General features: G+C 65.0%; 9 protein-coding genes and 1 long non-coding RNA gene across 36 annotated transcripts; 8 read left to right on the forward strand and 2 right to left on the reverse strand.

The window, feature by feature from the left end:
- Window positions 1-4,746: 4,746 nt before the first annotated feature.
- BRF1 (BRF1 general transcription factor IIIB subunit) lies at window positions 4,747-68,403 on the reverse strand. 5 transcript variants are annotated; one of them, XR_012002337.1, is made up of 20 exons: window positions 68,149-68,403; window positions 60,631-60,711; window positions 49,331-49,504; window positions 39,324-39,355; window positions 36,861-36,933; window positions 31,656-31,805; window positions 30,675-30,768; window positions 29,604-29,730; window positions 29,072-29,111; window positions 28,897-28,989; window positions 23,931-24,200; window positions 22,515-22,576; window positions 22,028-22,109; window positions 21,898-21,953; window positions 21,117-21,373; window positions 18,415-18,466; window positions 17,970-18,138; window positions 16,719-17,719; window positions 5,284-5,418; window positions 4,747-5,191 (listed from the first exon to the last, which is right to left on the reverse strand). XR_012002337.1 is itself a non-coding variant. In XM_072762509.1 (19 exons), exons 4-19 carry the CDS (start codon window positions 49,422-49,424, stop codon window positions 17,682-17,684), a joined length of 1,689 nt encoding a protein of 562 aa, XP_072618610.1. In that variant the 5' UTR covers window positions 49,425-49,504; window positions 52,904-53,010; window positions 60,631-60,711; window positions 68,149-68,241; the 3' UTR covers window positions 16,607-17,681. The 5 variants fall into 5 exon arrangements, 3 of the variants coding, with proteins under 3 accessions (XP_072618610.1, XP_072618609.1, XP_025868481.2); XM_072762509.1 differs by lacking the exons at window positions 4,747-5,191; window positions 5,284-5,418 and adding an exon at window positions 52,904-53,010 and having other exon boundaries at window positions 16,607-17,719; window positions 68,149-68,241; XM_072762508.1 differs by lacking the exons at window positions 4,747-5,191; window positions 5,284-5,418 and having other exon boundaries at window positions 16,607-17,719.
- On the forward strand, window positions 33,116-35,462 carry BTBD6 (BTB domain containing 6). Its single transcript, XM_072762510.1, has 4 exons — window positions 33,116-33,651; window positions 33,837-33,927; window positions 34,008-34,126; window positions 34,269-35,462. Exons 1-4 carry the CDS (start codon window positions 33,269-33,271, stop codon window positions 35,299-35,301), a joined length of 1,626 nt encoding a protein of 541 aa, XP_072618611.1. The 5' UTR covers window positions 33,116-33,268; the 3' UTR covers window positions 35,302-35,462.
- A 21,823-nt stretch (window positions 68,404-90,226) lies between the features above and the next one.
- PACS2 (phosphofurin acidic cluster sorting protein 2) lies at window positions 90,227-144,188 on the forward strand. Of its 16 annotated transcripts, XM_026012701.2 has the most exons (29): window positions 100,018-100,242; window positions 100,628-100,700; window positions 101,000-101,096; window positions 101,419-102,692; window positions 103,781-103,854; window positions 104,819-104,989; window positions 119,596-119,683; window positions 121,996-122,085; window positions 123,531-123,656; window positions 125,017-125,179; window positions 125,704-125,777; window positions 126,043-126,099; window positions 127,191-127,250; window positions 129,658-129,815; window positions 131,491-131,581; window positions 131,842-131,916; window positions 132,918-133,060; window positions 133,919-134,051; window positions 134,293-134,397; window positions 134,534-134,640; window positions 135,030-135,184; window positions 135,520-135,630; window positions 135,935-136,043; window positions 139,860-139,902; window positions 141,107-141,149; window positions 141,263-141,398; window positions 142,099-142,325; window positions 142,552-142,665; window positions 143,523-144,188. In XM_026012701.2, the coding sequence occupies exons 7-29, from the start codon at window positions 119,678-119,680 to the stop codon at window positions 143,639-143,641; spliced, it is 2,445 nt and encodes an 814-aa protein (XP_025868486.2). In that variant the 5' UTR covers window positions 100,018-100,242; window positions 100,628-100,700; window positions 101,000-101,096; window positions 101,419-102,692; window positions 103,781-103,854; window positions 104,819-104,989; window positions 119,596-119,677; the 3' UTR covers window positions 143,642-144,188. The 16 variants fall into 16 exon arrangements, 13 of the variants coding, with proteins under 13 accessions (XP_072618612.1, XP_072618613.1, XP_072618614.1 ...); XM_072762517.1 differs by lacking the exons at window positions 100,018-100,242; window positions 101,419-102,692; window positions 103,781-103,854; window positions 104,819-104,989 and adding exons at window positions 99,416-99,557; window positions 136,737-136,769 and having other exon boundaries at window positions 126,043-126,123; XM_072762518.1 differs by lacking the exons at window positions 101,000-101,096; window positions 101,419-102,692; window positions 103,781-103,854; window positions 104,819-104,989 and adding exons at window positions 99,496-99,557; window positions 136,737-136,769 and having other exon boundaries at window positions 100,128-100,242; window positions 126,043-126,123.
- A 2,655-nt stretch (window positions 144,189-146,843) lies between these two features.
- TEX22 (testis expressed 22) lies at window positions 146,844-159,687 on the forward strand. 2 transcript variants are annotated; one of them, XM_072762529.1, is made up of 3 exons: window positions 146,844-147,121; window positions 158,570-158,698; window positions 158,974-159,687. In XM_072762529.1, the coding sequence occupies exons 1-3, from the start codon at window positions 146,981-146,983 to the stop codon at window positions 159,151-159,153; spliced, it is 450 nt and encodes a 149-aa protein (XP_072618630.1). In that variant the 5' UTR covers window positions 146,844-146,980; the 3' UTR covers window positions 159,154-159,687. The 2 variants fall into 2 exon arrangements, 1 of the variants encoding a protein (XP_072618630.1); XR_012002343.1 differs by lacking the exons at window positions 158,570-158,698; window positions 158,974-159,687 and adding an exon at window positions 153,158-153,297 and having other exon boundaries at window positions 146,982-147,121.
- Window positions 159,688-165,136: 5,449 nt separating this feature from the next.
- MTA1 (metastasis associated 1) lies at window positions 165,137-193,814 on the forward strand. 5 transcript variants are annotated; one of them, XM_072762525.1, is made up of 22 exons: window positions 165,137-165,293; window positions 176,061-176,128; window positions 178,111-178,204; window positions 180,959-181,009; window positions 181,153-181,279; window positions 181,348-181,411; window positions 182,716-182,833; window positions 185,109-185,211; window positions 185,791-185,890; window positions 186,159-186,347; window positions 187,311-187,385; window positions 187,498-187,556; window positions 187,862-187,977; window positions 188,210-188,361; window positions 188,454-188,643; window positions 188,766-188,855; window positions 189,914-190,066; window positions 190,220-190,255; window positions 191,962-191,973; window positions 192,755-192,786; window positions 192,872-193,023; window positions 193,195-193,814. In XM_072762525.1, exons 1-22 carry the CDS (start codon window positions 165,266-165,268, stop codon window positions 193,343-193,345), a joined length of 2,160 nt encoding a protein of 719 aa, XP_072618626.1. In that variant the 5' UTR covers window positions 165,137-165,265; the 3' UTR covers window positions 193,346-193,814. The 5 variants fall into 5 exon arrangements, 4 of the variants coding, with proteins under 4 accessions (XP_072618626.1, XP_072618627.1, XP_072618624.1 ...); XM_072762523.1 differs by lacking the exon at window positions 165,137-165,293 and adding an exon at window positions 166,982-167,186; XM_072762526.1 differs by lacking the exon at window positions 191,962-191,973.
- Window positions 193,815-195,031: 1,217 nt separating this feature from the next.
- On the forward strand, window positions 195,032-200,395 carry CRIP2 (cysteine rich protein 2). 2 transcript variants are annotated; one of them, XM_072762527.1, is made up of 8 exons: window positions 195,032-195,515; window positions 198,542-198,636; window positions 198,754-198,811; window positions 199,015-199,155; window positions 199,230-199,298; window positions 199,377-199,471; window positions 199,691-199,748; window positions 199,833-200,395. In XM_072762527.1, the coding sequence occupies exons 1-8, from the start codon at window positions 195,047-195,049 to the stop codon at window positions 199,898-199,900; spliced, it is 1,053 nt and encodes a 350-aa protein (XP_072618628.1). In that variant the 5' UTR covers window positions 195,032-195,046; the 3' UTR covers window positions 199,901-200,395. The 2 variants fall into 2 exon arrangements, with proteins under 2 accessions (XP_072618628.1, XP_072618629.1); XM_072762528.1 differs by lacking the exon at window positions 195,032-195,515 and adding an exon at window positions 195,973-196,124.
- Window positions 200,396-206,060: 5,665 nt separating this feature from the next.
- CRIP1 (cysteine rich protein 1) lies at window positions 206,061-207,388 on the forward strand. Its single transcript, XM_026012554.2, has 5 exons — window positions 206,061-206,217; window positions 206,814-206,908; window positions 206,984-207,041; window positions 207,113-207,159; window positions 207,262-207,388. Exons 1-4 carry the CDS (start codon window positions 206,178-206,180, stop codon window positions 207,151-207,153), a joined length of 234 nt encoding a protein of 77 aa, XP_025868339.1. The 5' UTR covers window positions 206,061-206,177; the 3' UTR covers window positions 207,154-207,159; window positions 207,262-207,388.
- Window positions 207,389-208,822: 1,434 nt separating this feature from the next.
- TEDC1 (tubulin epsilon and delta complex 1) lies at window positions 208,823-216,858 on the forward strand. The gene is made up of 8 exons (XM_072762531.1): window positions 208,823-209,115; window positions 209,192-209,288; window positions 209,682-209,884; window positions 210,076-210,231; window positions 211,356-211,454; window positions 213,849-213,935; window positions 214,286-214,453; window positions 215,244-216,858. The coding sequence occupies exons 1-8, from the start codon at window positions 208,975-208,977 to the stop codon at window positions 215,565-215,567; spliced, it is 1,275 nt and encodes a 424-aa protein (XP_072618632.1). The 5' UTR covers window positions 208,823-208,974; the 3' UTR covers window positions 215,568-216,858.
- An 11,950-nt stretch (window positions 216,859-228,808) lies between these two features.
- TMEM121 (transmembrane protein 121) lies at window positions 228,809-232,069 on the forward strand. 2 transcript variants are annotated; one of them, XM_072762532.1, is made up of 2 exons: window positions 228,809-228,881; window positions 230,666-232,069. In XM_072762532.1, the coding sequence occupies exon 2, from the start codon at window positions 230,820-230,822 to the stop codon at window positions 231,774-231,776; it is 957 nt and encodes a 318-aa protein (XP_072618633.1). In that variant the 5' UTR covers window positions 228,809-228,881; window positions 230,666-230,819; the 3' UTR covers window positions 231,777-232,069. The 2 variants fall into 2 exon arrangements, with proteins under 2 accessions (XP_072618633.1, XP_072618634.1); XM_072762533.1 differs by lacking the exon at window positions 228,809-228,881 and adding an exon at window positions 229,001-229,115.
- Window positions 232,070-244,885: 12,816 nt separating this feature from the next.
- LOC140599435 (uncharacterized) lies at window positions 244,886-251,862 on the reverse strand. The gene is made up of 3 exons (XR_012002344.1): window positions 251,427-251,862; window positions 250,020-250,287; window positions 244,886-249,983 (listed from the first exon to the last, which is right to left on the reverse strand). It is a non-coding gene; the product is annotated as an uncharacterized lncRNA (long non-coding RNA).
- Between the last annotated feature and the right edge of the window lie 4,174 nt (window positions 251,863-256,036).

Below are 256,036 nucleotides of genomic sequence, written 5' to 3' on the forward strand. Positions count from 1 at the left end.
CTGTCTCCCCACATTCCCCTGGGTCCAGGACATGGCTAATGCCGCCTAACCTGGCACCCGTAGTCAGGATCCCGCGGTCAGGATCCCACGGTCAGGGGCAAGTCTCTCGGGCGCAGTGTGAGGACAGACATTTCTCCAAAGCGCCGACCCCACACCAGGTGGCCTGGAACTGGGGGTCCCTGGCAGGAGGGACCCAGACAAGTGCCCCGCGCAGTGCAGGAGGGGTCCCGGGCTGAGGGATGGTCTAGCCCCTCCTGGGGGGAGGCAGTCGACCCAGAGACCTGGATGAGGGGGACGGGCCAGGACGGAAGGAACCCCAGGCCCAGGCCAGCAGGGGCCTGTCCCAAAACCAGCTCTGGAGCCTCATCCAGAGGCATGTGGGCAGGTCCAGACTGCGGTGGGCTGACCTGGATGGGCCCTGTGTCCGTGTCCCCTGCACCGTGCACCCCAACAACCGCAAACACGATGGCTTGAGACCCCTTAAAGTGGGCCCAGGGCGCACCGCAGCCAGGCAGGGTCCTGCGTGGGGAGGGCCCTCAGGCAGTTCCGTGCTGCAGGTGCCAGCAGGACCTGCTTCTCGGTGACAGGCAGGTGCTGGTGGGGCCCTTGGGGGGCTCCCTTCTGCGTGGAGGAGCTGGGGCAAGCTCACCAGCAGGGGCGGGATGGGGCTTCCTCGTGGCACCAGGCCGGAGGGTGCTCTCAGGCAGCCTGGGCGGATAGACAGGTGGACACCGGCTTCCTCCAGGGCTCAGCCTTTTCCCAGTGGGGGTGGTGGGCAGCCTTGGGGCCAGAGAGGTGAGGATACCAGCGGGGGGTCCTGACCTGTGAGACTCGGGGGATGGAGGGCAGTGCCAGCGGGGAGGGCGGGGAGGGCGGAGGGGCGGCCCCCGGGAGCCCGATGTCAGGGCTGGGCGTGGTCAGCAGGGGCTCATGCCCGGAGGCTGAGCCAGAGGCCAGCCAGGGAGGGTCCAGCTCGGGGGCCTGGCCCTGGAAGCCCAGCGGCTCCGAGCAGGGAGGGCGAGGAGCGGGTGGGGGCTCCAGGGGTGGCAGTGCTGGGCTGTAGGGGTGCGGCTGGGCGCCACACATGGAGGAGCGGCCACGCCGGAGGGCAGGGCGCAGGTGGGGAGGGCGCCGCCCTGCCCATGTCGCTCAGTTATTGCTGGTGGCCCGTCCCCTGCGCGGGCGTGTGCGGCCCTAGCCTGTCTCTGCAGCCAGTGCAGAGGGCGTCGGGCTTGGCGCCCGCAGGTGTCCTACGCTGAGCCGAGAACCCAGTGCAGCAAGGCTGCCTCGAGGGCTGCCGGCCTCGCCCTTCCCCGGAGCTCGCCTGCCCCGCTGCCCCGGCGGTGCGGAGAGGAAGCGGGCGCCGCGCCCCTGAGCTCCCGGGCACCTGGAGAAGCCTCCTATTTTCTCTTTCTTTTTTTTTTTTTTTTTTAAGATTTTATTTATTTATTCATGAAAGACACAGAGAGAGGCAGAGACACAGGCAGAGGGAGAAGCAGGCTCCTTGCAAGGAGCCCGACATGGGACTCGATCCCAGGACCCCGGGGTCACGACCCGGGCCAAAGGCAGACCCTCAACCGCTGAGCCACCCAGGAGCCCCAAGCCTCCTGTTTTCACCCAATTTAGGGGAGTTCTGGTGATGACTGCGTGTTTCAGTGTGGGGGTTTTTGCTTATTTCTTAAAATTAATTTTAGTTTTTTTTTTTTTAATTTTAGTTTTTGTCAAAGTTACACGTGTATACGGCAAACAGAAAGAAAACGTTAGAGTTCAAGACGCGTGCGCAGAACCGCCGCTGCCCCACCCCACCCCCGGTCCCCAGCTCCGCCCCGGGAGGCCACCGCCGCCAGCCCTGGGAGCTGAAGCTTCTGGTGGCTCCCCCCGCGTGTCTGGGCTCACGGGGCTGGCTCCTGATCGCAGGCTGAAGGCGTTTTCCTCCGGCCGCGGGATGTGTGCTGCCTCGGTTGGGGGCGCTCAGCCAGGAGCCCCAGCAGCACGGGGTTGCCCGTGTCACGGGAGAGGTCTTCCAGGGACTCCGCTCCACCTCCCGTCACAGGGTGGCTACCGTGGCCCCGGCATTGCCTCCAGACCCGGTGGCGTCAGGAAAGGGGAGCAGCTTTGCGGCCGGGAGGTCCCCTTGCCCAGAGGCCGCTGCCGTCGGAGGTCCGGCCTGGGCACGCAGGGTGCAGAGGGGCTAAGGCGCCCCGAGTGGGCCACACCCCAGGAACTCCGCGTCCCCACGTCCGTCCCCAGGCCCGCTCGGGCCCCTGCTCGTCAGGCCTGCGGGGTTTCCTTTAGCGGAGCATGCACTTCGCAGCACGTTCACACGTGCGCACCCAGTCCTCTGACTGCACGTCGCCCCGTTTTCCTTCTTCTGCCCTGGCTCACCGGACCATCGGCGTGGGGGGCCGCGGGCGCCCCGGCTGCAGCGGGACACGACTCTGGCATCCCCGGGTGGGACGGCCACCCGACCCAGCGAGCCCAGTAAAGCAGACTCCGGCCCGGTGTGGGGGTGGGGGTCCTCGTCCGATCCGTGGGGGCCCGGGCAGCGCGTGGAGGGGAGAGTGCCGCGCCCTCCGCCGTCCTCCGGCCGGGACCCAGGTCTGCCCAGCCCGTGGACTCGGAGCGGAACCCACGGCGGCCCCGGGCCTGCAGCTGGCCGCCCGCCGGCCGTGGGACCTCGCAGCCCGCACGAGGCCGGGGTGACCAGGCCTCTACGCACACTCGTATGCAGACCCACCCGCCTCTCTGGGGAACCCAGGTCGGTGTGCCTGGTCACCCCGTGATGGGTGCCGTGTGGCGGCCGCCCTGCCCTGGGGCCCCGTGTCCAGGACCCAGGCGACTTCCATCCCGCATCCCTGACCCGGGCCCTCCTCTTCCCTGCTCCTCGGCCTCCTTTGCTGGCCTTCCTCGACCGACGACTGTCTCCTGAAAGCCGGCTGGCCGGGACCCTCCCGGGACTGGGGTCCGACCCGATGGCCCGTCCCAGTTTGACCACTCGGCACCCGTTGCTTCTGGCATCATGGTAACGGCTGGGCCGATCCCTGGCCCTTTCTGGAGGCCTGTGCCCCCTCCAGCCGCGTCTAGGTCCTGAAATTCCGTCATGTCCTGTGTTGGCGGGGTTTCTGGGTCCTCTGCCAGTGACCCTTTCAGTGTGTAAACATGTCCGTGTGTCCCTGCGTCTGGCATGTCCCGCTGCCGGTGTCCCCGAGGCATTCCACACGCCGCGTCCTGTTCCCCCCGCCGACCTCTCTAGCTGTGTCCACCCGGTGTCATCGCTGCACTTTTGAGACACGTTCTCTGATCGTACTGCTCCACCTCTTCACTTTTCTTTGTCTTTCTTTCTTCCTTTTTTTTTTTTTTTTGGATTTTATTTATTCATGAGAGAGAGAAAGAGGAGCAGAGACACAGGCAGAGGGAGAAGCAGGCTCCATGCGGGGAGCCTGACGTGGGACTCGACCCGAGTCTCCAGGATCAGGCCCTGGGCTGAAGGCGGCGCCAAACCGCTGGGCCACCCGGGCTGCCCCTTCTTTCCTTCTTCAAAAGTAACTTCTTTATCATTAACCTGCACCTTTCCTTGCAGGCCTTGACAAGTGTGGTAACACCGACAGCAGGCACTTGAACCGGAACGGGCACTGGGTCTGCCGGTTGCCTGGGCGAGACCTCCGTCTCGGAGGCTGTCCAGGTGCCCAGATGGGGCGAGCCGCCGCCTCCCCCGGGTCTGCGTCCCCGCGTCCTGCGCTGTCCCCTCCCGTTGGGAGGGCTGGCCCGCCATCCCGCCGTCAGTATTCTGCATTAGTGCCAGGGTGAAGGAGCGCCACTGGTTTCAAACGGCTAAGTGTGACCTGTGTTGTGCTTGTGCAATATAAAAAATCAGTTTAGGGTCGGCTGGGTGGCTCAGGGGTTGAGCACCTGCCTTCAGCCCAGGGCATGGCCCCGGGGTCTGGGGAACCAGTCCCGCATCAGGATCCCCGCAGGTCGCCTGCTTCTCCCTCTGCCTGTGTCTCTGCCTCTCTCTCTCTCTGTGTGTCTCTCATGAATAAGTGAATCTTTAAAAAAATAAAATTTTAAAAAATAAAATATCAGTTTAAAGCAAAATAGTAAAATAGACATGCAGGTGCCAGTCATGAAATAGCGTGTTGGTGGGACCCTGCTGGCTGCTGGGGGGCTGGCCCCAGCCACAGAACTTCCTCCAGGCCTTGCGTGCTGTCCCTCACTTGTCGCGTTGGTGTACCTCCCCACGCTGCATCCTCTTGGTTTTGACAAACCGCTCAGCTGAGGCCCCAGGCGAAGAGAGGCTGCAGAGCCTCAAGGGCCAGCTGGCCTCAGCCTCCCTGAGAGTTTAGGAGCCATTTGGAGCCATCAGTGGGCGGGGACACCAATGACCCAGGGACGCCCAGGCCCCCACCGGCAGGGCCCCAAGGACGGGCTTCTCACTGCCTGGGTCCCCCCCCTCCCCCGCCGCTGCAGGCAGGCCAGGCGCGTGTCAGAGCAGGCTCCCCGAGGAAGCTGCGGCCTCAGGGCCTGCTGGGGGGGTTGGCGAGCCTCACAGGGCGCAGCTGTCCTGCAGACCTCTCCCCGCACATGCCGGGAGCTCACCTGCTCCGGCTCCTGTGTGGGCCTGCATGCCGGCGCGCTCTCTCTCTCTCTCTCTCTCTCTCTCTCTCTGCTTACACTCATATTTTAATGGAGCAGGTCCTCCTGGAGCTTGAGAGAGCGCACCTGGCAGATACAGCGTGGCTCCTTACGTGTCTGAAAATGTCTTTATTTCCCTTCATACGCACGGACGTCTGGGCTGGGTATGGAATTCTAGGTTGGAGCCACTTTCTGCGTCGTGGAGCAAGGGGGGCCTCGCTCCACTGCCTGCCTGCTTGCCTCTCCTGCAGCCGCTTCCACTCCTGAAGGCGTCCTGAGGCCTCTTTGGGGACCCAAAAAAAAAAGGAGGGAGACTTGGAGAATCACCCTGTTTGTCCTAGAAAACAGAGTGCCTCTATTTATCACATCATCCCAATTGTTTCCATCTTTGCTTATGGATGCTGGAGCGGTCAGCGTGCAGGGAGGAGCGGGAGGGCGCCACTGGTCACCAGAGGCTTTCTGTCTTCTGAAGCTCTGTTTGTGGTTGCATACATGTTGTATTTTTCTGATCTGCTGGGCGTCTCACAAGTACTGGTATTCCTCTTTGTCCTTCGTGACGCTATTCAAAAAGGTTATAATGGTCAATTTTACGTTACGTATATTTTACTACAATAAAAACATAGAATAAAACAAGAACCAGAGACCACGCACCTCCCAACAGGAGAACACCACTGTTGAGGGACGCTGCCACACTGGCCAAGCCCGCACTCAACAAGGGGCCTGCAGCAGATATGGGGTCCGGGACAAGCGCGCGACAGCCGGGTCTCTTCGAGCAGGAGGGAGAACCTGAGGATACGGAGGTTCGAGAGGCGTATCAAACAGCCACAGTGATGGGCGTGTGCGGGCCCTCCTCAGACCAGCCGTCTGGGAGCCGGGAACCCTGACTGGGCACCAGCGTGCCGATGCCATTATAGTCATTCTCTGGGAAACCATCTCGTAGCAATACAAACTGAAATGTGGAGCGACACCGAGGGTTTGCTTCAGAACAACCAAGTAGGAGGAGGTGCATGGGGGGTCGGGAGGAAGAGTGGGGGCTAGCGGTGGGAAGGATGGAGGAGTGGGGTCTGCGTGACCCGGGGTGGCAAGGGAGATGGGGGTGCATGGGCCATTCCCGAATGCCATCCCCGCTGCCCCCGAAGGCCCTCTCCGCCTGAGGCCTAGGTCTGTAATTTAGGCAAATCTTTGGACTTTGATTCCCCAGAAGGTCCCCCTTCTCTATTTTATCCTTCGAGGAAACTGGATCATGCGGTCCCCCTCCTCCCCTACCTCTACCCCAACAGGGCTGTGGGCACAGCATCCCTTCCCGTTCCGGGAGAACCCTCGTCGCGACCCTTCCCGATCCCTTCCTCGCGGCGGATGCCTCCCCAGCCCTGTGTTTCAGCGTCCAGGATCCTGGGCCCACCGGGTTCTGTCTGGGGCCTGCGCCCCCCTCTGGTCTGTCCGTCTGCCCTGCCCAGGACGTCTGGGAGCGGTGCTCCTTTCTCCTCCCAAGCTGGCTCCTCCTGGCCTGGCCTCCCTGGCTCCACCGCGGCGTTGGCCCAGGCGCACTGAGGTGCTTGGGCCAGGGCTGGGCCTCTGACTCCCCCACCCCTGCTGCTGGCCAGCACCCTTGCCACGGCCCCGACGCCCAGCCTGGGCCTGCCCGCTTGGCCGCGACTCCCACGGCCTCCAGCCACGCCTGTGCCCACCTCCCACTGCTCCCACCTCTAATCTGGGGCTCAGTGCCGGGTGGCCCTGGGGTCTGTGGCGCCCGCACCCCCGGGCTCTCAGGCTCCTCACTGGGATCCTGCAGGATGTGGGCCGGTGGGGCACCTGCTGTCCACAGCCCTTCCTGGTGCTCCTCAGGTGCTCCATCTCACTCATCTGCACACAGCTCCTCCTGGTGCTCTGGCAACCCCGAGCGCACCTGTCGTCTCCTGTGTGCAGATGAGTGAGATGGAAGCAACACCCCCCTTTACCCCATGGTACCCTACGTACCCCATGTGGGGCTTGATGTAAGGCCCGAGAGCAGGGGGTGGGGTCAGGTGAGGACTGCCTGCCCCTGCACTGCCCCCCCGGGGGCCTAGTGTGGGCTGACTTCCTGCCCAGCCAGCCCTGTCCTCAGCTGTGGCAGGGTCCCCCCAGGACGGAGTGGCTCAGGCAGGCCAGTGGCAGTGGCCTCCGAGGCTGCAGGGGGCGTGGGGTGAGGTGTGGGGTGGCCCTCCTGGGGGGAGGGAGGCAAGCCTGGGTGCAGCCTGGGCAGGACCCCAAGGCCCACAGGCCGGCAGAGAGTGTGTGGGTGGTGCGTGGAACCCTGGCCCCGACCCCCCTCGGGCCCCAACACGGCGCAGACCCAGGGCTCCAGGGACACACACCGCCCAGGGCGGGCCCACGTCTCCCCGAGGCTGCACCCTGGCCCCACATTCCCCACCCCTAGGTGCCCCGGGGTCTCGGAGGGAAACAGTTGGGCCAGGAGTCCCCAGAACGCGCAAGCCGCACCGCGGACCGAGCCCACCCGGAAAGCACGAGCCCGGGAACAATACCTTCGTGTGACAGACTTTCCCCTTGGTGACTTCCTGCATTTGTGCCTGGCCCGAGGGCTGAGCACGGAGACCTCCCCCAGAGGAGCCTCCAGCCAAGTGCTGCTGCAGCCCGGCACCCCCAGGCCCCCAGGCCCCCCGAGCGCCTGCACACGGGCAGGGGCTGGACAGGCAGCCGCAGGGCTGGGAGAGGCCGTGGGGGGCCTCCCGGAGGAGGGGGCATGGGTGCAGGGTAACGGCTGTGCGGGGCCAGGCACGGGTGGGGACAGCAGTCTGCGCCCCCAGGAAGTGAGGCACGGGATGCCTGGGGCCCTGATACCAAGGGGCCGTGGCGAGGGCAGGCCGGGTGCTGGGCGGGCGGGGGGCGGCCTGGGGGGCACCCCTGGGCCTCTCCCTGCTGGGGAAGAGCTGTGAGGGCAGGGCCTTGGGGCAGGAGAGTCGAGCCCTGTACCCGCGGGGGGGAGGGTGCCGACCGGGCGGCCAAGCGCGGGGCAGCGGGGACACCGGGCAGCTCTCGAGCTGGGCTCCCCCGAGCTGCTCCCGGGCAACGCGGCAAGGACGCCGCCCTTCCGGCCCCCCGCCGCCCTCGCAGCCTCCTCTCCCGACTACGTGCACATAGTTTCACGATGTACTTATTTTGAGAGCCAGTGTGAGAGAGGGGTGACGGCGGGGGGGTGACCTCTCGAGCAGACGCCGGGAGCGCAGATCACCTGAGCTGAAATCCAGAGGTGGGCGCTCCGCCGACTGCGCCACCCAGGCGTCCCCTGACTGTGTTTTAACCTTTCTGTACCCCCAGGGCTGAAGGCCCCACGGGACCTCCGGTGCCCAGCACTGCCCGCGGCCCCCCCCCCCCCGTGGACACGCCTGTCGGGGTCTCCCCCCGAGTGCCCTGGCCAGCCGCCCTCCTGCCTTCTCCTGAGGCTCGGGCCCCGCCCTCGCCCGAACCCACGGTGGCCAGACCTCGCCTCCCCTGCACTTCTGGGGTCCTGCCCGGGCACACCTTTCTTCTATCCCCTTCAGGACCCCCACCTTGTTTTGAGTGACACGCAATCCTTTTCCTTGAGCGTCCCTGACAGCTGTGTGGGAGTAGCCCACGTGGCCACGTGGCGTTTGCTGCTCAGCAGGTGCAGAGCCAGAGCGATGGAGGGCGCGGAGGGGCCGCTCTGGGGGGCAGGCACCCTGTGTGGGCTCCCGGGGCGTCCCGCCCCTCTGGCCCATTCCCATCTGTTGCTCACAGCGTCTCTCCCCACTGGATACCTACTTGGCCCCGGCCTTTTAGACGCCTTTGGGTTCAAGCCTCTCCCAGACCCCGTGACCTCCAGCTCCCGAGGCCAAGGCACGGGGTGGCACGCCTCCCCTCTCTCCCTGGGGGGCGCCTGCTGCCCTCTGCAAAGCACCTACTAAGTTCCAGTGCTCGCTGGGTGCTCGGACACCTCACTTCGTCTGCACAAACCCCCGTATCACAGCTTCGAGTTCAGAGGGGACATGCTTGCCCAAGGCCACCGAGGGGCACCTCCAGCAGTCTGGGCCTCGGGGGACTGAGCCACACGGGGCTGAGCAGCAAGCTCCCCGGCCCCTCCGGCCCCAGGCAGTGGCCTCCTGGTGCGCTGCTTCCGGGACCACGGCCGTCCTCGCTGCTCTTCTGGCCTCCCGAGCCCTGGTCACCAAGTCCCATTGGGTCCTGCCACTCGATTACCTGCGGCAGTTTTCTCCTGCAGGAGCTGGATTGAGTGTGGGGGCGCTTTGCACAGAGGCCACACGGGGCTTCAGAGGAGGAAGAGCAAGAGGCTCCGGGCCACTGGGGAGAGGGCAGGATGGGGATGGCATGGAAGGTCCCTGCAGGTGGGTGTGCCTGGGGCAGAGGCTGTACCCATCCTTGCCTGGAATGGCTCGGACGGGACCCATGAGTGCTGCTGCTGGGCCAGCCTGCGACTGCCACCCACCCTGCAGACCCCACTCCCAGCTGCGGGTGAGCATGGGACCAAGGCGCTGCCACACAAGTGCTGCACAGGCTGAGCCCTGGGCCCCGGGGAGCGGGCAGCAGAGCAGCAGAGGGAAGATGGACAAGGAGGCCGGGTGGGGGGCCCAGGGGAAGGCAGAACCGGCAGGCTCCTCCTGGGGGAGCACCCGGGGCCCTGCTCCTGGGGGAGCACCTGGAGCACTGTGCCTGGGGGAGCACCAGGGGCCCGGCCTCCGTCCCTCCCTCCTCCTCCCCCAGGCCTCTGTCTGGATGGTGCTCCTGGGGTCTCACGGGGTCTCGAGTGGACCTTCCCCCGCCCCCCCCTCCCCCCCCGCAGAGGGCAGCGGGGAGTTGCATTTCCAGCCCCTGCAGTCTTGAGTCCCTCCCGGTGCTCTCCTGGGCCTCCGGGAGCCGGTCCCCCCGCCAGGGTCCCCCCGCCGGGGCTCGGGGAAGCGGGCAGGCCTGGGAGGGGCGCCCGGTGCTAAGGATTTCCCTCCGGCTTCCTCCGCGCCTCCCCCGCGCTCGGGCTGCGAGCTCAGCGCCCCGCCCCGCCCCGCCTCCGCGCCCTCCGGCCGGTCGCTGGGCTGACCCCGCCGAGCCCCGGCCCCCGGCGCCCCCGGGCAGGTGGCCGTCGCCGGTGACCCGGGCTGGGGCGGCCTCGGCGTCTGGGCCCCGGCTCGGAGCGTTTCCTGCCCGCCCGCCCCAGCCCTGCCCCGCAGGAAGTGGCCGCCTCCTGAACAAAGGGGCCGGCGGACAATGGCCATTGAATTGGGCCGGGGCGCTCGCGCACGGCCGGGCCGCCAGCTGCCCGCGCTGATAAGGCCGCGCTCCGGGCCCGGGCAGGGCGCCCTGCTCCGCCCGCCCCGGGGGCCGCGGGCTCGCCCGGCTCGGGGGCCGCGGCCGCCGCAGGCCCCGCCCCCCGCCTGCGGGCCAATGGGCGGCCGACCCGCCCCCGCCGGCTGCGCGGGGGCCAATCCGGGAGCTCGCGGCGGAGCGGCCCCGCCCCCGGCCCCGCCCCCGCCCCGCGCGCCCCAGGCCGCCGCCCGCCCGCACAGGAGGCGTCTCGGCGACGCTGGCGGAGGCTTCGGGGACGGGGGCCGCCGGCGGGCACCCGGGGGTCCCAGGGGTCGGGGCGCTGGGCTGGGGCCGCGGGGAAGGCGGCGCTGCCCACGGCGACCCGCCTGCCGCTGGGCTGTCCCCGCCGTGGCACTGGGGCCGGGGTGCAGAGGGCTGCGGTCTGGGCGCCGCCCCCCCGCGCCCCTGCCGCCCCCCCCGCGTCCCCCCCCCGCGCCCCTGCCGCCCCCCCCGCGCCCCTGCCGCCCCCCGCGTCCCCCCGCCCGCGCCCCTGCCCCCCCCCCCCGCGCACCTGCCTAGCGCGCCCCTGTGCGGGGGGGTCGCAGGCGCCCCGGGGATCGGCGCCCACCGCCTGCCCGCGCCCCCCTGGCCCTGGCCGGCCTTTCCGCTCGGCCCTGATGTCCCTGGTGTGACGCCTCAAAACTCCAGCCGCCCCCCGTGCCGCCGTGTGCCCGGGCCTGCCCCGTCCTCCACGACGTCCCTACACGCCGCGGAGGCTCGGCCAGGCGCCCGGGGGTCACACTTCGGGTTGTGGGCGGCGGGAAGGCCCCGGACACCTGGGCCCTGCCTCAGCACCCCTGCCCCCCCCCCCCCCGCCCCCCGCGCCGCGCCCTGCCCTGGGGCTGCAGGAAGTGGGAAGCCCGGAGGCTTTGACTCTGGCCCTTTATCAGCTTCCTGCGGCCAGCCCGGCCTGGGCCCCCACGGCGCCGCCAGGACGACGGGTCAGCAGTGACTCACTGGGAGCCTGGCCTGGGGACACCCTGCCCCCATACGCACGCCCGCCCCGCCTCTGCCCCCCTGCTCTCACCTACCCCTGCACCTGGCGGGCAAGGCCACTCTGAACACCGTTCCCAGGAGCCCAGCTGGCCCCAGCCTGCCCTGTGCCACTGTCCACCCACCATCTCCCCACGTCTAGGGTCCAGCTCTGCCCTCAGGAAATGCTGGGTGGTCCCCTCCCCCGTCCCCAGCCACCAGGGCTCTGCCGAAGCCAGTGGGGTCACCTGGTAGAGCACACACCTCCTCCTGGGCCCACCTCTGGCCACATACTTGCTCCCCACCCGTCCTGCAAGGAACAGGACGCCCCAGCCTCCAGGGACCTGACTGTCCCACCCTCAGAGGCTTTTACCAAATCTCCCTCTCCTCTCCTGTGCCCGGACTCTGACTCCAGGTCGGTAGCCACCTGCCTCCTCTGTGCCCAACCGTGACCTGACCAGCTTCTCTTCCTTTGGGTCCCAGTGTGGACCCGTCCTCCTCCAGGGAGACTTCCTGGCTAACCTCGACACCCCCGTCACCCCGGCCCCCCCAAGGACTGTCACCACTCCACGGAACTGGGGGGCTTCCCCATACACAGAAGCTGCAGCAGGGCCCCAGAGCCTGCTGTCCCCTGCAGAGCCCACCCCTCACCAGGGCGCCTGGGGACACTGCAGGGGAGGCCGGAGGCGACGCTGACGGGGTGGGGAGGGCCCGGGGAGCAGCTCTGCCTGCATCAGACACCCGTGCCAAGGTAAACGGCAGGGGAGCCAGCGGTCCCCGTGGGCTCCTTCCCAGAGTGCCACCCTCCCGGCAGCAGTGAGACCCGAACCCGCCACCGGAGGTGCCCGGACGCCCTCAAGCCGCCTGACTGTCCTGCAGTGCCGCCTGCTGGCTGGGACCCACGGCGCCCACCGGCCGGGGAAGGGGGGGCTCTCTGCGCGGCTGGGGACCTTGGGGGCGGCCCCAACACCCACATTCCCGGGCTGGGGCTGCACCGCAGGGCCCTTGAGCGGCGCCCTAGGCCACTGAGCCCCAGAGGTCTGCCCGTTCCGGGGCCTCCCCATCGCCCTGACTCTACGCCCCCCGGGCCCCCCTGCTCAGCCCCTGCCCAGCCTCCCCACCATTGCACGGCCACCCCGCCGCGGTCCAGGGGGCTGCACCCCTGCGTCCCCCCGGCCAACCTCGGAGTGGACGGCGCTGCGAGGCTCCACCAACGCTGGGCGAACAGCCCGGACCCCGAGGGAAGCTGTGCGTCCCCCAGAGCCCCGCGTGTGCTGCCGGGAAACGCTCTCCCGGTAAGGGGCCTCTGCGGGGCACCGGGAGGCGGCAAGGCCTCAGGGAGATCGGGGTGGGGGGGGACTGCAGGGGCTGCCCCAGAGCCAGGGCTCCCTTTCCCCATGGCTGACCGCGCACCTGTGCGAGCCGCGCACCTGCGAGGCTGATCCCGGCTCCACCCCTGGGCTGCCCAGCACCCTCCCAGGCCGGGACCACACGCGGCCGGGCCCTGCCACAGCCGGCCCTTGGCCCCGGAGCTCACGCCCTGCCACGCGCCAGGCAGGTATCTTCCCGGGCCCCACCAAGTTGGCGCCTGGCAGACGGGACCTCCCAAGGGCTTGGGGGCGATTGCTCTGGCTGCTGCAGAGGAGCAGCGAGCCCCTGGCACGCCCGCCATCCAGCTCGGGCCTCCTGGGCGCTCACGCGACCCGTGGTGTAAGGGGACTGTCCCTCCCTGCCCGCGGGGCCGCCCTGGGCTGCAGGACGCCCCCTCCACAGCCCCCAGGGATGCTGCGGGTGCCCGCGGGCCGTGAGAGGGCGCTGGGGACTATGGTGGTACGTCAGGGTCAAGGTCAGGCTGTAACCAAGCCGGGCCCCTGCCCGCACAGGTCCCAGCCGGGCCCATTGTACGGAGACAATGGCTTCCTGAGCCAGGTTCCTCCGCCGGCAGGAAAGCCATAAAGAGCCTCGCTCTGCCACCGCCCACGTCCCCTTTGAAGGGCCTGCAGCTCTGGAGCTGCTCCCTTGGCCCCTAGGCTTTGCCAGCCTGGCTGGGGCCCAGGCCTCCCCGGGGACCTGCCGGCCCTCTAGGCACGTAGGCACAGAGGCGCTGACCGCGGGGAAGCTGCCAGCCACACGCAAGCGTGACCCCCACCCCGAGCCTGGAAGCCCAGAAGCCCTGGCCCGGGAGCCCCTCTGGCACCCCCCACCCCGAGGGGCCGCGGTGCACGTCCAGGGCAGCTGAGGGCCTGGGGGCTGGCAAGCACGGGTGCTGGAGCTGGGGCCGTGGGGGCCCCAGGAAGGGCCGTCGTCCTCACAGGGCAGGGGACAAGCAGGGTGTCTGGTGTGGCTGCAGGCTGGGGGCAGAGGCACTGGGCCCCGCCCAGGGGAGGAAAGGGGCCCCGGGGCTCTCGGCCCACAGGCAGCCCGGGTGTCGGGCCCAGTGGGTTGCAGGCCCCGAGCGCAGCCGCCCACCGGGAGGGCCGCACGCGCAGGGGCAGCCGGAGTCCAGGTGGCGGGGGCCCCGGGCTGCGCCTGTCGGGTCGCCTTCGCTCCGTGCCAGTCTTTGCTGCCTTGCTGGGCAAGGGGTCCTTGGGCCCAGCGTGCGGGGGACGGTGAGCCTGTGATGCCCGACTGGTGGCGCGCAGCCAGGCGGGCCCTCTGACGACGCACCCTGGACAAAGACGGCAGACCCAGACCGCACCCTGCCACTTCGAGGCTCCTAGTCTTTATTATTCGGGGAATGCAGCGTTCCCAGGGGGTGGGAGGCCTCGGCTGAACCCACTTGTGGCCGCCAGGGGGCAAGCAGCTGCGGGGCAGGGAGGGCTGAGGACAGTGGCGTACCCAGGACTGAGGGCTAGGTACCACGTCCCCCTGGCGGTGACACCTGTGGCCTGCACTTCACCTCCCTGAGTCTGCCCTGCAGCCTGGCGGGATTGGGGGGGGGGGGTGGCCCTACACGCTTCAGGGCCCAACTCCATCAACGCGGCAGCGGGCAGCGGGCCACAACCCGCACCCCCCCAGCAAGCCGCCGTGGAGCAGCAGAGGGCCAAGGGGGGACAGGTGGAAGCAGCGCCGAGGACACTGCCAGCAGGGGGATGGGTGTCCCCAGAGGGCACCGCAGGGCTCCTGCTGGGTCCCCAAAGCCTGAGGCACCTGAGCAGCCCCGGCAGGGCAGACACTGCGTCAGCGGAGCTCTGTCCTTGGGGGCTGCCCGCCCCCCTCCTCCAAAGGGGCCCACACTGCCCTCAGGTGGTTTTGGGAGCAGGGTGGCCAGCAGCAGGGGTAGGGGCCTCAGCAATCCAGAACCCACTGTGCTGGGAGCAGGTGGTGTGGGCCTGGGGCGCACAAGGCTGAGGGACACGGGGGCTGGGGTGATGGTGGCCGGCAGGGCAGGTGTGGGGGGTGGCCTCCTGGAGTGACCGTACAGATGTGAGCCGCTGGGGACGGCTCTCGGGAGGTGGATGCGGGGCGCCCATTCCTCCCTCCCTCCCTCCTGCCGACCCCTCGGGGCCCCACCGCCTGCTCAGGACGCCTGGAGACGGCCCTTGGAGGCTCTAGCCAGGGCCCTGGGTGGATGAGTGGGTGCAGTCGCAGACCTATCCCCCCAGTCCTGGAGGGGCTGCTCCCAGCACAGCCCCACTGCAGCCCTCTCAGGAAGCTACCGGGTAGGTCCAGCTCCGGCTCAGATCACCTAGCACGGCGTGGGCCTGACTAGCAGGTGCCCCGAGACATGGCCCCCACGCCCCCTGGGGAGCGGGTCAGGGCAGGCCGTCACAGGCGCCCTGCAAGGACACGCGCCATCAAGAGCAACGACCGGCCCACAGCCCCCAGGGGGACCCCCAGCCGCCCTGGGCCTGGCACCCTGAAGGGCGGTCCGGTGGCTGCGGCCCCTCGGGACGTGTGTGCCTGGCAGTGGGTCAGGGCACGTGTGCACGTGGCAGGTGTGTACACTGTGTGCGCGCGTGCGTGGAGGCACACACAGGCAGGAGGGGGGACAGGCATGTACTCGAGCACCGCCCTCTGCCCAGCCGCCGCCCCATGAGGGCCCCCAGCACGGACGGGCTTCAAGGGCTCTGGGAGGGGCTCCCGTGGGGGGCAGGCTGCCTCCTCGCGGCTCCCCGCCCCGGCCCTGCAGTGAGGTGGTGCAATGCCGAGTGCTCCTCTCCGGGCCAGCCCACTGTCACCCGGGAAGGGGTGGCTGTCAGGATGGGTGCCGGGGAAGCCACCTCCGCGCTGGCTCCCCCCGCTGGCTCCCTGTGGCCTCCTGTGACGCCAGGCTGGAAGCGAGGGGCGGCACAAGTGACCAGCAGCAACGGGTGCCGTCCAAGCAGGGCAAGCGAGCCACACGGGTCCAGCCCCAGGGTCGGCTCGGAGCCCAGGGTGGAAGCAGGCGCAGAGCACACAGCCAGGCCACTGCCGTGCACCGCCTTGGGCCTGACCCCGGCCCGAGGCAGGCCACTGCCACCACTCCAGGGGACTGCCCACTGGCCCTCACACCTCAGGGGCCCTGACCCTGGACACTGCTCACAGAGGGCCGCCTCCCCTCTCCCCCGCCCAGGCACCCAGGGTGCCCATTCCTGCCGCCCACCCAGTAGGGACACGGGTCAGGGGTGGTGACAGGGTGGCCTGAGTCCACTCCCTGCCACGAGGACCCTGAAGGGGCTGAGCCTTGCAGAACGCAGGGAGCTGCGGCCTGAGCCCACACCCGCCAGGCACAGCTTCCCGAGGCCCTGGCCCGGCTCTTGGGGAGCACGGAGGGCTGTGCCCAGGATTAGATGGAACAGGTCCTCCTTGAGGTCGGAAGAGCAGCGTGGGGACGTGGGGCGGAGGGACAGACAGGCCTGCATGTCCCCCTCAAGCCCGCAAGTGCGGCAGTGGCGGCCCGCACACAGGGCACAGCCCATAGCCCAGAGCACCCTGCCCCGTCCCTCACCAGCACCGTGGTCACTGCCAGAGCGAGAGCATCTCAGACCACGTGCCACCCACGCACCCACGTGACAAAGTCCCCACCACCCTCCTCACCACGTCCTCTCGGGATACGTCCTTCCCGCCAGCCAGCCCCTCCGCCCTGGCCCGTCTCCCACACATCCTGGGGCTGGACCCCCTGCTGCAGGCACACACCACACCTGGTCCCTGCCATCTGCCCCCGGACCTCGTCCAGCCTCGGGGGCCTCAGCCCCCCGGTGCCCTCCCCCGCTGCACACCCCCTACAGGATCCCCACCCTCCCCTGCCTTGCAGGCTCAGCTCCTGCAGGGAGCAGCTGCAGGACCGCACACCCCCTGCGGCCTCCACCCAGAAACCTCCTCTTACCCAAGCTCCCAGTGGAGGTGTCCTGCCGTGCACACACACAGCCCCGCTTCCCAGAAGGCGACTCCACCACGTCTGGAGCCACTGCCACACCTCCACCCGGGGGTCCTGCGGGCCCAGGCCCTGGCTGGGCGGCCCACGCTCCACTCCCTGACTGGCACGGAGAACACCCCAGAGAGGCCCCGGCCAGGAGAGCCCACGCCAGGGACAGACCTCGCACGTCTGACGACAGGCCAGGCGTGTGGGCCAGCCTGCCTGCTGTGTGCCTGTCCCGCCCCTGCTGGCCGGGCAGCCGCGTGGCCTCACCCCTCCAGAGCAGGCCTTGGAGCCAGACGGGGAAGCACACGCCACAGCCTCACTGGGTTTCTGCTCAAGTGATGGATCTTTCTATTTCACTAAACCCACTCTCCTGTCCAGCCTTCTAGAGGCCCCAGGGTCCAGGCAGGTGCAGCCAAGGACCTGAAAAATCCCCTACCTGCAGACTCTGCTGCACTCTGGGAGGGTCCTGGCCCGCCCCGGAGACGGAGGGCTGGGCCCTGGGAACGCAGTATGGCCTGGCTCTGCCACTGTAGGGGCTGGGGTGACCACGGCTGGCGTCTCGAGGGCCACGAGCATCTGCCCTGCCTCCCTGGCCGTGTCCAGAGCACTGATGCCCACGCTGAGACCTGGAAAGTGGTCCCTGAGCCTTCAGAGACGAGGCCTGGCCCCGAGGGGCAGCTGAGGGTGGTGGGAACCATCCAGAAGAGTAGCTGGGCTTGAGGACCCTCTGCCTGCTGTGCCCCTGTGGACACTGGGCCAGGCTCCGGCTCGAACAAGAAGCACCTCCCGCTCCGCCTGGCTCCGGCTCCGTGCAGCAGGGCCAGCCCGACATCCAGGCCGGCCACACGGCGGCGCAGGGCACCACCCAGGGCGGCTGTGCACCTGGGCGCAGTGGAGCCCACTGTCCCACGTCTGCTGAGCAGTGCTGCTGACTCAGTTCGCTGGCTGGCTACGCTGGGGCCAGGCGCAGGAGAGTCTGGGGTCTGGCTGAAGACGCAGCAGCGGGGTGGGGGGGAGTGGGTGCAGCGTTCCTCAGCCCCGCGGAGGGGTGGGCGCCCAGGCGCCTGGCCCCGTAAGGGCAGACAGCGGGGTACCACAGCCCCCCGGCCCACACTCACTTCCAAGAGCGGGCCTCCTCGTGCCTCAGGGTCCGTCCAGGGGACTGGACCGAGCCTCCTGTGAGCGTTCCTGGGCTGTAAGCCCCACGTCCGACCGGACGCGCAGACACTGGTCCAGCGCCTTACGGTGCTCCAGACGTGGTCCCGGCAGCAAGTGCCACGGAGGCGTGGAGTGGCTGCGGCGAGGGCTGCGGGGCAGGTGGGCCACCTGAGGCCCCATCTGATCCCCACCAGACACAGCAGGGCCCACGGCCAGACATCACCGGCTGCGGGGCCGCGGCTCAGTACCCATCGTCCTCCTCGCCGTCACAGCCGTAATCTGCGGAGGCACAGAGGGTAACTGTAGACGCCCTGGGGCGCTGCGCACCTGGCCCCCCCGCCGTCGTGGCGCCTTCAGCACACGCAGGGCCTGGCCAGCAGCTTCTGGCACCCGAGGGCCTCAGAACGGACACAGCCGACCTCCCAGGGTCTCCGTCCCAAAGCCGAGAGGCCTGGGTGCGGCCGAGGGCCTGTGCCTTCTCCTCTGAAGCACCCCACTCCGCCCCACCCGGTGCCCGTCACCCCCTCACCGTTGCTGCCCATCATCTGCAGGGCGCTGACACAGGGCTCCCCGTCCTCCTCGTCGGGGTCCTCGTCGTCGGGGTCCTCCTCGGGGTGGTACGACACCGGGCCGCTCTCCACCACTGCGGTGGGCCTGACGGCCTCGGCTCCCAGGGCGGGCGGGCTCGGGAGCACCGTCTGCAACCAAGGAGCAGAGGCTCTGGGAGGCCGCCTGCCCTGGGGCACGGGCCCCACCGCCGCAGCCCGGCTGGCCCTGCCGTCCCCTGGACGCTCCCACCTGCGGAGCCCCCGACCCCTCAAGCAGCCCCTCCCTTGAGCCCGAGCCCGGCACGGCACCCGGCAGACGCCCAGGCCCCTCTGTGCGCGCCAGGATGGCCCGCGCTCCCTCCCGCCACAGCCGGACTGCTCAGCTGCTCGCAGACGTGGGGACTCAGCGGCGGCCACACAACGTACCTCTCCCACCGCCGCTTTCTTGGCTGGCTGCGCAGACACCATCGGCCTCAACCTGAAAGCAAGCCCGGCACAGTGGCCTCAGTCCAGGCCGTGGCCAGCGGTCGGGGGACGGGGCGCCCTGCCGAGAGGCGTGGCCTCGGGCCGTGGCACTGGCCACTCTTCCGCGTACAGGATGCGCTGCGAGGGCTCAGCCCCCCCGACTCCTGCCCCCAGACGCAGCACCCGTGGCCCTGACCACCTCCCCGACCCCCTCCCCAGGGCTCCCTCTGATGTCCCTCGTCCCAGCAGGCCCTGCGGGCCTCGTGCTCGTGACTCGTCCCCGTCCCCTCTGCCCTCTGTCCTCCTCCTGCCTTTTCTGGGTCACCAGCAGCTCTTCCACCCCCCCATCATTCGCATCCACCTGTGACTGCTCGGCCAGAGCGTATCCTCCGTGAACACACGGCTCTAACTTGTGTTTCAAACGGTCACACGTCCACACGATACAGACCTGTGTGAGTGACCGCAGCTGGCCCCGGGTCATGGGGGCACACGCGGTGCTGGGAATGGGGGTGGATGGGGGGCAGGTGCCAGAAGCCAGAAATCAGAATTTTTCTCTGAAAACTTTTTAATGTTGCTAACAGATCCAAATTTCACCTTAAACGCTATGCAGACCAACGGGAGACAGCCCCAGGCAGGTCTGATGCGTGCTTGTCGTTTGACAAATAAAAACCTAAAATCAGGGAAGGGGCACCTGGGGGTTCCTGGGGGCAGTTGGCTGGGTGCCGTGGGATGGAGCCCTGAGTCTTCCCCATCCCTCCTTACCCTGCTCACACCTGTGTGCACACCCCCATTCCCCTTCCCTCTCGCTCTCTAAAGGTAACCTAAAGTTGTACTGCTTTGCGGGCTCTCCCGGCGGTCTGCCCAGCTGTTCCTGGTCAGGGTTCCGGGTGGTTTGCTTCAGGAAGAACGAGTGGGGACCGCGGACAATGGCTGCGGTGGGAGACGCCTCCCGCTGGGCCATCCCTGGCCCTGATCATCCCTATGGCTGGAAGGTGAGTGTGACACGGTGGCTCTACTGTCCCTCCTCCAGACACAGAAGCCAGATCACCTTCCACACCGTCACTTGCAAGGAACAGAGGAACAAGGGCCGCCTACCAACGTTCCTCGGATGATGCTGGCCTGTCCAGGGGGACAGTGGGACCCCCCCTGAGAGGTAGGTTGTCCTCCTATGCCCTGGCCATAGAGGCCATCCAGGCTCAGGGACCCTGCTGCCCCAGGGCCTCTGGTGGGGGAGGCATCCGGAGGATCTCAGGTGTCTGACATGCCAAGAAGCCCCGGGGACACTGGGAATGGACGCTGTAACAGCTTGCAGCAGGTGGACAGGCGCTCCCGTGGGAGGCTCACGCCACAGCAGCAACCACCTGAGGCCCAGCAGAGACCAGAGCCACTGGAGCCAGAAGGTGGGAAGCTGGCCCGTCCGTCCACCGGCTGGAGGCCTCATGGTGGCCAGTGGCGTGTGCGGCAGCCAGCACGGAGATGGGGGTCTGGGCCTGACGCCGGCCACCCCCTGGTCCCCTGCAAGCAGCCCCGGCAGCTGTCGGCAGCCCCCCGGAGGGCCAATGAGCGTGTGGAAAGCACGCCCCATCCCCTGGCCCCCGGCCTGCTCACCCTACCAGCGCCTGGAGGGTAGACATACTAGCAGTGGTGGAGCACAGCAGACCCGAGACGGGCTTGTCCGTCCACGGGCAGCCAAGGGCAGGGCCGCAGCTCTGGGCAGCCCCTCTGCACCGTGAGCAGGGTGACCGGGCCCCAGCAAGGGGGTGGTGCGCCCCCTCTCCAAAGGGCAGCCTGAGAGGAAGGAGACCCTGGGGGGCTGGACGCAAAGCCCCCAAGGACTCAGGGTCCCCCGAGAGTCTCTCATGGTCTGAGGGTCCACCGACAGGCGGGAGACAGGCTGGGGGTGTGCTGCCCCCGACCACAATCAGAAGGGAACACAGGACGCTGGACAGTGACAGGCTGTGCTGGGCACTTGCGGATCGAGGGAACAGAAGGATCAAGTCTTTTTATAAAAAGTGTTCCGAGGGGCACTGGGCTGCCTCAGGTGGGAGAGCATGACTCAGGGGCCGTGAGTTCAAGCCCCACATCAGGTGTAGATGAGACTTAAATAAATTTTAAAAAAGAAGCATCATAAAAACCTTGGAAAACATTTACTCTGAGTTACGAGGAAATAAAGCAAACTAGAATATTTCTGCTTCTCAGATGAACCAGCATTAAACTGCTACCGACACATACCCCCCAGGCAGCCCGCGAGCTCCCAGGCCGGCCGGGGCACCTGTGCACAGGTGCACGACCTCCAGGGCCAGCTCGGCATGGCTAGGACCCTCGGGACCACAGCGCGGGCCATGGCTTCTGCCCTGATCTGCCCACCACCCTCCCCCCGCCCCCAGGGGGGCAGTCTGCTCTTGGCTCTCTCCCTGCTCTTCCTTCTCGGCAGACAGCAGCGCGCAGCCCGGGGAGGGCTGCACGGACGGCCCCTCCCAGGAGAACAGGCTGCCTCGGGAGCGCCTTGAGGCGGAACACGCTCCGCGGCCTCAGGACCCCTTCCGGGGTAGGAGCCCCCTCCTCAGCCCCCAGACGTTCGTTCCCAGCGTTCGGGTGGTGAGAGCACCCCCAGGCGTCCCGCCCCTGCCCGGGCCCAACACCCGGCCCGCCTGGCGCAGTACCTCTTCCCCACGCTGGTCACGGGGTCAGCCCCGCTCCTGCTGGCAGGTGTCTTCCTCCGAGACAGCTTCCGGGCGCTGGTGCGCTCCTCGGCCCTCGTGTCCTCCCCCGGCACGCTGCCCCCGCCCTTGCTGTTGAGATCCCTGAGCACGCTGTAGTTGATCTTGCTGGAGATTTTCTTCTGCTCCAACATCTTCTCAATGGCCTCCCCGGCCGTGCTGGCCTGGATCGGCTCCCGTCGCTTGCAAGACTTCTTGGGCTCAATGGAAACAGGAGAGTTACCGCCCCCTGCGGGATCTCAAAGCCTGCAAACCCGCTAGCAGCTGCGTGGGATTTGGGGAACAGACAGCTGGATAGCAGGGAGGGGGGGCTGGACAATCAGAGGCTGCTACAGACCCCGCCCAAGGAGCTGAGGTGTGCAGGGCCCCACACCACCTCCCCCTCCCCTGCCCGCCAGCCTTCCTGCCACACCGTTAAGGGTCCCAAACCCCGACCCCAAGCTCCATGCCCGCCTCTGGCCTCCTTGACTCCCTGCCAGAAAGGTTCTCGAGTGGAGCAGAGACCTGGCCGGGGTGTGCCCGACTCCTGCTACTCTTGCTCGGCGCAGCCGCGGAGCCAGGACTGACCCCAACAGGACTGACCACGAGACAAGCAGGCTTTCCCGGGACCCAGAGGCAGCATCTGTCCGAGGGGGGCCGGCCTCCTCTGTCCCAGGCTGCCACCCTGGGAGCCCTCGCGCCACTGGAGGCCCAGGCCGGCCCCACACACGCGAGCAAGCCCTACCTTGTGCTCCTTGTAGATGCCGAGCTCCTTCTCCTTCGCTATTCTTGCTTCTTTCTCTGTAAAGTCCACACACGGCAGGATGAGCGTGGGCCCCGGGGCCTGGGCTCCCGGGCGGGGGGCGGGCACTTACCCCTCTGCTCCCGCAGGTACTCCGCATTCTCTCGCATCCACAGCTCGGCCTTCACGCGGGCTTCCGCCTCGTTCAGGATGTACTGGGCAGAGCAGCACACTCAGGTCTCAGCCAGCAGGGCGCCCCCACCCACACAAGCCAGTCAAGGGTGGCCTCGGACCCATGGGACCCCAGGCCCACCACCAGGAGCCAGGCAGGACACCTGTCGTCCTCCAGCCTGCCCACGGCCAGCAGCAGGGGCCTGTGTCCCCACACCAGCACGTGGGCACCGGGGCCAGGCCGGACCAGCTGCGGGGACGTGGGACCTGGGGGCCATGTGGGGCACTACGGGGGATGCCCTGCCTGCCTGGGGAGGCCAGGGCTGCCGGCTGAGCCACCGCGGGCCTGTGGGGACCGGTGTGGGCAGGGCTGGCACAGCCCCACGGGCACGAACGTCCGCAGCAGCCTTGGGCTCCCGACAGGGCGCTCAGTACGTGTGGATGCTCACCCTGTCAATCTCCAGGTCATCGATGCCACTGAGGTCCAGCTCGCCGTCCCCACACGGGTCCGCTACAGGGAAGCACAGCACCAGTGTCATTTGGGGTCAAGCTCTGGTGTACAAGCGTACACACCCTCTAGGCCGTCTTGGGGGCTTGGGCCGAGGGCTCGTGGAAGCCCCCCTGTCCCCGCTCTGTGCGCAGTGTGTGGCTCACGCCCCAGGGCTCCGTGCAAGGAGGAGGCTAAACCAGAGCCACAGGCAAGGCAGCCCCACCAGGCCTCTGGGCTCCCGACGACAGGAGCACCTACAGAGCGGGAGAGCGGGTCATCCAGCTCTTCCACCCACCGGCCCAGGACAGGGCCCTCAGGGAGCCCTCGGCAATATGCTCAGGACATCATCAAACCGCCACCCACCCTCCTCCTGCCCCAGCTGGGTCAACAGCAAGATCTGCTCAGCCTGGGAACCGGGGCAGCCCCGGCTGTCGGTGGCCCCTGACCACCAGGCGGTCCTCTGCGGAGCCCGCCCAACTCCACCCACAGCCCGTGGGCCGGCTGGGACGCTCTCCTGCACACTGCGGCTCTGCAGGCTCCCTGGCGCTCGGGCACAGGGCTCATGCCCCTCCCTGCTCTGCCTCACTGCCTCCTCCCTCAGCTCCCGCAAGAATGGTCTCTTCCTGCCTCTTAAGTGCAGCTCGGTCTGTGTCCCCACCCCCGTCACCCTAGACGCCACTGCCATCAGGGCAGGCGCACGGCTGCCACCACCATGCCTGCCCAGAGGCACGTGATAAATGCCTGAGCAGCACCCATCTACAGGCTCCCAGCAGACAGAGGCCAAGTCCCAGGCGCCCGGAGACCAGGCAGGAGAGGTCTGCAGCCCGGAGGGCCTGGGGGAGCCTGTCCTAGCAGAGGGCCAGAGCCTGCTCTTGGGAGTACACGGTAGCAGAGCCAAACTGGCCTTCCTCCCAGAGCTGCCAGCGTCACCCCTGCCCAGGCGGCTCAGCACCGGCAGCATGGGGGCCAGGGGACGTCGGGCCAAGCATGGGGACTGTGCCCTCACTCAGCACTTGCCCTCCAGCTCACGCAGACGCTGGAGGGAAACCAGTCCCTGTCCCCTGAGAAGAGGCTCGCCCCAGGCTTCACACATGGGCAGGAGGGAGCTGCAGCCACAACCCAATCAAGCACGGGCTCTGGCCGGGACCTGGGCCCGTGCAGGAGGGTTCCGGAGGCGGTGACAAGCCCTGCTGGTATTCGGGATGTCAGCACACGCTGGGGTCAACGATGGCTCACACAGCCCTGCACCTCCACCTCCCACGGAGGCGGAGGGGTGACCCGGACCTGGGATCTGCCGGCCACAGCCTCACCCCACCTGCCCAGAGGAGCACCCCCTCCCCAGCCCCACCCCTCCCCGGGGCTCCCAGGCACTCACTGGGGTCCTGGCTCTGGGAGGAGATGCACTCTCGAATGGAGTCTGAGATGCCCAGGCTGGCCGCAGTGGGCAGGGGCCCGAGCAGGGACTCCAGGGCAGGGGGCCTGCTGCCACCCTCGGCACCTCCTGCCACCTCAGAGCTGCTGGAAATGCTGTCACCAAGGAGCTCCTGGTAAAAGTCCTTGTTCAGGTGGCTGGCCACAGCCTCCAGCTCCTCGTCCTCGGGGTCCTCCTCACCAAATAAGCTGGACGTGGTGTCTTCGACAGAGCCTACAAACACAATTTGACACACCCTGTGAACCAGGCGGAAAGCCAGGGAGCCCCACCTTTGTGCAGAGAAACACGGCCGTCCAGCTGCAAAAGGCATTTATGACACCAACTTAGGGAACCGAGTCGCACCTTGTCACAGCTGCCCGATGTCCACGTGCACACGAGGAGCCCTTGGCCTACACCTCATGCTGCAAAAAACTGAATCTAAATAAAAATAAGAGCTAAGAGCATAGAAGCTTTAAAAAAAAGGAGAAAATGTTTGTGGCTTCGAATCAGGCCGAGTTTCCCAGATGGGATGCCGACAGCAACCCACAAAACACCCCCGAGCAGGACTGCTGCACCTCGAGCTCTGCCCTCCTGTGAGCGTCTGTGTCTGCAGCCGCAGAGAACCCTCAAAGCTCTGTAACAGGAAAACACACGCCTCGACCGAACGCGGGCGAAAGGCCTACACGGGGACTTGGGCCACCCTGGGGCGCCACCCTCCCCCCGGGCCGGGAGCGGCGGGCCAGGGAGCAGCCCCTGCTCCAGTGGGGGGACACACGCGGCTGCGGCCACAGCCATGTCAGGGGACACTGGGTGGCTCCTCCAAGGCTGGGGCACATGCCGGGCTGCCAACCCGAGCAGCTCGGTGCTTGTCCAGGACAGAAGCAGGTAAACGGACACAGACGCTTGCACACAAATGTTCCTTCAGCCCCAGCTGGACCCGCCACCTGGGTGACTTCAGGGCACCAGAGACGGGGAGCTGTGCACGCGGGCCCGCGTAGTCACGTGGGGCAGAGGAGCCGAAGGGGAATCAGGACACACCACAGATGTGAGACCCCGGTGGCAGCAGGCAGCCGGGCGGGGTGACAGAGACCCGGGAGTGCCGGGGTGCGCACGTTCGCAATCCCAGCCACCGCAACGGTTTTGTGGTGTGTGCGTTTGTCGACACTTACCAAAGACTGCAGTTTATTTTTTCATTTTTAAAGGTTTTATTCACGTATTTGAGAAAGGCAGAGAGAGAGAGAGCGCACGCACAGCGCGGGGGCAGGGCAGGGAGCAGCAGACTCCCTGCGGAGCAGGGGCCCACGCAGGGCTCCATCCCAGGGCCCTGGGAGCACAGCCTGAGCGGAAGCCCACGTTCAGCGCCCGAGACACCCAGGGACCCCCGGGCTGCGTTTCAGGTTCGTAGTTCATTGTACGTGGATTACACCTCCACGGAATTTGCTAAAATGTCCCCTATGAACGTTTGGTTTTTATTTTTTTATTTCTTAACGTTTGAATTTTGACGTTTTAATTTTTAAGGTTTGAACGGCCCCCCCCCTCAGGGCCGCCTGGGCAGCTCAGTGGTTGAGTGCGGCCTTCAGCCCAGGGCGTGATCCCTGCCTGGGGATCGAGCCCCACGTGGGCTCCCTGCATGGAGCCTGCTTCTCCCTCTGCCTGTGTCTCTGCCTCTCTCTATGTGCCTCATGAATAAATAAAATACGAATCTTAAAAAAGAAAAAAAAAGCACACCTCAGAACACCCTACTCTACTTTTCCAACGCACGATACTTAAAAGTTGGGCAAGTACCGAGACTCACGTGAGGATAACGCATCACGATAAATGTTCTCTGGGGACGGGAGACCATTCGATTCCCTGAGAGCAGAGAAATCGTGGGAGCGATGGCCCTTCCCGATACATCTGCTGCACCTCCGCCGGACGTGTGGGCACCCCCGCCTGAGAGCCAGGCCCGGGCCTCAGCCGCCCCGCACCCTGGGCGTCCACAGTCACGTCCCGCCGGCTGGGCCCTGGAGGCCTCCCCGCTGGCCTCACTGCTCCCAGGTGGCTCCCACTCCCGTGTCAACTCTCCCCTTCAACCAGAGTCAGACCGTGCCGTTCCCCCCGCCCTGCCCCCGCCCGGGACCCCCCACACCCACTGTACCCCAGGTGAGCACCAGGCCCCCTCATTCACCTCCAGGCGCCCTCACTTCCCAATCACTGCCTGCCCTCGCCGGTCCCTCCCCTGGTGTGCCGTCAGAACTGTGTGTCGTCTCAGGTCCCCGCGGCGAGGCTGGCAGCAGGAGGCCAGCCCTGCTGCCTGCACCCCCACGGCACACCACGTGGCGGCACGGCACACTGAGCCAAGGGAACACGGGAGCTGAGGCCTCGCCAGGCAGCCTCCTGTGACCAAGGGGGCTGGATGACCCCACCTACTTTTGGGCCCAGGCCAGACAGAGGGGATGACACATCTGCCATCCCGATGACACAGAAATGGTCTAGATAACCAGACCGTGGGGAGCAAGGAAGAGGGAGGTGTCCCGATGGTCTTGTTGGGGAACACGTGTGAGAAGCTGAGAGGGGGCAGGAGGTGGGGAGCTCCCTCACGGCCGGGGCAGGGCATGCAGGTAGGCGTTGCCTAAGAAATGGCACGAAGAAAACCACGGCACAAAGCCAGACCTCCCCAGGGTCCAGAGAACACCACGCGGCAAGTCACTCGGCCACATGTGAACGAGCCCCAAGCGCTAGAGGAGAAAAGCCGCGGAGCGGCTCACAAGGCAGCACCCAAGTCTGTGCCATACAGAAGAGGAAGGCCCGGGGGAAGGGCCGGGGCGGGGAGCAGAGCGGCACACGCACACCTGCGGAGGGCCTCCCACGTCACCCGGAGCGCGACACCACACACGCCCGCCAGCCAGCAAACGGGGGCTGTGGGGGTCACGGTGGGGACAGGCCGACACTGGCCACCTCCGTCCTCAAGGGGTTAGTGGGCGAGCACATGAGGACCAGAGCTGGTGACGCCCCAGGAGACGCACAGTCCCGTGGGCATCTCCAAGCACAAGCGCATAGGAGACGGCATGGAGGACAGTGCCCGTGACACCCCCGGGCACACTGATGAACATGGACATTTACACCAAGACCCGAAAACCAAAGGCATCCCCCTGGGACTGTAAACCCCTCAGGTAAACTTTACCATCAAAGAGAAATGCCAGGCCAGCCCCGGTGGCTCAGAGGTTTAGCACCTGCCTTCAGCCCAGGGCCTGATCCTGGAGACCCGGGATCGAATCCCACGTCAGGCTCCCTGTATGGAGCCTGCTTCTCCCTCTGCCTGTGTCTCTGCCTCTCTGTGTGTGTCTTTCATGAATAAATAAATAAATAATATTTTAAAAAATACAAAAAAAAAAAAAACAAAAAAAAAACAAAGAGAAACGCCAGCCGAGACTCAGTGTCCCAGAGGCTCCGACGAGGCTCGGGGTGCCCGGCACACACGCCACCTCAAGCCCCAGAGTACATCCGTCAAGCCGTGACCCCAAAGGTCAGGACACGGCGAGGCTGAAGGCGCGCAGAGGGAGAAGCAGGAGTCGCTGACTCAGCACACGGGAGGCAGCACGATCTACGACCGACGCGCACGGCACTCACGGGAAATCTCTAACTAGCTACGAAAACTGGAAAACCCAGGCATGGGGAGAAAGGCGGAGAAGGACACATCTGTGGGAGGCACGAAATCAAACGCATCCTGAGACGCGTGACTGCCCAAGTCTGCTGTGGGGCCCAGACAGGGCAGCCCGATGCCAGGTTGCACTCACCACGCCCAGAAAACCCCACGTTCTCTCCACGAGCCCTCCAGACGTTAGAGACGGTCACCGACAGCCGACACAACACCCAGGGAGGACAGTGGGTGGGCACGTCCTTCCCAGGGCGTCTCAGCCCAAAGCCTGCACTGTGTCCTGGGCGGCACCCAGGCCCCGCAGGCAGCCAGGCCATGTGCCCACCGCCACCACTGCGACTCAGCAGAGCGCTGAAGGGCCAGGCCCTGGTCTTGGTGGCGGGAGACATCAGGGGCCCGAACGTCAGTGACAAGCACGAGGCAGCCCTCTCTGTAGAACACACCACTCACGTGGAAAACCCAGTGAGCAAGAGCACAGTACCAAGAGCAACACAATTCCCAACACACGAGTGCACAGGAGCAGCACCTAGAAACCAGGGGAAGGACGTCGCTCACGGTAGCAGTGGAGGGGGGTGGCCTGGCGCAGAGACGCCCACTCTCGGGAGGGAGTCGACGGGGCACTGGGCCGGGGCAGGCGGGCAAGAGGCGTCTCAGATCGTGCGAGGAAATACGATCGGTGGCAGACCCTGGGCTAGAGAAGGGGCGGAGATGCTACCCTCAGACCGTCTGAGGCGAGGGTGAGAAGCGTTGGCTCCAGCGCCTACTCAGCACCTGGTCCTGGTCAACAGACAGGCCGTGCAACAGGGCCCAGCTGTAGACCTACAGCCCCAGAGGACTGGGAAGGACGGCGACGCGCCAGCGTCCAGCAGAGAAAGCAAGACCACGTGTGCGCAGAAGGATCCACCCAAGAACACACACCGCAGCTTTGCAAGGCCCCAGTAGGAAACAGAGGTGCAGGGGAGCTGTGACGTGGGGAAGGAAGCCCCAGGATGGCCGAGGAGGTCGCAGGCAATGGTGGCAGGAAGGGATTCTGGTGGGAGGGGGCATAACAGTCTGGAAGGAGGATCCAGGGGCTGAGAAGCAGCTTCCCCCTGAGGCCTGGAACCTGGGGGAGCCCCCGGACATTCAGCATAGCAAGTGACGGCAGGAGGTGGCCAATGGCCAGGGCAGTAAGTGGGACCCTGTGAAGTAGGACCCTGTGGCTACAGACAGGGTCTGTACCTGCACCCGTGCCTGGCAGGGGTGAAGTGAGCGGGGCTGGCCCAAGGCCGTGTGGGTCGCGGCTGGACTCACCGTCCCGAGTCAGGGTGGCAAGGGCGCCCTTCGCCTTTGGCCGGCTGTTCTCCAGCTCGATCTCGATGGCATCCTGATAGCTGGATATCTCACCTGACGTGACAAAAGCACACAGTAAGCACAAACCCCGCTTCTCGGAGGAGACGGCGTCTGTAACGTAAGATCGCTTGGTTACCTTCAACTTCCTCCAGTTTCTTGGACAGAACTTGTTCAAGCTGAAACAAAGCAATGAGAACGTTCAGCAAAGAAATGAGGAGACCAGCCCGGGAAGCAGCACCCTCCAGGGTGCCCGGAGGCCCTCCACGGAGCGGCGGCCCAGGGTCCCCAGCCATCCAGGTAAGTCTTCACAACTGGGCCCCACAGCAAGGCAGCACTTGCCCAAGGCACCATGCCCGAGGCACCCAAGGCTGAGCCTGGCACAGACCCTAACGGCTGCGGGGAAGGCGGGAGGACCATCTCGAGACCCGGCACTCCGTGTGCCACCCCTAGTGGGCAGCAGCGGTGCCCCTCCTGCACCCCTCAGCGCCTCACCCCACCATCTGTCTGTCCACCTCTCCCCGCAAGCCATGTAGACGCAGACCCAGTCTAGCCTTTGCAACTGAGCCACTTATTTCAAAATAAGAACGTGAAACGTGAGATCTAGAAAATGCTGCTAGATACTCTCGGGCTACACGGGCAAGGCAAGGCCAGGCCGGCGGGGGGCTCACCTGCTTCATGCGCAGCTTCCGCTGCCCGGCTGTGTACGAAGGGGGGTCACACTCCCCCTCCAGGTCGATCCTCATGAACTCGTCCACGGTCAGCTGGCTCGTGGGTGTGTCTTCAAACTCCGTCAGCCTGGAACAAGAGATGTTGCAGGGGGCCCAGGGCCCTTGGAGAGAGCCAGCCCAGCACCCCAGCCACGCTCAGCCACAAGCACCAGGCCCCAGGGAGGAAAGGCCACGCATGCCTGTCGCTCCCACAGGGAGACTCAGAGAAGGCCCAGAAGGAAGGAGACCCTAGGTGGTCACTGACTACAAATGACCTATGTCTTATGTGACCTATAAAACATCTAAAACTTTTTATTTTGGGGCAGCCCGGGTGGCTCAGCGGTTTGGCGCTGCCTTCAGCCTGGGGTGTGGTCCTGGAGACCCGGGATCGAGTCCCGCGTTGGGCTCCCTGCATGGAGCCTGCTTCTCCCTCTGCCTGTGTCTCCACCTCTCTCTCTCTGCCTTTCACAAATAAATAAATAAAATATTTGAAAAAATTTTTTAATTTTAATAAAAAAATTTTAAATAGATTTAAAAATCAAATGAGTGAAACGCTTCCTTTTAATCTGCCTTTGGAAACCGCCACAGGAAAGGACCTCAGTTGAGAAACAGCCATCAAATGTTCCAGATTCGTGGTGTAAACAGCTACAGCAAAAGGTCTGCCTGCGGTCGAGCTGGTGACTCTCCAGTCACAGCCCACGTGCAGCTCATGCTGGAGCTGAGCTCTGCCGCCCCATGAGCGCTGCATCCCAAAGCAGAGCCCGTGAGCCCCTGCTCCCATGGCGTGGTGGCCCTCATCTGAGCCCGGCTTCCCTGACCAGCCAGTCAGCTCTCAGCCAACCCCCAACCTACTTTAGAGAGAAACTTGGGGTGGAAGTGTCCCCACGGCAGATGCAGCTGGTGTGGCACCAGGAGGGCTGACCAAGACGCCCTGGAGGGGAGGCAGGAGGCCCCTCGAGGACCCCGGCCGAGCTGGACCCAGACCAGGAGGTGGCTCTGAGCAGCCCCAGGCCAGGAACGAGCGCCACCTACCTCTTCCGCAGCGTGGACTCGCACACCTTGACCACACTGATGACCTCTTTGACGGTTCTCCGGAAATCGTGCATCCTGGCTGCAACCAGAAGTGCTGGAGAGGAGCATGACGGGGAATCAAGAGTCAGAACAGGCAGCAGCAGCCCAGTACTCAGGGGCGGTGAGAGCCCTGCCTGGGGGGCCTGGGCCCAGTCCCCGGCCTCACCATGGGTAACGGTCACGCAGTATACGTGACCGTCCCAACACCCGAAAGCCACACGCTGCTTTCCATCCAACTACACTATGGTTTAAAAAGGGAGGAGGTGCTGCACCACACATTCTTCCTCAAATATAAAGAGGGTTAAACACGTCTCTGAGAACCTCGCGCACCCCCTCAAAGTCAGTGAGTGACCTCTAGGGAGCCTGGTGGTTGTCCACGGAGGTAAGGGTTGTGGGGACACAGCCCAGGTCGGGGAGCAAAGGGGGTGGGCTGACTGCGGGAGGCCGAGCTGGCCGTGCGCCTGGAACGCAGGCTGAAAGGACACGATCCTGCTGGTGGCCGAGTGCAGGCCTGCAGACCCTCTGCATTCCAGGAAGGAGTGGGGCAGGGGTGCTGGGGGCGGGGCTGCCAGAGAGGAGTCAGGGCCTGCCGGGAGGACTCCAGGCCCCAGGGCTACGTCAGACCCCAGGGTGTCAGGCACAGGGGGAGGGCTCAGACGGGAGACTGGGCCGCTACCCTCTGGGGGGCTAAGGAGACGGCCTGAAAGGCTGGGGCGCCCTCTGCAGTGAGGACTCGGTGCTGGGGGCGGCCTGGACGCAGCCTCGGCCTGCATGAGTGCTGCCCTGCCCCCGTGGCTGAGTCAGTGTGGGGGGCAGCTGGGAGTCCTCCAGGGCCAGGTCAGCTCTGGAGACCGCCCGCCCCCACCCACGTGCTTGGCCTCGCCAAGTCAGGACAGAAGCCACCCGGGGCCAGTGGGGCTGGTGTGAGCGCAGGGCCGGTACCCGCTCCGCAGAGGCCCGAGGGCCGCCGGCCGGTGTGCATCCAGTCCCTCTTCATCCTCTGCAAGAGCCTCAGGGCTGTCATGGACACCTCGTGGTTCTTCTCACCGAACTCCAGCAGGTGGGCAAAGCGGGGGATGTAGAGGCACGGGTCTGCGGCAGACACACTGCGTCAGCGGGGCCTGCTGCGAGTCCTGGGGCAGGAGCCGCCCCCCTCACCAGGCCCTATGCGCCGAGTTCCAGACCCAGAGGCACAGGGCGCACAGCCTCCCCGCCAGGGCGACCCTCCCAGTCCCTCCCACAGCTGCCCGGGGCGGGTGCGGAGCCGCACGCAGCGCCTTTCCACCATCTGCGGCTGCACCTGCTAGTGTGACCCGTGAGCTGCGCCCTCTGCCCTCGACCGCAGGGGTGCGCGTCTCCAGTGATCCCCTTGTCAGCAGGGCAGGGCTCCCGAGGACCCAGGGCGCGCGGCCGCCTAGGGCGGGGGGGGGGGGGGGGGGGGGGGACCTGCGGCCTCGGGCACCGGGCGGCAGAGCGTCGGGCGGGGTCACCTGGGAGGGCCCTGCCCGGGCGGGGCGGGGCGGGGCGGGGCCGGGCCAGGCTGGGGGCGGCCGTGAGCCCCAGGGGCCGGGGACCGTGCCCGGCGCCCGCCGTCCTCCCCGCAGCGGGGCCCACCTGGCTGGGCTCTGGGCCCTCCCACCCCCCCGCCCGTCTTGGTCCCCAGAAGGGAGCAGAGATGAGCGGCCCGGGGGCGTGCGGGTCCCCGGGGCCGTGGGGCCCAGGCGGGGCGGGCCCAGGCGGGGCGGGCCCAGGCGGGGCGGCCCGGCCCGGCCCCCGCACGTGTCTCGGCCGCTCGCCAGCAGCTTCCAGACGCCCCGCTCCGTGTCCCGGGGCTCCCCGGGGCCCAGGCTTTCCCCCGCGAAACAACCCAAACCTTAATAGCGGACGCGCGTATTTCTCGCCGAGAAAAGGTCTTTCAGCGGCCGAGGCGCGACCAACAGCCCAACCGCGAGGGAGCAGGGGCCGCGGGGGGCGGGGCGGGCGCCGTGGGGACCCGTGGGGACCCGCCGGCCCAGCCCCGCAGCGGACCCTGCTGTCCGAGGCCCCGCAGCCGCCCGACCCACGGCCAGGGAGGGGCAGGAAGGGCCGGCGGGCGGGGGCGACCCCGCGACAGCAGCGAGGGGCCGTGCGCGTGCCCGCATCCGGGCGGGGGCCCTGGACGCTCCGCAGCGCCGCGCCGGGGCCAGGCGCGCACCCCGCACCCCGCACCCCGGGGCCGCGCGCCCCTCGCTCCCGCCCGCGCCTGCGCACCTGCCGCCCCGCCCCAGCCCGCCGCGGGGAGGCGGGGCCGGGACGCAGGGCCGGGAGCGCGCACGCCCTCCGCGCGGGGGCGGGGCCGGGACGCAGGCCCGGGAGCGCGCACGTCCCCCGCGGGGGGCGGGGCCGGCCGTGACGGGCGTGACGTGCGGGCGCCGCGGCGGCAAGGGCGAGGGCGGGCCGGACGGCGCCCCCTGCGGCCGCGCTGCGGGCTGCGGCTGGGGCTCGGGCTGCGGCTGCGGCTGGGGCTGGGGCTCGGGCTCGGGCTCGGGCTGCGCGCCGGCGGGGCGGGCTGCCCCATGCTGCTGCCCCTGGCCTGCCTGCACGGCCGGGTGGCGCAGTGCCTCACGGCGCTCCTGGTGCTCGCCGAGCCGCCCCCCCGGCCCCGGCCCCGGCCCCGCCGCGGCGCGAGGGTGCACGGGGCGCCGCCGACGCGCGCGGAGGCCGCCCTGCCCGCGAAGATGGCCGCGGAGCTGTACCCCGCCGGCGCCGCCGCCACCGCCACGGACATCGCCAACAGCAACGCCAGCGCCGCCGCCGCCGCCGCCGTCGCGGGCAGGAAGGGCCCGCCCAGCGCCCCGCCGCCCGCCCCGCCGCCGCCCGCGCCCGCGCCGCCCGCGCCCGACAACAACAACTTGGAGAGCCCCAACTGGCAGTCCTGCCGCCCCACCCTGCGCGAGAGGTGAGCGCGGGCGGCGCCCCCGGCCCGCCCCCCTGCCCCCGCCCCCGGCCCGCCCCCGCCCCGCGGCCCTGCCCCGCGGCCCTGCCCCCGGCCCGCACCCGCACCCCCGCGCCCCCGCCCGCACCCGCACCCCCGCGCCCCCACCCGCGCCCCCGCGCGCCCCAGCCTGCCTCTGCCCTTCGCAGGAACGCGCTGATGTTCAACAACGAGCTCATGGCCGACGTGCACTTCATCGTGGGGCCCCCGGGGGCGGCCCGCAGGGTGCCCGCGCACAAGGTGAGCCGACACCCCGGGGCGGCCCTCCTCGGGCTCCGCGGGGCGGGCCGGGGCTCAGGGCAGCTTCTGTCTCCCCGCAGTACGTCCTGGCCGTGGGTAGCTCCGTCTTCTACGCCATGTTCTACGGCGACTTGGCAGAAGTCAAGTCGGAGATCCACATCCCCGACGTGGAGCCCGCGGCCTTCCTGATCCTGCTGAGGTGCGTGTGCCGCGGAGGTGCGGGTGGGGAGCGGGATGCTGCGGGCGCGGGATGCTGCGGGCGCGGGATGCTGCGGGCGCGGGGCCGGGCCGGGCGGCGGCAGGGCCCCCGCGGCCTGTGACGCGGTCCCCACCCTGCCCAGGTACATGTACAGCGACGAGATTGACCTGGAGGCCGACACGGTGCTGGCCACTCTCTACGCCGCCAAGAAGTACATTGTCCCCGCGCTAGCCAAAGCCTGTGTCAACTTCCTGGAGACGAGCCTGGAAGCCAAGAACGCCTGTGTCCTGCTGTCCCAGAGCCGGCTGTTTGAGGAGCCGGAGCTGACCCAGCGCTGCTGGGAGGTCATTGACGCTCAGGCCGAGATGGCCCTGAGATCTGAAGGCTTCTGCGAAATCGACTGGCAGACTCTGGAAATCATCGTGACGCGGGAGGCCCTCAACGCCAAGGAGGCAGTGGTCTTCGAGGCCGTCCTGAACTGGGCTGAAGCCGAGTGCAAGAGGCAGGGCCTGCCGGTCACCCCACGCAACAAGAGGCACGTCTTGGGGCCTGCCCTCTATCTGGTCCGAATTCCGACCATGACCCTGGAGGAGTTTGCCAACGGCGCAGCCCAGTCGGACATCCTGACCCTGGAGGAGACCCACGACATCTTCCTATGGTACACGGCGGCCAACAAGCCCCTCCTCAACTTCCCCCTGACCAAGAGGAAGGGCCTTGCCCCGCAGCGGTGCCACCGGTTCCAGTCTTCTGCCTACCGCAGCAACCAGTGGCGCTACCGTGGGCGCTGTGACAGCATCCAGTTTGCCGTGGACAGGAGGGTGTTTGTTGCAGGGCTGGGCCTATACGGGTCCAGCTCCGGGAAAGCCGAGTACAGCGTGAAGATTGAACTCAAGCGGCTGGGGGTGGTCCTGGCTCAGAACCTGACCAAGTTTGTGTCGGACGGCTCCAGCAACACCTTCTCGGTGTGGTTTGAACACCCCGTGCAGGTCGAGCAGGACACCTTCTACACAGCCAGTGCCGTCCTGGATGGCAGCGAGCTCAGCTATTTCGGGCAGGAAGGCATGACGGAAGTACAGTGTGGGAAGGTCACCTTCCAGTTCCAGTGCTCCTCAGACAGCACCAACGGGACCGGGGTCCAGGGTGGGCAGATCCCCGAGCTCATCTTCTATGCCTGAGGGGCCCTGGGCTGGCATGGACGCCCTGCCCTCTGCTGGGCACCAGGAGGAGGCCTTTCTCTGCAGCTGGTCCGGCCGGGAAGGGAAGTGCAGGAGATTGTGCTACCCGTCCCCCAGCTGGCTGCCTTCCTGACCCCATTAAAGGCTTCGCCAACTTTGTACTTCTCTCGTACTAGTCAGCTGCAGCCCAGAGCTGGGAACCAGAGGCTCCTCTGCACAGCCAGAGCCTGGGGTGCTGAGTGTTGGCTGCTGGGCAGATCTGGGGGCGCGAGGCAGGCTTCATCCAGGTCCCCTCCCAGTGGTGCCCACACCGTGGCTAGCTCTGGGGACCTTGCCACCCATCCCACCCTCATGAATTCACAGTGGTACGACGCCTAGCCCAGACCTTCCCTTCAAATCCATTTGGATTTGAAAAAATACCTAAAATAGTGTGTGTCTACCTGGATTTTCATAACAAAGTTTCAGTGAAACGAGCTACCGATAGATTAGTGACGGAAGGAGCGTGAAGCTGGGACAGGTGCCTTCCCCTGTGTTCCTTCCAGCACACAAAAAGCTCCCCAGTGCTGAGCCCTGCTTCCTGGTTAGAAACAAACTGCCCCCTGGGGAGGTCGGCTGTCCCTGAGCATGCCCTCTGCTGGCAGGCTGGCTTCCGCTGTGGGTTTGTCGCTAGAATGCTCCAGAAAAGGCCCGGTGTCGGCTTCTGTCATACTCTTGTGATGCATCACAGCCTCTGAGACAAAGCCCTACTGTAGGACTCAGGTTTGAGGGTGGTGGCGTGAAGTGGGGCTCTCTGCTGGCCCAAGGCTGCAGACCCTGGGGACCAATGTCCTGCCTCAGGCTCGCCAGCACCTTCCATGGCAGGCCCCAGACAGCCCCTGCCCAGGTGTACTTCAGGATAAAGCAGGCTCTCTGAGCCCGTCTTCCCAGGCTGTGTGCTCTGGGGCCAGCTGCTTTGCTTCTGAAAACCCTTAGCTTGACCCCCAGAGGGAGGGACCAAGTCACTTGGCACAAGGAAATGGCATCTTGGACAGGGTCTGGGCCGGGAGCAGACCACCCAAGCCTGGTGTACCTCTGCAGCTGCACCCCCCCCCCTGCCCCATCCTGCCAGACCCTGCCTTTTCAGCCCCAGGGTACCACCCTGTGGGTTATCCAGGACTAAACCCCGGTCCACCCTCCCTGGCCCTGCATTCCACCTCCTTGAAACGAAATACACTTGTAAAGGGCAAAACAGAGAGCAGCCCCTGCAAGTGGACTGTGAAGACAATCCTCTCAGTAAAGCTCCCGAGGAGACGGAACGGGCCAGCGACACCCCCACTCTGTGTGCAGAGATCCTGCCTTCCCCGGGACACCTGCCACCGGGTGTATTCCCTCCGTGTCCTCCTCCACACCTGCCGGGGACAGACCGTGGGCAGTCTTGTTTTAAACCAGGAGTAACCTCCAAACTGTCAGGCTCTCGGCTACTTCTCAGACGTTCCTTACCACCTAGTGGGGCCCTGGCCCCTGCACGTGACTCCCTCCCACTCCGGGCACCGTGTTGCCCTCTGCCAGCCCCAGCATACCTATCGCCGGCGCGTTGATGCAGAGCTCTCTTGCCAGAAGAAGGAACGTCTTCCCCAGCACGTAAACGTTCACCTGTTAGGAAGAAGCCACAACACAGAACAGCATCTGAATTTAGGGGATGTTTGGGTTTTTTTTTTTCCTCACGATGCATTTCATTCACTGTCCAGTGTGACAAATGCAACGTAAAAGCTCCAGGACCGCCCCCGCCCCCACCCCTCAGAGCAGCCCAGGGCCCTGCTTCCCAATCGCAGGCAGCTTTTTCAGACCCTGCCACTGTCTCAGCAATAACTGGGTTTGCTAACCAAGTGTAGACACCCGGAGCTCAGTGTGTGTAATTCAGGGTGGTGTGCAGCTGCGTATGCAGGGCCCACTGGCCACCCCGCCCCACGCAGACTGGGATCCTTATCTGTGGCCCCAGGGACCAGCTGAGTCATGGCCATGGGTCCCCGCAGATCTCAGGAACTCCCCCATCTCCCAGGCTGCTCCCACTTCAAGTCCAAATCGGCTGTGGAGTCCAGTGCCTGGCCAGGGTGCAGACCTCCTCTGTTGCTGGGCCTCAGGCTGTCCTAAGGGCCTGCCCTGTGCTGAGCAAGGCCGCGGTGCTACGGGGAGGGGGCTTCTGAGCAGTGTTTGACGGCAGCCATGGAAAACGCCACGGGGCTTGGATGAGGTGCAGAACTGGGAAAAGCCGGGGCTGAGCCCCTCCTGCCTGTGGCCCTCTGCCTCTGGCTTCCCCGTAGACCTCCTTTGCCTCATCAGGCCTGGCCTGTGAAGTCCTGGTTGAGGGCTCCTTAACCCTGAGCCCAAGAAGCCACCAGAAAAGAGTGTGAAGAACCAAGACCTCGGCGTGCGGCACGCCCATCAGGGGGTCTGGGCAGCACACATGGGGGCTTGTGGCCATGGAACAGAGGCCCCTCAGGGGCGATGGAGGCTACCTGCGGAGCCCCGTCAGCTCAGGGGCTACGCTGCACATCCAGGCCTCCTGCGAGAAGCCCCCGTCCTCGGGCTGGCAGCTCACGGAGCCTGCTTCTCAAGGGACTCTGCCCTTGGGCTGCCCACACACGCGCAGGTGTGCATCTTCTAGGAGCGCCCGGCCTTCGCTGGGCTCCTGCCAAGCTCCTGCACCTTGACCCTCCTGACCTCATGCCCGTCTGGAGCAGAGTGGAACTCACGTGCCCCGCAATGTGCTGTTCCCTGCCCACTGCGCACACCCGACCCACCTCCCTGACAATGTCCCAAGCACACAAAGACCTAGATGCTACGGAAAAGGGTTCTCTGAATGGACTTCAGGTGGAAAGTCGAAATGCTAAGCGGCCTGCTGGCTACAGCACCTGGCGTGATTGCCAGAGATGCCGACGTCCGTCTACGGGCATCAGAAACTGGGCCATGGACTCTGAGGATCGGTGAGGATCGGTCCCTGCAGGTGTGGCCAGCCACCCTTCCCGCTCCTGTCCAATTGGCAGGCGGGCTCTGCGTGAAGGCGGCCCGAGTGCGCCTGTGCCCGCCATGCCTTCATGGGGTGACAGGACCCCCCACCCCGTCCTGCCCGGGAGAGCTCACCCGGATCCAAACCCCGGCAGGAACACCAACAACAGAATCGTGAACATGGATCCGCCGTGGGTGGTCCCGCACCAGCCTCGCTCCGTGCTCCCTGGCAACACGCCGCCACACGTGGAGCGCTGGGTTTCCACAATCCCAGCACATTACTGTGAGCCCGGCCACAGAGTACTTGAGCAGGACTCCTGACATGCCACGCACGCAGCCAGCATCTGCCTTACCTGTTAGTCTAGCTCTGTCTGCGGACGGTCTGCGGCCACCAGCACCACAGGCCCCATGTGCACAGGTGCACCTGACCAAGCCTTCCTCAGAGGGGCGGGAGCTCTGTGAGTCCCGCACGCACCCTCACACTGCGGTCATGTCTGTTTTCCCGGACACCCCTGCCCTGTCCGAGTCCTCAGCAGTGATCACCGTGCCTGCCCCAGCGCTGTCAGCAGGGACGGGACATGTGCAGAGCCCCGATGGCCCCACCCTGGTGAATGTCCCATCCACACAGGTGTCCCCCTTGCTGGACCCTTCCATTTTATTCAGTACCTTGGAAACAAGAGATGGAACAGAAAATGCTTTCCTGGTACCCAGAGTTCCTAAATACGCTATAATGTGGATTCTTACACTGTTGAAGATAGAAGATTCTTTTCTTCTAAAGATTCTTCTGAAGATTCTTTTTCTTCTAAAGAACCTCCCTTCCCTCAGACCAAGTTCACCTGGGTCTTTCCACTGGTTCTGAGGCCGAGGCTGCCCAGGCCAGCACTGTGACCCCATGTTTATTGCCCCCCCCCCACTGGTTTTGCATCAGACCCCAGCCCGGCGTGTCCTCTGCCTGGGGACTAGCCTCCTGGGTGTGTGGTGCACGCCCCAGTCACAGCCTCCCTTGGGAAGGGGGCTCAGAAAGGAAGCCAATGTACCTGGAGCAGGTCACTGAGGTCGAGGAGCATGTCTGCAGCAGGAGTCAAGGATCATCTGCGCCCAAGCCCACGGGCTCCAGTTACCCGACCACCTTCCCAAGGCACAGACCCAGCCCCCCAACCTGGGCTCGGCCCTGGATCTCAGGGGAGCGAGGGAGGTGTCTGCAGCAGGACTGCACAGAACCTGCCAGAGACCCCTGACAAGCACTCCCGGGGCGAGGGGCAGCAGAGCCCATCAATCACGTCATCCCCGGAGTACTTGCTGCTTCACAGAGCACCCCCCACGCCCCGAGTGGCACAGCCCAGAAGCACGTGACAACACTCACTGCTCCCTCGAGCATCTAGTGAGCGCCCGCTGGGTGCTGCGTGGGCCTCTGGCCCACGACTCGTGGCTCCTGGGGGGCAGACACAGGCACAGAGGGCCCTGGTGGCGGGCGGGCACCTCCGTGGTGCCAGTGCTCGAGGGACAGCTGTGGGGCCTCTGGCATGGAACCTGTCCTCACTCTCAGCAGATGGTTAAAGAGTAACCACATCATGTCCTCAGTGATTCGAGACCCAGGTGGACCCACGCGCGCACACAGACACGCAACAAGACACGCACCCCTGCGTAAGGCAACTGGTCAAGCAAGGTCAAACGTCCTGTCGCTCCCCGGCGCACTGTGGCCTTGGGAAGGTAACCGAGAGGAGTCCGACGCGCCGCATCAGAGCCAGGGCAGGGTCGGGGGGGGACCCCTGGGCCCAAACACAGTAGAAAGAGGCCCCTGAGGCCACAGCGTCCCAGCAGGCCCCAGACACCCCGCCACGGCCTCTGAGGTCCTTGCATAAAGGGCACCCCGTGTCCCGGGCTCTGGAGGCACGCGCTTCGGTGGGAGCGTCGCCACAGGACGAGCAGCCAGCACGAAGTGTGGGAAGCAGCCCCGGGAGCGGGGGGGCAGCGGTCCTACGCGAGCGAGCACAGACCCGCGTCGACACAGGCAACACGGGAGACGCGCCAAACCGAGAGGCGCCAGAAGGCTCCAGAAACACTCGGGGTACAGCGCGCAGGTCAGGGGCTGCCGGCGGGCGGGAGGGGACTTCGGGGCACTGAGGCCACTCCACGTGATGCCACGGGCACGGGCGCCCACCGCTCACGTCAAACCCATAAGGGACACCACAGGGGCAGGCCGGGCGAGCCCTCGTCAGCCCCGGCGAGCCCTCGTCAGCCCCGCCAGGCCGTCCAGGACGCCGCTGCGGCGTGGGCAGGGGGTCGGGGGAGGTGGGGGTCCGCACCGTTTTTCTTTTAACCTACAACTGCTCTAAAAAGTGAAGCTTTCAAAAGAAATAAAATAAAAGCCAAGTCATCGGTAAGTTCGGAGCAGACATTTCAAGGGAAGCAAAGAGCCGGTGAGCACACGCGAAGGGATCGCCCTCGGTGGTCGGAGACCTGCAGACGAAGGGCCCCGGCAGCACCGAATGCTGGCAGGGACGTGGGCCTCCCCCGCTCCCCGTCTGCCGGCTGCGCTGCCGCCCAATGGCCACGCTGGCACAAGGCTGGCACAAGGTTGGCACAAGGCTGGCACGTTTCTCGTAGCACGGACCACGCCTGCCTCGACCAGACCGCCCCACGTCCACCCGCGAGCCTTGTACCAGCAGCTGAAAGCCAAGAAGAGCCCAGACGTCCACCCACAGAAGAACCCGTGGCCTGTCACACGTTCCCACAACGGAGGGGGCGCTTCTTGGCACACCCCCCACGGATGGGCCCGAAGCTCGCCTAGTGACAGAAACCTTACGAACAGGGCTCCCCTGGGCGTCTGGAATGAGCGAAACCAATGGGTGGGGGTCCCCGGAACAGTGGGTGCCTCGGGGGCAGGGTGGCCACGTGGTGGTGTTGCCCCGAGTCCCGATGGGGGGCCTGGTTGCAAAGATGCATACAATTGGCAAAACTCAAGCAGTACCACAAACACTCATGTATTTGTTTTATGCCAATTTTACCCCAAAAGGGAAAAGAAAAATATAGACAAATACTGCAATCTGGTCAGTTAAGGACTGGCCAGCTGAAGGGCTTACAGGGAGCAGCAGAGGCCGGTGCCTTACTCTGAAACGTGCCGGACGGTGGGAGGCTGGGGGGCAGGGGAGCGGGTGAGGGCCGCGGGGTGGACACGGCTAGGGGTGCCCACCGTCCGATTCCTTCAACCTTGCCAGGTGTCGGAGTCCCCACGGCACAATGATGGGGGAGAGTGTGTACGTTTTAGAAAGGAGACCGGACTTCAAATTAAGCAAGCTGACACGACTGGTCCCCTTGAGCCGCAGAGGCAGCGGGGCACGCGGCCAGGGCTCACTGGCTGCTGGACGCACCGACAGGCTGAATAACGTGCTTCCCGCCTGTTCACGCCGCAGGGCCGGGCCCACGACAGGTCCCCAGTGATGGGCATTTAGGGATGTTGTGGTGGCCATGCAAGGTCTTCTGTCCAGCCTGCCCAGTGGGCCTGGGTCTCCGCCTATTGCTAAGCAGCTGCTCCCAACCTCCCGGCACAGGGACATCAACCAGGCCTCCAAATTTGCTGGAATCGTAAAGTCCGCGTGGACGAGGCCTGTCTAAAGCCCTGGTGGCGCTGAGCAAAGCGCCCCAGCGTGACCACATCTGTTCCCGTGGGCCGGCCCCTCCTCCTGGTCCCTCGTCCTGCTCCCATGGCATGTTCCTCCCAGACATGCCCTACTAAGTGGGACGTCTGCTTAGCCAACAGCAGCTTCCAGTGCCGGTCGCAGAAGAGAACGGCAGCAGATAAACCACCACCAGAAGATTCTAGACACTCCTGAGGGTCAACAGACCAAAACGCAGGGGGCTCGCACAGACTCCCGGCAGGCTGTGAGAAGTGCACACAGAGCCTCCGCTGCCCTGACGTCCAGGACCGGGTCCACCACGACAGGGACGGGGACACCACGTGGCTGGCCCACATCCTGCTTTTGGAAGAACGATCAGACGAGGCTTGATTGAAACCCAGACCCACGTTCAACGTGAGATTTCTCTACACGGCCTCACACCCAAGTGCTCCCTCAGGACGCCCAAAGACAGGACAAGGGAGACTGCTCTTGGCGTCCAGTCCACCAGAAGGTCTGGAAGGTCCTGCACAGGCGTCCAGCAGACGACGGTGGGAATGGCGGGGTGGCCACGCTACGAGCTGGCACCACCATTCCCAGGCCCGGATGGAAACCTGGGCAGGGAGGCACTTATTTATGGGCCCAACACACACCTCTGTTTACAGAGGAGCTCGCAGCCGCACCCCCTGCACTGTTTTGCCTGGCGAAGGAGTGGTAGCCTGCCGGGCTCCGAGCCTGCCCCCACGCACACGCTGAGCACGCACTGCCTGCTACACTGACCCTGCTCCCTGCACCCTCCCCATCCCCAGCACAATGCACCTGACGCCAGAGACAGGGCCAGGCTGCAGCATCCTGTGCTGGGGTTTCCTCTGTGTACACCACTCCTCGAATGATCGACACAGGTCTCCGTCACCACTCTGCACGACACTCCCACAGTGTGGAGGTGCCTACACCCTGCCCTCGGGGCTTCACACCAGGACCTGTGCCAGGAAGAGGTATGGGAAAGGCCGAGGGCCAGATCCCAGGTCAGCCGCATGCGCTGGCACACCAGTGGCCCTGCTGCCCTGACTGCTGGGGGAGGACCTGCCCCGGCCCCAGCGCCAGGCCCAGCCTCCCGACACCAGCACAGTCCATCCTGTGCTGGCGGCTCCTGGTTCCAGCACACCTGTGCCTCCCCACACCCATGAGGGCCCTGTGCACCCGGCTCAGGCCCAGCCTGGTGCAGTCCTCGCTCGGGCATCACGCTGACCTCCGTGCTCTGCAAGTTCTCTGCTCCGCACGGGCTGGCAGCAGGCCAGCATCTCTGACTGGGGAGCTCTGGGAAGGCCAGCATCCCTGATGCCAGGGAGTAGCAGCCAGAGGCTGCTGCGGCTGAGAGAAGGGAGGGAGGGAAAGGGACAGAGGAGCTGGAAGCTACAGCCATTGGCCACGGGGAAAGCCACGGACGGTCCACACAAGGAAGGAGATAGCCCAGACCTCAGTCTTGAAAGGCTCACCCGTGGCTGGAGGCAAACCCACCCAGGGCCCCACTGCAGAGGCAGACAGAGCACTTAGGGGTGAATGCCAGGCAAGGAGGGGCTGCTGCTTCCCATCAGGAGATCCCCCTCCCGCACGATGCACAGGAGAGCGACCCTCCAGCCAAAAAGCCAGATAAAATGCAGGAGAGCGACTGGGAGCCACTCTTGTGGGGCAGACCCTCAAGAGAAGGAGGGCCATGCCCGTTGCTTGAGCTCCCGCTTAGGGCACCAGCTGCCCTGGGGCCAGGCGCACAGGCCTGGGGCTCGTGCAGTCCTGCCTGCAGGAAGGTGAAGCTTAGGGTCCGGGCGTTTCCAAGACAGCCACACTCAGGGACCAGACTGTCAAGAGCACGCAGCCCCTGCAAGAAGTGGCAAAAGAGAAGTGGTCAAATGTCATGTCACGGGCTCCCCCAGACCTGGCAGCAGCAGTCCACGCGGAGGGTGGGAGCCGGTGGGAAAGAGATCCCGGGCTCCCGCCCCTGGCCCAAGGTGAGCACACACGGAGGCTCCTGGTTAGGTCCCGGGCGGGGCTGGCCTGCACCAGACACGGCCAGCTCCCCACAGCCCACCCGCCTGCCAGAGGACAGGACCCTCCTCGGGGGGAAAATTATCCACAGTCCCCACAGTCCTTCAAACGTAACACCCATCAATTCAATGAGACTTACCTAGCATGAGAGCAGGCAAGACCAAGTAAATATCCTCAAACCACTAAAAACAGAACCACCAGCGATCCTCCTGTCAGGAGTTATTAAAGACTTCCACGGAAGGAGAATTCTACCAAAGACACAGACTCTAGTAGAAAGAATCTACTGAGGGGCGCCTGGGTGGCTCAGGCAGGGAAGCGTCCGCCTTGGGCTCAGCTCGTGATCCCGGGGTCCTGGGATCGAGTCCTGCCTCACGCTCCCTGCTCAACGGGGCGCCTGCTTCTCCCTCTGCCCCTGCCCTCCCCCTGCTCATGCTCTCTCTTTTTCTATCTCAAACAAATAAATAAAATCTTAAAAAAAAAAAAAACCAGATAGGTTAGACACACAGAGGAAAGGTCAAGGGAACTCACAGATACAGGTCCTGGGAAAACAGACTGAGATAGAGAGAGGAGAAGAAAAGCAGACAGAGAACAGAGACTGCCAAACCCAGGGTGGGACATGATGCTGTGATGACACTGGAGCCCAGAGGGAACAGAGAGGATGGGGCAGTCCCCAGACCAGATGGGACTGTGCCCCAGACTGCCCCAGGACAGACAAAAGACACAGAGCGACAATAACAAGGACAAACACAGTCCTTGCCAGCAGGGAGTGGGGAGGTCAGCGCCTTGAAAACAGTGACGGGAAGATGCAGAGTCCCCTGGACAGGAGGGGAGAGGCACGGAGACCAGTGAGCGCCACGAGAAGCACCGCCAGCACAGGGACATCCTTCAGAGTAAACATGTTTCATACAGACAAAAGCGGAGAGAAGCGTCTTCCAGGAGGCCGACCACAGACACAGAAGGAAACGGCCCAGATGCGCACACAAAAATGCAGGACGGGAAGGGTCACAACGGGGAAATGTGAACGGGCGCTGAGAGGGCAAGCGGCGGCGGCCACGGTGACACACTGCGTGGTCCAAGCCGCCCGGGGCTGCCATCGGGGGCACAGGGTGTGACGGAGAGCAGGGGCAACACGGTGACACGTAAGCATGTGAGACACCAGTGACTTCAAGGAAACAGAATAAAACACTTGAGTTCTCTGAGAGCTGGTGAGAAAGAGAGCAAAGGACAAACGGACGGACAGCAAAACCGGTGGAATCAGACACAAATATACCAACAAGACATTTAATTCAAACGGGTGAAATTCTCCAACAGAAATATTCTAAGACTGGATTAAAAGGGACGCCTCGGGGGATCCCTGAGTGGCGCAGCGGTTTGGCGCCTGCCTTTGGCCCAGGGCGCGATCCTGGAGACCTGGGATCGAATCCGTCGGGCTCCCGGTGCATGGAGCCTGCTTCTCCCTCTGCCTGTGTCTCTGCCTCTCTCTCTCTCTCTGTGACTATCATAGATAAATAAAAAGTTTAAAAAATAAATAAATAAATAAATAAATAAATAAAAATAAAAGGGACGCCTCGGTGGCTCCGGGACTGAGCACCTGCCTTGGGCCCAGCTCATGACCCCGGGGTCCTGGGATCGAGTCCCACGTTGGGCTCCCTGCATGGAGCCTGCTTCTCCCTCTCTCTCTCTGTCTCTCTCTGTGTGTCTCTCACGAATAAATAAAATCTTTAAAAAATTTTTTAAAGTAAAAAAAACTAGTTGATGTAATTCATCGATTAAGGGACACATCCCAGTATTTATCACTCTGATAAATACGTGGGAGATGCGCACCCGTCCTGACAAGTGCTCTCAGCAGGAGGGCGCCTGCAGACCCCCACAGCGGGTGTGGACGGCACCGCCCACAGTCCAGACACAGCCAAGGGCGCCTCGCCCACCGGTGCGCACAGTACGTGCGGCGCTGCAGGTGCACTGATCGGAAGGGATGAGCCAGTGGCCACACACAGGCGATCCCACGTTCCAGACTGGTAACTGACTTCTGTAGTATGGGCCGTCACGTCGACGTGCGGAACTCGACTGTACCCGTACGCGTCACCACCCAGACAGAGGCCGTCCACACTGGCGCAGGGCACGCACTCGGGAACAGCCTGACACAGCACGGGAAAGACCCCCTCACCACAAGTAACACGTCGCAGGCTGTGGGGGCACCCAAAGAAGCAAAGGATAGTCCTCGACTGGAAGGTTCACTCTTGTTAAAATGAGCATCAATGTCAATCTCCCCACATATGGATCCATGAACCCCAATGAAAAAATCCCAGAAGCTTTCTCATAGGAACAGACAATGTGACTGCCACCCAGAAGGCCAGAGGCCCAAGGACAGCCGCGGGTGCTGCTACAGGTCCTCAGACGCGGGCCAGGGCCGCAGGCAGCAGGCGAAGCAGAGGAGGGCTCCCGCGGGCAGCGCGTGCTGGACACCCCTGGACAGAAGCAAACCCGACCCTTTCCTCACAGTGGACAACACAGTGCAAGCTGACCCCTCAGAAATCCCAAACTCCAAGGGGCCCCGTAAAACCAGAAGCTTCTGAAGGGACACCATGAGAGTCTCTCCCCGATTTCCGTGACTTCCATCAGCCGTAGAGGCCAAGCTGCGAAGGTAGCCCTCCGTCAGAGCTCCGGCGGCAGGAAGGTCCCACCACCATGGGCACGGCGCAGGGGGAGGCCCCTGTGCACGCAGCTCAGGGCCGGACCGACAGGCTGGCCAGCAGTGCCCCGGGTCCTGGAAGCCGCTCCACGGCAGCCTATCGTGGCTTTCAATCTGCAACTCCCTGGGGCCCGGAGACGCTGGCCACCTTCCGACATGTGCCAACTAGCCGTCCCACGGCCTTCTTTTGACCACGGGCTCCCCGTCGGCTACGGTGATGACACATGTCATTGCACGTCTGCCCAAACTCACAGAAGGCACCTCATCAAGAGTGAGCCCCGGTGAGCCTCGGACTCGGGTGCTGATGCGTCACACAGGTTCATTAGCACAACTGACACACCATGTGGCGGGGGCGTCTGCACGAGGGGAGGATGGCTGCGTGCAGGTGGGTACATGGAAATCTCTGTACCTCCCCCTCAGCTTCACTGTGCATCTAAAACTCATCAAGAAAATAGTTCATTAAAAACATTGTTTAGGGCCATCTGGGTGGCTCAGTGGTTGAGCGTCTGCCTTCAGCTCAGGGTATGATCCTGGGATCCCGGGATCGAGTCCCACGGCGGGGCCCCCGCAGGGAGCCTGCTTCTCCCTCTGCCTGTGTCTCTGCCTCTCTCTGTTGAAGAGAGAGAAGGCTCGAAGAAGTTGAGGGCTGTGTCCAGGCAGTGCTGGTTGAGCTGCAGCTGGTTCCCCAGGTTTTATTTCAGGAAAAAATAAATAAAATCTTAAAAAAAAAAAACCACCTAAAAAATGTTTTTTAAAAAGTAAAAACATCTTTTTGAGACGCTCTGGTTGTCCCTGGGGACACATGCGGTAGCAGGTAAAGGTGGGCTGGGGAGCCTGGTGGCAGGACGGTCAGTCCTCGACCATCTCACCCTCTGAATAAGAAACGAGGTCCTCAGGTGAGTGTGAGGGGGTGACACGCAGTGGCCAGAGTCACAGAATCAGACCCTGGAAGCCCAGCCCAGGCCTGCAAACCACACCCACTACTGACCAAGCCCCGGAGTCCGAAGCCTGTGTCTGTCCCTCCCACTCAGGGCCCCTGCTGGCGGCAACATGGTGACAAGTCCCAAGTGACAGAGGCCTCCATGCACACACAGCTCCCGGGCTCAGACCCAGGCCTGCTGGCAGCTCCGTGGGGTCCCAGTAAGCACCAGCCGTGCCATCAACACCCCTGGCGCCAGCACAAACCCACCTGGCAACGACAGGGGTGTCTGGTTACAACCCTGACGCTTCTGCCCCCACATCCCGGTCCCCTGGCCCCGGGCCGGCCACTCCCTCTGGGCGACAGTGATAGTGCCGCTGTGGGCACCACGGGCCAGGTCCCCAAGGACACCCTTCTCTGGTGGACAGGGGTGCGGCTGGGGGCCAGCGGGGGGGGGGGGGGACTCTGATGTAGGAAGAAAGGCCATGTCCCCTCCCCCTGCCGCGGTGCACAGAGCACAGCAGCTTGTCTACACCCATCTTCTCCCTACGGGAGCATCAGCTCTGACGCTCCACGCTCTGGCCGGATTCCAGAGCGTGGCCTGCACACGTGCGTCCTGAGCTGGCCCGACCTCAAGCTCCACCTCGCGCGACCCCTGGCAGGCCTCTTGCTGCTCAGTGACATGAGCGACACGACCCCACGAGGGCAGAACAAAGACTAGGCCGGCACTCGCACGATCAGCGCGGTGGTGCCTTCTGGCGGGCGCTGTGGCAGGAGCCCGAGAGCCCGAGAGCCCGAGGCCCTGCCCCGCGTAGAACATACGTGTGCTTCGGGCGCTGCAGGCTGGAATCGGCAGTTTCCAAGATCTTATGACAGTGCAATGAGAGATTCCCATAGCGAGGGCTGCCCAAGCAGAAGGGCCCCAACACGCCAGACACACGGGCCCGCCGGGAGCCTCCCAGCAGTCCACGCCTGCGTAACCAGGAGCCACGGCCGGGGCCGTCTGCCAGGCAGAGGCAGACACAGCCACCGGGGACGCAGAGGGCACGAGAGGAGCCCGAGGGTGGCTGCTGCCCCAGGAGAGGAGGAGGCACCGTTACCCCCAGAAGGGGACGTGAGCAGGAAGCGTTCGGAGGACATGAAGAGCCTTCGGTTGGAAGCGCAGGAGCAGGAACAAGGATGTGGGGGCACACAGAGGCCCCAAAGTGAAAGATAAGTGGGGACAAGGAGAGGGCACGCGAGAAGGCAGCTGGCGGGCCGTGCCGTGAACGAGTGATGCCCAGAGTGATGCCCAGGCAGGAACCGCGAGTCGCTCAAGAGGCGGGGGGGACTCCGGGCCCACAGCTCCGAGCGAAGATCGAGGCGGCGCTAGGGGCTCCGGGAGCAGCACAGCCACCCAGGCCCAGGGCCGAGGGTCAGGGCGCCCTGCTCGTCAGGAGCCCGGGAGCACGAGACCGTGGGCACCGCCGTGCAAGTGCCGGAGAGCGATGTGCACCCCGAGTCCACCAGACCCCCCGGGCGCGGGACGAAGGGCCGCCGCCGCCAGGAAGGCACCAGGAGGACGCGCCGTCACGAAACGAGGACGACACGGGACGGGAGCAGGGGCCCGAGCAGGCGGGAGGAGCAGGAGCAGCGCACAGGGTGGCCGGCCGGGGCGCGGGGCGCGGGGCGCGGGGCGCGGGGTGGGAGCCAGAGCAGGCGGCCCCGGCGCCCACGGCCCGCCCCGGGGCCCTCAGTGACATCCACAGCGAGCGGCCGCCGGCGAGCAAAGGATACGCGGCGTGCCCTCCGTGCGGCACACCAGGTAGAGGCAGGCCGCGATCACGTGCGCCATCCTGCGGCCGCGCGTCAGGTGCTTGCTCACGGCCATCTTGAAGAAGTTGAACGCTGTGTCCAGGCAGTGCTGGTTGAGCTGCAGCTGGTTCCCCAGGTGGTGGATCTGGCGCCGCCCTAGGACACAACACGACACGTTAGCACTGGTTCCCAGCGAGGGCGACGCGCCCTGCCCTCTCCCGTCCGTGCTCAGGGCCGAACGCGCGGACACTGCGGCGAAGCCCCACGGGTGTGGGTCTCACTGCCCTCCACGCCGGAGCGGCCCTGGCCCGTGGGCCTCTGAGCTCGGGCGCCCGCAAGGGGCTGGGTGCGCTGGCCGGTCCGGCGCTCCCCACCACTGCGCGTGCCACGGGCTCCACGCAGGCACGACCTCCTGGCAGGGACAGACGACACGGCCTGACAGCCGGGGGCCCCAGGAGGCTGGGTCGTGCCCACCCGCGTCGCCGGCGGGGCCGCGAGTGTGTGCCCGCGGCCGGCCCCCACCCCAGCCCCCCCACCGAGAGCCGCTGCTCCGGCTGCTCCGGCCTGCCGTGCGCCATCTGGGCAAGGGGCACCAGCAGGCAGACTCCGGGAGGGCGGGGGCTGCGGGGGAGGGGACAGCCAGGACGGCAGCCGACCGCAGGACACTCCTCGTCCTGGCTGAGCCCCTCCCGTCAGCTACAGGCAGCAGCAGCCGAGGGTGCAGCCGTGCTGTGGCCACACGGCAGCGGTCACTGTGGCCACATGGCACACAGTACAGAACAAAGACGTCCAAAGCTCAGGTCAGGGACACAGCACGAGCTGGACTGGAAGCCCTGTCCATACCCCACCCCCAGCTGCCACGCTGGACCTCCCCACACGGACTTCACTCCACCCAGCACCCTCTGGCCCCCAGACCCGCTCTCTTCTGGCAAAGGCCACCTTCAGCTGCACCAGGAAAAGAAGCGGGGGACTCGTGGGCTGCCCACAAAGGCTCAGTGCAGATCCCTTGCTCTCCGACAGGGGCAGCAGGCAGGGGAAGGCAAGGCCTGTGTGGCCCCCGACTGCCCCACACATGCTCCCGACAATGACTGCCAGCCAAGGGTGGGCACCTGGGGACCTGGTGCATGGTCCGGCATGTGGTCCAGCAACTGGGGGACCTGACAGTCAACACAGCCTCCCAATAGAGCACCCCTGCCCTGCCTGCAGCCCTCCAGTTACACTGAACTGACGTAGGGTCGGGGTCATTGTCCCCAGGCCCACGGCCCTGACTGGACAGAAAGGCCGCAGGGTCTATCCCTGGCTCCCCATCGGCACGCACACACTCATCCCAGCACACCTGGCAGGTACGGAGAGCAGCTGATGGACCTGTGAACACCAGGGCCCCATCTGCTGGCTCTCTGGTAGCCTGGGGGCTCAGAATTATCGCAGGAAGTTATCTAATGATATCTTTATTGTATAAAACTCACATACCATACAATCTACCCACTTAAGGTATACAATTCAATGGTTTTGGGGGCGTCTGAGTGGCTCAGTGGTTGGTTGTCTGCCTTGGGCTCATGTCGTGATCCCAAGGTCCTGGACAGAGCCCCACATCAGGCTCGCTGCTCAGTGGGGAGTCTGTTTCTCCCTCTGCCTATACTGCTCGTGTCCTCTGTCTCTCAATTAAAAAAAAACTTTTAAAAAATGGTTTTGGGACACCTGGGTGACTCAGCGGTTGAGCGTCTGCCTTCAGTCCAGGATGTGACCCTGGGGTCCTGGGATCGAGTCCCACATCGGGCTCCCTGCATGGAGCCTGCTTCTCCCTCTGCCTCTGTCTCTGCCTCTCTCTCTCCCTGTGTCTCTCAGGAATAAATAAAATATTTTTTAAAAAATGGTTCTGGGATGCCTGGATGGCTCAGTGGTTGAGCATCTGCCTTTGGCTCAGGATCCTGGAGTCCCGGGATCAAGTCCTACGTCGGGCTCCCTGCATGGAGGCTGCTTCTCCCTTTGCCTGTGTCGCTGCATCTCTCTGTGTCTCTCATGAATAAGTAAATGAAATCTTTAAAAAAAATAAAAATAAATAAAAATAATTTTTAAAATGGTTTTAGCATATTTAGCACAATTCAGAACATTTCTTCCCCCCCAAAAGAAACCCTGTACCCATTAGCAGTCACTCCCCAAATGAATTTGTAATCCACGTGAGGTCAGCAAGCACGTGCAGACAATTGTGCAAAGACATTAATAAATAAATTTCTTGGATCCGATTCCTAAGTAACTAACCGTAGCTTATTCTCCTTACGTTTCCTCCCAAAAAAAACGAATGCTGGACGTAAACATGCTAGTACATAGATAGTTGCCTTCCAGATGTTGGCGTTTTATGAAAATAAGGCCCGCCTTTCCTTTCCAGCCAGTGGCTGAACAGCATCTTGGCAGGCCCACAGCTACAGCCCGGCCCGGACGGGAGAGCAGAAGGAACCCAGAGCAGGGTGGGGGCAGGGCAAGCGCCCCCAGGAACATGCAGAAGGAAGGGCCTAAGTCATAACTGCTCGAGTCTGCAGGTCCTCCATCCACAGGACCCCCCCACCCCCACCCCAGGCCAGGACGACCTTCACGATGCTAGCCAGGCCCCAAGGCCAGCGCAGCAGACACTGGGGTGCTCCATCAGGGCCACGCAGCACAGCGACTCCTGTGACCAGCTCTGGGGACACCCAGAGGCACCCGGTGGCCAACAGAAGCCTGCTTGGCTACAGAAGGGCACCCGTGCAGAAGTGAGAACCGGCACAGAGAGCCAGCAACCTCCGCGGGAAAGGGCAACGAGAGGGAAGAGAAGCACCAGGCTCCACAAGCAGACTGGTAACGGAAAAAAAGCTTTCAAAGCCCATGACATCCTCCAAAAAGCTATCAATCCACAGAAATGTATCAAGAGAGGGGTGCCTGGGTGGCTCAGTTGGTGAAGCGTCTGCCTTCGGCTCAGGTCATGATCTCAGGGTCCTGGGATCGAGTCCTGCGTCGGTTCCCTGCTCAGCGGGGAGTCTGCCACTCCCACTGCTTGTGCGTGTTCTCGCTCTGTCATATAAATAAATATAATCTTAAAAAAAAAAAAAGAAACATATCAAGACCCTATAATTAAAAAGACACAGCCACTGGGGCACCTGGGTGGCTCAGCGGTTTAGCGTCTGCCTTCGGCTCAGGGCGTGATCCCAGAGTCCCGGGATCGAGTCCCGCATCGGGCTCCCTGCGTGGAGCCTGCTTCTCCCTCTGCCTGCGTCTCTGCCTCTCTCTGTGTCTCTCATGAATAAACAAATAAAATCTTAAAAAAAAAAAAAAAAGTCACAGTCTTTGACAATTAAAAACATGATTACTGAACGTTTTTTAAAACTCAAAATTAGGGGCGCCTGGGTGGCTCAAGTCAGTTGAGTGTGTCTGACTCTTGATCTCGATCAGGTCTCGATCTCAGGGTCGTGAGTTCAAGCCCCACGATGCACTCCACGCTGGGCATGGAGTCTGCTTGAAAACAAAACGAAACAAAACAAAACTCAAAATGAACCGAACGGCCGAGCAGACACAGATAAAGACCTTGACAGTGGGCTCAGGGGTGGAGGAGGAGCGGCTGCCGGCAGGGTCCACGGGGGAGGCTCGCAGCTGGCTCCACAGGCCTCTCCCTCCAGGCGGGGCGCGGACTCCTGCAGGAGGGGTTATCAGAAAGAACAAGGACACGGCATGAGGACAGCGGACGCCACAGGGAGAAACAACAGTCCCGCGGAGCGAGGACCCGACAGGGCTTCACGCACATGGAACTGAGTGTGGGATGCGGTGGTGAGCGCCGCGGAGCAGAGGGAGGGCAGACGGCAGGCAGCGCGGGGCCAGCGCCACCCTTGCAGGAGAAGCTCGGCCGGTCCCCCGTGGTCTTGCGGGTCGTGGCAGGGGCCCTACCCTGCGGCACAGCAACACCCCCTCCGGTCCGAGCACGGCCCAACCTCTCCCAGGAGCACAGCATGGGGGGAGGGCAGGGGACATGGAAGGGCACTCCAGGCCCGGGTCACTGCGGCCAGTACCCCGACATGGGGCCGAGACAAGGGTGCCAGCTCTGCAGGATCACCCCGAGCCCGCGGCCGACTCCAGAGTGCCAGGTCTCTTCAAAGGTGTCCAGACTGGGGGAGACGGTCGCAGACAGGATGAGGCCAAGGATGGAGAGGCTGCGTGCAGTCCCGGGGACGAGCGGCAGCCCTGCGGCCAGGGCACGGGCGATGTCTGCACCAGGGAAGCTGCTGCAGGGCAGCAATGCTAGGAGACTAGAGGGGGTTTAAAATAAAACCTCAAAAAACCCATAGAACATGGGATGCCCGGGTGGCTCAGTGGTCGAGCATCTGCCTCTGGCCCAGGGCGTGACCCCGGGGACCCAGGATAGAGTCCTGCATCGGTCTCCCTGCGTGGAGCCTGCGTCTCCCTCTGCCTGTGTCTCTGCCTCTCTCTCTCTCTCATGAATAAGTAAATATTAAAAAAAAAAAAAAATGAAAACGAAAAATAGCTACCTCTAAACATGTGGGTTCCAGCTGTGACAAATAGCTGTAATTGCAAATATCAGAAAAAAGAGGCTTAAAAAAGTGACCAAAGCTTCTGAGTGAAGAAGCTGAAAGAGCGCACAGAGCTGAAGCCGTCACGGCGGGGAGTAACAGAGAAGACCCCATTCAGGCAGGAGGCCCACGAATGACGCTCTGAAAGATGAACACGGTGGCCAAACCGAAAAATCCCCAGCAAGACCAACTCAGGAAAAGGGCTGAAAGCACAGAGTGCCCGGGTCAGGCACGTGGAGACCCGGGAGCACGGTCCGACCCCACTCTGAGTCCCAATTACTCAGACAATTCGAGGAGGATGTCTGACACACGGACAAGGAGGAACAGAAATCTCACCAGTCCCACCAAAACCCTACAAAAAACAGTCCCAGCGGAAGCTGCATCTGTAATCTTCACGTGTCGTGAAAGTCTTCTCACAAAGACAACTGGAGGCCCGGACGGCTTTGCGTCCTCCATCTGAGGGGACAGCGGCGGGTCACTCGGGCCCGCGCAGACAGCACACCAATACCGAGCCGTGGCCCCGCACGGTTCTCCCAGAGGGGCGAGGGGAGCTGCACACTCACAAAACCAGCATAATTCAGCCCAGGAACAAAATAATAGAATGAACGTGATCATTCCAAGAGACAGGAAGGAGCATGTGACAAAATGCCAACATCATCCTTCCTGACAACAGGCTGGTGGCCACTGTCACTTGAAGGTCAGGAGCCGGAGGACAAGGTGCACGGTCAGCACTCTGCTCCCCTCGCCCTGGGGAGGGCAGCCACACGGCAGCGACAGCCACGAAGCCCTGGAGATAAGTGAGGGCAGAAAGACGGGGAGGAGAGGGGTCAGGGCCATCACGGTCACACGGCTGCTAACCGAGCAGCAGCTACAAGCGACCACGTTTCCTAAGTAAATGGAGCAATTCTGCACTGACGGAGCCACACGGCAACCAGAATCCGGGCAAGCCAACAGGCTGATCCCAACGCTTACTCTGCCACACAAGGGAGCCAGACGCCGAGGCCCTGCTGAGGAGCTGGAGTGCACGCGGGATCACTAGAGGACGCCACAGCAGGCCGGGCAGCACGGCAGCGGCCTCGGGACACGCAGACCCACCCGGCACAGCTGCAGACACACCAAGGACCCTGGGTGTCACCCCAGCATCTGCAGCTGACTCGCCCACATACGGTCACCTGACGTGTCACAAATGCAGCAGTTCAGTGTCCTGTGGAAAGGACGGTGCCGTAGATGAGCGGGACGCCCAATGTCCACACTGAGAAATGTCAACCTCAACCCCTACCTACAGCACCTGCACCAAGTTGGTCTGAGGGAGATCCCAGACCTAAAGGCGAAACATAAAACAACAGAGCTTCTAGGTGAAAACACAGGTAAGGGTCTTCAGATCTTGGGACAGACAAGAATTTAAGTCACAAAACCCCCTGGCCATTAAAAAAAAAAAAAAAAAACCATATTGGGGACTTCATTAAAATTAAGACACGTCTATTCGTCAAGAGACAAGAAAGTGAAAAGCCAACCATCGAGTGGGCAAAGGATTCACAGCGTGTGCAATCAAGCAAGGACTCACACCCGGGACGCACGAAAACATGGTGAAGCAGAAGGAAAGCGGCAGCTCAACTTCTCAGAACACTTGTGCAGAAGGCGCAGCAGGTGCCTCCAAGAACGGGTCTCCGATGGCCAAACGCACACAGGAGGCCCGTCCTCACTCACCAGGCAAAGCAGGTGACACCCCCGCGGACGCGAGACCGACAGACCTCGGCCCCTGCACACGCACGGGTGTTGCTGGTGGGAGGGTGAACGGCACAGCCGAGCTGCGAAGCCCCCGGCCCGTCTGCTCACCTGCCGCCCCAGAGAGCCCGCTCTCGGGCACGCACATGCCCACGAGCAGCACCCACCGAAGGACGACGTGCGTGGACGTGGACGTGGACAGCAGCCAGAGGGCAGTGCCCAGCGCCCCCGACGGGAGAAGTGGGTGAACGAATCATGGTGTACCCACACGAGGAAGGCCCACACCGCACGGAACCCAGGGGCGACGCGCACAAGAAAGGGCGTCCTCTGTGATTCCGATCGTCCGCAGCAGAACTAGGGGCTTTCTGGGGCTCCAGAGCACGCTCTGCCCCGGCCTGCGAGGCAAACCGAGCTCATCCAAGCTTATCAAGCAGCTCACGGAGGGTCAGTGCCGTTCATGCACTTTACGTGCGCCACACCAAGAAAAACGGACACAGGAAGAATAGAAATGTCTCCCCGGTAAAAGGGCTCAGAGAGCCAGCGTGGCGCATCACAGCTCCAGGGACAGAGGGAACCCCCCACAGGGCCCGGTTAGGAAACATGCAGCCTGGCAGTGACCTTCCCTGCCGACGGCTCGGGACCACCAGCTCCTGCTTCCTGGGGGGTACCCTCTCGGCCCCTCCACACACGCCCCGGAGCCAGGACGAGGGGCCCACGCTCTCTTCCGCCGACCTGCTCGCTAACCACAGCCTGAGTGCGTCCCCGACAAAACCAGAGACGAGCCCAGGAAAGGCGTGGGCACCAGCACCATATGGAGGGAGGCCGGGAGATGGCAACCCCCGCGTGAACGTCAACCTCGACCGGGGCCATGGGGGCCGTCAGTTTGCTGCTCATCTGCCAACCTACCCGTCTAAGAAAGGCGCGCAGCCCTTGACACCGCGACAGCAGAGGTTACGTTCATGGGCTGCACCCGAACCAGGCGGGGCTGCGCGGGCGGAGGGGCAGCCAGGACCTGCCCCGCGGAGGCATGAGGACGACACGCGCACTTCCGCAGCCGTCAGCCAGCGCACTGCTTCCACGCGGGGCGGGGGGAGCCCCACGCATCCGAGATGCACCGATGACACCTCCTAGACAACGTCTGCAGAACCTGCTGGGATCTGCCCTTTCCATCTCCCCAAGAGCTACAGAAAAATGACAAGAAGGAGATAAAATTGGCATAAACTGACCAGGGCAAAGACAAAAGAATGATCTCCAAGGACAGGAGGTCAACAGAGTGTGGGCGCACCGCCAGGCGAGGACAGCGCTAGGCCCCGAGTGCCAGGCGGACAGCCCTGCTCAAAAGCAACAGAACCGGGGGCTGGACTCGCTAGCCTCCCTGCAGCCCCCCAGGCCGAGACTGGATGCGGTCGATGGCGGGAGGGGGGGACACCTGCCCGGGCGGGAGGGGGGAAGGGAAGCCAGGCCCTCCTGCGGCGCCAGGCTGCTGGGAGCTGCCCGAGGCCCTGTCCGCAGGCAGGAGCCCCGTGGGAAGGCGTGCGGCGACAGCACGCGCAGGTCTTCTCTGGGGTGCAGCCCCCAGGGCCGCCTCGCGCTCCCCAAATACCTCGGCCTCAGACCCCGCCAACACTCCACTCTGAGGACCCTGCACGTTCGGTTTTACTTTCTTAACCGAGAGGTAACTACTTTTCATAACACGGTTATTTCTGTCTTTAGATGAGTTTCCAGTCCACCGCCGTGCGTGCGTCTGCCCGAATGCTGCTCTTTACCACGTGGGGCGGAGGCACAAGCTACCCTAGGAAACACCGTGCCGGGTCTGAGGAGCAGATACATCGTCCGCTGAGAAAGAGTCATCGCCAGGCAGAGGGCCGCACAGTCAGCCAAGGGAGCACTCGCTCTGGGACGGCAGCGATCAGAAGGGGCAGCGCAGCCAGGCCCCCAGCCAGGGGTCAAGGCACAGCGCTTCCTCGGCAGCAGAGGTCGGGCTGCCAGCCAGGGGTAATTCCACACTTGGATGCACCGAGAACAAGGTCTGAAAACTGGTGAAACAAAAACCCGACAAAGCCACGGGAGCACAGGGCAAATCCCGTCACGATGGGAGATTTGCACACCCCTCCCAGCGACACAACAAGCAGAACCCAAATCAGCGAGCATCACCAGGAAACCTGACCTGAGTGACATGTACGGAACTTGGGCAGAAAAACACTCCTTTCGAGCGCGGGTGGACCACGCGGGACCACGCGCTGGGCCGTAAGGCTGGGCCTTTGAGGGGGCGGAGGTCCTACACACGGCAGGTTTTCTCACAAGAACGAACTACGCTAAGAACAAGCCATGGGGTCAAAGGACAAGCACAAGGGAGATGGAAACACAGAGCTGGATGCGCTAAGCACAGCCCAGGGACGGGACAGTGCTGGGGCCGCAGCCCACCCGGGGGCGGTGGGTCCCTGAGGGCGACAACTCGCCCGGCGCCGTCCCAGCAGGCAGGCCCAGGTGCGCCTCGTTCGCTCTCCACACACGAGGTTTGCGGCAGCCCTGCCGCCAGCACGTCCGGGGACACCACTTTTTCCGACTGCGCTGGTGCACGTCATCTCTACATGACACGTTGGTAATTTTCCCAATATTTCAAATGTTTTGTTTTACCCATTATGGTGACCTGTGACCAGCGATCCTGCCGTTACTGGTGTCTTGCTCCGAGCCCCCCTCCCCCCGTGGCCGTGTGCGCCCCGGCTGCTCCGGCACCGGCCCCTCCCGCCTGCCCCTCCTCGGGCCTCCCTGGTCCCGGACACGCAACCTCAGCACGAGGCCAGCCAACAGCCCTCCGATGGCCTCCGAGGGCTCGAGGGAAAGGAAGAGCCGCCCTCACTCTGGAGCGACGCTGGGAGCGAGTCAGCCGAGGCAGGAGGCGCGGCGAGGCCGGGAGGCCGAAAGCACAGCCTCCTGCACCTGGCGTGAGCCGAGCTGAGGATGCAAAGGGAAGGTGCTCGAGGGAAATTAAAAGCCACCTGGTGAACACACGACTGCGGAGAAGGCAGAGCAGCCTGCGCTGTCTGGAGCAGGTCTGAGCCTCCGGGGAGGAGATCAACGGCCGCGGCCACACTCCCTGCGCAGCCCGGCCTGCAAGGCCCCGGCTCTGCGATCCTGTGAAGGCGGAGGCCCCGCACAGGGAAAGTCTGGCACCGCCAGAGGTCGGCTCGGGGGGGCCCCAGGCAATGAGCCGTGGCGGTGACACGCGAGCGCGGGGGGAGGCAGCCGGGCCGCTGGAGAGGCCCAGCCTGGGGTCCTGGAGAGGCCGCGGGGCCTCCACGGGACCAAACAGCCTTTCCCGGGAAGAAGGAGCACCTAGCACCCACAGCTCGGGGGGTGAGCCCGGGGCCTCTGCCCAAGGCTTCCAAGGACAGGCCGACCTCCTGTCAGGTGCCCCGCAGCTGGTGCCTCCCTGCGGACGCCAGTGCTCATTTACTCGGAGGCCCCAGGCCCTTAAACTCACCCCACACCTGCTCCGACCGTGCTCTGCAGACGGAACACAGCTTTGGTGGCGGCGCATCTGTTCACAACGTGGTTTACTGAATATCTGAAGCCCACTGTTGAGACCTGCTGCTCAGAGGAAAAAGATTTCCTTCCAAAACATCACTGCTCAGCGGCAGTGCACCTGGGCCGAGAGCTCCGACGGAGATGCACGATGAGATTAATGCCGTGTTCACACGTGCTACCACCACATCCATCCTACAGCCCGGGATCAACGAGCCATTTTGACTTGCAAGTCCTATTATTAAGAAATACGTCTCACAAGGTTATAGACGCCTTATAGAATCACGTAGTAACCCCTCTGACGGATCTGGGCACTATCAACTGAAAACCTCCCGAAAAGGATTCACATCCTAGATGCCATTCAGATCATCCATGACTCCTAGGGAGAGCTCAAAACATTCCCAGGGATTTGGAGGAAGACGACTCCAGCCCTCGTGGATGACGCTGAGGGGTCAAGTCTTGAGTGGGCGAAGTCATCACGGATGTGACGACCGCAGATGTGAAATGGCGAGAGAACCAGAATCAGAAGTGGGGCCCGAAGACGGGACTGCTACAATTTCAAGATGAAACTCGAAAGGATGAGGAGTGGCTTCTTAGGGGTGAGCAAAGAACATGCATTCTTGAGATGGAAACTACTCCTGGTCGGGATGCCGTGGAGACTGTTGAAATGACAAAAGACCTAGATTGTCATGTGAACTGAGTTGATGAAGCAGCAGCAGCAGGGTTTGAGAGGAGTGACCCTCATTTTGAAAGAAGATCTCCTGTGGGTAAAAAATGCTATCGAGCAGCATCACCTGCTGCAGAGAAATCGTCCATGAAAGGTAGAGCCCATCAATGTGGCAAACTTCCTTGTCTTGTTTTAAGAAATTGCCACGAGCACCCCAGCCTCCAGCACCCACCACCCCGACCAGTGGGCAGCCAGCACCGCGGGGACCCCACCGTCCCCCAGGAAAGAGATTACGACTGGCTGAGAGCTCAGATGATGGTGAGCGTTGTTAGCAATGAGGGTACTTTTAAACGAAGGTAAGAACGTTGACTTTTTAGACATAATGCCATGGCCCACGTAAAGACTGCACCGTAACGCAGACACACTTTTACACGCACCGGGGAAAAGGTCACGTAACTCGCTTGTTGTGATAGTCACTTATCCTGCAGTGTGTCCGAGGCACACCTGTAAGCACCACAGAGCAAGGGGGTGCACCACAGCGGGAGGCACCCCACATGCTCTAACATTCCTGAGAGTGTCCGAGAGGTGATGGCAGACGTGCCCCCGCCTGAGCAACCACAGCTGACGTCATCCGTAATGGAGTAAGACCGGATGCTTTCCCCGGGACTCAGGAATAAGACCCTTCTGCTCGGCACGGTGCAGAAAGTGCTAGCCAGGGGTTACTGCAGGCTGCCCGCTCTTGCCCTTCATCCCCTACCTCCATGCCACCCCCAAAACCCACCCTCATCCAGAGCCCCCGCCATGGGAAATACCGTTCTGCAGGGTCTGTGCTCTTGACTCCTTTCCCAGGTTCACATGGAAGCCGCCGCCCAGGGTTGGGGTTTTGCCGGCACCTAGAAAAACGTATCAGACTGATTAGTCAAACCTTGGCAGGAAAGATCCGTGCCTGCAGACCTTTACCGCACGGGGTGTTTCTGGAGCGAGGACACTGTGGGATCAGTGTTCACGGCTGGAGGCAGCAGCAAGTGGGGCCTCCCGCGGCCATTCTTAGCAACCTGCACGCCTCCTTTCCCTCTGCCATACCAACAGGGTTATGGCCTTGACCTAGAGCCACGGCAGGTGGACCATGCCCATCTGCACTCTCTAACCACGGCTCCAGACACACACTCAGTCCAGAGTGGACCGCTGCCACATGGCAGCCAGAGAGGGCACAGCTCCCTTCCAAACTACAGCACCCTACCCTGGGCCAGCCCATGCACAGGGGTTACACCTGCACAATGGCCTTTGTCAGTGCACTCATCTCTGTAGGGCTGTGGCCTCTGTGGCCTGGAACCTCTGAGCCAGCCGTTCTACCGGAGGCACTCGCACCTCTCTCCCCCCGTGTGCTGCCCACCACAGGACGGCACCCTAGGGAGCTCCGGCCCCAAAGGGTCGCCACAGCCAGACCTGCAGATGCTCTGCCTTGGGTCTCCAATGCTCAGACACCTCAGGAAATTCCATGCACTCTGCTCTGCAAGGCCCTGGAGCTGGAACTTCTGCCCTATTACCCTTTGAAAACAGCCAGGTAGACGTCTGGATTGTTCACCAGACTTACAAACCCCACTATCGAAGCCAAAGAGTACACTGGTGGCCAAGAAAAGGCAGTGGAGCTGGGGAGTGTTGCTCGTCCCCACAGGCCAGCGCGTCTGTGACCAAGCACACACCAAAGGGTTAGAGGCTTCTGCAGTTAGGGAATACCTCACAGCCTCAGCCACGTGATGTGGAGCCTGCAGAAGGACCGGGACACACGTGATGATGAAATGGAAACTCAGACCTGGCAGGGACCTGAGAACCCAGATCACCGACATCTGGGAACAGGCCTCCAGGGAAAGCACGTGGCCCTTGTCTGGGGCCAGCAGGGACCTCGGGATCATCCATGGGCAGCCACCAGCACACACAGTGCAGAACAAGTATGACCTCCAGCATATCTGTGACTGCAACCAAATCCCAAACCAAGACTCACAAGATTCCTTAAAGATCTCGGCAAAATGGTTCCCAAGTTTAGCCAGCAAAGACAGGAAGTAAGCCGAGCCAACAGAACACAGAAAAGAGCAACAAGTGGGCTTTCGCTGGGCAGGTGCTGGAGCACAGGTGAGGGGCCTGGCTGGGAGCAGAGCTGGGAGCAGAGCTGGGAGCCGGCTGCCAGGTGGACCAGCACCCAGCACTCCCACCACAGTGGGCAGAGCGGGGGGGGGGCCTCCAGAGGGGCAGCACCCTGTGCCACTTCACAGTCACCATGGTTAGGGAGGCCGCAGGGCCGGCCCCGCGTGGGCGGGTTGGGGACAGCACAGAGCCCGTGGCCTTCTCCAGTTGAGCATGGAGCCAGGAGAGGTCACTCACTCACCACCTGGAGACGGACCTGCTGCCCCAAGAGCTCGCCACCCCAGACCTCATGTCCTCAAGCAGCTGGTCACAAAGGATGGGGCCAGAGAGGGTCAGACAGGGCGTGCTGGGGGCTGGAGGGCTGCAGGGCCGAGGAGACTCCTTTACCTGAACCAGCAACAAGGGGCTTCCAACACCATCGGTGCCACCTGTCAGCTCCATACAGCCAGACCCATGCTCGCTGGGCTGAGATCAGGGCTCTGCACTCCCGCCCTCCTGTTCCGGTGGTGGTGGCTTTTTACAACTTGAGGATTTTTACATTTGCAATCTTTTATACACCAGGACCAATGGGGAAGACCCAGCCACTCCTACTGCCTGACCAGGACAGCCACATCTTGGTCTGTTTGTTCCCAGCACCCCCACCAACTTTCAACCTGGGAGAAGAGAAAAATTGCCATGTTGTTTTAATTAAAACGGACGTGCACTTTTAATAAATAACTGTTTAGAAAAAGGACAATGAGGGGATGCGTGGGTGGCTCAGCACTTTAGCATCTGCCTTCGGCCCAGGGCGTGATCCTGGAGACCCGGGATCGAGTCCCACGTTGGGCTCCCTGCATGGAGCCTGCTTCTCCCTCTGCCTGTGTCTCTGTGCCTCCCCTCCCCTCTCATGAATAAATAAAATCCTTAAAAAAAAGAAAAGAAAAAGGACAATGAGGGGCCGCTGGGGGGCTTAGTCTGTGAAGTGTCTCCCTTTGGCTCCGGTCATTGAGCCCTGTGGCGGGCTCCCTGCTCAGCTGGGAGTCTACTTCTCCCTCTCCCTCTGACCCTCTGCTTGTGCTCTCTCACTCTTTCTCAAGTAAATGAATAAAATCTTAAAAAAAAAAAAAAAAAAAAAAAAAGAACAGAAGAGAAAAAAGAAAAAAGAAAAAAAGAAAAGAAAAGAAAAAAAAATGGGCAAGGGCATGGTGTGAGCCCTGGGAAGCCCTGGCTTCCAGAACAAGGACGGGGTCTTCCCCCAGCACCACCCCCTGCATAAATGCAGACAGAGGGAAGCCAGGGCAGATCCACAGAGATGCTAGCTGAAGCAGTGGGACTTCGTTCTGCTGGAGGGCTAGAGGCAAACTCCTTATTCCTCAGCGTCCCGCAAGGCCGCCAGAGGTCCCCCTCACGAGCCGCCTCTGCCCCCCTTCCCCGCTCCGTGACTCTCCCCTGCACCCTCCAGGACCCCCACACCCCTTGCTGCACTTCTGACCTGTACTTCCTGTCTCCTCACTGCCCTGCCCTGCCTCTCCCTGAGGACCCAGCCACCCTCCTGGGACCGCGACATCCCGGGGCGCGGTCTCCTGACTCGCTGTCACGTGTGCACACCTGCCCCGTGCTCCCTGAGCTCCTGTCCCCTCTGCACCAAGGGGGTGGCCGTCAAAGCCTGCTTGCCAGACCGATGCAGATTTTGTACTCAGCAGACACCACCCACTGGGGTTTGGTTACAAGAGATAAAATCTGGAATGCACGCGTGGATAGTGTAAAAAATGCTTATGGAGCAAATCTCGGCCCCTTAACTGTGAGGCGAAAGGTCCCCTGAAGCATGAAAAAAAGCTAGACTGCTCCCTGCGATCGAGCTTCGTCGCCAAGGTATGACATCTTGGCCTTCAGATCCCCTTCACACGATTCTCTCTACTTCTTAAAACATTTGAAATACTCTGTCGCAAGGTCCTGCAACAAAATCACAAGCTGGAAGGAGCAGATGGAAGGTACGAGCGGGCCAAGACCGCCCCCTTGTGGGCAGCGGAGGAGCGCGGATGACCCCCACCCCCAGGCCCCCGCAGGGGGGAGGGAGGCAGAGCCGAGACAGGAGGGGCGCCCTGCAGACGCGGGGACAGAGCCAGCGACACCCGCACCTCCACAGCAGGGAGACAAGGCAGGCCCGAGGGCCTCGGCGCGCATCTGCCCCATCCCACCCGCAGCTCCAACAGGGGGAGCAGAACCTGGAATAGGTTGCTGCGCTCCTACTTCAGGGGACGGTTTCCGTTGTTGCTGTAACCCCTCCTCCAGAGGCCCTGCAGGTAGGCTCAGCCCCCCTGCAGCCGCGCCCCACAAGGACTCAGGCCCCTGGGGTCACCCCAAGACCCCTGAGCAAACCACGGGGAGTCCTGAGGACCGGGACGCCACCTGGACACGGATCTGTGCGGACACAGGGAGCTAAGCGCCGACAGCAGCCGAGACTCCCTTCCACCGGGTGCAGCTCCCAAAGGGCCTGTTTTGTAGGGATCAAAATTCTGATTATGGAAACCATGCAGCGCGGAGCAAGGGAGATGACAAACACGGCAAATGACATCTTGAAAAGAACAGCCCCCTCTCACCACTGAGCCTCTAGGAGAGTTCAGCCAACGTTTCCTGAGAACAGGCACTCTGGCCAGGGACTCCCGGGGCTTTGAGGGGCCACAGGGTAGGAAGAGAGATGCAGAACCCTCCCCCTCTGGGACCAGAGGTCGGCCTGGACACGGGGGCGGGGGGGGGGGGGGGGCTGTGCCCGGGAGAGCCCCCTAAGGGCAAGGCACGGGCCAGACGGGCAGGTGCAAGGCCCAGCATTCGTTAGGGGAGGGGGACCCCCTCCAACCGGGGCTGGGGGCTGCAAACCTTTCTCATTGTATTATGGTGGGGGGGGGTGTCCATGCAACACAGACATGTGGAAGGTGCTTCGCGGCTGTGCTGTGACAACACCAGCACTATAAACACCTTGCTTGAAAGATGAAGTCCGTAGCCACGAAAAGTTGTGATGATGGAGACCGTGGGACATGCTCCCCGGGAGGGAGAGGGAAGGACCCCAGGAGGCAGTCACGGCAGGCTGCCTGGTGCCAGGCTCCCTCTGCCTCCAGGCTGCACCTCGGGGAGTGGAGCTGGCACCTGCCCCTCCGCGCCCAGGGGACGGGCTGCTGGCTCCGAGGCACTCAGCGCACACACGGCACACGACGCTCACACGCACCGTGTTGGGAAGCCCTGCTCTGCCCTCCCGGTTCCTGACACACTTGGGGTAGGCCTGGCCCCAGAGAAGCAGCGGGACCCTTCCTCAGGACCCCACTGAGGCCGCAGCTGGTCCAGCTCTGCCCAGTGACTCGCCATTCTGGCCACACTGAGCTGCCAGCAGTCCTCACGGGCCCGTCCCTCCCCTCGGCTGGCTGCCTTCCTCACACCCGTGCCCTCCAGCTGAAGGACTCGGCCGGGACGTTCCCAGCACCACTCACGGCCCCGTCACTGGACGCTGGCCTCACACTCTACTGGTCTGAGAACATCAGGGACCAGAGCCCCTCACCCTCTAGAGTCCGGGCCTGGCGCACAGTGGGAGCTCACCAGGAAAGACCCCTGGGGGTCAGGAGCCTCTGGGCAGGGCCTCTGGCCACACGGCCCTGCTGTCTAAGTCACATGGTCCCACGTACACCCCTAAGCTGACTCTACGTGTGCAGTTCTCGGAGAGTAAGAAAGCATCCTTAGGACCCAGAGTGACCATGGGCCCGACAGGGAGCTCTGGGAGCAAGCTCAGCTTTCAGGGCGAGAAGGGAGTAAGCAAGATCCGAGAAGAGCCAGCTGGCACGCGCTCCGAGCCCGGGGGCACCGAGGGTAACCCAAGTCATCACTGCCCCGAGGGGGGAGGCAGAGGCCAGGCGGGCAGACGCACCACTGATGCCCTCCCCTGGCCCAGGAGCAGTGCGCCTGCCACGCTGGGGGCTTGGAACCCACCGGGGGCCTCCAGAGAACAGCCCGCGGGACAGAGCCAGGCCGGGCTGGGGAAGCATCCTCAGAGCCGTGGGTCGCACCTTCGAGCAGCACCTGGCTCTGACCCTGTGCCCACTGCACACGGGTGGGAGCACATCCCTCGTGCCCAGGACTCCCGGGGTGTCCATCTCCTCTGCACCTGCTTCCCCAACCACAGTGAGGGCAGGCTGTCAGCAGGAGAAGGCGTGCGCTCCGAGGGAAACCCTAGTGTCAGCTCCGATAACTGCTAGTTCTTACTGCTGTCGTCACTGTCACTCTTTCCAGGGACTCGAGGGACAGTCTGACCACGTGTGACAGAGCGACAACAGGCAGCCCAGGAAGTCGCTCTAGAAGAGCACGAAGATGTGTGCCCTGCAGTAGAGGCGACCGGGAGAGCAGGACAGAGAAGGCAATGACACCGAAAGCCGGTGCTTTGCCAAATCAACCAAAGTGGGAAACTTGCAGCAAGAGACACGAAGGGGAAAAGAGGAAGACGTGAAAGGAAGCGTGTAAACGGAACACACGGCCTCACTAGAGACCCTGATGACACCAAAAGGATATGGGAACGGGACCAACAGCTCTGCAGGCATAAAGTCGGCAACCTCGGTCAGCTGGGCCAACGCCTCAAAACCACAACAAACCCACCCACGGGGAAAGAGGTAGCGTGAAATATGACCGTAACCTGCAACTACTCCAGATACTGAATCTGCAGTTAAAAACCTGCTGGGGGAAAACCCTCGAGGCCCAGGTGGCCACCCTGGTGGATTCCACCAAACGTTCAAGGAAGAAATAACAGCAATTCTACACTTTCTTCCAAAAACAATAAAGGAAGGAAGGGAACATTTCCCAACCCTTCCCCGAGAGGCAGTACCTCGGTCTCCAAACCAAAGACGTCGCGAGAAACACCCCCGCCCACGTTCCACTGAGCATCTCGACAAAACGTTGGCGCGTCTAACCCAGCCCCACACGTGAGACTAATACTCCACCATCAAGTGGGTTTCCCCTGAAGGAAAGGCAGGGGCAACATTCAAAAATCGGCCACACGGACACACTTAACGAGAAGAACGTGATCGTGTCCGTTGATAGAGAAAAATCATCTAACAAGATTCAGCAGCCACTCACGGCAAAGGCTCTCAACTGACCAGGAATAGAAACGGAGCTTCCCCGACGCTCGGTGGGAAGCCGGTGGCCGCTTCCCCTGAGACTGGGAGGAAGGCAGGCAGGGCCGCTGCGAAGCAAGAAAAAGAAACAAAAGGAAGACGTAAAACAGCCCTTACTTGTAGACAACAGGACTGTCCAAACGGGAGGTCCTCAGAAATCTATTTTGAAAACTCTCACAACTAATAACCAAGTTGAGCCAGGGAGCAGGAAACAGGCCAAGGACAGGGGTCACCCCTATTGCTCGCGGCAGCGAGGAACGATTAAAGCCTGAGTGTTTGACAACCGCCGCCGGCCGGAGCCCAGCCCGGGGCTTAGGCGCAGGCCCTGGGAGTGGACACCCGCGGGCCCCCGGGGTGCGGAGGTTGAGCATCTGCCTCTGGCTCAGGTTGGGGTCCGGGATGAGTCCCACGGCGGGGCCCCCGCAGGGAGCCTGCTTCTCCCTCTGCCCGTGTCTCTGCCCCTCTCTGTGTCTCTCGAGAATAGTCTTTTAAAAAAACAACAACAAAATCGGAAAGAAACAGAAGCTTCGTTCCCAGGAAGGGCCCCCCGCGGTGCCGGAGCAGCTCGGTCCCTAAACATCCACATCACCCTGCACCCTCGGGAGGGGACTGAGCCGGCGGGGGGGATGCGAGTGCGGACACTGGCAACACCCTGGGGGGAGCGGGAGGTGCCGGCGCCCGCCCGAGGGGACAGCACAGTCCCGGGGTCCCGGGGTCCCGCGGGCCAGCGCACCCGGATCCGCGGGGCGACTTCACCCTCGCTGGCTCCTCCAACCCGCGGGCGGTGAGACTCACGGGGCTGCGCCCGGCCCAGCCGGTGCTCCTGGGCCGTTACCGCCGCGGGCGGCCGGTCACCCCGCTTCCCCTCCTCCCTCGCACCCCCTTGCTGTGCACGGGCCGGGGGTCGCCCTGCCCCGGCGCTCGGCGGGCGCACGGCACCCACGACCCCGCGCCCTCCCCCCCTCCCGGGGCGCCCCCGCCTCCCAGGCGTCCCTTGCCGCCCCCTCCCGCGGTGCCCCGCCCCCGCCCCCGCCCCCGCCCCCGCCCGCGCCGACCCACCGTCCAGGGACACGAACTGGCCGACCGCCGACGAGCCGCCGCCGCTGTTCTCCACGAACTGCACCTCGGACACGATGATGTTGTCCTCGAGCACCGAGCCGCAGCCGGTGCACACCGCGTCCCCGCGCGCCGCGTCCAGCTCGATGTCCGTGCCCCCGCAGGCGCGGCACACGCGGCCCGTCATGCCGGCGGCTCCCGCGCGGGCTCCTCCGCCCGCCGCCCGCCGCCAGCCCCGGCCCCGGCCCCGGCCCCGGCCCCGCCGCCCGCCCGCGCGTCCGCCCGCCCGACTCTCGCGAGGCCGCCGCCGCCGCCGCCGCCGCCGCCGCCGAGCCCGCCGATTCGCAGCGGCAGATTCGCCGCGCACGCCGCCGGCAACGGTCGCGCCCGCGCGTCGGGGACGGGCACCGGGGCTGCGGCGGGGCCGCGAGGACTCGAACCCGCAACCTCCGGACGCGGCCGCCGCCACCGGACCTCAGAACCACTAAGCAGCAGGCCTCGCGGGCCGCGCGCAGGCGCCAACAGCGGGCGGGGCCAGGGCGGGGGGCGGGGCTTGGGGATGGACCGTCAGGGACGGACGGGGCGGGGGCGGGGGCGGGGCCAGAGCTGGGGGCGGGGCTTGGGGAAACGGGCCGCTAGGGACGGACGGGGGGCGGGGCCAGGGCTGGGGGCGGGGCTTGGGGAAACGGGCCGCCAGGGACGGGCGGGGCGGGGGCGGGGCCAGGGCTAGGGACCGGGCTTGGAGACGGGCCGACAGGGACGGGCGGGGCGGGGGCGGGCCAGGGATAGGGGCGGGGCTTGGGGACGGGCCGCCAGGGATGGACGCGGGCCGGTGGGCGGGGCCAGGGCTGGGGGCGGGGCCGTGGTGGGGGGCGCCGTCTGGGGCAGGATCAGGAATCGTGGGCGGGGCTAGGGCGATGGGCGGGGCTTCTGTAGTGGCCCCCAAAGGACCGGACTCGGGAGTCTTGAACTGGCCGAGGCTGGAGCCTGGGATCTGGTGGGGAGCGCCCCCTGGGACCCGAATGGAAGTGGTGGGCGGGGCGTGCCCCCTGGGGGAGCGGTGGGCGGGGCTTTGTGGGGACCGCCCCCTGGGACCCGACCGGGAGCGGTGGGCGGGGCCTGGCAGGTGCAGGCAGAGGAGCTCGCAGCCCCGGGACCCGGGTGGAGCGTGGAGACCCCCGGGCCGGGCCGCCCGCCCCTTCCTGGTTCTCGCGGACCCCCCTCGCGGCTCGCCCTGACCCGGGGCTGCCCCCTGATGTCCCCCCGCCCCCGCCGTGTCCCCGACACACGCGCTCCCGGGTATGTGCAGGTGCCGTGAACACTCCTGGTGACACCCAGGGCGTCCCATGTGCAGGGCCACCGGGGGTGAACGCTCCCAAGTTCCCCCGTAGGGCGCACCGAGGCTCAGACTCCAGCAGGAAACGCCCTTTCCCCCTGGGAGCAGTTGTTAAAGGCGTGAGCCGCTCCTGACTCAATTTCTAAAGCCGATTTCATCCCAATCAAAATGCCAACAAGACTTTCAGATAAGTTGAAAGCTGATCCCAGAGTCTCCTGGAAGAGATCATTCACAAGCACAGTCAAGATGGCTTTAAAATTAAACAAAATTGAAGGAGAGGAAAATTGCCCTTTTGAATATCAAAATATCATACGGAATTTCAGGCAGGAAAACCACATGATATTTGCACAGAGACAGACAAAAGGACGAGGGGGATGAAACCAGCACAAACAGACCCAACTGCACACTGAGATTCAGGGGCCTCACCTCATTAAGGAAAATACAGACTCTCCCTGGCATTGTGCTCTCTCCACCTGGAGGATGAAGCCGGTAAACTGAGCCCTCACCTCAGTGCGGATCTAAACATAAACTCCAAGCAGCATCACCGTGGCAAAGCCAGAGCAAGCTTTACTGGAGTCCAGAACAGGAGGACGTGCTGGTCCCCGGGCCCCATGCTGGCGGCGGGCTGCGGGCGGCCGAACCCCTTCTGAGCGCTCTCCCTGCGCTCCAGCACCTGCCCACACCTGGCCCACCGCCCTCACCTCCACGCAGGGCCAGCAAAGCCACGCAGCCTGAAAACACTGCCTGGCTGAGTCACGGCGACAAGCGGAGCCCCCCAGGAGGCTGAAGCCAGAAGAATTCACCCGCTTTGAAAAGCCTAAATTAGTGGCTTTTCCTCATAAAAAAAAGTTTCAAACATGACCAAAAAACTAGCAGAAAATAGGAAGATTTACTCCCGGTAAGCAGCGGTTTTGAATGTTTGTAAAACGTGCATAGGTCGCCCCATGTCTAGCCTACAGCTCCCTCCTCTCCTCAGCCCTGGGACATTCTTGTCCACTGCTTTGTGGAGATGGTGAAAACAAAAGAGGGGACTTTGGATCAACCTCTTGCTTAGGAAAAGGAGGTTGTTGCAGGGCTGAGCCTTCTATTTGTGGGCGGGCATTGTCCACTACGACCCCAGGGGACCCCAGGGGAGTAGCCGGGAGTGCACGGCATGCACACCCCCAACATCGTGTATTAATTATTAGCTGCCGCTGGACAAATTACCACTGAGCTTGACGGCTTGAAATGACAAACATCTGTCACCTGCTGTGTCTCGGGGTCAGGGATCCAGGAGAGCCTAGCAGGGTGGTTGTGGCTCGGGGTCTCCCTTGGGGTTCCAGTCACTCCAACGTGGCCATGCAGGGTGCTCAGACCCAAACCACTGCAGGCTCCTGGGAGGGGAGGGCCGGTTCCAGGCCCCAGCTGCTGCTAGTGTGGACGAGACTCACTTGGCCCTGGGGGCGGGAGGGAAATCCTCACCCCAGCAAGGACACACAGACGCTAAGCTAAGGGGACAGAGCACCAGGGCAAGGCCAAGGCCACAGCTGAAGAGCCAGGGAAGCACCCAGAGCTTCCTTCTCTCCAGCTACCCGTCCTGCAAGCCCGTGGAGACAAGGGGAGACTGCCCCAGGCAGGGAGTGGGACTCCCCAGGTGGGCGGGAACCCCAGAGCGGGAGCCGGGCCTCCAGAGAGGGGGACCCCGGCTGACCCTGAGAGGCCTCTGCAGCTGCCCGGGCCTCCTGTGGGGAGCTTTTGGGAGCAGGGAGAGGGGTGGGTGTTGTCCCTGCTGGGCCTTGTGCAGGGGGTGCGTCTGGAGGGGAGCCTGCCCTCCGGGGCCTGGCTGCAGACATCACAGGCCCAGGATGCACAGCCCCGAGGTGGGGGACGTGAGAGGGCACGGGGAGCGTCCCCGCAGTGTGGGGGAGCCGCTGGGCGGCAGCCAGAGAGAGGGGCCCCGCAGCAGTAACCAGCCCCCCATACGGAATTGAAAGTTGGCGTCCTTGCCAGTGAGCACGTCAGGACACCATCCCATTGTCTTCCTGCTTTCATTTCTGTTGAAAAATTCTGCTTTGTCTCTTTCCGTTGCACTCTAAGGATAATGTATCAGTTTCTCCTGGATGCTTTTAAATTTTGACTTTCTGCAGTTTTACTAGGATGTCGGTAAGTGTATTTTCTTTGTATTTATGCTAATTAAAATTCATTGAGTGTCTTAAATCTATAGTTTTGGTCTTTCATGTTTTTTTTTTTTTTAAATCCTTGGCCAATATCGTTCACATATTGCTTCTTCGCTCTCCGCGGTCAGCCCCCTGCCTCTGGGACAGCAGTGACCCCCAGGCCCCATGTGCTCCAGCATCTGGCACTCTGCTCTGCATCGTTACTCTTCCCCCTGGGTATTCTCTGCTCACCCAGTTTCCACTTCTCAAATCCCCTCTTCTGCTCTCCATAATCCGCTGTTAAAACCATCTATTCAATTGTTGATTTTGGTTATTTTAGATTTCACTTCTCAAACATCCATCTGGTATTTTTCTCCTTTAGACGTCAATTCCCTGATGAAATTCTCCGCTTTTTCCATTCATTGTCTTGCCCATATTAATCACATTTTAAGGTTCACTGCAGTGATTTTCTGATATGGTGACCCGTCTGTCCGTGTCCACCATTTATTCTTGGCTTGTGGGATCCTGTTTCTTGGCACACCTGGTCATTTTGGGATAAATGATGACCATCCTGATGGAAAACCTCGAGGCTCTGGGAGGTGTCTTTCTTATTCAGAGAGAATTCATTTTTTATTCTGTCGGTCAAATAGGGTAGGGGCCCACTCCTCGATACAATCAGGCATTGATGGGACTCCAAGCTTTATTTCAGGCTCTGTGAGGGTGCTCTGTTCTCATTTGCAGGCATTGCCTGTTCAGGGCCGAAGCTAGAGTCTGAGGAGTCACCAGGGACCTGGGGCCTGTGGCCGAGCATCCACCTGCATCTTCTCTGAGACTCCTTTATTGAGGTCTTTCCAAATTTCTCCCAAAAAATGCTTTTGGGTTTCGTTTGCAGCTTCCTCGAGCTCTCACAGGGATGTGATAACCACACATATTAATGTGTGTGATTTGATAAGTTTCCCTTCTGGCTTCTTCTTTAGCCCAACGGTTACTTGGTACATTTGATAAGTGCCGACACCCACGAGAGCATCCCCAGAGTCAACACGATGAGCAGAATGATGCCCCCGTCCGTCTCACATCCAAGACCCTGGAACTGACCATCTCTGTCTTCGGTGTCTGGCGTCCAGATCAGTCCGGAGGTTTGTCAACGTGACCGACCTCCTCAGACAAGCACACCTGGTTTATCGATCTTCTTGATTGTTTTTCAGGGCTCTGTTTCATTGATTTCTATTCTGACATTTATTTTGTCCTCCCTTCTGCTCAAGTGGGGTTTAATTAGTTCTTTCTCCCCCCATTTTGTAGGGAGGAGATGAGCTCCTCGGTGCAGTTTCCATCCTCCATGACATAGGTGTTGTGGCCTGGACACCTGCCTCTAATCCCAAAAATTTCGATGGGTTCGGTTTTCATTTCATTCAATCTAGAATTCTAATCCCCCTTTTGATTTCTCCTTGGATCCAAGGGTTATTTGGAAGCCCATTGTTCAGCTGGGAGGGGCATCTGGGGGGGGGGTCTCCCCAGTATCTCTTACTGCTTCCCAGGCACACTGCTCCGCCCGTGCACGGCCGCCCTCAGTGATCGTGGCAACACGAGGCTGCAGATGCTCTCATGCCCACTGCATAGTGCGACCCCTGAGAATTGCACACAGTCAACAGGGGACCGAGTTGAAATCCAGCCTGGATCCCCGTGGCTGCAGAAACCAGGGGGACTCCCGGGGAGGCTCCCGGGGGCCGCCCAGGGGCCACATCCACATCAGGAGGGCCAGGCCTGGGGTTTCACTGAACAAAGGGGCAGGGGTGGGGATGACAGCAGCCACAGAGGAAGAGGTGTGAAGAGCGTGGCTGGTTTGGGCGATAGGGAGAAATGGGTGCTGTCAGGGCCAAGAAGCCTTTGCTCAGACGGACCACAGAGGGGAGTGAGCCCCCCGATGGCCGGGTGAGCGTACAAAGAATGCAGCTGGTGTGGAGGGAGGCTGTAGGGAAGCTGCCTCCCTAGGACGCCCGGCAGGCTCCCCCGGGACCCCAGCAGCTCGCACACGGAAAGGCTCGATAAGCACAGGATGCACCACCAAGCCGGAGCCTGTACCGACAAGCTCCAGACATGGAGGGAGACATGGGGGGCCCTGTGCCAACCCCCAGCACCCACAAGGGCACCTGGCGTGCCCAGGCTAGGGAAAGGGAGTCAGCCCAGGAGGGGTGAGCCATGCACTCCAGTCAACCGTGGAAGGGGCCCTAGGTTTTCCCCTGCTCTCTCTGACTCCAGGAACAGAAGAGCAGATAGGCTGGGGGCTCACTGCATGGCTGTTTCTTAGAGGGGACCCCAGAAAGCAGCGTGACCACGGGACTGGAAAGATACCAGCTTTATTTTTTAATTTATTTTTATTTTTTTAAAACATTTTATTTTTTTACTCATGAGAGACACCCAGAGAGAGAGAGGCAGAGACACAGGCAGAGGGAGAAGCAGGCTCCCTGCAGGGAGCCCGATGGGGGACTTGATATCGGGTCTCCAGGATCATGACCTGAGTCAAAGGGAGATGCTCAACCGCTGAGCCACCCGGGTGCCCAAGACACCAGCTTTAATCTGAGCTGGATGCGCCCAGGAGACAAAGCAGAAAGGGTTTCCTTAGGTCAGTGCTTGAGAAACACAGCCCGGCCAGCGGGTTCCTGGACCAAGGGGACCAGGAGGCGCCACAAACCGCCTGCTCCTCCTATTTTCTGTATTCATCATGTTGGTTTTTTTTTTTTAACTTTGTATATTTTATGATGTTTTGATGTCCTGTGGCTGCACAGACCCAGGGTCACGTAAGTCCTCCAAAGAGCAAACAGCTGGCCTGAGCTCTGCTTTGATGCACTAACCAACCAACGCCGAGGACAGACCCTGTGCGCCTGCTCCAAGCCTACTGCTGCGGTCAGGACACGATCCCCCTGCCCTGGATGACCCGGGGCCAGCTTCCAGACCACCAGAGGCCACCCCTCCTTGTGGAACCGTCAGCGATAAACCCCTCCTTCAAAGACAGTCGTCCCCAGGTCTGTCACCTTACCACACGTGATGTACAAGCCCCAGGCCTGCTATAAGGCCTCTCCCCCGAGCCCGTCAGCATCTCGCCTTCCCACCGGGACACGGCCATGCGCAAGTTCTCCCAGTTCCCATCTCCTGTCTGCACACTAGGGGTGATGGCACCTCCACCCTAGCGTCGTGGGAAACCACCAACGTCCCACGAACAGTTTTGTTTGCAGACAGCTCAGAACACAACTCCCCGTAGCCATCTGTTGGTCCTGCCCTCACTGCGAGGCGTGGGGGGGCTCAGTCCGTCCTGCTCCACAGAAGCTGAGGGCCAGGGCACTCATTCCCACCTCCCGGCCCTGCACAGCCACCCACCTCTGCAACTCAGATCAAGAACCGGGGTTCTCGGGATGTCCTGATGTCTCCAAGCCTCGGCTGAACATAATGAGCCAGCACATGTCCCAGGAAAGGAAGGACGCAGGGCCTGTGACACAGCCCCTGAACCCGGGTCGTTCTGGATTACACAGATGAGTGTGCAGCATTAGTAGAACAGCTGGACCTATCATTTGCAAACTCCCAGTCTACTGCAAAGGTTTTTTTTTTTTAAGATTTTATGTATTTATTCATGAGAGACCCAGAGAGAGAGAGAGAGAGAGAGAGAGAGAGAGAGAGAGGCAGAGACACAGGCAGAGGGAGAAGCAGGCTCCAGGCAGGGAGCCTGACGTGGGACCCGATCCCGGGTCTCCAGGGTCACACTCTGGGCCGAAGGCAGGTGCTAAACTGCTGAGCCACCCGGGCTGCCCTATTGCAAAGTCTAAAATTATGTACAGACGCATGATATGGGCAGGATCTCCTCCTCAGGCTAGGGCGACGCCACTCCTGCCGTCCCCGAGGCCAGCTCCGTCACACGAAGTTCACAGCTGTCCGTCCGCCCTGTGCAGGTAGCCGTCGGGGTGACCCTGCCACTCTGGGTGCCTCTGATTCATCCCTCCTGTCCCTTCCTTGTTAAGGTCACCAACATGACCTGAACCTAATTGCGTAAACCCCCCAGGCACCCCCCAAAATAGTTACTGGGATGCCTGGTAAATAAAATAAATTTTTAAAAAAAAGAAATAATTGCCTTCAGATCACCAAGATCATTCTCTCTTTTTTTTTAAGGATTTTATTGGAATCCCTGGGTGGCTCAGTGGTTTAGCACCTGCCTTTGGCCCAGGGTGTGATCCTGGAGACCCCAGATCCAGTCCCATGTCGGGCTCCCTGCATGGAGCCTGCTTCTCCCTCTGCCTGTGTCTCTGCCTCTCTCTGTCTCTCTCTGTCTCTCTCTCTCTCTCTTTCTCTATGTCTGTCATGAATAAATAAATAAATCTTTAAAACAAAATATTTTATTTATTTATTCATGAGCAACACACAGAGAGAGGCAGAGACACAGGCAGAGGGAGAAGCAGGCTCCATGCAGGGAGCCCGACGTGGGACCCGATCCTGGATCCCTGGATCACGACCTGAGCCAAAGGCAGGTGCCCAAGTGCTGGGCCACCAGGCGTCCCATCCACCCCTGATTCTGACACTTCTCTGCAGTTAGACTTCCCTGTCTCCGAGTTTTGCTCTTTGAAATGTCGCACGCACCTGTTCCCATATCCCGGCTGACACGTCCCGTCCCGCCTGAAGAGGCCGCTAGACTCTGTGCCAGGCCCCGAGCCACCGAGCCATGGAGCCACCGGCCAGGGCTGCTGCCTCCGCCCAGAGGCCAGCCAAGCCCTGCCTGCAGGGGAATGAGGAGTGGGTGGACCTCGGTGTCCTGGCGGCCTGAGGTCCCGTCTGGTCTACGTTAGTCTGTACCCAGGAGACGGCGAAGCGCGCATCGTGTTTTAACTTGCGACTCTGCTGCTGGTGCCAACAAGAGTCTCCGTCTCACATCCTTTCTGATCTATCTGCACTGGGACCTTTTCACCGCCTCGTAGATTTGCGTGGTTCCCCTTGATACCAGGGCTGGAGCCCGGGACAGTACTCGTCCGACGAAGGCCTTGCTTGCCGCGCGGGGCGGGGCTTTGTTCCTTTGGCTTTTCCAGGCCCAGGAGAAGCCCCAGCCAGATGGCACCCGCGGCCCGGCCAGCAGCCGGCTGGGCCTGCTGGGTTCTGACTGCAGAGCTTGTATTATTTTCCTCTATTTTTAGCGCACAATTAATACGTGTCCGTTGCAGAGAAAATAGGAAATACAGACAAGCAGAAAGGGGAAACTAAATCGGGTGCGTTCCCATTATTGCTTAACACGTTGGGTTCGTTTCTAACTTGGAAAAAGGTCTCCGCCAGGTATCGTCACCTACACGGAAATATGTATTTCACACGTACACGCGCTCACACGCGTTAGGTAGCCAGATGGGACCGTAGTATATCCTCTATTTTTAGCGTCTGTAAAGCTGCCGTTTCTCGCGGCTGTCGTGCGTTTGCTGGGGAGGCTATGCCACGCGACCCAAGCACGCCCTGCCCTGCGACCCGAGGGTCACTCTCAGAGGCCCCGCTGGCCGGGTCCCCAGGCACACATGCTCCCCAGTGGTCTGAGGGTGACCTCGGAGGCACCAGCAAGTGTCACTACGCGGTGCTGCCACCCGCAGGGTCCTCTCCTGACCTACCCGCCTGCGCTCCCTCAGGGGGCCCAAGGTAGCCCCTCCAGTGCACTGGCATGCAGCTCCGGCCGGCGTGGCACAGGGACCCTGGCATTCGACCCCCCCGAAGCCTGGAGAGGACCGTGAGCGTCCCCGCGGGGGGCCCTGCCCAGCCGGTCCACGCCATTGCAGGTGCGCCCTTCCCGGCCCTTGCCCTGCCCCTACCCGTCCGCGGGAGGCTGTGCTGGCTGGGGATGCCGCCCCTGGGCCTGCTGCGCCTCACAGACACGTCTCCCCTGCTCACCCTCCGCCGTTGCTGCGGGGGGCTTCGGCGGTGGACACACCTGACAGCTCCAGGCTCTCAGCCCGCAATGTCCCCTGCGTCTCAGAGTGGCTTTGCTGTACTCGATGCCCCTCCCGCCTCGCTGTTCTGTCCTCCCGGGCTTCCTGTTGGTGTTTTGTAGGGGGGAAGGCTGAAACTCGGGGTCCTTGCAGGTGGTGGCGAGAGAGGCCGTGCTCTCGGGTGCCCCTCGATTCCTGCATGGCTTTAGCCATGGCCAGCGCCTGGGACCTCTACGCGCGGGTTGGGATCACCCCCTGCTTCCGAAGTGCGGTTTCTGGGGTGATAACAAGTTCTACTTCACTGGTTGCGCTTCCAGCCCCGCCACGTCGCAGCCCGTGAGCCGGTCGCATGGCAAGGCCGGCTCCTCGGGGACAACCCTGATTTATCCTTCCAGCTGGATCTCTCACCAGCTTCTCAAGCTGCTGCTTCTTTTGTTTTTTAAAGATGTATTTATTTATTCATGAGACACAGAGAGAGAGAGGGGCAGAGACACAGGCAGAGGGAGAAGCAGGCTCCATGCAGGGAACGTGGGACTCGATCCCGGGACCCTGGGGTCACGCCCTGGGCCCAAGGAAGACGCTCAACTGCTGAGCCACCCAGGGGTCCCGCTTCTCAAGCTTCTTGTGGCAGCCCGGGGTCTCCAGAGAAACGGGGCCCGCAGGAAGCACACGTGCGGGGAGACTCGACACGAGACTGGATGCTGAGGACCTGGCTCCTGTGACCGCGGGGCCCGGGGGACTCCCACGATCTGCCGTCTGCAAGCCAGGGCCCAGGGGAGCCCGTGGTGCAAGACCGGGTCTGAGGAGAGCACGGGGACCAAGCTCCTGGCCTCAGCTGTGAGGCGGGGAAAGGGGGCGAATCCGTCCTTCCTCCACCTTAGTTCTGTCCGGGCCCTGGACTGGATGGGGCCCCCCACGGGACGGCCACCTGCGCCACCGAGCCCCCACCCGGTCTCTCTGTAAACCCTCCACCTCCCCCACACACACACCCAGAAGGAATGTGTGATCTGGGCACCTGCAGCCAGTCGCGCTGACACAGGAGGGGACCCTCCACCTCCTCCATCGCCCTCTTTGGGTCTATGCACGCTGCATCAGTTCCCTCACCGAGGAACAAGGTGTTGCTGTCCACACACTCAAATATTCCTTCCTGAGCCAGGCACAGAGTCCCAGCTTCTGCTGGAAGGCCGAGCAAGGGGGTTTCCCTTCTGCGGGGTCTTGTGTCCAGCCCTAAATGGAGGCCTCTGTCCCTAGGGGAGAGGAGAGAGCAGATGCTGGTGCCACCCAGCTCTCTCTGCCACAAGAGGTGTTTTGTTTTATTGTTTGCTGTTTGGGGGATGGACCTTCCCTTTATACCTCATAACGTTGGACAGTCCCAGCCTTTTCTCCTGTGTTCTCTCAGGATATAACCAAGTTCTATTAATGCTGATAATATGGCCCACCTGGGTGGCTCAGCGGTTGAGCACCTGCCTTTCGTTTAGGTCATGATCCCGGGGTCCTGAGATCAAGTCCCATGTTGGGCTCCCCACAGGGAGCCTGCTTCTCCCTCTGCCCATGTCTCTGCCTCTCTCTGCATCTCTCATGAATAAATAAATAAAATCTTCTAAAAAAATCTTTACAAAATACGTACATAGGGATCCCTGGGTGGCGCAGCGGTTGGGCGCCTGCCTTTGGCCCAGGGCGCAATCCTGGAGACCCGGGATTGAATCCCACATCGGGCTCCCGGTGCATGGAGCCTGCTTCTCCCTCTGCCTGTGTCTCTGCCTCCCTCTCTCTCTCTCTCTCTCTCTCTCTCTCTGTGACTATCATAAAAAAATAAAAAGAAAAAAAAGAAAAAAAAAACCAAAAAAACCAAAATACGTACATATACTGGCAATATAAGCTCCTCCTTCCCATAGCTCTTACTAATTGACCATTTTAATCAGATGCTAATAATGTTTTGCCAAGTATACAACATTGGTCTAAATGCCCCCAGTGAACATCTGGGTAAACAGGTTAGAGTGTATCCACATCACAGAATACCAAAAGACTATGGAAAGCCACACTCCAGAAAGATGTTCAAGGATATAAAAAATGCTCACAGTGTGTTCTTAGGTGAAAAAAAAAAATGTAGTTTGTATACTTCAGACTAGTTTTTGTTTTTTTTTAAATATTATTTATTTATTTATTCATAGAGGCAGAGAGAGAGAGAGGCAGAGACACAGGCAGAGGGAGAAGCAGGCTCCATGCAGGGAGCCCGACGGGGGACTCGATCCCGGGTCTCCAGGATCACACCCCAGGCTGCAGGCGGTGCTAAACTGCTGCGCCACGGGGGCTGCCCTCAAACTAGATTTTGAAAAACAAACAAACAAACAAATGTGTGTATGCACAGAACAGAACTGCAGAGATATGCCCCTGAGCCACCGGCAGGGCCCTCAGGACAGTGGGCTTACGGTTCTGTCTTCCCCCTTTTGCTTTATTCTGTGCCTCCAGTGCACTGGGTGATGTGATGTGTTGCCTCTCTGTAGACGCACTTGTGTTCCTTTGCATGTTCCTTTTCTGTCATCTATTATTCAGTTAAAAAAAAAAAAAAAGCTGCCCCAAGATGTAGTGGCTCAAAGCAATGGCAGCATGTCATGGGTCAGAAGAACAAATATTGTTGAAACATCTCTACTACCCAAAGCAGTCTACACATTTAAGGCAATCTCTATGAAAATACCAACAGCATTTTTGACTGTATTAGAATAAACTATCCTAAAATTTGCATGAAACCAGAAAAGACCCCAAATGGCCAAAGCGATCTTGAAAAAGAAAACCCAAGCTGGGGGCATCACAATGCCAGATTTCAGGTTGTACGACAAAGCTGTGATCATCAAGAGAGTGTGGTCCTGGCACAAAAACAGACACACAGATCAATGGAACAGAATAGAGAATCCAGAAGTGGACCCTCAACTCTATGGTCAACTGATATTCGACAGAGCGGGAAAGACTCTCCACTGGAGAAAGGACAGTGTCATCAATAAATGGTGCTGGGAACACTGGACAGCCACGCGCAGAGGAGTGAAACCAGACCATTCTCTCGCACCAGACACAAAGATAAACTCAGAATGTTTGAAGACCTGAATGTGGGACCTGAAGCCACCCCAGTCAGAATGGCTAAAATCAACAAGTCAGGAAACAACCAGTGTTGGTGAAGATGCAGGGAAAGGGGAACCCTTGTGCACTGTTGCTGGGAACGCAAACTGGTACAGTCACTCTGGAAAAACAGACCTACCCGATGATCCAGTAATCACACTACTGGGTATTCACCCAAAGAATACAAAATCATGAATTCAATTTTTTTTTTTATTAATGATAGTCACAGAGAGAGGCAGAGACACAGGCGGAGGGAGAAGCAGGCTCCATGCACCGGGAGCCCGATGCGGGATTTGATCCCGGGTCTTCAGGATCGCGCCCTGGGCCAAAGGCAGGCGCTAAACCGCTGCGCCACCCAGGGATCCCCCAAAATCACGAATTCAAAGGGATACATGCACCCCTGCGTTTACTACAGCGTTATCTACAGTAGCCAAGCTACGGAAGCAGCGCGAGTGTCCATCGACACATGAATGGGTAAAGAAGAGGTGGTGTAGACCATATATATACGGTTTGATTTGCACTTCCCTAATGATTGATAATTTGAGCATCTTTTCATGTGCTTTTTGGCCATTTGTGTGTCTTCTTTGGTGAAATGTCTACTCAAATCTTTTAAAAAAAGATTTTATTTATTTATTCATGACAAACAGACAAGAGAAAGAGACACAGGCAGAGGGAGATGCAAGTTCCATGTGGGGAGCCCGACACGGGACTTGACCCTGGGTCTCCAGGATCAGGCCCTGGTCTGAAGGCAGGTGCTCAACCTCTAGCCACCCAGGCGTCCCAACATTTCAGAGAGTCTTAAGAGGGTCTTTACAAGTTTCTTTAAGAGTCTCACTCGTCTAGAGCTACCATAGTACACGTTTCTTCTTCCAGGAATGTGCCCAAGAGAATTGAGAGCTCAGGTCCACACAAAGCCTCGTCCACGAACGTTCATGGTGGCATTTGTCCTACCAGACCCCGCTGGAAGCAGCCCAGCGTCCGCCAAGCGGTGAACAGATAGACAAAAGGCAGCATATCTCTACCACGGAATATTACCCGGCTGGCCATAAAAAGAACAAAGTACTCACAGATCTGCATGAAAGCACCTCAGGAACACCGTGCTAAGTGCAAGAGGTCAGACACGAAAGATCCCATATGGTGCATTTCCACTTATGTGAGATGTCCAAAAAGGGAAATCTACAGATAAGAAATATTATATTTCTTTTTTAATTATTATTATTTATTTTTTATTATATTTCTTATACAGAAAACAGACAGCGGTTGCCAGGGGCTGGGGACAGAACACGAGGTGGCTGCAAACGGGCACAGGGGAAGTTTGGGCGTGCTGAGAACGGCTTAAAATTGGTGGTGACGGCCGCACAACGTTACACATTCACTAAAATCATTTACTTGTATGCTCTAAATGGATGGATTTTATGTACGTTCTTTTTTTTTTTTAAAGATTTTATTTATTTATTCATGAGACACAGAGAGAGAGGCAGAGACACAGGCAGAGGGAGAAGCAGGCTCCATGCAGGGAGCCCGACGTGGGACTCGATCCCAGGACCCCGGGATCACGACCTGAGCGGAGATCAAGAGTCAGACACAGAACCAACTAAGCCACCCGGGCACCCCGTGGATTTTGTTATATGCTAATTCTACCTCAATAAAGCTGGTATAAAAAACAAAAATCCACCGAGAAGGGATGCCTGGGTGGCTCGGTCTGTTAGGCATCCGGCTCTTGATCTTGCTCGGGTCTTGACCCCGGGTTGTGAATTCAAGCCCCACATCAGGCTCTGCACTGGGCATGGTGTCTACTTAAAAAAAAAAAAAAATCCCTGAAGGACAATATTTATGTTGTCATAGGACTGGCATTTACGGGGGCTCAGCGGGGTGGATCAGTCCCGGTGGGAAGGCTGGGCTGGTCCCCACCACGCTGGGCCCTTCCCGCGTCTGCACCAGGGCTGGGCGGCTGCCCTCCCGGGTGAGCTGCTGGAGCTGCCAGCACAAGCACCCCGGCCGGGCGCCGTGAGCGCGGTCGTTGACTCCTCACAGCTCGGGAGGCTGCAAGCCCGAGGTCAAGGACCCCGAGGTCAACTGGGCTCCGGGAGGACCCTGTCCCGGCCGCAGAGAAGGCCGCCTCCCGGGCCTGTGCTCACAGGAGGGCAGAGAGGCCGTGCACAGGGACGGCCGCAGGGGCCGGGCGAGGGGAGGAGCTGGCGGAGGGTCAGGGCCAGTTGAGCGGGGCCCCAGTTCCCACCCAGCCTCGAAAGCCACGCGGGCTGCACCCCCTGCAGCTGCCCCTGCAGGACAGGAGGGATGGGTGGTCACTGGCGGGGGGAGCCGGGAGCCTTCGGGAAGGGGTGGGAGCCGCCAGCTGGCCCCAAGTTAGGAAGACCTGGCGGTGGCCCTGCTGCTGGACAGAGGCCGTGGTCACTGAGATCGTAAAATCTGGGGCGGGAGAGTGCACCCCCCACCCCGAGTGCCCTGTCCATGTCCCTCACTCCTGGCCACAGTTGACATCGTCCGAGGCCTTTTTCTGTGAAATGCAGGGGCGCCCCTAGCATGTCTCTGTCGGCGCTGGAGGAGGGGCCCAAGGTGGGGATCCTGGGTCTCGGGAGGTGCACCTGAAGTGGGGGGTTGGGGCGATGATAACTCAGGGAGGGTGCTCGGAGCAGGAGGAGGGATGAGCTCTTCTCCGCTATCGGGAGCCACCGCAGCCTGCTTCCCGTCTTTGTTTCACGACCTTTGTCTGTTTCTTTTTTTTTTTTTTTTTAGATTTTATTTATTTATTCATGAGAGACACACACACAGAGACACAGAGAGAGAGAGAGAGAGAGAGAGGCAGAGACACAGGCAGAGGGAGAAGCAGGCCCCATGCAGGGAGCCCGACGTGGGACTCGATCCCAGGACTCCAGGATCACGCCCTGAGCCGGAGGCGGCACTAAACCGTTGAGCCACCCGGGGCTGCCCACGACCTTTGTCTCTTGTTAGGCAAGTGGAGCATCTGCCACTGCGTTCGATGCTCTTTCTCATGAATAAGTAAAAAATATTTTTAAGAATTAGTCTTTTGGTATATCTTTTGCATTTTTTCCAAATTTGTGGTCTTTGACTTTTTTTTTAGGGACGTAGACAAAATTATGAATCTCATCTTCTAGAGTTTTGCAGTGTGCTTGTAACAGCCCTCCTTGCTGCAAGATTACAAACTATTTTCTTCCAGTTTTTTCCAGAGCCCATAGAGTTTCATGTTTCGTGATTAAATTCTTGCTCCATCTGGAATTTATTTTGGTGTAAAAAGTGAGGTAGAAATTAAGTGGTTTTTAAAAGATTTTGTTTATTTATTCATGAGAGACACAGAGAGAGAGAGAGAGAGGCAGAGACGCAGGCAGAGGGAGAAGCAGGCTCCACACAGGGAGCCCGACGTGGGACTGGATCCTGGGACCCCAGGATCACGCCCTGGGCCGAAGGCCGCGCTAAACTGCTGAGCCAACCGGGCTGCCCGGTGTTCTTTTTTTAAGTGCAGCCTGCTGTCCCCCTACCATTTTCTGGGTAACCCATCCTTCCCTGACAACTGCCACGGAGCTGTCAGCACCCCTTGGGTTCCGGTGTGTTGGAGACAGGTCCACAGTCACCCCCCACTACTGTCCCTCCGTCGTGACACCCTCCACTCCATTCTTCAGGTCCATGCAGCACCTCCTCCTCTTCTCTTGCAAAAGTGTCCTGGCCACGTGCTCCCGCTCAGTGTGGCACAGACGTCCGAGAATTAATTTGACTATATCCAAATCCACATTTTGGTATAGATCCCAGTTCAGGTTCAAATGAGAGTCAGTAGAGTTTTATTTTTTTATTTTTTAAAAGATTTTATTTATTTATTCATGAGAGACACAGAGAGAGAGAGAGAGAGAGGCAGAGACACAGGCAGAGGGAGAAGCAGGCTCCACGCAGGGAGCCCGATGTGGGACTCGATCCCGGGTCTCCAGGATCACGCCCTGGGCTGAAGGCAGGCGCTAAACCACTGGGCCACCGGGGCTGCCCCCTCAGTAGAATTTTAACCCTTTCCAACTTTTACAGAACTTGTTCCCAGGTAGATTATTTTTCTTTTTCTATTCTGAACAGGATCCCCGCTTCACTGCTGTTTTCCACCTGCTGGGTTTGGGGTGATGGGGTGCCGCGTCTTGGCTCACCACCTCCTCTGCGGGCCCCCCCACAGTCAACAGACGTGCCTGGAGCCCCCCCCCCCCGCCAAAGCAGGCCTCTGAAGGCACAGGCTCCCTGTCTCCCGGCTGCTGGGTGGGTCAGCCTCCATGGGCTGCTTGGGTATGTCCATGCTGCCGCCCCCTTACAGGTGTCGATGACCTTCCTTGCCCTGTCTGGGTCTCCCTTACACCTGCCCCAGGTGGGGTGTTTGCTGGAAGGACTCTTCTAGGTACCCTATGGTCTTCATCAACATTGCATTACTAACAGGCCCATGAAGATGGTCATCACTGGCCTACTGGGTACTGTCCCCTCCCCAGTGTCCCCCCAGCCACACCCTGCCACAGCAACATGGTGGCTACCATCTGCATCTGCACCTCACATCCTCAACTCCCTCATCTAGCCTGTTGTCCCTTTCCTTTTTTTTTTTTTTTTTTTTAGATTTTATTTATTTATTCACAAGAGACCCAGAGAGAGAGGCAGAGACACAGGCAGGGGGAGAAGCAGGGTCCACGACGCAGGGAGCCCGATGCAGGACTCGATCCCGGGACTCCGGGATCATGTGCTGGGCAGAAGGCAGACGCTGAACCACTGAGCCACCCAGGGGTCCCCGTCCCTTTCCTCGTGTTCCACGACTCTGGGAGACCATATCGGGCGTCTTCACACCTGCGTCCACATGTACCTCTCCTCCGTACTCTCCGTCAGTGCTGCGATCTGGGGACTCTCTCCCGGTTTCTCTTCTGTGTCACCGACTCCGCCTTCAGCGGCCTCTAACCCGCTGCCGTGCCCCACCCACCGCGCTTTCCGGCCCACGGTGCCCTGGCGAGACCCCGCTATCCGCACGCACCACGCGTCCGTGTGGATGCTGACCCTTCGTGCTCCCTCTGGGAGAACGGCAGCTCCACGACGGCGGGAACCGTGTCCTGAGATGTCCCTCCCGTGTTCTCAGGGTTCGAAACTGGCCTGATCATCATTTATTAAGCCAACGGAGGAGCCAATACCCGAACCTTTGGACTCAACCCCCGTGAGGGTCACCCGGGAGGTGCTGGCGGGCGGCTCTGAGGGAACCGGCGGCTTCCATAGAGGTGAGGCAGCGGCAGCGGTTAACGAGGTTGGACTGTCAACTGATGGTTGGTGGCGTCCTTAGGGGAGTCCACACGCCCTATGTGGCTGGCTACCAGGGGCCCACACACCTGTTCTACCCTCAGGGGGCCAGCAGCCAGCCTTCCTACTCACCCCCCCCCCCCCCGGGCACCTGCCCTGCGTGGGGACGCCGCCCGGGTCCGTGGTGACCCTGTTCCTCTCCCTGCAGGGGGCCTGCCCCTGGCCGCCCGGACACCCGCTGCGCCTTCTGTGCAGGCTTTCTGTCCCTACCTTGGCGGTGGGGTCGGGCACCCGGCTGTTCCACGCAGGGCAGTGGGCGCGACCCGGGCCACAGGCACGACTTTCCGAGCCTATCCTGCCAGGAGCACACGCTAGACGAGGACCCGCTCCAACGGGTTCCTGGCAGAGAAGGCCGGCGGAGCTGCAGGCTGGAGCAGAGGCCACCCCCGACCGTGCCCCCGTCAGGCTGAGCCGCCCCACACGGTGCACGGGAACGTGGCCCGCCCATGTGAGCACAGCGGAGCTTCGGCACCGGCGTGCCCTCTGTCGCCAACTCTGCCCCGGAGCCTGAGGCTGTGCTGGTGGGTCGGTGCATGCTCAGCTCCTGGGCCTAGGGGAGCCCAGCACCCCCCACACCCGCACCCGGAGGGGAACCACACCTGCTGGCACCTCATCGCGTCCCCACACCTGGACTGTATCAGCTTAAGTCAGGCTGAGTAGATGAATGCGTTCCCAACAAGCCGGAGGTCCATCCCACCCACCGAGAACGCCAGAGCCCAACCTGCAGGCTGCGGGGGTTCTCAGTGACCGTGGGTGGGGCCCCATAAAAGGGGCTTTGAGCCTAACCCACCCCCCTTGCAACACAGCGGGAGTTCACTGCACCAGCTGGAAACTGGAGGCTCTAATCCATCTACAAAACAGGGGCAGGCCAGAGGCACACCACCAGGTCCTCAGGAGGGGTCGTCACGGAGCCCACGGGCCCATGGAGCTCAGGGACTCCTCCCCCATCACATCCAGACACCCCAGTTGTCCAGACAAGTTCCTCTTGAACTAAGTTCCCGTCTTAAAGAAACCGCCACCAGAAAGCAGATGCGCTCCCAACATCTGGTGTGCGTGTGCGTGCGTGTAACACCAGGCTCGCTTGGAGGAGCGTCCTCCCAGCTCTCAAGGCACTCACCCTGGGATGTTCCACAAGTGGAAGATAGACACAGACTCATTTTCAAATACAGAGAGTAACAATGCAAATAACAGGTTCTGGCCAAAAAAGTAACTCTGACCACCGTCATGTTATCTGTCCATTGTAGAAAATTTGGAAAACACAAAAGGCCACAGTCTCACCCCGACTGACCCCTTGGTGTTCCTATAGAACCACTTTATAAATAAATAAACATAAAAAAAAAATTAGAACCACTTTAAAAAACAGAACAAACAGGGGCAGCTGGGTGGCTCGGTGGCTGAGCGTCTGCCTTTGGCCCAACGCGTGATCCGGGGTCCTAGGATCGAGTCCCACGTCGGGCTCCCCGCATGGAGCCTGCCTCTCCCTCTGTGTCTCTCATGAATAAATAAGTAAAATCTTAAAAAAAAGAAAAAAAAAACCCAGAACAGTGTCTCAGGTATAGTGCACAGGGGGCTGTGTTCTGTCTCTGCCTCCCAGACTTGAAGTATTTAAGAATTTCCACCATGGTGGCCACTTGGGGTGGCTCTGGGCCAGATTGTGGGGCACACACCTGGGCACCTCCCCTTAGCAGCTGCATAACCTCTGTGCCTCAGTTTCCTCAGTGGTCGAGTGGGAGCACAGGGCTGTCACGTCCACCAAGGGCTCACCATGCCGGCTGGCACACAGGAAGCGCACAGCTCTGTTGTAACAGGCAGTTGGTGTCAAGCCTCCGTGTGCACGGCGTGGTCACCCCGCATTTCCTCACCTGGCCCCCCGTCGTACTCCTTGCCTGGGTGTGGTGCTGGCACACACAGATGCGAAGCGTCAGCCCATCCAGCTGACGGCGACTGTACCCCACACTGTCCCGCAGCGCAGCGTGCCAAATGCTGAGGTCAATGGCAGCCTGGCCCCACGGGGACTGCTGCGTGCTCCCTGGACACGGCCACATCCCCCTCCCCCCCCACCCCGTAGGTAGAAGACCCACAGGTGCTCTGCCTGGTGGGACCAGCTCTCTGACAACGGCCAGTCGGCTGCGGGAGGACACACAGGCCCTCACGGCTTTGGGTGGTGCCCCCCAGGGGCAGGCGCATGTGGGAAGCACAGCTTGCCTCGCTGACTCCCAAGCGTGGCCTGGCCGTCTGTAGCTGCCGGAGGCGGGGTCCTCAGCAGGGGACAGCGGCCCACGGTGGCAAAGCCGGAGGGCCGGGAAGAGAGAGGTTCTTGGACGGCACCTGTTTCTATAAAACTACTTGGAGACAAAACAGCGCAGCCAGGTGGCTCCGCGGTTTAGCGCCGCCTTCAGCCCAGGACATGATCCTGGGGTCCTGATGGGCTCCCTGCGGGGAGCCCGCTTCTCCCTCTGCCTGGGTCTCTGCCTCTCTCTTTTCCTCTCCGTGTGTTTCGCATGAATAAATAAATAATAAAATCTTAAAAAAAAAAAAGGAATGGAAAGAAAAAATACAAAAAAACAGAAGAAAAGATACAAAAATACAAGCCAGAAAAGCTTTTCCTACATCCCAGTGCAACATCTGGTGACCCCCCCCAGAGCTACCGCCGGAGGATGGGGGAGGGAACCCCTCCTTGGGCCCCCAAATCTAGCTGGCCTTTCCCCATCTGCCCTGCCCACGGGCCCAGCGGGTCACCCTGGTCTTGGTCTCCTCCTGCCTGGGTCCACCAGGGCAGTGACCCCGGGGCCAAGAGCCCCCTGCCCCCCACATTCGTTCTCCCTGGTCTTGGGGAAAGAATACTTGGGGCATGGCTGGGCAGTAAGAGGTAAGGGGCTCCGGCGGGAGAGCACCGTGCAGGGGGTGGGGGGCATCAGGTCCACCCCAGAGCCAGCGCCCTGCCCTGATGGCAGGCAGGACCCCCTGCAGGCAGGACCTCCAAGTACGCAGGACCCCCCAGAGCAGGACTCTCTGCAGGCAGGACCCCCCCGCGGGCAGGACCCCTCAGAGCAGGATCCCCAGGGCAGGACCCCTCAGAGCAGGATCCCCCGCGGGCAGGACTCCCCAGAGCAGGACCCCCGCGGGCAGGACCCCCCAGGGCAGGATCCCCAGGGCAGGACCCCCCAGGGCAGGACCCCCCAGGGCAGGACCCTCCAGAGCAGGACCCCCCAGCGGGTAGGACCCCCCAGGGCAGGATCCCCCAGGGCAGGACCCCCCAGAGCAGGACCCCCCAGGGCAGGACCCCCCAGGGCAGGACCCTCCAGAGCAGGACCCCCCAGCGGGTAGGACCCCCCAGGGCAGGATCCCCCAGGGCAGGACCCCCCAGAGCAGGACCCCCCAGGGCAGGACCCCCCAGGGCAGGACTCCGAGCGGGCAGGACCTACCAGCGGGCAGGACCCCCCAGAGCAGGACCCCCCAGAGCAGGACTCCCGGCAGGCAGGATCCCCCAGCGGGCAGGACCCCCAGGGCAGGACCCCCAGGGCAGGACCCCCCAGGGCAGGACCCCCGCGGGCAGGACCCCCAGGGCAGGACCCCCGCGGCGAGGCGGCCCAGCGCCCCAGCTCGCACGCCCGGCCTCTGCCTGTCTCTGTCTCCCGTGGCGGGGGCGTCGCCGGGGCCGGGGCACCCGAGGGGGCGCACGGGCAGTCGCGGGGCGGGAGCGCCCCTGGGGGCAGGGCGGGCGGGCCCCGGGGCGCTAGGGCGGGGGCACCGGGACGCGGGGGGCAGCGGCCGTGCGCGGGGACACGGGGCACGCAGGGTGCCGTGGGGGCGCCGCGGACGCGGGACGGGGGTGCCGGGCGGGGGAGGGGAGGGCGGTGTGGAGCCCCCGCTCGGCGGCGCCCGGGGGCGGGGCGGGCGGGGCGGGGCCTGTGCGCAGGCGCGGGCGCAGGGCGGGGCCGCCTGGCGAGGCGGCGGCCGGGAGCGCGCGCGTCCCCGCACTTCCGGCGAGCGGGCCGCGGGCCGCGATTGGGCGCCGGGCGGCGAGCGCGCGCGCGCGCAACCAATCGGCGGCGGCGGCCGGCGGGGGCGGGGCGCGCGGCGGGGGCGCGCGGGGCGGGGCGGGGCGGGGCGCGCGGCGCGGCGCGGGGCGGGGCGGGGCGGCCGCAGCCTGGTTGCCGCCCGCGGGCCTGTCCGCCGCCCGCCCGGCCGTCCCCGCCGCCGGCAGCCATGTGACCGCGCCGCCGCCCTCCGCGCGCCCGGCCGCCCGCCAGCCCGCCCGCCGCGCGTCCGCGGCCCGGCCGCAGCCCAGGCCGCCGAGGGAGCGGCGGGGCCGGCGCCATGGCCGAGCGGGGCCGCCTGGGCCTGGCCGGCCCGCCCGCCGCGCTCAACACGCCGGTGCCCATGAACCTGTTCGCCACCTGGGAGGTGGACGGCTCCAGCCCCAGCTGCGTGCCCAGGTACGCCGCCGCCCGCCGCTTTGTTCGCGCGCGCACCTGCCGGCGCCCGGGACCTGCGCCCGCACCGCCGCCCGCCGGGCCCCGCGCCGCCCCCGCCCCGCCCCGCCCCGCCCGGGACCGCCGCCCGCAGGCGCCGGAGGCCCCCGCCCCGCTCCGTGCATCCGGGCCCTGGCCCCGTCCGTGCCGGCCCGGGACCCCGCCCGGGACCTCCAGCTCGGGAGGGGCGCGGGCAGCCCCGGGGGACCTGCGCGCGGGGCCGCACCCGGGACCCGCAGCACGGACGCTCCCCCCGAGACCCGCAGCCGGGACCCCCCCCCCGGACCCGCACCCGGGACCTCGCACCCGGGACCCGCAGCACGGACGCTCCCCCCGGGACCCGCAGCCGGGACCTCGCACCCGGGCCCCCCCGGGGACCCCCCCCCCGGGCCGTGCCGCGGCGGCGCCCCCAGCCGGTCTGCGCATTCTGCGGGCGCAAGCCCTGATGCGCGCAGGGCCGCGAGCCCCGGGAGCGCCGGGAGGGAGTGGCGCGGTGCTGCGAGGCTGCGGCGCCCACCTGGTTCGGCTCCGGCGCATCCTGCACCTGTCCGCCGCCGCGGTGCTGGCCGAGAGGGTCGCGCGCCTCTGCGCTCCGCCGCCGTCAGAGCCCCTTCTGCGCCCGCCACGCCGCCCGGGGGTGGCCCGGGGACCGCGCTCCTGCAGCTCACACCTCCTCGCCGCGGTGCTGGGGCCTGGTGCCCCGTCCCGCGGCCGTCCCGGTTGGCGCTGCGCTCCCTCGTTAGCGACGCCTTCGCGTGCACACGCGGGCTCTCTGCATCAGGCTGCCAGGTCTGCGAGGGCAAAAGACCGCCTCTCGCTGCGTGGGGAAGCGCGTGGGTCCCCGCGGGAAGACTGGCCGAGGTCTGCCCACAGCCCACCGCCGCAGGCGGTCAACTCCCCTCGGACTCCGGCCCGGAGCTCTCTCGGTGTCTTCCTGACGCGCTGGCCGCTGGCGATGAAGCGCTCAGGCTGGGGGGAGACTGGCACCAGGGTCCCTTCTGGAGTGGACACCACGCCTGGGGGAGGCCTCCTGGCGAGGACCTCAGGGCTGCCATCCAGCACGGGAAGGGCGGCCTCCTGCCGAGGGGGCCGCGCGCTCCGCCACAGCTCGTTCTCCAGGAGCCGTGGAGCGCGGTGTGGGCGCTTCTGGTCGGTGGGGTTCGCCCTCCAGGAGTGCAGGGCCGCAGGTCGGAGCACTGGCTGTGCCACCTGGAAAGGATGGGCCTCAGCACATCTGGCAGATTCGCATGGGGCCTCCTGGAGGATGCAGTGTCCCTGTGTGACCTCAGGGTCAGCACTAGCCAGGGTTCGGGGCCAAGGACTCTGGATCCACCTGCTTGCGTCTTCTGTGTCTGGGAAGTCTCTGTCAGTGCCCCCTTGTTACACCAGGTGCCCCCGGGCAGGGTGCAGACTGCAGCCTCTCGGTGCCGCTGGTCTTCAGCAGCTTCCTGGGGCTCCCCGAAGGACCCCTGCATTTAGACTGGGGGTGGTGGGAGAGGTTGCAGGAGATGCCAGGAGGGCGGAGCTGCATTTAGAGGCCCTGTCAGCCCCTCCTGGAGTTGGTGTGGGGAGGCCACTCCAGGGAGGGTGGGATGAGAAGGCTGGGCAGCGCCATGCTGGGGGCTCCGTGGCTCAGCATGGGTGGGACATGGCAGGTGAGGGGACACGACGGCAGGTTGTGTCCTGAAGCCACAGAGTCGTCAGGATAGGCAGGCGCGGTTTATGGCTTGAATGTAGAGAACATCGGGTTTAGCAGACGCCCCCCCACTTGTCCTGGTGAGCGTGGCCCCTCCCTGAGAGGTGGTGCTGGTCCCTTGCTTGTACCCTCTGCACCGGAGAGTCCTTGCGCAGGCTGTTCCCGTTTGCTCTTGGGACTTTATGTAAAAGGGGTCAAACTCTCTCTGCTCCCCTGCATGTCTTGCTCTTGCCCAGTCTTTAAGTTTTGGAGTGACGTTGCGCCAGCGGCGGTCAGGGCTGCAAGGCGGTCCCTGCAGAATGACAGTGTGGGACTCTGCTCTTCAGGGGACCTTTGGCCAGTTTCCTATGTGCTGGTGTCAGGATTTGAGGGCCTGTCCTCTGCACGGGCCTGTCGGAAGCACGTGCCGTAGTAGGGTTTGGGGGTGTGTGCTCAGTATTGCTACTGAGCGGCTTCGCGGAGTGCGGTTGTGCCAACTCCAGCCCCCAGCGGCGAGGATGAGCGTCCCCAGTACTCTGCATTCTTGCCAGCGCTTTGCCTGACTTTTAATTTTTGCCAATCTGGTGGGTGTGAAATGGTTTTGTGGTTTTAATTTGAATTTCTCTGATTACTAATGCAGGATCTTGGTGCTTCCTTGTCAGCAGAATTGCAGGTCACTTCCTCTGCCAATTATTCTTTCTCCTTATTTTTATTGCCTTGAGTCCCGGCGCTGTCTTTAGAGGACAGGAATCCTTCCCCGGCTAGAGGTGTTGAGGCCGTCTTCTTCCATCCCCGTGAATGTCTTGGCCTCTGCAAGGCCTGCGCACCCGCTTTGGCCTGGCTGCTCTTGTTTCCTGCTCTTCCCGGGGGCTCCTGGCAGGTGTCATGGGTTACCTCGGGGTCACTGCACCTGGTGGCAGTCTTCCCCGCTGACCCTCCCCGGGGGCCTCCCGGGCGTGCCCCCTGCTGGGTTCCCAGAGCAGCTGCTGCCCACCCCCCCCCACCCCCCCCACCCCCGGTTCTGGGCCACTTTACACCGTTGAGCTTCCTATTTATTTTTCATTCCTATTGGGGGTTATTAATCAATTTTTAAATTTTACGAGACTGGTCATCCTTCCCCGTGCTTATTGTTCACTCACGTCTGTCTTCTACGAACTCCTTGTTTGCATCCTTGGCCCACTTGAGGGACCTCGTTGTGGTTTAGTTTACACGGTGGAGGGATGTCCAGCTGGCAGTGCAAGTTCTGGCAGCGGTGTGCCCGTCAGCCACACCCCAGCAGGACGAGGGCGCTGCTCTGCACCTGCAGGCAAGTGCACGTCCCCTTGTTGTCCGGCTTCTCGGCGCTGTCATGGGCAGCATGTGGCTCTTGGGCTCACCCACGCCGAGTCTGAGTCCTCAGCTCCTTCCACTTGGTGTATAGTGTCCCCACTGCGGGAATAAAGCGCGCTTTGTGTCAACTTGATCCTTCTGGTAGGTGGGTGGGTTGTTTCCACTTTAAGGCTCTTGGGTTCAAAGCTGTTACAACCCTTTGGGTGCAGGACTTTGAAAGTCATATGCTTTCACTTCTCCTGAGTGATAACTGGCCACGGGGGGGGGGGGGGGGGCACGTGCCAGTCTCAGGAAGAACTCCCGGTTTTCTGAAGTGGTGGCACCATCTGCAGCTGCCACCGGCCGTTGTGTTACATTCCATGCCACCGTCTTGTGACTTTCAGCCATTCTGACAGCTGGGTGACGGCTTCTCCTGAGAGTTTATTATGTGCTTAATGTGAGTGGATGTTGAATATAACAAAATGTTTTTTTTTTTTTAAATCAAGAGCATCATGTGATTTTCCTTGACTTGCTGTCATGTTACGTAACATTACTCTACGTAAATGGATTTTCTGGTATTAAACTAACCTTCCATCCTTAGAAAAATTCCAGCCTGGTCATGCAGCATTACCCTTCTTGTTCATTGGTGGATTTATGATTACGATTTTGTTTAGGACTCCAGCATGCATACGTAGAGTCTGCGACCTCACCAGATTTTGGCACCAAGATATCTCGTGGGATGTGCTTCGGAGTGTGTCCTCTTTTGCTGTCCTGTGGTGGTGGTGATGCGAGACTGGAATTGTGCATCCTCTGAATGTTTGAGAAAAGTCACCCATAAAGTAACTATAGCTTGGGGTTGCTTTGTAGGTAGCACAACCAAAATTCGGTGTCTTTAGCGGTTTAGGACACTTTCTCCTCCTCTGAGCTCGTTTTTTTTTTTTTTTTTTTTAATATGTATTTCTGAGAATTTGTCCATTTCATCCAGATTTTCAGGTCTGTTGGCACAAAGCTGCTCGTGATATTCTTTTTTCAATGGCTGCAGCGTCTGTAGAGCTGTTCCCTTCAGTTCCTCCCATTGACTCTGTGGGTAGGCAGGCACATTCCGATCTGTCTCACCAGAGGCTCATCGGTGTTTATTTTATTATTATTATTTTTTAAGATTTATTTATTTGTGAGAGACACGGGGGGGGGGGCAGAGACACAGGTGGAGGGGGAAGCAGGCTCCCCCCACAGGGAGCCTGATGCGGGACTCGATCCCAGATCCCCGGATCCCACTCTGAGCCACCAGGCGTCCCTCATCGGTGTTTAAAAATGAACACTGGTGGTTTGTTTCCTGCCACGTATGCTCCTCGGGTTTATTTCGCTGTTCTTGTTCTTATTTCTCAAAACCCATGGGTGGCTCCTTGTTTTCCTCCTTGTGTCCTGTCCTACAGCATCTGTATCTACCGAACAAGGGCTGCCTTGGCTGCACCTCACAAGCTTTTATACAGAATCATCCCACTAAAAGTATTCTTTATATTTCCCATTGTTCTTTTTTTAACCTCCCAGGATATTTCTAAGTTTCTTAATATGCAAACATTTGGGGTTTTTTCCTAGTTCTTTTCCCATGATCCAGTTCATGTCTCTTCTTCCCATGGTTCTTTTCTAACTAGTCATGTTGTGGTCAGAGAAAGTGGGCAGTATGACACCAGGTCCTTAACATTTTTGGGGGCTTGCCTTATGGCTCACTGTGAGGTCAGTTTTCAAAGTCTGTGTACTGAAAAGGAATGTGTGTCTGGCAGCCGGCGGTGCTTGATGTCTGTCCATCCCTGCCGTCCTCAGATCTGTTCCCCTTTTTGTCTGCTGCAGAGATGTGTTAAGACCTTCTAACCTTGGGGTGCCTGGGTGGCTCAGTTGGTGAAGCGTCGTGATCCCGGGGCCCCTGAGTCGCGCTCCCTGCTTGGGGGGGTCCTGCTTCTCCCTCTCCCTCTGCAGCTCCCCACCCCCGCTCCTGTTCATGCTCTCTCACTCTCTTTCGTTCAAAAAAATAAAAGTCTTTTCTTAAAAAAAGCCCTTCTCGCCTGATGGTGGATCTATTTCTCTTGGATTTCTGTTACTGTGAGACTACATCACGAGCCGTATGTATTTGGACCAGGATACCTTCCAAGTGTCTTGAACTTCGAGGCTACACAACTCTATCTGGTGATCCTCTACATCTGAATTGCACTTTGGTGACAGGATAGCCCAGGGTAGTTTCGTCTCTTTTTTTTTAGACTTTTCTGTATCCTTACATGTGACATGTGTCTTTGGTTTTCCGGCATGGATCTAGAATCTATATTCGTTCAATCTGACAATCCTTGTTTTTTTAACTAGAACATCCATCCCGTCTGTTGTCACTTATCAAAATTACTGATGTTTGGGTTTGTAACGACCATTTTGTTTTTCATGCTTATTATTTTCCTGGTTTTTTACGTCTGTTTATCTCATTTGTCTTACCTTATTTCACCCTGATATCTTTCCTTATTCTGTTTCCACTTCATATACTAGTTTGAAACTTAGCGCTATTTCTGCATCGTTAGTGGTTACTGTGGAAGTTGTACTGTGCATACTGGCAGTGGTTTTCCTACGGGGGGAGAGGCAGAGGGAGAGAGGGGAGAGGGAGTCTTAAGCAGGCTCCCGGCCCAGTGCGCCCGGCCCGGAGCTGATGGGGGCTCAGTCTCAGCACCCTGAGATTGTGACCTGAGCTGGCACCAAGAGTCAGACCTCAAACAACATAGCTGCCCAGGCGCCCCCATACTGGCTGTATTTTAAAATTAATTTATCTTTATCTGTTCGTGACAGACATGAGGATAGATCTTCCAACACTTATTTTGACATAACTCTTTCAGGCTTATAGGGTCCTGTTCGTCATATTTTAATTGTCTCCTCTCACTAAGGCCACAAGAGGTTGTTATTCCTTTATTCCGGTTGCACTTACTTGATTCACCTGCAAACTCACCACTTGCTTTTCTTCATTCTTCTGGCAACTCAGAACCTGAAATTGTTTTCCTCTCCTGTAGGTCTGAAAATGCACCTTTAGGATTTTCTTTGGGTGAGGGTGTGTGGATAACTAACTGCTCTTTCTGTGTTCTGAAAACGTTTACCCTGGTTTCTGCAAGGTGTTCCACGGGGTGGGGGTGTGGGGGTGCAGGCGGCGTCTCCCCTCTGCACATGCAGGTGTTGGGTGTGGGGGTGCAAGTAGCATCTCCCATCTGCACATGCAGGTGTTGGGGGGTGTGGGGGTGCAGGTGGCATCTCCCCTCCGCACGTGCAGGTGATGGGGGTGATGAGGTGTCAAGGTGCAGGCGGCATCTTCCCTCTGCACATGCAGGTGTTGGGGGGTATGGGGGTGCAGGTGGCATCTCCCCTCCGCATGTGCAGGTGTTGGGGGTGATGAGGTGTCAAGGTGCAGGCGGCGTCTTCCCTCTGCACGTGCAGGTGATGGGGGGTGTGGGGGTGCAGGTGGCATCTCCCCTCTGCACGTGCAGGTGTTGGGGGTGATGAGGTGTCAAGGTGCAGGCGGCATCTTCCCTCTGCACGTGCAGGTGATGGGGGGTGTGGGGGTGCAGGTGGCATCTCCCCTCCGCATGTGCAGGTGTTGGGGGTGATGAGGTGTCAAGGTGCAGGCGGCATCTTCCCTCTGCACGTGCAGGTGATGGGGGGTGTGGGGGTGCAGGTGGCATCTCCCCTCCGCACGTGCAGGTGATGAGGTGTCAAGGTGCAGGCGGCATCTTCCCTCTGCACATGCAGGTGTTGGGGGGTATGGGGGTGCAGGTGGCATCTCCCCTCCGCATGTGCAGGTGTTGGGGGTGATGAGGTGTCAAGGTGCAGGCAGCGTCTTCCCTCTGCACGTGCAGGTGATGGGGGGTGTGGGGGTGCAGGTGGCATCTCCCCTCTGCACGTGCAGGTGTTGGGGGTGATGAGGTGTCAAGGTGCAGGCGGCGTCTTCCCTCTGCACGTGCAGGTGATGGGGGGTGTGGGGGTGCAGGTGGCATCTCCCCTCTGCACGTGCAGGTGTTGGGGGTGACGAGGTACGGGGCTGTGGCGCCGTCTCCCCCCCGCCCATGGAGGATGCACCTTCCCTGACTGCTCTCAGTTTTGCTCTTGAGAAGTGGGCTGTGAGTGAAGCAAGACTCCTTTGAAGGCTGGTCCTCCTCCCTGGGGGCTTTGCCTTGCCCTGTGGTGTCCAGGTGTGGTTTCCTCCTGACGCCGCCCTGTCAGGGCTGGGGCTTCCAACGTCGCGGGACGGCGGTGTTTCCCAGTTCTGGGAAGTGTCAGCCCCGCGGATGCAGTTGCTGGCTCTGGCGTGCGCTGCGTCCTCCCCTCGGGGTAACATCTGGGGGTGCAGGAGCCCTTCCCACCGGGTGATCGTGGAGGGCGTGGGCTGGGCAGGTTTTGCATGTCGCTGCGATGGTGGCCGCTGTCAGCCGTCCCTCCGCCTCCGTCCGCTCCCGTTGCCCTGCGGCCTGCACGAGGGGACTCGCCGTCTCCCGCCTGCCCCCGCTTGGCGTGGCCCTGTAGCGGCTGCTGCGTGAACGCTCCCGGCCCAGCGGCGGCGCTCTGCTCAGGAACGTGGGTTCCGCCTGTCACTGGAGGTGTGTGCCCGGACAGTGCGGGCCTGGGGGTAGGGGCGAGCAGGCCAGCCAGCTGTGGACTTGGCTGGCGGTTTGGGTTATCGGCCGTGTGCACGGTGAGTGGACCCGGTGTTTGCAGTGTCTGAAGGACCAAGTCTACTCCCAGGGAGGGAGTGAGGAGGCCCGTGGGTTGGCGTCTGTGGGGCGGACTCGGGCAGCCAGTGCCCCCTGCTGCAGCTCACGGCAGCCCACCCGTACGTGGATGGGCTTTGGTGAGGAAGGAAGCAGCTGCCTTGAAGGGCTCAGACGGGTGCTTTGCCAGGACAGATGTGTGGTCTCATCTGACACTCAAGGGCCTGTGAGCTGGGTGGGAACCACTGGGTTGCCCTGCTGTGCACTCGTCCCTTCTTGGGATCTGGGCTCCAAAAGCAGCTTTCCCCCTGCTTCTGCCCAACATGCCACCACCCCACCCAGGTGGGTGGATGAGGAAGACTGTGTGTCCTTGGGTGCCAGCAGTGGGGCTAGGAAGGTTGTTCCAGAGAGTGGCTCTGCAATCAGGAAAAGTGATGGGTCTTTTTTTCTTTTTCTTTTTCTTTTCTTTTCTTTATATTATTTTTTATTAGAAGATTTTATTTATTCATTCATGAGGAACAGAGAGAGAGAGAGATGCAGAGACACAGGCAGACTCCACGCAGGGAGCCCAATGTGGGACTCGATCTGGGGACTCCAGGATCATGCCCTGGGCTGAAGGCAGGCACCAAACCGCTGAGCTACCCAGGAATCCCCTCCTTTTTTCTTTTTAAAAGATTTTATTTATTTATTCCTGAGAGAAACAGAAAGGAGAGAGAGGCAGAGACCCAGGCAAAGGGAGAAGCAGGCTCCATGCAGGGAGCCTGATGCGGGACTTGATCCCAGGACTCCAGGATCACGCCCTGGGCTGAAGGCAGATGCTCAACCGCTGAGCCGCCCAGACGTCAATGATGGGTGTTTTGGGGCTCATGATGGGTCACATCTCGAGTTCTCCAGGAGCCCGGGTGTCACAGGGCCTGGCCAGAGTGATCCACACAGAGCTGGGTGCTCAGGTGCAGGCGGGCAGGAGGGGGAGCAGCATGCCGCCGAGCACCCAGGCCCCACGAGTCGAGCACATCGTCCCCGCAGGCACAACCCAGCCTCATCCAGCCTTGTAGCCGGCCCCCGGCTGCTGCTGCTGTTTGGGAACTGGCACATCTCTGTGTCCCCGCGGCCGTGCTGGGCAGAGTTCGGACTTGGCACCGAGCCCGGCAAGCGCGTGGAGCTGCTGGCCGTGTCCTGGCCTGCGCCTTGTCAGCTCCCGTGGATTGCTAGGCAGCGGCAGGGGACGCAGAGTCAGCCTGAAGATAGCGCGGGTGCCTGTTTACAGTTCCCTTCCGCCTGGAGGCAGGTTGTCTGGAGGCCCTCAGCCCGGGCGGCCTGTGCGAGAGCCGCGGTGCGCTGTGACCGCCTCGCTGTGTGCGCAGCCTCTGCGGTAAGTGTCTCCGGCCTGCACTGGCTCCGTCCCCTGGGGAGGCGGTGTTCTGTGCTGGGCACCTGACAGGTGGCGACGCAGACGCCCCACGGAGCCACCGTCAACAGCCGTCCGCAGGCAGAGCCTGGCCGCTGCCAGCCTGGCACTTCGCACCCCGCGGAGGCGAGGTGCAGCCCTGGGTCTGCTGTGGTTCGCCTGCTAAGTGCTGCCGTCTGTACCCCAAGGGGCCAGAGATGGCGGTGGGAGGCACCAGGGAGCGGGCACCCTTGCCCTCCTCGTGGCCAGGCTTGCACTGGCTGTTCTGTCCCCACTGCCCCCTGGCCGGGCCACAGGCAGCACCCTGTCCTGGTGCCCAGACCCCGAGGCACAAGGAGAGGCCCTCTGGTGGCCCTGCCCCGAGGGCACCTGTCTCCTGATGGTGGGAGAGAAGGGCAGGGGACACGCAGTGGCCTTAGGAGGTCAGGTCGACCCACGGTGGGGCTCTGCTCCCGTCGTCAGGTGGGCTGGGTGGGCGTCGGAGGGGCGAGGCCCAGCCGTGTACTCCTCTGCGCTGGGTTTTGCCCTCGGCAGAAAGGGAGGTGCCTCGGAGGTGTCACGGCTGGTTGTCAGCTGGCTCCGTGTCCTGTTTCCATATGGTAATTCCACGCTCTAGCACGCGTCCCCCGCACACATCGCACAGTCCCAGGTGAGTGATGTGGGCCCAGGGGTCTGTCCACATGTCACCCTCTGTCCTCGCTGAAGGAGGAGCCCTGTTGGCAGGGGGTTGGCCCCTGTCTGGCCCCCCAGCCCCAGGCCCTTGGAAGCACTTCCTTCTGCACGGGTGTGGTTGTGCCCTGAGCACAGCTGGCTCTGCCCACGCGGACCACGGTCACCAGCCTCCATGTGGCACTGGGCCCTTCTGCCCCTGAGTGCTCAATTTGTAGGGCACACATCCGCATTGGGACAGTGGTGGTGCCCCCCTAGGCAGCCCCTCAGGTGACCTCTGGGGTGATTCTGTGTGAATCAGAGCCTCAGACTGGGGACAGCTGGGGCACCTGCATCTTTCATTTAATCTGATGCTTGCTTTCCAGGGTGACCACTGCTGAGCTCGCATCCTATCACGTTACCTCTTCGATTGTGTCACAGCCAGTTAGGACCTCCTGGGTGGGTTCTTTTTAATATTTTATTTTATTATTATTTAAAGATCTTATTTATTTATTCATGAGAGACACAGAGAGAGGGAGAGACACAGGCAGAGGGAGAAGCAGGCTCCACGCAGGAGCCTGACGTGGGACTCGATCCCGGGACCCCAGAATCGTGCCCTGGGCCGAAGGTGGCGCTAAACCGCTGAGCCACCAGGCGTCCCATGGCCATCCCATGTCTTAGAGGCCGTGGGGGCTGTGGCAGAGGTCTGGGAGGAGCTGGTGTGGATGGGGGTGCAGCCCGTGCCCTCTGCCCTGCAGGGTCCTGGCCTCCGCCTTCTGAGCCGAGCACGGGATGACCACACCTGCTCTCCGCTTGCCTGTTTTGTTTCTTGGAGAATAGTTTCCTCAAGAAAAGGTGATGATACCTCGACCCCCCACCCCAGGGCGTGTGGCTGGCAGGAGAGCAGGCTGCTCTGGCTCAGCAGTTTGGACAGGCAGACATTCCATCCTGTGCCAGCAGGACACCGAGGCCCCCGGGGAGGGGACAGCTGTGTCACCAGCCCCACGGTCGGGGACACAGGAAACTGCGCTGGCCTCAGGCTCCCTGGAGAGCTGGGATGTCCCGCACGCGCTCTGTACCTGAAATAGCCCGGGCTGCCTCTTGGTCTTAGGACTGGGGTGAGAAAGCACTGCCACACCCAGCTCGGGCAGGCCCCAGCCACCGCCTTGCCTTCCAGGAGCACCGGACACGGTTCGGAGGATTTCCGATTTAGCTGTTTGTGTTTGGAACGAGCAGAAACGTGTCTGCGTAGCCTGCTTAGAAGAGCGTCTGGTGAAGTTCCTCCACGGCGGCATTTTTCCAGTTATCCTGAGAGGAGGGGACGATGAGGTCCCTTCTCCTGAGCAGTGTGGCCGGGCACCCCGTTTTTGTGGCTGTTGGCCCAGGAGAGAGGCAGGCAGCCTCCCCGGGACCCAGAGTCACAGTAGGGATCTCGCCACGCGCCCCCTGTGCGGGCTGACCCCCACGGTAGGGCGAGGTGGAGCCAGGGCGGGCCCCCCAGAGGGGTGCCTGTGGCTGCCCGCCAGCACCCCCAGTGCTGTCCCAACCCCCTCCTCCTGCCCTCCTGCTCCGGGCGCCCAGCCTGGCATTCCCATCGTCATCTGAGATTTGCTCCCTGGCAGCTGTTGCCTTTCCTGCCTGGACGGGCAGCCCCAGAACCAGGCGCGGCCCTGGGCACCGGACTGGCTGGTGGCTGTGGAGACGACGCGGGGTTCTCCGGGAGCTCTGGGAGAGCCTCGCGTGCGTGGCTCCCACGTTCCGTGTCTGTAGTGTGGTACCCTCTGGGGGGATTGCTGTGCTGTAAGCCCCCGTAGGGCCTCTCCCCAGGCTGAGGGGTGGGGCACGCCCGCGGCGCCCTCCGCAGACCTGAGGCTCTGGGTGACTGGCGGCTCCACTGCGGGGTCGCTTTGCTGCAGAGCCCAACAGGCACGTCACAGACAGAATGAGACCTACCTCCGCGGCCGGGCAGCGGCACACCGGAGACGCAAGTGGGCGGAGGAGAGGCGAGTGCCCGCCTGCACCCGCAGCCGCCGAGCGCCGCCTCCGCCCGCCCCCAGCTCTGCCCTCACCTCTCGGGCTCTCACAGGTCCTGCAGAGAGGAGGGCTGTGAGGCAGGGCCCACCCGAACAGGTGCGCCTGACCCACTGTGCTGGCACCTTCCGGGCTCTTTCACGCTGTGGACACGATCCTGAGCGATGACTGCTGTGCCCACGGAGGGTGCTGGGAAGTGGCCGAGGCTGCAGGCCCGTGCAGCTGACCCTTGTCCTGGCCTCGGTGTGGTCCCGCCTCTCACTCGGTGACCGCCTTGGCTTACCTGAGCGTGGTCCCTTCCGGAGGGGCCCAGAGCTGCGCCCTGGTGTCCACGGCACCAGGGGGTGGGAAGGGTGACAACACCCCTGGACACCAGGGGCCCGAGCCCGAGGGTTTCCAGGAGGCTGCTACTGGGAGGAGGTGTGTGCGCACGAACCCCTTGTTGGGACCACACGGGAGTTTCTCCGGTTGTGGCTGAGCCTGCAGGGGTGTGGCCACGAGAGAACTGGAGGGAGTGGGCGCTGTCGGGGACAGCAGGGTCGCAGTGGTAGCCGGAGGGGAGGGGGCTCGCAGGCAGTGTCTGTGATGGGGAGGGAGGGGGCGAGGGCTGCATGCCAGGAGGAACAGGGGGCCGTGTGCGTCCTGGCGGGAGAAGCAGGTCTTTGGGTGGATCAGCTGTTTCTCAGAAGAGTAAGTGTCGGAGTAGGGGTGGGGGGGGTAAGGCGGTGGCGGGGGGGGGGGGTCGGGTAAGGCGGTGGCCCCGACAGTGCTGCAGAGACCCAGGCGGGCCGGGCGCCCGGATGTCCTTGCTGAGGGCCCGGGTGGGCATTGGTGCCAGGCCCTGTTTGTGGCTGTGTCCAGCATCTCCGGTGCGGGGCTGCTGGGGAAGAGAGAGGAACCAGTTGGGGGAAGGGGGCGCCGGGCAGGGGGCCGCGTGGTGGCTCCTGGGGCAGGACCCGGTCCAGGCGTCGTGGAAGTGCCCCGTGGGTGGCCTCAGCAAGGAGCGGATGTGCCAGCAAGCCCCCCGCTGTGTCTGTGAGAGGGAGAGGGACAGGGCTCCCTGCGCTCTCTCGGGGCCTTTCCCGGCGGAGGCCACGTCCGTGGGGCCCGCCGTGCTGTGGCGCTTTCCCGCAGGCCCCGGGCACGTGCCCCCGCCGCTGGCGGGCCGCGTCTCCCCATGGACCCTGGCCCTGGGGGTGGGGTTGGTACTTCCCAGGTCACCGCCGGGGTCGTGCCCCCTGCCCGGATCGACCTGCTTGCCGGCGATCTGGAGGCGGCTGGCGTTGGCCGTGGCACCCCTTCGGGGCCGGGCCCCTCGCTGTGTCCAGGGAGGCCCGTGCAGCCCTGGGGTCAGCAGCCCGCCCGGCCGCACCCATCCCCGCACCTTCTGTCTGATGCGCTTTTCCTTTGCTGGTTTTGGTCATTTTGGTCACGTTTCCTCAGAAGCCCATCGGGCGGGGTCGGCTTTCCCCTAGGGCTCCCTCCGGGACGTCTGTTTTCTGGCGTAGGTATCCGCTGCCGGCTGCGTGGGGACCTGCTCGCGGACCCCGGCCACGGTTCTGGCCTCTGCGGCACTTCGGAGGTGCGTGTGCCACAGGCCAGCGCTCGGTCCCTCCGGGCCCTCCGTGGGGCGCGTGGGTCCTCGCTGGCTGCTTGGAAGGGCTACCTGGTGTGCGTCCCGCCCGCAGTGGGGAGCCTGCTGTCCCCCAGAGAAGGTTCTGGCTCCTTCCGGGTAGCCTGGGGCCATGCCTGGTGAGCTGGGCTGCGGTGAGGACGTGGCAGGCTCTCTGAGCCCTTGAGAGCCGGTGCTGAAGCAGCTGGAAGGGGGGCCCGGGCCCCCCCTTGTAGTCCACCCCAGTGTGCCCTCACCCCTCTTGTCAGAGGCAGGAAGTGGCTAGTTTTGGCCAGGCGAGGGCCATCCCTTGACCCCGTCCAGGCAGGCCCTAGGGCTGGCAGCCAGCTGAGCGTCACCTGAATCCGTGTCCTGCCTGGAGCAGGGCCGCCCAGCCCTGGCACTGCATCCCTCAAGCCCGGCCTGCGGCGCGCTCCGGAGGGCACCAGGCCCAGCCTCGCCGTCCTCTGCTAAAGGGAGGCCCACACCTCCTCCAGGGTCTCACCTGCCCGAGACAATGTGGGCTCCCCTGCAGTGGTTGCTGGGGTACACCTGCATGCCTGAGCTGACGCTGGGGCATTTGGGTCACCAGGTGGAGGCCACAGCCCCAGGAGGAGGTCCCCTGATGCTTGGTCCCAGACCAGGCCGTGGCCAACAGCCAACAGTCTTGCTGAGCGTTGTCATCGCTGGCCGGCGGGAGCTTGTGGGGTCCCAGGTGTCCCCGGAGCATCCCCCGACATACACGGAGTCACTGCAGGCACCTGACCCCTCCCTCCTGTGCTCTTGCTGACCTCTGACACCCACACCTCGGGGACAGGCTCCCCCTCCGCCTCCTCGGGCACGCTGGCCCCACCACGGGCAGACGGGCTGGACCGGGACCGGAAGGTGGGCCTCCCGGTGACCCGGCCGCTTCTCCTCCTCCCCCCACTTCCAGGGGCTTCCAGCCTCCGTGACGGAGGCCGTGCCGGCCAGAGAGACACTGAGAAGACACCTCTGACCTTGCCCCTGATTAGCAGGAAGCAGCTGTGTCCAGATAAGGCTCAGACGCCAGAGAAAGCTGAGCTGCGCCGAGCCTAGAAGCTGAGCCCTAGGCTGCCGCAGACAGGTGACCGGCGCTCGGGGTGAGGGTGCAGCTGGAGCCCGCGGCCTTCTGCAGAACTTGGGCTCAGGAGCTGTCTGGCCACGGCTCGCCATGGCTGGGCTGCGTTTGCAGGAAGCATGTTGGGCCAGACGCTGGTCCCCAGGCCTTCCCCGACCCAGCCCGGCCCCGGGATGTCCGGCCCACGGAGCCTGAGCGGGCAGGGCGGCCCTCTGCCTCCACCCTGGCCTGCTCTCGGGCTCGCTGATCCTGAGAGGTGGGGACTGCGTGGGGGCCTCCTGGCCAGCGGCCACCACGGAGCCCGGCTCCCACCAGGGCAGACACGCGACCGCACGGACAAAAGGCCCCTTAGTTTTCCCTCCTACCAAGCACAGTCAGCGTGTTTGAGACCACAGAGGTATGCCCCACGCGTGGCTGAGGTGCGCACTGTTCTCCGTGCCTAGAGGAAGACTGTAGAAGTCAGCGTTTTGCTGAGGGCCAGCCCGGGTGCTGGTCAGTTTTGCAGAAACCCATAAAGTGTTCTCCTCCGGCCCTGTAGGCCCCGTGTGCCGTCTTCAGGACTGGGCCTGGCGGGGCCCCGGCGCCCCTCCTTGGCCACGTGGGTGCCCTGTGCCAGCCGCCCTGCAACAGTGTGCAGCCCTCAGGAGGTCGGGCAGGGTCACCATGTGGCCCAGCCGATCACTCTTTCAGAGTGGAGGCTCGGTCTCCGGCAGAAACTTGCCGGCGCCAGCGGGGTCTGGAGGCAGCCCCCCCCCCCACGGCGGTCGCAGGGCGGTCACAGGGCAGTGCAGCCCCAAGCTCGTCGCTCGCCCCGCCCACCTCGCCTCCTGGGTTCTGATCTCACGTCAGCCCAGGCAGGGTGCGTCCTCGCGCGCCCTCTGGTCGTCAGCCGTTGCGGTGACCCTGGATTGATCTTGCCGTAGGCGCGGGACGTGTGGGAAACAGTACACGTGGGGGTCGGGACGACCCGAGGCTTCGGGCGTCCACCGGGGCCCCAGATGAGGGGAGGCTCCCTCACGCATGTTCATGGTGGCGCCACGCACAGTTGCCAGAAGGTGTAAACAAGCCACATGTCCGATCCGGGGGTGGGCGCATGAGCAAAAAGTCCGGAGAATGGGTTATTGTTCAGCCTTAAAAAGGAGCGAGGTCTGCGACATGGGCGGATGGAGGAAACGAGCTCGGTGAAGGGGCGGGCGCGGACGGCCACGTGCTGCGCGGTTCCCTTTTCGTGAAAGCGCCTGGAGGGGACAGGCCACAGAGGGAGGCCACACTGGTGGCTGCCGGCGGCTGCGGGAGGCCGGGCTGACGAGATTGTTCTGGAACCAGACGCGGTAGTTGCCTAACGCTGAGCGTATTAAGTGAACTCACTTGGAAGTGGCCAGTCTTACGTCGTCCATACGCCGCCAAAACAAGAAACGCTCTTCCGAAAGGGGCGAGGCTGGTTCTAGGTTGAGGCCAGCAGGCAGGAGAGCTGGAGCGCTGGGGGGATGCACCCCGCGGGCAGGCGGGCAGGCGGGCAGGCACGCGGACGTCCTGCAGACCGCGCTGCCCTCCTGGGGGTGGTCGTGGGGGTTCGGGGCTTGGCGCCCTGACTCACTCCTGGATGTTTGGCCAGAAATCCCGGGTGCACGGAGTGGGGAGCTCCCTGAACCCCTGTGACTTTTCTGTAGCCTAGAGGTTTTCAGAGTGGGAAGGGAGGGCCGTGCAGGGGGCGAGGCCTGCTCCACCCTCGGGGCTCCAGGCGGCAGGGGAGCAGCAGCCCTGGAAGGTTCTGGAGCCTGAGGTCAGGGGGGCTGTGGGTCTGCACTTCTGTGGGCCGCCTCTTCGTGGCTGTCGCCCACGTTCTTTGGATTGTTTGTCTTTTTGTTGTGCTTCTGTAAGAGGCTTTGTGCTCGGGACATTGGTCCTTTGTCTGCCAGCCGCTATTTTCCTGCATCTGTTGTCCGTCCCCGACTTGCTCGCGGTAACGTCCGCGTTGCCCGTCTCAGGAGGAGTCGGTCTCTTGAGCCGGGGCCTCGTGCCCTCTCCCTGCGCCTTGCTGTACCTGGCCCCCTTCCTCAGCCAGAACCTGCCCGCCCGTGCCAGGCGGCGCTCTGGGCTCCCGGCTCTGGGCCAGTCCGGGTGGCCGGCTCTGCCCTAGGCCCGGAGGGATGGAGGCGGGGACATTGCAGCTGGGGGGGATCTCGAGGAGGGTGGGGGGCCGGCTCGGGTCCTGGGCCGGTGGTGCAGGAGCTCTCGGGTGGCGCTGTGCGTCGGGCCTGCCCAAGGCTGGACAGAGGCATCGCAGCAGCTGCTGGCACGCACAGGCCTGTAGGAGCCACAGGGCAGGTGATGCAGGGCCCGGTGGGCAGCAGGAGAGAACAGACGGCTTCTAGGAGATGGAGAGAGTCGGGGCGGGGGGCCTGGGGCTCCCCCCGGGGTAGCCACGAAGACGCTGACCACACAGCGGAGGGAAGCTGCACTGTGGGAACTTCTCACCTTACGGCGGGACGTGCGGAAGACCAGAGTGGGCACGGGCGGTGGTGCGCACGCACGGGCCCCTGTGCCTCCTCCGGAAGCCTGGCTGAGCCAGAAAGGGCTGGAGCCCGGGAGGACCCCCGGGAGGAGGACCAGGGCCCTGGGTTGGGTCGGCAGCAGGGAGAGGAGCTGAGACACAGGTGCCCGAGGCAGAGGGTGGAGCCCAGTGGCCTCCGTGTCCCCCCTCTGGGCTCCACAGCCACCTGGATCCAGAGCCAGCAGAGCGAGGGGGAGCAGATGAGCAGGGGGCAGAGCTGAACAGTGCCACAGCCCTGCATCTGTGAAATGGGAACTGGAGGTGCTGGTGAAAGAACGTTCCAGAACATTCCTTCGTGAGCACCAGAACTTGATGGCAGACGGAAAGCTCTGCATGGGGCCAGACACAGCCGAGAAGGGGAGAATGGAGCAGCAACAGAGAGGAAACGGACAGAAGAGATAAGAGTCGGGGGCCCCTGCGGGAGCCCCCGCACCCCGGTAACAGACGCCGCCTGTGCCGAAGGCGGGATCCCGGGTGCCTCCTGACTGACGTGGCCATTCCTCCGTTCAGGGGAGCAGCGCGTTCTCCACACCCTTCTGCCCAGAGTTCTCTGAAGGAATGAGCAGAGGCGTCCCCGTGCAGGGCCTGGGGTGCAGGTGGGGAGACGGTCCTCCCTCCTCTTGGGGCTGTGGGACAGCTCCTCCTGGCAAACGGCTTGGATCGAAGGTTGAAGGCACAGCCCTGTGCTCCGTTGGTGGGTGCGTGGGGAGCCTGGGGCTGCCAGGCGGAGCCCCCCCACTCCTGGGTGTGTGTCCCAGAGGGCCTGGCAGTGGGGTCTCGACATCCACTCCTACCTCGTGGCAGCACGAGTCCCAGGGGCCGTGGAGGCAGCCCCGGGGTCCGTTAGAGGGCACGTGGCCAAACAGAAGTCTGTCCCTAAAGGGGAGCATCATCCCACTGTAAAAGAGCAGAAGGCCTGACCCCTGCTCCCACAGGGGCGAGCCGTGAGGACCGGGCCCTGGGTGACCTCAGCCCATCACAGGACCGAGCGCGCGTGGTGGGCTCACCTGAGGAGCCTCATCCATGCAGCGGATGGGCCGGGGAGTGAGTGTGGATGGGGCCGGGGCTTCAGCTTGACGGGGTGAGAAGGTTCTAGAGATGGATGGTGGCGAAGGGCATGCAACACCGTCCGTGTGCTCAGTGCCCCTGAGCTGTGTGTCTTAAAATGGTGAATTTGGGCAGCCCGGGTGGCCCAGCGGTTCAGCGCCTGCCTGCGGCCCAGGGCCTGATCCTGGAGACCCGGGATCGAATCCCACGTCGGGCTCCCTGCATGGAGCCTGCTTCTCCCTCTGCCTGTGCCTGTGCCTCTCTCTCTCTGTTCTCATGAATATATAAATAAAAATTTTTTAAAAATAAATCAATAAAAAATAAAAATGGTGAATTTTATATTATGTATATTTTACCACAATAAAAACAGCTGGGCATGGCCAAACTGTCCCAAAATAAGACGATGGAGATGAACACTCGTGGGGAGGCGAGGGGAGTTAAAACCAGGAGCCGTGGTGTTCAGCAGCGCTGAGCCTCGCCGTCTGCTGGGCTCCTGCTGGGTGAGGTATGGTCTCTAAAAGCCTCCCGATGGGGCTGGACTTCTGTCCCTCCACCTCCTGAAGCCTGAGGGTCCCTGGTAGTGCCCCAACCGGACCCACCCTCGCAGGACCCACCTCCCCCCCGCTACATGTGAGCACCCACTGCTGTCTAGACTCTGGGGGGTTTGGTGGCTTAAAGGAGGTGCCCACCCCCGCTCTGCTGTGACACCCAGATGCTTCCTTGGCTGCCACGTGCGTACCCATCTCTGGTTGGTGTTGTACGAGGGGATGTGGGGGGTCAGTCTCTCCTGTGCTGCTTCTAGCTTTGTCTCCCCTTCGGGGGTTCTGCTCCCCAAGCTCCCCAGGGGTGGGTCAGCCAAGGTCTTTGTTTTGGGACACGGCACGGGTGCTGGCGGGGTCTCTGGAGGCAGGACTGGGCCGTGGGGGACCTGCCATGGGGCCTGCCTGTGGGTGCCCAGGTCGGGCCACAGGGAGGGGTGGGTAGATGTCCTGCCCGCAGCCCCTAGAGGGCTTTACCCACAAGACACCGGGGTGGAAATGGAAATGCCTTGTAGCCCTTGTGTGCAGACATTTGTGCAAAACCAGGTTTCTGTGAGCTTTCTGAAACGTCACCTACTCTGCAACCACAAACACTGGGGGGCTTCAGGATACTGTTGCTCCCGACGGCCCTTGTGTCACCGCCCTGGGGGAGCCACATGGCATTTTGCTGCCTTCTCCCCGCTGGGCTCCCCAGGACACCTGCCCTGCGTTGCAGCCATGTGTCCCGGCCCCTGTGGCCCACTCTCCCTTTTGCAGGGTGCCCCCCCTGCCGCCAACCTCCCCCTTGGCCTGCTGTCCCAGGGTCCTAGGGCTCAGTTCATACCCACCCCTCACCCCAGTCCCACATTTGGCTTGGCCTCTGCCCTCCAGGTCCCCTGCCTTTGCCAGTACAGATTGCCCTCGGAGGTCCCCACTCCCATGGTGCCAGCTCCTTCCTGTCCTTCCTTCCACCCTTGCCCCCGGTGCTGTCCCCTCCGACCCTCCAGACGCTGGCCCTCTCTGCGGCAGCCCGGGGCACCAGGCCAGGAGCTCGATCTTGTTGGCATCCTGTTCTCCCTGAGGACCACTGACCGGAGAACGCACGGAAGCCACAGCACCCAGAGCTGGCATGGGACAGACAGAGACCAGGGCCAGGGGCTTGGCCCCCTCCTCAGCCCAACGACAGCCCGGCCCGGGCATCCTGTTGTCCTGGGCCGTGGGCGCTCCTGCTGCCCATCAGGCACTCCTTGGCCCCTGCTCTGCAGGGTCTTGGGGACAGGTGGCTGTCCCTGTGCGTCCCTTGATGTCTGTGGAGGTCGTGTAGGCTGGCTCTTCCTGCACAGCGGGAACCAGAGACGTTGACGATCGATGTGTGTGCCCAGGCATCGAAGGCCCCTCGCACCCGGAGATCCAGGCACTGCCTTCGCAGGACAGAGGCGTCTCCTGTGATCCGTCCCCCGACACCAAGGATGACATGTGACGAGACAGCTTCATCAGGTGCTGGGGAGGTGGTGCTGCCGTGTGGCCTTGCAGAGCCAGGCCAGCTGCCTTGGGAAGGCCGTCAGACACGGTCCCCGGGACGGTGCACACCGTCGCTTGGACAAATGCAGGGGAGATCTTGGTCCCACTTGCATGAAGAGGGGCCAGGGCTGGCCGGCGGGGCTCTTCCTAAGCCCCAAGGTGGCGAGGAGGTGGGCCAGCACGTCGAGTCCAAGCCAGCGTCCGTCCTGAGCACCGACACAGCTCGTTGTCCGTGCAGGTATCGGCGACCGAGTGAGTGCTCCGTCACGGGCACGTCATCCAGCGCAGGTCCGACAAAGGACGGTGTAAAAAGAGAGAGAGAGAAACAGATAACGTAGAGCGAAACGTAATGAAATAGAAACAGTGTTGACTGTTAACAGCCCGACGTCCCTGCTGGGGAAGGGTGACGGGCAGCCACTGGGGACGGTGGCGAAGAGGAAGAGAGACGCACAGCAAACATTGCAGGGAGGACGGTCGCGGAGAAGTCGAAGATCCCGATGCACAGCGTCCTCGGTTGCTATGAGACTTGACAGGATAATTTTGTGAGATTATGAATCACTGACTTAGTGCAAGAGAAGATGCGAATCACACTACAATCACGTTACATTAAAACCTCCTCTTCCCCAAACAGCCTCAGATGGTTTTAATTGCCGAATGTTACCAGATCTTTGAGGAATAAGCCCTATATCCTATGAAGTGCTGCAGAGATCGGAGAGAGGCTAAGAGTAGGGGTGAAGGTGTGCGCTTTGTCAGGGCAGTAGGGTCGTGAGAGCAGGAGGGCTGCGGGGTCGCCTGCAGTAACCAATCTGAAAATAAAACAGTCTCTTCCTAGCCAGCGAGGACCCAGTGAACCCAGGACACCAGAGACGCCACGAGGAGGTGTCTAGCACTTGTTCCGGGACGCGGAACGCTGAGTGAGGGGTGCAGAGACCCCGCTCCCGCTCAACCCAGGTCAGGTGCACGAGGCCACAGGCGGGGAAGGGACCTGGCGAGTGGACGCTGCAGTTTATGTGGAACAGGCAAGTGGCTTTAAAGAAAAGTGACACATGTCTGTGTTGAAGGGGGTAACCTTCCTTAGCAGATCACTGGGTTTTTTCAAAAAGATTTTATTTTTTTTATTCATGAGAGAGAGAGGCAGAGACACAGGCAGAGGGAGAAGCAGGCTCCATGCGGGGAGCCCGACGTGGGACTCGATCCCGGGTCTCCAGGATCAGGCCCTGGGCCACCCAGGCGTCCCCAGCTGTTTGTTTAAGCCACACCAACTAAAGCCATATGAAATGGGCACACGTGACCGCGGCGTCCTTGAGAGGACAGGGGCGCTCCGGAGGAAGGGGTTGGGGATGCTGGGCCCCCACGGAGGGAGCAGCCGTCATGTGGGTGTCTCCACACGCAGGGCGCCCCGGGTGTGCGAGTGGCCGTGCTGTGAGAAGCACAGGTGGTGCCCTGGGGGGGCGGGGCTTAAAGGATAGAGGACCCCGAGGCATAATCACGGAAGACGGTGTCCTGTAAACACCTTAGAAGCGCCTCCTTGTGACAGCAAGGGGGTGGCACCGGCCTCGCACATCTCCGGCGCTGAGGAGTCCTGGACAGCCGGCCTGAGTCCAGGAGGAAGACGGGCCGCCCCCACCCCACGCGGCCCCGGCAGCAGGTGCGAAGGGAAGGCGCCGCGAGCCTCACCATGCCAGATGCCCCAGACCCAAAGGGTGTTGGTGACTGTCCTGGGCTCACTGTGTCCCCCGCAGGTTCACATGAATTCCTAACCCCAGAGGGGCCTCCCAAGGTGTGTTTGGGGGCTGGAGGCTTTCAGAGGCCTTCAACTTGAAATGATGAGACATTCGTCAGGAGATTTAGAGGAATAGGCCGTAGGGTGGGTCCTGATGCAGTATGACTCGCGTCCTAGTAGGAAGAGGAAGCAGCAGGGGTGCGCAGAGGGAAGGCCCCTGAAGAGCGAGGGCTGGGCACGGCCCACCTCTGGCAGCGGCCCCAGGAACCGCCGGGACCGCGTGGGAGCCAGCACTCCTCTGGGCCAGTGGGGTGCAGGGCGGGACCCTGCCCGGAGCGGGCTCGGAGCGTGCAGAGCTGGAACCCGCACCCCTGCCCCGGGGGCCCCCCGCCCCTCCGCGCGGCTCCCACCACGCGGCAGGTGCGGCCCAGAGCGTCCCGTGGCATCTGACGGCTGGCAGCAGCCTGAACGGCCGCCGGCACAGGGTGGAAGAGGACCGGCTGGCAGAGGACCGGCTGGCAGGGCCGTGCCCACCTTGTACGGAAGGGACACGTCTTGGATGCACAGGCAGGCGACCTGAGCCGTGTGCCCCCCCAAAGCCAGCGTGCGCAGCTGCGTGTGGCACAGGCGATGGCGCCCTAAGCGAGCCCAGACCCAAGCCACCCGGGCTGGGGGACCGCACAGGTGTTCGCGAGCTGGGGCCAGTGCCTGGTGGCCACATGCAGGCCGCAGGTGGCTGCCGGGCCCTGCCACCAGCCTGGAGCAGGGAGCCAGCGAGGGGCGAGCCGCACATCACCTCCACTCGGGGGCCTCGCCCAGGCAAGCCTGTGGCCTCTGACGGGGAAGCAGACCCCCGGTGACACAGGGGAGGCCTGAGTTTGGGGACAGCGGGCGGTCTCCTGGAAGGCGACCCCTCCAGACGGTGGCTCCTGCGGAGGGAAGGGGGGCGGGGAGGGTGCGTGGTGAATGTCTACGGTTCTGGTCCCAATTTCTTTTTTTTCTTTTTTTTTAAGATTTTAAAATTTTATTTATGAGACATACACAGAGAGGGGGGCGGCGGTGGCAGGCTCCATGCAGGGAGCCCGATGCGGGACTCGATCCTGGACCCCGGGATCACGCCCTGGGCCGAAGGCAGATGCTCAACCTCTGAGCCACCCAAGTGTCCCTGGTCCCCATTTCTTTAAAAAGATCTGAAGCCCCTACAGAGAGCATTTGTTACTTCTGGTTGTCGGATTTGTGGGTTTGGGGGCGGGAGTCTCGGAGACTTTTCTGTAGGCCCCATACTTCTGTCTCAGAAAACCAGGACGCGTGCTTCTCCAGGGTGAGGTATGGAGTTGGCTTTCCAGTCCTTTGAGCACCATCCTCCGAGAGGAAGGAGAGCACGCAGCGTGGGGCCAGTGCCCCTTGGACAGGATATTGGGTTTTTTGCCCATCGGGGGGATTGTTTCATCCTGACAGTGTGTCTAAGATACGCTTGGCTTCCTTTTTTGTTCCTGCTGAGTCCAGGACAATTGCAGGGCGTCTTACACAGTAACAGCCCGGCTTCGTGATGAATCATCGTTTGTGCGGTGTTTTTAGTGTATTTGCTCATGATTTCCTTTAGGGCCAAGTATTATGCAATAAATCCCGTCTTTGGCTATAATCTATACTCCAGCCCTCAGGCCTTTCTCTCAGAACCAGTCTTGTATAAAAACAAATAATGTGTGTTCTGTTTGGCTCCATTTCTGTATGCAAATGATTCTTTTTATGCTTTTAATGTTGTTTGCACAAGTAGCATCAGCTTGAATAGGTCTTAGAATTAAAAAAGAAAAAGAAAGAAGAGAATCCAAATGGCTTGTAGGTATTTCTTCCCGCCATACGGGGACGTGACTCCGGAGAAGTAAGCGGGTCAGTGGCCCCTGCCCAGCCGAACAACTTGTCTAGAAGCAGCCTGAGAAGCAAGAGACACCATCCCGAGGAAGGGCTGGGCAGGTATTCCTCATAATTAGTTGATTCGAAGCAGGTTCCAGACAGGCCTCCTGTTTGCAATTAGCTGATACATCCCTTAGGTCTTGTGGCTTTTTTTAAATTTTGAAACATTACTTTCTAAAGATTTTATTTATTTATTCATGAAAGACACACAGAGAGACGCAGAGACACAGGCGGAGGGAGAAGCAGGCTCCCCGCAGGGAGCCCGACGTGGAACTCGATCCCGGGACCCCGGATCATGACCGGGATCTCGATCCCGGGACTCCAGGGTCATACCCCGGGCTGAAGGTGGCACTAAACCACTGAGCCACCCAGTGGTCCCCTCTTATCCTATTGTTGAGTTTTGAGGGCTCTTTATATATTCTGGATCAAACCCTTTGTCAGATACTCAGTTGGCCGGTAGTTTCTCCCAGCCTTAGCTTCTCTGCCTTCTTTCACAAAATTTTAATGAAGTCCAGTTTGCAGACTTCCTGTTTCTGTTCCTTGCCTCCTGCCTTCACCCCATGAGCACCACCCTGAGTACTGCGTGTCCACACAAGTCTGGACGGCCCCCGCCATCCTTGGTTCTCCTTTTCAAAGTCCTTTTGATTATCCTAGTTCCTTTGCCATCCCATATAAACTTAAAAACCAGCTTGTTGATCTCTACAAAAGAGACGTGCTGGGATTTCACGGGAGTGAAACCTGTCGATCTGGTCTGGGAGCACCGATGCCCATGCAGCGGCTTGCCTCTCCCCCTGCTCAGCCTTTTGCTGGCTCCTTTCATTAGCTTGCAGATCCTGCGCTGGTCTTGTTAGATTTAGGTATTTTCTTTCCGTTTTGGAGTTCCTATAAATGGCAGCATTTAAAAAAACCTGACTTCTAATCTTTTGTTGCTCGTATGTAGGAACGGGACTACTTTTTACGTGTTAAATTTGTATCACATGGTCTTGCTAAAAATAAATCCCTTAGTTCTGGGGATTTGCTTTCACATTTTTCCACATTAGTTGGGGTTGTCTGCCTAAACTGTTGTTTTGTCTGCAAAGAAGAGCTCTGTTTTTTCCTTTTTGATCTTTGTGCCTTTTATTTCCTTTTCTTGCTTTATTGCATAGGGCAGGCCTTCAGCTCTGTGCCCCAGCAAAGGGGTGTGAGGGTGTGGCTTTGCCTCCCGGGCGCAGGGGGTGTTCCATCCTGCCGCCAGCGTGATGTTGGCCATTCAGGTCGTTCCCTTCTGGCCCTGGTTCACCAAGAGTTTTAATCATAAATGGAATTGAATTTTGTCCAGTTTTAATCATCTGAGGAGATTTCATGATTTTTTAAATTTAGTCTGTTGCTGGGATGAATTACACTGATTGGTTTCAAATGTTGACCAGCTTTACATTCCTGGAACAAACCTCACTTGGTCATAGTGTATCAGTCATCCCTTTTTATGTATGATAAACTCAGTTTGCTGTTATTTTGTTGAAGGTCTTTATGTCTATGTTCATAGAAGGATATTGGTTTATAGTCTTTGTTTTTGTATGTTTTTGTCTGGTGATGGTATCAGGATATATACATATTTTTTTCTTTTTTTTTTTTGGTATCAGGGTAATTCCTGATCTCATGAAATGAGTTGAGAAATATTCCTTCCTTTTCTGTTTTTCTGGAAGATATTGTGTTGAATTGTTGTTGTTTCATCCTTCAATATCTGGTTAAATCCACCTGGAGTTTTCTCTTTAGGGTTTTTTTTTTTTTTTTTAAGATTTTATTTATTCATGAGAGACACACAGAGAGAGGCAGAGACACAGGCTGAGGGAGAAGTAGGCTCCATGCAGGGAGCCCGATGCGGGACTCGATCCTGGGACCCCGGATCATGACCTGAGCCAAAGGCAGACGCTCCACCACTGAACCACCCAGGAGTCCGTCTTTTTCAGGTTTTAAACTACTAATTCAATTATTTCGGTAGATTAGGCTGTTGAGATGATCTGTTTATCCTGGAGAGCCTGGCAGGTTGTGGCCTCAGGGCGCTGTGACATGTCAGTACATATGGTTGCGGTGTGTCCAAGCCCTGCACCTGTCTGTAGCCTCGCCCCTGGGAGACCTGTGTGATCTTCCTCCTTCCCTTCCTGATGCTCGTGATTTTGTTCTCTCTCCTTTTTTTCTCTGTTGGACTAGAGCTCTTATCACTTTTATTGCTCATCCCAAAGAACAAGTTTTTTAATACTTTATATTTTATTTCTTTTTTTTTAAAGATTTTATTTATTTATTCATGAGAGACACAGAGAGAGAGAGGCAGAGACACAGAGAGAGGCAGAGACACAGGCAGAGGGAGAAGCAGGCTCCACGCAGGGAGCCCGATGTGGGACTCGATCCCTGGTCTCCAGGATCACGCCCTGGGCTGAAGGCGACGCTAAACCGCTGAGCCACCGGGGCTGCCCGTTTTTTATTTCTTTGTTGTTTTTCTATCTTCAGTTTCATGGTTTCTGCTTTTGTCTTGGTGACTCCCTCGCTCTACTGACGCTGGGTTCGGTTTGCTGTGCTCCTGACGTCTCGAGGTAAAGCTCGGACTGTGCACTTGAGGCCTTTCCTACCTTCTGGCGTGAGCGTGCACAGTAACAGCTTTGGCTGCCTCCCCCGGGCTCAATTCGTATCTGCTTGATTGGCACAAAGTATTTCTGGATCCTTTGAGCCTTCCTCCTGGGCCCGTGTGCCGCTCACTGTCCGAGCGCTTGGCATTCCGGCCACCTGTCTACTATTGATTCCTTTTTGTTTGTTCTCAGTGGGCTCCACACCCAGCGTGGGGCTTGAACTCATGACCCCGAGATCAGGAGTCACCTGCTTTACCGCCGAGCCACCAGGTGCCCTCTAGTATTGATTTCTGGTCGAGTCCACGATTGCAGTTGTTCGAAGCTGGTGCTCCTCTGGGGCTGAGACGCGGCCCGCACTGACGGACGCTCGCCCCCGTGCCCCACCTCCTTCTCCGTGCTCTTTCCTTCGCAATTTGTTTCCTGCCGAGTCGGGGTGACCTGATGGGCAGAGCGAGCTGGGCCTCCCGTCGGTGCCCGCGTGTCGGGCTGTCAGGGACACGTCCCGAGTCAGGTGCCCCGCTGCCTGGGGAAGCCCTCGTGTCCATCTCCTGGCTCCCCGGGCTCAGTCCAGCGCACATGCTGTCACCATCATCCTCCGAGTGGCCCTGAGTGCTGCATTGTGACAGGCCGGCCGCGGGCCCAGGATGGGAGTGGGTGGTTTGTGCCGGTCTTCGTTTATAAAGGTGACTGAGTGACGGTGCAGAGAGTTGTTCACCGTCCCCTGTCCATAAGGCCATGGGGAGGCACCAGGGAGAGTCCCAACCCGAGCCTGTCCTGGGGTTTCCACGGGCAAGGCACAGCATAGGGCAAACAGCTTAGGGTTGGCTGGTTGGGATCATTCCCGTGGACCTTGAGGTCCCAAGGGCTGTCCCTACTTGTCTGCTACCTGGCCTGGGTGTGTAGGGCAGGGGGATATTAGGTTGGTGTTGAGGGTTGGATAATGAGGGTTTCAGACTATGGGCTCCGGATCCAGGGGAGATGTAAGCAGTCCTGGCTGCCGGTTGGCCCTATAAATAATGGAGGTCAAATAGACAAATACAGAATCTAGTAAAACACATTCATCGTCATGCCCCGAATGGCAGTGGGGTCTCTGTGCCGTGCCCAGGATGGTGGTGGGGTCTCCACAGAAAGCGTAGGATGGTGCCGGGTGTCTCTGCTCCATGGGTGGCTGGCAAGTGCTCAGGGAGCCCGTGAAACGTTCCAAGGCCATACGGCTGACCAGACGTATCGAGACCTGAGCTCCCTGGCCTCACCCCGTCACTCCCTGCCGCCTGGATGCAGACATGTGAGGTGATGGGCCCGGGCCTTCCTTCTGGTGCACGTGACCCCATGCCTCCTCTGAGGCAGACCGAGTGGGGAGTCCTGATGTCAGTGGATGGGCCACCCCCGTCCTGGCCATGTCAGCATCTGTCCTGCTGCTTGGGGTTCAGATGCATACTTTGGGGACTGACAGCCCAGGTGGGCATGGAGAGTCTGGGTTTCCCAGACAGGACAGGTGTATGGCGACTTGAAGCTGTGCGGGCGTCAGTGCACGTGTGGGTGGTGCGTGGCCCCGGGCCTGTGAGCAGCAGGCTGGCACCGGAGTGGGAAAGCGAGCCGGGCTTCCAGGGGCCGTGTTGCACCCCACACGCCCTGAGCTGCCCTGCCTGGGCTCTAGGTGGGCTCCTCTGGGGGCTGCCACGGCTCTGCTGCCCCCAGGAAGGAGCCTTCGTGCAGCTGAGGTCCTGTGTGCTGCGTTTGCAAGGCAGGCGCTGCAGCCACAGCGAAGGGGAAGGTGCCCCACGGAGCTCGGGGGACACAGTGTGGGCATGTCCCCAGGCCTTCCCCCGGCAGGGCCCACACGCCCCGCCTCCACCCTCCACTCAGAGTGGTGACCCGGCAGTGTGAGGGCCCAGGGGAAGCTCCCCAGGGTGGGAACTCGGGCGCTGGGGGCAGGGGTGTGCACAGGGCTGAGGGAGGTGGTGGTGGTGTCTCCAGGGGTCCTGTGGGGGGGCGGGCAGGGCAGGTGGGGGCCATGGACCTGAGACCCAGGCACCTGTGTGGGGACAGGGTGGAGGTGAGTGGGTCGGGCCTGGGGCGGGGCTGGCAGAGGCCTGTGCTCTGGAAGCTGAGGTGGGGCTCCGAGGCTGGCACCTGGTCCCCCAGGGCATTTGGTCTCTGGGTGCTGCTGGTCCCTGTGGGGTCCTGGTCCCTGGGTGCTCTTGGTCCCTGTGGGGTCCTGGCCTCTGGGTGCTCCTGGTCCCTGGGTGCTCCTGGTCCCTGGGTGCTCCTGGTCCCTGGGTGGTCCTGGTCCCTGGGGGCTCCTGGTCCCTGGGTGGTCCTGGTCCCTGGGGGCTCCTGGTCCCTGGGTGGTCCTGGTTCCTGGGTGGTCCTGGTCCCTGGGTGGTCCTGGTTCCTGGGTGGTCCTAGTCCCTGGGTGGTCCTGGTCCCTGGATGCTCCTGGTTTCTGGGTTCTCCTGGTCCCTGGGGGCTCCTCGTCTCTGGGGGCACCTGGTCCTTCGGGATATTTGGTCCCGGGGGTGCCTGGTCCCTGGGGGCGCCTGGTCTGTGTGCCCTTCTCTTGTTGCCCATAGGCCTGTGTAGACCCGCCTCCTGCAGCGTGGCCCTAGTCCTTGCCAAGGGTCGCTGGGAGGTGTGATGGCCACATCTGAGGCGGGAGCTCCCGAGGGCCGGGCCTTCCTAGGGCTCCAGGTGTGGGAGGGAGCCGTCCCTGCTAAGCAGGCCTTTGCCCTTTGCAGGTTGTGCAGCCTGACCCTGAAGAAGCTGGTGGTCTTCAAGGAGCTGGAGAAGGAGCTCATCTCGGTGGTGATTGCCGTCAAGATGCAGGTGAGGGTCCCCCTGCCACCGTCCCAGGGGCTGACATGCCGGGCGCCCGTGCTGCCTCGGAGTGGGAGTGGGCACGGGCACAGCTGCGCCGCCAGCCTTACCGTGCAAGGAGCCAGGGCGCCCGCCTCTGCTGTGCTCTGGCGGGGCTGGACTGGCCCAGACCCAGGGCGCAGTCCTGCCCCCGTCAAGGGCAGGCAGCCCCGTGTTCAGGAGCGTGGAGGGAACGGAGTGTGTGCAGGTCGCCTGCAGACGGGCCTTCCTGGGGCAGAACTGAGGCGCGGGGCCTGCCCGGCCACCCCCGGTGCATGCAGTGGACTGGACGCTGGCCCTTTGCCACCAGCCTCTGACCCAGGCCCGGCCCAGCCCCGCTCCGCTCCCCTCCCTGGTCCTCACAGGTTCCTGCCTCGGCACAGATAGCAGTGTGTCCGGGGGGACCTGACTCACAGCCGCCCCGGCCCCCCGCACGGCCTTTGCCCAGCACCCCGCCACCGTGGGGAGGGCTCCTGCTGGCTGTGTGCTTCCTTGACCTTCTCAGGGCCACCAGATCCAGGTCTGCTCCGCCATCAGGAGGTGGCTCCCAGCCCTTGGCCGCTCGTGGGGTGCCGCCTGTGGCCCTGTGCTCAAGGGCTCCCCCACAGGTTTGGGGTCCAGTCGGCAGGCCCTTCCCCCAGTGCCGCGTCACGGGCGCTGGCTGCCCCTGGTGTGGCCCCCACAGCTGAGCCACAGGTGGGGCCGGGCCTCAGGTCCCCAGACTGTCCACCCCACAGGACAGACGTCCTGCCTCGCCCTCAGTCCCAGGCTCTGGAGCCCACGTTCCCAGACTGCGGGGCTGCCCGGGGCCCCGAGTGCAGGGTCACAGGGCCTGTGGCGGGCCTCCAGGAGCAGCCTGACCTCTGCGCCGGCCTGGGCTCCCCCCCAGGAGAGCCCAGGGAGGCGTGAGCCCCGCTGTTAGTGATCCTGTCGGTCGCCAGCGTCTTTCATGTAAAGACCCAAAGATCCTTTTCCTCATGGAAGATGCTGTTGTAACTTCTCCTCAAAGCCAGGCGTGCAGGCTGCGTGCCCGGGCCACGGGCACCCGCCCCACGGGGACCCAGCGTGCCCGAGGCCACCTGTAGCTCGCGCCGGCTCTGGGCCTCCTGGCGGGGAGGGGCCCGGGCCTCCCCCGGCTCTGGGGCAGGTGCAGCTCGGCCGCCCCTGACCTCGCACATGAGCGGCCCATCCTCACTCAGGCCCCATCCTCGATGGCCCCCGACCCCGCCATCTCTGGGACGCAGGCTCGGGGTCCCACCTCACCTTTGCCGCCTGCCCGCGGGTCCTCCGAGGCAAGCACTCCACGACGGGACCTGGCGTGGACGAGGTCGGGGGGACGCGGCCAGAGGGCCTGGGAGAGCCCACGCGGGGCGCTGCGCGGTGCCACACGGGCTGGGAGCAGCCCACAGCGTGAGGCCCAGGGGAGGTGCCCCGTCCCTGTGCCCGGGACCCTGCCGGCCGTTGGCATGGGTCTGCGACCCCCGGCCCCGCACCCCGCTCTGGCCCCGCAGCTCTGTTCCCTCATGTGGGTCAGGCCCGCAGAAGCCCCCCACCGGCGCCTTGGAAGCTGCTCTGAATCCGATGGAGGTCGGTGCCCCCCACACGAGGGGCCACGTGCTGTCTGGGCATGTGGGACAGCGTCTGTGAAACAGGCCCGTGGGAGCCTCTTCGACCTGTTGGGGGTTATTTTGGTGGAGGATTGGAGGTGGGGAGCTGCACGTTTATCCCGGGTGGCCACCCACGCACCCGGGCTGCTCAGGGCGTCGCCCCTCCTGGGCACCTGCGGGCTCGTCGTGCCACAGCACGTGTGTCATATATGCATCTGAGTGTCCTCGGGCGCGTTTCTAGGGCCTCGTCTCCGGCCCGCGACTCAGCAGCCACCCTGTCATCATCACACCTCTGGCCACCTTTGCTCCCCGGGGAGGCAGCTGCCTCCACCCGTCCACGTTCTCAGACACGCTTGGCGTCTCGCATGCCAGTTCTTCCAGGCATTAGGGCTCCCCCACCCCAGCCCTGTCCCGTGACCCCCACCCCACTGCTGCATATTCGGTGGTTACATTAAATGTAGCAGTGACCAGTCTTGATCATCCAGGGGAAGGACTTGGAGGGTCACGGGACGAGGACATTTTCAGGCTCTTGACATATCTCCCCAGCGGTGCCTTTGGGGATCCGTGAGCTTCTGCCTCCCACCCCCTGATGTGCGGCTGCACCTGTGAGTTGTAGGGGAGCGGGTTTACCCGCAAGGTGCCCCCCTGAGAACCGAAGGTCTCCTTCCGTCCCAGGGCTCCAAGCGGATCCTGCGGTCGCATGAGATTGTGCTGCCCCCCAGTGGACAAGTGGAGACCGACCTGGCGCTGACCTTCTCGCTGCAGGTGGGTCTGGCACGCGGGGCGGGGGCAGCAGCCGCCTTGCGCGGGTGTCCCCCCGGGTCCTGCTTTACTCCTGAGGGCTAGAGATGGGGCAGCCTTGTGAGCTCCAGATTTCCCTCCCGTCCCGCGCTGAAGGGTGTGGTGAGCCCCAAACTCACTCTCCGGAGGCCATTTGGGGGCACCTGGCTGGCTCAGAGCATGTGACACACGATCCCAGGGTCATGACTTCGAGCCCCACGTTGGGTGTAGAGATGACTTAAATAAATAAATAATCTAAATAAACTTAAAAAAAAAAGACCATTTCATTCCAGTGTTTAGAAGGTGGGGGGAATATATGGGACCTCAGTTTTGAGTTCAGACCCCTTGGAAGGACACCGGGCACGCTGGCGATGAACAGGGGCTCAGTGCCCTGGGCACCCCCCTCCCAGCGTGGGCCAGGACTTCCTCCCCGGCCCTCTGAGCCCAGGAGTGGGGGTGGGGGTGGGGGTGGGGGCAGACCAGCCCCCGCTGACCCGCGTGGCACGCATCCCGCTCCTCTTGGCACAGTAGTTTTAAGGAGGTGCTGCTTAGACTCGGCCGGCGTGCTTGCGTCTGCGTGACGCACTGCTGTAGAGATGAACGCTGAACTTTTTTTTTAATATTCTATGTATTTGTTCATGGGAAACACAGAGAGAGGCAGAGACGCAGGCAGAGGGAGAGGCAGGCTCCACACAGGAGCCCGATGGGGGACTCGATCCCAAATCCCGGGATCACACCCTGAGCCCGAGGCAGACGCTCAGCCGCTGAGCCACCCGGGCGTCCCACGAACACTACTTGTGTCAGCTCACCTCAGACCTGTTCAAAACCGTCTCTCCTTGTGAGTGTGTGAGGCAGGGCTGTGGTTTAGTGGACTCTGCGACAGCTTTGCCAGCTCCCATCTCCTCCCACGCCACCTCTCCCTGTCCCGGCCTGGCTGTGCCCGGAGCAGGGGCACACGACTCCGCTCTGGTGCCACCACGGGAGCTGCTGGGTTTGGAAGTCTTCTTCCGAGGGATCCGTTTTATCAGAGTGTTGTTTGCAAAACGTGCAGCTCCCTCTGTAAGTGCGGGGCTCGGCGGGGCTCGGCGGCCATGCACAGGGGTGTAGCGTGTGAACTTGGAGAAGTGAATTAGCGAGCCTCCACTTCGTGCACACGAGCCCTGCTCTCGCAGGAGCCCCTGTCATGCTCTGCGCGGGCCACGTGGACCAGCGCCACTCGTAGGGTCGCACCCTCTGCAGTCCTCCTTGTGGGCAGATGTGCTGGCTGACCACGGCCCCCACTGATGACCCGGAGGCCTTGGCCAGCTGCTCACATCTGCCCAGACTGAGGCACACAGTGACGCAGCGAGGAGTGAGCCTCTGGGGCTTGTTGGGGCTGGGCTGGCGAGGCCACTGGCACGGGTGGCAGCCGTCACCCCCCTTCTCTGCAGTACCCTCACTTCTTGAAAAGAGAAGGCAACAAGCTCCAGATCATGCTGCAGCGGAGGAAGCGGTACAAAAACCGAACGATCTTGGGCTACAAAACGCTGGCGGCGGGCTCCATCAACATGGCCGAGGTGAGCAGACCCCCCATCACACCCTGGCCCGATGGCCGGTGTGGCCAGGCTCTGCGATGGTGCCCCCTGGCCCGGGGTGGGTCTGGAGGGTGTCCTGCAGGTGCCTCTGCCCCCGGCTGGTCCCTCCGGGATGTCCACATCCCCTTCCGTGGGCGCTGACCCTGGCCAGGGGGTGGTCTGGGTGGGCAGCACATGCTAGCCGTGGGTCGGGGGTGGAGTGGACGCTCCCTGGTGAGGAGACGAGGGCAGCTCATGAAGACGGAACCGCCGAGGACCTGGATCCTGACGTATGGGTGGCGTGGGGCTGGGGAGGAGGAGCCCTGACAGGGCCTTTGGGAGCATAGGGTGGGCCTGGGCAGAAGGGCGGCCACGGCCATCGGTGTGCTTTGTGCTTCGGGGGCTTCACCGTCATGGGGCTGGGTTCAGGGCCATCCAGGGACACAGAGCCACGCTGGTGCTCACTGGGCGCAGGGCAGCGGATGTGGAGCCAGGGTGCCCCCTGCGCCTCTCAGCCCTGCTCCCGGGACCCCCAAGCCCACAGCACCTGCTCCAGCCTGCAGGCCTCCTGTTTCCCCTCAGACCCTACCTGCCCCTGGACCAGCGTCCCCTCAGGAAGGTGGCACAGGTGTGCAGGGTGCGGGGACGGAGACCGTGGCAGCGTCCCCGTCCCTCCACCTCCACACACGCACGGGCCCAGGGGTGCATCTGGACGCTGGCGCACCTTCCCTGTCTGGCTTCTAAGAGGGTATTACCATCTTAGCGGGTGTCACTAGCTTTCTCAAAAATTTTATTTTTGTGCTCCATTGAAGAGTTGGCACCTGAAATTAAAAACAATCTGGTCCATGAAATCCCAACATCTGTACTTGCTCACATGAGCCCAGAGGCTCCAGCCTGCAGGGGCATCGTCGGTGCATGGGGGTGCGCAGGGGCACGGGCCGCGGTCCCTGGCCTGCCTGAATCTCTCACGACTGGAACGGCTCCAAGGACTCCCCGCCTGGGGGGCCGGCCGGGTGGGTGTTGGCTCTGCCACACGAGACCCCCAGCCCGTGCTGGTGGCCAGTCCTCCTTGGTGCCCCATGGACAGAGGTCCCTGGATGTGGATCCCAGGGGTTGGTGGCCCATAGGCACGGCCTCACACACCATGCTCCTGCCGCAGCCTCTGGACAGGTGGGCTCGGACCCTCCCGTCTTTGACAACCTTCAGTCCCTGGTGGCTGAGCCTGGCGCCGACCCCCAGAGTCTTGTCCTCTTGTCCCCCTGTCATCCTCCTGCCCCACGGCCAGGTCTCCCGCCCGCCATGTGCCCCTGCTGGGGGCTGGTCCCGTGCCAGGGCACCTTCTAGAGCTGAGGCCTGCCCGCAGGTGATGCAGCACCCCTCTGAGGGCGGCCAGGTGCTGAGCCTCTGCAGCAGCATCAAGGAGGCCTCGGTCAAGGTGGCCGAGATCTGGATCTTCTCCCTATCCAGCCAGCCCATAGACCACGAGGACAGCGCCATGCAGGCGGGGCCCAAGGCCAAGTCCACAGGTGGGTGCCGCTGCTCGTGGCCTCTGCTTAGCTGCCTCTCGCTACCTCCTGGCCCCCATCCTGCTGGGTTTGAGGAGCTGGCGAGCAGCTGAGAGGGCTCACGGGTTTCCCTCTGGGCTCCAAGCTCACAGGCAGCCTCGTGCGTGCCCTGGGAGCCTGGGCTGCGGGTGTGCGAGCTCAGCCGTAGGCAGCAGGTCACGGGTCGGTTGCAGTGCCTTCCAAGGTCTGGGCACAGGTCCTGGCATGACTGTTGCCACCGTCACGTGGAGGGCCCCTGTCCCCTTGGAGTGTGGGAGGGCACGCAGGGGACCCAGTTGGGCGCGAGATCCAGGCAGAAGCATCTGGGGTCCATCGGGCACCGTGGGAGTGCAGAAGCGCAGCCCTGCCGCCGCCCTGACGTCGGCCTGCCGGGGCTGCGCACAGCTCCCTGCGTGCCCCGGGGCCCGTCCTCTGGCCACCGCCTCGTTGCTAGAACACCAGTCGGAACCTCGCGGTACTCCCCCTTCCGTTTGCTCATTCCATAGATAACTACTCCGAGGAGGAGTACGAGAGCTTCTCCTCTGAGCAGGAGGCCAGTGATGATGCCGTACAAGGGCAGGTAACATGGGGTCTGGCGCGCAGGACCGCGCGGCCAGGTGGGAGATGCCGCCCTCGGGGCTCCCGGCAGCTGCGCAGCCCCCAGCGGACGGCCGGGGACCCTCCTGAGCTGCCGGCAGGAGCGGGGCACCCGGGCGGGGAGGTGGGGGCTGGGAGCTTGGCCCCCGAACGCGTGTGGGCAGACTCCTCCCGGCCCCGGGGCCCTGCTGTGCGCCCTCGGTGCTCTGGGGGTGCCGTCCGCCAGCTTCTGTGGCTTGTCTCCCCAGGACTTGGACGAGGAGGATTTCGATGTGGGGAAGCCCAAGAAGCAGCGGCGATCGATAGTAAGAACGGCGTCCATGACCAGGGTCGGTGGAAACTGGTTTTACTAACACTGGGGAAGGGTGGAGGTGGGGGGCCGGGGCCCTGGGCCGGGGGGGCGGCCACTGGGTGTCCCAAGACTAGGTGTCGGGAATGGGGCGGCCGTCCCAGGGCCCCTAGGGCCCGGCTCTGCTGGCTTCCCTGAGGCCCTGCCTCTTAGATGGGGCGCGGAGGCAGGCGGGCTGCGAGGCGCTGGCCACGGTCAGTGGGAGCTTCCCTGGGGGGTCCCCGTGCTCGTCCCCGAGGGCAGCTCCACGCGCAGAGCTGGGCAGGCTGTCCCACTCCCGCCTGTGCCAGACGAGCCCTGTGCGAGGCCAGGCCCTCATGTCCGGTCAGCGTCTGGCTCACCCGGCACGGGCCCCCGGGTTTGGCAGGGCTATTGGGTTTCTCCTCCAGGAGAGCTCCAGGCAGAGGCCTTAGCCCGTCACAGGATGCCCACCACTGGGCTCCCGGCCTGCGCCGGGGGGGGGGGGGGGGCGTGGGGCACAAGCCCAGCCCCAGGAACCCCTGGCAGCTGCCCTGGCAGAGCTGGGAGGCCGAGGCCTGGTCCCGATACAGCAGGTGGAACGTGGCAGCGCCTGCGGCAGCCTCGGTTCCAGGGCCCAACACCTGCGGGGGGGAGCGTGGGACTCCCGTGGGGTCTCACGGACACACACACCCTGCCGAGGGTGGCTGAGGGCGGCTGCCTCCCTCAGGGGCCAGAGCTCAGCCTTGGAGGCCCAGGCGGCACGGGGCGCGGACAGAGCTCGGGCTCTCTGCGGAGCCCTTGCCGCCCCCGCCCACCCCCTGCCCACCCGGAGTCCCGCTGGGGTGAGGGGTGCCTCGGGAAGGGCCGGCCGCCCCCCGGGTCCCCTTGGCTGGCTCTGGGACTGTGCTCCGCCCTGGGCCTGTCCCCAAGCCCAGCGCCGGTTGAGGTCAGCGCTGCCGGCTGCCGAGAGCCGGACTCACGCGCGCCCTGACGCCGTGCCACCCCCCCCCCCCCGCCCGTCTGCCGCCGCGACCTCCTGGGGAAGCCGCCCCCCTGGGGTTCTGATTCTGTCCTGCTTGTCTCCAGCAACAAAACTTCAAGCAGAAGGTCGTGGCGTTGCTGCGGAGGTTCAAAGTGTCCGACGAGGTGAGTGACCCCGCCTGGACCCCCAGGCCTGCAGCGACCCTGAGCCCGCGGTGTGGCGGCATATGGGTGGCGTCGTGGCTCTGCTGCTCCGCTGCGGCCCCGGTCCCCACTGTCCTTGTCCGCCAGAGCAGGCGGGTGGTGGCCGTCCCCAGGTGCCCCACGGGCCGAGCGGAGCCACCTGCGTGTCTCTCAAATCACGACCCCGCCAACAGACCGGGAGGGAGGCTGGATGTCGTTTGGCGGTGTGACCACGAGTTCCATGTTTCGTGTGGGTTCTCGGTCCATGGCCCCGTAGGGCAGCGTTCGGCTCCTGGCAGACAGGCGCCTCTGCGTGCCCATCGCCCCACGCACGGCCTCCGCCGTCGGCACCTGCGTCACGGGGGCTCCTGCCCTGAGCTGTTGTCTCCCCTCCAGATTTGGTTTGATGGGTCTGTAGACCTTTTATTTTTATTTTATTTTATATTTTTTATTTTTTTTTAAAGATTTTACTTATTTATTCATGAGAGACACAGAGAGAGAGAGACAGAGAGGCAGAGACACAGGCAGAGAGAGAAGCAGGCCCCATGCAGGGAGCCCGACGCAGGACTCGATCCCGGGTCCCCAGGATGACGCCCTGGCTGAAGGCAGGCGCTAAACTGCCGAGCCACCCGGGCTGCCCCGCACACCTTTTATAACCTGAAGACAAATGCCTCGGTTTTCCTTCCAACACGGGCAGAGGAGAATACTGTGCGGGTTCTGCCCCCCGGGAGAGGCGGCGTGTAAGCGTCCGAGTGTCCCCGCCGCATGCGGTTGTGGCAGCCACTCGTCCTCACGCTCATGCCCTCGGGCACGGGGCTGTCTCTCGGGAGCAGCAGCAGGTGGGCCGCCCTCCTCGGACGCCCGCGCCAACTGTCAGGCCCGTCTGAGCCTCGGTTTCCCCAGCTCGGTCTGCAGGTTGTTCCGCAGGCCCGGCAGATCCCCAGCTGCCTCCTGCACGCCAGCCAGTCCTCAAGCCCGCGTAGAAAAGCAGGGGACCCGCAGGAAACACAACGGTCTTGAAAAAGAACGAAGTAGAAAGACCGCCGCTCCCCAGCTCAGGCGCTCTCGAGGACGTCCAGTTAGAAAGGCCGTAGGGCAGAACGAAACCCCTCTACGTGGCCCGTTACCAGCAGGGACGTCAGCACCGTGCACCGGGGGAGGGCAGGCTCTCCGGGGAACGGTGACGGCACAGCCAGACCTCACACGCCACAGGGTGCAGGCGGGCCCCTGCCTCGCCCCTTGTACCAGAATCAGCTCCAAGTGGATCGAAGCCCCAGCGTAAGCGCTTACCTTATGGGGCTCTCAGGAGGGTGACGCGGCCCTCCGTGTGGCTTCGATCAGACACCGGAAGCACAGGCGGCCCGAGCGAGAACCGGTGAGCCGGAAACATGAAAACGTAGAAACTTCCGTGCTCCGAACCACGGCCGGGAAGAGGAAGTGACCGTCGGGCAGAAGGCGTTTGCGCTTGTGGCTCCCAGTGAGGGACCAGCGCCCACACGACGGGAGGCACGTTCCCAACCCCGCAGAGAGACGACCCCGATGAGAAATCAGTCGTCCCGCTCAGCAGTTGGTCAAAGGCTCTCACTAGACATTTTCTCTGAAAAAGAGCCTGGATGGCCCCAAGACCCTGGAAGATACGGGCAAGCTCACGAGACCCAGAAGCGTAGCCGTGACCCCACAGGGCAGGAGGGCGCCGATGGGGGGGCCGGTCAGAGCTCGAGCTGTTGGCCGGAGGAAACTTGGAGGCCGGCCTGGCCGCTCCTCGCAGCGTTAAGTGCGCCCGCCCAGCGGTTACAGCAGTCCTGGGCAAGGTCCAAGGTGTCGCTCCAAGACTCAGGGACAAACGGGCACAGGAGCTTCGTCCACGGCCCAAAGCCCCCGTCCAGGCAGGGGCAAGGCCTGGGCCACGTCCACGTTCAGGGCGGCCGGGCGGGCTGTGCGGGGACGGTGCTGGGGCACACCGCACGTCGCGGTGGGAGGAGCCCTTCACCGAGGGCCGCCCGCTGTGTGACTCCCTTTCTGTGATGTTCTGGAGGCGGCCAGCGCAGGGGGGTGGAAGGCGGTGCAGTGGGTGGGAGGGGACAGCGAGAGGGCTGGGGACGCCCTGCAGAGGGAGGCATTTCAAGCCGTGGTGGCAGTGGTGGCCTGTCCCAGGTGGCGCTCACTGCCCTGCACTGCTGCTGTGCGTTTCTCTGTTGAAGCACAAGCCACGAGGGGAAGGATGGCCGTGCCGTGCCCAGTGCCTGGTGACCAGAGGTCCCCAAGGTCACCCCAGCGTCTAGCAGAACTGGGCTGGTGGCACGTGCTTGGGGGCTCCGTGTGCCCCTCCCGTCTGTCCTGCCAGGGGGACCCCAACAGGGCAGTCCTCACACGTCTGACCTCACTATAGGTCCTGGATTCAGAGCAGGACCCTGCAGAGCATGTCCCGGAGGCAGAGGAGGATCTGGACCTTTTGTATGACACACTGGACATGGAGAACCCCAGCGACAGTGGCCCTGACTTGGAGGACGATGACAGTGTCCTCAGCACCCCCAAGCCAAAGCTCAGGTGAGCACACCTGCCGCCTCCGTCTGCCACCTGGCCCCAGGCCCCAGCAGGCAAGCCCTTGGCCATTCGACGCGTTGCAGGGGGCCACAGCGGAGTGTGCACTTGGGGACATGGGGTCACATGGAGCCCATGTGGGGACATGGGCTCTGGCTCAGGGAGGGCAGGGAGGCACACATCCTAGCAGGCTGCCCGGGTCCGCGGTGTTTGTAGAGGGAGAGATGTAGCAAAGTGACAGGGTCACACCTGCATTCTGGAAAGATCTCTCTGGAATCCACTGGGAGCATGATGACAGGAGACCAGTTAGGAGGCATCGGGGTCATCCCTGCAAGGGGCCGTGGTGTCCGAGATGGAGGGGCGAGAGCTCCGGCCAGGGACGGTGGTCCGGGGTCTTCCCGGGGAGACGGGGTGCTGGGAACCGCGGGCATCCCTGTCGCACACTGGGAGGAGCGTGCGTGCAGTGCTGGCACCCGTCCCTGAGGAGCGGCAGGAGAGCACAGGAGCGCATGTGACCCCAGCCCAGGACGAGCGGGAGGCCCCAGTTTTGGGGGAGCCCCGGTGGGGTGAGGGGACGCTTGGCCCACCTGTGGTTTCCAAGTGGGGGCCATTTGGAGTCCAGAAGATCCTTGGCGTTCTAGTTCTGTTTTTCATGTGTTTTTTTTAAAGATGTTACTTACTTATTTGAGAAAGAGAAAGAGAGCGCACTCACGAGCAGGGGGAGGGGCAGAGAGGGGGGAAGAAGCCGACTCCCCGCGGAGCGAGGAGCCCATGGGGCTCGGTCCCAGGACCCCGGGATCGTGACCTGAGCTGCAGGCAGATTCTTCACCCACTGGGCGACCCAGGCGCCCTTTAACTTTTTGACATAAGTCAGCGAGACGACACACACGCGGGAGGTGGGCTCTCTGGTTGCTGAGCCTCCAGCCTGAGCCGCACCGGTGGTTGGGGCCGCCGCCGTGGTGGACAGGTGGGTGGTGTCCGTGGGCTGTGCTCTAGCTGTCAGCCACCGGCAGGGCCAGCGAGGCCGTCCAGGCGCATGGGGCTTTGCCGCCTTCCCCCGAATGGCTGTCGCAGGCCACCTCCCGCGTGTGACCCTTGCTGCTGGCCGCACCTGCAGAGCAGGCTCCTGGCCAGCTGGTGCCCACAGCCCTGCGGGTGAGCGTGGCCGTCTCAGGCCGTGGTCCTTCTGCCCTCGCACGTCCCTGAGTGGCCTTGTCAGACCACACGAGCCCTGCCCACCCTCTCTGTGAGGCTCCGTCCCTCCACCTCTGCCCGTTGTCTGCTGGGGACGGGGCATCCGGCCAGGCTGGCCTGGGTTCACTGGGTCCGGCCGATGTGCCCTGTTGCCCTGTTGAGTGTGCTCCCGTGTTCCCGGAGCTGGCCTTGGGTCCTGAGGTTCCCCGACCACATGTCCTCCTGCGGGACCGCTGGGTAGAGCTGCCACCCTGTGCCGCTGCTGCCCTGTGCAGGGCGAGGGCCAGGAGCAGGTGGCTTTCAGGATGCGGGTCCTCTCCAGTGGGCTGGAGCTGAGAGCTGAGAAGGGCTGCTTTTTGCTCGGTGCTCGTGGCCCCCCGGGGCTGCCTCTCCCCAGCTCCGCGTGGCCGCCGGCACCCACGAGCACTGTGGCCCGGCCTTCGCTGCGGGGAGGCTGGAGAGTGACGTCTCTCCGTCCCCAACCCAGGCCCTACTTCGAGGGGCTGTCACACTCCAGCTCGCAGACGGAGATCGGGAGCATCCACAGCGTCCGGAGCCACAAGGAGCCTCCGAGTCCGGTAAGCAGACCGGACCCCGCAGCCGCCCTCCCCTGGAACCTCAGGCAAGGGGTGGTCTGCCCGTCTCTCTGGGTCGCTCAGGTGCTGCTGACCACACGCTCCGTGACCCAGGTCCAAAGCTGTCGCAGGCTGACCCTGAGCCCGTGGTCTGAGAAAGCCCGACCCATCTTCCCAGGCTGCTCCCAAGCCCAGATCCCCTGCCCCAGGTGAGCCAGCCGCCCACCACCGAACACATCCTGATTCCCGCCTTGTCCACACAGGCCGACGTGCCCGAGAAGACTCGGGCCCTGGGAGGCAGGCAGCCAAGTGACAGCGTCTCTGACACGGTGACCCACGTGAGCACGAGGGACACATTCATTTGTTCAAGCACAGAGCACACTTACACGGTGCCTTGGGGGGCAGGCCTTGATGTGTGGGTCCTTAGCTCACACCTCCCAGGATCTGAGCAAGAACCACAATCAGGCCCCACCCCAGGTTCACCGCCCCCCCGAGGGGACAGTCAGGGCCCTCCTGGGCTCACCCTCACCCCGGGGGATGGTCAGGGCCCCCCTGGGCTCACCCACACCCTGAGGGATGGTCAGGGCCCCCCTGGGCTCACCCCCACCCCGGGGACGGTCAGGGCCCCCCTGGCCTCACCCCCACCCCGAGGGGACAGTCAGGGCCCCCCTGGGCTCACCCCCACCCCGGGGGACGGTCAGGGCCCCCCTGGGCTCACCCCCACCCCGGGGACGGTCAGGGCCCCCCTGGGCTCACCCCCACCCCAGGGGACGGTCAGGGCCCCCCTGGGCTCACCCCCACCCCGGGGACGGTCAGGGCCCCCCTGGGCTCACCCCCACCCCGGGGACGGTCAGGGCCCCCCTGGGCTCACCCCCACCCCGGGGACGGTCAGGGCCCCCCTGGGCTCACCCCCACCCCGGGGACGGTCAGGGCCCCCCTGGGCTCACCCCCACCCCGAGGGACGCTCAGGGCCCCCCTGGGCTCACCCCCACCCTGAGAGAAGGTCAGGGCCCCCCTGGGCTCACCCGAGCACTGGGAGGATGGTGGGTATCCCCCTGCTTTGCTGTCCGGCCCTATGAACACTGATTGGCTCCTGTTGCCCTCGTGGGGACCACAGGGCAGGTTTTGGGGAGATTCGGGGCAGTTTGGTGCTGGGCTCCCGTGGCAGCAAGGCCTGCAGCCCTGTGGTAGGAGGTGGAGTCAGCTTGGTGCCACCCGCAGAGCTGTCGGCCACAGCACCTGAACACCCCCAAACCAGGGCTCCTCGGGCACGGGCTGTGGCCTGGGGAGGGGCCTGCGGGCTGCGCACCCCCAGCGGGCCCCCTTCTCTGCTTCTCAGAGCACGCCCGCCCCCGGGGAGCAGCCCGCACAGCCCGAGGAGAGCCCCGAGGTGGAGACCTCCGCTCTGGATGTGTTCACCGAGAAGCTGCCGCCCAGCGGGCGGATCACCAAGACGGAGTCCCTCGTCATCCCGTCCACCAGGTGACAGGATGCCCTGGGGAGGCTGTCGGCCAGTGTGGGGGCCATGGCCCCGTCTGAGCAGAAACACCTAGAAGCTCGAAGATTTCTGGGCTCACCCCGGAGGTCCCCCGGGACCCCCACCCCTGTTTGTAGCCAGCCGCCAGCAGGCCTTCTAGGGCCGAGGTGTGGCCGCTGCTGTCATCCCACACGTCCCGGGACCTGTCGCCATTCGCGGAGCCCACGGGGTGGCTCCGGGGACAGGTGTGGTCGAGCGCAGCAGGGCCCAGGCGGTGGCGCTGGGTCCGACACGGGCTCTGTGGGGCCAGGCCCCTGCCCCCCACGTGCTCATCCAAGGGGTGGGGGTCTGAGTTGCAGTGACCCAGGCAGCCTCCCAGGGAGGACATCCGCAGGGTCTCTGTCCCGCCCCACTGCGTCTCGCTCGGTCTGGGGTCACCTGAGCCCCTCCCGGGTTTGCTCCCTGGCCGGCTCTTCTTCACCTCCTTTGGGCACCTGGCCGCACTCCCAGGCAGCCCCGTGCCGCCGTGCGGGCCACCCCTCCCTGCCACAGTGGGCCACGTGCTGCCACTGCCCCCAGGACGTCCGTTCCTGCCCGAGCCCTGTCGGGCTTCTGCAGGGGGGCCGGGCCCCGGAGGGACAGCGGAGCTGCTGCGGCTGCGCGCCCTCCCTCTGGGGCTGTGGTTCCAGCAGCCGGCCCTCACGTGTTTTATCAGGCCATACGCGCGTGCGCCGAGGGTGGGCGTCACCCAGCTCAGCCCTCGGCCCCCCAGAGGCGCCCACGCTGCCTGCCACTTGCCCCACCACCGCGTGTGTGGGGCAGGGAGCCCTAGCGGCTGTCCCAGCCTGTCCTGCGCCTCACAGGTCCGAGGGGAAGCAGGCTGGCCGCCGCGGCCGGAGCACGTCCCTGAAGGAGCGGCAGCCAGCGCGGCCGCAGAACGAGCGGGCCAACAGTCTGGACAATGAGCGCTGCCCGGACACGAGGAGCCAGCTGCAGGTGCGTGCCCCAGGAGAGCGTGTGGGCGGAGGCCGCGGTGGCCCAGGACCGGCCCGGTGCTGGGCCCGGCGCCTCGTGGCTGGGACGGCCCCTCGGCCTTCAGCCCAGCGACCGCTGCCTGAAGCAAAGCTGAGTTCCCGAGCCAGCGCTCCCAGGCGGCCGCCGGGGTGTGGGGGGTCGGCGGGCGGGTGAGGGGCTGCGGCAGGCCCCCCTCCAGGGTGGATGGGCCCTGTGTCTGCAGATCCCCAGGAAGACCGTGTATGACCAGCTGAACCACATCCTCATCTCTGACGACCAGCTCCCTGAAAACATCATTCTCGTCAACACCTCCGACTGGCAGGGGCAGGTGGGCAGGGGCCAGGTGTCCCCCCGCAGCGGGGAGGTGGCGGGCATCCTCCGCACTGGCTGGGGGGAGCGGGGAGCGCCGGGCCTCGTGGGGCTGGGTGGAGCCCTGAGGCTGCTGCGCCCTCGCTCGCTCGCAGTTCCTGTCGGAAGTCCTGCAGAGGCACACCCTCCCCGTGGTGTGCACGTGCTCCGCAGCCGACGTCCAGGCGGCCTTCAGCACCATCGTCTCGAGGATACAGAGATAGTGAGTCCAGCGGCCCACGGCGTCTGTCGGGGCCCCTACACCCCGGCCTTGCCTGCGGCTCTGTGCCCGCCGACAGGCTCCCCACAGCCCGGTCTTCTGTCCAGATCTGGGCAGTGGCGGGACTTCTGCAGCGAGGGGGCCTCGCTGGGTGAGGCCCGGCGCCCCCCAGGGCTCCTGCTGTCTGGGGTGGAGGACCCGGGCGTTGGCAGCCCTCTTGGGGTTGTGAGCGGCTGCAGCAGCTGCTGCCCGAGTGTGGCGCTGGGGGCACAGCGCTCGCCTCGTCCCAGCACAGTGCCCATGGCCGCAGGGCCTGCTCGGGCCGGCGAGGGGTCCTGGCAGCAAGGACGGCTCCCTGACGCACCTGTCCCTCTCTGTCCGCCCTTGGACAGCTGCAACTGCAACTCCCAGCCCCCGACCCCCGTGAAGATCGCCGTGGCGGGAGCTCAGCATTACCTCAGCGCCGTCCTGCGGCTCTTCGTGGAACAGCTGTCCCACAAGACCCCCGACTGGCTGGGCTACATGCGCTTCCTCATCATCCCGCTGGGTGAGGGGCTCGGACAGGACGCGCCGGCCTGCGCTCCGTTGTCAGGCTGACTCGGTGCCGCTGTCGGGAACAGAGCGGGGTGGCTGTGCGTTCCCCAGCCCCGTGGGACACGACCCTTCGTTCGTTGGCTTACACGATTGGTTCTATTATGAAATTGGTAAACGGCCATCTCGGGAAGTGCGGAGGCCCCGGGGGGCTCACCGGCCCCCAGGCTCCGACTGTGGCCTGCAGGACGCACCTGGGCCCCGAGGCGCCCCCGTCCGCCAGGAGCGGGGAGGGGCTCGGAGGGGGCGCTGGGCAAGCCTGCCGCCTGACGCGCCCCCCTCGGCTCGCAGGCTCCCACCCCGTGGCCAGGTACCTGGGCTCCGTGGACTACCGCTACAACAACTTTTTCCAAGACCTGGCCTGGAGAGACCTGTTCAACAAGCTGGAGGCCCAGAGCGCCGGTGAGGCCTGAGGACGGCCGGCCGGGTGGGGCTGCCCGGGCATCCGTGCCGCCACGCCTCCCCGAGGAGCAGCAGGGCCTCAGCCGGGTGCTCCCCTCGGGCCGCATGGGCCTCGGAGCCGGCTGGCCAGTGGACCCGGGCGAGGGCTCCCAGGGATTTGGAGAAGCTTTGCTGCTTGTACCTGGGACCCCCTGAGGATAGAGGGCAGGGGGCCCCCGGCAGTGCCACTGCTCCTGGGCTGGGTACTGGGTGGCCTGGGGGCAGCGTTTGCACCCCACGGACCCTGCCCGGCCTTCTCCTGCAGTGCAGGACACGCCGGACATCGTGTCGAGGATCACACAGTACATCGCAGGTGCCAACTGTGCCCACCAGCTGCCCATCGCAGAGGCCATGCTGACCTACAAGCAGAAGAGGTACCTCCCCGGGTGCTGGGCAGGGCAGGGCGTGGGGGAGGGAGGGGGCCCCAGCTCCGTGGCACAGACGCAGGCAGCATGTGGCAGCTCCTCGGGACGGCGTCAGGGACAGACCTGGCTGGCCGGGGGACGGGGCCCAAGCTGGGCTGGGGGGAACGCCCTGAGTGGGCCCGGCAGCCCCAGGTCCTCGTGAATTAGCAGAAGAGGAATTAGAAGGAGCTGGTCAGGTTTCCTCTATCTCGTATGTCGGATTCCCCGTTATAAAGGTCAAAAGAACAGCTGTCACACGGCCCCGTCCTCGCGGTGACCTGCTCACGCGAGCGCAGGCCCCGGCTCCTTCAACACCTGGGCTTCCCGGCTCGGGGACAAGCTCGCGCCCCGCCGCGGGCAGGACAGCCGAGGCCGGGCAGAGGTCTGGCTGCCAGGCCGGCGCGGGGGCGGGGGGGTGGCCGAGGGGCGACAGGCCGGCTCTGCAGCTGGTCAGACGAGGCCACGCGTCTCGGCCCCCGCCCGCGGCACGCTCCGAGGCTGCCCCGGGGTGGGAGACAGGGAGTGCGGTTGAAGCCCCAGCTCACCGCGTCGGGCAGTCCGGAGTGAGGGCTGTGGCGGCCCATCCCACGCCTGGAGCTGCGTCCTGCTCCTCAGCGCTTAGTAACGTGTCTGTGTTTTCTCTTTTGGTGGCTTTCTGAAAAGGAAAAAGAACTTTCATTTTGACTTTACCCTCAGGTATCGCTGTCCGTGGGTCTGCGCCCCTGTCCCCAGGCTGGTCTTTAGGGCTGTTTAGCAGTGCGGGCAGGTGGGGTGCATCACTCTCCGGGCCGCCTGCCCCTCGTGGGCTCAGCAGGGGCGGCGCCCGTCAGGCAGGCCCCCCCCCAGCCAGGACTTTGCTCTCCGCCCCCCACCCAGCTGGAAGGAGCGCAAAGCGCCGTGGCCTGGACGTCAGAGCGGGCAGGCGGTCCTCCGTCCGTGCCAGTCCAGAGGTTGAGGTGAACAGGTGGCACGTTAGCCTCTCCGTGAGTGCCTGTTTCCAAAGCCCTGGGCACCACCACCTCTTACAGCAGAAGCAGGTGCTTGGGGTCTCCCCACGCGCCTCTGACCACCGATGCCACCCTGGCCGTGTGTGGGCTTTTGTCCCGGCTCGTGGTATTTGCTGACCGACTCAAGGACAGCGTGGGTGCTGGTTCTACGCGTGGGGGTGTGTAGGCAGAAGGGTGGGGAGCCCGCCCGGATGGCACACACTCACAGCCTGGCTCCGGGCCTCGCGCCCGGGGCTGCAGAGAGGACAGAGCGGCACAGAGGGTTTCCCGGCTTTGCGGCTCAACTGGACACACGGCCAGACTGCTAAGACCCCCACGTGCAGTGAAGGGCTTTTCACCCCCAGGGCAGCTTTACCCCTGAAAGCCTGGGTGTTGGGAGCCATAGTCCGGGGCACCCCCAGAGCTGCCCCTTCAGTCGGGGTCCCCTTTCCCATCCTGGGTCCTGCCCACTGGGCACCCTGGCTCTTGGGCTTCTCCGTCCAGGGGAGTGCATCCACGGCAGGGTCCCTGGGCCCCGGGCAGCCTCCTTGCTGGACCCTGGGACAGACAGGGCGGGCGGGAGGGTCTGAGTTCTCTGTTGTCCTGCTAAACAAGCCTCTGTGAGCTAGAGAAAGACCAGCCGAGGTGTGCCCGCCCACTGCTCGAGCTGCCCGGGACCTGCAGAAGCCCGCAGCCTGCTTCGCTGCCTGGCCACGGCCTCTCGTCTCTCCCATGGCTGGCTCCTCGGCCTCAGGCCCGGGCTTCAGGGGGCCCTGGCCCTGCCTCTGCGTCACAGTGGTGACACCGGCACCTGCAGTGGGGGCTCCGGACACGCTGGGTGGAGCCCCATGGACGCCCAGCGTGCTGGCCACCCTAGAGCCCAGGACCAGGAGGTCAGCGGGTAGCCTTTGATGTGACGGAAAACAGAGGGGTCAGGAGACCCGGGACAGGGTGGGCAGTGGACATGGCCCTCGGGGCCCCATGGCCTCCTGCCCCCGTGGAGCACCCAGCTCCCGGCGGGACCTCAGACCCACCTGCTGTGTACAACCCGACAGCAGCCTCGGGGCGCGACGCCCCCGGCGCCGCTCAGCTCCACGCTCCCAGTGTCCCTGCCCCCGCGTGGTCTCCTGAGCCAGACCCAGGGCCCCCTCGGAGCCATGCATAGGAGCCTAGGAGTGCCGGCCTCTGTCCCGCCCAGAACACGCATGTTCCCTCTGCGTCCCGGGGGCAGGTGGAGAGGTCTCAGTGGCGAGCCGGTGTCACCCCTGTCACGCTGGGCGCGTGTCGAGTGCTGAATGCTGTCTGCATGGCTCAGAGGCTCAGCTTGGCTTCTCAGAGTCCAGCAACGTCCCTGTGTGATGGCGCGTCCTGGCGACCCTCCAGGCCTTCGTCTGTCTCTCTGCGTGCTGCTCGTGGGAGGGCCCCGGGACCCCCGGGCTTGGAGCCTCCTGTGTGCTGGGCTGGGGACCCCATGAGGACCTCGCATGCAAAAGCTGGCCCGGGCACAGGGTTCGAATTCTGTGTTATCTGTGGATAAACTCTGTTCCCCTCAGGTCAGAGCCTGGGGATGTGGCCCCGTTCAGTGGGCAGCCCAGATCTATAGGTTCTTTTATCCAAAGACACTCGCCAGGTCTTTAGAGGTGTGATGGGCAGTGCCCAGGAGAGGCCATGGGTGGTGCTGCGGGGCGAGGGCAGCACCTCCCGCTGGGACCAGCCTTGGGCTGGGTGTGCGTTCCGGGCTGGCCTCTGCACACACTTCATGGGTGGCGCTGGCCAGGTCCTGGCCTCTGTGCCCACAAGGGCGGGGCCGGGGGTGCTGCTGAGGCTTCTCCCCAAAGGGCCCGTGCCCGGGGGACCGTTCCAGCCAGCACGTTGCATAGCCACCTGCGGAAGATTTGCTCTCTGACGCCGAGCTCTGATATTCGGGGGCGTGAGACAGAAGAAGCAGAGCTAGGAGGATGGAGGTGCCTCCTCCATTCTCTGAGGTCACAGGAGGCCCAGGACTGGCCCTGCCCTGGGGAATTTCCCAGGGCCCGGAGACACTGTGGTGCCCGGGCCCACCCCACCCCGGGGGAGCCACTCAGGCCACAGCCTGGGCCCCGAGGTGGAGACCAGTCATTGTACAGCCAGCTGCAGAGGTGAGCTGCAGGACTGGCCCTGGCCTGGACCGCTGCTGCCACGTCCCCCGCTCCCCGACGGCCCTCTGCCCGGGTGCCCCCACCGTGGATGGGTGGTGATCAGCGGCCCCGGGGAGGCCGGGGCCCTGCCCGAAGACGTGCGGCGCCAAGTCCAGACAGCACCTGCACTGCAGCCTGGCCTCCTACAGAGGCACGGCCCCAAAGCCTCGGTCTCCGCTCCAGGCTGCTCTGGGAGGGCACCGTGTCTGAGCGCGGCGTGTGCACCCCATCCCTGAGGCCAGAGCCCCGGGAATTGCCCACCCTGTCTAGTTGGCACGGACTTTACCTAGACTGGGAGAAAGCCTCTACACCCTGGCTTTTGGCCGCTCCCAGTTGGTGGAGGAAGGCCAGACTGTCCCCGGGGGGGTCCTGGGGCACACGTGGCAAGCAGAAGCATGGGCCTGCAGAGTTAGCAGAAGGGCAGTCAGGCCCAGACATCAGGCGCTTGGGATGGAGAAGCAGATCCCCCCAAGAAGCTGGGCTCCTGCAGGGCTGAGAGCTGACTGAGGGTCAGAGGCCTGGGCCAGGCACTGCGGGGACAGGCGTGGGCCTGGCAGGGGCAGAGCGGGCCCTGGTGCTGCCTGCCTCGGGCGGGGAGAGGTAACTCTGTCTCTTGTTCTCAGCCCTGACGAAGAATCCTCTCAAAAGTTCATCCCGTTCGTAGGGGTGAGTACTTCCTGGGTGGGGCTCCTGCCAAACTGTCTCATACTGCCTGGCTTTGCATTAACCTGATGTGTTCTAGAAGCTCCTTCACCAGTGTGAGCTGAGGACTCCTTAAATCTCCCCCATTCGAAATCTCGTTTCCTTCCCGCGTTGAGGGCTGGGCCCGAGGACGTCACTGCCCCCTGCTCCGCTCCCCTGCAGGCGAGGGCTCGGTGCTCCGTGCTCAGCTCATCCTGGGCCAGACTCGGCTGTGGGCGGGCGCCTGGGCCAGCAGGGTCCCAGGACAGGTCACAGAGGGCTGCTTCTGCCCGCGAGGAGCTCCGCACCCCCTCCACCCCGCCAGCCTGCTCAGCAGGGACGGGGCTTTGTAAATCAGGAGGTTTGTGTGTCTCCCACTGCCCGGGATCAGCAGCAGCTCCGGGCCGGGCCGGGCCACGGCCGCAGGTGTTCACAGCCGGGTCCCTCCCTGCGGGGCCTCCAGCCGCGGCACCTGCTGCGGAGCCGTGGGCAGTCTGGCAGAGGGGGCCAGCGGGCAGAGCAGGACGTCCACGCGGCCGTTTACCCTGGCCAGGCGTCAGGGCAGCTAGTGGCCCTCCTGGGAACCAGGTAGTCCGGGGCAGCCCGTCTCGGGGAATCTTCTGTAACGACGGGAGGGTCCTGACCCATTAGATGCAGAGGCCCCAAACCCTGTCACGTGACTGAGGCTGACAATCACTTAATTAGCCTTAATTTCACCTAGTCCCCATGCAGGTCAGCCCCCATGGGGTCTGGAGCGGCAGGCACCTCACTGGGCAGGGGTCCCTCACACCAGTGCCCTGACCCCACCAACATCTGGGCCAGGCCAGCCACGGGCTCATGGTTTGTTGAGGGCTGGAGTGTGGGCCTTGCGCCCCGGCCTGGGTGTGCAGGATGACCAGGGAGGGTGCCGCAGCTCCACAGGGTCACCAGCACGGCCACGGCAGCGGGAAGGTCCTGTGGCACGGTCCATGCCGTGGCCGACAGTGCAGGCGGTAGCCAGCGGGGGCTCAGCTCCGCTCCGACGACAGGAAGAACTGGGACGGTGCTGCAGCGTCCCCAGCTCCCTGGGAGGGTGGGGCGAGCCAGGTGGCCCACGGCGGGAGGACCGCACCCGGCCTGTGGGGCCCCGGCACTCGGGGGCAGCGCTGGCCAGGGCCACGCTGCCAGCCAGCGTCCTGTTGCCTTCCAGGTGGTGAAGGTTGGAATAGTGGAACCGTCCTCAGCCACGTCAGGTAACCCGGTTCTCCCTGCCCTCGGGGGGCCCTGGCAACTCCTCCCCAGCCCCCCGGGCTGCTCTGCGGACAGAGGCCTGCGGAGCTCAGCCCTGCTCAACTCCCTCCCAAAGGTGACTCTGACGACGCGGCCCCGTCGGGCTCCAGCATGCTCTCATCCACCCCACCGTCCACGTCTCCCGCGGCCAAGGAGGCCTCACCCACCCCGCCTTCCTCCCCGTCAGTGAGCGGGGGCCTGTCCTCCCCCAGGTAAAGGTGGCCCCGCAAGGCAGGCGCCCCACCCCCTCCCGACGCAGCAGGGCCCCAGGTTAGAGGACGCGGAGAGTCCACGGCCGTGGGCCGCACCTCCCCGATGCCAGCAAGCCCAGAGCCTGGCCGGAGGGGGCTCAGAATGGCCTTGGGGAAGACACGGGCTTGCTGGGACGAGGTGCCCCCTGGGTGGGGGTGGCATGGGCCCTGCTGGCTTGGGAGACTTGGGAGAGGGTGAGGTCCTGGCTGGGTGTGGCCCCCTCGGCCCCCCGGCCCTGGTGGCACTAGGGACGAAACCACACAGGAGTAAAGCTGGGGGTGCTCTGCACGCAGATGGGGCATAGGGGGAAGCGGCAGGAGCCGGAGGTGGGGTGGTCGGCAGGGCGCAGGCTCATGGGGCTGCTCCTGAGTCCCGGGGGGACCACACCTCAGACGGGGCTGGTTGACCTTGGCCCCCCAGGCTCCAAGGGGTGGCTTGAGGGAGCAGGCAGGGGGCAGTCCCGGGCGCTCTCAGCATCGCGACCGTGCCCACCCACAGGCACAGACTGGGCTGTCCCCGGAGGCCGGGGCTCCCGTGTGCTGGTCAGCTGCCGCGGGCGGTTCCCCGGCGTTGAGCAGCACGGGCGCCAGCTGGCACCTTCTCCCGCCGTGCCAGCCCCCGAGCGAGGACAGAGGAGTGAGGCCCCCTCTGCTTTCGCAGCCAGGGCGTCGGCGCTGAGCTGATGGGGCTGCAGGTGGATTACTGGACGGCAGCCCCGCCTGCAGACAGGAAGAGAGAGGTGGAGAAGAAGGACCTGCCTGCCACCAAAAACACGCTCAAGTGCACCTTCCGGTCTCTCCAGGTCAGCAGGCTGCCCAGCAGTGGCGAGGCCGCGGCCACGCCCACCATGTCCATGACCGTGGTCACGAAGGAGAAGAACAAGAAGGGTGAGGTGGGGGCGGTGGGCTGGCTGTCGGGGTAACGGGAACCGTGGCCACACGGGCCCCGAGGTCACCACGGGTCAGGGCGCCGCTCCTGAGCGTGGCCACGGGCAGTGAGCAGAGGCCGCCTGGGTCGGCGGGAGGGCTGGTGGCCGTGGTCACGGTGGGGGAGGGCTCAGGACGGCAGGGCTGCGAGGGCCGTGGCTGAGCCCTGCAGCCCTTTCCTTCCCAGTGATGTTTCTGCCCAAGAAAACCAAGGACAAGGACGTGGAGTCCAAGAGCCAGTGCATCGAGGGCATCAGCCGCCTCATCTGCACAGCCAAGCACCAGCAGAACATGCTGAGGGGTGAGCACCTCGGGGGGGCTCCCGGGACTCCTGGGAGGTCACCTGTCCAGATGTGCTTCCTTCAGCGGGGGGCCGTGGGGAGCTGGGTCCCTGACCTGTCCCCGGTGCTTCTGTCTAGAGTACGAAAGGAAACCAGAGGAAGCTGGGGTGCTTTTCAGAATTCCCCTCTGGGAACACTTTTGCTTTGCTACAAAATGCACATATGTAGTCGAAGCTCCGAACCTGCGTGGGTAAAGCACTCGTACCAGAGGGACAGCTTTTTAATTTCTGAGAAATGATTTCTCAGTCTTTCTCATTCTTTTTTTTAAGATTTTATTTATTCATGAGAGACACACACAGAGAGAGGCAGAGACACAGGCAGAGGGAGAAGCAGGCTCCCTGCGGGGAGCCCGATGTGGGACTCGGTCCTGGGACCCCAGGATCACACCGAGCCAAAGGCAGGCGTTCAACCGCTGAGCCACCCAGGCGTCCCTCTTTTCCATTCTTTTAAGATTGATTTGTGTATCTCAGGTTTTTTTATAGAAGATATTTTACAACCAATTAATTCAGAACATGGAGCCCCAAACACCTGTCTTTGTGAGTTTGAGCCTGCTGACCTCTGCAGTCAAGAACCGCTCCACCTTCCTCTGTTGTTTTTCTGGTTTACGTGGAGGGTGTCTGAACGCAGTCGCCAGGCCCCTGCTGGGGTGGAGGGGCTGTGGACGAGCAGGTCCCCGGAGGCGGGGAGAAGCCGGCCGGCACCGGTGGACTGCCACCGGGTGTCTCCCAGGAGCCCGGGGCCCCGGGGGGTGCTGGGCTCCTCCAGCCCCGTGCTGGGGCCTGGTGGGCAGGCGGGTCAGGCGGTCTTGTCCTCACAGTCCTCATCGACGGCGTGGAGTGGAACGACGTCAAGTTCTTCCAGCTGGCGGCCCAGTGGTCCTCCCACGTCAAGCACTTCCCCATCTGCATCTTCGGACACTCCAAGTCCACCTGCTAGCCCTGCCCCGAAGCCCTGGACGGCGAGCGCCAGGAGGGCCCAGCTGCTTTTCTGTTAACATTTCAGTTTACCAGAGACCCTTACAAACAAAGAGAAACAGTCTTAAGTATGAATGTGCTCGCGACCTGGAAACTCCTGGGGAGGCTCCCACCCTCGGAGCCCGCTAACTGCTCTGCTCATTAACCAGACGTGCCGGCGGGGTGGGAGGTCAGGCGGACAGTGCTGAGCTCTGAGGATCACGAAAGGTGTGTTTTGGCCTCTCAGGACCTCCCGAGCCCCCCAGCAAGAAGGGTCCTCACCTTCGCGTCCTGTCCTTCCTGAAAGCCAGGACTCTGCGTCCTCAGGGAGCTGGGGTCAGGCGGGGTCCGCACAGATCCACGGGCTGCCGGAGGCTGGGGGCCGGCCTCCTGGTGGGGGCGCCCCGAGCAGCCCTGGTCTGGCAGCCAGGCTGGGCCCAGCCACCCACCAGCCGGGAGATGCCCCAGCACCGCCCACTCGTGGTTCCCAATAAACTCCAGCCTCGCGGGGCAGCGGAGGTTTTATAGTAGCAGAGATTTTTAATGCTTTTAAATACATGTTATAATGTAGCTGCCAAACAGACACTGCTCTTCTGACGTCCCAGCGGCCCCCCGGGGCTGGGGAGAGCCAGCCAGCGCTGCCCCTGCGCCCCGGCCCTCCACCCCCTCACCCCGTGCCGCCCGCCCTCCGCTGCTCCTGAGCCCACACTACACTTCCTCCGCCAGTTGTCCCCGCCCCAGACTTAGCAAGCACAGCGGCCCGCAGCCGGCCCAGCGCACTCGGCCTCCGCTGTCCACCTGCTGCCTGGGCAGCCCGACCGCAGGCGCCAGGCGCCGAGGGACCCTGAAGAGGCAGGGAGCTCTCACCTCTTGGGCCCAAGCTCCCTAGAGCGAGGCTTTGGGTGTGGATCCCACCCTGGGTGGCAGCATCACCCCTGCCTTGCAGCAGGAGACAGTCCAGCCCAGTCCCGCTGCTCCCCCCACAAGCACATGCCCCCACTCTGCACAGAAAGACCCCACAGTAAGTTCCCATACTTTGGCAGGTGTGGCCCCGGGCCCCAAAGCCCTCCCAGGGGGCCACCCAGGCTGCACTCAGAGCACCGTGCCCAGTGCAGGGCAGGCTGCGGCCGCTCCCGTTCTTCCAGAGGATAGGTCTGACCCCGGGGCAGTGAGAGGTGACCTGCTTTCTCACCTGTGACCCACCTGTGACCCACCTGCCTACTTCCATCCCCAAGGTGGTTCAGGGTCGGAGGGTCCTGGCCGGTGGCCCTGGGCTGGTCAGGGAACAGGAAGACCCGGGCCTGACCTCGTGTATGGCCCTGCCTCAGGGATGCCGGTGGGCAGAGGCCCTTCCCCATGAGGGTCTGGACTCCTCCCCTGACAGCAGCTGGGCCAGAACCCGGCTTGGAAGGACGGGGTCGGGACAAGGCGGCTGAGCCCCATGTGCAGGAGCCCGTGTGGTGTCCACCCGCAGCCGCCCTCAGAAGCAGGCCCTGGGACCCCGAGCCTCCCGGCCCTGTCCCTGCTGCTCCTCAGGGTTTCTTCCCAAAGAGTCATACTCAGTGGGGAGGAGGGACAGGGGAGGCTCCTGAATCTGGTTTCCAGCCGCAGGACTGACTACAGACGGGACCAAGGGGGCAGCAGCTGCGTCCACCTGCCGGGGGCCGCGTGCTCCTGGGTCCACTTCCATGGCCACGTCCTCCTACCTGCGGGGGGACTCACAGCACCTCCACCCGGCCCCGGGGCCGCCGGAGCCCAGCTGCAGTCTGTCCTGTTCCCAAGTGCCACGGGGCCCACCCGCCACAGCGTCCCAGGCCCAGGAGCTCGTGCACACGGCCTCAGACCTGGGCTGCGCTCACCCCTGTGCCTCGACTTCCCCAATGGCTAAGCAGGGACAGCCACGCATCCCCTGCCTACCTCATGGGACTGTTCTGAGGATCCACGTTAAAGCACTTTGTCCCCCCGAGGAAGATGACGCCGACGTGAAAGCCATCTGGGCTGAGCCGGTGCCGCCACCAGCCACCAGCCACCAGCACGTGGGGGGGGGCCGGAGGGTCCTTGGGGGAAGCCGCCCCTGGGAGCAAGTTCCCAGCCCGCTGGACCCCTGGACCCGATGCACTAGGGCTCGCAGGTGCCACCGTCACCACCGGGCAGGGCCCTGCCGCCTCCCACGTCGTCCCCTGGGCCAGGGCCTCCTGGGGGTGTGCGGGCCAGTGTCCTGGGGCCAGTGTCCCGGGGCCAGGGTCCTGGGGCGCAGCTCGGGGCGTGGCCCAGGATGGCCCTGCTGCGCCGTCCAAGCCCCAGGCAGGAGGGCTGGGCTCCCCCGGCCCGCCCGTGTCCGGGGCAGGCTCCCCGCCGGGGCCGGGCCGGGGTCGGGGTCGGGGTCGGGGTCGGGGTCGGGGTCGGGGCCGGGCCGGGGCCGGGGTCGGGGCGGCTCGGGGGCACCCGCGGTCCCCTCCCCCCGCGGGACGCCCCGGCCCCGCTCCCGCGCCCTGCAGTCTCCGGGACGCGCGTGTCGTCGGGGCTTCGGCCTGGGGGCGGAGAAGGGGGGGTCGGCGGGTCTGATGTCACGTGTGTGGCCACGCGGACCTGCTCAAGGTGCTGGCGCGACGCTAATAAACGGGGCCGCGCCCAGGCCCGCCGCCCGCCGCCCGCCGCCGTGTCGTTCCTCCGGGCGCCTGCCCCGCGCCCCCGCGGCCTCCCGGGGACAGCGTCGGGGCTGGGGGGGGCCGGGGTCGGGGGGCAGCTGGGCGGGGGGAGGGGCGGGGGCGCCGCGCGGGGCGGCGGGAGGCGAAGGAGAGCGCAGAGCCCGCACCCCGGGAGCCGGGAGCCGGAGCGGCGAGGCCCCGCGAGGGCAGCCCCGAGGGCGGCGCCGGCTCACAATCCCCGCGGGCCTGGGGCGCAGGCCACGCCCCGGGCGGCGGGAGGGGGAGGGGCCGCGCGCGGCGCAAGCGCAGAGCGGGCCGGAAGCGGAAGCGGCGGGGCGGGGCGGGGCGGGGCGGGGCGGGGCCGGCCGTGGCGGAACTTCCGCCGGGCTGGGGCCCGCCCCCGGGGGCTCCCGAAGCGCTGTGGGCCCCGCCCCGCCCCGCCCCGCCCCGCCCCGCGGCCCCCGGGCTGCCCCCGCCCGCCTTCCGCCCCGTCCCCGGATCCCTGCGAGCGGACCCCGAGGGCCGGGGGCGGCGGCGAGGCCCGTGGGGCGTGGTCCGCGCGGCGCGGCTGAGGTCACAGGGGCGGGGGGCGCCCGGGGCCTGGAGCCGGGGCGGGGGCGGGGGGGAGGGGCGCCGGCTGCCGGCGGGTCCCGCTGCCCCGGGCCCGGGAGGACATGGGCGGCCGAGAGCCGTGGCCGGACGCGCCCCCGGGGGAGGAGCCGGCGCCGCGGCGGGAGCCCGGGCAGCGCCGCCGTCGGAGCCCCGCGGGGTCCCGGGCCCGGAGCGCAGGGCGGCGGCCGCAGACGCAGGACTGGGTAAGCCGGGGCGGGGCGGGAGGCCTCAGGCTGGGCGGCCCCGGAGCATCCCCCCCCCCCACCCCGTGCCGGCGCCTCCCAGGGGCCGCCTCGGTCTCCCCTGCGCCTGCGCCGCGGCGGGCGGGGCGGGGCGGGGCGGGGGCGGCCCGTGCGGGGCGGGGGGAGCTCGCCCTCGGCCACGTCCCGACCCGCGGCGGAGCCGTCGCGGCCACCCCCGGGGCTGCGCTCGCCCCCCCCGCCACGGGCCCCCGGAGCGAGGGCGCGGACAGCCCCGGGGGTGCCTCGGGAGCCGGGAGGCGGGAGCCCAGGACTCGGTGGCGCCCGCGGGGAAGGCCCGGAGCCAGGGCGGGGAAGGCCGGAGCAGGCCGGCCTCGGGCGCTCAGACACGCGCGTGTGCGGCTGCGCTGGGCGGCGCGGACCCGCTGGCGGGGAGGGGGGCAGGTGCCCGCTGCCCACGGAGGGCCCCGGGCCGGCGAGCCCCAGCTTCCGGGGCGGCGGGCGGGAGGGATTTGGGGGGCCCCGACTCCCTGCCGTGCTCGCCCGCGCCTGCCCCTGCTCCCGGGGGCCTGGAGGGGCTCCCCGGCCCGCCCCCCGTCTGTCTGGCCTGCTGTCCCTCCTCTGCTCCTTGGGGCGCACGTCCACAGCCGGCCCCGTCGGGCATCGCCCCCCAGGGACCCTCCAGCCTGCCCGAGTGACCCCCACCGCCCGTCGCCCAGCCCCATCCCGCGCCCGCTCGAGCTCCGTCCACGAGCAGCCTTCAGTTCAGCCGTCACCCCTAGTGGGGACAGGTGCTCACCCAAGGGCAGCGACCTCAGGCCGAGGCCAGGGTGTAAGGAGACCTCCCCCCGGGAGCATCCGCAGACATGCAGCCTCCGGCCAGTGGCTGGACAAGCGTGTGCGCGTCTCCTTCTGGGCCTCTCACCGCCATGACCACGGAAGGTTCTGAAGAAGGCAAGAACCCACGGAGCGGAGGAGGGTGGAGGGCTGGCCGTCGGTTCTACCGGGTGACCTCAGTGGGCAGAGCCGGGCCCTCTCAGCTGCATGTGGGAGGCAGCAGGAGCGGGTTGCCGCCCGAGCCCCTGAGCCCCTGAGCCCCGAGCCCCAAGCCACACGTGTTGCCAGTGGTCTTGGTGCCCCGCTGCACGCTAGCCTACAGCTAAGGGTGCCGCACGCACCTTTGAAGAAAAGCTCTATCATGAAGGAGAGCAAAACAGCGAGGGAAGCAAAAGGAATCAGAACCACAGCAGTCCCAGGCAGAACAAGGCGGAGCTGCGGGTGTCACCATCCTCACGGGACCTCTGCCATCTTAGAAGAATTGTCCCAAGCAGCCAAACAACAGGGATGTGCACACGGTGACAGCAGCACCACCGGTGACGTGCGATTGCTCCTGCTCCGCGCAGGAGAAAGCTCTAGGAGGCATCCACAGCGGAGGGTTTTGGTGAAGACGCTGCACACAACTGCGTGCAAAGCAATGGCCTGCGTGACTGTAAACAGACTCCAGGAGAGAAATGAGAAAGACCAGCTTGGAAACGGGAGTAAGCTTGTCAGGAAACAAGCAACCTATTTGACAGAAACTTTGACAATATGACTTGACGACAGTAAGAGACACCAGCCCAGAGGGTCCTCCTCAAGCGTTTCACGATTCAGTGCCATCAACGATAAAAATGCTAAATATTCAATAAGCTTTAAAAGACAGTAAATGTTTTTCTCTTTGTCAGTGAGGCAAACTGGCAAAACAAAAACATAGGTCCAGTCCTGAGAGGTGTGAATTCATGGCACAGAGCTCCAGTGAGCAAAGCGATGGAGCCCTGGCGTGTGATGCATGGATATCGGGACTGAAGAGCGAGTCTGGAAGTTGACCCAAATGCCGACAGACACCGGGTGTAGGATGCAGCTGGCATCTCAGACCAGTGGGGAAGGTGGAGTTTCTGGTAAACCGTGCTGGGCGGCGGTGTAGCTGTCTGGAAGCCGAGCGGCTCATTGAACACCAGGACGAACTCCAGATGCCTGGGGCAGCCTTTCTGACCTAGCCTCAGTCCAGAAGCCATGAAAGAAGAGACAGTTACGTGCAACCACATGTGGAAAACCAACAAAACTTTTAGGGAGGCAAAATACACACCACTCGCAGAGTTGGAGAGAGCTGACCAGGCACCAAGACGCTCGGGCGGGTGGGGGGGCCGTCTGTCTGCGCTTGCTGGGAACACTGGGTTTGCACGTGCGAAAGGATGAAGTTGAACTCCTAGTGCCACATACATAAGTTAACTCAAAGTGGGTCAAAGACCAAACGGGCAGCCCGGGTGGCTCAGCGGTTTAGCGCCTGCCTTCAGCCCAGGGCGTGATCCTGGAGACCTGGGATCGAGTCCCACATTAGGCTCCCTGCATGGAGTCTGCTTCTCCCTCTTCCTGCGTCTCTGCCTCTCTCTCTCTCGACCTGTGTCATGAATGAATAAATAAAAAAAAAAGAAGACTGCAAAATTCCTACAAGAAAACCCATGGAAAGCTTCATGTCACTGGACTCGCAGTGATTTCGTGGGTGATACCCAACAGCCCCAGCGACAAGAGTAAAAATAGGTAAATTAGGGTTCGTCAAGTCCACAGAGTGAAAAGCCAACCCGCGGAATGACAGACGACGTTTGCACGTCACGTACCTGGTAAGGGATTACCCCCGTTGGGGTAGCCACTGATAAAAAAAAAGATAAAAAGGACTGGCGGGGATGTGGAGAGATCGGAAGCCCGTGCAGGGCTGGCGGCCGTGCAACGTGGGGCAGTGATTGTGGGGAACGGCACGGAGTTGCGGAAAACACTACCCTGTGGAATCACCGGGCGGTCGGCGATTCCACGTCTGGGCGCGTGCGAGCTCTCGTCTCGTGCAGGGGCTCAAGCAGGTGGGCGCACGCCCGTGTGAGCAGCAGCGTTGTGCACAGCGCCCGCAGGGCAAGCAGCCGGGCCCCGCGAGGGATGAGTGTGGTGTGTGCCCCGCCGGAGCCGGGCTTAGGCCGAGAAAAGGAAGTTCCGACAGGTTACGACTGGATGGACCTTCGGGGCGTGATGCTCGGTGAGGTCAGCGGGTCGCAGAAGGGCGCACACTGTAAGGCGCACTCGCGTGGGCAGAACGTACAACGGGGGCAGGGGCTGAGGAGGGGTGGGGACTTGGGGTTTAACGAGGACAGCGTTTCCATTTGGGAAGACGAGGACGATCTGGAGACGGACGGTGCCGGCAGCTGCCCAGTGTGCTTAACGGCACTGAACCGTACGCCTTAAGATGGTGAGATTTATGTGCGATTTGGCACACGTGAAAGTGTACAAAAGAGAGGAGAAAAGAAGGGGAGACCTCACTTGGGGACATTCCTGTGGGGAACAGGGCGGAGCTGCTGCCTGCCCCAGAAGGTGCTGTCGGGTCACGAGGGATCAGCTGGGGACACAGCTCCGGGATGTCCGTACAGAGCAGGCACGCGTGAACACCAAGCACAGGGCACAGAGGGCGACACGTGCCTCCTACGAGTTCTGGAAGCTCAGGAGGGAGACAGCCAGGCGGCCGCAGGTCCCAGAGCCCCAGCAGCAGACCCGCCGGGCTCGGGCCAGTCTGAACTGGACCCCCTGGGCTCGCAGGCCAGCCGGTCGCACTGACAACGGAGGGCACCGTGAGCTGTCCCCAGCCAGCCCCTCCCTGCCTTGACACCCAACACCTGACAGGCGCCAGCGATGGGGGCAGAGAGCCGCGGGGGGTCGTGCGGGGACACACCGGCGAAGCCACGGTCGTCGGGGAGCTCACCTGGCCGCACAGAGTTTGGTGCCCGCGGTGTCCGTGACATGAAGCTTGGCCGGTGCCCCCGGCGGTGGCTGCTGGTGGCAGGGCAGCGACAGCGTGACCCCTGCTGGGAGCACCTGGACCCGCTGGGAAGCGTGCGCGTGAGAAGCAAGTGCAGGACCGCCGCACACCCTGTGGAACCGCTCACCCCCGCGGAGCCGGAAGGCTGGGGGCCCTCCTGCCACTGGCGGCCCCGCGGCACGGGCTGCAGGGACACCCCCGGACGCGGAGCCTGGAGGCCCGGGGCCGCGGCGACGATGCAGATACCTGAGGCGCAAAGTCCCCGTGATGCCATGTGAACCAGACGCCCGATCCCGGAGCGTTTACGTGCTTTTCTCAGAAGAAAACAACCAAGTGACAAAGTGAAGAAGAAAAATAGCGGGTTTGAGGAGCACAGTTAACACGTCTGACTTACGGGCCCCGAACGTTGAGCGCAGCGAGCGGAGAATCGCCTTTTCTTTCCATCGTTGCTCCCGAAGCCCCGGAACTTGGCAAGAGCAGGATCTGAGACGCAGACGCCCTGGGACCGAGCCCCAGAGAGGCGGGAGCAGCCCAGGAGGAAAGCGGGGGACAGCAGGGGCCGGTGGTGACGGTCGCAGCCGCCCCTCCGCTGACACCGCCTCCAGCAGGCCTGCCCCGCCCAGGAGCTGGAGCTGGAGCAACGGCTGGCACCCTGGCACCCCGCGGAACGGAGCAGGGACTCGGAGGGCGGGCGCGGGGAGCAGGAGGCCTCTGGAGCATCACCGCAAACCCCAGGAAATGGGGGAACACGTGCCTCCCCGTCACTTGGGAAGGATTCTGGTTTGTACACGGAAACGTTCAGAGAATCACGAAGAGCTGTTAGCGGTCGGGGCAGGATCGCGACGCCCGGTCGGAGGGCTCGAGTCTGCAGCTGTGGAACCGCCGGAGAAATGGAAGAGAAGGGGGGAAGCGGGAGAAGAGACGGGAACGAGCTGTGCGGAGGCCCGCGCGGCCCGGGCAGCGGCAGCCGTGAGATGTCACGGGCTCACTAAGCGGGTGAATGGCGACCGTCTGAACCTGTATCACTAGAATTATTTTTTTAAAAAAGATTTCGTGGGGATCCCTGGGGGGCTCAGCGGTTTAGCGCCGCCTTCGGCCCAGGGCATGATCCTGGGGTCCCGGGATTGAGTCCTGCGTCGGGCTCCCTGCATGGAGCCTGCCTTTCCCTCTGCCTGGGTCTCTGTTTCTGTCTCTCTCTGTGTGTCTCTCATGAATAAATAAAATGTTTTAAAAAGAAATAAAGAAGATTTCATTAATTTTATTGTAGAGAGAGGGAGAAAGAAACTGTGGGAGGGGCAGAGGGCGAGAGAGAGAGCACCCCAAGCAGGCGCCACGCCCTGCCCCGAGCAGACCAGGGCTCCGGCTCATGACCCTGAGGTCACAACAAGGGTCAGAGGGCCACTTGACTGAGCCAGCAGCCACCCCCCAAATTAACTTAAAAACCTGAAGACGGGATCCCTGGGTGGCGCAGCGGTTTGGCGCCTGCCTTTGGCCCAGGGTGCGATCCTGGAGACCCAGGATCGAATCCCACGTCGAGCTCCCGGTGCATGGAGCCTGCTTCTACCTCTGCCTGTGTCTCTGCCTCTCTCTCTCTCTCTCTCTCTCTCTATCGTAAATAAATAATAATAAAAAAAAATTAAAAAAAAAAAAACCTGAAGACACGGATGACAAGGACGGAAACTTCTCCTCAGTGGTCCCAGAAGCCCGCGAGTGAAGAACTTGGGGCGGGCACTGCCCAGCGATGAGGACCCAAGTCCTCCCGTTCGCCCTGACAGCGGTGCCGGGACAGGAGGAGGGGGAAGCGCCGTGCCAGGCCAAGTGTGGCACAGACTGCGGGTTCCCAAGGGCGTGAGCAGCGCGTACAGCTAGACTGTCCCCGGGACCCCGGAGGGCAGGAACTCCGGCCCTCCTCAGCTCCGCTCCCAGGGTCGGCGGCGGTGCCTGGCACGTCGGGGGCGCGGTGAAGATACGGGGGTGAGGAAGTGCGTGTATGTGAGAAAAACTGTACCCCAAGGACAAAGGAATTTAGAAATCCAAAAAATATATAAAAAAAAGAAACCCATTTAATAAAATTCTCTGTGTTAACAAAGGAGGAAGACCACGTGATTATCTCCACAGATATTGAAAAATACCGTTAATAAATTCTGGTGTCCTTCCTTAAACACAAAAGCCTATGGATTATTTTCCTTTTTTTTTTTTACTTGAAGCAGAATTAACCCAGTGGAAACCCGTTGATTCTGAGTAAGGCGGGGAGTGATGGGCGTTTCTGTGACCCGGTCAAGGGAGGACCCAGAGCCACACCGGGCCTCCGCGGGAGCTGCTGGCAGGTCGCACGTCGCCATGACGATGAGCACCGGACACCGAGGCCCTGCGGTCGTCGGGGAGGATGAAATGAGCTATAAATACCTGCAAAAAAGGCCTGAAATGGTCACTACTTGCAGCTAACCCATTGTCTGCCTGGAAACCCCACGCGGGCCAGGTGAGGAAGAGGACCGCTGGTCCAGAGGAAGGCTGCGGCTGATGACCTCCCTTTAACACTAATAGTCGGGGGGCGCCCGGGCGGCCCAGCGATTGAGCACCTGCCTTCTGCTCAGGGTGTGACCCCGGGTCCTGGGATCGAGTCCTGCGTCGAGCCTGCTTCTCCCTCTGCCCGCGTCTCTGCCTCTCTCTGTGTCTCTCCTGAATGAATAAATAAAATCTTTAAAATGAAATAAAACACTGCCTCTCTCTCTCTCTGAGTAAAAACAAAACAAAAAAACAAAACAAAACAAAACAAAAAATAAATAAAATGAAATAAAACAAAACTAAACAGTTTCTCCATACACTGGAAACCAATCGGAAAACGTAGTGGGAGGAAAGGGTCTGGTTTCCTTTATTTTTATTTATTCTTTCCTTTTTGGGATCTATTCCCTTTGACACCGGAAACTGCAAAGTCCTTAAGAATGAGTGTCCCTGTGAAGAGCACTGTGACATGCGACCGAGGACCACAGACGACACCTAATGGAAAGCTACACCATCTTTCTTTTTTTTTTTTTTTAAGTTTATTTATTTGAGAGAGAGCGCGCACGGGCGGGGAGGGGAGAGGGAGGAGGACCAGACTCCCCGCAGAGCAGGGAGCCCACGTGGGGCTCGATCCCAGGGCCCTGGGTCACGACCTGAGCCGAAGGCAGACGCTTCACCTTCTGAGCCCCCCGGCGCCCAAAGCTATATCATATTTGATGGGAAGATTTAATGTTTTAAACCGGCCAGATTTCCCCCAAAAGTATCTTAATCAGTGCAACACCAATTTATTTTAAATTTTTCATTAACGTTGAAAATTTTATCCTAAATGTACGTAACGTCTCCGCTGGCATATCTGTCGCCACATGACACATGTCCCCGAGACTTAGCAGCTTAAAACAATGATAAATATGCTTGTCCCGGCGTCTGTAGGTCAGGAATGTGGGAGCTGCTTAGCTGCGTGGCTGTGGCTCAGGGTCTGCGGGGTTACAGTCCCGACGTCAGAGCCGCAGTCCTCGGCGAGGCCAACGGGGCCGGAGAACCCGTGTTCCCCGCGGCGCACTCGCGTGGCTGGCATGTCGGTGCCGGGCGTGGGCAGAGGCCTCGCTCCCCCCGCGGGGCTGGGAGTCCTCCGGTCCTGCCGCTGACTTCCCCCCGAGCCAGCGCTCGGGGACGCGGCAGGAGGGGGCCGCAGTGTCCGAGGACAGCCTTGGACTCCCTCCCACTCCCTCATTCCCGCACCTCCCCGTTGGTTCCGAGGGTCAGCGCTTGTGACGTGGGAGGGGAGGGCACCAGGAGGCACGAGTCCCTGGATGTCCCCGCAGCCGCAGGCCCGGCAGGCCCAGAGCCGGAGCAGCGGGAGGAACGTGTCCCCAGAACCATCCCAGTGACGCTGCAGGACAGCAGAGGCCAAGAGGGAAGACTGAGGCCTGAGAGGAGCGGCAGAGAGCCTGACTACGACAGGACCCCCATGCGGCGGCACAACCGTCCCCCTGGACTTCCACGCCCAGCAAAAACAATCTTTTAAGGAGACGGAAACATATTGGCGCCCGGTGGGGTGGCTCCTCCGTCTGTGAGGCCTCGGCCTCGGGCTCGGGGCGTGATCCCGGGGTCCTGGGATGGAGCCTGCATCTCCCTCTCCCTCTGCCCCCCTGCCCCCCTGCCGCTCGTGCTCGGCCTCTCAAATAAATAAATAATCTTCCAAAAGAAGAGGGAAAAGTCAAGAAAACGATGCACCACAACAAAACAGAACGAAGCTTTGCCCCAGCAGGACCTCCCCCTCGTCGTGAAGACGGAGCTCACCCCGGAAGGTGCTCGCAGACAGGAGGGGCCGCAGCAGGAAGAGTGTGGGCAAACGGAAACGAATGCACGTGGACCAACACGCACACCCACGGGGGCGCGAGTGTCGGGACAGGCTCTGGACGTGGAGCTAAGTGTTCACCATCCCCTCCGGTGGCACGAAGGCCGTGGCACAGTTGTTAACAGACTTTGGTGAGTCGTTGGCACACGCGGTGATTACGCCAGGAGACCGGGGAGAGAGAGGCACCTGGCACAAGCGGAGGGGAAGAGAGGACGGGTCCAAGAAAGAGGCGTGGACCCAGCAAGACGGAGCCCAAGATCCCGCAGCAGGCGTGACCCCGATGGCAGTCGCGTCAGCAGATGCACAGACCCGGCGCCCCGCTTACGATGCAGCCCCCGGCAGCGCGGGTTCAAACCCACCCAGTCCGTCGATACGCGCGTGTGCGTGGGGCGAACATGGGACTGGCCCAACGCGTGGGACGGAGACCCCCCTCGAACAGCCTCCCCGCCGTTCCTGCCACGCTTTGGGTCTGGAGTTGGAGCGCGTGGGTGCCCCTCCACGCTGCAGCAGGCGACCCGGTGGACGTGCGCGTGGGTGCAGGAAGCCAGCGGCACGACGTGTGTGTAGTGTGGCTTCCTTTATCCAGGGTTCAAAAGCAGGCCTGTGTGCCTGCATCGTAAGGAAGTTGTTTGAAGGAATAAAGATTTTTTTGGAAAATTTACTTGGAGATTTTCCTTACTATGAAAGGATCTTGGTTTGGTTGTTTTAAAGATTTTATTTATTTATTCATGAGACCCAGAGAGAGGGGCAGAGACACAGGCAGAGGGAGAAGCAGGCTCCACGCAGGGAGCCCAACTAAGGACTCGATCCCAGGACCCCAGGATCACGCCCTGGGCTGAAGGCAGACACCCAGCCGCTCAGCCACCCAGGCGTCCCTGATTTTCCAGTTTTCTCTGAATTGTTACCCGTTCACCGTATCCTCGTCGTCGGTGCTTCTCCAGTCCTCGCACGGTCAGGGAGCATTCGCTGTAACGATGCTCTAGCGATTTCCTTGATGCACAACCACGCGCTTTGCGCTCTGCTCAGGGGCCTGGGGCCAGCAGGATCTGCGTGTCCTCTGCAGAGGTTCCCCCGGGGACGCCGCACCCACGGCGGGCGGGGAGACCTGAGAGGCGGGCGTGGGGCACACGGGCCTGCTAGAGCGGGTGCTCTGGGAGCCCGCTGCTGACGGGGAACCCCGACGGAGGGACCGCCAGCACCCAGCCTTCCACGCTGACGCCACCGCGCGTCTCCAGAGCTCCGGCTTGCGGCCCCACTGGCCCTTCCCGAACCGCCCTCTTCCCGGTTAGGGGCGCATGTGCCTAGGACACGGGGATCGGGTTCCGGCACCGGCTCTTGGTCGGTGCTGAAGAGTGGGCGCGGAGGGGGGGGGGCAGCCCGGGTGGCTCAGCAGTTTAGCGCGGGCTTCGGCTCAGGGCGTGACCCCAGGGTCCCGGGATCGAGTCCCGCGTTGGGCTCCTTGCATGGAGCCTGCCTCTCCCTCTCTCTCTCATTAATGAATAGATAAAATTAAAAAAAAAAAGAGTTGCACGGTGCCGCCGTGCCAGCGCTCAGATGCTCGCTGCAGGCGCGGGCGGGGGGCAGGTTGCTGGTGGCTCTGCGCTGGGCGCCCCACCCTCGGGGGTCGGGGCTGGTCACTTCCCCCAGAAAGGACCCCTTCCCCCTGGGAGGAGGGGGAGCGCAGCCAGCCCCACGGCTCTTGTGCAGAGTGGCAGAGTGAGCAGAGGGGCTGGGGACTTCTCTGTGGGGGGCGGGGGGCTTACGCCACAGAAACGTGCTGCTCGGAGTCGAGGCTGGAAGCTCAAAATCCAAGTGTCACGGGGCCGCTTCCTTTTCCAGGCCGCGTGGCCAGGATGTGTCCCCTTCCTCCCTGGCTTGTAGACGGCCCCGTTCCCTCCGTGCCCCTCACACCCCGTCCTTCTGTGTGCGTCTCTGGTCCTGCTGTTGCTCGTTACCTTCACACGGATGGTCCAGCAGCGTTAAGGAGACTCACGTCTTTTTTTTTTTTTAAGATTTTATTTATTTATTCCCGAGAGACACACAGAGAGGCTCCCTGCAGGGAGCCCGATGAGGGACTCGATCCCAGGACCCTGGAATCTCACCCTGAGCCCAAGACACTGAGCCCCCCAGATGCCCCGATACGTCTTTGGGCGATGGATCTCCGGAACTTTTATGTTTTGCAAACCTGACGCCGTCGTCATTTAACGCTCACCCGCCCGGCCCGTGGCCCGTCGGCTTCCTGTCCCCGTGAACCTGACTCTCCCAGGGACCTCCTGTGAGTGGAAGCACCCATGGCCTGTCCTTTGGTGATGGGCTTATGTCACTTGGCACCGTGTCCTCAAGGTCCATCGGTGTTTGTTCCTTCTTAGGGCTGAATAATATTCCACGGAGGGGATCCTCCCACTGGGCTTATGTAGCCGCCCAGCGATGGACGGTCGGGTGTTTCCGCCTCTCGAGTGTGTTGCGAGTCACGCTGCCATGACCTGGGCGTGCGGCATCTCTTTGAGACCTGCTTTCAGTTCCCTGCGTAAAGCCCCAGAAGCGGGACTGCTAGCCCGGCGGGACTTCTATTTTTAATTTCTGGAGGAATCTGCGGAGGTTAATCTGCGTTTGTCTTCACTGTGTATTTTGGACACGCCCCCCGGGGACAGTGACCGGCTGCCGTACCCCCAGGCGGTAGCAGGGGGCCTGGGCGCGCTCTGAGGGTCTTTCCCATGCAGCCCCCTGGGAGGTTCCATCTGGGGGCCGGGAGCCCGCGGGAGCTGGTGGGACGGCGGCTGCTTCCGGCCTCTCCCACGGTGGCCTCCCTGCAGCCTCCTGCCCGTGCTGGCCACCCTCCCCCACGGGCCCCTTGCCACCTCTTCATGTCCTCCCGGTTCCTGCGGCTTCTTTCCCTTTCACGCCTCCTTATGTCCGTAAGGAGCCCTGGGGGGCGTTGGCCCACCTCTGGTTCTCCGCCTTCTGAGGCTCTCGCAGGCCACCTCCTGACCCCGACCCCGGGTGGGAAGGGCAGGGCCACCGCGGCCAGGACTCCCCCGTCAAGGGCCCACTCGGCACAGGAAAGTGGGCAGGTGGTGCAGCCGCAGCATCCGGCACAGAGCCGTGCAAAGGCCCAGGGGCGAGCTGGATCTGGGGAGGAGCGAGTGGAGGGCGCCTCGGAAAGCCCCCGCGCCTCCCCTCGTGTGCAGGGCGCAGTGGGTCGGTGGGCGCGGGAGGCAGGCGCGCAGGTGGCCACGGCCGAGACTCCCTGTCCCCGCAGGTGTGCGAGCCTCCGGAGAGCAAGCGCCCGACCCGCCACTGGAGCCTCAGCATCGAGGAGCGCAGGCAGCTGGCCATGCAGGGCGGCTGGGAGGAGCCCGGCACCGCGGGGACCCCCACCCACAGACGGGTGTGTGGGGGGGGGGATGGGGCGGCCGGGGGGAGGGGTGGGCACTGTGGGGACCCCCACCCACTGCAGGGGGGTGGTGGCAGGGGCGGGGAGGGGGGATGAGGGCCAGGGGAGGGGCTGCGGAGAGGCCGGCCCCTCCCCTGCAGGGTGTGCCTGGGGCGGGGGGGGGGGGGGGGGGGGGGTGGGGGTGGGGGGGGTGGGCTCGGGCAGAGACCCCCCTTCCCAGCGCCCGCCCCCCCCTCCCGGCCCGGCCCTGACCCCGCGGTCGCCCTCAGGACATCAGGCAGCTCGTGGCCCGGCTGGTGTCCGAGGACGTGGACAGGGACGTGCTCCTCCCCCACCCGCTGAGGTCCTCCGAGGCCGCCCTCGCCTTCCACGCCTTCCTGGCCCGGAGCGCGCCTTTCTGGCAGAGGGTGACCTGGGCCGCGCAGGTCTCGAGGTCCCCGCCCTCCTAAGAGCCACTCAGCCTGTGTCCGGCTTCCAGCGCTTTCCTGGGGGTCCTGGGGTCAGCGGCTGAGGCCTCCTGACCTCCCGCGGGGCCTGGGAGCCCAGGGACGAGGAAACAGGTCCCAGGTCCGGGGGGAGCTGCGCCTTCCTCACCAGCCCCGGGCCCTGGAGGGCACCTTGGGGAGGGGGCCCTGGCCCAGCCCAGCCTCCGGGAGGCCGTGGGCGCTGGGGGCGCGGGGGGGCCCTAGGGGCGCTGGGGGGCAGGGCGGCGGGGCCTTCCAGGATCACCCTCTGCTGCCTAGAGAGGCCGCGGCACCTTCCTGGGCTCCAGCGGGTGCCCCACCCGAGGGCTGGAGGGGGGCAGGGTGGAGTGTGGGCTCCAGGACCTGCTGGGCACCCAGGTCCACCCAGCGTGCGGGCCCAGGTCTCCTGGTGGGCCCTGCCTGCGGGAGGCCCCGAGGGCACATGTAGTCCTGGGGTGGCAGGGCAGGGAGGGGGGCTGTGAGGGGCTGGCCCCGCCCCCCCGCGGTGTCCGCCTTTGGAGGTTGAGGGGTAGGCGGAAGGTTCTGAGGCGGGTCACGGGGCAGGGCTGCGTCGGGGGAGATCACGGTGGAGAGGCCCGCAAGTGGGAAGGCGGCGGGGGGCTGACGGGGGCTGTGGGGGGGCAGCTGGGGGGACGGGACCTGGGGCAGGGCGAGGCCGTCAGCCCCAGGCCTGTGCGGCACCCGGCACCGGCGGGCTCCTGCCTCGCTCCACCCGTCCCCTCAGCAGGTGGGGCTGTGGGTGGGGCGAGGGGAGGGGAGGTGTCCTGGTGGGGGGTGAGGTTGGGGCAGGGCCTGCAGCCCTCAGGGCACCTCCCCCTCCTCTGAGGATGCGGGGCCAGAACCTGCTGTGGGCGCTCACGGGCCAGGTGGGAGCTACAGCGTCAACAGGGCAGCGGGGACAGGTGCCTCGGAGGTCTTCGTCACCGAATGGCTTACAGGACTGCATGGTGTCCTAGAGATCTGGGGGTCCAGTGGGCTGACCCTACCGGTTCTGGTGTCACCGGGGGCGTGTCGAGAGGCTGCAGACGGCGGGGAGTCCGGGACGCCGATGACCAGTCCTCTGCCTTTCCCGGGGTCTCGGGGTCTCTCCCGGGCTGGGAGCCGGCTGCCGGGTGGACCAGCCCCCAGCACCCACCACAGTGGGCAGAGCGGAGGGGCCTCCAGAGGGGCAGCACCCTGTGCCACTTCACGGTCACCATGGTTAGGGAGGTCGAAGGGCCGGCCCCGCGTGGGCGGGTTGGGGACAGCACAGAGCCCGTGGCCTTCTCCAGTCGAGCGTGGAGCCAGGACAGGTCGCTCACCCACCACCTGGAGACGGACCTGCTGCCCCAAGAGCTCGCCACCCCAGACCTCACGTCCCCAAGCACTTTGCTGAGGCGTCCAAGACGGGTCTCACGAGGCCAAGATCAGGGTGTGGGCGGGCTCCCTCCCTCCTGGAGGCTCTTGGGGAGAGTGTGTTCCTGGCTGCTGCAGCCTCTAGAAGCCGTCGGCACCCCTTGGCGTGAGGCCCCTTCCGCGGCCTCCAAAGCCAGCACGTGGCACCCGCCTGCCTCTTCCGTGGGCCCCCGGGTGGTGCGGGCTGCTGCTAGGCCCCGCTCTGCGGACCAGCACATTTGCGGGTTTGCGCTGAAGGCATGGACATCTTTGGGGGGGGGCACCATGCCTTGCACAGGGGCTCCTGGTGTGGAACAGGTAGAACTGGGGGTGCTGCTTCACATCCCACAGAACACAGGACTGCCCCTAACACGGAGAGTGATCGGGCCCCAGATGTGAACAGCACCCCGGCTGGGAGTCCCTGAGAGAACGGGGTCTGCCCAGCAGAGCGGGCATCGGTAGGACAAGCAGGGAGAGTCATGGGGCAGCACCTGCCTGGTGAGGACGTCTCCTGGGGCCACCCATGACCGCGGCCACTGCGCTGCCCCCACCCTATGTGCGCTAGCAGGGGCCAGGGCAGAGGGGGAGAGAGTTCCAAGCAGACTCCCTGCTGAGCCCAGAGCCCGACCCCACAACCTGAGCTGAAATCAAGAGTCAGATGCTTAACCCCAGTGTCCACTTTTTTTTTTTTTTTAAGATTTTATTTATTTATTTATGAGAGACGAGAGAAGCAGAGGCAGAAGCAGCTCCCTGCAGGGAGCCCAACACAGGACTCAATCCCGGGACCCCAGGATCAGGCCCTGGGCTGAAGGCGGCGCTAAACCGCTGAGCCACCGGGGCTGCCCCCAGCGTCCACTCTTAACTGCCCGTTCCCTTCCTTTCAGCCGGGTGGGGGTGTCTCTCCAAGCTCCCGGGGGGGCCTCCCCGGTGGGGATGCTGGGCCATTTGGGGGGACGGTGCCTCACAGGCAGGCTTGCCGGGGCTGGCCGCACACTGTCCCTCGAGCTCCGAGCCAGGCCGGCTGGGAGCAGGGAGCGACGCTGCTGAGACACCCCAAGTAGCAAGGGACGTGTCCTTCGTGTCCTCCCAGGGCCAGCACTGCCCCAGCTGAAAAAACCCAGCCTCGCCGGCTTTGCAGGAACGCGCTCGCTGTCCAGCAGTCCAACGACGAAGTCTTAGAAATCTCGCCCCCAAGTTCACCGACATAAGGCTGCGGGCTCCGGTGAGGGTCACCCGGGTGCGTCCAGAGCCGAGGCGGGGCAGAGCGCGTGGAGACGCAGAGTGAAGGCACGGAGCTGCTCCCTGCAAATTTCCAAAAATTTAAGGGCAAACACGATCGCTGGATTAGATGAATGCGTCTTCACCCCAAGTTTCAAAGCCTCCAAGATTATTTTTAGAAATTGCAAAAATCAAGAGACGGTGTCACGTGGCTCTGGCAGCGCGCTCCCCCCAGACAGCGTTGGCTGACGTCCGGCCTCAGCCGCTGAGGAGCTGGCGCTGGGCCCCCGCCCACCCCCGCCACCGTCCCTCCCGGCAGCGCTGGCACCGCGCTCAGGCGACACCCCCGCCCCGCCCGCGTGGCCCGCTCGCCACCCCCACGTGGCCGCTCAGCCTTTGTTGTGATTCCGGCCTCGCTGGAAGGCCGGCTCCTCCGCGGTTGAGGAACTTGGGTTCCTTCTGGGCTCTTCTGGGCTCCAGACGCCCGGCCGCGACCCGGGGGGCCGTCACCCCGACTTTCCTGCAAGAGGATCTCCGAAAGCTCTAGCGCTTGGCCTCTGGCGCCCCGCAGAGCCACTGAGGGGCTCCCCGAATCGGTGGTGGCTTGGGGCCCTCCAGTGGCAGAGCCACAGCCCCACGGGCCCCACGGGGCGCCGCACCTGTACGGGGCCGTGCTCCCTCCTTCACCAGTGTCAGCCGTGGCCCTCGCTGTGACCCTCCGTCCCCTTACCCTCGTCCTGTGCCATCACCGTAGAGGATTCCTTACCTGCGCCCTCCTCCCCCCCAGCCGGCCTCTCTCGGGGGCAGGTACCCGGTGGTCTCCTCACACCCCCCCCCCCGCCCCTCTAAACAGCAGCGTGAATTAGGTGCTTAAGTCATAACTGAATGAATAAATTATCGCTTTAATTGCTTTGTCTCGCCCCCAAATGACCCCTTGCGGCTCCTCGCTGATGCTGGCAACGGGCAACGGCGGGGGGGGGGGGGGGGTGCTGTCCCCTCATCCTCATCCGCCCCCCTTCTCCTCACGCCCCGGGGTGCTCCTGAGGGCTCGGCTTCCCGGCCTCCCGAGTGTTCCCTTGGGGCTTCCCCCGGCGCCCCGCCCCCCCAGTTTCTGGGACGTTGGGTGCCAGCCGAGGAGCGTCTCCTGAACATGCACCTGCACCGCCGACGAATGGACTCCTACGGCTACTCAGCGCCCCCCCCCCCCCAGATCTGTTGACTGGCTCGGAGCAGGACAGGGCACCGCAGGCACCGTCCCCTCTCTTGTTGGTTGGGAAGGGGAAAGCCGGGGGAAGCCAGCCCGAGCCGCAGGGCGCTGCGGTGACCCAGGGCTCCTTAAATGTCACTCTGCTTTGTGACGGGCGCATCCTTTGCCCTTCGAGGGGAAGCTCGGGGTCTGGATGTCTCTACTGAGACGCTGGGGCCCACGCCCTTGCTGCCCACGCGCCGGCCGGCCGGCGGGGGTGCTCGTCCCGTGTCCACACGGCAGGGAGGAAGTCAGCCTCCCCCTCCCCTCGCGGTCGGCGTCCCGCCCCGGCTGGGCCGGTGCCGCACTGCTCAGGATGAAGCCCACCCCGCTCCTGGGATGGAGGCAGACGAGGCACCTCACAAGGCGCGGAGGTTTGGGCTCGCTCCAGGCCCAACAGCCGCCTGGGCATTTCTTGGTAGTTTTTTTTTTTTTTAAGAGTTTATTTATTCATGAGAGGCGCAGAGAGAGGCAGAGGGAGAAGGAGGCTCCATGCAGGGAGCCCGATGTGGGACAAGATCCCGGGACTCCAGGATCATGCCCCGAGCCAAAGGCAGATGTGCAACCAATGAGCCGCCCAGCTGTCCCTTCTTGGTAGCTGTAACTCTTTGGTCAATTTGTTCAGTATTGGAAAATTTTATGATGCAGCTTCACTGCCCAGACGAGGAGGCTCAGGCCAGGGCATTAGCAAAGGGGCCTATGGGGCGGGAGAGACATGGGTGCATCACTGCCTCCCCACTGCCCTCTGGGGAACCTCCTGGACGTGTCTGCCCCCCGTCCTGTGCCCAGACTCCTCCACCGCCTCCCCTTCGAGTTACCACCAATCCCCCGGCCTGCGGCTGCCCCTCCTCAGAGTTGGTGGCCTGCTATGGGCATTTCCTTTTCGGGATTTCTGGGCTGCTGGACAGCCTGTGGTGTGCGGCCCACGGCCCTTCTTGGAACTCTGCCTGCCTTCTACCCCAGCCCCTGCCTGGGGCTCCTGCCACCTGCCTTGTCCCCTGTGGGGGCCTGTGGGGGGTTCATGTGTGCTCTGTCCCTCCCCCACCGCCCTGGATCCTATGCTCAGCCGGGGGCCTCTGTGGAGCGTCCCTCCAGGCCCCACAGGGATGCTCCTCAACTAGACATCACCCCCTCCAGCCACAGGCCTGTCCCCTTGTTGTGACGGGCAGGGACCCACCGCACTGCTCAGACCAGCAACCTGGGAGCCAGGACGCTCCCTTTATATTGCTCCCAGCACAATGTCCATCCTGGCTGCAAACTTTGGCTGGGACACCTGCTTCTGGGCCCCTCCGGCTCTTCCTGCCTGGGGCCTGCAGTCTTGTGTGTGCCATGTGGTCACTGGATTGTCCAGGATCGGGACCTCAAGTGGGCGCACATGGTCGTGGGCCCTGACCGCCCCGGGGACGACAGGCGGGTGCTGTGCCGCCAGGTAGCCCTGCCAGCACCCCTGCTTGTGGGGTGGGTCACCTGCGACCTCCCCAACCTCAGGGGTGTCAGACTGGGCCTACAGAGCGTCGGCTGCGAGGCCACTTCCCGTCCTTTGGGTCCTTCGGTAGGGCCGGGTCGGGCGGCGGCAGCGTGGACGGCGGGGGCAGGGACCCAGGGCAGGGACCCGGGGCAGGGACCCGGGGCAGGGACCCGGTGGGCGCAGGGACCCGGTGGGCGCAGGGACCCGGTGGGGGCAGGCGGATGCGCTGAGTCTGCAGGGAGGTGCAGGGCCTGGGGAGGCAGCCCGCGGGGGCGCACGGGGAAGGGTGCCCGGGGGCGGGGGGGGGGGCGCACGGGGGGGGGGGGTGCCCGGGGGCGGGGAAGGGCGCACGGGGGGGGGGCGCACGGGGGGCGCGTGGGGAGGGACGCGAGGAGGGGCGCACGGGGGGCGCACGGGGGGGCGCACGGGGGGGCGCGCGGGGGGTCGGGGCGCGCGGGGAGGGGCGCGCGGGGGGTCGGGGCGCACGGGGCGCGCGGCGGCGCGGGGAGGGCCGGCGGGTAACGGCCGCGCGGTGGGCGGCGGCGCCCGAGGCCCCTCCCCTGCCCGCGGCCGCTCCTCCTCTTCCTCTCCCGCCCGCGCCGCGGCCCTCGGTCCCTGCGCGGCCTCGGCGGCCTCGGCGGCGGCGGCGGCGGCGGCCCCTTTAAACCGCCCGCCCGCCCCCCGCCCGCGCCCCGCGCCCCGCGCCCGGCCCCCGCCTCCGCCCGCGCCCCGCGCCCCGGCCCCGCGCCCGGCCCCGCGCCCGCCCGGACATGGCCGCCAACATGTACAGGGTCGGAGGTAAGGCCGCCCGCGCCCGCCGCCCGCTCCCGCCGCTCCCGCCGCCCGCGCCCGCCGCCGCCGCCTTTATGCGCCCGGGCCCCCCCCCCCCCCGGCCCCCGCCCCCGCCCCGGCCCCGCCGCCCCGGGCCGCCACCCGCCCCTCCCCCACCCGCCCCTCCCCCGCGCCGGCTCCCCCGCTCCCCCCGCTCCCCCCTGCGCCCCTCCCCCTCCCCTCCCCTCCCCCTCCCCGCGGGCCCGCCCAGCGCGACCCTCCCGCGCCCCCGCCCGCGCCCCCGCCCGCGCCTCCATCCCCGCCGCGCGGCCTGCTCCTGCCCGGCTCCGGCTCCGGCTCCTCCTCCTCCTCCTCCTCCTCCTCCTCCTCCGCCGCCGCCGCCGCCGCCGCCGCCGCCGCCGCCGCCCCGGCCCTGCGCGCGGCCGCAGCCCCGACGGCCCCTGGGCCCGGCCCGCGGGGGGCGCCCACCTGTTGGGGCCGCGGACCCGGAGCATCCCTGGGCCCGGCCTGAGCGCCGCCCCCGCCGCCGAGCACATGGCCCGGGGCCGCCGGCTGCCCCCGCGGGGAGCTCGGGCCGGCCTGGCCGTGGGGACCGGGAGCCGCGAGCGCGGCCGGGAGGGGGCGGGGGGGCCGGGAGGAGGGGGCCGGGCCGGGCCTGGGTCCTCCGCTGCGCCCGCCGCTCTGTCCGCCGCGTCCTGGGCCGGCCCCTCGCCCCCTCCTCGGCGCCTACGGCCTCCCCGGGCCTCCCCGGGCCGACTGTGTCGGGGTGTCCCCGGCTGCCCCCCGAGGGCCTGGGACTCGGGCTCCAGCCAGCCAGGCCGGCCTGTGACCTTGGGCTCGGCCTCCCCTGTGCGGGTCCCCACGCCCTGCCTGGCCAGCAGGCCCCCACCCGCCCTGGCGCAGGGGCCGCGCCGCAGAGGGAGGCCCACAGCCCACCTGGCCGCAGGCTCCTGGCGGACGTAGGTGCCACCAGGCACTGTTCATCTCCCCCTGTCCCCGTCCCCAGCCCCTCCTCAGCTGTGCCCCCGGCTGCGGCCCAGGGCTCCCCCCATCTCCCTGGCTTGCCCGCCCCACCCCCACCACCCCCCACTGGGGACCACCGTTCCACAGCACAGACACCCCCTTCCAGGTGTGAGGCCCCATGGCTCCCACGTGCTGTCTGGGCCAGCAGGTCCGTTGAACAAACGAAGGCCTGATGGCAAGAACCGCGGCACCGGCTCCCGGCCGGAGACAGGGGACGAGGCGGTGGCAGGGAGGCCGTGGGCCCTGGGCGCATCCACCCCGGCCGGCGGCCCTCCGCCAGCGGCTGCTCCAAGGGCTCGTGGGCTTTACAGAACCCCCCCCCCCCCCGGGCCTCAGGCCCCCTGGCCGTGTGGGCCGAGCTGCTGGGCTTTGAGGTCGGACCGTGAACGTGGTGGGACCCTGACCCCCCGCCCCCCGCCTTCCCAGCCTCAGCTGCGCACAGTGGACCAGGGGCTCGGTTTCGGCTCATCCTCCAGGACAGGCCTGGCCGCCCCACATCTGTTGGTCCCCTCTGAGCTCCACAGGTGTGACCACAGGGTCCCTGTAGACGAAGCGGGGTTGGCTCGTGCTTTGTGGAGGGGGACCCTGTGGTGCCGCCCCGGGTCCTGGCCGGGCTGCTGGCACCGTGTCCCCCAGTACTCGCTTAGCGAAGGGGCGCCTCGCGCATGGGTGCCCTCTCTGAGCCGATGGTGGCCAGGGGTGGCCCCGCCCGGGCAGTGCGGTCTGGGGCAGGGCCGCGGGGCCATTCTGAGAAGGGGACCCGCCCTCTTCTCATCTCTGCTCAGGACCCTCAGAAAAGAGCCTTTTGCAAAGGTGCCAGGTTCAGCGAGGAACGTGGAGGCCGCCGGCTAGACGTGAACGTCACAGAAGCAGTTTGTGAGCGTAACCATGTCCCCGATACTGCAGAGGACGTAGTCACGCGAGAAAATCCTTCGCAGGGACCCGGAGTTATCTGGGTGTCCTGCATTTTACCTGGCAGGCTGCTCCGGGGCGCTGCCAGGATGTCTGGGCGGGGCGGAGGCCGGAGGCGGCTTTGTGCCAGCTGACCAGCTGGGTGGAGTGGGTCAGCCTGGGAGGGGACGCGGCCCGGTTCTTCCCAGGGAAGTGACCTGGCTGCCGACAGAGGCCTTCTGTTGGCGGCCCCGAGCGTGGCAAGGCGGGGCCCGGCTGCGGGTGCGGGCTCGGGGTTTGTGACTCTGCCCCTCTGGGGTCCGTCTCCCCGAGGCTGGGCCGGCTTCTGGGCCCGGCGGGCGCCGCGGGGTGGCTCTTCCCTCTGCACGTGTCCTGCAGGGCCATTGAGGGCTCTGGAGCCCGCGAGCCCCCTGACAGCGCGGCCACCGACTGGGGTGTCTCTTTTTAAGCGACAGCCTCTAACCAGCCGCCGTGGTTCCCCCTTTTTCCTTTCCTTGCTATAAGTTAACCCCCGTTCTTTGGGGTGGTAGTTTGCTTCTCGAAAACGTGCTTTAGAAAGGTGACGGGAGCACCCCAAGGCTCCTGGCCGCTGGCCGGGGTTCACCTGGGCCGCGCGGCTACTGTGCCCTCAGGCCCTGTCTTGCTGCCACACCATCCTGTTGCCTTTTGTGTCATTTAAACTTTTGACCAGGTGACAAGGTCACACACGTGAAAATCCCAAACTTGTCAAGGCCGGTGCCGGTGGCAGGGGTGGGGCGCCCAGGGGCCCCCGGCTGCGTCTGCGGCCCTCGTCCTGTCCCTCGGGGGGCCTGCAGCGGCCTGCCCACGTGGCTTTGGCTCCCCTTGTCCCTTTCGAGAGAAGAAGTCGGCCAGTAACCCCTGGATTAATAAGAAACAACCCGAGGATGGAGTAGACGGTCCTAAGGGGCGGACGCGTCCCTCCGGGAGCCCACGGGGTGGCTGCTGGCTCGCAGCAGGACCTCAGCGGCGGGGCGAGGATGCGGGGCTGCCCTTGGCTCGGCCGCGGCCTCTGCCCCCGGGGGAGCATCTTTCCTGCCCCCGCCCACGGGCTCCCCAGAATTTGATGTGCGGGTTGCCCGGGGCTGCGGCTTCTCTCTCTGACCCCCCACCCGCCTGGCAACAGACCTGGGGTGCAGCTTTCCCGGGGCTCCCGAGGGCTCTGCACAGCTAGCCCCGGAGGCCTGTGCCAGGCTGTGAGGGTGCCCCCCACCCAGGGTGCAGGTTCTTGGGGCCCCACGGCCCCTCCCGGGCCCTCAGCTGCCTGGTGGCCCCCAGGCTGGCCCTGCTCCAGGTCTGGGACCTGCCGTAGGAGATGATCCTGCTAAGCTTCTCTCTCGCCGCTTAAGACTGCTTAGCGGCTTCCGAGGAGCGGGGGGTCCCCCGCGCAGCGACCGTCCCGTCACCCCGGCCACAGGCCCCCCTGCTGGGCCCCCGCCCTCTGCAGCCCTGCGTCTGCCTCCACTCACCCTTCCCTCGGGCGGCAGAGGAGGGTGGCGACACTTGAGACCCTGCCCCAGCACATGTCCCGAGAGCATGGGAGACCCGGCCCCACTCAGGCCCAGTGTCTGGAGCCCTTGACCCTCGGAGCACCTGCCCGAAGTAGACGTCAGCCTCTGGTTCCCAGACTTCGGTGGGGACGGTGACATGGCCCCACGCTGCTGGCTGCCCTTAGGGCCGTCGCTGTGTTCTCAGGGGCCCTCTGGGGTGCCCTGGGCCCCAGCCCCGTGGGTGTGTGGGTGGCGAGGCCCTCTGCTCACAGGACAGCCCCGGTCCGGGTGGTGGAACCATGGGGACCCCCGTGCGGTATTTGGGGGATAGTCCTGCAGAGGCATGAGTCAGGATTCCCTCCGTGTCCCGTGCTCGAGGGCTGTGTGCCCAGCCCTGGCTCTGCCCGTGGTCAGCCTGAGGTCCTGGCCACTGCTTGGGTTTCTCTTGATTCCGTCCCCAAATTTGAAAAGAAGAATGTGGGGCTTGCAGGTGTCCCCGCGGTGCAGGAGTGAGGAGGGAGCCTGGGGCTGGGGGGTTCCCGGCCCCCGCGGAGCTGGTGGGCGGGTTCTGACACGCGGGTGGGCGGTGGGCGCCAGGGCCGCCCGCGGTGTGCTGGGTGGTGTGGGGCGGCCCAGCTCCCCGGTTCTTGTGGCACCTCCTGTGGCATCTCCTCGCCGGCACCATCCCCGGGCACCATCCCTGGTGCTTCCGCGGGTCCCACACCCCTGCCTCCGCCTGCGCCCACCTGACCTGTGACCCGGGTCGTGCTGTGGCCGCTGCGCAGAGCCCGAGAGCCCTGAGACCGCGGCCCCCAGGAGCAGGCCCCCAGCCCGGGCCCACGGAGCCCACGTCCTGCCTCCTGGTTTCATTCCACCCCGTGGGCGGGGGCGGGGGTCCTCCCTGGGCCTGTCCCGTGATGCGTTTTCCACATTTTTGTCTTTCACCTTCTGTTTATTTTATTCCTTTTTTGAAGATTTTATTTACTTACTGGAGAGCGAGCCCGTGCGTGAGCACAAGCGGGGACGGGACGGGCCGAGGGCGCGGGAGGAGCAGGGCGCCCGAGGCGGGGCTGGATCCCTGCCGGGACCACGACCGGAACCAACGCTCGCGCTCGGCCCCCTACCAGCTGCGTGGGGTGCGGACTGCGGGTGAGGGAGGCTGGGCGCACACCGAGCACCCTGGGTGGGGTGGCACCGGGTCAGGCGTCGGCCGGCCGGCGGGGGCCAGCGGGCTCAGTGGGGACCAGGGCTGCAGGCGCCGCGTGACGCGCGCAGGGAGTGTGGAGGCGCCTTGCGCAGTGGCCTCGCCCGCCGGTGCCGCCGCTCGTGCGTGTCCTGGGCCGTGACCTGGGTCGGCGCGGAGTTGCACGTGGAGCCGGGGTGGACGGCGGACGGCGGCGCTGACCCCTGGGCAGGGCCTTCTCGGGTGAGGATGGCGGTGAGGATGGTGCGGCCCAGGCCCCCACCCGCGGGGTCGCCGTCCCCCCGCCGAGCTGTGGGAGCGTGTGTCCTCCCGGCCTTCACGCACGGGCCCCACAGCTCTTCCACGCTTACGAAACCCGCCTCATCTAAGCTCACAGAGATTTCTTTCTGTTTTCTTGTGGAATTTTTGTAGTTTGGGGCTTTACTTTTTTTTTTTGTAGATTCTTTATTTGTGGGGGGGAGAGCGCATGCACGGGCGGGGGCGGGGCAGGCTCCCGTGGGTGCCGCCCTAACCCGATGGACACGGTGCGATGGACCGGGCGCCCGGGGTCCCAGGCCCGGGGTCACGACCGGAGCTGAGATCCGACCGGCCCACCCAGGCGCCCCAGGGGATTGCTGTTGGGTTCCCCCTTGTGTGGGGTGCACTCGGAGGCTCTAGGTTTTGCTTTTTTTTTTTTTCCAAATATTGTATTTATTCACGAGAGAGAGGCAGAGACAGAAGCAGGCTCCCTGCAGGGAGCCCCAGGTGGGACTCGATCCGGGACCGGCTCACGCCCTGGGCGGAAGGCGGCTCCACCGCTGCGCCCCCAGGGCCCTGGGCTCTCACCCGTGCGTCTGTTCACAAACCTCCTCCGGCACCACCACTGGCTGCAGTCGCACCGTCCTCGCTCACCGGTCCTGCCGGCCCCTCTGTCACATCTCGCCACGGGTCAGGTTCCTGTCCCCGGTGCTCGGGCGCAGTGTCCACGCCTCCCGGGAAGCCCTGAGGTCAGGGCGCAGGCTGTCGGGCGGGTGCTGTGCCCCCCCCCCCCCCGTCTGGCCCGCGGCCACGGCCTGGACCCGGGTGACGCGGAGCTCGGCTGGTCCGCAGAAGAGCGGTGGGGCCCCGCTGGGGTGGTGTCAGGCTGGCAGGAAGGTCCGTGCGGGGGAGACACCTGCACCTGCCGTCGTGTCCCGGACGCCAAAATTCTGGAAGGTTCCCCCGCCTCAGCGCTGCAGCAAATTCTCCCCAGATGCAGCCCTGCAGGTGCATTCCCGCATCCCCTCCGGCGACTTGTGAGCCGCAGCGGTGGCCTGAGCGCCGTGGCGGGGGTCCCCTTGCTGCTCCCGCGGACACCGTCCCATCTCGGCCGTGCTCAAGCGCCACGTGGCGTCCCTGCTGTGACATCGCATCTCAGGAAGGCGTGTACTGTGAACCCAGCGGCGTGGGCGTCCCTGCGTCCTTGGCTCGGGTGGCGCGGCCACTAGGGCAGCACAGGGCGTGTGGGCATCACCCCGTCTCACAGCTCGTGAGCTGGTCACGGTCGCAAAAGGTGGAAGACGTGAACCGGAGCATCTCGTCACAGCTGAGCGTGTCCACGGAGCCGAGTGAGGTGCCGCAGTCCCCGCGTCCCGGCGCCTCGTCCGTCAGCCATCGGGAGGCCGCCGACAGATGGTGACGCGCCCCAACGGTGTTTGCAGGGGGCAGCTGGCCTCCGGGGCAGGGCGGCGTCCCCTGGGCGTGGGCTCCGAGGGGTGAGTGGGGACGCCTGCAACCCAGCGTGGTTTGGGACGAGTCGGCAGGAGACGGCCCAGTGCAGGCGGATGTGGGGCCTGCGGCTCGGGGCGGCCAGCCCGCTCGGACCGTGTTCCTGGGCCACAGCCGGAGACCCTCGTCCTTGGGCAGAGGGGACACCTGGGGGCTCAGCTGGTGCAGGCGGCACGTGGGACGGCAAAGGAGGGGACGGAGCGCGACTGCCCGGGGCCGCTGTCCTGCTGGCCGGTGCCTTCGTGCAGGATGTTTGAGTCTCTGTCGCCTGGTGCAGCCGTGGGTCAGCACGACCTTCCCTGACCCCGGGGACTCCACTGTCCACGGTGGAGGCCGAGCATCCCGCTGCCCTCACCCTGCCGTGCAGCAGCCCCGCGGCGCCGCAGGGGTTAAACGTTACTGCGGTTTCTTATATTCCGGGCAGAGGCAGACGCTGGGGCAGGAGGCCCACGGCCGCCCGCTGCTTCCCCGCGTGCCTGTGGAGACACGTGGCGCCGCATCCCCGGCAACGGTGCTTCTGAGGCCGCAGCAAACTGCAGCCCTGCCCCCGGCCACTGTCCCACCTGGGGAAGCCGTGTTGGGGACAGCGGAGGTGGTGGGCGGCTCAGACGGCCCCGTGTGGTGTCCAAGCGTCACGGCGACAGCGGGAGGCAGAGCTTGGCCCCGGCCGCATTGGCAGGATGTGGGCCCCATCGAGGGCTGGGGGGCCCCGTGCGTCGGGAGGCCCTGGGCTCTCGGCCCCCCTGCACTGCGGGCCCAGGACGCGCGAGGCCCTCACGCCTCGTGGTGGCTGGTCACAAGAGCGCTGCAGCCAGGGCAGTGACGTCGAGGGCACCCGGGCGGCGCCCAGGCTCACGGCCTCTCCCGGGGACCACGGGTTCTCCGGCCACCACGCGGACCTGAGGCTGCTCGCCCGAGGCGGCCACGCGGTCGTGATGTCCTCCACGCACCCTGTGGTTCCCCGTCGGACAGGGCGAGAACCGCAAGCTGCCCCACAGTCCCCGTGGACGGGCGTCGCGGTCGCTCTGGATGGCGCGTGGCCCTGACCGTGGACCCCGGCGGAGCCAGAGGTCTTGCCCGGAAGCCGCTCAGTGCTCCTGGGCAGACGGTCGCGGTGGAGCTGGCGTCCCCTGCTCCTCGGCCAGTTGAGCCGTCGATGACAGGCGGGTGGGGACGTCCGCTCGGGCCGCGTGGTGCCCTGGGCGGAGGCTCCTGGGTCCCGACCCGCGTCCCGACCCGCGTGTGCAGCTCTGCCCGCGGCTCCCGCACGGGACTTTGCACCTTTAAGCGTCTGTGGGTCTTTTACTAAAGGGACCCTTGGGTACGTGACGGTCCTCGGAGCTCCTGTCCGCGGCGCTTGTGTGACGCTCGCTCGCTCGCTCGTCACTTCCCCGTCGACTGTGGCATCTCCCGGGCACACAGGCCGGGCCCCGCGTGGCTGATGATCTCCCTGGTGGGCCCCGGCTGGGAGCGCGGCGGGGAGAGGCCGTCGTCCTGCCGTGGGCGGTGGGTTCCACGAGCACCTGCTGCGGGGCGGACGCACCCCCGGCTTGCCGGAGACTGTCGGGACGGCGTGGCCCTCCTGCTTCTGCTCCGACGGCTGCGGCCTGGGCTGCCTTCGCTCCGCCGCTGCGATCCTCCCCGTCGAGCCGACCTTGTGTCCTCGGGTCCCAGCGGCTGCGGCGTCTCACCGCTTCCTCGCGTCTGTGGGGTTCCCGCCTGGTCCCCGCGTCCGCTCTCAGGGTGAACGGCGTGGGCTGGCGTCAGGTCCCCCTTGGGTGTTGGCTGGGTTCAGCAGGGCCCGTCTGGGTCTGGAGGGCTGCCTCTTTCTTTCCTTTGTTGATTTTTATTTTCTTGCTTGCAATTGAAAGGGTTTTTTTTCTTTTTTCTTTTTTCTTTTTTGAATCTTATTTCCTTTAAAGAGAGAGAGGACACAGGGAGAGGGAAAGGGAGAGAGAAGCAGAAGCAGGCTCCAGGCTGAGCGTGGACCCCGACGTGGGGCTTGACCCCGGGGCCCCGGGATCGTGACCTGAGCCAAAGGCAGACTCTCAGCCCACCACCGTGCCCCGAGCCTGTTTTTTTTTTTTTTTTTTTTTAAGATTTATTTATTCATGAGAGGCAGAGAGAGAAAGAGGCAGAGACACAGGCAGAGGGAGAAGCAGGCTCCGTGCAGGGAGCCCCATGTGGGACTCGATCCCGGGACTCCAGGATCACGCCCTGGGCTGAAGGCAGCACCAAGCCGCTGAGCCCCCCTGGGCTGCCCGAGCCTGATTTCTTTAGGGCACAGGGTTGCCTGTTTGTCCGCGGGGAGCTCGGGGGTCTGCGTCCGCCCAGCGCAGGCCCCAAGTCACCTGAGCCTCAGGCAGCGGCGCCGGGAGCCCCCTCCCGCCCAGCTCTCACTCGCTCACCCTCCGGGTCTTTCCTTTGTCAGCCTGGCCTGAGGTTGACCCCCTTACTGGCTGTTCACAGGAGCTCGTTTTCCCTCATTATGCTGGTTTTTGCTCATCATCTACCATGTTTTTGCTTTGCGTGTTTTCCCATCTACCAAAGCGTAACCCACCGTCTCAGGCGTGCAGGTCTGAATTGTGGGGAGCACACGCAGGGGTGCGACTGGCGGCTGGGACGCAGCCCCGTGCCCCCCAGCCCCCTGCCCGCCGCCCGAGCAGGGATCCTCAGAGCCGCATGCGGGGCCGGTGGTGCTCCTCCTGGGTCGTGTCCTGTGTAGACTGCACGTGAATAACAGCTTTGGTTTATTTACTTATTTTTTTTTAAATAGATTTTCATTTATTTATTCATGAGAGACACAGGGAGGGACGGAGACACAGAGGGAGAAGCAGGCTCCACGCAGGGAGTCCGATGCAGGACTCGATCCCGGGACTCCAGGACCACTCCCGGGGCCAAAGGTGGCGCTAAACCGCTGGGCCACCCGGGGATCCCCAACGGCTTTGATTAAATTGGTTTTTCAGTTTTTTTGGATGAAAGCTTTAAGAGTGCTAGGACTTTGTGTTAAAACTGCTCTTTTGAGCGACAATCCACGTGTGATGGAATTGACCCGTTCACGAGGCGGAGGGCGTTGCCGCGGCCTGTGTTCAGAGTTTCCACCGCCGTCAGGCCGACCTCGGCCCGTCCATGGTCCCCTCCCGTAGACCTCTCCTCCCCCCCAGCCCGCGAGCGTGGCCCTCTGAGCCCGGCAGCCCTGTTCCCTCTGGGCTGTTGCCCTTTCGTTCCGTGGAGCTCTGTGGGTGCCCTTGGCCGCGTCCCATCCGGCTGTGGCCTTGGGCAGCACAGGTGAGCCCCCCCCAGCAGCACAGGTGCGCTCCCTCCTACAGTATAGGTGAGCCCCCCCCCAGCATAGTGAGCTCCTCCTGCAGCACAGGTGAGCCTCCCGCAGCAGCATAGGTGAGCGCCCCCCTCTCCCCACAGCATAGGTGAGCTCTCCTCTGCAGCACAGGTGAGCCTCCTCAGGTGCCTGCAGCAGGTACACAGCAACAGCAGGTGCCAGATGCTTGCTGGGGCCTCTCCACACGGTGGAGCGGTAGGACCTCTTGTGGGGACGGAGCTGGCCTGGGTCCTGGGGTAGCATGTGTGCTCCGAGTGGCCCTTTGGCTGTGTCCCGGCTGACACGGGCCTCCTGCAGGCCTTCCCTGGGGCACGGGGGACAGCGTGGGGCACCCCTGCTGGGGACTGCAGCCTGGCCTCGTCCTGGCACCGAGTCACCCGCAGCTGCCTCGAGTTACCTGCTACATCACGGCGTCGGCCAGGCGGCCAGGCTGGCAGCTGGGTGGCCTCCCGGCTGGCCTGGGCTCTGTGGGAGCCGGCCAGCCGCCCCCGTGGGCCTCTTGGGAAATCCCGGGTGCCTGCCAGCCTCCCGGGGACCGAGCCCAGGCCGCTGCAGAGCCGGAGGCGACCTGGTGCCCACATGGTGTGCTGGGGACCTGGCAGGCGGCGGTGGGACCGTGTTCCTCTGGCACCTGACCCCGTCCGCGCCCCCGAGAGCCCTGCCTCTGCCCAGGGAGCCCCGGCCTCCTCCGTTCCCTGCCCGGGGCGCGTGGGGGGGTGTGGTGCAGGCGCCCGGCAGCCCCTCAGAAGCTGTCCCGGGGGAAGCTGCAGTCCGGCTCCCACAGCGTCTGTGCGGGGGGTGGGGGGTGGGGGGTGGACCCTCTGCCCGGGGCAGCCCCCTCCGTCCTCTAGGACCTGTGCCCGGCACCCACTAACATGTCTGGGTACCTGTCTCCCCACCGAGGTGGCGGGGGCACCGTGTCCTTTGTTCCCTCCTGTTCCTGGCCCCTAGAACTGGGCGCGGGCGTGAGGGGGGTCGGGGCTCCCCTGGTCTCCCCGGGCTCAGTGCTGTGGGGTGACGCACTCTGTTCCTGTTTGCAGACTACGTCTATTTTGAGAACTCCTCCAGCAACCCGTACCTGATTCGCAGGATCGAGGAGCTCAACAAGGTACGTGCGTGGGGGGGGGAGGGGAGCGGGTGGGCTGGGGTGCGGCCCGGGGCTTCAGGGCTGGCCCCAGACCCTTCGGTGGCTTTGTTCCCGGGCCGCACGCCTACACCTGGGTCCTTCTCCTTGGAGAGCTCTCCGTGGGGTCCCTGTGGCCAGTGTGCTCTGCGGGACAGGGGTGCCCTGTGGGGTCCCCCTGGCCGGGGGCTCCCCGCCCACCTGCTGCCTCTGCCTCTTCCCGGCTCACTCAGGTCCCTGCCGCCCTGCTCTGGGCCATCACAGCCGCCCCCCCTCCTGCCGGCCTCCCGCTCCGAGGTGCCCCTGGCAGCACTGGGGAGAGGCAGGAGTGTCCCCGCGGCTGCAGAGTCCCTGGCCCCGGAGCACCTGTTGTCCCCGACTGGCTGTGCTCTGTGAGGCCAGCGCTCAAGGGCTGCTCTCCTGGACCCCGAGCACGGCAGCGTGGCTGGGCATCCTTGGGACCGGCGGGCTGGGGGCGGAGGTCGGGGTGCTGGTGCTCCACGGAGCAGACTGGTGGCAGCCGAGCCCCAACCCCAGTGTCCCTGTTCCCGAGACTTCTGCGCAGCATCTGCCCCGGGGGGGGGGTGCCCCCAGGCCTCCGCTGCACACAGCGTGTGGGGCTGGTCCGAGCAGCCTGGCAGCTCCTGGGAGGCTGGGCTGGGTCTGGACGCGGCAGGGCCGGGGCAGTGGCCAGGACGCTGTGGGGCCACCTCCCGCGGGTGCTTGCTGGGGGAAGCTGCCCACGGCCTGCCTGGGCAGCAGGGCCAGCAGGGCACGGGGTGGGCATCGGCTCGGGGACACATGGGGACAGGCCCGCGACTGCAGTGAGCGGTGGGGAGCCGGGGGCCCACTGCTGGGCTGGCCGCGGGCGGTGGGTCTCGGGTGGGGCCAGCACAGCCCCTGCCCTTCGCTTTGGTCGTGACGTGGAGAGGGCAGGTGGCGCCGCCTGTGGCAGCCAGCGGGTGACGGGCCTGCACGGCAGCGGCCACAGCCCGCCGTCGGAGCGCTCGGGGTGGGGTCGGTGGGCCTCTGCGTGTGAGCCTGCGGCCCCCTTCAGTACCGGGGTGGGGCGGGAGGGACCCTCTGGCCCCCGCAGCCCGCCTCCTCTGCTGCCCGGGGACCCGGGTCTTGGTCCCAGCTGGGGCCGCTGGGAGCTCGTTTTGTGGGCCCTCCCCTGCTGGGGCCACCCTGCCCGGAGCCCCCCGGCCCCCAGGGCCCCTTGGGCGCAGGAGAAATGGCCCCGAGGGTCAAGTCCCGGGAAGTCCAGGGCTCGTCTGGGCGCGGCTCTGGCGCAGGGCGGGGGCGGCAGCTGGCTGTGGCCCCTGAGCCCCCGGCTGGTCACCCGCCCCCCCCCCCCCCCCCCCCCTGTCTCGCGTCTGCCGAGCTCTTCGGAGGTCCTGGAAGGCGTCTGGGCGCTGGCGGCCTCCCCAGGGGCCGGCAGGGCAGGGGCGCCGACTGCTTGCTCCAGGCCCTGAGTGCCAAGGAGGGCGCCAGCGGGGAGCCCCGCACAGACCCCCCACTGAGAAGGGAGCCCGTGGGGCGCGGCCCCGTGACCCTGAGGTCACGACCTGGGCTGAAATCGAGAGGCGGCCGCCTGACCAGGTGCCCCCATGGCTGCTTCCAGTTCTGATGGGGAGCGGAGGCCTTGATCCACCCCGGGGGTGCTGGAAGGAGGGGGCCCAGGGGCTCTGGCCTTTGCAGCGTCCAGACGTCCGCCAGGTTCTGGTCCTGAGCGAGCAAGGCCTGGGGGAGGGACGCAGGTCAACAGGGGGACCCGGCTGGCGGGCCGGGAGGAGGGTGCACCGCTGGAGGGTGGGGGCGCAGACTGGGCTCGCTCAGGTCCGCCGAGCGCCCCTCCCCGGTCAGACATGCCCTGGCCCACTCGGCGTCGAGGCTCCCTGGGCTTGGCTCCTCCTGCGACCTGCCGGCCCCCGGTGCGCTGCTCAGACCCTGCCTCGCTCTTGCAGACGGCCAACGGCAACGTGGAGGCCAAGGTGGTGTGCTTCTACCGGAGGCGGGACATCTCCAGCACCCTCATCGCCCTGGCCGACAAGCACGCCAGTGAGTCTCGGCCTTTCCCTGGGGGGGGCAGGGGCGAGGCCTCTGCGGCTCCGAAGGTTTCCTGACGTCGGGTGTAGTGTTTTCAGAAGCAAAGTCCCTGTTTGTAGTTCGTCCTGAGTCTGGGAAGCCTGGGGCCGGAGGGACTCGCGGCGGCGTAGCTCGAGCCCCGGGATGTTGCTCCTGGTCAGCGGCCAGCGGCGCCGCCCCGGGGACTGGCCTGGACCTGCTTCCACAGGTGGGGGCGTGTGCTCCAGGGCCCGGGCCGCTCCAGAGCCCCCGTCCTCAGGGTGGGACCTGCCTGCGCCCGGGCTGAGGTTCTGGCCTCCGTGGGGGCTGCCCCTGGGCCCCCAGCTGCCTGCCACACGGCCGTCCAGCCTGGGGACACGCGCCGTTCTCATGGGTCCATCAGCTCATCAGGCGTCCTCCTTGGGTGGGCACGGGCCCCACCTGTGAGCCTCTGGGGGGACCCGGGGGAGCCCCCAGCACGGTGGTGTGAGGGGCTGGACGCCCGGGCAGACCGGCCTCCTCCCTGGGTCCTGGAGGGGTAGGGGGTGGTCCGGGACTGGGTCTTCCCAGGCCCCGGGGATGAGGGAGGGGAGCAGCCAGGTGCGTTAGGGCCCCGGCTGAGCGGGTGCCCCAGGACGGCCCCTACACCGGGCAGGGGAGGGCAGCAGCCGCTGGTCCTTGGCTGGCCCGGTCCGGCCTCCCGGGTGGGTGGGTGGCTGGGGTCTGGGCCGTGGCGTTCTGTGCCACTCTGGTTGCATCGGCTGCTGCGCTCGTGCTGCACGTGGCTGTGTCTGGTCGTGGGGGCTGAAGCTGCCCCCCAGCCGCAGCGGGAACCAGGATGTCCCACAGGGGTCACTGTTGACCTGGGTGCTGATGCTTACGGGCCGCCTCCCCTGGGTCCCCTGCCTGGCCCAGCGGGACCACAGACAGTCCTTACCCCCCTGCCACACGGTGGTACACGGTGGACCTGGGGCCGGGCTCTCCCGCTGTCGGGCACCGTGGAGGTCAGTGAGCTGGTGGCCAGGAGGGGCCAGGTGGGAGCTTGGCTGGAATCACGTGAGGGGAGCTGGGGGGTGGGGGCTGTGTGGCCGGAAGGACCACGCTGGGGCTGATGGGATGGCCAGTGCCCCCGAGGCTCCCCAGGGCACCGCGGCGAGGTGGGTGACAAGGTCCGGCAAAGCCGCTGGCGTGGCCATCTGGGGCAGGAACCTCGTTCTATGGGGCCACCTTGGCGGGTGTGGCCAGGGTGACACCAGTCCACCCTTTGGCCCAGGCCCAAGCCCGGTGTCAGGGCAGGTGTGAAGACCTGTGGGGCCCCTTCTGGCGCACGGGGAACCCAGGGAGCCCGCTGCCAGGCCTCCAGCTCCCAGCATGGGCCAGATGCACCCAGGCCACGTGGGTGTCCGCAGCAGGGAGGTCCTCCGGGCATCTTCCAGCCACGCTCTGCTCAGCCCCGACCCCTTGTAGGGAACCAGAACAGCCCCCTCAAGCCACAGCAGACACGGCCATAGCCCGCTGCCCTGGGCCTGCACACACACGTGCAACACGGCTGGTCTGAGCAGGACCCTGCCCTGGGGAGCGGCAGGTGCAGGAGACACCCCCCCAGACGCCCCCAGAGCAGGCTGCGGGGGTTCCCGGGGTACGTGTCAGAGCTGGCTGGGGTGGGAGCACGGGTCCTACCTGTGCCTTGGGGGGTGAGCCCCAGACCGGGCCCAGGACCAGGACGCACGGGTCCCAGAGGCAGGGTTTTCTGTGCCAGAGACGGCCTCCCCCAGCCGCCACTCGCTGACTTCCTGCAGCCCGAGCACCACACACACTCGGGTCCACCAGGCCTGCAGGACGCTTGGAGGCTGGGGTGGGGGGCGCGGGGCTGTGGGAAGCTCCTGGGGCTGCTGGCGAGTGTGGCTCCCGGGCCGTGCACGTGCCTGGAAGGCCCGTTCGGGGCTCCTCACCACTGCCCGTGGCGGCTGAGGGGTGGGGATCTCGGAGCCACTGCAGGCTTGTGTCTTGCTGGGGAGGGGCCCGGTGACTCTCCGGCCCCACTCCTGACCACGCTGCCCTGGCCTGGGAGCCGTCACACGACAGGTGTGCCCGTCAGGTGGGCCGGCTGGTGGCTGTCTGGACGCTGGTGACGTCCCCAGCTGGGCCGCAGCGTGCTGGTGGGGTCTGCAGGAGTGGGCAGGGAGGTGGCAAGGCCAGCAGTGTGGACGCCCAGGCTCCGGGCCCACCTGCCTGAAGCAGGCACAGGACCCCGTCCCCCTGCAGCCCGGGCCCTGGCCTCTCTGTCACCACTGGGGGGCAGCAGAGGGCTGCGGAGGGCCCTGGGATAGAGACCCGGGTCCCTAGGTGCTGCCCAGGTGCTGCCCAGGTGCTGCCCAGGTGCAGCAGCCTCGTGGGGTGGCCGGCCTCTGCGTGCCCTGGCCTGGCATGGCCCCCAAGCCCCCCAGGTCCCCCAGACCTCCACTGTGCCTCCTGGTAGGTGCCCGACAGGTGTGCGTGCTCACGCAGGAGCCTGGGGCGCTCCCTGCGGGCATCAGTGTCCTAGCCCTGGAGGTGTGGCCGAGGCCCCTGGTCCGCACTCGGGATGGTCAGTGCTCTGCCGACCTGACCTGGGCCCCTCCCTGCCCTTGGGCCCTGTGTCCCCCTTGCCCCCCCCCCAACTCCCTCTCCGCAGCCTGCGGGCAGCCGGTGGGTGGCCGGTGCTCCGGCGCTAACCTGCCGTCTGGGCTCTGTCTGTCTGTCGTTCAGCCCTGTCTGTCTGCTATAAAACCGGACCAGGGGCCGACAACGGCGAGGAAGGTAAGCGCCGCTCGCTGCGGAGGACCCTCCGGGCCGGCTGGTGGGAGCTGCCGTCCCCTGTCCCCCCGTCAGTGCCGGGGGCGAGTGGGCGCAGCTGGGCAGGCACCTCGTAGCTGACTCACAGGAAGCCCTGGACCCTGCAGGGGAGATCGAGGAGGAGATGGAGAACCCCGAGATGGTGGACCTGCCCGAGAAGCTCAAGCACCAGCTACGGCACCGGGAGCTGTTCCTGTCCCGGCAGCTGGAGTCGCTGCCCGCCACTCACATCAGGTACCCAGCGGCCCGGAGGGTGCCGGGGGTCCGCCCTGCCCCCCTGACGCTGCGCCCTCCTGTTGCAGAGGGAAGTGCAGCGTCACCCTGCTCAACGAGACGGAGTCACTCAAGTCCTACCTGGAGCGGGAGGTGAGGCCAGCCGCGGCGTCCCTGGGGCCGTCCCCACCCCTGCCCCTCTCTGGGCCAGAGCCTCGCGGCCCGCCGCAGGCCAGCACCTCGGACCCTCACCGTATGGGGCCGGAGCCACGACGCCCAGGCGGTGGGAAGGGTTTCTGAGCCTAAAACCAAAAACACGAGTTGTCAGGGGCTCAGGGCCGTGGAACCAGCCTTCTCGTCCCACACACAGGAGCAGGGACCTCATGCGTTTGTAGGACGCGACCCACCGATGCCGCCCCCAGTTGTGACAGCTGAGAATGTCTCCAGACAGCGCGTGTGTCCCTGGGGAGCTGCATGGCCCGGGCGGAGCCTGCACTTGGGACGCGGGGACACAGGCCTTGGGGGTCAGGTGGGGCCTGCAGGGGCTGGAGGCCTGAGGGGCGGCCTCATTCTCAGCCACAGTCCCCTCCCACCGCGCGGAGCCTGGCTTGTGGCCGGGGAACGGGGTGCAGAAGCGAGCGGCGTGGCCGCGGGGAGAGCTGGTGGTGCGGTCACGCGATGGCCTGACGCGGTTTCGGGAGCTGGAGCAGCCGCCGGGAGGGGACGAGCCCACAGTCCATCCCGCAGGGCGGACGGAGACGCCAGGCGCGTTTGGAGGAGGCGCTGGAAGCCGGCGGGCGGGCGGGAGCGTGGTGGGGGTGCCAGCAGCGTTGAGCTGCTCCCGTGGTCCCTACTTCCGAGGGACCCCGTGGCGGTGGAGCCTCACAGGACATGGCGCAGAGACACGTCACTGAGCAAGATGGTCTGCTGTGACTCGTGAGGCTTCAGCGGCCGCACGCGTGTGTCCCGGGGGCCCTGCCCGCGTCCACACCTGCTTCGGACGCACGTGGTTCTTGCGAGTGAGAGAGGCCACCGACCCAGCGACTGCTGCGGCTCCTGTGGACGCCCGCCTCCGGGGGGCGGGAGGGTCGAGGCGGGAGCGGACGCTCCGCTCGTGACCTGGACCCGCAGCCGTGGGAGAACAGCCCAACCCGCTCAACGCAGATTCTAAGAGCTCCGCGCGGGGCCGGGGTCAGGAGGGCCGGGTGTGCCCCCAGGACGCGGCCCGGGCGAGAAACGCGGGGCGGCTGCTGCATTGCAGCCCGGGGCATCGAGCCCAGAACGTTCTGTGGCCCCGCGTGGGCGTCTCCCGTGACAGCCGCTCGGAGCCGCGCTGGAGCGTTTTTGTCGCTGCCGAGCGCCCCCCCGCATGGTCAGGCTGGCCGGGCCCGGGTCCCTGCGGCGGGCTCAGTGAGGCCGCGGGCGCCCTGCTGACGCCGTCCTGTGCTGTCTTTCAGGATTTCTTCTTCTATTCTCTAGTCTACGACCCCCAGCAGAAGACCCTGCTGGCCGATAAGGGGGAGATCCGCGTGGGAAACCGCTACCAGGCGGACATCACTGACCTGCTGAAGGAAGGTAGGCGGCCCCGCGGCCTCCGGGCGCCCTGCTGAGCTTTTTCTCCAAAGAAACTTGTTGAAGGAGCCTCTGCCCGTGCTGCCAACTTCCGCCGCCGGGCGGTGCTGTGGGCGACCCCGCGCAGGCCGCCGTGGTCGTGGTCGGAGGGGCCGTGCGTCCTGCCTCCGGCCGGAGCCACCTACTGGGGCTGGGGCTAGGGCTGGGGCTGGGGCTGGGTCCTGGGAGCTGGAGCCTGAACGTGGCTCGGGGCGCCCGTGGCCCTGCGCAGCCTGTGGGCCTCCCGGGCGTGGCCGCGTGCAGGCGCCGCCCCTGCCGCCCCGCTGCTGAGACCGCCCTCATCACCCCGACGTAGGCCCGCTGGCCCTGGTGATCTTGAGGTCTTTGCTCGTTGAGCTGCTCCCGTGGAGCCTCCCCGGCCGCCAGCCCAGCCCGGGGCCTCAGGGCCGCGGTGACAGAGCGCGTGGTCCAGCCCCGCCAGCGCCCCGGGCTCCAGCCTCCCTCCCGATGTCCGTGGTCCCGGCTTTAATCCGAGGACGGTTCCTGAGCGCCCGGGTTCCCTTTTCTGTGGCCTCTGCGTCTCCCTGGGCGTGATGCCCCATCTCCCTGAGGCCGGTCTGGTGTTGGCTCGTGTGCCCCCCCCTGGCCCGTCCTGTCCGCACCCGCATGACCACTGCATGCACACGCACGTGTGTGCCGTCACGCTGATGTGCTCACACGCTGGCTTGTTGGCTCTTTGTGGTCCCGCCGGTGGGAGATGAGGACGGGGCAGGAGCCACGCCGGAGGCACGCAGGTTCCCTCTGTCCCGTGTGGCGAGGCTGCCCTCCCGGCCCGCTGGCCCTCTGCCCTGCGTCCCCCTTCTGGCTCTTCTCCTCCCACGGGGTCCCCGAGTGCACCCGCTCCTCCTGCCTGTCCACGCCGGCCCCCCTGGCGGCCTCTGAGGAGCAAGCAAGGCCCATCCCCTTGCTGTGGGCGTGGTTGGTGCCAGGGACCAGGCGTCCTTCGGGGCTCGGCTGGCCCATCCGACAGTGGCAGGTCTGTGGCGGGTGCCAGGCCGCCTTCCCTGTGTGGCTGAGGGTGACGGGTCTGGTGAGGGGCCTCAGGGCAGAGGCCCCCCAGGAGGGACACCGGCTACGACTAGGAACGTCCCACCACAGTCAGCCTATGCCGCGCGGCAGGCCCAGCCTCCAGGGGCGACCGGGAGGGATAACCGTCACGCCCCTGCGGTGTGGGGTCCTCCTGCCGTGACCCCAGGTGGGCCCACGAGGCCCGACCTCCCCCGAGGCGAGGGAGCACACGTGTCTCTGGCGACTGGCCCCGCTCAAGCCACCTGCTCGCACAGGCTCCCTGGCCGGCCTGCTGGGCACTGACCGGTGGGACACGCCATGTGGGTTCCCGCCCTTGACCTGGAGCGTGCTGTCGCCGCAGCACAGGAGCTGAGTGGATCTCCTGCGGCTGTGCAGCCTGCGGGCCTGGGCTGCCTGAGGACGTGCCCTTGGCCCGGGGGGCTGGCCAGCGTGGCCGTGGGCGTCCTGCACACGCTGGCTGGCTGCCCTGGGCGCGGGCTCTCCCCAGGTGTCCCCTGGCCGGCCGCCCTGTCCTCTGGGAGCAAGCTTGCTTCATCAGAAGCCGTCGTGCCTGCCGGATTGTGCGGCTCTGCCCCCAGCCCTGCAGGACACAGCCCCCCAAACGAGCCCCGACTCTGGCGTTTGCAGGCTGAAGAGCGGCCGGGGGTGGCGGCCCTCCTGGAAGAGGATAGACTGAACTGTGGCCTCTTTGGCACTGCGAGGGGCCCCGGCTGGCAGATGCCCACGCCGTCGCAGCCATTGTCCCATGTCCTGGTTGCTGAGCGCACTGCCGCTGCCGGGCTGCCTCTGCCTCAGGGGCCTGATCCAAGCCAGAGCCGGCCTCCGGCACCCCCGTTGTCACACCTGGCCGCTCGGGCCCACGGCAGGCCAAGCCGTCCTGGGCCTCCCCCGGCCCCCGAGCCGGTCATCAGACTCCGCCAGCCCCCAGCAGGCGGGCCGGCGCGGCGGGGGGAAGAGGGGGCTGCTGTGTTGGCAGAGGTGAAAATCCGCTGTGAGCCGAGCGTGCCTGGAACTGCGTGCACGCCTGCTGCCGCCTCCCCTGGGCTCACCGCTTAGCGCAGCGAGTGGCCCTCGGGCCCACCCCAGGACCCCGGAGGCCTGCAGAGCCCTCGCTCCAAGAGGCCTGGCCGCAAGCAGCGGGGGAGGGCCTCGGGGTCACGTCGGCGTCACCGTGTTGTGTTTCCTACAGGTGAGGAGGACGGCCGAGACCAGTCCAGACTGGAGACCAAGGTGTGGGAGGCGCACAACCCGCTCATAGACAAGCAGATCGACCAGTTCCTGGTGGTGGCTCGGTGAGTTCTGGGCACTGGGGGCAGCCAGGGTACCGCCTGGACCCGGGCACCGGGGCGGGGCAGCTCCTGGCTTTGGGGGCGGGGCCTGCGCACCTGCATCACCTGGGGCCGCCTACCTGCAGGGCCAGAGCAGGCCGGACACAGGCAGGGCTGTGGGCTGGACGGGGATGCTCCCATCTCTGGATGGGCTGTGGGCTGTTGCCCTGCAGACCGTGGGGAGGTGGCCAAGGGACGTGGCTCCTACGACCCAGGGCCTTCAGGCCACGAGGGAGGCAGTGCTCCGAGGAGCGGCGTTCCCTCCAGCAGGCCCCCAGTGGAGCCCTGAGCCCGGGCCAGCAGGAGGGGAGTCCCTGTGTGGGTGCGGGAGCCACATGCCTGGGGCACCCGTGGATCTCAGCTGGACCCGAGCCTGTGGAAGGGGAGCCCCGGGCGGCGGCTGAGTCAGAGCTCTGTCTGCGGGTGTCCCTGCTCTGTCCCTGGGGCCTCCCAGCAGCGTCTTCCTGTATCGCTGTGCTGGGGGTTTGGCTGGGGCACCTCTGTGTCGGGCTCCAGTGGTCACTGTGCCCCCACCGCCCCCAGCTCCGTCGGCACCTTTGCGCGAGCCCTGGACTGTAGCAGCTCCGTCCGGCAGCCCAGCCTGCACATGAGCGCCGCGGCCGCCTCCCGGGACATCACCTTGGTGAGTGGGCCGGGTGCGGGGATCTGCACACAGGTGCTGCTGGGGCCCTGCTGGGGCCTGCTGTGTCCGGGCCACGTATCCCCCTGGGGTCTCCACGCCAGCCAGGGCAGGCTGGGCGAGCCGTCCATGCCCTCCAGGAGAGCCCAGCAGCTCGTCCTGGGAGCGAGCCCCTCGGAGGCCCCAGTACTCCTGGGCCTGCAGCTGCCCCTGGGACTGTCGTCTCTCCTCTCGGGCGGTGGGCCTGGGTGACACCTGTGTGTCCTGCCAGTTCCATGCCATGGACACACTGCACAAGAGCGTGTACGACGTCGCCAAGGCCATCTCGGCGCTGGTGCCGCAGGGCGGGCCCGTGCTCTGCAGGGACGAGATGGAGGAGTGGTCGGCCTCCGAGGCCAGCCTTTTCGAGGAGGCTCTGGAGAAGTACGGGAAGGACTTCACGGACATTCAGCAAGACTTCGTGAGTGTCCCCGGGTGGGCTCCGGGCCCCTCCCGGCACCGCTGTGCGCCCCCCGCCCCCCAAGTGTGCCGCTCCCGGGAGGGCTGGGCTGAGAGCTGCTCCTGCCGCAGGCCGGGGGCCCGTGCTGGCCCGCAGTGTCCTCCTGGCGCCAACACCTGTGCCACCTTGAGTTTGTCGGTTGTTGACCCACAGGGCTTCTCCTTGTGCGTCCTTGTCTCCTGTCCCTTGAGAGTGTCCCCCAGGGAGCCCTTGGGATTCGCAGCGCGGGCAGGGCCTGTGCCCTTCGGGACCCCCCAGCCCCTGTGCTCAGCTGAACACGTGCAGTCACGTGAGAGGCGAGCGTGTCTGTCCCAGGTGGGGGGGGCGGGGGCCCCCGCAGGCCGACCGGCATCTGCTTAGGAGCGGCCCCCGCCCGAGGTGGGAATCTTGATAAGCCTCGGGAAGGCAGAAGGGACCCTTTCAGGATAGAGAAGCCTGCTGAGGCCCCCGAGGGGCAGAGCGGAGAGCAGAGTCTGACTCGCTCAGAGTCTGACGTAGGATTAGTTCGCTGAGAGCTTCCCCGAGAACGACAGCCAAGGGCGCCCGTTAGCCCAGCTCGTGACCCCGGGGTCCTGGGATCGAGTCCCACGTCGGGCTCCCTGCAGGGAGCCTGCTTCTCCTCCCGCCTGTGTCTCTGCCTCTCTCATGAATAAATAAAATCTTAAAAAAAAAAAAAATGACAGCCAGAAGATGGGGCTGCTGGGAACCCTTGGGCCGACTTGCATAGCCAGACGCTGGCAGAGGCCACGGGGCTGGGACCCCGACTGAGACACTCTGGCCCCTCTGCCACCGCTGAGCAGTCGAGGTGTAGACAGGGTCTGAATCCAGGACACCACCAGGCGGGTTTCTGAGTCACGGGCATGCGAGGGAGCGGTGCTTGGCTGGGGAGGACCCCACGTACACGTGCCACCCCCTGTCGTGCAGCTGCCCTGGAAGTCCCTCACCAGCATCATCGAGTACTACTACATGTGGAAGACCACGGACAGATACGTGCAACAGGTGAGCGCCCCCACGGGGACCCCGCACCCCACGGGCGGCCCTTCCCCCTCCGGCACCCCAAGGGGCGGCCCTACCCTTCCCACCGTCCTTGACATCAGTTCCACGTTTCCAGAAACGCTTGAAAGCGGCTGAAGCGGAGAGCAAGTTAAAGCAAGTGTATATTCCCAACTAGTAAGTGCGTCGTGCGCGTCCTCGCCGCCCCTGGGGACCGTGGGCTGGGTGGGCCGGGGTCCTCGGACCTCTGGCCGCCGGGCGGGTGGGGAGTGGCTCTTGAGGCACAGGCTCCAGGACTTGAGCCCACCTGGCCCAGGGTTCCACTCTGAGCCCAGCACAGCTCTGGCGGCCAGAGCTGGGGTGTAGACGGGGGCTCGAAGTTCTCCGCAGCCGCTTCCAGGACTGGCGGGGAGGAAGCCGGCGCCTCCTGGCGTGGCCGCGAGGCGCTCCCGTGACGTGCTGCCTCTCTCCCTTGCCCTAAGTAACAAGCCCAACCCGAACCAGATCAGCGTCAATAACGTCAAGGCAGGCGTGGTGAATGGCGCGGGGGCGCCAGGCCAGAGCCCTGGGGCTGGCCGAGCCTGCGAGAGCTGTTACAGTAAGTGCCTGCCGCCCGGCATCGGGGCCCACCCGCAGCGCTGGGCGCCCTGCTCCGTCCCGGGGTCCTGGCCGGGGGGCGGGGGCCACCCCTCCCGGGAAACCCTCCTCGCGGGTGTGCGGGGGGCCTGGGCGGGGCGGCTCAGCGGGCGGGCGGGCGACACTGTGTAATGCTCTCTGCCGTCACTGGTTCTGCTTAAGGACCCGTCTATTTCCAACTTTGTTGTCCGTAGCCGCCCAGTCTTACCAGTGGTATTCTTGGGGTCCCCCTAACATGCAGTGTCGCCTCTGCGCATCTTGCTGGACATATTGGAAGAAATATGGTGGCTTGAAAATGCCAACCCGGTTAGATGGAGAGAGGCCAGGACCAAACCGCAGTAACATGGTAAGTGGGCACCCCTCCCCGCCCCCACGCGTGGCCGGGCGCCCGGCCCGCGGTCATGGCGCTGTGTCGGGGCGGCGCGCCCCCTTCCGCAGAGCCCCCACGGCATCCCAGCCCGGAGCAGCGGGAGTCCCAAGTTTGCCATGAAGACGAGACAGGCCTTCTATCTGCACACCACCAAGCTCACCCGCATCGCCCGGCGCCTGTGCCGAGAGATCCTGCGCCCGTGGCACGCTGCCCGGCACCCCTACATGCCCATCAACAGCGCGGCCATCAAGGCGGAGTGTGAGTGCCGCCCCCCCAGCCCCGGGCTTGGTCCTCGGAGGAGGGGCTCACAGCACGTGGGGCGGCCGGCGGGTATGGGGGTTCTGACCCCGGGCTCCCTTCTGTGTGCCGGGCCCCCACAGGCACAGCCCGGCTGCCCGAAGCCTCCCAGAGCCCACTGGTGCTGAAGCAGGCCGTGCGGAAGCCCCTGGAAGCTGTGCTCCGGTACCTAGGTAAGCCTGCCCCGCCCCAGCCCCGCATGGGCGGCCTGGCAGCGGGCGCCTGCAAGGGAGGGGGCCGGCCTCCGTGCTGCCACCGAGCCAGGCCTGGAGGGGCCCTTGGGGCCTGAGCTGCCGTGGCCCCCGGCCCCCCACGCTTCTGCCCTTGTATTGCTGCAGCACGTGGGGGCTTGGGGGGGGACCAGGGGGGCCTGGGGGCGTCTAGGGGGGCCTGGGGGCGTCCAGGGTTTGGCCACACGGACTCAGGACGGGCTTTGGGCATCCACTGCAGACACCTGCAGGATGGTTCTTCGCCCCCAGCCCAAGTGGACGGCCCATTGCTGCGTGAGCAGCACACACGCCTAGTCTGCAGCCCATGGGGCCCTCGGCTGGCACCCCTGGGCTCGGCTTTGCCCACCGCTCAGCCAGCCATGGGCGGCTTGTCCTGGGGGCTCACCAGGGCGCTTGGGGGCAGGAGGGAGCTGGCCCCTGTGCTGGGCTCAGGGCGGGATCGTGAGTCAGTCCCTCCAGCGTGGAGGTGGCTGACCTTCTGTGAAGGACATTCCAGAACCATGACCTAATCGTGTTCCACGTGGACTCAAGTGGGTTTGGCGTCATCAGATGTCTAGGGTCTGGGTCGGGGGGCTGGGCCTTGCCCCATCTCGAGAGCTACCGGGGCCCGGGGGGGGGTTGCTTGGCAGGTTCAAGCCTGAGCCTGCGGCCGGCCGGCGCTGAGGGGAGCGTGGCCTTGGCTGGGCCAGCCTGGCAGTTAATTCATCACCTGGCCGGCGGCCAGCCCGCTGCCATCAGCTCCGGTGGCCCGGACCTAGACACCTCTGATGGGCTGCTTGTTTATGGGCCTGTGTCTGGAGCCTGGAAGCTGCTGGCAGTCGCCCAGTGATCTGTGGGGCCCGGGCCCGCCTCGCTCTCCCCACTCCTGGGACACCCTGATGGGCAGGGCGGGCGGTGTGCTCCCCCGGCCGGCCCCATGGTCGACCTCCATCGGGATGGGCCCCGGGGGCTGCTCAAGCCATTCCCTAGCCACAGTGAGCCCCTGCTGTTGCTCCCAACAGAGACCCACCCCCGCCCCCCCAAGCCCGACCCCGTGAAGAGCGTGTCTGGCGTGCTCGGAGGCCTGACCCCGGCCAAGTCGGCCCCCGTCATCAACAACGGCTCCCCCACCATCCTGGGCAAGAGGAGCTATGAGCAGCACAACGGGGTGGACGGTGAGTCTCCGGCGGGGCGGCCAGGCGGGGCCTCCTCTCTGGGCCGGCGCGGCCTGCTGGCCTGGGGGTGCCCGGCCGGCCCTGTCGCAGCCTCGCCCGCGCCCGCTGATGGTGTTCTCTCTCCCTCTCTCTCCCGCCGTCGGGCGCTGGCAGGCAACATGAAGAAGCGCCTCTTGATGCCCAGTAGGGGTAAGGCCTGCGGCGGCCGCTGGCAGGGTTGCTGCGCGAGCCCCCGTGCGCTGCCTGTATGTGCTGTACCCTCGCGTGCATGGTGCACGGCGGGCGGCTCAGGGCTCGCCCAGGGGCCAGTCCACGCGGGCCGGGCCGCACCCTGCTTCCCCGCGCTCCCCCGGTTCCCCTGTCGCTGGGCAGAGAGCCAAGTGCGGCCTCACGGGCCCCCCCATCGGACGCACCCGAACGCCGTCTCCTTCCCCGGGGCCTCTGGCTCATGGGGTGTCCCCCTCCTTCCCGGCCCAGTGCCCGGTCAGTGGACTGTCCTCGCTCGTGTAGCCCTGGTGCCCCCGCCGCCTGCCTGTACTGTCTGCCGTCGCGCTGTGACCGCCCGCATGCCGTCAGCCTCTGCTCCCGCGGCTGCCCGCGCTGTGCCTATGACCCTCCTGTGCGCCCTGCCGTGTGGGGGGGGGCTTCGGGACCCCAGCCTCTCTGGTGGGGGCAGATAGGACCGAGCTGTGGGCCTGGCTGGCAGGGCTGGGGGAGGCACGCAAGGCCCAAGGGAATGTCCAGGCCAGGGCCTGACGGGGAGGCACGCCGGGGCCAGGTGTCCCAGAGCGGAGGCAGCACGCTCCGAGTGGGGCCGGACGCCCAGGGGAAGGGGGGAGGCTGGCGGGGGGGAGCAGGGGCCGTGGGACCCTGCCGCCACCCAGTGCCCAGGTGGTTGGCGCTTCGGGAGCGGGCCTCCTGATCGTCCAGGCCGGTGCACAGTCACTGCCCCAGGGGCTCAGGGCCTTGCTTTGCCCCCTCAGCTGGGCGAGGGGCATCCACGGGCTCTGAGACCGCGCCACAGTGAGGTGCTAAGAGGGGTGGCCGTGGTGGCAGCGAGGGGCCTGTGGGCCCCGGAGGCTCTGGCCCCCCAGCGTCCGCCTGCGGCGGGATCCGTGTGGAAGGGAGGCAGGGACAGGGGAAGCAGGTCAGAGGCCCTGCTGACGGAGGCTCGGGGTCATGGTGCGGGCCAGCGAGCACGGATGTGCCCAGAGTTCCCTGCTCACACGGGGCTGGGGAGCTGCTGCCGAGGGGTGGGCCAGGCATGGGGGCCTGCGAGGGGCAGCAGGCAGTGGCCATCTGGCCTCGCCTCGCCCTGGGCCCTGCCCCCTGCCCTGCCCTAGGCCCCCGGTGCCCGGCTGTCTCTCTTCGTGAGCCCCTCCGTGGGGGCTCCTGCCTCCTGGCCACCAGCCCCCCATGGTCAGCCCCCCACAGTCAGCCCCCCACGGGGCCTGCCACAGGCCCCGGTGCTAGTTAGCAGGTATCTTTGCTGCGCTTTGGGGTTTTTTTTGCAAAAAGCCATTAACAAGCGAGGTGGATAAGGTTAATTTGCTTTTATCGGTTTGTCCAAATTGGCGTGTTTGCGCATCTCCTCGGGTCCAAGCATGAGGGTCCCAAGGGCGCCGTTGCTGGGCGCCTCCCCCGGGAGCCCTGGCGCCACCCACAAGCCCAGCAAGCAGCCGCAGCCGGCCTCCTGAGGCGCCCCCGGGAGCCCACGGGCAGGAGCTGAGCTCTGGGCCGGCCCGGACCCTGGCACCTTGGGGCCTTAACCCACTAACCCAGCCCCTGCAGGCGCATCTGCTCCGCACCCGCCCTCCCCGGCCGCGGCAGTGCACGTGCTCCCTGCCTAACACTAACCGTGTGTTTCCTTCCCTCCGCACCCGCCGCTCTGATAGGCACTTACCTGGGTAAGTAGCGCCGGGCCTGGGGGCTGCAGGGCTGCGGCGGCGGCGGTGGCCCGTCCCTCCGCCCTGCCCAGGGCGCCCCAGGCTAGGAGGTGTGCGGTGGGAGGGCTGGACAGCTGCACGCAGGCGACAGACCTCCGCCAAGGAGCGTGCTCGGGAAGGGCTAGTTCTGGAAGGCCGCCGGCAGGACAGGCTCTCGTGCTCCCACGGGCCGTACCGTGTGCTCGTGTGCACGCTCACTGGTGCAGGCGGAGCCGGGGGGGGGGCAGTGGGGTCATCGGGGGTCACCTGGTTTCTCTGCCCGGGTGCCCGTGGCCGGGGCCTGGGGGCGTGTGGACCACGGCCTGGGAGGGTGCCCTCTCGAGCCGGTAGGGTGGCCGCACCTGTGCCCTGGCCTCTCCTAGAAGCTTCCATGTGCTCCTCCGGGGCAGCTAGCCCCGGGGTCAGCCAGGGATGCTTGGAGTCCCTGGGGAAGAGGCGCAGCGCTGTCCGAGGAGGGGCAGCCCCCCGCGGGGTTCTGGTACCACCGTGTTGATAGCCGGGCGAGGCGTTGCCTGGCTACCGTGTAAACCCGGCCTCGTCTGTGGCGGCCCAGCCGGCAGGCGGTCTGCGTGCCAGGGAGCGGGCCGTCACGCCGGGACGCCTGCCTTCTGCCTGGAGCCCCAGAGCTGGGGGGGTCCTGCGGCCTCAGGCTCGCCCGGCGCGTGTGCTAGGCCGCAGCTTGGGGGGGACGCAGCCCCCGCCCTCAGCTGCAGGCCTCACGCCCTGTTCCCCCTCTTGTCAGGTCTGGCGAACCACGGACAGACCAGGCACATGGTAAGAGGTCGAGCCGGCCGCGGGGCGGCGCAGGGCCGGGGGGTGGGGGGCGCGGGCGTCCCCCTCACGCCGCCCCTTGCCGCAGGGACCAAGCCGGAACCTCCTGCTCAACGGGAAGTCCTACCCCACCAAAGTGCGCCTGATTCGGGGGGGCTCCCTGCCCCCCGTCAAGCGGCGGAGGATGAACTGGATCGACGCCCCCGATGATGTGTTTTACATGGCCACCGAGGAGACCAGGTGGGGGCCTCCCCGGGGCGGGCGGCGCGGGCGGGCGGCTCCCCGGGTTCCCCTGCCCCCCCAGCCCCCCGGCTCCCCTGGCTCCCCTGGCCCCCCGGCACCCCGGCCCCCCGGCACCCCGGCTCCCCGGCCCCCCGGCTCCCCCGGCACCCCGCGCCGCTCTGTTCGCAGGAAGATCCGCAAGCTGCTATCGTCCTCGGAGACCAAGCGAGCCGCGCGCCGGCCCTACAAGCCCATCGCCCTGCGCCAGAGCCAGGCCCTGCCGCTGCGGCCGCCCCCGCCGGCGCCCGTCAACGACGAGCCCATCGTCATCGAGGACTAGCGCCCGCGCCGCGCCGCCGCCGCCCACAGCCCGCGCCCCCGCCCGCCGCCCGCCCGCGCCCGCCCGGTTTTGGTAGCGTCCCCCTCCCGCCCCACCGCACAGAAACTGCTCCTCCGGGCCGTCGGGAAGAGGCGCGCCGAGTCCCAGGAGGCCCAGGAGTCGTTTTTAGCTTTGTGTTTACTTTCTGGCCGGAGCGGAGCCGAGGAGCCGCCCGGAGCCCGCACCGCGCTGCGGGCCTCGCGGGCCGGCCGCAGTTCTGTTGTGTTCTGTTGAAGGTGCCATTTTAAATTTTATTTTTATTACTTTTTTTGTAGATGAACTTAAGCTCTGTAACTTACATCTGGAATGTTAGGATCGGCATGGCCAGCGGCCGGCCGAGCTGCCTGGTGGGGTTGGCCCCTGGTCTTTTCAAGTAATTTTCATATTAAAAAAAACAAAGAAAAAAAAACTCATAAAAAGAAAAAACCAACTAGCCCCTCCCGTGTCTTGTGTCCCCTCGTCCCCCGCCTTGCCTCGGGCGTCCAGGCTGTCCCCGGCCCCCAGCACCGCAGGGCAGGGGGGCAGCTCCAGGCCGAGATCGGGTCCTCAGGCGGGAGGACGCTCGGGCGAGGGCCCCGGTGAACACCGTGTGCCCCGCGGCTCTCCTGGCCTCCAGGCCGGGCTGGGGGTTCTGCTGTCCCCTTGGCCCCTGCCCCCCCACACACCGGCCCTCTGTGGGACCTGTCCCAGTGACCCCTTGTCTCCCGTGGGGGTAAGGTGCAGAGCTCGGGGCCCTCACACAGCGGAGCTGAGACCCCGTGTCTGGTGGAGTCGGGGGGTGGCCTGGGCCTGGCCTGGGACCCAGGCGGCCAGGTGCCTGGCTCCGGTGGCCCTGTGGCTCCTCTCCCACCAGGGCGGCCAGCATAGCTGGGTCAGGCTGGCCCCCCACCCAGCTCCTGGCACAGCCCTGGCCCAGCTGTCCGAGGATTTCTGCCCAGAGCCGCAGGGCCAACCAACCCCCAGCAGGTGTGGAGTTTCCAAAGTGAGAATTTGCTCAGATTTCAGCAAATACGTTGTTCTCAGAAATTCTACCTCTGGCCATACCTCTGCACCCACCCCTGCAGGCCGGCAAGACGGGGGCAAGCTGTCTGGCCACCGGAGAGAAGGGTCTAGGGGGACACCTCTCACTCTGTGCCACGCCAGCTGGCCTGGAGGAGGCGAGGCTGGGCCGGGCCCTCCTGGGGTGGGGCCCCCTCCACCTTCCTCCCCCAGCTCTGCCTCCTCCTCCCCCAGTCCCAGCCCTGATGCGTGCACATCTCAGCCACGGAATTAAAATAGAAACTACTTGTGCTCCCCCGCTGGAGACCGATAAGGGAGCCCTGGCCTCCCTGGAGCCCGTGATGGGGCCCCGTAAGGTGACAGGCCGGGGTGTTGAAGATATGGCCCACTGGCCGTGTCGTCTGTAGCCCGGGTACTCCCACCCTGCCCGGGGACGGTGGTGGTGGCTTGGCCGGGAGCTGAGCTGACAAAGACGAGCTTCCTGGGCACCTCTTCCAAACCCCGGGGGTCTGAGGATGGGGTCGGGATCCCTCGGGCCCTCTCCCCCCCTGCACAGAGACCCGCAGAACCTCCAGAGCCCCCGCCCGCCGTCGAGCCCAGCCCGGGGTCCCTGCAGCAGAGCCTAGCCGGTCCTGTGTGCTGTTTACCACCAGTGTTGCCAGGATGCCGAGCCACTGTGGCCCCGGGAGTGGGGGGACCCCGGGGGTCTCTGTGGGCCCTGCCCGCTGCTCTGCACCCCTGCTGCCCTCCATCCCGCTCGCTGGGAGCCTGTCTGCCCTGGCCCTGCCCTTGCTGCGGCCCTCGGTGTCCATTGGTCCAGAACGGCCCTGTCACACCAGGGAGCCTCTGCTCGTGCCCTGGGACTGCAGCTGGGGCGGGTGCCTGTCCCAGGGGCGTCCCCTCCGAGCTGTGCCCCATGGCTCCCCGGGCAGGGCTGGGCCCTGGGCCCCTTGCACACATTCCCTACAGCAGCCCCCTGACGCCCCGCCTCCCCACCCCCATCCCCCGCCTTGCCGGGCACGGGCCAGAGCCAGGGTGCGGCCGGGAGGGGGCCGGTCAGGCTGGTCGGTCAGGCTGGAGGGGACCGCAAGGTTCTGGGCTGTTGTCCTCGGGAATGGCCGTGGCCGAGGGGGTGAGTGCGGGGGGCGGGGGCCGGGAGCTGGGCCTGAGGTCTGGGTGTCAGGCCGGGAAGGGGCTGGGGGCGGGCGCCGGGCTGGGCTGCGCAGGCTGGGTGGGGTCGGCGCACCCAGGGCCCCCGCGTGTGCGCCCCGCGGCGGGTGGGAGCCGGGGCAGCGCCCGCCTCGGTCCGGCCAGGTCCCCCCCTCCCCCCGCCCCGTCCCGCCGCGCGCGTCGCTATGGAAACCGAGCAACAAAGGGACGCGGCGGGGGGGGCGGGGGGCGGGGGGCGGGTCCCGCGCGGGGTCCGGTGCGCGTCCCGGAGCCGGGGGCCGCGGACCCGCCCGTTGCCATGGACACGGCGCCGCGCGGGCCTCGGGGCGCGGGGCGGGGCGGCCCCTCGCGGCGGCAGGTGCGCCCCCGCCCGCCCCCCGCCGCCCCCCGCCCGGCGCCGCGGGCTCCCGAGGCCCCGCCCCTGCCGCGGAGCCAATGGGGCGCGGGCGGCGGGCGGCGGGCGGGGCGGCGCGGCGGCGCGGAGACGGGCGCGGGCGGCGGGCGGCGGGCGCGGGCGGCGCAGGGACCATGGCCTCCAAGTGCCCCAAGTGCGACAAGACCGTGTACTTCGGTGAGTCCCGCGCCGCCGCCGAGCCTTCGCCGCCCGCCCCGAGCGCGGCCCCGAGCGCGGGCGCCCAGGCGGGGGCGGGGGCGGGGGCGGGGGCCGGGGCGGGGGCGGCGGGGTCGGGGCGCGGGGTCGGGCCGGGCGGCGGGGGCGGGGGCGGGGGGCGCTCCGGGAGCCCCTGCGCTGCGGCTCTCCTCGGCCCCCGCGCGGACACGTGGCCCCGCCCCGCCCCGCCCGCGACCCCGACCCCGACCGCGCCCCGACCCCGACCCCGACCCCGACCCCGGGCCGGGCCAGACGCTGCGCCGGGGCCCGTCCGTGCGGGGGCGACCTCTCCCGCAGGCGCTGCGAGTCCCAGCGCGCTCCCGCCCCGCCCCGCCCCGCCCCGCCCCGCCCCGACCCCCGCGCGGCCGCAGCAGCCCCGGGCCCTGGCGCCCCCCACCCCGGTGCCGGCCCGCGCACAGCCGCTCTCGGGGCTCCCTCCCTCCTCCCGACGTGGCCTGGGCGGCGAGGTCCTGCCCTGATCCTCCCGCCGACCCGGCCCCAGAGGGACAAGCGGTGTCGGGGCCGCCCGGGGACCCTTCCCCGGTCGCTGCGGGGCGGGCGGGTCTGCGGTGGGCGCTGGCCCAGGTGGAGGAAGCCACTTGGCCTCCCTGCCCCGGGCGGGAGCAGGAGGTGGAGGGTTGTTTGCTGTTCCCAGAGGGGAGGGACCGGATTTGGCCGCGAGTGCTTCTGCCCTGGCTGGGAGCCGAGGGGCTTCCGGCTGCCTCCCCGGGAGCTGGCCCAGCCTCCGTCCCCGTCCCCATCCCCGTCCCCATCCCCGAGGGGGCTCATCCCTGGGGGGCGGCGTGCGGGGCGGCCCCAGGGTCCTCCTGCCAGCCGCACTGCCCCCGAGCCTGCCCCCTAGCCTGCCCCCAAGCCTGCGCCCGGCCGGGCCCTCCAGGGCTGGGCAGACAGCCGTGTGGACAGGACGGCCGTGTGGACAGCCCGGAAAGCGCTTCTGCCTGCTTGGGCGGTCGCCGGTTCCCAGCAGGAAACAAAGGCAGCTCAGACCCGACCCGGCTGGCTTCTGTCCTGGGCGGGAGGCGCTGGCGGAGGGAGGGGGGCCTTTGGGCTGGGATCCTGCCCATCCCCCAGTCACCCCCCCCAGCACCAACACCCTTGAGCTGAATGGAACCTGGGCCAGGACACCCAGAGTGACCTCCGAATGCCTCGCCTTTGTGTCCCGAACAATGTGCAGCAGCCCGGTGGGGAGCCGGTCCCTTCCATGCCACTGGACCCAGTCCATTCCATCCTGGCAACTGGGCTGCTAGTGTGCGGCCCCCTACCCACCCGGTGGCTCTCAGGGTCGTCCCCTGCCCCCACGTGGCCCTGTGCTCAAGCTGGCCAGTGTGGCCTGGCCCTGGCGGCCCTGGGCTGCAGCTGCCACGGCCGCCGCTGGCCAGCAGGAGCCCTGGGAGAGGGAGCGGGGCTGGCAAGGGACCCAGGCCCGCCCTGGACACAGGACCCCATGGGCAGAGCAGCCTCGGGGAAAGGGGTGGGGCGGAAGGGGTCCCGGAGGCTGGCCCTGGCCTGGCTGGGCCCAGCAGGTCCTGCCAGGGCCGTGGGGAGTTAGCACCCAGGGCCCCGAGCCCGGGGCACCAGCAGCAGCACCCATGGGCGTCTGGGGGCAGGGAGTGAGCCGGCCAGCCGTCGCTGCCCACCCTCGGGGAAGCTGCCGGCAGCGTGCGTGAGGGGGGCCCAGGAGGCATCTGTGGGGCCTCGGCCTCCTGCTGGAGGGCCCAGGCCGCCTCACCTCCTCCGCCCTGAGGCTTCTGCTCAGACCCCTTCCCTTCGGAATTCCGGCTTGGCTCCGGCCTTTCTTCCTGCCCTCTCCTCCACCGCCCTTCCTGCCCCGCTCTCCTGGGGGGGCCCCCACGCTTCCGCGCATTGGGAGGTGGCGCAGCGGGCAGGGTGGGGAGACGGGGGGTGACCGAGCCCTTAGTGGCCAGTCACTGACCCTGAACGTCAGCCAGCAGCTGGACGCAGTGTGGCGAGGGTTCTCCCCATCTAGACAGGTGGGCATCCTGTCCCCGGGGGTGGAGCATCCAGAGGCTCTGCAACCCCCACGCCCCCTGCTTGCTGCTGGGCGGGGACCTCTGGCAAGTTAGGGCCCAGCTGGAAGGGTTCAGGGACCTGCGGGGGGGCGGGGCCAGGTGTGTGTGAGGCAGGTGTTTGAGGGAGGACTAAGGTGCTAGGACTGGGACCTCGCGTGGGCAGCGAGGGTGACCAAGACCCAGCAGGGGAGCAGGGACCCCGAGGAGCAGAAGGTGGTTCTGGCGAGGGGCGGGTGCTCCGGGGCCCAGGTGGGGGGCGGGGCAGGACGAGGGCGCTGCAGCCTCGGCCCTGACCTCCCCCCCCCCGCCCTGCCCCCCTGCCCCCAGCGGAGAAGGTGAGCTCCCTGGGCAAGGACTGGCACAAGTTCTGTCTCAAGTGTGAGCGCTGCAACAAGACGCTGACTCCGGGGGGCCATGCGGAGGTGAGCCCCCTGCCCTGGGGCTGCGGGGAGCAGGGCGGGGAATCCTGGGCTCCCCCACCCTCAGGCCGGGCCTGTGGCTGCGGGGGCCCAGCCCTCACCCGGTGCCCCCCTGCCTAGCACGACGGGAAGCCGTTCTGCCACAAGCCCTGCTACGCCACGCTGTTTGGACCCAAAGGTGAGCTTGGGTCACCCTCCTCAGCCTGCGAAGCCTTCTGGCTCCGGGAGGCCTGGCCCCTCCCCGCAGTCCCCCCCTTCCTCCGTGCCCTTCCCAGGAATCTACCCCAGCCCTCGGCACCCCCGCGAGGGCCCTTTCCCGAGCAGGTCAGTGGGGTGCGCCAGGCCGCCGGCCACTCACCCCACAGCGCCCGCCACCCGCAGGTGTGAACATCGGGGGTGCCGGCTCCTACATCTACAACAAGCCCTCTGCCGAGGGGCCACAGGTCACCGGCCCCATCGAGGTGCCTGTGGTCCGGGCTGAGGAGCGCAAGGCGACTGGTCCGCCCAAGGGGCCCAGCAAAGGTGGGCTGGGCTCGGTGTGGGGGGGCGGGGGGGTCCTGGGGGGCTGCCCTGCCCTCACCGCTCTTCCCCCCCAGCCTCCAGCGTCACCACGTTCACGGGGGAGCCCAACATGTGTCCTCGCTGTAACAAGAGGGTCTACTTTGGTGAGTGACCTCGCTACCGCCGGGGGGTGGGGGTCTCCCCAGGAGGGTCTCCGGCATCACCGTTTTCCCCCTTCCCAGCCGAGAAGGTGACGTCCCTGGGCAAGGACTGGCACCGCCCGTGCCTGCGCTGTGAGCGCTGTGGGAAGACGCTTACTCCAGGCGGGCACGCGGAGGTGAGGGGCCGGGGCAGGGGTGTGGGGCCGGGCAGGGGTGTGGGGCGGGCGGCCGGCGGGTGCTGCCCCCGCTGCAGAGCCGCCAGAGGTGCCTGGGCCTCCACCGAGCCGGCTGCAGGTCGCGGCTTTGAGATCTTGAAGGCCGCGGCCGAGGGGTCCGAGGGGTGTGTGGAGGTGGCAGGTGCGGGACTGGCCGCCCACTGCCCGTTCTGCCCGCAGCACGACGGCCAGCCCTACTGCCACAAGCCCTGCTACGGGATACTGTTTGGACCCAAGGGTGAGTGTGGCCAGGAAGGTTGGGGTTGGGGTGCCCCACCCCGCCCCACCCGGCTCCCCGCCACCTTGCCGCCTCTCCCCGCAGGAGTGAACACGGGAGCCGTGGGCAGCTACATCTACGACAGAGACCCCGAGGGCAAAGCTCAGCCCTAGGGCGAGGGCCCGTCCGCCTCCCGCCGGCCTGCTCCGGAGCCTGCTGCTCGGCCCGGGGGCAGCCGCTGCCCAGTCCGGCCCGGCGCGTCCTGCCTGCAGGCCCAGGGCCCGGTGCCGCGGGTGGCGGCCTGCCTGCCCACGCCTGTTGCTCTGGCCGCCCCTTGCCCTCTTGTGTCCTCAGGGTCTGTGCCCCTCCTCTGTGTGTCTCGTGTCCCTGCGTGTCCCTGTGTGCCCGTGGCCCCGGTGGGTCTCCCTGGGGTGGCCACCCCACACTCCCCCTCTTGCGGCCCCAGGCCTGCCCCACAGTATTACTTCTGCTTCCCTTGCCAGTGACGGCCACAGCCACGCTCTTCACGGTGTTCCCCGGGGGGCACCGAGGGCGTCCCCGCCAGGAGCCCTCCGCCCACCTCCCGCACCGCCTTGCAAGCGCTTGTCTGACACGCGGCTCACGCTTACCGCTGAGATTTGCTGTCAATAAAAGGTTTGAGGATCGGGGGACCTAGTGCTGTGTGTCTGGCTGTGAGATGGACGTGAACCTAGGACGGCATCTCTGTGTCCCATCCACGGGTGCTCCCGGCACCTGCGGGCGGGCTTCTGCTGGCGCTGGGGTCCCGCTCCCCGGGAATGCCAGCCGTGGGCACCGGGGCCGGGAGGGGTTAGCGTGGGAAAGAGCCCAGGGCCTGGCACGCGGAGGAAGGGGGGCAGGTGGCCGGAGGAGGGGCCGTCTGCGGGTGTGAGGGAGCTGGTGGGGGGGGACAGCGGGCCTGGATGGGGAAGGGGTGTGGTCATTCGTGGGGGACAGAAGGCAGCACGGGGCTAGGACCCGGGGCCCTGAGTGCCCTGCTCAGGGGCTCCTGCCCGAGCAGCGTTCCTGTGTCTGGGTCGGCAGGGAAACTGCAGTCACCCCGCTCCCCAGGCAGGCCCGCCTGCGGCTCTGAGGACCCCGCGCCCGCCGGCTCCTCCTATCTGCTGCCCAGCAGAGGGCGCACTTGTCCTCGGCTCCGAACCGGGCTGGGCTGGGGCCGAAAGCGGGCGGGCGGCGCCGGCCCTGCTGGGCCCTTGTGCCCTGCACCCCAGGACCAGCTCCCCGCGTCCCAGCCCTGGCCCGGGCGCCTCCCTGGCCCACCCTCCGGCCCCAGGCTCCACGTAGCTGAGCCTGGCTGCGGTGGCCATTGTCCTGCGGGCAGCCAGCCGTGTCCCTGGGGGTGGATCGGCGGGATCCGGTGTCCGGCGATGCCAGGCCGCCCTCCTCCCAGGCGGTCCAATCCCGGGCCCACCGTGGGCCGCAGTGTCTCCTCCCACCTGGCCGGCCCGGGAGCGCAGCCAGAATGTGCAGGGCAGGTGGCCCGCGGGGGCGGGGGCGGGGGACACGCTGGAACAGGTACCCCCAGGGCAGCCGGGGAGCCTCGGGCGGCCACAGGGCCCTCGGGGAGCTCCGTGGACGGCCCCCACCTACCGGCTGGGGGAGGCGTCCTGAGCCCCGCCCGCCCGCCCTCGCTGCGGGTCGGACGGGAAGCGCCTGCCCCTCCCCGAGCGGAGCTGCAGAGGGCACGGCCCGGGCCTCCCTCGGGAGCCTCCAGTGGAAACTATGCGGGGACCGACGGGGTGGGCGGCGGGGACGGCCCCGGGGGAGACGGGCCCCAGGCCTGCCCGGGACACCGCGCGCCCAGCCCCGGCGGGGAAGGCGCGTCCCACTTCCTGCGGGCGACGATGACGCGCGCCCTGTTTGTTTCCCAGCGGTTGTCACGGAGACCGGGGCGGCGCCACCCTCGGCCTGGCGCGTCGCTAGGCGTGTCGGGAGGACGCCCGCGCCCCTGCGCTGCCCTCCGGCGCCTCGGTGGCACCCGCTCCAGGAAGCTCGGGCGAGTCGGGCCCTCCGAGGCCGCGGCCCCTCCGACGGCCGCCAGCCAGCCACGGCGCCCGCAGAGGCCAGCGCACAGCCCCCTCCCCGTGCCAGCCCGCCCGCTCCACGCTCCACGCTCCGGCCGCGGCGGGGCTCTGCAGCTTGGGGAGGCCCGGCCGTGTGCCCTGGCCGCTGTCCCCGGTCTGCTGTGCAGTCTGCTGCCTGCACCTCCCTCGGCCCCGCCCCCTGAGGGCCTAGACCCCCGCACGGCCCCCTCCAGGTTCCCGACGGTCCCCCCGCCGCCCCTGTAGCATCACATCCCCCTTTCCCCTGCCCGAGGCTCCCTGAGGACCCACCCAGCTGAGGCCCGCTCCCGACATTTCTTTAGGACCTGCCTAAGGACCCCGGGTCACAGCCCCTAGCCGTGGGCCCCAGGATCCGGTGTCAAGAAGTCAGCAAGCGCTGGTGACCTTGGCTCTGGGCTGCCGGGGGCTGGGCCAGGTGAAGACTGGCAGGGCACCAGGGCCGCAGGTGTAGGCAGCCACTTCCCGGGGCCTGGCCGGCTGCCGGGGTGGGAGGCTGGGGCTCGGGCCCACCGAAAGGCTCAGCTGCTGGACTCGTGAGGCCAGAATTTGAGGCAGTTCCACTTGGGCTTTGTCTCCAGGACATGGATCCTTGGAACGAGGCTCAGCTTCCGTGGGGGACGAGGGTCACCCCAACTGGCCAGACTGGCGCCCATGCGGGGCTGACTGAGGGAGCTCAGGGCTGGCGGTGCCATCCTCCGTGCCACTCCCACCTCCAGGACAGGAGGAGCGGGCGGCCCTCTCACGTGGCCCGGGTGAGGCCCAGGTGGTCAGGAGCAGAGTCCTCCTGCGAAGGTGCAGCGCCCCAACCCCTCTCCTGCCTCAGGGCCAAGGAGCGGCCACGGATGGGCCCAGCAGACCCGCTCTGGGGCAGAACCTCAGAGCAGGCCGGGGGTCCCGGGGGACAAGCTGCTGAAAATAGGCCCTGGGAATGTCTGAGTGTCCATGACTCAGCTGGGCCTGGGGAGGGCAGGGGAGTGCACACTGGGGAGGGAGCCAGCAGCTGCCCCGGGGCACTTGGCCCTTGAGCCTTAGGAGGGAGCAACCTGGGCAAGGCAAGGGTGGGGCGGGGGTGTGTGTGGAGGGAAGGGCTAGCGGACAGACGGACGGAGGTGGTCTTGCTTGGTGCACCAGAACCCCGCAGCTGCCTCCCCCAGGTCTCGGGGGTCCTGGGGTACCCCCATGCTGTCCTGGGGCAAGGCGGGGCATTCTGGGCACAGAGGCAGCCTGGGGCCAGCAGGCGTCTGCGTCCTGGCCACTTTGTGCCTCCCGCTCGGACACGGCCCCTGTGCCTGCTGGTAGCACCGGGGCGCAAGGTGGGGGAGGCCCACGGTGTCCTCCATTGTTCAGGCACCAAATGCCATAGCGCCCCCCAAGGAGCGGGGCCAGGGGGTGGGTGTCTGGGCAGGGCAGATTTGGGTCTTGAACTGGCCCCCTGAGCCAGGTCAGCGCTCCGACCCCCCACAGGTGCGTCCTGAGCCAGGTGAGCTGATGGGAGTAGGAGGCCTTGCACCTGGGGGAGGGGGCAGATCTCCAGGGGAGGCTGTCAGGGCCCTGACTGGTACCCAGCCGAGCCCAAGATGGGGGTGCTCCCGGACATAGAGTCTGGGGGGTGATGGGGACTGCAGCTGCTGAGGGGTTCCCAGCCCCGCCCCAGGGCCCAGCAAGGTGGGTGGGAAGCTCCAGGGACTTGAGGATCATGCCAGTCTGTGGCTGATGATTTTCGAGGGTTCCAGGGAGTGTGTGTGTGTGAGAGTGTGTGAGTGTCTGGAAAAACTGTGCTGTATACCAACTGGAGGGCCAGGCGCACGGCCCTTGGCCCCCTCTGGCATCCTCCCATCACTCTGCAGTCCCGTGACCATGGCAACGGGGAATAACAGCAAGGCAAGCTAGCAAGAACCTCATCAACCGTTTTCAAAGGGGGGGCCTCCCCCATGGTGGGCGCGGTTGGAGTCGCAGTGGGGGTGGCAACCCTGGGGCGCGGTGGGTGGAGAAGCGGACAAGGCTGGCTCATGGCCTCCCCCCGCCCCCGCCTGGAGCCTTAAGGTGGGCTGGGGGTGCAGGCTGGGTGGAAACATGGGGAAGCAGCCGGGGTACCCAGACAGACGCACTCATACACGGCTGTGTCCATGGCACCGGGACACACGTGGGCACAGCCTGGCACCCTGTGCGTGGCCCATCATCGGGGCGGGGTGGAGGCAGCCCTGCCCTGGAGCCCCAGGCCTGCAGCCAGCACCCCCGTGCAGGGCAGCCTTCTCAGGAAGCTGCAAGGGGGTACACGTGACATGAGTGGGAGTACGCACGTGGCTGGAGCCCCGTGATCCTCTATGAGAGAACCCCCCACACCGCGTCAGCAGTGGTCTGGGGCCTAGGGCCCTTCTGCTGCAGCCCCTGCCCCGATGCTGCACCCCCATGTCTACACTGCTGTCCTCTGCTGTGTCTGTTTCTGAGTGTCCATCTTCCCGGCCTCCACGTCCTGCTCTTCCCCATCTCGGCCTCTCTCCAGCTCCTGGAGCCGGGAGACGGGGAAGTCAGCCCCCCACACCCCCACCCCGTCACCCCTCCTGTCTGCAGCAGCAACAGGCCAGGCAGGGGAGACACCAAGGGACGGGTGGGGCCGTGGGGGAGGGCGGGCTGGTGGGCTTACCTGCAGAAACCGTGCCGAGGTGCCCCAGCGCCGGGCACAGGGGCAGTGTCCATGGGTGGGAGTCTGGGGGCTCCGCCAGTGCGTGGTGTGCACCCCTGCTCCTGAGGGCGACGGCCAGCCAGCCACTGAGGGGTTCCCAGATGTGGTGCCAGGCGTGCAGAGTCCAGCTGTGGCTTCAGGAAGGGAGTCGGGGGCGGGGGGGCGGAGCTGGGGGTGAGTAGAGGGCAGCCTGAGGAGCAGGAAGTGAGGGTGTGGGGTCTAGGGCGCCATCCTCATGGGGGGCTGGCCCTGGAGGTGGTCTCCAAGGCCCTTGAACCACAGGAGCTGCCACCCCCACCCCAAGCCAGGCTTGGGGGGGCAGAGGCCAGGCGGGTGGGGGCCGGGAGTGGGGGAGCCCCTGGTTTCCTTCCTGTCCCCCAGCGACAGCCAAGGGCCTATGATGGGTCAGTGGGCAAAGCTGCAGTCACCGTGTGCTCTGTGGGGAGGCAGGCGCCCCGGGTCCCGTTAGAGGATGGTCTCCAGCACCTTCCATGAAGATGCCGCCTGGAGAGGCCCAGGGCCTGTTTTGTTTTGAGAGACGGGTGTGTCCAGGGTAGCCAGAGGGAGGGACCCGTGGAGGAAGGGCAGGAGGGGCAGACTGGCTGGGGTCCGGGCAGAGAGTGACCCCAAAGCCCTGGATGGTGCTGCTGCGGCCGGAGGTGAAGGGTCCACAGAGCCCCGGAGGGAGGGCGCCGCTCCCCAGCAGCTAGAGAGGGAGGTGGAGAGGCTGCCAGTGACCCGCAGGGAGGACAGGGCCGGGATTCCCCGCAGGCCAGGCCGTGCCCAGGCCGGGGCTACAAGGCGGACAGGAGCCCGCGCCCCTGGGCGCTCCCACCCCGGGTGCGTGGAGGCCGCCGTCTCCACCCGGCGCCAGCCCCCACCTTCCCTGGGCGGGGGCCCTGCACTGCCCCCGCCGTGCCCACTCGTGCGCTTCCCACAGAGATAAGGAGCCCCTCCCTGGACGAGATGCCCTGGGCGCGGCCGGTCGCGCCTTCCCCGACCAAGCCCGGCCCGCACAGATGGCGGTGACACCGACGCAGGGGACGCCCCGACTTGGAGCCCCCTCGTCCAGGTCCCCCGGGGCTGCTGTCCTGTGGTCTCGCCGGCAGCAGCGGGGTGGGGGCATCCAGGCTCCGGGAGTGAGGAGGCCGGAGGGGTGGTTTTGGAGCCGCGGCCGCCAGGCTGAGATGCCCCCGCAGCTTGTCCCCGACCCTCTGCGGGGACACGGTCGGGGCGGAGGAGCGGGCCCACGCCGGTTTGCGGGGATTTGCACTTTAGCGGTGACTCGGCCCCTCTCTGGCTCCCAAGCATCTGGGGGCTCGGGCTGGGAGCGCCTTCCCGACCTGGGGAGCCCTCTCCCTAGACCCCTGCAGCCCCCGGAGGAGCCGCCCCCTCGGTGCGTCCCCAAGGACCCCCGCGCGCCCCCGGCCCCGTCGGCTGGCCCGGGTGCTGCCCCGAGGCGGGGGTGGACCGATGACCTTTCCTAGCTGCTTGGCCTGGAACCAGGCCCTCGGGTCCAGGTCCTCGACTCGGGGGCGGGGCGCGAGGGGGCGGGTCTCGAAGGGGCGGGGTCTTGGGGGCGCTGAAAGGCGCGCGCCCGGCCGCACCCACCCAGTCCCGCTCTCCCCTGCTCCTGCCCTGACGTGCGCGCCGGACCGAGCCGCGATGCCTAAGTGCCCCAAGTGCGACAAGGAGGTGTACTTCGGTGAGCGCCCCCGCCCCCCCCACCCGGGCCCCTCCAGGGCCGAGCGGGCGGTCTCCCTGGGGGGCGGGCGCGCCGGGACCCTGGGGCCGCCGGGCTGTGCGGGGGACCCGGCGTCGGAGCCCTCTGCCCCCCGCGCTGTGTCCCCCCTCGGTCCTGCTGCTCCTCCCTGGCCCCGGTCACCCCGTTCCCTGCCGTTCCCCCGCGGCGCGCCCTGGGTGGGGACCGCGCTCGAGCCGCCCCTCCCATCGCTAAGTGGAAGCAGACGCGGAAACCGGCGCTCGGGGCGCGATCCCGGGTGCCGCCTCCCCGCCCCGCGCCCCGGGGCCCACCCGGGAGGGAGGAAGTGGGAAGTGTCTTCCCCGCCTCCGCCCCAGAGAAGGGCGCCCCGCAGGCCGCACCCCTCCGGCCGCCCAGCCAGGCCCCCAGCCCTGCCCCCCAGCGCCCCCTCTTAGTTTGCCCTGGGGACTGGAGGTGGGCACAAGGGCCAGCTGGGACCCTGGGCGGGCGCGGGTGGGAGCAGGGGCAGGTGGGGGAGGCTGGTGTGCCCTGTGACCCCGTAGCAGGGTCTCACCCTGGGGGTGTCTGTGCCCCTGCAGCTGAGCGGGTGACCTCTCTGGGGAAGGACTGGCATCGGCCTTGCCTGAAGTGTGAGAAATGTGGAAAGACGCTGACGTCAGGGGGCCACGCCGAGGTAGGTGGGGCGCGCAGGGGCAGGGGCTCAGGGCTGGGCAGCGCCCACAGCCCCTCACGGCCCTTCTCTTCGCAGCACGAAGGCAAGCCCTACTGCAACCACCCCTGCTACTCTGCCATGTTCGGGCCTAAAGGTACGCTTCGGGCCCCCACCCGCCCCCCAGCCCCTGGCTCCCCCTAACCTGCCTACTCTGTTTTTCTGCAGGCTTTGGGCGGGGCGGAGCCGAGAGTCACACTTTCAAGTAAACCCAGGTACACCCCCACGTCCCCCAGCCTTCGGCATGCGGCCCCCACTCCTCAGCGAGCTCCGAGGCTCGCGGGCCCGCTCTCACCTGTCTCCGTGTCTCTGCACAGGTCATGGAAAGGCCATCCCCGCTGCCCACCAGGCCACACCCTTCCAGGCTGACGGCGGGCCTCATCCCCTGGCACCCGGGGCTCCCCTGTAGACTCTCGTGCCCTCAATAAAGCTGAACGCTCAGAAGCCCTGCCTGTGTGTGCTGAGGAGGTGTGGGGGGGGGGAGGCTGCAGCTGGCCCCTGTGACCCCAGGCCCTGCCAGGGACACTAGCTCTTCCTGCTGCGGCCAGCCTTGCTGCCCCCTGCCCTGGTGGCTGCTGTGCGGGGGACCGCCGCAGGCCGAAGCCTCCTCCACGGGGCAGGCGGCTGTGTACCCTGGAAGGCCCCAGGCGGCTCGGCTGTCCAGCGCCCGGACCCGCAGAGGTTCTGGGATGGGGCCGAGGGAGCGCCCACACTTCAGTGGCAACGTGAGGCCTCCAGCCGGTGGGCGGTGGCCACAGGGTGCATCTGCTGTGCTCGCACAGTTCCGGTTTTTGAGAAGCTCTGGGGGAGTTGGGCTGGGGAGTCCCTGCGTGCTCTCCCCGCTTCCTGCCGCACCCTGTCCCCATTACCCACCCGCCCCGTGTGCCAGGCGGGCCTCGTTCCCGTGGGGGTATCGCCTGGACGCCACCACCGCTCTCCCCCACAGCCCTGCACTCCGAGGCCCAAGCGGCCGCCAGCCACCAGATGGGGAATTTGAGGACTGGCTGGGCAGTGTGCAGTTGGGGGGTTTCTGGAAACTCCCCTGTCAGTTCTGGGGGCACCTGCAGGCTGGGCCACACGGGAGCCTCCCCATTCCCCGCCCCCTCCCAGCCGGTCGGACTCCGGCCCGCAGAGGCCACCCCTCCTAGGCCTCGGCCCTACCCCAGGATTTGCTGGTGGCCGTGGAGGCCTGACCTGGACAGTGTCGGGAGGTTTCAAGGGCCAGCTGCAGGGGGGCTCACGGGGCCTCGGGGGTGGAGCCAGAGCCCGTCTAGGGGGGCGCGGTAGGAGGGAACAGACGGTGTAAGGCGAGGCAGGGTTTCTCGGGGACCGCGAGGCGGGGGCCGGGGCGGGGGCCTTGGAGACTCAGCGGGGCTCGGCCTCCTGCGGGTTCAGGGGCTCACAGCCAGGTGGGGCGGATGCAGGGTGACGGCTGAGCCTCCACGCCTGTGGCCAGAGGGCGGCCCAGCAGCGAGGACACGGGTGGGGGAAGAGCCTCCCACGGGAAGGCGCAGAGCGGAGCCGCGGAGCCGCGCGGCGGGGGCGGGGCCAGGGTGTGCTCGTTGTCCCGACGGCCGCAGGGCGGGCGGCAGCCGAGGGGGCGCGGGCGGGCGGGAGCGGGGCGCGGGGAGGGGCGCGGGGGGTCACGCCCGGGGCCCGCGTACCGCAGGCAGCTCGCCGGCTCCCCTGCCAGGGCCCGGGCGCCGTCCGAGACACCGGAGACGCGGCCGCCCCCCGCGCCGGGACGTCGGGGGCACGGCCGGGCCCGGGCAGGGGCGGGGCTGGGAGCAGGGCGGGGCTGGGAGCAGGGCGGCCCGGGTGCGCGGGCGCTGCTCGGGGCGGGCGGGGCGGGCGGGGCGGGCGGGGCTGCGGCCGCCTCCGGGCTGCAGGGGGCGGGCCCCGCGGAGCCGCCGACGCGCATTGGCCGCTGCGGCGCAGGAAGCGCGTCCGCCCGGGGGCCGCGGGCGCTGGGGGCGTGTCCCGGGCCGCGCCGCGCCGCCCGCCTCGGACGCCGGGACCCCGAGGGCCGCATGGGGCGGCGGCGGGCGGAGCAGGCGCGGGCGGGCGCGGCCGGGGCCCTGCCGGACGCCGTCGCCGCGCTCAGTCGGACGCTGCCCGCCGGGCCCAGCCCCGAGACCTTCCGCCGCGCCAAGTTCGACCGTCCGGAGGCGGTGAGGCCGCGGGGCGGGCTGGGGGGGGCGGGCGGGGCGGGGCGGCCACGCTGACCGCCGCCCTCCGATCGCTCAGGCCCCGCCGCTCTGGCGGACGCTCTTCCTCGTGCTCTCGCCGCTGCCGGGCGACTGCGCGCCTGCGCCCGAGGCCCCGCCGGCGCCCCCGGCCCTGGGTAAGCCCCGCCCCCGCAAGCCCCGCCCCCACAGGCCCCTCCTCCCGCAAGCCCCGCCCCGCAGGAAGCCCCGCCCATAGCAAGCCCCGCCCCGCAGCCCTGGCCCTGCCCACTCACCGCGGGGGCTCCGGCTCCTGTGGCCCCGCCCCCTCAGCAAGCCCCGCCCCGCGGCCCTGGCCCCGCCCACCCCAGCCAAGGGCCCCCGCTTCGGCAAAGCCCCGCCCCCTCGTGAGCCCCGCCCCGAGCCCGGGCGCCCCTCTCCCCCGCCCCCAGTCCCCTGCGGTCCCCTGCGACCCTGGCCTCTGCTCGGTGGCCGTGGCCGTGCGGGCCCCCGGAGGCCCGGGCGGGGTGGTGCCCAGCGGGCGCCCCCTGAGCAGCCGGGCCCCTTCCCAGAGGCCCAGGTCCGCCTGGTGAAGAGGGCGCTGCGCTCCCAGGGCTACCCCCGGCGGGCGCTGGCACAGCTCCCCGAGGACGGCGCCCGGGGCAGCCGCGAGCTCCTGCTGGCCCTCGCCTGGCTCCTGGCCCGCGGGCCCCTGCTCGAGCGGCTGCTGGGCCGGACACGCGTGCGGCTGGGCGACGAGGTAGCCCTGTGCCAGGTGCGTGTGGGGTGAGCGGGCATCGGGCGGCCTGGGCCAGCCCTCGGGGCCGGCCTCCTGCCCTCCCCCTTTCCGGGCAGCCCCGGGGGCCCATGGCTTTCACTCGGGGTGGGGGGGGCGTCTTTTCTCTTTCTCCCTCGGGGTCCCCGCAGGGGGTGGGGGAGCAGGGCTGACCCCCGTTCCCTCTCCAGTGCGAAGCCCCGGCCAGTCCTGGCCCGCCGGCAGCCTGCGGGGGTGCAGATGGCCCTGTGGACATACGCCACTTGCAGTGGTTGATGGGAAAGCTGCGGTTGCAGTGGCGAAACCTGATGACCAGCCAGCAGGAGCACTGTGCCCTCCTGGGCAAGGTATTGGGGCTTGCAGGTTGGCCCCGGGCCCGCGGCCTCTCTCTGCCCGAGGCCTGTCCATCCAGGAGCCCGGGTGTGCCCTGCAGTGGCCCGGATCCTGAGCCCCGGGCTCCAGGTGGTCCGGGGGAGTCCAGGGCAGGTGGACCTGGGCATCGCTGGGACAGGGAGCCATGGGGCAGGGAGCCTGTTCCTGGAAGTCGTCAGGGGCCTCAGGCTCCGTCTGGGCCCTGGGGGAGCCGTGGCTGCCTGGGTGTTTTTCGGGGAGAAAGATACCCCCTCCTGCCACATCCTGGGTGCGGGCTCGTGGGCAGTGGGCAGCTTCTGTAGGGTTCCTGGAGGCTGGTAAGGCTCCGCGGTGGGGGCACAGGTCACCCTTACAGGCCCACTGCAGCTAGGCTCAGAGGCCACTGGGCAGGGACGCTCAGACTCCCACTCCCACCAGTGTGGGCCCCGCCACCCAGCATTCTTGCACCCCTGTATCCCTGTACCCATGCACCCCACACCCCTGTATCCCTGCACCCCTGTGTCCCTGTAGCTCTGCATGCATGCACCCTGCACTCCTGCACCCTTAAACCCCTATATCCCTGCCCTCCTGTGCCCCTGCACCCTGCACCCCTGCAGAGAGCCTTTTGCTCCCTCAGCCCTTCTTAGAACCTGTCTCTTGCTTGGCCTGGGCTCCAGTTGCTCCTCCTGCGTGGGCCATGGCCACTCATTAACCTCCGTGATGCCTTCAGGCCTCACCTTGCCGAGAAGCTTCCCTGCCTCCCAGACCCAAATGGTCACTCTGTGTCCCTGCTGTTGGCTCCGCCGGACCATGTAGCCTGTCCAGAGGCTGTTTCTCCCCCCACGTAGACCTGGCACTCAGTGAACTTAGGGAGAAGCAGGGGTGCCCCATTCGATTCCCACCATGCCCCTGGGAACTGGGTGGGACGGGGAGGCTACAGGGGAGACTGTCCAGCGCCCCTCCCACTGCAGGGGTCTCCGGGAGGGCCCTGGGCCACCACCCCCACAGTGCTGACTGCTCTCTGAGCCTGACCATGGCCTGCCCTGGACCACCTTGGCAAGGTGAGACCCGTTTCCTTGCTCCCTCCTGCTCAGCCTGGGGTTGGCACTGCCTGTTTCAGATCCACTCGTATACCCGTGGCTGCCACAGTGACCGAAGCCTCGGCCACCTGTCTGTTGCTGAGACCGAGATGCTCAGGGACCCGGAGGGAGGCCGGCAGGTGAGGGCTGGTGTGGGTCCCCCTCTTGTCTGAGCCAGGTGTGTGTTGGTGCCGTAGGACTGCAGAGACCAGAGGTACCGGGGTTGAGGTGGGCAGGGGGCTGCGAAGGAGGACCCAGCCGACCCGCTTTGATCTCTGGGTGATTGCCCAGCTCACCATCTTGCTGATGTGGGGGACAGGCACGTCCAGAGGGCCTCCCCTGGCGCCCTAGACCAGGATGCAGACCGGCTGTTGTGTGTGCCTGTGGCTGGGCGTGGTTAGGGCCCCAGGGGCACAGGTGTCTAGGCTGGACTGGCAGCTGGGGGAGGGGGCCCTTTGGAATTAAGGAAGACTGCTTGAGGGCCAAGGTCACGATGGGGGTGCCTGGAGCCCGAGCAGGGGTCATCTGGCGATGGAGGTGGTGGGTAGAGGGCTGGTCTAGCATGGCCCGACTTTGCTGACTTTCGTTTCGGTGGCCCCGATCTGTCATGATTGTTCCCTTCCCTTGGGCTGGCACGGCCAGGGTGTCCTGGGCCAGGCCCAGGGCTGGCTGTCACTTGAGGGCTGGACTCTGGCTCGTCCAGAGTGTGAGGCTGGCACCGTGCAGCCTGGGGGGCACTTGGCCAGGCAGGAGGGCTGAGGCTCAGGGCTGGTGTGGCCGCTCTTTCCAGGCCCAGCAGATCCCAGCCTTGGAGTCACGTGCTCCCAGAAGGTCCTGCATCCCGTTACTGGGGTTGGGGTGGCCACCTGGGGGTGCCTGCCAGGCCCGCATCCCTGGCCAATACCCGGCTGGCCCCGTTCAGGCAGGGCTGCACTTGTCCCTGGCCATGAGGAGGCAGTAGTATCTTGGCGACCCGAGGTGTCCTTTTGCCGGTGACTCAGCGAGGCCGGGCCTCCTGCCCCTGGGGGCCCCGGCCTGCATGCCCCCCCTCCTGTCTGACGCTGGGGCGTGTTGCAGCTGCAGGACCGCAGGTGGTGTGGGGTGGATGGGGGTCACGATCGGCTTCCTTCCCGGGTCTCTGGAGGGCGAGTGGCAGAAACCTGGGCCAGTGTACCCAAAGGACCTGCACTCCTGGGATGGGTCCCAGAAGCTTCTGGAGAGATCTGTGGTTGCTGTGGGTGGCCAGGCATGCCACGGAGCAGCTGGGCAGCACGCGTGCTTGGCTCCGGGCTGGGCCTGCAGCCCTCTCGCGTCCCCGTGCCTGGCCACAGGCAGCGGGCTGCAGCGGGGGTGGGGGGGACTCCAGCACCGGGCTGGAGGTGGGGGGCAGCGGGGACTCATTGCGCCTTCCTGTTGTGCCTGCCCCCCTTTCCCTAGCCTGGGAGGTGGGGAGCCCCCGCGGACTGTTCTCGGAAACCACAGAACTGAGCTCGCCTGTGTGCGCGTGGTCTGCAGGGCGCTCCTCTCGGCCTCCGGGGCTGTGCTCCGCTAGGCCCCCCCGCTGGAGGGGCAGGGGGCGAGGCTGTCCCCATCTGGCCCTTGGAGCCCCAGGTTCCGGCTGTAGGAAGTGGACTCCTGGTTGCCTGCTGGCCGTCTGCTGCGGAGCGGGGACAGAGCAGGGGCCCCTCCGGGTGGGGAGACCCGGCCCCCCGCCCCCCGCCCCGGGCCGGTGTGTAGGGCGTGTGCACGGGCCCTTCCCGCCGGCGGCGTGCAGAGCTCTTCGCTGGCCGCTCGTCCTGGCCGCACAGCGCGCTGCTGGGTTCCCAGGAAGCCCGGCAGGTCTGCCTTCTAGAAGGAGCCGTGGGCGCCGCCCGGCGGGTGTGCTGTGTTCAGAGAGGAGCCACAGCAGGTGCAGGCCTGTGGCTTCCTGGTGGGGGTGGCGGGGCGTGCTGGGGCCCGGGCGGGGCTCGAGGAGGCCTGACTGCGCCGCCCCAGTGACCAGCGGCCCCCCAGTGTGGGACTCCTGGCCCCCGCCAAGCTCCTGGAGGCCGAGGCCGGGGCAGGCACTCCGCGAGCGGCAGCAGCCCTGGGGGCCGTGGCCGTCTGTGGGTCCACCTGTTTGTGGGGGCGCCCGTCACAGCCGCAGGTTCGGGGCTGTGCGACCCGGCCTCCCTGCCGCTGGGGTTCCCAGGTTGCCCAGGAGGGGTTCCCTCCCCCGAGAGCCCGGCAGGCTCCCCGTTCTGGGCTCCCTCACCTGCCCGCTGTCTCGGGCTGCGGCCCCCAGTGAGGGTTGTGGGGCAGAGGTCCTGAGTCCAAGGTGTTTGATGTCCGCTCCTGACTCCGTGGGGACCGTGGGCGTGTCGGCCCCGTCGCGTCTGGAGGTGGGGCTGCCCTGCCTTGCCTGCCCGGAGATGGCCAGGCCGGCGGTGGCGGCGGTGACGGGCTTGCGGGCCAGAGGGACGGGCGTCGGCGCTGGGGGTCCCCCGTGGGCAGGTGGGCTCTGACCTGGCCGCGGTGTGTGGTTTGCCTTGCAGCTGCTCCGGAGGCTGGAGAGTGAGAACGCGCGCCTGGAGGCTGCCCTGGCGTGGCGCCGCCGAGAGCTGGTCTTCTGGCAGTGGATGGTACGACGGGGCCCCCCAGCCTTGAGCGCAGCCAGCAGCCCTGGGGGCACCTCCCTACTCCCAGACGGGAAGGGGCGTCGGGGGTGGGGGGCGCATACACACCCGGCCCTGAAGCCAGCTTCAGACCCGGGGCCCTCTCCAGGACTCTGTCCCGTCCCCGTTGCTGCCCAGCCCCCGGGAGCCCCGACTTCTCAGCATCCAGCCTGCCCTGGTCTCTGGCCTGCTGGGGTGACAAGCAGCTGTCCACCCACGGCGGTGGGCGCTGGCCCCATGGGCTGAGGGGCTGGGCCTGTGGTTAGGAGGCCTGGGCTCGCTGCCTGCCTCTTACGGGGTGGGGTCTCTCTCTGCAGGACACCGTCCTGGGGGCCTGCCCCCTGGAGGCCGCACAGCCCCCGTTTCTGCCCAGGATCCCCGAGTCCGGGGCTGACCAGTTGGAGATGGTGGCTCAGCAGCTGCAGGCCCTGCACGAGGAGCTGCAGGGAGCTGTGGAGCCCCGGCGGGCGGCCTGGGAGGCCAGGGTGAGGGGGCGCTGAGGCAGGGACTGCGCTCTGTCGCCACGTAGCCCCTCCCGGCCCCCAGCCCCGCCCGTGCCCTGCCCTGCTCCCCGGGAGCCACCCCAGTTGCCTCGCCTTTTCTGAGGCACCTTGAAGTAACTTGCAGGCAGGGTTTCCCCTAAAGTCTTCAGGACCCCGTGAAGCGGGGGGTGTTCCCAGCAGCCTGTGGCCCCTCCCGTCCGTGGTGGTGACCCCTGGAGCGTGTTTGATGTTTGCAGGGGTTTCTCCCAAGCTGCCTGCAGCAGAGCCCGCTGAGGGCCAGGGTCAGGGCCACGACTGGGGACACAGCCTCTTCTCACTCCCCCGCCCCTGGGCTGGGCTGGCCTGGAGCACCAGTGCTGGGCAGGCGCTGTCCCCCTCCTGGGAGCACTGGGAAGGCAGTGGGTGTGGGAGGCCGAGCCTGACCCCGGCACGGTGGGTGGGGGTGGGGGTAGGTGGCTGGAGGGTCGGCCCTTGGCTCTGAACGCGCCCCGGGGACCTGGTGAGCTGGCTGGGCCTGCCGCTGGGCGGTGCTGCAGGCCGCCGGGTGCTCAGGTGCTGGCCGTGTCCCGGGCCCACTGCTGGCTCAGGGCTCAGGTGCTCGGGGAGGGTGATGTAAAGGCTGGACAGCCGGCACCGGGGTTGGCCCCTTCCCCGGGGAGGAGTGGGATCCGGGCCGGCAGCCCTGCCCAGGGGGCAGCTGGGGGCCTGCAGCCTGTGTCCTGGCCAGGGGGCGGCCGCCCCTGGCTCACGAGCCGCCTTGTCCCCAATGCAGGTTGGAGGCTTGGGGTCCGAGTGGAGCGCTCTGCAGCGGGCCACCCAGGAGGCTGTGGGACAGGAGCTGGCGGCGCTTCGGCGGGCCTGGGAGCAAGGTGGGGCCCCGGCCCAGCCCCACGGATCCTGCCGGCTGGTGAAGAGTGACGCCAGAGCCTCGGGGGGCCCGGGGCTGCGGGCTGCCGAGGTGATTGGGGAGCTGCGCAGCCGGGAGGCCTGCCTGGAGGCGGTGCTGCGCCAGCTGCAGAGCCAGTGTCGGCAGGAGCTGGCCCGACTGGCGGCGGCCCTGCCCGGCCTCATCTGGATCCTGCCGCCTGGTCATTGAGGGGCCGCGGGTGTGCCCTCCTCCGGGGGGGGCTCAGGGGGGGCCGGGCCCCGGGGACGAGGCAGACACAAAGCCCGTGGCTGTCCTCACCGGGCACAGCCCAGCCCCCTGGCTGGCAATACCGGGGCAGGACGACAGGCCCAGCGAGGTGTCCTTGGGCATTTAGGACCAAGAGAGTACGCACAACTGGGTTGTAGAGGCCTCCCTGCAGGGGCGAGGCCCTGTCCTGCCCGCCCCCCCCCCCCCACTTCCAGGTTGCCGTCTGGGCGGGGCTGGGTCTGCTCAGGCCTGGGGGAAGGGGCCCCTGGGTGTCAGGCATCAGGGTCGCCGGTGCCCCTCATGCACTGCATCCGGGCCCCCACCGCGTGCCCCGCCTCGTTGGGCCCGGTGTGTGCGTGTGTTGGGCAGGGACGCTGGCTGGGAGCCTGGGGTGGGGGGCTCTGTTCCTTTCCTGGGGGCGGTGCTGGGGGTGAGGGGGAGGCCACCGTGGACAGAGGGGGCTTTGTTCGTGAGTCCGATGGGGGAGCTGGGCTCGGCCCTGACAAAGAGCCATCTGTGTCTGGGGGACGTGCCCCCAGCGCGCCGGAACAGGCCCCCTCCATCGCAGGGGCCTCAGCCTGTCGGCACCCCTCACCCAGCGGGCGCAGACGGCCTCATCCTGCCTCCCGCCAGGCTCCCCTTGGCCCGGGGCAGCTGAACCCCAGCCTGCTGCTGCCAGTCGGTTCAGGCCCGGGGACACTTCCAGAGCCTGAGTCCCCAGCAGAACGTCCTCGGCTTTTCCTGCTGCTGAGGGTGTGCTGGAGCAGCGGCTCACGCTTGGGGCGCCGGGCTGGGCCAGCCTGGTCCCCACCCCCACCCTGGGGGACATGCCGGGGCTCCCTCTGCGCTGTCACACCAGCCAGACTGGTCAGGAGCACGGGCCGGACCAGGCAGTGGCCGGCAGGTTCCCCCTTCAGGAGAGCCTCTGGGCCTGCGCCCCAGCTTCCTGGCCCGGGGTCCCTCCCTCCAGCCACAGGCCCCCCCACTCCTCCTCGGGGCTCCGGCTGTAGGCCAGGCACACGGGCCTCGACCCTCCGCCTGCCCTGCCCTCAGCCATCACGACCACCGGGTGGGACCCTTCGCGTCTCGGAAACGAGTCCACTCAGAACCGCCCGCCTCGGAGGACCGCGTCCGAGCCAGGCCGCCCCTGGCCCCCGAAGCTTGGCTTTTACAGGCCCAAGGAAGCTCGGTCTTACGGAGCTGTCACTTCTCAGACCGGTCTGTAGGTCCAATACAGCCCCACTGAAAACCCCGAGTGTGTCTGTGACGTCTGTGAGAGGTACTCGGGGAGGGACGGCCCCGGGCGGCCAAGTCCGGGGGAAGCTGCCCGGGAGCAGGTGCGCTCTGCTGGGCTCCTACAGGTGCCGCCGTAAGCTCGCACCTGGTGGCTGGGGAAGCGCGGCCCAGCGGCCCGGCCGTAGGTGGGCAGGGGGCGCGGGGCCGTCGGCGAGGTCCATCTCCCATGGGCGGCCTCTGTGATGCTCCTCTGCCTCCCCTGCAGCCCCAGGCTGGTCGGTGACAGTCCTGAGATGCACATGACACGACCAGCCCACAGGTGGAGGCCGGGTCCCCCACCCCTGAGGCGCCAGGTGCAGGCGCAGGCGCAGGCCGGCGGAGCTCATGTGCACGCTACGGGCCGGCCCGGCCAGCGAGGGGCAGTGGGGGCTGCTCTGGGCAGGCAGGTGTCTGAGGGTGGCTCAGCGGGGCAAGGACACCACGCTCCACTGGCCGCCACCGACGCCAGAAGCCGGCTTCTCTGAAGACTCCATCTTACGGACAAGGGAGGATGAGGCAGCCTAGAATCCCTTTGTGACGCTTGTGACCTGCGGAGACTTGGTGTAGAGGACACAGAAGGGAGGGGGACCCTGGGGAGAGGAAGCGGGTCACCATGGGACCTGGACGGGAGAGGTGGGAGGTGGCACCAGCCCGCCGGGTGGGCGCAGGGCCCTCACAGGGCAGGGCTGGGCGGCTGGAGCCCAGGCCGGGGAGGCCCTTCCCCCCGGGGCTGGCAGGAGGGGGGACCCGCACGGCAGCCGGCCGGTAAGTGTGGCCATGGGCCCCGCTGTGACCAGGCCTCCTGGGTCCGTGAGGGAAGGACACACGGGTCACGAGGGGACCTACGAGGAGACCTCAGAGGAGGCCACGCAGGCGTCACAGGGTGGGGGCCTTGGTGGCCTGGGCCCGCGGGCTCCAGGACCTGCGTCTGCTGTCCCTGCCCGCAGCTGTGCTGGCCTCTCGGGTGTTTGACCAACTACGGCGCCAACAGGGCCCGCGGGCAGCCGTGCACACAAGTGCGTCTGTGTCCTGCGCCCACGGCGACCTTTCCCCGCCCCAGCTCCCGGGTCCTGGCCCTGACCTCCGCGCCCACCGGCCGCTTCCTCTCCTTCAGCTCAGGGCCTCCGGGGCCGTTGGCCCACCTTGGCTGGACCCACGCTTGGGGGCGCGGCTGGCGGGGCTGCAGCCGGTCACGTCCACATTCCGGGGCCGCGACACTTCTCCGCGGCACTCGGGACGGAAGCCTGGGTGGGGGGCGCGGCTGGTGACCTGGCCCGGGTGCTCCCCTCATGTGTCCGCAGCCCCCGCGTCCCCCGCAGGGTGTCTGTCCGCCTCCCCGGCCCTTCCCGGCTGCGCTGGCCGCCCCCCAGCATTCCCGCAGCGCCTACACGCCGCCAGCGCCGGAGGGTAACCGTCACCCCGGGGGCTGGGCGGCGGGTCGAGGTGTCAGGGTGGTGGGCAGAGCTGAGGACGGGCTGGGGGACCCGGAGCCAGGAGGGCCGTCAGACCGCGGAAACGGGGTGTGCGTGGGGGCGGGGCAGCGCTCGGGAGGGTCGGGCGCAGGGGCTGCACACGCCCGTGGCCCGCTGGGCTCTCCTGCCGAGCCGCCGATGGCTTTGTTCCAGAAAGCCCCCGTGGCCCCGGGTGAGCTGAGCTGGGCTCGGGAGGTGGTGGGGGGCGGTGGCCGCAGGCTGGGCCCAGGCGGGTCCAGGTGGATACGGGCTCTGGGCTCTGGCTGTCTTGGTTCTGGGGCACGTGAGCTGATGGCCCTCTTGTGTTTCCCTCTGGTTTACTCAGATTCTTTATAACACCAAGGTCCCCCCCACCCCCATTTTGGGGACCATTCATATTTCTTGGTGGTAAAAGGCTAACATTAAATTTCCGACCTTAACCATTTTTAGGTGTATGGGTCAGTGGTGTTACGCACTTCCCCACCGTTGGGCAGCAGATATCCAGAACCTTCTCACCCCGTCAAGCTGAAGCCCCGGCCCCATCCGCACTCACTCCCCGGCCCGTCCGCTGCATGGATGAGGCTCCTGAAGGGCCCTCAGGTGAGCGCACCACACGCGCTCGGTCCTGTGACGGGCTGAGGTCACCCAGGGCCCGGTCCTCACGGCTCGCCCCTGTGGGAGCAGGGGTCAGGCCCTCCGCCCTTACCCTGAGACTGAGTCCCGTCCATCTGTGGACACACGGCGCTGTGTTTGTCCTCCTTCCAGCTGTGGGGTGTTATGGATGATGTGCCAATATCCCTCCTCTGGGGGGACCCCGCCTGTCTAGGTCGCCATGGGCCAGACGTGGATGCGGTGGAGACACCTGTGCAGCCCCCAGACCTGGGATGTGAGCGGGTGCAGGGAGCACATGGGCACGGGGCTGCTCTCCTGGGGCGGGTGGGGGCTCAGCAGCGGCAGGCGGGTCTCCCCGGGTCCCGTGCTGGGGTCTGGCGTTGCCCCCAGGGCTCTTCACAGGACCCCCCTGCTCAAAAGAAACCTCTGACAGTTCCGTTTACGAATATGCATTTGGGTCCTAACAACTTGGCAGTTCAGAACAAAAACCAGAAAAAAACCCAAGTACCCATCCACTGAAAAAAAATTTTTTTTTAAAGATTTTATTTATTCATGAGAGACACACAGAGAGAGGCAGAGACACAGGCAGAGGGAGAAGCAGGCTCCATGCAGGGAGCCCGGTGTGGGACTCGATCCCGGGTCTCCAGGATCAGGCCCTGGGCTGAAGAAGGTGCTAAACCGCTGAGCCACCCGGGCTGCCCACAAATGTTCTTTTTTTTAAAAAAAGATTTTATTTATTTGACAGAGCACGAGAGCAGGAGCAGGGCGAGGGGCAGAGGCGGAGGGGGAAGCAGGCCCGGCCGAGCAGGGACCCCAGGACCCTGAGCCGGCGGCGGACGCCCCGCCCACCGGGCCCCCGGGCGCCCCTGAAAGCCGTGATTCCCACATAACCGCACTTTCGTGGGCTGCCGGACACCGTGAGGCCCCGTGCACCTTCTCCCGCCCGAGACTGCGCTGCCCTCTGGGCCGCCTCGGCCCGGCCGACCAGCTGCTGTTGCCTTTGACCCCGAGTCGGGGCAGGTCCGGAAAGCCCGCTTGGCAGAGACCCCCAGAGGGGACGGCAGGGCAGCGCCCCGACTCCCGGCCACCCGGCAGGCCGTGCGTACCCGTGTCCTGGAAAAGCTCAAAGTGCCTTGTGGTGCCCCTGAGAATGGGCCGTGGCGCCCTCGGGTGCCTCGGCACGACCCTAATGCGCGCGAGGTTTTGTTGTGTTCTGCTCCCCTCCGCTTGGTGTTACGTTTTCAGGGCTCCGTCCTTGGAGCTGTGTGTCCAGCTCGTCACTGCTTCTGTCCAGTGGGTGCGTGTCCACATCCTTCAGGTTCACTCCCCTGCCGCCCCCCGGCTCTGGCGTCACAGACTGGCCGGGGACCGGGTGCGGGGGTGACCCTCCACCTGGCTGTGCTCGCTTCCAGCCCACACTCCCACCGGCGGGGACGCTCCCGTCCCCGAGACCCTCCCCAGCTTTGTGTGGCGTCCACAGGTTTGCAGTGCAAGGGGCACCAGGTGCCACTGTCGTCGCCTGCGCTCGCTAAGCTCTTCGGGCCCCTCTGATGCGACCGCCTGGTCGTATCCCTTCATCACTTGTGTTGGGGACTGTGCGTCTCTCGCTGGGTTTACTCATCGTATCCTCTCCATCCTGTCACCTGCTCACACGCTTGCTCCTGGGCAGGGATCTCGACTCAGGACTCGATCCCGGGTCTCCAGGATCACGCCCCGGGCCGAAGGCGGCCCTAAACTGCTGGGCTACCCGGGCTGCCTGGTTTTGTGACTTTTATTTTTTATTTATTTATTTTTATTATTTTTTAAAGATTTTATTTATTCATTCATTTGAGACACAGAGAGAGACAGACAGACAGACACAGGCAGAGGGAGAAGCAGGCTCCATGCAGGGACCTGACATGGGACTCGATCCCGGGACCCCAGGATCATGCCCTGGGCCGAAGGCGGCGCTAAATCGCTGAGCCACCCGGGCTGCCCGGTTTTGTGACTTTTAGAAGGTTTCCTTCCACTCTTATTTTTCCGACGAGCTGTTTCAGATCATAGATTTCAAACTTCCATATGGCTCACCCCGAAGCCCGCACCTCTCAACGCGATAACTTACCTCCGCCTTGTTTTGGGGCTTCATGAAGTCTTTGTTTCCTACGCTCGTGTCTGGCTTCTTTCCGCGGCCTTGGATTCGTGAACCTCACGCGGGTTGGCTGCACGGAGCTGTCATCCGCCCGCTCTTACTGCTGCCCGGAATCCATCGTACAGACGTCCTGGCTGTGCCCTGTGTCGGGGGCCGCGGGGCTGTCGCAGCTGTTTCAGGTGACGCTTCCCCCGCCTGGCCATCTGTTGCTCGCGTGCACGCTCCGTGCAACCCTCCAGCCGCAGAGCGTGTCTGTGCTCAGTGGCAGGAGCCGAGGCCCGTTTCCTAGGCTGGTGCCCAGGCTCGCACCCCGCCAGCAGGGCAGAGCCGGGGGGCTTCAGCGCCTCCACGCACACTCGGCCCCGCGGCCGTGCCCTTCCCGATGGCGAGAGGGGCTGGCCACCTTGTTGCTGCCCCTTTGGGAAGTGCCTGTTGGCATCTCCCCCCGTGTTTCCCCTCGGGGTGTTGTGGTTCTGACCAACATGTAGAGGTTCTTAGTGTGTTCTGGATGGGAGTCCTCCGCCCGTCGTTGGAGCTGCAGGAAGCGCCTCCCTGTCTGTGATTTGCCTTCGCACACTCTCGGGGATGGCTCTCTCTCTCTCTCTCTCTCTTTTTTTTAAATTTATTTATTCATGAGAGACGCAGGCAGAAGGAGAAGCAGGCTCCATGCAGGGAGCCCGACGTGGGACTTGAACCTGGGACCCCGGGATCACTCCCGGAGCTGAAGGGGGACACTCCACCGCTGAGCCACCCGGGCGTCCCTCAGTGATGTCTCTTGATGAGCAGAAGCTGAGTCTGGGTTATACTATATATTGGCAAATTGGATTTAAATTAAATTAAAAAGAAAAAAAAAAAAAAGAAGCCAAGACCCACATAATCCAGTGGATCACTCTTTTCTTTTTTATGGCCACTGCTGTTTGTGGCCCATTTAAGCTTTTTTTCCAACTCCAAAGTCAGAAAGAGTTTTCTCTCTAGATGAGTCTCTCAGGGCTTTCTTCCTTGCTGACCCATCCCGTGACATTGCTCTCACCTTCCTTTTTTTTTTTTTTTTTTTTTTTTTAAGATTTTATTTACTATTTATTCATGATAGGCAGAGAGAGAGAGGAGAGACACAGGCAGAGGGAGAAGCAGGCTCCTTGCCGGGAGCCCGACATGGGATTCGATCCCGGGTCTCCAGGATTGTGCCCTGGGCCAAAGGCAGGCGCCAAACCGCTGAGCCACCCAGGGATCCCCCCTGCTCTCACCTTCCTAAACATACTTGTTAGTTTAGAGCATCGTTCGCTCCCACAGCACTCGGGTGTCTGAGTTGTGGCTCTTCGTGCCCACGTGGACGACCACGGTCCCGGCACCATCTGTGGGAAGACCACCAGCTCCACTGCTGCAAGGTGGCACCTGCCACAGACGGCGCGCTCTGTGCCGGGCAGGTGTCCGCCGCTCTGCTGCGGCCCACGGCCCTCTGCCTGCCTCTGTGAACGCACATGCACACGCTGGAACTCCTGCAGCCTCACCATAGGTCTGCGCCCGTGGTCGGTCAGTGTGTCGCCCTGTTTTGGGACACTTGGGTGACTCAGCAGTTGAGCCTTCAGCTCAGGGCGTGATCCTGGGATCGAGTCCCGCATCGGGCTCCCTGCGTGGGGCCTGCTTCTCCCTCTGCCTGTGTCTCTGCCTCTCTCTCTGTCTCTCTGCCTCTCTCTCTCTCTCTGTGTCTCTCAGGAATAAATAAAATCTTTAAAAAAAATTTTGTCATCCTGTTTTACTTCACGAAGCCTTTTTTTTAAAAAAAATATTTTATTTATTTTTTTAAGCAGGCCCCATGCCCGGCGTGGAGCCCAATGTGGGACTTGAACTCATGACCCCGAAATCGAGGCGTGAGCTCAAGAGTCGGGACACTTCACCGACTGAGCGCCCCGGGCGCCCCCTTCCCGACGGTCTTGACTCTTCTTGGCCCTTTGCACTTCGGTACACATTTTATCATCAGTTTGTCATGTATTGGGGACGAACTGCTGGCATTTTGCTTGCAGTTACACAGAGTGTATAGATTCGTTTGAGGAGACGGGACAGCTTTATAAATATTGATTCTTCCAATTTATGAACACAGGTCTGTCTGCTTAGGTGTAACCTATTAGTGTTTTCTGGTTTTCTGGCTGGAGGTATTATACTTGCTTTGTTAGATTTATTCCTCGGTATTATAAACACTGCGTGCAAACACGTGTGTACAGGTGTCATATATTACATACACATATATGCATGTTTTGTTTTATTTTATTTTTTTAAAATATTTTATTTATTTGAGAGAGAGAGACGGATAACAACAGAGAGCAGGAGCTGGGGGAGCAGCAGAGGGAGAGGAAGAAGCAGACTCCCCCCTGAGCAGGGAGCCCAACATGGGGCTCGATCCCAGGACCCCGAGATCATGACCGGAGCTGAAGGCAGACACTTAACCAACGGAGCCACCCAGGTGCCCCATATGCATGTTTTATACACAGAAATTTCATTTTCTTTTCTTTTTTAAAGATTTTATTTATTCATTCATGATAGACACAAAGAGAGAGAGGCAGAGACACAGGCAGAGGGAGAAGCAAGCTCCACGTGGGGAGCCTGACGTGGGACTCGATCCCAGGCCCCAGGATCACGCCCTGGGCTGAAGGTGGCACTAAACCGCTGAGCCACCCGGGCTGCCCTATGAATAAAATCTTTAAAAAAAGGAAAGAATTTCAAATAAAAAGCCCCCACAGAAGTGGTATCCATAGCTCCCCTGTGCCTTCACGGGGATTCCTCACTCGACGCTTTGCCCCTCTGTTCTCCGTCTGCACGTGCACGTAACACATACACGTGTCCTTTGTGCGGTGCACGTGTTCCCCTTCTGTGCCTTTAGAGAGCAGGCGGCAGACACACGCCTGTTCCCCTTATACCCCCGTGTATTCCCGAAGCAAAAGGACGTTTCTCCCACATAATCTCAGTTCCACCTTCAGAATCTGGAAACCGCCCCTGCCCAGCATCCCCGTCTTTTTTTTTTTTTTTTAAAGATTTATTTATTTATTCATGAGAGAGAGAGAGAGAGGCAGAGACACAGGCAGAGGGAGCAGCAGGCTCCATGCAGGGAGCCCGACGTGGGACTCGATCCCAGGACCCCAGGGTCATGAGCTGAGTTGAAGGCAAACGCTCAACCACTGAGCCACCCGGGCGCCCCCAGCATCCCTGTCTAACGGGCAGATGCCACGCGAACCTCGCCACTGCCCTATGACGTCCTTCATTGGTCCCTGACCAGGCCTGGCTCGTGTGTGCATTTGGCTGCCACCTCTCCTGAGTCCTCTTCCATCTGGAACGTTCCTCTGTCTGTTCCTGACTTCCACGACCAACCTGTAGAATGCACCTCCATCGTGTCCCCCGACCGGTGGGCGCGGATATTACACACGGGGTGCTGTGCCTTCTCGGCGCCTCACGCCAGGAAGCCCGCGAGGCCCATCTTCCCTGCTGTCGGTGCCTCTAATTTTTATTACTCGGTCAGAATGGCACCTGCCAGATCCCTCTACTGTAAAGTTACCGAGGACGTACGTTGTCCTCATTAATTCATACCTGACTAAGGCGAAGCACTCGGTCCTTCAGTGTTATCTCAACTGTAGGGTTTTTGTTGTTGTTGCTTCTTTCTGTAGGTGCCCTTCGTGACAGCAAGTCCCTTCTGTTTCTTGTTTGCTCAGAGCGCTCCTCATGGGTGGATGCTGATTCCGTCAAATGCTTTCCCTGCATCAACTGATACGATCTTCCTCAGGCTTTTAGCTTGGTGGATGACGCTGATTTATTTTCCTGGGTTGAACCAGCCTTGCATTCCCGGGGCACCCTTCAGGTGGTTGTAGTTTTTTTTTTTAATGTTGATCAATTCTACTTGCTAATATTTTGTGGAGGGTTTGTCATGTTGGCACTAGATTCATTTCCCCTTGTGGGTTGGATTCTCCTGGTTGTTGTTGTTCTTCTTCTTTTAAAGATTTTATTTATTTATTCACAAGAGACACACAGAGAGAGGCAGACACAGGCAGAGGGAGAAGCAGGCCCCATGCAGGAGCCCGACGTGGGACTCGATCCCAGGACCCTGGGATCATGGCCTGAGCCCAAGGCAGATGCTCAACCGCTGAGCCCCCCAGGGGTCCGTCTCCTGGTTCTTCATATGCAGAATAGTTTTGGATTGTGTCTTGCACAATCAAATATTACTTCGTGAATACCTGGTCTTCTAAAAATCCCACTGAGAATGCTGATATTTTTGTCTCAGAACGCGATGAACCCAGCCTCCTGGAGGGTGTGCTTTCAGCGTCGGCTGTTTTCAAAGCCTTCACAGTGTCACGTGGATCGCCCTGAGTGAGCACTACCCTGTGGCCCGTGGGGGACTGTCCTGTAGCTCTACGTGTAGACTTTGCACACACGCACAGCTTCCCCTCACGCAAGAGGGGAAGATCGTCTAGGGACCACGTCTCCTCCCACAGGAGAGGAGGTCTCCCCGCTGCAGGCACTTGTGAGCCTGCGTGTCCACTGCAGGCGGGGGCAGGTGTGCGGACAGGAGGGCCACCCCAGCCCACCCTCTGCCCGAGGCTCCCTCAATCCCCGTGAGCATCAGGACGCCTGTTTCTTCCCTGCCCCCTGAGCCACAACTAGAGGGCTTCCCGGAGCTTTCTCCGTCCAGGTCCCCACCCCATTCTGGCCTTGAGGCTGGCTTGAGTCGAGGCTGGGGATACGGAGGAAGATCCTGAGACCCACCGCTCGTTCGGTGGTGCTTCCAGCTCTGGCTTTCACCACGGTCCACCTGCTACCGTTTACTTCTCAGAGCCCTCGAGCTCCACACACTGTAGGGTCGACTGTGTCTGCTCTGTCTCCCCAGGACACGAAAAGAGCAAACCTCAGCCCATGGCCTGGGCTCAGCAGCTCTTACCCACGAGCCACACACGGCTGAGCTCTGCCGGCATGCGTGTCCCAGGCCGTCTGGAGGTAAAGCGCAGGCTCCGTGACCCGTCACCCTGAAAGCCCATCACGCGCCCCATGACAGTGGGAGCACTCTCCTAAATGGGCCGGAGGCCGTCCTTGCACCGCCTCGCTGCCACCCTGCTCAGAGTGCCGCTGTGCCTTGGTGGGGGCCCTGGGCTTGCAAGGACACGCAGGGTCAGGCTTCCCACCACCCCTCTCCGCCCTCTCACCTCCGTGGTCCCCGCCTCTGTCCTCCATGCCCCAGTCTGCTTGGCTCCCTCACCGCCCTCCATCCTCAGGGCTCCCCCAGGGTGTCCACTCTGCTCCTTTGGTCCTTACTTTAGTCCTATCAGGCCTGCTTAGCGCTCTCCCCCATCCGCTCGGTGGCGCTGCTGTTTCCAGGGCCCCGTCTCGCCCTGCACCCGGCACCTCCAGGCTCTGAAGCGTCAGGGTGCGTCTCCGTCGGGTTCAGTGTGTGTCTCTGCTGGCTCCTGCAGTCCAGTGTGGTGGCTTGTTGTGTTTGGAAAATCACTTGTGGGACAACTGAGGGCTGCAGTGCAGATCCCTGCCTCCTTGAGGTTTCCACGTGCTTCTGCTGGGCACTGGAGGTGAGGCCTGCTCGGCTCCCCTGCCGCCAAGGTCGGAGCCAGGGACCCCAGCCCCTGTGGGCCGAGCTGCCGCCCCCTCCAAGAGCTTGAGGACCAGCACACAGCTTATGGCGCAGCTGCCAGGAGTGTGAAGTTGCTCTGTGTCCGGAGGGGATCCAGGCACTGTGAGGCTCCCACGGTCCGTCTGTGGATTTGGTTCAGGCCGGCCAGGGGCATGGAGCCCAGCCTGGTGACTGCACCCGAGTGACAGCCAGAGGGGAGGGGCTGCAGCTAGGGCAGGTAGCCAGACCCCAGAGTGCAGGTGGCAGCTGGATGGAAGCCTGGCCTGGCGTGAGGTGCGTGGGGTCGGGCTTGCCATCCTGCTGGCGGCCCGGGGAGCTGGCAGGACGATGTGCACGGTGGGGAAACAAGGCCTGGCCTGGCCGTGAGGGGCTGTCTCGAGAGACACGGCTGGGTGCTGGCAGGGCCAGAGCTGGGGCAGGGCGGAGGGCGCTTTACAGCCAGACCTAGGAGCTGGGGAGGCACGGCAGCGAGGGGGGCACAGACTGGCAAGTTGGGGAAAGCGTTTGTGAGTTGAACTATGTCCCCCCGAAGGTATGTTCAAGGCCTGAGCCCTAGCATGTCCAAATGCGACCTTATTTGGAAATGGGGCCTTTGCAGATGTTGTCAAGATGAGGTCACTAGGGTGGGCCTTTCCAACATGACACGTGTCCTCATGAGAAGAACACAGACACACAAAGGCCCCATGACGTGCGCGAGCCAAGGAAGGCTAAGCATTGCTGCAGTCACCACAGGCCGAAGAGGCAAAGAACGGACTGTCCCCTAGGAACCGCCCGCCCGCCCAAGGTCCCAACCCCAACCGCTCTGGGGCTGCCCTCAGGGCTGCGGCCCTGGTGATGGAGACACCAGGAGGCAGGGGCGTGAGCCCCAGGGAGGTCAGCGCAGAGACACACGCCAGGGGTTCTCAGGCCTGGGCTTTGCCTCACTGGAGGCAAGAAGTGGGTGCGGGGTGGTGTGCGGAGCACCGAGGCAGCCTTGCAGCTCTGGGGCTGCAGACTGGGCTTCCTGAGCATGCCCTTGGGTGACGTCAGTGAGGGCGGAGGGAGAGAGGCTGTGGAGAGGGGCAGGGTGGCTGGGGGGGAGCCCGCCCCCGAGGCAGGAGGACACAGGGAGGGGCTCCTGGCTCTGCCTCCTGAGCGGCCAGGGTGGGTCTGCGCGGAGTGCCCACTTCCCCGAGTGGGACCTGTCTGCCGTCAGCCTGCTGCCCCCTCCCTCCACGCTGCAGGGGTGGCCTTCAACTCAGGCCCCTTGTCCCTCGAAGCAGGGGGCTTCTGAAGGCTTCCCTGGGGGAGCTGAGCCATCCCCGAGGCAGGTGGGCCCTTACCTGGGGGCGTGGGAGTGGGCATGGGGATTGCTGTCCTAACCAGCCGGCCGGAGGGTCTGCCCCCACGATCTCAGCACCTCATCTGTGCTGCGCCTGGGTGGCCACAGCAGCCTGCTATCTTTGCTCCCATTGGCACGACATGTCCCTGGCCCCGTGCTGAGGGCGGGTGCCCGTCGGGGGTCCCCTGCACAGACCCCCTCAGCTGTGTGGGCCTGGGAGCCGCTCAGGGGCTCAGGTGCGAGTCAGGCTTCACCCCTCCGCATCAGGGGGATCCTGGTGACCTCCCTGACCGTGCATCTCCTCGTCTGTGGGCGCAGCTCTGCGAGAGCCGCAGCTACACGCCCCTCCTCCGCCCTAAGGGTGGACAGGCTGGGCCTGGTGCGGGGCTCAGGCTGGGCTTGGTGGGGGGGAGGCTGAAGAATCCGGGACTCGGGGCCTCTTGGGGATGCGGCGCCCAGAGGCGCACGGCTCTTTCCCGTTCCCACCGGCCGCTTGCAGGGGGCCAGCGCTCAGCCGGGGCTCCGCGGCAGGGAGCGGGGTCCTCAGGCTGCCCGTGGAGGGCGCGTGGGGTCACCGAGGTGGCGGCCCGGGCGGGTCGGAGGCCCGGGGCCACGCTCCGCGGCTGCGGGGGAGGCAGGGCAGAGGCTTCCCGGGGCTGGCGCGCGGGTCTGGGGGTCCAGCTCCGCCGCGGTCCCGGCACCTGCGCGGCGCAGGGCGGTCGCCGTGGCAACCGGCGCCGCGGGGGGCGGGGCGCGGGGACCCCCACCGCGCGGGGCGGGGCCTCGGGGGGCGGGGTCTCGGCGGGGGCCGGCGGAGGAGCGAGAGGAGCGGGCAGAGCGGAGGGAGCGAGGCCTCTGCCCGGAGTGGGTAGGCGCGGGGAGGGCGCGGGGCGCGGGCGCTGGGCGCGGGGAGGGCGCGGGGCGCGGGGAGGGCGCGGGGCGCGGGCGGGGGCGGGGGCGGGCGGGCTGCGCAGCGATGCTGCAGGGCCGGGCGCGGGCGGTGCGGGCCGAGGCGCTGAGCCGCAGCCTGTCGGGAGCAGCCTGGGTCTGGCCGGGGCTGGCGGCCGCTTCCTGCCCGCCCCCACCACTGGGCGCTGAGGAGGTGGCGAGGGGGGGCGCGCGCAGGGGCACGCGGGGTCCAGGCCGGCCCAGGACCCAGGGCCGGGGACCAGGTTCCCCAGGGACAGGCCGGGGAGGCTGCGCGCGCGAGGGGGGGGGGGCGCGGCTGTGGTCCCTGGGGCGGTGGCGCGGGCCCCCTGGGCGCTCCCGCCGGGATGGGGTCTGCCCTGGCGTCCCCGGGCCGCCTTTGACGAGTGGCCGGGAGGGGACCGCGGGCGCCGCGGACTGGATGGGGAGGGCCTAGCGGTGCAGCGGCTCTGGCCGTTTGGCCTGGCAGGAGGGCCCTCCCCAGGCCGCGGCCAGAGGCCCGGGTGGGACGGGGTTGCGCCTCGTGGGGCAGCACGGGCTGGGGTGCGGGTGGGCCCCGGGAGCCCCTGGTCCCGTGCAGGGCGGAGGGGCAGCCCCTCCAGCACCCGCCAGGCGCGCGAACTCGGTGGGGCCCGAGTGTGGCTGCGGGGGGCCCTGGGGGGGGCAGCGGCCTTGCTGGGGCGGGGAGGGGAGGCGCGGGCTTGCAGGCGGCCCCGCTGCCCTGCCCCAGCCTTGGGGGCGCTGGTGCCAGCAGGGGAAGGCCGAGCCTTGGCTTCACAGTCACGGGTGACATGAAATTTTATGTCCTTGTCTAGACAGGGCAGTAAACAGCCCGGGGCCAAGGGTGCGGGGCTCGGCGGGCTCCGGGCGAGGGCGCGGGGGGCGCCGCGGGCCCCAGTGCGCTGCGGGCGATCAGATCCGCGCGGAGCTGCCAGCCGCGCCCCGGCCGCGAGAGGGGCAGGGGGCCCGTGGGTCGGGGGCGGGGGCTGGCGGCGGGGGCGACCTCCGGAGGGGCCCCCAGGGAGCCGGGAGGCAGCGGCAGGCGAGCGGGCGGTGTGGGGCTGCGGCCTCGCGGCCGGGGCAGCGCTCCTGGAGGGACGCGAGCCTCCGCGGGCGACGGGCGGGGTCGCCGAGGCGGGGGCAGCAGGTGCAGGGGGCGGGCGCCGGGAGAGGATGCTCCTGGGTCGTGGGCCGCGGCGCGGGGTGGGGGCAAGGACGCCGGAGGGCCCGGCGGGGACGCACCACGGGGGCCGCGGACGCGCGCGGCGGGCAGAAACCACTTCCGCCCCATTTCCTTCCTGGCGGCGGCGGGAAGCGGGTCTGGATCTCGGGTGGGGCCGCAGCGCCCCCTGGAGGCCCCGTCCGGCTCCCGGCCCCCCCCCCGCCGCCCGCCGCCCGCCGCCCGCCGCCCGCCGCCCGCCGCCCGCCCCCTGCGCGCTTGGGCGCGTGCGTGCCGCCGAGGGCCGGGGAGGCGGGGGAGGCCGGGGGGTCCGGGGGAGGCCAGGGGAGGCCGGGGGGTCCGGGGGTGGCCCAGGGGGGCCGGGGGGGGCCGGGGGTGGCCCGGGAGGGGGCCGGGAGGGTCGGGGGGGGGCCGGGGGAGGCCGGGGGTGGCCCGGGGGGTTCCGGGGTGGGGGCCGGGGGGGGACCGGGGGTCGGGGGGGGGGGGGCCGGGGGGCCCGGGGCTGGCCCGCGGCGCGCCCTCACTGTGCCCTCTGGTCTCCGCAGGTCCCGAGCTCGCGGCCGGCAGCGGTGGCGCCCCCGGAGCGGCCCGACCGGCCCCGGCGCGCCATGCCCGCGGGCTGAGCGGCGCCGCCGCAGGGCCTCGTCCCGCCGCGCGTGGGGGCCGGGCGCGCCCAGGCCGGGGCCCCGGCGGCCGACCATGGTGCTGCCGCCCCCGGACCGGCGCCACGTGTGCCTGACCACGCTGGTGATCATGGGCAGCATGGCCGTGATGGACGCGTACCTGGTGGAGCAGAACCAGGGCCCGCGCAAGATCGGGGTGTGCATCATCGTGCTGGTGGGCGACGTGTGCTTCCTGCTGGTGCTGCGCTACGTGGCCGTGTGGGTGGGCGCCGAGGTGCGCACGGCCAAGCGCGGCTACGCCATGATCCTCTGGTTCCTCTACATCTTCGTGCTGGAGATCAAGCTCTACTTCATCTTCCAGAACTACAAGGCGGCGCGCAGGGGCGCGGCCGATCCGGTGGCGCGCAAGGCGCTGACGCTGCTGCTGTCGGTGTGCGTGCCCGGCCTGTTCCTGCTGCTCGTGGCGCTCGACCGCATGGAGTACGTGCGCACCTTCCGCAAGCGCGAGGACCTGCGGGGCCGCCTCTTCTGGGTGGCGCTGGACCTGCTGGACCTGCTGGACATGCAGGCCAACCTGTGGGAGCCGCCGCGCACCGGGCTGCCGCTGTGGGCCGAGGGCCTCACCTTCTTCTACTGCTACATGCTGCTGCTGGTGCTGCCGTGCGTGGCGCTCAGCGAGGTCAGCATGCAGGGCGAGCACATCGCGCCGCAGAAGATGATGCTCTACCCCGTGCTCAGCCTCGCCACCGTCAACGTGGTGGCCGTGCTGGCGCGCGCCGCCAACATGGCCCTGTTCCGCGACAGCCGCGTCTCGGCCATCTTCGTGGGCAAGAACGTGGTGGCGCTGGCCACCAAGGCCTGCACCTTCCTCGAGTACCGCCGCCAGGTGCGCGACTTCCCGCCGCCCGCGCTCGCGCTGGAGCTGCAGCCGCCGCCCGCGCAGCGCAACTCGGTGCCGCCGCCGCCGCCGCTGCACGGCCCGCCCGGCCGCCCCCACGGGCCCTCGCCCACGCGCGACGCCCTGGGCACGTGACAGGGCCCGTGCGGCCGGATGCGGTGGGGCGCGCCCCCAGGGCGCCGGGGGCCGCCGCGGCCGCTTCTTCATCTCAGGAATCCCCCGGACCGTGGACTCGCCGCGCGCCCCGCGCCCCCCGCGCCCCAGCGCGCGGACGGTCCCCCAGCCCGTGGCCGGTGCGCGCGGGAGGACGGAGCGGGCGGGGCCTGGTCCCTGGGGGTCCCGTGGTGGGGAGCCCCTGGCGCAGAGTCTAGGCCGGAGGGGGGGCCTCTGGCATTTTAAAGACTCGTGTTTACAGTTTTGTATCCAAAGCCGCCCTGCGCTGCCTGTTTCCTGAGTCCTGCTTCCGACGGCCCGCGTGGGGCTGGGTGGGGCGGGTGGGGCGGGTGGGGGCGTCTGGGCCAGCTCCCGGGGTCGCTGGTGCACCGGCTCCACCTGCACAGACGCCTTGACGGGACTCTGCGCTCCCCCCCCCCCCCCCCCCCCCCCCCCCATACCTCAGCCAGGCGCCTGCCTGCGGCCTGAGGCCCAGGTGACCCCAGGGCCCGCGGCCGGGGTGGGGTGCAGGCGCGGGATCAGGTGGGAGCTTTGCTCCCAGGTGGACATTGTAGCCTGGGGAGCCGGGGAGCTGGAGCCCCTCGGCTGGGCCCACAGACACAGACCCTGGGAAGCCCACGGCACTGAGGCCCAAGCAGCTTGGTGCCCTGGTGGGGCCGGGAGGGTGCCTGATGCAGTCTGGCCTGTCTTTGGGAGCACACGGCACCAAGAGCAGGGGTTGGGGGGGCTGTCCCCTGGCCCCATGCACTTGCCACGTGGCCCCGGCATCCACCTGCCAAGGACGATTCTGTAGCATTTGGGGAGGGGGCCCTCTGCCTTAGGCCTCAGGAGGCTGTCCACACGGCTGTTTGAGGATGCCTCGCGAGCCTCCTGGCTGGCGGATCCACACGCAGCAGGTGGCACGCATGGCACCGTGCGGCCCGCGTTGTGAAGCCCTGTGGCGTGCCAGGCGTGTGCTCTGTGCATTCACCCCCACCGCCTGGTCACGACGCCCGCCGTCCCTGTTGCCTGAATGTGTCTAGAACCAACGGCTCCCAGGAGGGCTCCGGGCTGTGGGAGCCATCTGCCCCTCAGGCTGTGGCTGGCTGGTCACCGGGTCCCCTCCGCAGGCTGTGGCTCCCCGCTCACCTCTCTGGTCTCCCCCAGCTTGAGGTTGCCTGGCGTCTGGCTTTTGGGAGTTTGCGTGCTTCCCAGCCAGGAGCCCGGGAGACCTCTGTCGTCAGCGGCCCAGGGATGACACGGTGGCTGCAGCCCTCCCCTTCCGAAGTGGCCACCTGGCCCCACCCTCTGATCGCAACCTCGGCAGTATCTCTCTGAGCTTGGGGAGCCCTGGTCTGGAGCCGGGGGTGCTGTCTCCTCCTGCATTGGCAAGTAGAGGGTGGGAGGGGAGGAGGGAGGAGGAGGAGGAGCAGAGGGGGTGCTGGGGGCAGCTGCCCTGGAAGGGCCACAGGTGAGGGGCTGCAGGGGGTCCAGCCCTCTGGGGGCAGGGGGTGGTGGGGCAGGCTGTGGGGTGGGGTGGGGGCAGTGGGTGAGGCTGAGGGCCCAGCTGCTGCACCTGAGCCAGTGCTGCTCGTCCTGTCCCCACGTGGTCTCTTGGGGTATGTCCTTGGCAAGTCCTGTGGAAACAGGGTTGCTGGGAGGGGTGCGTGGGAGAGGGGGTGACACCTGGCCTCTTTTGGGTTCCCCCCTGTTTTGACTCTTGCCCTGGAAGCCTGTTCTCAGAGGAACCCCTTCTGGCCCTCGGGTTGGGGAGGCAGTACGGGGGAACAATTCGTGGGGTCACCTTGCTGTGAGGCCCCCGCGTCCAGGGTCAGAGGTGGGAACTGGTCAGACTCAGCGCTGGTCACAGCCTCCCATCTCTGCCTCCACTGGCCTCCCCTGGCCGTTTAGTGCGGAGGACACGGGCCCCACCCTGTCCTGACTTGGATTAGGGGCCCGTGTGTCCTTCCGACGGTCTCTGAGGGCGTCTGGACAGATGCGGAGGATGCCAGCGAGGGACCCCGCTTTGCAGCGAGGGCTGTGGCCGGCGCCCACTGTTTCCATGACCGAGCTTGGCTCTGGCTGCAGCGGGGCAGGGAACCAGGGGCGTTTGGCAGGCGTGTGGCCCGAGGTGTCTGTCCTCAGGAGTCAGCCTTGGCAACAAGGTGCACGGACCTGGCCGCACTCCAGCCTGTCCTCCCCTGGCTTCCCGAGTGGCCTGCGATGGCCAGACGTGGCAGAGAAGCCAGCCACTGGTCCCTTGTGCCCCGTCACCTGGCCCCCCGCGGGTCTTGGAGCTGAGCCCAGGCAGAGACCATCGCTGTGCTGGCGGGGGGCGGACAGGGCCCTGCGGGAGCCTTGCTCAGGCAGGTGGTGGAGGGGCCTTGTGAGGGTGCTGGGCACTGGGCCACAGGGCCGGGGCTGAGACATGGGCTGGGTGGAGACGCCCACGGGCCACGTGGGAGGCCATTGGCACCGGGACAAAACAGCATCCCTAGGTTGTGGGCGGCAGCGGGGCGGCCAGCTCGGGCGTGAATGGGAAGGAGAGCGAAGAGGGGTGTGGGCAGCTCCCTGGGGAGGGGCGGGGGGGACCTGGGCAGTGAGGTCCAGGGAAGGGGGGTTTCCGGGAGCCGTGCACCTCCCGTGGGCCCAGCTGCCTGTCTTGCGGCCCCTCCCAGGCAAGGTCGGATGCCGCGTCCTTCCCCCGCCCCCTGCCAGCAAGTGTCAGCTGAGGGTCCCGGGAAAACCGCGGAAGGGTAACCGCTGGACTGTGAGCCGGGCCGCGGCCCCAGACGGGGTGTGCCCTTCCCCCCACACGGGCGGCCCGGCCAGAGAGCCCCCATTCCAAGATGCCCGGGGAACCGCCCCCTCCCGGGATCTGAGGTGCCCTCCCCAGCGCCCCGGATGTCTCGTGCCCACCCCCTAGCTCACCCCACCGCCCGGTCCTGTCCTCAGAGGGCTCCAGCCTGAAACCTCCAACCGAGAGCTCAGCCTTGCCTCGGTGCAGGCGGTGGGGGGGTGGGGGCAGGCTGGGACCTGGAGGGCATTTGGCGCCCTGCTCAGCGTGAGGCAAGCCCTCCCAGGGTGGCCTCAGCAGGTTGGCCATGTCGCGTGGGACCGGGCTCTGTCCGCGTGTTTTTCCCACCTTGGAGGGTTGGTGACGGCTCCCGGCGTGGTCCACACAGCGCCACGCTCACGTCGTCTCTAACAGCATCCACCTGCCGGAAGAAGAGGGCTGGGCCCCTCCTGTTGGCTGGAAAACCTTTCTCTGAAGTCCCCGGCGTGGGTCCCCTCAGGCCCTGCTGTCCAGGTCTGGCTCCCGTGACAGTCCCTCTGCTGATGGCTGACCGCGGGGCCTGGGGCTGTGACCTGTCGGGCCTGGGGTTCCACGGCGCCCCGGGTCTGAGACACGGGACTTTGTCACGGGGGCACAGCGGGAGCCCCGTGCAGGCTGCCTGGTTCCTCTGGCCACCAGCCGCGTGGGGACATGGGGAGGCCGGCGGTGTGGCTCGCACGGCTGAGGGCGCACCCTCCCTCTGCGGCTTCCGGCCTCTGCGGCCACGTGGGCGTAGCTGCCCCGCGGAGGCCCTATGGCCAAGTCGAGGCCGTGTTCATCCCAGCTCCGTGGCTGAGCCTTTCTGCGTGACGTGGGCTTGCTTCCAAGCCCCCAGAGAAGTGACACCCCAGGAGGCCACTGCGTCTCCAGGTCTGCACCATCCTCTTCACCGTGTGCCCCTTCCCAGGTGCTCACCCAGCAAGACTCAAGCTGCTCCTGAGCCTCTGGGAAGTTCCAGGATGTCCCTTGGCCCAGGCCCCCCTGGCCGGAGCCCCGCCTGGTGCCTTCCCGGGTCCCCCCGCCCCGCCCCGGTGGGGTCAGGCCCCTGCACCTGCTTGTGAGGACCACCGCGCCGCAGACACAGACAAAACCTACACACTCTGACCCTTCCTCTTCCGTCCAAAGCACAGTCACGTTTTCTGTAGCAAAGCGGCCTCACGACGATAGGACACAACTTTGCGGAATGGAACCCACGCGTGCTAGGTGATAACCTCACGCGGTCAGGCTCGTTTTGTCCCGTAGGGTGGCAGGGCGCGGTGACGGGGAGGAAAGGCCGTCAGCACCGCTGTCCCGGTCAGGATGGCCGTCGTGTCCTCTGCTTCCCGGGGCTGGGACCGCGAGGGGCGGTGCGGGGGCGGCTCGGGCTGATGGAAGGACGCCACAAAGTCACTCGTGGCACAATCAAGGTCAGTGTCATCTAACCAGAGGACAGAAGAAGCGGGATCAGAGTAGTGCCTGGGGGCTTCGGACTGAGGGGGCCCTGATGCTCCAAGGAGCAGCCGGGGGCAGAGCGGTCCCCGCACGCCGGGAGGCAGGGAGGCGCTGCAGGCAGGCTGTGCGGGCCGCTGGGGGCAGGGGCGGAGGCCGTAGGGGCGGGCTCTCTGGGTTCTGCAGAGAAATGGGGCCGCTAGGACCGGCCGAGACACAGGGAGGCCAGGGCCCTGGGAAGCCCCACCCTCTGGGCCCCCGAGCAGGACCAGGGGAGCCCCCCAGGGTCGAGGGACCGCGGGCGGACCAGTCCCCCTCCTGGAGCCTCCCAGAGGCCGCCTGCTTCCCCCCGTCCTCCGAGTGATGCCGTCTCTTCGGGAGGCAGCCGCGCACGCCCCGCAGGCACGTCTGACACACCGCGCTCACGTCCCGTGGCCCCGTCCTGTCGGCCCAGCGGTGCAGAGGGGGGACCGTGGGGTTGGCGGCCGCAGAGAGGGGACCGGGTGCTGGAGGGAGGTGGGCACGGCTGGGCAGGACGCCCCCTGGGCCGGGAGCGGGCACTGCCGTGGAGGCCCATGGTCAGCGTCCCTCGTGCTGCTGCCCACCTCTGTCCGCCCGTCACAGGGAGGGTGAGCTACTCCCACTGACCGCGGACTCGGCCGTGTGGCCCGGGATGGTGGTCGCCAGGGGACGCCTGTGGGTCTGGCAGGCTGTCCCGGCGGCTGGGCCAGCCCGGCCTGGCGAGGCCGTGCTCCTCTGTGCGAGTCCTGCTCCCCCGGGGCACCTGGAAAGGGACCCTGGTGGGACGTCTGCGCGGCTGCCCGGCTTTCCCTCGGGGGCTCGCCGAGCTGCGGGGTGCCCAGGTGTCCAGGCGGCTTTCGGCTTCCGTGGACGGAGGGGCCGCTTCCTGGACTCCAAAACAGAAGCACCTAGGAGTCTGACTACAATTTTTAGTTTCCCCCCAAACCTTTGCCGTCCCCGACGTTCCCTGGGAAGCACCCCGCCCCCACGGGTCCTGATAACAGCCACCGAGGCCACGGCGACGACGGCCTGCGTGCACTCCTCCCGGGCGGGTGGGTGGCCGGGTCTCCTGCTCCCAGCTCCGCGGAAAGGGGGTCGCGCTCTCCGTGTTCTTCGGCGGCTCATTTCTTCAGTCGGGGCTGTGCTGAGGGTCCCTGGTGCTGCCTTGCGTGTGGGTTAATCCCCCCGTGTGAACGCCGCCGGGCATGACGATCACCCCGGGGTTTTGCCCGCGTCGCCCTCCGGGGTGAGCTTTCCTGGGGATACGCGGGGCAGGACGCAGGGAAGGGGGTGTTCACCGTCACCACGAGAGGCCGCGCGGCTTTCCACGGGCGCCGCGTCCAGTGATGCCCGCATCCAGCCAGGAGCCCGTGGGCCCCGGCCGCGCTTCCACCTGTGCGGTTTTTGTCACCAGTGTTGCTGTCGGAAAATCTGCTGTTGGAAAAGTCCTGAGTGTCCGTGTGTGAGCCCCCCCTCCCCGTGGTTCGTCCGCCGTGTTCTGGAACGCGCTGTGTCCGGGTGGGCAGCGAGGCTTCTCCGCACCGGTGGGCCCAGCGTGCGGAGGCCCCTGCCCTCCGACTCTGGCCGGGAAGCCAGCGGCGCTGGGTGGGCAGGGGCGGTGACACGGTGCTTGTCCGTGCCCTGCACACCTTCGTGCTCGGTGTGCGTTGCTGTGAGCTGTAGCAGGGCTGGCCTCCAGGTCCTGGCTGTGTCTGCCCGACAGGCCGGCCCCCGAGCTCTGCTTCCCTCGTGTGTTCACCGCACACGGGCCCCCCACCCCGACCTTGTGCTCTGGGCGGAGCGTGTGTGGCCCCACAAGCCGCAGGGGATGCGCTGACCGTCTTGGACGTTCTCATTTTCACCGGGTTCGGGAGAGAACACGAACGATGCACATGCTCCAGCCTTTCCACTTCGCTGGGAGTCTCAGAAAGCAAATGTTCAACCTTTTATTATTATTATTTTTAAATATTTCATTTATTTATTCATGAGAGACACAGAGAGAGAGAGAGAGAGAGGCAGAGACACAGGCAGAGGGAGAAGCAGGCTCCATGCAGGGAACCCGACGTGGGACTCGATCCCGGGTCTCCAGGATCACGCCCTGGGCCGAAGGAAGGCAGGTGCTCGACTGCTGAGCCGCCCAGGTGTCCCTTCAACCTTTCACTAAATCAAACAGGAATATCGTGCATGAAATGACGAAGGCACGGAGCGGCCGGCGGAGCGTGAGGGTGCGGCCCGGAGCATGTGCCTCCGCCCGGCCTGGGCACGGAGGCCACCGTGTCCTCCCAAGAGTCAGTTCTGCAGGGTTTTACCAAGGCAGGTTGCGCTTGACGGTCACCGTGGCCGCAAGAGAAAACTGACAGTGACAGAAGCCTCGAGAGGGGACGTGAGCGAGCCACATCTTCGCGGCCCGTTTATGAGGAAAAGAATCTTTACTGTCTCGGCGACATGCGGCTGAACACGGGGGCTTCGGGAACGGCTGGCGGGCAGTGTAGACAGCCAGCAGGGGAGGCTTTGGGCGGGGCCAGGAGGCCAGGAGCGCGCGGGTCCTGCCCCGACTTCCCGCCGGGCCCAGGTTTTGTGAGCCGCACGCACGCACATGCTCCCCAGGTCACGGGGCTGTGACATGGAAGGGTGCAGCAGGACGGACGCCCCGAGGGCGCTGAGGATGTGCTGCCACTGCCTGGGGCGAGGCTCTGGGCAGGTGCTGTGCGGGCGGGTGGTCGGCACGGGGCAGGGGACAGCAGGCGGCCTCCCCGCCGGGGATGCTTGCTGGGGCTTGGCCCGCCAGAGGGGACCCTTTCCTGGCAGTGCCCCTCACCTGGGGGAGCCCCGGGCGCGGGCACAACGTGCAGCGGCGCAGATGGCCACTAGGGGGCTCCCAAGCCTCACCTGTGCCAGGCCAGCGGGCGCCGTGGGCACCTTGGGCAGGACCCTGGCTCTGGCCGGTAGAGGCCTGGGGCGGTTGCCGACCCCCTGTTCTGGGAGGCGCCGGCCAGCGGGCTGAGGGCGGGAGTGTGTCGTGGCACCCGCCGTCCTGTGGTGCCCGGCTGCGCGGTGGGCTTGGGGGTCAGCTGGCCAAGGGCGGCCTCTTCCTGGGTGCCCGAGCGGCCGCGTGGAGCGATCCTGCAGAGCCAGACGCGGAGCGACGGCAGGTTGCTTCTGCCCCTGACTGCGGGCTGCCCGGCCCGGCCCGCCTCGCTGACCCTCCAGGCCGCAGCTTGAGCCCCGAGCTCAGCTCCACGTGAGCCTGAGGCCCGTGTCGCCTGAGCCAGAACCCGGCCCTGGCCGTGGGCGTCTGGCTGGGGGTGCGCTTCAGGGCCGGCCCCGTGGTGACACTTCAGAGCCCTCTGTGCCCGGGAAGCGTCCCGCTGGGGGAGCGTGGCCTGGGATGGTGCAGGGCGTCCTCTCTCACGCCCTGACCCTGTCACGGTGGGTCTGGGTGGGGGCAGCCGGGGCCTGCAGCCTGTGCTGTGGGCACCCGCACGGTGGCCGCCAGCCCTGCCCGGCAGGGTCGCTGGGAAGGTGGCCAGAGGTGCGGTCGGGCGCCCGAGGGTGGCCGGGCCTCTCGTGCTCACACGCTGTCCAGACTCAGTCCACATCCCGAGACACGGGAACCGGATTGCTCGGGCTCGTGAGCTGCGGTGAAGGTGACAAGGCGCCAGCGTGCACAACCGCCCGAGGAAGGATGGCACCGTGTCCAGCAGGTGCGGTCGGAGGCAGGAGCGTTGGCACACCCGGACCCCAGGGCAGGGGGTAAGTGTGTTGGTGTCGCCGAGGGTCCGGACGACTTGAACAGCAAAACACAGAACACACAGGACCACGAGCAATACAGGGCAGGGGACAGGAGCCGCAGAAGAGCCCCGCGGGGCACGGGGCGGAGGGGCGCGGCCGCACACAGGAGCCACGGGCCTGCGGAGAGGGTTGGGGTTATTGTCAGGTCTTCAGAAATTTTAAGAAATGTTGTATTTACGAGACTTTTAGATTCACAAATCGGGAAGGCAGCCCGGTTGCTCCTACTGCGAACATCTCATCACCAGGCGAACTTTGTCACCGTCTCCCGACTGGTATTGGAACGCTGTCCGCAGCGGACACCCGCACTTCCTTCGGATTGTCCTTTCTCTCTGTTCCGGGACCCCACCCGGGACCCGCGGGACATCCAGCTCCGCTGAGGCTGCTCCGGGTGGGACGATGGCTCCGAGGCTCCTTTCTGACGGCCTGGATGTTTGACGACAACGGCAGGACCAGGCTCCACGGGATTTGTCTCCTTTTCCTGGCACACGGGGTCACGTGTGTGGACAGTGTGGGTCCGCGGGGTCCAGGGGGCGAGCCACGGGGCGGTCCCGTGGCTCACCTGGCTGAGGAGTGTGTGCCAGCCTTGTCCCGGGAAGCGGACCCTTCGCTGCAACCCCCAAGTCTCCTGGGAGGACCCACCTGCAGGCCTGCGGTGCCCCCTCCAGCGGCTCACCCCACCCCGGGCGGGCGCAGCGCCCACCTCATCACTGGGATCCTCTGCCCTGGACACTGCTGCCTCCTCCCTCATGTGTCCCTTTATTCCCCGATTGGCTCCCCGTGGAGCGGGCTCAGGGGTGCACTGAGGCTCCGGGGCCCCCCCCAGCACGCGGGGCTAGACGTGTGGGGCCCAGCTCTGGTCTCGGGGCTCTCGGCTGGGACACGAGGTGCAGGTGGGACGAGGTGGGTGCCCTGAGGCCCTGTGGGCTCCCCGCCAGGATGGCCTGGCCCCCAGTGACCGTCCCTCCGGGGCGCGTCCAGGCCTCAGCCCCGGGCTGTGCTGCCCTGTGCCCCCCTGCTGCCCCCTGTGTGCTCCTCCAGGTGCTGGGCCTGTCCTGTGCCTGCCTGGTGTCAGGGCTTCCCCCCGGGACGGCTGCCTGGCTTCGGGCACCCCCCCCTCGTGTGGGATGTCCCCTCGGGGGCGCAGGCGGCTCTGGGGGGTGGAGCCATGGCCCGGGCCCTGTGACCTGTCTGGTGCAGGACGGCCACCGGGGGGCGCCCGAACCCCACGCTGTGGCCGCCCTGGGGCTGTTGAGCAGGCCCCGGGGTGGGTGACCCTGGGGAGCTGAGCCCTGTCCCCAGGCTGAGCCCCGCCCCTCACGGTCTGCGCCCAGAGCCTGACGTGGGGGCAGCTTCCCGTCGGCCTGTCCTGGCCTCGGAGCGGGGACGCTGGGCGTGTGCGGCCACGGCTGTCACCTGCGGGTCTCTCCGGGGGCTGAGAGCCAGGGGGGGGGTGCATCCAGGCCAGGTCACAGCACTGTGAGACCGTGGGTGGGGAGGGGCCGGGGAGGGCCCGGGGCTCCTGTGCGGGCACCGCCAGTCCCGGGTCCTGCCGAGGGCCCCCACACCCGGTGTCAGAGCCCCGTCCTTCCTCTGGCCTTGCCGCATGTCCTCCGCGGGGATGCCCGGCCGTGACCGCTTGCCCGGAGCCCGTGCACCTGAAGGCGGAACAGGCATGCCCAGGAGGGCCCGGGGGTCGTTGTGGGGGCCGAGGGCCGTGAGGGGGCCTGTCCTGGCTGTGGTGACACTTGCAGCACCCCAGCCACCAGGTGGGGCAGCGGCCCTCAGGCCGGGCTGGGCCTGGAGCCACCTGCACAGCGGGCGCACCTGCAGCGCCTCACCTGGCCACGAGGGTGCAGGCGCAGCACATCCCCCAGGAGCCCCTCCAGGGTGCCTGGCACCTGCTGTGGCCCGTTCCTCAAGGCTGCCTGTCCCCGGGCCCCCAGGGCCACCTCCAGTCGAAGGGCGGGGGGCAGGCAGGGATCCAGGAAACGCACGCTGCGTGGGCCAGCCCTGGGCCCCAGATGAAGCCAGCACAGCGCCCGGGGTGGCGGCCGTGCCCCCTGCCCCCTCCCCCCTGCCCTGTGCCCAGTCTGGGAACAGCCTGTCGCTGGCAGGGTGGCTGCGGTGCTGCTGACGGCCCCAGGGGTGCAGCAGAACTTGGCGGTGCAGGTGCCTGAGGCCGGGCCCTGGCTGCTGTGCTGGGGCCAGGCTGGGAGTGGGTGTGAGGGGAGCCTGCATGAGGCCAGTCCCGGGCACCCTGACCCCGCCCCAGGTCACCTGACCCCAGCCCCAGGTCACCCTGACCCCGGCCCAGGTCACCTGACCCAGGCTCATCTTCAACCCTGGGGCCCCAGGTCACTGCTTCAGGTCCCAGGCTCACTTGACCCAGGCTTCAGGTCTCCCTCATCGTGTCCCCAGGTCACCTGACCCCGGCCAAGGACACCTGACCCAGATCCTAGGTCGCCGGCCCAGGCCCCTGCCAGGCCAAGCTCACCTGCACAGCCCTGGCCGTGGCCCCAGGCATCGGGGGCGCTGGCTGCGCTCCTGAGGAGCACCCTGAGGGCAGTGGTTGGAGACCTCGGGGCCTGTCGGGCGCCCACTCCTGGCCGCCTGTCCAAGCTGGGCCTGCAGGGAGGCTCTGGTTGGTCAGGCCCAGACGGGGGCCAGCGCCTTATGTGGTGGGGGTGCTGGGGCCCCCGGGACCGCCACGTCTACACACAGCGGTGGGATTTGCCGCCCACGAGGATCCACAACTCAGGGTGAAAGGTGGCCCCTGGTTTTCGAGTAGTGACAGTAGTAGGTTCGGGGATGGCTCAGGCTGCTGACGATGCAGCACGCTGGGTTTTCGCGACCCCGAGGACCCTTCAGGTTTTCCGAGCAGCCACGAGCTGACGCGTGGTGAGGCCCCTGGCTGTGAGCCCCGCGTGCCCCGGCCCACGCTCCCGCCTGAGCGCTGCCCTCGTAGTGTCCGGCGTGTGGCCAGGGCTCCGGGCTCAGCCGGCCTCGACCGCAGGTGTTCGCTGGTGGCCGGGCTCCTCCTGGAGCACGGATGACTCTTGGGGGCCCCCAGCCCGGTCTCTGCAGCAGCCAGGCTGGGCGGCGTTGCCTGCCGTTCTCCGTTGGGGACCCCGGCGGCCCCGGCCCAGCAGGGCACAGATGCCAGCGCCCGCCTGGGCCACGGGGGAGCCCCCGCGGGGTGTCGCAGTCGCGGTCTTGCTGCTGTTGTGTGCGAAGCCCCCCTGTGGGCCCCGGGCCCTGAGGAGCGGCGGGGCCCTCGCGTCAGAGTCAGGGCCGCTGCGGGAGCATCGCAAGCGCCCCTCTGTCCACATACGTGCTGTTTACTTATTACTGCCCCCACCTCCAGGGGCAGAGCCAGGAGGTACACAGACGCCCGCACCTGCCCTCCCCGCGCCCACAGGTGCCTGCCCGCCGGCCGCACCCCTGCCTCCCCGCGGGGTGACCGGGCGTGCAGGGACGGGGAGGCCCCGGGGCCACAGGAGCACATTCCAGGAGCAGCGGCCCAGGTGGGAACCCGCACACCTTCGGGATGCGCATGCCGCGGGGGAGCCTCGTGAGGTCGCACCCACAGCCCCAAGGCCTCATAGCGGAAACGTCGGAGCCACGGATGCGCGGCCGCCCCGGACCGGCTGCACCAGCAAGGTCCTGCATGGCGCGCGGGTGGCGAGGAGCCCGGTGTGGCCCCCGCAGCTCGGCCTTGCTCCGCCCTGAAGCCCGGGGAACAGGAGAGCCCGCGCCGTCGGGGTCCAGGCTCGCAGAGGTGTCAGCGCGAGCAGCTTGGCTCGGGGTCCCGTCCCGGAGACCCGCGGGGTCGCAGCCCCTGAGACCCCTCTGCCTCCGTGGGCCTTCGCTTCTGGCTGTTGCTGGGCCGGACCTGGCCGCGGGCTGGCGCCGGAGGGGAGGGCCTCCAGCCTGCTCTCTGCCCTGTTGTGTAGACCGGGTTGAAGTCCCGGGGAACCGGCTGAGTCCCGGTGCGGACCGTGGGCGCGAGCGTGGGACCGGCTGCCCGGCTCCGGGGGGGAGAGCGGGTCAGGGCCCAAAGCGTGGCTTCCCCTGAGTGTGTGTCGCTGTTGCACCAGCACAAAGTCGGAACAGCTCAGGTCAGGCCCCCGGTCGGAGGTCGGGGCCGGCGGTGTGTCCTCTGCACCCGCTCAGGGCACAGGTGAGGACCGATCCGCCGACCAGCCCAGCGGGAGCAGCAGAAGTGGGGCTCGCAGGCCCGCCCAGAAGCAAGACGACGGGGGCGGCTCCCAGCGCCCGGATCCACCCTGGGCGACGGGGAGAAATGCAGGGAGGACCCACCGGGGAGCAGCCACCTGGGAGGACCCACCTGCAGGCCTGCGGTGCCCCCTCCAGCGGCTCACCCCACCCTGGGCGGGCGCAGCGCCCACCTCATCACTGGGATCCTCTGCCCTGGACACTGCTGCCTCCTCCCTCGTCCTTTATTCCCCGACTGGCTCCCCGTGGAGCGGGCTCGGGGGTGCACTGAGGCTCCGGGGGCCCCCCCAGCACGTGGGGCCAGCCGCGCGGGGCCCAGCTCTGGTCTTGGGGCTCTCGGCTGGGACACGAGGCGCAGGTGGGATGAGGTGGGTGCCCCGTGGCCCTGTGGGCTCCCTGCCAGGATGGCCCGACCCCGGTGACCATCCCTCCGGGGCGCGTCCAGGCCTCAGCCCCGGGCTGTGCTGCCCTGTGCACCCCCGCTGCCCCCTGTGTGCTCCTCCAGGTGCTGGGCTTGTCCTTGTTGGACCCTGGCTCACGGGTGCCAACGTGTCCTGGTGGACGCCCCAGAGACTCAGACCCCAGACAGGCAGATGCAACAAGCAAGAGGGTTTATTGGACGTTTGCGCAAACGGGCTCTCCGCCTCAGAGGTGGCAGAGCCCCGATTAGCAATTACAGGCATCTTTTAAAGGCAAAAAACCGCGGGAGTAGCATAGCATTCGGGTTATGACATGATTGATTTCTTTGAAGGTCAACACGACCAAGTTCAATGACTTTCCCAGTCAGGGTGAGGGGGGATAGTTTTTTTATCTCGGAAAAACAGAATGTTTTTGTTGCTTGAATTCATGGGAGGCGCCTGGATGAGCTGCCTCAGGGTTAGGCCTGGTCCCACTCACCGGGGGGGTGGGGGGGTGGGGGGGGTGGGGGGGTGGGTTTCTTCATTCCCTCCTCTTTGTTTGGACTGATTTTAACCTTAAAATCTTAGGGAACTTTTATTTCTTCAGTTTGAAGGGCCCGATATTGTTGAGTTAGTACCAGAGCTTGGGTAATGGACAATCTGTCTCGGATGAACTGGAGCAGCCGGGTGAGGATGCAGGGGCCGAAAGTTAGCAGCAGGAGCAGGATAACTAGAGGGCCCATAATGGTAGAGATTAGGGTGGTCATCCAGGGAGACCGGTTAAACCAGCCTTCAAACCAACCCTGCTGGGCCTCTCGGTCCCTTTGTCTTTTATTTAGCCTATCCCTGAGTTTGGCCATGGAGTCCCTGATGACTCCAGAGTGGCCTGCATAGAAGCAGCATTCCTCTCCCAGGGCCGCACACAGGCCTCCCTCTCTTAGGAATAGTAAATCCAGGCCTCTCCTGTTTTGAAGTCCTACTTCTGAAGGTGAGGTGAGGGACTGTTCTAACTTAGAAACGGACTGCTCTAGTGTCCGAAGATCCTCATCTACAGCGGCTTGGAGTTCTAAATAACGTTGTGAGCCCTGGATCAGGGCGGCTGCACCAGTGCCCACCCCAGTTGCGACCCCTAGTCCCAGCATAACGGCTAGGGTTAGGGAGACAGGCTCGCGCTGAAAACGGGTGGGATGTCTGTCATATTGATTTTGTAGAGTTTCGGCGGGGTGATAGAACACCCTGGGCATAACTGCACCATAACACAGAAGTCCTCAGAGTCATTTAGGACCTGAGCAGATATACAGGGGGTGAGGCCTTTGTTGCATGCCCACCAGGTTCCCGGCTGGGGCACCAGGTAAGAGTCAGTCCCTAAAATCAGGGCGGCAATATTGCAGAGTTCCTGGTAACCCGGGTGAGTAGAGTTAGCCTTGACAGTGATGTAATCCCAGGAGGAGGAGGGCCTCTCATCCTGTGTTTCCCGTAGTCTCGCACCCCCAATTTTTACAATGGCAGTGTTCCCCCCCCTCCACAGGTGGGATTTAGCCTGCGATCTCTGTGGTACTCGGGACAGACATAGAAGGGGAAGGTGCGTAACATGGCCCTCCTTAGGCGTCCCACATCCTCCCCAGGGGTCTAATCCTTTTCATCCGGGGGGCTTTCTTGGTTGGGGGCTTTAGAGGTGTCGGAATACCCCTCTAGGCCCCATGGGTTGGGGGCCCCTATGGTTAATTTACATAAGTCAGGATATAGGTTGGGCCACCAGGTTCCCATGGGAGTAGTTTTTGTTATTGACCTGACCTTGTCCCCCCCAGACGTTAATACCTGCCAGGTTAACTTTTTGGGGGCATGACGGTTACCTTTGGTGGGGGTGAAAAGCGCTAGGAGAGGTAGGAATATAACCATTGTCATTGAACAATTTTTGAAAGTCTTATCTTGAACGGGTTTTGGGTGCGGTGGAGCTTCCATTGGAGTGGCTCGCCCGGTCCGTCCTGGCTGGCATCAGCGGTGCTCGTTGATGGGGCGCGCTTGACGTGTGAGGCGTGGACCCAAGCAGCAATACCGTCTACTTTTAGGGCGGTTGGGGTGGTTAGTAGTACGGTGTATGGGCCCTTCGGTGGGACTCAAGGGTCCTGGACTGATGTCTCCTGACGTGGACGGAGTCACCGATCTGGAAAGGGTGTGGGTCGGTTGCATCTCCGGGGCGGTAGACAGCTGCCAGGGGTTTCCAGATCTGGCGCTGGATAATCTGGAGCGCCTTTAGCCTGTCCTGTAAACCGGGAGTGTTAGCAAGAGGGTCAATAGCAGAATCTAGTAAGTCCATCACTGGTGGGGGACCTCCATAGAGAATCTCGTAAGGAGTTAGTCCATGGTGCGCGGGAGTGTTCCGGACTCGGAACAGGACCAAGGGGAGGAGTTGGACCCAGTCTCTAGTGCCAGTCTCCAATGTCAATTTGGTTAGGGTCTCTTTAATTGTTCTATTCATTCTTTCTACCTGTCCTGAGCTCTGGGGTCTGTATGCACAATGTAATTTCCAATTTATCCCCAGTAATCTGGCCACCAACTGACTTACCTGGGAGACGAAGGCAGGGCGGTTGTCCGACCCTATTACCTTGGGCAGTCCAAACCGGGGGAAAATTTCTTCTAGGATTTTCTTGACAACCACCTGGGCAGTTTATCGTCTGGTGGGGGATGCTTCTGTCCCTCCTCCTGTGGGCCTAGTGCAGCTGCTCGTGCTGTTTCATCGGCCATCCTGTTCCCCTCTGCTACTGGGTCGTTGCTGTGCTGATGCCCAGGACAGTGAATTATACTCAATTTTCTGCTGTCAGTATAAATGTTGACCTTTTTGTCCTTAGTCTTTTTAGGGCCTGAGTTAGGGCTATAAGCTCCGCCCTTTGAGCTGAAGTTCCAGGCTCTAGGGCACTGGCCCAGATGACAGTTTTTTGTTTTTTTGTTTTTTTTAAATTTACCACGGCCTCCCCGGCTTTACGTTCACCATTTCGTAGAAAGCTACTCCCATCTGTGTACCAGGTTGCTTCAGCATCTGGCATAGGCTGGTCCGTCAAGTCCCCTCTGGTGCCATGGACCTCGGCTAGGATCTGGTGGCAATCATGCATTATCAGGGAGGGGACTCAGTTTCTGGAAGCAAGGTGGCCGGGTTTAGGGATGTAGCCGTTCTGAACCGTATCCACTCGGAATTCAGTAACATGGCCTGATAATGGGTGACCCTAGCGTTTGAGAGCCATTGATCAGGGGGCTGGCGGATGACTGTCTTTATGGCGTGGGGGGGTCACCACAGTGAGGGGTTGGCCGAAGGCCAACTTATCTGAGTCTTTTACCAGGACTGCCACAGCCGCTATTATTCAAAGACATGGGGGCCATCCTGCAGCCACGCGGTCTAATTTTTTTGAAAAGTATGTCACAGGCCTTTTTCAGGGTCCCAGTTTCTGAGTTAGGACCCCTTTGGCTATTCCTCAGCGTTCATCAGCATATAGCGCAAATGGCTTGGTTACATCTGGGAGGCTCAGGGCAGGGGCAGTCAATAAGGCCCTTTTTATTTTGTCAAAAGCCAATTGTTGCTCTTTTCCCCAGTGGTAGGGGGTGTTGGATTTCGTGAGAGGATATAGGGGAGCCGCCAGCTCTGCAAACCCGGGTATCCAGAGGCGGCAGAACCCGGCACTGCCAAGGAACTCTTGTAGTCCTCTGGCATTAGTGGGTGCTGGGATCAGGGCTACAGCCGTTTTGCGGCCCTCCGTCAGCCACCTCTGGCCTCCTTCCAGGAGATATCCCAGATAGGTCACTTGTCTCTGGCCTATTTGGGCCTTTTTGGCGGAGGCCCTATATCCCAGTTCTCCCAGTCTCTCGAGCAGGGCCCCCGTACCTTTTACACAATCCTGTTCTGTCTTAGCCGCTAGGAGCAAATCATCCACGTACTGCAGGAGGATGAGGTCCGGATGGTCAACTCAGAAGTCTGCCAAATCCTGGTGCAAGGCTTCGTGGAACAAGGTGGGGGAGTTTTTGAATCCCTAAGGCAGCCTTGTCCAAGTGAGTTGTCCTGAGAATCCCGTCTCAGGATCTTTCCATTCAAAAGCAAAAATAGGCTGGCTTTGAGAGCTTAACCTTGTGCAAAAGAATGCATCTTTTAGATCTAACACCGTATACGAGACGTGGCTCGTGGCTCGGGGGCAAGGTGCTGAGTAAGTTGTAGGGATTCGGCACCGTGGGGTGTATGTCCTCTGCCCTTCGGTTAACTTCCTGTAAATTTTGTACCGGCCGGTAATCTCCTGTGCCGGGTTTTTTTTTTTTTTTTTTTACGGGCAACAGAGGAGTGTTCCAGGGCGACTGACAAGGTATTAAGATGCCCAATTGTAATAGTCTCTGTATATGTGGCCGAATGTCCTCTTTGGCCTCTTTGCTCATTGAATATTGCCAGATCGATATAGGGGTGGCCGAGGATTTTAGGTTTATAATTATGGGTGGCTGGTTAACAGCTAGTCCCATTCCGGCTGTTTTCACCCAGGCCTGAGGGTAGTTAGTGAGCCATTCAGAATTTAGGGGCTGCACGGACGGTGGAGAGTCCTCGTGCAGCCGGTGTTCATCCTCTGGGCGCAAGGTCAATACCTGGAGGGGCTGCCTTTCTGCGCCAGTAATGGTGGCCCCTTTCTGATGAAAATAGATCTGAGCCCCTACTTTTGAAAGAAGGTCTTTGCCTAGGAGGGGTAGGGGCAGTCTGGGACCAGTAGGAAGGAATGTGTTACTTGCCCAGTGCTCAGGTGGACCTTCCATTCGGTTGTCCATCGATATAACTTGCCTCAGTTGCTCCCTGAACCCAAGACGTTTCAGAGCTCAAGGGTCCTTTTGCCTCAGTTAAAACTGAATGTTGAGCTCCCGTATCAACCAAGAAGGTCACTGGCTGGACCCTCACTTTAAGGGTTATCCGAGGCTCGGGGGGGGGGGGGGGCTCCTGGCCCTGACACCCCTAATCTTTATCTTTTAGGGACAGAAAGGCAATGGGCTTCTTTTTAGGTCCCTGCGTTTGGCCCTTCTTTGGACAATCTTTAACCCAATGTCCTTTTTCCTTGCAGTAGGCACACTGGTCTCGTTCAACCCGTGGTTTTCTTTTGTCTCCCAGGTCCTTACTCTGTCCTGACTTACTCTGCCCTGAGCCCTGTACTATGGTGGCCAGTATCCCAGTCAGCTCTTTACTACGTCTTTTATCTCTCTTATCCTCCCGTTCCTTTTGCTCTTTACGGATTCTTTCCTCCTTCTCCTCTGGGGTTTCTCACTTGTTAAAAATCTTTTCTGCCTCTTTCACTAAGTCCTGTAAGGTGTATCCCTGAAGTCCCTCCAACCGTTGTAACTTATTACGAATACCCGAGGCCGACTGTCCGATGAAGGACATGATTACATCTGGCTGGCGATCGTCAGCCAAGGGGTCAAAGGGAGTATACATACGGTAGCCTTCCATTAATCTTTCCAGAAAACCTGCCGGCGCCTCATTTTTTCCCTGCACTATAGCACGTACCTTTGCCAAATTGGTGGGGCGACGCCCTGCCCCTCTGAGACCCGCTAGGAGTACCTGGCGATAGAGACGGAGCCGCTCCCTACCAGCAGCCGTGTCGTAGTCCCAGGTCAGGCGAACCAAGGGGAAAACATCCTCGATTCCGTTACGCAGCTGGGTCGGCCTCCCATCCGCCCCCGGGACGCTTTTCCGTGCTTCGAGGTAGACGCGCTGTCTCCTCCGTGGTGAGGAGAGTCTGCAGGAGCTGTTGCAGGCATCCCAGGTCGGCTGGTGGGTCAACAGAATTGACTCAATTAACCCGGTTAGCGCCTGGGGGTCTTGGGAGAAAGTGGGGTTATGAGTTTTCCAGTTGTAAAGGTCAGAGGCAGAGAACGGCCAGGATTGCATCTGGCCACCTACCGATCGGAGGGGACGTGCCCGGGAGGTCCGGACGTCTTCCGACTCCCCCTCGCGCTCTCGTCGAAAGCGGAGGCGACTGGAGAGCGGGGGTGAAGCAAGGGGTCGCCTCTCTACCCCAGTAGAGTCGGGGGATGGAGCTGAGGGAGCGGAAGGAGAGGTAGGGCGGGGAATAAGGGGAGTGACGCAGGGAGGGGGTGGGGGTCTCGGCCCGATTCCCCCTGAGAAGGGGTGAAGCATTTTATCCAGGGGGGTGGGTTTTTAGCGAGATCATCCCAAACTATGATGTACGGCACCTGATCGAGGTGCCCCTGGGTCCTGGCTGAAAGACCAGGGCCTTCACCTGCAAGATAACACCAATGTTAAAAGTTCCGTCCCTGGGCCACTCTGAGGAGCAGAAGGTGACCCATTTTTGTCTTCTGACTTCGACCGAAAGGTTGTGTGCCCGGCCAGTGACTTCTTTCCAGTGATCTAGAGTGAGGCTTAAAGGGGTGGTTACAGTCTGTCCCATGGGTGTAGAAAAGAGGTGAGCGGGGAGGAAGAGGGCAGAGAGAAAGACACAGAACAGACAGACACACACAGATGACAGGCCCGGCGCGGCAGATTCAGATGGGAGCGGTCGCCAACAACGACCCTCCCTGAAGAGGAGGGAGTGCCGGGCTCCGTTCCTCTTCCAGACCACTCCGGAGTCAGACTCCGGAGCAGGACCAGAAAGACACAGAACAAACAGACACACACGAATGACAGGACTGGCGCGGCAGATTCAGATGGGAGTGGTCTCGAACAGCGACCGTCCCCGAAGAGGAGGGAGTGCCGGGCTCCGTTCCTCTTCCAGAACACTCCGGAGTCCGACTCCGGAGGGGGACCAGGGGTCTCAGGGCACGTCTGCCTCCCCCGCTGGCCCAAATACAGAGTACAGCGTCCTGCAGGCACAATACAGACCCGGCACAGACCCGGCCAGTCAGACAAACGGACGAGACAAATATGACATTTAGCGAGCTCCGTCTTACCTCCTACCTGTTTTAGGATTGAGCCTGGGGGCGTCTCGGATCCCGGACGAGCCCCCAAATGTTGGACCCTGGCTCACGGGTGCCAACGTGTCCTGGTGGACGCCCCAGAGACTCAGACCCCAGACAGGCAGATGCAACTAGCAAGAGGGTTTATTGGACGTTTGCGCAAACGGGCTCTCCCCCTCCGAGGTGGCAGAGCCCCGATTAGCAATTACAGGCATCTTTTAAAGGCAAAGAAACCGCGGGAGTAGCATAGCATTCGGGTTATGACATGATTGATTTCTTTGAAGGTCAACACGACCATGTTCAGGGACTTTCCCAGTCAGGGCGAGGGGGGATAGTTTTTTTATCTCGGAAAAACAGAATGTTTTTGTTGCTTGAATTCATGGGAGGCGCCTGGATGAGCTGCCTCAGGGTTAGGCCTGGTCCCACTCACGGGGGGGGGGGGGGGATGGGGGGGTGGGGGGGGTTTCTTCATCCCGTGCCTGCCTGGTGTCAGGGCTTCCCCCCGGGACGGCTGCCTGGCTTCGTGTGGGATGTCCCCTCGGGGGCGCAGGCGGCTCTGGGGGGTGGAGCCATGGCCCGGGCCCTGTGACCTGTCTGGTGCAGGACGGCCACCGGGGGGCGCCCGAACCCCACGCTGTGGCCGCCCTGGGGCTGTTGAGCAGGCCCCGGGGTGGGTGACCCTGGGGAGCTGAGCCCTGTCCCCAGGCTGAGCCCCGCCCCTCACGGTCTGCGCCCAGAGCCTGACGTGGGGGCAGCTTCCCGTCGGCCTGTCCTGGCCTCGGAGCGGGGACGCTGGGCGTGTGCGGCCACGGCTGTCACCTGCGGGTCTCTCCGGGGGCTGAGAGCCGGGGGGGGGGGTGCATCCAGGCCAGGTCACAGCACCGTGAGACCGTGGGTGGGGAGGGGCCGGGGAGGGCCCGGGGCTCCTGTGCGGGCACCGCCAGTCCCGGGTCCTGCCAAGGGCCCCCACACCCGGTGTCAGAGCCCCGTCCTTCCTCTGGCCTTGCCGCATGTCCTCCGCGGGGACGCCCGGCCATGACCGCTTGCCCGGAGCCCGTGCACCTGAAGGCGGCACAGGCATGCCCAGGAGGGCCCGGGGGGTCGTTGTGGGGGCCGAGGGCCGTGAGGGGGCCTGTCCTGGCTGTGGTGACACTTGCAGCACCCCAGCCACCAGGTGGGGCAGCGGCCCTCAGGCCGGGCTGGGCCTGGAGCCACCTGCACAGCGGGCGCACCTGCAGCGCCTCACCTGGCCACGAGGGTGCAGGCGCAACACATCCCCCAGGAGCCCCTCCAGGGTGCCTGGCACCTGCTGTGGCCCGTTCCTCAAGGCTGCCTGTCCCCGGGCCCCCAGGGCCACCTCCAGTCGAAGGGCGGGGGGTAGGCAGGGATCCAGGAAGCGCACGCTGCATGGGGCAGCCCTGGGCCCCAGATGAAGCCAGCACAGTGTCCGGGGTGGCGGCCGAGCCCCCAGCCCCCTCCCCCCTGCCCTGTGCCCAGTCTGGGAACAGCCTGTCGCTGGCAGGGTGGCTGCGGTGCTGCTGACGGCCCCAGGGGGGCAGCAGAGCTTGGCGGTGCAGGTGCCTGAGGCCGGGCCCTGGCTGCTGTGCTGGGGCCAGGCTGGGAGTGGGTGTGAGGGGAGCCTGCATGAGGCCAGTCCCGGGCACCCTGACCCGGGCCCTAGGTCACCCTGACCCCAGCCCCAGGTCATCCTGACCCTGCCCCAGGTCACCATGATCCCGGCCCCAGCTCACCTGACTCTGGCCCCAGGTCACCTGACCCCAGTCCAGGTCACCTGACCCAGGCCCTAGCTCATCTTCAACCCTGGGGCCCCAGGTCACTGCTTCAGGTCCCAGGCTCACTTGCCCCAGACTTGAGGTCTCCCTGACCCAGCCCCAGCTTGGGTAACCCAGTGCTAGGTCACCCAACGCAGACCCCAGCTGACCTGACCCTGGCCCCACGTCTCCCTGACCCAGGCTCCAGGCTCACCCCCCCTCCCAGGCCTCTGGTTGCTCTGACCCAGGGCCCAGGTCACCAGACCTTTGCCCCATGCTCACTTGAGCCCGCCCTGGGAGGGGGCCCCAGGCCGTGGAGTGTGGGGCTGGGTAGGGGGCTCCCCTAGAGGCCCTGCTAGAGACACGTGTCCCTCCCCGTGTCTAATTGTATTTGGAAGGTAACACACTTGTCCATGGGCGGTCGTGCCCGCGTGCCCCTCTCCACTGAGATCTCGCCCCCAGGAGCTCGTGCTCCTGTCACGTCAGGACAATCCGGTCGCCCAGTGTGCGAGTGTCTGCAACATGTGGCCCGGCCTCAGAGATTTTTGAGTGCAGGGTTAGAAGTCGGTGTTTTCAGCACAGGAGAATACAAAACGGCATATTGCTCCCGCCGTGGAGGGAGAACCTGGGCGAGGCCCGGGCAGCGGCAGGGTGGTGGCATGTCCCCTGCAGTCCTGGGGGACTGGTTGCAGCCCTCCTCCTCCTCGGCCGGGCAGGGCTGGGGGCTTGGCAGGTGTTCTGGAGGGGAGTGCCCTCCACCCCGGGGGGCCAGAACCCCTCCCACCAGCCGAGGTCGGAGGAGGGAGGGAAAGCTGCGATGGCTGAGACCCTTCTGTGGCTCCTGCACCCCAGGCTGCCCCCCTGCCCCTCCTGGCCCCCGGCCCCGCCGGAGCTCCTCACCACTGGCCTTCCCTTCTATTTGGACTGAATTCCCTGGGGGGCACCCAGGTTCGCTGCCCCCTGCTTCTGCTCTGCCCAGGACGGGCTTGTCTTCCTTTTCTCTGAGAGAAAGAAAGTCCCTTTTTATTGTGAAATGTCACATTCTGAGAGCAAAGTCCCCCAAACCAAGATGCACACCCACCCCAGGCCCAGCAGAGCAGCCCCTTCCTCCCAAAGGCACCGGAGCCTGCGTGGCCTCACGTTCCGAGGGGGACTGTCCCCCACCAGCCCCAGATCCTGGGGCACAGGTCACCGCGGGGTAGCTCAGCCTCTGCCTGTGCAGTGTCCAGGCTGGCCCGAGGGCTCAGCAGGCGGGGACAGGAGGCCCTGGGGACCTTGCCTGCACCTGCTGCCCTCGGGCCGGGCCCTCCCAGCTCCATGCACCCCCTACCCCAGAGGGCTCTCCAGAGTCTGTGTTGGAACCAGGAGCCTGAGCGGGGCTGGAGGCCGGCCCCGGGGAGAAGGTGGCCATGCAGGCGGCCAGGGGGCTTGGCCGGGACTCACCCTGAGAATGCGGGAGGCCACGGTTGGCTGTGGGTTCTAGAACAATCCCCAGGGTGGCAGATGGGGATCCGGGGGGCTGCAGGCTGGGAGACCCACAGGGGAGGGGTCGGTGTGGGTCTCTGCAGAAGGCTGGGCCTGGCAGTGGGGGCCCGCGCACTCAGGGACTGGCAGGGGACGCTCAGGCTGCGGACGGGGAGGCTGCCGGGCCCGGGCCCTCAGGGCTGCGGGCTCTGTGGGAGCTGCTGGCTACAGCCCCCGGGCCGTGTGCGTGCCCGCTGGGTCTGTGTGCCCAGCTGCACCATCTGCTCCTCGACTCCGGGCTGGGAGCACGTGTCTAGGGGCTTTGGTGTGAGCCTGGGGAGCAGGTGTGTCCTTTCTGGAAGTGCACCTCTGCGCAGAGCTGGGGTCCCCATGTTCCCAGGATGAAGACCAGAGGAGGGTGCTGGAGGACAGACCTGGGGGCTCTGGGCGCAGCAGCTGCTCCTCAGGCTTCTCAGGGGAGCCCTGGGTCCACCCAGCCCCATGCTGCTTCTGGGAGAGACCGTCCCCATGAGCCCGTGGGAGCCCGTGCGCGGGTTTGTGGGACACTGTACACCCCTGAGAGCCCATGTGTGTGGATTGTGAACACCCCTGTGAGCCCCTGTGTGTCTGTAGGATTGTGTGCACTGTGTGGGGCCTGTGTGGGGCTGTGTACACCCGGGTGAGCCTGTATGTGTGTGGATTGTGGACACCCCTGAGAGCCCGTGTGTGTCTGTGGGACACTGTGCACCTCTGTGAGCCCATGTGTGTGTTTGTGGGACACTGTACACCCGTGTGAGCCTGTGTGTGTCTGTGGACTGTATATCTGTGGGATCCCAGGTGTGTGGGACTGTATAGACCCATGTGAGCCTGTGTGTGTGGACTGTGGACACCCCTGTGAGTCCATGTGTGTTTGTGGGACACTGTATACCTGTGTGAGCCCATGTGTGTGGGACTGTATACACCCAAGTGAGCCTGTGTGTGTGGACTGTAGACACCCCTGTGAGTCCATGTGTGTTTGTGGGACCCTGTACAGCCGTGTGAGCCCCTGTGTGTCTGTGGGACTGTGTACACTGTTGAGACCCTGTGTGTGTGTGTGGGACTGTGTACACCCGTGTGAGCCTGTGTGTGTTTGTGGGACACTGTACACCCGTGTGACCTTTGGTGTATGGATTGTGTACACCCCTGTTAGGCCCTGTGTGTTTGTGGGACTGTGTACACTGTGTGAGCCTGTGTGTGTGTGGATTTTGGACACCCCTGTGAGCCCATGTGTGTTTGTCGGACACTGTGCACCTCTGTGAGCCCATGTGTGTGTTTGTGGGACACTGTACACCCATGTGAGGCCATGTATGTGTGTAGGACTGTGGACAC

This window comes from Vulpes vulpes, chromosome 6, assembly GCF_048418805.1.
Source record: "Vulpes vulpes isolate BD-2025 chromosome 6, VulVul3, whole genome shotgun sequence".
NCBI lineage: Eukaryota > Metazoa > Chordata > Mammalia > Carnivora > Canidae > Vulpes > Vulpes vulpes.

What these genes read in the sequence shown, in the direction of transcription:
- BTBD6 (XM_072762510.1), top strand. Translation starts at nt 33,269, where the DNA reads ATGCTGCTGCCCCTGGCCTGCCTGCACGGCCGGGTGGCGCAGTGCCTC. An exon ending in CGCCCCACCCTGCGCGAGAG is followed by an intron (nt 33,652 to 33,836) that starts GTGAGCGCGGGC and finishes TGCCCTTCGCAG; the next exon opens with GAACGCGCTGATGTTCAACA. An exon ending in GCCTTCCTGATCCTGCTGAG is followed by an intron (nt 34,127 to 34,268) that starts GTGCGTGTGCCG and finishes CACCCTGCCCAG; the next exon opens with GTACATGTACAGCGACGAGA.
- BRF1 (XM_072762508.1), bottom strand. Translation starts at nt 68,332, where the DNA reads ATGACGGGCCGCGTGTGCCGCGCCTGCGGGGGCACGGACATCGAGCTG. An exon ending in GAAACTGGAGGAAGTTGAAG is followed by an intron (nt 28,990 to 29,071) that starts GTAACCAAGCGA and finishes TTGTCACGTCAG; the next exon opens with GTGAGATATCCAGCTATCAG. An exon ending in GCATCTACAAGGAGCACAAG is followed by an intron (nt 21,374 to 21,897) that starts GTAGGGCTTGCT and finishes GTTTCCATTGAG; the next exon opens with CCCAAGAAGTCTTGCAAGCG.
- PACS2 (XM_072762511.1), top strand. Translation starts at nt 90,324, where the DNA reads ATGGCCGAGCGGGGCCGCCTGGGCCTGGCCGGCCCGCCCGCCGCGCTC. An exon ending in GAACGGCGTCCATGACCAGG is followed by an intron (nt 126,124 to 127,190) that starts GTCGGTGGAAAC and finishes GCTTGTCTCCAG; the next exon opens with CAACAAAACTTCAAGCAGAA. An exon ending in CTCGTCATCCCGTCCACCAG is followed by an intron (nt 133,061 to 133,918) that starts GTGACAGGATGC and finishes TGCGCCTCACAG; the next exon opens with GTCCGAGGGGAAGCAGGCTG.
- TEX22 (XM_072762529.1), top strand. Translation starts at nt 146,981, where the DNA reads ATGGGCGGCCGAGAGCCGTGGCCGGACGCGCCCCCGGGGGAGGAGCCG. An exon ending in GGCCGCAGACGCAGGACTGG is followed by an intron (nt 147,122 to 158,569) that starts GTAAGCCGGGGC and finishes CTGTCCCCGCAG; the next exon opens with GTGTGCGAGCCTCCGGAGAG. An exon ending in GGACCCCCACCCACAGACGG is followed by an intron (nt 158,699 to 158,973) that starts GTGTGTGGGGGG and finishes GGTCGCCCTCAG; the next exon opens with GACATCAGGCAGCTCGTGGC.
- MTA1 (XM_072762523.1), top strand. Translation starts at nt 166,997, where the DNA reads ATGGTGGCCAGGGGTGGCCCCGCCCGGGCAGTGCGGTCTGGGGCAGGG. An exon ending in GAACGTCACAGAAGCAGTTT is followed by an intron (nt 167,187 to 176,060) that starts GTGAGCGTAACC and finishes TCCTGTTTGCAG; the next exon opens with ACTACGTCTATTTTGAGAAC. An exon ending in CTGCCCGCCACTCACATCAG is followed by an intron (nt 181,280 to 181,347) that starts GTACCCAGCGGC and finishes CTCCTGTTGCAG; the next exon opens with AGGGAAGTGCAGCGTCACCC.
- CRIP2 (XM_072762527.1), top strand. Translation starts at nt 195,047, where the DNA reads ATGCCGAGCCACTGTGGCCCCGGGAGTGGGGGGACCCCGGGGGTCTCT. An exon ending in GAATGGCCGTGGCCGAGGGG is followed by an intron (nt 195,516 to 198,541) that starts GTGAGTGCGGGG and finishes CCCTGCCCCCAG; the next exon opens with CGGAGAAGGTGAGCTCCCTG. An exon ending in GCCCAAGGGGCCCAGCAAAG is followed by an intron (nt 199,156 to 199,229) that starts GTGGGCTGGGCT and finishes CTTCCCCCCCAG; the next exon opens with CCTCCAGCGTCACCACGTTC.
- CRIP1 (XM_026012554.2), top strand. Translation starts at nt 206,178, where the DNA reads ATGCCTAAGTGCCCCAAGTGCGACAAGGAGGTGTACTTCG. An exon ending in CGACAAGGAGGTGTACTTCG is followed by an intron (nt 206,218 to 206,813) that starts GTGAGCGCCCCC and finishes GTGCCCCTGCAG; the next exon opens with CTGAGCGGGTGACCTCTCTG. An exon ending in TGCCATGTTCGGGCCTAAAG is followed by an intron (nt 207,042 to 207,112) that starts GTACGCTTCGGG and finishes GTTTTTCTGCAG; the next exon opens with GCTTTGGGCGGGGCGGAGCC.
- TEDC1 (XM_072762531.1), top strand. Translation starts at nt 208,975, where the DNA reads ATGGGGCGGCGGCGGGCGGAGCAGGCGCGGGCGGGCGCGGCCGGGGCC. An exon ending in ACCCGGAGGGAGGCCGGCAG is followed by an intron (nt 211,455 to 213,848) that starts GTGAGGGCTGGT and finishes TTTGCCTTGCAG; the next exon opens with CTGCTCCGGAGGCTGGAGAG. An exon ending in GGGCGGCCTGGGAGGCCAGG is followed by an intron (nt 214,454 to 215,243) that starts GTGAGGGGGCGC and finishes TCCCCAATGCAG; the next exon opens with GTTGGAGGCTTGGGGTCCGA.
- TMEM121 (XM_072762532.1), top strand. Translation starts at nt 230,820, where the DNA reads ATGGTGCTGCCGCCCCCGGACCGGCGCCACGTGTGCCTGACCACGCTG.